This window comes from Zosterops lateralis, assembly GCF_965231275.1.
Source record: "Zosterops lateralis genome assembly, chromosome: Z".
In the NCBI taxonomy this organism is placed as follows: Eukaryota; Metazoa; Chordata; class Aves; order Passeriformes; family Zosteropidae; genus Zosterops; species Zosterops lateralis.
Window position 1 is genome coordinate 86000380 of NC_139800.1, and position 288358 is coordinate 86288737.

Below are 288358 nucleotides of genomic sequence, written 5' to 3' on the forward strand. Positions count from 1 at the left end.
CAGCCAGAGGCAGAATGGAAGTAACAGGCCATAATAGGCTATCTGGAATCCCAGGAAAGCAGCTTATTCTTCCTTTTAAAGCTCCACTATGAAATAAATCTGAGTGTTTCCTCAGAAGTAAATATCGTGGGTTACAGTAAAAGGTCTTGCTAGTGTGGCTGATGTTCGGAAGTCTGTAAAAGCTTGATGGTGCAGCCCACACCTGGCTTTCACTGCAATAAGTTATTTTTTGCAGATTTTTTTTCTCTGTTACATGAGATGTTTAGCCTATTAATCAATTTCCTGGCACATAAAATTGCATTTGGCTGGACAAGAGCAAGGAGCAGAGTGCTGTGAAAACTTCTCCAAAATTCCTTCTCTGTCTCAAACCACAGAGTTATGAAACTTTCTTCTGTGAGGGTTAAGAGCTATAAGGCCACATTAGTTTGTTTTCAATTGTTCTGGAGTCAGGATCCACTTCAAGCAGTTATCTCTGGGTAGTAGCACCATGTGGTAATTTCTCATGTGATATCTCTTTCCCTATCTTTTCTTATTATTATTCTAATTCTCTATTAAACTGATTCTGTTTGTGTTTTTATTTCAAATGGATGAAAATTTTAATTGCATTTGGCATGTGCAAAGCAGAACTGAATGTTTCTGATGGAGTTCTTTGCTACTGAATTTTCTAGGACCAAACCAACATATTTCTTGCTTTTAATCCTGACCTGTCTTCCTTTGGCAATTGCGATTTCCCTACCTCCTGTGAATAAAACTTGGGGAAAGGATTTGTGTGGCTCCCTGCAGCAGGAGTCATTGCACTCACAGCACTACAGGGGAAAAAGAGACACAACCCAAATCTCCCTTTTTCTATTTTAAATGCCTCTTGGCAGATTGTCTGATTTTCATTATCTTTATTCTTTTTTCGTCCTCCCTTCTTCCCCAGAAGATACCATTTGGGCCATTAGCAATCTCAGTGTTTTCTGTGCAGTTCTGCTAGATATTTTTGTCAGCCTCAAATCAAAACGGTGCCAGATGGAAGCCCCATGCTCTTCATAGATGATCACTTCCAGCATTCTTCTGTGAGGTTGTATAACATATGTCCACAAGAAATTGAAAATGCTCTTTCCTTGTAGGAAGTGTGCACACTCAAGGGCACCAAGAAGGTTAAGAAAATAACTGAGCCAGGACTGTTCTGTACTTTTAAAACAGAATTAATTTCTTAAAGGGAGGTTAGATTAACATTTAGATTGGTTGTTGATTTGTTGTGGATCATCTTATTGCTAAAAAACACATCTGGCAAAGTAGTCACAAAACCCATCAGCAAAGAGAAGTTCTATGTTAAAAAATATAATTTTTACTAATAGGCAGGTGCTATTTTTCTGTTTTGGGTGGGAGGTTGTTAGCTTTATTTTTTTCCCTCCAAATACACTTTGCATTGGTTTAGGGCTTTGATACCCACGGGGGCTGAGCACTGACCATGCTGTGCAGAAGAATTTCCATCCTTGGGGCAAAGTTTTGAATGAAGTCCCTGTGCCACTGCCATCACCAGCTGAGGTTCCCTGGTATTTGGGAATTTGGCTGCTCAGCTCTCCTGAAATGAGTAGGAACAAAGCCTGCCAAGCTCTGTGGTGGCTCTGGGGAGCTCTGCTGGGGCCAGCTGCCCCAGGAGGCTCTGTCCTTGCTGCCCTGCTCCCTGCCAGCCTCATCTCTGCCAGCCTGTCTCCTTTAATTTGCATCTACACTCGGGTCAGCTCTGCTATGGAAGTGCAGTCCCTTTGCATCTGTTTGTATGGGGTTTGTGCAAAGTGCTACATATGTTTGTGAGGGCTATAAAAAGACATTTAATATTTAAGCTATGGAAAGAAATTTGCAGGGGCTGCAGATAGCTGCACTAAACACTGCCAAAACCAGCCAAGCATCCCTCTTCTTTTAAAGTGATCATCTTACAAACCTGAGTAGATTAACTATGCTGTGATCATGCATGTACAGGAAGCATTTAGCTTATTGTGACATTTGGCAAAAGGATTCAGATCTTGCTCAAAACCAACATCTTTGTGTTAATATAAGTAAAACTGTTTCACTCTGCTTTTGGGGCAGGCAAGAACAGCACACAGCATCCATCACTGTGGGCTACCTGATGGGTGGCAGGTTGTTCAGGAGAGCTAATTAGGTTGCTTGCAAACATTCTGTGCAATTTTTCAGTCTGCTTTCCTAAGGAGAAATGTCTTGTTGTGAACCTGCTGTCCTTTGCTGTTGAACAATTTGGTGAAAACAGCAGAGGTTGCAAAATGTTGGCTGGCTCCAGGTGCCACAAACCCCAATCTGGGCAGAGAGCAGAGATTACCATGGATGAGGTGATGGTGGGAGCTCAGGGCATCCTGGGCAGCCAAGCACAGAGTTATCCCTCTGTCCTGGAGCACTGCTCTGTGGTGGTAGATGCTCCCCTGGGATGTGGGGAGAGGCAACACCAAACTCATGGATCAGAGAGGGACGTGAAGCTGAGGGGCTCTGGAGCTGGGCAATCCTCTGCCAGCACAGCTGTCCCTTTTCTTCCCAGGCACATCCCAGGGGTAGGACAGTGGATCCTCCCAGCAGCAGGAAGGGCAGGAGAAAGGAGAGCAGTGAGCTTTGCCCATTCTGATCCTCCTCTGCTTGTTGGCATCATCCTCATCCATTTTCAGACACAATGCATGCTGCCACCTGGGAAAGCATCAGCGTTTTTGGGAGGAAGGAAATGTTTGACTGGGATGGCTGTTTGGCACATGTAGTTTATTTGAACACTCCTGTACTTTCCTGGACTGCTTGCTGGGTCTTCAGCTGTCAAGTGCCAGGTCAGGTGTTTTGGGGCTGTCACATATCATGAGAAAGGAATTGCAGGACAACAACAACTAACTGACTTCTCACTGGATATTCTGAAACTTCTCTGAGAAGCTGGGACACTGGAGGGCCCTCTGTGGATTCTCTGAAGATTAGCTTATTACTTGACTGTTAAGTGTATTGTATATGCCAAGTAATTAATTTTTACAACAAACTTGTCTGTGATTTGGGCAAAGGAGCAATTAATTCTCTGGAAAGAGATCCATTATCATAATTGCTAATGGATCCAAAACTCCCTTAGACACAGACAGACAAAAAAACCCCTTTCATCTCTGTGATTAGGGTACGTGAATGTTGGGTCCAGCCTACATGGCAGGTAAAACCCCTAATCTAGTGCTAATTGTGGCTGCTGAGCTCAATCAGATCAGAGGGAGGAGAGAGAGCAGGCAGCTCCTTCCTCCTCTCCCCCGGCGAGCACAGGAGCACCCAACACCTTTCCCCCTCTCTGTGTGTGCTCTTCCCCTCGTGGGTATAACTGGGATTTTCCTGCTGGCAGCAGGACTCAGTGGGTGTAAAGCTATGAACATCTCAAACTAGAGAGACTTTCACACCCTCAGTGTTGAGCAGACCAAGGTGTCCTCTGCTGAGGGAGGAGCGTGGTGCCTGCCACAAACCCCTGCCAGTTTATGGAAAAAGTGAGTTTGTGTCTGCAGCCCAACAAAACAGGGCTGATCAATGGAAACACAGCCATGCATGTGACAGAGGAAGACCTTTACTCCTTTTTCTATTTGCTGCACAATTCTGCAATAAATCTCATATCTTCAGCTTGATTTGTGGTTGAAAGGACATTTGGGAACTTGCAGAATCGTAATTAGTATTTCACACAAGCCAACCCTCAAAGAGCAGCTAACAAGGAGCGCTCAGGGCTATGCAGCTGCCAAACTCTGTGTGTTTCCCCTGGGCCAAAGGACTGCTCCATGGGCAGGAGCCTTCCCAGGCTCAGACAGCATCCTTGGGGCCTGGATCTGCTGCCCAGCACACACCAGGCTGCATTTGCTGCTGGCTAATGTGCTACTGGTGGAAGGGAAGGGGTGAAGAGAACAGAGAAGGCTTTAATGAGAGTTGATCCACTGCTGTTTAATCTGTAGTGACAAAGGCATCGTTACTAGAACACAGGGAGGAGGCTGAGATGGGCCAGACCTTGGAACTGAATGCTAGTGACATCTGGGAACATAGACCATGCTCTTCTGACCTGTTCAGCATATCCTGAGCACCTGCATGGTCCTTCCAGAGAATTTTTTTGCTTTAGACATGATATTTTGTTAAAACTGAAAGGCTTTTATGGTTTAGACCCAGCATGGGTCCAGCCCTGTTTGTTGTAGTGATGCCTTAGGATTTTAGCTTTTGTATTTTCCAGATCCTATATTTCTTTAGTGTATAACTCTAAAGCTCCATAGCCATTTAGCTACTGTCTTCCCATTTTGTTCAGATGAAACCATTCCTCACACAAAATACCACTTTTACTCACTTACTCATGTGCCTCTGTGTTAAATTCAGATTTCTTGCTGGTGGGTGCTGGTCCAATGTCTTTGATGAACATCCTGAATTCCCAGTACAGCTGAAACAGTGAGTCTGGAGGGCAAATATTTCTTATAGAAAGAACCAGGTTTTCACTGTTTCTCAAAGCTACCCAGATAGTGCATGACATTTTTAAGCTCTGACTAAGTAAGGAAAGGGACAAACCTGAGACCGTTTACAGGGCACAGCCCTGGAGACAAGGGAGTAGGTGCTTCACTCATGGAAGAGAACACAACAGTACTTCATCACTGAAGGTGCTGAGGAAATGAATCACAAGTCATTAGTGAAGAGCTCTCAGTTCAGCCCTCCTTCAGGAAGAAGTAGCTCTTCTAGGTATTCATAATGGAAATTGTTCTTAGTACTTCACTGTCAGGAATAGCAGTTGAATTGTTTCCTGGGAGGCATTATCTTGCCACACTAGATGTCAGTAAATACAGGTGTAGCTAACTTTTTGCTCAAGGAAGGGAGTTTTCCATTGACTCAATTCCCTTTTTTCAAGTTATTGGCTGCCGCTGTTTCCCTTAACTGTCTTCTAATGAAAAAAATAAATAGGACACTATGTTTTACTGATAAACACAGTAAAAACATTCTTAAAAAGCTTCTTGTCAAATTCATTTAAATAGAGGGATGAAATCACTTGGATTGGTGATCCTGGTCCCTCTGCAGGCTTGGCAAGGCTGGATTGTTCCCAGGACAAAGCATCTGTCCCTGCACATTACTGGTGTTTTGGGCTTTCTGCTTTACAGGGACTGCTTTGGTTGGTGACGTGTGCACTGACCACACTGGTGTTCTAAGGTCAATAACCACAGAAATATTGGTCTGGAAGAGCCCATAAAGAAGTAGAGCTTTTGAAAAGAATTTGAAGATGTTTTAGATTCCTCAAGCTGCTGCTGGCAGGGCACTTCCTGGGACTGGTAATGAAATCAGTCCTTTTACAGCACTCTCCCAGTTTAATGCAGACAGTCTCATGGTGGCAGCTTTTAAAAGCTGTTTGTCTCATTAAAGTTCAGTTAACTCATATCTGAAATTAGAAACTTTTATGATTAATGATTTGTGGTAGTTTGATTTAAAGAAGATGCTTGCGAATCAGATCTGCTTTATTTCCCTAAATCACTTCTGAGAGCTGTATTAATACCTTAGTTATGACACAGCGACAGTGATGCTTGGTATTTCAAGAAAAATAATTGGTAGTGATGCAATTCGTGCCGACAAGAACTGTGTCTCAGGAGCAATTGAAAACTACATGGCTGTAAGAACAAAACATGAGGAGAATGATTTTTGGTGAATTTGCCAGCTTTAGCACAGAAATTCTCATTCATTCTAACGAAGATGTGCCAGGCTGAAAGGCTTAGGATGAAAACTACAAAAAATAGATGACATTCAACACAACTTGCTTTCTCTAACCTTTGTACATGCCCCTGAGCTGAGATGTAAATAATGTGAGTGCTAACCTTTTGTCACACACATGCTCACAACTGGGATTCTGAGTAAAAAATAGCAGTTCTGCAAACGACCCCTTCCAGAGGCACACAAGCCAGGATGACAGTGCTGGGGGTGTTATCTCTGAAAGGGCACTGAGGCTGCAGCTCCCTGTGTGCTCACAGGGTGGATGCTGCAGTATGGATGCAGGGTTCAGATTGGGGTTGGCATCTCTGCTCCTCCCCAGTTCAAGGAGAGCATGTAAGGGATTAATCCTGGGCTTTACAATATCTCACATCAGCTGAGAGTGCTGGGACTGGATCTGACAGTGGCCTGTGCTCTGTGGTTTTCAGCTTTTATTTCCAGTTTAATTCAAAGCCTTCATGATGTTCCTGGATGCTGTGGAGGTTTGGGGAGTGTGAGAGCAGTTTCACATTTGTAGTGTGAGTGCAGGATGGCTGTGGCTGCAGCCTGGGCCATGCCCCATGGCCAGCATGCTGCCCAAGGAGCTCTCCCAGCTCCCTCTGGAGGGCTGGGGTCCCACCTTGGGGCCCAAACCCCCAAATGCATTTGTTGGGCATGGTCATCACACAACCCTCAGAAGTAACCAGCCAAACCTTGTTTACCAAATGTATTTGCTTCTTGTGGGAGGCAGGGAGTCCTTAGTTAAAAATATAAAGGACAAAATCCTGTCAGAGCCTGGATCTCTAAGGTTTGTACTTTCCAAGATAAAAATGTTTGATTTGTTCCCTCTTGACTCCTTTTGTGTCTTCCCTCCTCCATAATGTATCTCCTTGTTTGTTGTGATTCCCTGCTTTGAAACTGCTCATGTCAGGCTACTCCTCTTTGTGTATTATAGTGGGATTTTTATGCAATACTTAATTCTGTTGTCTTTAAAATTTCAGACTTGGCCCATGCTTTCACAGTCCACATGTCTCTTCTCCATTTGAAAGGAATCCTACAAGCATTCTAAAGCAAGAAGTGTTTGTGAGTGACTCCACAAGTATAAATAGCTCTGGAGCAGAGCAGCACCTGCCATCTTTGATACGTCTCACACTTCCCACAAATCACTCGTGCACACAGGGCTTGATCACAGCTATTGTTTGTGCTAAGCTTCCTCCTACTCCTATAATCCTCCTATTTAAATGGATGGGATATTCTGAATACAGGAAAGAGTGTTGGGGACATAAATTGCAGCTGAGTATTTTGTGGACATGACATGGTGCATATGTGTGTGCTCTGCCAAGGCCAGAGGAATGGAAATGTTGACAAGCACAACACTTCAAATGGAAAGGATGTGGCTCTTCCAAAAGTGCCTTGTGTCAAACTGACTCTCACTGCTTCTTTTAAGGAGTTGGTGATGCTTTCCAAGTATAGGAGTTCTGGTCTTCTGTGAAAGCTGGATTGACAGGGTCTGTGGGGTTTGGTGACCTGGGGATGTTGGGCACTCGCCACACTCACCTCGGGTGGTGCCAGGCACACCAGTCTCCCTGTGTCCTGCTGCCCAGTGTGTCCTGCTGCCCAGCGTGTGCCTGTCCAAGGCATTGGTGGCACACCTGCCACCAACTCAGGTGCTCCCACATACAGTGCTGAAGGGCCAAGAGAGTCAGAGCTGTGTGTGCCTGGAGGACTGGAGAGGCCAAGCTGCTGCTTCAGGGTCTGCAGAGACTTGAGTTTAGTTGCCATGATATATTCAGGTTGCCTGGCATCTGGTTGACAGCCTCTTCCGAGGAGCATGGATTGGGTTGAAGACATTGCCTGAGCATAGCACGGCTTCTCCCTGGTTGTGTGATATAGGTTAGCACATCATCAGAGTGTAATGAACCACCTGTAAATGTATCAATCTCTGAGGGTCAAGCTCTTGTAGATCAGCTTAAAATAATTTCAGTGAGACTGCTCTTCAGAGGTGTTTTGTAAAGCAAATGGTTTAATAAAATAAAAGTAACAAAATAACAAATGATACAGAAAACAAAAGATAAGCTGTGCACAGAGAGAAAACCTCTGACATCCTGCTAGAAACACTCCAAAAACCTTCTACTTCCTATGCGTTCCTTCCTAAATACTGAATGTTTTAGGAGGGACAACGGGGCTTGCTGCCAATAGGGAGAGATACAGGATTTGAAGAACGGTGACAAGGTCCAATAGGTGCTTATGTCTTGGCCCTGAGAATTAGGAGCAAGAATTACATTACAATGAGAAAAACACAAAACTTTCTAGCTAAACTTCCAAAAATGTCTGAAGGTAAACTGAAACTCTTTCCCTATTTGAAAACACCTGCTGGGGGCGTGGGGTGCATTACCACAGTTGTATTTTCCTGCAGACAGAGCCAAGGCTGTTTTCATAATCTGCTGCCTGTAACTGCTGAAGGAAGGGACACATGGGGCTTATGCACCCTGGTTAATGTTCATTGTCTGCTGCACCCAGTGTGGCCCAATTTTCCCTCAAGCCTGAAATTGCACAGTACAAGGCTGCTTAGAGACACTTACACTGTGAGGCTTTCCTGGCCTTCCCGTGTTTAACCAGATCCCAAACCCCTCCTCTTTTGCTGGACAATATTCCAGCTGACCAAGGCTTCTCTCCCAGTCTCTCCCAGGCATTATGGAGGCCCTGGAGAGTCCCTGCAGCTGAAAATGTGCTCAGTCATTGGTGGTGCTGCTGCCAGGCCCAGGAGTGAGGAACCAGGCCAGGGGCAGGGCAGGAGGAGTGGCAGCTGGCAGGACAGTGACACGGGCACAATTTAAACCTGGCACAAGTGGCCACATGCCTGAGACATTCCTCAGGACGGCTGGGGGAGCTTGATGTTCATAAATGATTCTTCTGACTCCTGCTAATTTTAGCCTTGAAATGTTTACAAACAGAGCAGCATTCATCTCTGCTCCTGATCCAGCAGAATTTCAGCCCCATCCCTGCTGGCAGATTCCCTACAGGAAAAACAAAACGGGATACAAAACAGAGATAGCAAAGGGACCACTTAGATTAGAGGCACAGAGAGCCAGATCCTGGAGCTATAAATAATGTATCTGCAGCTACCATAGTGTTACCAGAAATTAAAAAGTATGTACACCTAGGGATAATTTTGGAGGAGAGAAATGGAGAACAGGGAGCCAAAGCTGAAAGTAGTTTTAGTGGTGCTTCAAGGTGGTGTCTGGTAATGTATCAGGAAAAGGCCAGTGAAGGATGGCATGACAAGGTGTCACCAATTTATAGTCTCCAGCACTGAGCTCAGATGCTGTTCTCCCTTTCACAAAATGTCAAGTGTTGGTGCACACAGGTTATTGCACAGAGCATCTCTGACCTGAGTGCACTGTTTGGCTACTGCTTTGAAATGAAGCAAGAGGAAAACATAAAAAAAGTTCAATTTTATCAACACAGTTCATATGGAGCTTTAGAAACATATTTTTAAACACACACAAACCTGTGTAAAATCCATTCCCTTTCTAAACTCTGACCTCCAAGTATAGCTCTTTGAAAAGGGTACATCTCCTGAAGTGTTTGTGGTTCTCTACAAGGGATGAGCAGACAGAATCCTCCTGGGCTGGCAAGGCAAGGACCTGCACTTGATTCTGGTCTAAAGGAGAAAGGCTGTAGCTGCAAGCTCTGCCTTGAACAAATCCAAATGCCCCAACTCACCTGAAGTCTGCTTTGTTAAAAAAAAATCATCCAGTCATGAGACACATGATTTCCAAAGCTAAAGCTCTGCTTTTCTCCAAGATCAGCCTAGCTGCTAGACCACTGCTACAGCCAGCCCTTTGTGCTGTGGGAATTTGGTGGATCAGGAGGATTCTTACAATTCTACAAAAACAAAAGGGAAAAGTATTTTTCATTTCTCTGCTCTTGCTCACACATGGCACTGTGCATGTCATTGAGATCAAAACGTGGTTGACATGTAAGAAATACCAGCTGCCATCTGATTAAGACATGTGAGAGGTTTATGAGGTAGCTGCAAGTTGAGCTCAGCTGGACATGGACGGGAAGTCTGGGGGACACATGACATGACCAGGGTTTCAGAGACCCCAGGAAACAGGAGGAATGGTGCAGAAGTGCTCAGTGTAATATAGGTGAGCTTCATCTTCTGATCTGGGGTGGGGGCTGAACCTAGATCATGTCTGAGGGAAGAAAATTTTTGGAAAAAATCCTATCAGCTGCTACTTAAAATTGCTGCAAGTTAAAAAGAATCGAGGCAATGGGTTGAACTGCACAGAGCTTTAAAGGAGAAGGCAATTCCATGGAGGAAAAGAACAAAAGTAGTAGAGGTAATAGGCTCATGTCAGAGGAAGCAGCTTATTTTTTGGCTGCACAATTCTAGTGCTGCTTGGTGTGAAAGAGCATGTTCAAATTAGCAGAATATATCTTGTCTTACATCCTGTAAGCTTCTTGAAACACTTAGAACTTTCTTTTAAAGTTAGTTTCTTGAACTAAACTAATATCTTTCTGTTTTTCCTTTAAGGAACCACTCTGAACTTTAAGCATAACTGATTTTTTTAGATCACTTTGAGTCCAGAAATAGCCTGAAAAGCTAACTATCACATTCCCCTCTCTGTCTCTCAGGCTCATAAAAATCAAACACTGATTAATTTTTACAACACTTAAGGAAAATGTCAGACATTATGACATTAATGAAAATGTTGTCCTATGCCACCATTGTGTATGCAAGCTTCCAATAATGTTAGAGCTCTGCTGGGCGAGCTTCCCTTCAAATACTTCAGTATGTCCATTTCCCTGTTGTTGTTCTATTACCTTTCTTAAATTCAAGTGTGACTTCAGGGAAGGCTCAGTCCTGAAATGCTCCTTGCAGTCCTTTGCCTGCCCATTACTGACGTGGCCAAAGGTTTCCGTGCCGGGCCTCCCTTTGCACTGGGACTTCAGGATGGTCTGAGTGTGCTTCTGAATCACAGGCTCAGGTTTGGTGTGATGGACATTCTGCTTGCCCAGCCTTTCAAATGCTGTTTTCTCTCAGCTCCACAGAGGCTGGAGCAGATCAGTCACCACTGCCAGTCTGCAGCTCAGTGCAGTCAAACATCAAAGCTCCTGCTTCAGCTCCACTTCAAAACCCTTTAAGTTTTAGGAGTTGGCCAATTGGAAGGAGGAGTTGTGAGGGGAAAGCTGTAAGCCCAGAACGAAGGGCTGTGTGAGGAAGGGCACTTTGCTCTTCCTTGCACAGTGAAAAGCAGTGAGTGACTGTGATTTGTGCTTCTTGTTACATTCATGAGGGGTGTACCTTCACCCTGAGACTGTCCTTTGGACAGCACAAGAACCACTCCCAGGCCTTTCATCTTTACACTGTTACAAACCTTTTACCAGCCTTGAAGAAGGTGCCCTGGGCAAAAATCTGTTTTGACATCAAGGCACCTGGGTTCAGTTTAGAACACCGAAAACTTCCTCCATTTTCTTTCACTCCACCTGTTAAAATTCTGTCTACAATTGTCTAACAAAAGCTATCAAGTTAAAGCTTTATTTCGGCTGGTTATGGTCCCCAGGGTCTCCCCTGGGAGAGACACAAATTACCTGTCACTTCTGCAAAGACCCAGCCCCATCTGCTTTGTGTGTGTGTGCATTTGTGCAAACACAGGCAGGGCAGGGCAGGGCAGGGCAGGGCAGGGCAGGGCGAGCTGAAGGGAAAGGGAAAGCTGCTCCTCTACTGCCCTGTCCTGAAGCACACCTGAAGCTTCTGTCACTGCTCCTCAGTGCCAGTGTGCTGGTGATAAATGGTTTTTGTACACCTAAAGGTTCTGAAGTCAGGGTGATGCCGCTGGTGTGAAGGAGAACTCTTAAACACTTGCAATTAATCAAATTTGTGAAGAGGGGCAACCTCAGAGGCAGGCTGGCAAACAGGCATCTATTAGTGGTCATCTGGGCAGGATTTTAAGACAGGAAGCTTCCTTAGTAGATTTTCAAGATTTAGTTTTTACTTCTCATTTGATTTGTAAGACATTGAATTAATTGTTTTGCCTGTGGCAGTAATTGGTGAGTGATCTTTCCCTGTCTTTATCCCAACCCTTTTGTTATATTTTCTGTCCTCTGTCCTGCTGAGGAGGGAGTGATGGAGCAGTAGGACCTAGCATCCAGCCACGTGTGATTATTATCCCTTCCCACTTGGATCTTCTAAGGGCGTCTCTGCTGATCAGACTGAATTACTTAGAGAAATTAAACTGCAATCTCTGTACCATCCATTAACTGGAACTCTACTTGCGTGTAACTTGGGTTTTGGCAATCAGAAGGAGGAAGATTGTGCATAGCAAGCTGTCTGCCCAAAAAAGATCTGTGTAGTGCTTAAGACTGCATAGGAATAGGAATGGTAAAAGTATTTTGGGGGCCAAATGAAACACCCATTAGAACAAGGATGCGCCTGCTTGAGGACAGGCTGTGCTTTGGCCCCATGTTTAGTATTTATCTCACCTGTAAATCCTCATGGGTTTTATTGTAACACACAACTGGTAGTTCAGAAATTTGCCCTGGCATTCCAACTGAAGCAGTGGTAGGCCAGGAAATAAGGAGAAGTGCAATGGATTTCTTTGTGCTGATTTTACAGACACAAGTGCAAAACGTGGCAACTAAACCAGACATGTGCCTTACTTATTTTATCAACATTGAATAAATACCTCTAGATGCCAGTATGAATATTGAAATATAAATTGAAATGAGGATTAAGTACTTGTATTAATGAGACTTTATCATGTCTGGAATCTTAAATGTAAGGCCTAATCCTGCTCTGCCTGAATGTAGGGAGAGTTTTACTTGAGATTTAACTGGGAACATACCAGGAGCCACCATGACAAAGCTTTAAAGGTACAATGTAAGATTCCTACTATATAGAAGAGTAGAATCTGGACCTTTTACAAATCCCTGCCTACAGGAAAGAGAAAATTTCAACTTGAGAATCAGCCAAAGAACCAAGGAAAAACTTTTGGGGTGTCTTCTGCTAATGGCCCATGAGTCACAGGTAACTCCCTCCAGGGGTTATCTCTGTTAATGGGCCATCAAGGACCCATTTCACACTTCTCATGCTATTGTGAGATGCTCTGCCCAGGGGGAGGAGCCAAGCATTCTCACCTGGATATAAGCTGGTATGTGGGACAGTGCAAGGGCACTTATCCACTGGATTCCCAGAGGACCAGAGCTACCAGACCTTTCTACAGGATCACTGCTTCAGGAAGAGCACCTCACCTGGACTGCTTCCACCATCCTGCTCAGGTTGTATTCTGACTCTGTCAGTGATCCTTTGTGTTATTGCATTTATTTTATTTTACTTTTACCTTTTTACTTTTCTTTTTATTAAATTATATCTCTGACTTGGAGCCTCTCATTCATTTTGCTTTTCAAACCACAACATTTTTTGGTGCCCAACGTGGGGCACGAGGCACTGAGAAAAGTCAGAACTACAATTTTGCATTTGAGAAGACACCTGTTTGCTATGATGCTCAACATGCTTACATGTGTCTTATACCTATCTCTCTATATCTTTCCACACATGGGGTACTATCTGCCGGTCTTAATGCTCCTGCGTAGACCAGGGTATGGTACTAAAATTGCCTTATTGGTCTATTATGTCCATTGCTTGATAAACTCCGAGGCAATGAACAGCATTCAGAATATATACTCAATTTTGGATTCGTGTCCTGGTCTAGGATGCTACATCTGGGGCCTCAACAATCTCACTCAGCCCCTGTGGGGAGGAGTAAAGAATGATTTTTTCCAGCTTTTTAGGCATCACACAGCAGTTTTTGAAAATATGGAGTACCCTCTGGATGCCAAGGGCAGTATTATGTTATTGTCAGTCCTGCTTTCTCTTCTCTGCACAGCCCTTTGTGTTTTCTGCACCATATTTAGGATCAAAACACTACCTGGTGTGATACAGCGTGTTCCTAAGGAAGAGGAAGATGGAAAGAGAAGCAAAGCAACATCATCAGCATCTACACAGACTGTCACAGAGGAAAAGGGAACCAAAGACAAGGCAACAGTGTCCTCATCTACACAGACCACCACAGAGGAGAAAGAAGCCAAAAGTGAGGCAACAGTGTCCACATCTACGCAGACTGTCACAGAGGAGAAAGGAACCAAAGGTGCCGTCAGCATCTCCACACAAACCGTCACTGAACTGGAACAACCTAAGCCAGTAGCAGTTGCCACCACTCAGAAAAAGAAGTCAAGGAGCAAATCAGTCTGCGTAGTGACTGACAAGGATGCAGCAGGACCTTCGCAGCCAGCAGAGGAGACAGAGATAGAGATTATTACTCGCTCTCTATCCCTGGGTGAGTTGCGTGACCTGCGAAGGGAATTCACCCGCCAGACCAACGAGTCCATCCTGACCTGGCTGCTCCGCATCTGGGACGCTGCAGCCAATGACACCATTCTGGATGGAACTGAGGCCAGGCAACTGGGATCGCTGTCCCGGGATGTGATCATTGACCAGGGGATTGGGAAAACCCAAGAACCTCTCAGCCTCTGGCAGCGACTGCTAACAAGTGTGAAAGACAGATACCTTTGTAAAGAAGACCTCCAAGTGCACCAAGGCAAATGGAGCACAATAGAACAAGGTATCCAATGCCTGAGGGAATTGGCTGTGCTGGAGATCATTTTTTCAGAAAATGAGAGATTTCCTAAAAACCCAGATGATGTCCAGTGCACATCACGGATGTGGCTGAGACTTGCACGGCTTGGACCAGAGATGCACTCACGTTACCTGGCAACACTGCAATGGAGGGAAGGTGAGGACAAGGTGGGTGTCTTGGTAATAAATTAAGAATTTACGAGGACACTGTCATCGCCCCAGTTCGTATCCATGTCTCGTCTGTGGAAATGAGACTGGCTGAGCAAGTCCGGAGCTTGATTGAAGAAGGCCATCAGAAATTAAAAGAACTTAAGGAAGAAATTTACCATATCTCACCAGAGCCGATGAGAGTCTCTGCCATTAGGAGCAGGCGTCCCCCAGCCAGGGAGAGAGGATACACACCACGAGGTAACCTCTGGTCTTTTCTTCGAGAGCATGGAGAAGACATGAAGAAGTGGGATGGAAAACCCACCTCCTCCTTAGCAGCCCGGGTACATGAACTGAAAAGAGGAACACCTACCACAAGAAGCCCATCTAGAATCAAGGTTGCCCCAGTCTCTCAGAACTCCAGACAGTACAGGAATGATGATATGACTGATCCTCTGGAAGGGACCTCAGAAACATACGTACAGGAGGAGAACAATGTATGTCATGACCAGGAATAGGGGTGCCCTGCCTCTAGCCGGGAAGAGGAAAGGGATAATCGGATCTACTGGACTGTGTGGATGGCCTGGCACATCTGACCCACAAAAATATACGGTGTTGGTTGACACTGGGGCCCAATGTACCATGATGCCATCAAGGTATGTAGGAACAGAATCCATCTCTATTTCTGGAGTGACAGGAGGGTCCCAGGAACTGACTGTATTAGAGGCTGAAGTGAGTTTAACTGGGAACGAGTGGCAAAAACACCCCATTGCAACTGGTCCAGAGGCCCCATGCATTCTCGGCATATCTCAGGAATGGATATTTCAAAGACCTGAAGGAATATCGCTGGGCTTTTGGGATAGCCACAGTTGAGAAAGAAAACATCAGACAGTTGAATACTTTGCCTGGTCTCTCAGATGACCCCTCTGCTGTGGGACTGCTGAGAGTCAAAGAACAACAGGTACCAACTGCCACAACAACAGTACACCGCCACCAATACCGCACTGACAGAGACTCTGTGATTCCCATACATGAGATGATTCGTAAACTGGAGAGCCAAGGGGTGGTCAGTAAGACTCATTCACCTTTCAACAGCCCAATATGGCCCGTGCGTAAGTCCAGTGGAGAATGGAGACTGACGGTGGATTACCGTGCTCTGAATGAAGTCACGCCACCACTGAGCGCTGCTGTGCCAGACATATTAGAGCTTCAATATGAGCTGGAGTCCAAGGCAGCAAAGTGGTATGCGACCACTGACATTGCCAATGCCTTCTTCTCCATCCCTTTGGCAGCACAGTGCAGGCCCCAGTTTGCTTTCACCTGGAGGGACGTGCAGTACACCTGGAACCGACTGCCCCAGGGGTGGAAACACAGCCCCACCATCTGCCATGGGCTGATCCAGGCTGCACCGGAGAAAGGTGAGGCTCCGGAACATTTGCAGTACATCGACGACATCATCGTATGGGGGAATGCCCCAGGGGAGGTCTTTGAGAAAGGAGAGAAGATTATCCAAATTCTGTTGAAAGCTGGTTTTGCCATTAAACGAAGTAAGGTTAAGGGACCGGCTCAAGAAATCCAGTTCCTAGGAGTCAAGTGGCAAGATGGACGTCGCCAAATCCCCACAGAGATAATAAACAAGATCACTGCCATGTCCCCACCTACCAACAAGAAGGAAACACAAGCTTTCCTAGGTGCCATAGGCTTCTGGAGGATGCACATTCCTGAGTATAGTCAGATTGTGAGCCCTCTCTATCTGGTTACCCACAAGAAGAACGATTTCCACTGGGGCCCTGAACAGCAACAAGCCTTTGTTCAGATCAAACAAGGTTTTCAAACCACAACATAGACAAACCATACAGCTACTGCACATTAAGCAGCAAGAGTTTTGCTGTATAAAAGCACTTACAGTTTACAGTTTCAGATTGTTAAGAGATACTTGATTTAGCCAAGCTTGTGCCAAGTCAGAACCTTCTGGGAGATGTTTCTGGGGGAATAAACACCCTCAGCAGAGGCCTGGCTCCGTGCAGCATGTCAGCTCTGCTGTGTCTGCTCCCAGAGAGACACCCTGAGCATTCAGAGAGCCCAAATATAATCTGCTGTGTCTCTGCTGCAAGAGCCTCGTGTTCCACTTCACACTCGAGCTTATGAGCCTTTGCTGTGCCTGGGGCAATTGCATTTGTCCCTCTGGGAAGGAGAGCTCAGAAACCATACAAGGGTACAGATGATGCTCCAACCATTTGTGCTGCCGGGCTTGTTGCCACTCACTTTCAATGACTCCATCAGAGTTTTGGGAGGCACACAAAAGGTGTGTATTTAGAACAATTTACTGACATTTGACTTTAAATCATGCCCCCCCCCCAACAAAGACTGTCTTGAATTTTAGCCCTCCCAAGGCACACAGGCGGACAGAGAATACCTAAATAGCATTCACACGGCCACATCAGATTTCTTTGTACTAAACTTCACTGAATCATCTTCCTCTGGGTACCTGATTTATCTGGAGGTACAGAAATTGCTGCACATTCAGAAACCCAAAGAAGGCTGTCAGTGAGAGGCACAGGATCCGTGTCAGGGCCATGTATAGGTAGGTTTCTGCCTGAGCCTGGCTGAGCTGTGCAGCTTGTGGTGTATCACTTCTGTCACTACAGCATCCGAGTGCTTCTCAGCTTCCAGGGTTGGAGCTGGAAAGCAACGAGGTGACAATTTTCCCTACTACAGCTGGGAAGAGATGTACCAAACACTGAGGCTCAGATTCACGTTTAAATATTTGTGAGTTAAAGAAATTCTGTTGTAAAGCCAGACCTGAAGTGATTTCCCTAAAATCCAGAGACGCTCACTTCAAAGCAAGGAACTGATGAGGGAATCTGAAGACATGTCAGCATCCTGACCACTGATATAATCTCCAGTAGGATACTCGAGCCATCAAGGCAGCTTTCAAATTAAAGACTGTGCAAACTGTACCTGGATTGCAATAAGCCTTCATGCAAATCCTCTTATATTTTGCATGTGCAACACGGTATTTTATTACTGTTTTAAGTGACACTTCTAAGCCCTGAAAAAAATTAGTAAGGGGAAAAACTAACTAATTTTAAAACAGCAGGGTAAGCTCCCTCTGCTCACCAGTTGGTACAATTCTTTCACAACCTGCTGAGCTGCTGCCTTCTTCCAGTGTAGTAAGTTTGAGTGTATTGAACAGGTCCCCTGGCAAAGATGAGAATGGGCTGAGGTAAGGCAGGGTCACTGTCGGCTCTAACACAGCATTTATCAGTGACATTTGGCGCTGGAAAGATCTCAAACCAGGCCAGGGTTACTGACTGACACTGCAAATGCCTTTGAAAATCCAGTCTAAGTTGTATTGGACAGCTGAAACCTCCTTGCTGGAGTTCATCAACTACTTCTGACAGTGATGGCTCAGCTGAACCAGAGAATCTCTCCCTCCCCATTACACTTCCAGCTCTCTGGATTCAGAGTTTTCTGTTTGGAGAGAAACAGCAAAAGAAAAGACCAGGTTTTTAACCCCCTGGAGAGTCTCTGACGTGTTAAAAAACACCTGAAGAGGTTCATATGAAATAGACTTACATGGAGAGCACTCTCCAACTCCACTATCAGAAGACTTACTGAATTCTAGAATAATTTTGATTGGGAAAGGCCTCTGAGATCATCAAATCTAACTGCTAACCAGCACTCCCATGTTCACCACTGAGCCATGTCCCTAAGTGCCACATCTCTGTGGTTTTAAATACCTCCAGCGATGGTGACTTCACCACTTTCCCAGCAACCCTTGTGTCTCTGCAAAGCAAAGATGACCCTACCAAGTCAGTCAAGAGCCATCCCGGCTCCGAATTCTTAGCTTAAACAGCCCTAATATCCCTAACTGCACTTGATCTCCAGTGTGCAGCGGGAATGAGACTTTCTTCCACGCCTGTTCCATCACCCACTTACTCAGAGGCTGTTCTTCCGGGAGCAGGGGCAAGAGCGGCGGCCGCAGAAAGCCGAGTTGTCCCCAGCTGTCCCGGGCTGCAGCAGGGGAGGGTGCCAGGCAGGAATTCGGCCCCACTAAAAATAGCGGCCCCGGGGCTGCTGCAGGGCCGGGGAGCCCCGGCGGGCAGCGGGGCACGGCGTGCGGGGCACTGCTCAGAGCACACTGCCTTCCCCGGGTGACGGCCCTGCCCTGCTCCCTCCTGGGCTTGGAGAAATCCCTCGTGTCTCCCGCCCCAAACAGGCCACTCCGGCCGCGGAGAGAGGGGGCAGGAGCAACCCGGCTGCCGCTCGAGGGGGTCCCCCAGGCACTGCACGGCTCGCTCTTCTCGGCGATTTATTTTGGGCGCTGCCGAGCGGGGCCAGGCTCCAAGGGGCTGCATCGGGTTTCTGCCTCCCTCCCCCGACGGCGGCCCCGGCAGATGAAGTTTTGCCCCGCCGAGGAGAACGGGGCCAGGGGGAGGAGGGAGGCGGGACACGCCGCTTTGTAGCACAGGTGATGGGCTCTGGCTGGTCTTGGGGGTCCCTTCCGAGGCGGCCGGAGCAGGAGGAGGGAGGGGGTGGGCGCCGTCCCACGCCCCGGGGCAACGCAGCAGGGATGGGCAGCAGCGGGCGTGGGCTCTGCGTGTTCCTTGCTGAGGGAACCCGATCCCCCCTTTGCCCTTCGTGCTCCCCATTAGCGGGAACCTGATCTCCCCTTTGCCCCCCGTGCCCCCGGCCGGCGCTCTGCGCTCCCGCGACAGCAGCAACAGGCTGCGGGGCTGGGACCGGGCGGCGCCGGGCCCCACGCCCAAAGCCGCCCCTGCGGTGCAGGCGTGGGAGCAGCTCCCCAAGCCGGGGGACAGTCCAGCTCCGGCCGGGGGGCAGCGTTCCGCGGCAGGCGAGCAGCGGGATGCGCGTTGCCCCCGCTGTGCCCCGTACCGTGTAATGAAGCCGCGGTGCGGGTGATGGGGAGGGGGATGCGTGAGGCCGTGGGGCTGGAGCTGCACCCTCCAGCCCTCCTCGCTGCCGCCAGCGTAAACCTGCCGCCTCTTCTGCAGTGACGGGGACTCGCGTCCTCCTCCTCCACCTCCTATCCGCGGCTGCAGCTCCGCTGCTACATCCCATTATTATTAGGGAAGGATGCGAAAAGAGAAAAACTCAAACCCAACACACCCAAGCAAACAACCCCTCCCAAGTCACGGTACCCCCCTCCCCCCGGTTGGTGGGACTTGCAGGACCAGCTGCGCTTCCCTGGCCCTGGGGAGGGGAGGCAGAGCTGGGGAGGCGGGGGAAGGAGGGGGCCGGGCAGACACGGGGAATATCGCTTTTGTCTCCGGCACGGCGAGCGGCGTAGGGGCTCGGTGCTGCGGCTGCCGGAGCCCCCCGCTCCCTGCTCCGCTCCCGCAGGCACCGCGGCGGCGCCGCCGGGCTCCGAGGCTCCGCGCCGAGGAGCGGGCAGCTCGCCGGCTGCTCATTTTCCCCCTTCTCCCCTTCTCGTCGTGTTATTTCTGCCTTTTCGGCGTAGAGGATCCCCCCACACGCACGGACGCTGACCCCCACCCGAGCTTTCTTTGGGTCCAGCCGGAATTCGCGACGCTCCCGGGGATTTTCCCACCCAAGCTGGGTTCTATGAGCGGGAAGGTGATCAAGCCCAAAGAAGAGAAAGATGCTTCCAAGGGTAAGGCAGGCGCAGCCGCCCCGATAACCGGCTCGTTCCCCGGCCCGACCGCAGGCAGCCCGACCTTACCGGGCCGGGAGGGGGACACGGCTCAGGGGCAGCCCCGGCCCCGGGGACCCCGGCTCGGGTGGGAGCGGCCCCCGCGGTGCCCGGCGTGCGGGGCGCTGCCCGGCACCCCGGCACGGCTGCGGGGGCCGCTCAATGCGGCACCGCCGGGATCGCTGCCGCCCCGTTCCCGCCGGGGAGGGGGCGGCTCCCGGCCGGGGTCGGGGGTGCTCGGCGCTGCGGCGGCCCCGGCTCCGGCCAGCGGGGCGGGGAGACAGCGTCATGGAGACGCGGGGCTGCGCACCCCCGAGGCTGGGTACAGGGGGCTTCTCCGGCCCGGTTCGCCCCGGGCCCCGCGGCACGGCCAGGGATGCGGCCGCCCCTGCTGGGGTCCCTGCCGGGGTGCAGGGGGTCCATGCCGGGGTCTGTACCGGGGTCCGTGCCAGGGTACAGGGGTCGTGGCCGGGCGCAGTGCTCGCCCGGGGTCGTACAGGTGGCGGTGTCCCCGTGCCCATCCCCGGGCGGTGCGCAGGGCTCGGTGTCCCTCGGGGCTCGGTGAACCTCGGGACGGTGACCCCCCCGGTGCTCCCTGCACACCCGAGGCTGGTCTCTGGTGCCTGGCTGGGGGCCCCGGGGTGGAGTGGTCTGCCGGGCCACCCCGGAGGACCAAAAACTACTCCTTATTTACTAGTTCTAGAAAACGGAGTGAGACACTAACCTGTCGTTTACTTTTTTAGCAGTCTGAGAGGCCGAATCAAAACAATTCAACCTTTCTATTCTTGATAAAAAGTTTTTTAGTTGAAAGTTTAGGTTTAACACTTTGGAGAGATTTTAATTTTCTTTTTTTTATGTGAGTTTTTTTTTCCCCAACTGTTTTTCCCGTTCCTACTATGTTCTGTCTTATGTCCAAAACCTTAGCGTTTCCATCACGTTTTTTTTTCTCAGCAACACAATCAACTTCATTACTCAGAGGCATTGCAAAACCTTTCTTTTTCCTAGATAAATATGCTTTGCCTTTACATTATATTCTTTGAAGTTTACTTAGTTTTGATTTTCTTTTATGGTGGCCTTATTCACTATATTGCGCTTTAAATAATTCATTAAGCAGTGCAGAACAAAAGATTCCCGCCTTTCTGAGGAATTATTTTGCATGATTTAAAACTGTGTTATAATTGTAAACAAAAAGAAATTGCGATACTTGAGCTATGCTTGCCTGAAAGCTTATTTTTAAAATCAAGCTTACATATTTCAATTACGATTGCAAGTTTTAATGATATACTTCATGTCTGAAATTGCCTCTGTGCAGGCTTTGGCACATTTCAGAGCAGTGGGGCTCTGAAAAAAAGGCATTTGTATCTCTGTTAATGAGTCAATGAGTGATGCCTTAGACGTGCGAGGCTGTGATGTCAGTGCTGACAGGGTACCAGAAGGTGAATATTCTGAGGCTCCCAGGAAAAGCAGTTGATGCTTATATTACTCTGCTTCCAGGAGACACTGCTACACTCCCTGAGCTCCTATAAAAACTTTCTCTGTTATCACCAAGTGAAGAGGCAGTTTTAGGTACAGCAGGAGGAGCCGGTACATGTGTGAGGTGGTTTGTGAGCCATGGTTAGCACCTGTGAAATGGCTTTTAGAAAGGCTCTGGGGATGCTGAGAAGGAGTTAATATTTGCTAGTTCACGTATAGGCTGCGTGGTGGTCTTTAGCCTCATGAGTTGTAGACAAAAATAGGAAATGTTTTTTCCTCTGAACCACCTGAATTCTCTTTTGGTGATTGCAAGTGTTAATATTCCTTAATGGGAATGTTTAATTTGGCTGAAGCCTTAGTAAATCGAGGCAGTGATGGGTGGTTTTTGTTTTTTTTTTTTTTTTTTTTTTTTTTTTTTTTTTTGGTGGGGTTTTGTTTTGTTTTGTTTTGTTTTGTTTTTAATACAATAATAGAGTAATTTGGCTGGAAAGGATGGGATACCATTTCCTGCATTTTTCTGCAGGTGTACTGTGGCCTTGGAGTCCTGAGAGAAAGCTCTGTGTTTTTGAGTTAGTTAAGCCCTCTTTCAAAGACCATAATCGTGTTTTATATTCGAGTAGTTTATTATGTGATAGTTCATGTACCCCCATTCTGTAAGGTAACGTGATGTAGTTTAAATATCTGCTGTAAATGCAGGTGTCCCAGGGTTATGTTTGCCTAATAAATGTGGAATGCTTCTCAGTGAGAGCAGCGTCAGCTTTTCTTACTTCTGAAGCTTTCCTAGGCATTGCAGGGCCATCCATGAGATGAGACTTTACTGTAGTTCTCTACAGAATTTGGGGAGGGCCATGTTCAAGTCAAATGTAGGAGCTGCACTGTGTAAGTTGTTGATAGACGTTTTCTTCATTTGGCTTTTGGGGTGGTTTCTTTTAGAAAAAACTGATTTGTACAGAACCTTGAATGGCCTTGGATTTTGGTGGGAATAGGCACAACTCAGAGCAAATACTTAACTGCCTTGTAGTGGTTGCAGTTAAATTGCCCTTTTGTATAAAGTCTGTGGTGGTGTCAGTGGAGTTCTGCAAGTGTTACGGAAGTATCAAAATTTATGTTTAATAATTTTTTCACTTCTTTCCTGAAGCCAAAGAGGAAAGTAACTGATTGCTTTAGGGTGTTTTGGTTCCACTTGTAAGTCCTGCCTAGAAAACCCAGTGATGACTGTGTTTGCTGAATACCTGGTTGCTTTTAAAAGTGGCTGTGAACATTTGAGAATTATCTATCCTAATCTTAAATAAAGCTCATGGATTAACAGAATGAAGTCAGGGATATGCACCTTTACTTGCTGCAAGATGCTGCATTAACTGTGAGTGTGCACCTATAAGATTATGGCGGATTATGGCATTGATTTCTGCTCCCCCCCCATTTTTTTCAGACTGTGTGAGAGTTGGGCCAGGTGCAGGGTGCTCTGAGCTGAGTATCTTCCCAGCTGTCCCCCAAAGGCAGATGGGCAGCGCTGCTGCTGCTCCAGTGTGGATGGAGGCTGTTTGGGGTAGCCAGCAGCTGGTTTGAGAGAGCAGCCTGTCTCCTCTCGGCTGGGTTTGTCATGGGGCAGGTGTCCGTGTCTCTCCTCATGGTGCCCTGTTTCCGAGGTGGGCAGGAATGTGAGGATTGAAGAAGAACAGCTTACCATTCCCCACTGGTGACTGGTGGATGGGAGCAGCTCTCCTTCATTCCCAGCGCAGAACTGTCAGTCACCGAGGTTGGGAGCAGCTCTGTTCTCAGGATGTGCCCTGGGTACATTCTCAGCACAGCAGAGCAGTTCCCACCAGGCAGGTTCTTGTCCTGCCATGGAGGTGTTGTGCAGAGAGCCTCGGGTGTGCCAGGGGCACTTCCCCCAAAAGTTTTTGCCTTGTACTTTGGGCACAGTACATCGAGTGTCTCCATCAGTCCTTGGGGCTGTACCAACATGACCCATTTCTAATTAAATATTTTTTATCTTTTATTTAGGGGGAGACTTGTGGAGCAGTAGGATAAGATTGGGCATTGAAAAGGGAGCTGAGATGTGCTGAAAGCTCTGTGCTTTGGACCTGGGCCTTAGAGAGCTGTCTGGTATTACAGCCAGGCTCTTTCCAGAGGCTGCTGTGCAATTTGTGTGGCTACTCAAGAGTTGGAGCAGAGAGTCTCAAACTAAATCTGAAGAATGGATTCACCTGTATTTTTTTTTTTTCTTTCTACTGAGGGAATTATGTACTATTAGCTTCTCCATCAAAGCAGATGCAGAAGAATCTTTTCCTGTCACCATACTGTCACCACAAGGGACTTGGATAGCTTTTGTTCAGAAGTCTGATAACCTCAGCCATAAGCAGTGAGAGAATGCAGACTGTATTTTCTTCTGCAGAAAGCTAAATAGGAGCATTTTTGAAGCTGAAAGCTTCTAATCTGTGAAGAGTGTATTGAAATAGTGACAGTAACAGTTAAGAATTTGGAAGTACAGGTACTATTCTAATTCAGTGACAGCAGAAAACAAAGCACTTAGAGAAATCACTTGGCAGGAAAAATAGAAGTCAGAATTTTGAGGTATCTATTACTGCTTTTCCTGGCTTTATGGGAATATAGTATAATGCAGCTTATGACTGAAAGGTCTGGAGAAAAGCTGACAAAAATAAAGAAGCTGATCTCAACAGTTATATTTCTATAGTACTGAATCATGAGAAAGTAACTTGCTTCAGGGACTTGAAGAGGAGCAGCATGTAAGCTGACCACGTCTTGGTCTGAGTCTACGGAATCAAAATTAGCAGCAAGTGCAGCCACGAGTGAGAAGGGGGAAGGGAGCATGGTGCTAACTGCCTCAAGTGCTGCTTGGCCAGCTCAGGTCACAGGCAGGGCATTTCTTTGTCTTTTTGTTAAAAATTTGGGTGCCAGTTCTTTTGCATTTCAGACCAAAAGCCCCACCAAAATTCAGCAGCAGCTGCAGTTTAGGGTATGAACTTGAGGATCTGTTCAGGCAGATGTTTGCAATCTTTTTGTGGTCAGTTGGTGCTATTGCCTTACACATTAGAATTTGTGTTTGTATTATAAACATTTAATGACACCAGTGAGTGAGTATTAAATACAATGGTTTTGTTTTGTTCACTTCACACTAGAAATCTCTGAGCCTCCTGTCTGAGATTGCAGATTTCACTTTGAATAGATGCCTGCATCGCCCACTGGAAAGTGACAGCCAAAATCTGGGCCATGACCCATCCCATCGTGGCTATTAATTCCGCAGGTCACAATAGATACTCAGTGCTTGGCTGTGGTCCTGATTCATTCAAAACTCCCATTGACAGCAGTGGGAGTTCTCTGTGTCTGCCTGTGGCATTGCCTCTGATTAGTAGGTGGTTGTTAATGTGCCCATGTTTGGAATATTTACAGTAACTACCTCCTGTTATGACTCATTATCTGGAACTGGCTTTGGTACCACAAACGACAGTAACTCTTTATAAAAGAAACATCCTTCCCTCCCAATCCCAAGACCCTCACATATGTTGATAAAACGTCAGCAACTAAGTGGAAGCAGTCTTGAGATCCAAATGCCAGCAGATTCCTGCTGATGTTCTTTAATGATTTTCAGTGTTGAGGAAATCCACAGCAAGGCAGGATTTTTGGGGACAAGGTCCACACTCTGGGGTTTGTTGCAGTGTTGGTTCTTGTGTGGCTGCTGTCCATGCCAAGAACTCGTGTTGTACAGAAGATAGTAAAAGTCATCTTTTTTTTTTTGCTTCTGGAGGAAAACAATGGTAGTTGCTTCTTGGCAGATGCTAAATCTCATCTTCAAAGGAAAAACTGCCAGGCAGATGAAGCCTGGAGGATGAGTAGCCCCACAGAGCATTGCAGGGCACTGCAAAGGGAGGAGCACCAGCAGATGCATAAGAATTTACATGGCTTAGGCTTCTGGCATCTTTGGTCTGTAGCCACCCACACTGCACTGGAGACTTGTCATTAATTGTATTTGTGCCATTTACTGAGATTTCCTGCAAGGCACTGGTCTTACCCTGTGCTTTGGGAATTGGATGCTACAGAGTAGCCTTGGGTCAATGAATGTTCGTTTTCTGTCTCTGTTCCTCGTTGTGTGTTAGTGCTGTAGTGTGTTGAAGAAGACACGGCTGCAGAGTTATATGACTCACTTCCTTAGGAGCCAAGACAGGGCAAGTCCAGTTCCTCAATCTCCTGCAAGCAGTGAATCCATGTTTTTATAAAAACCTCTGTAAATCTGGAGGTGTCCTGTGTACAAACAAAACATTTTTACTCTAAGAGGACAAGCTTCACATCCTAGACAACCTTTAGCTGAGCATTTTCAGATCAGGATTTTTTGTGTTGATGTATATTGGAGAGGAACTGCCCTCTTGGTGGCTGGATGCTCTCACAGATTCTGTGGTTTCAGATCTCCTCTGTGGGACAAGGTTTCTTAGCCACTCTTATCCCTCTTAGCTGAGCCTGGTTCTAGGACTTGTGTAGCCCAAACTGTTTTCTTTCCTCAACTCTGTCATTTGACCTAACAAAATTACCTGTTTTTCCAAAGTCAAGCTTACATGAAAACACGTGTTAAAAACCAAAATGAGACAAACCTATGTTATATGTGTTATTTACAATAATCTTTTAATTTTTCTGTGTGGTGTCTTGGGTAAAGGGTTTCCTTGAATTGGCTGGTCTGGTTTCATGCTTAGTATTTGTATTGTGTTGCTGAGTGAAATGAAGGGAAAAATAATTTGAATTGCACCCTCAGGCAGGTAACAATTCAGTTCTTTTCCTGAAGAGAGTGTAAAGTGAGACTGTTCTCCACTTAATTAGTTTTGTGAGAGTGATGTATAAAGCAAGGTCAGTGCTAAAGGAGGAAAGGGTTGGCATGGATTGAACACTGCTTACGTTGTTTGAATAACTGGAGCAACACTGTGAGGTGGGAGGGAGCAGAGGACAGAAATGAAGTGGGAAGAAGAGGTATTCCTGAAATAGCAATCAAATTGCCATTGATCTGGGCTGCATGACATGTACACAGGTCAAGATAGACTAAATCTGAACTAGTGGTGCTTTGTTACCTGTGATACTGGTTGTGCTTGTAGCTGAAATGAAGGCGTATTTATAGAGATCACTCTGTTCTGTGGCTCAGGGAATCTCTAAATGCTTTTCAAAAGCTGAGGCTTGACATAATTGATATAAGGCTCTCTTGGTTGCTTTAAGAATAAATTGTTTAACAAGTGCTTGATATCTTTGATACACATGTGCTTTTAGTTGCCGTCCAATTTAGGATGAATTTCTCCTGTGTTAGTGAGATCAGATTGGAGCTGGGCATCCTGTAATCCTCCTCTGACCTGAGTGTTCTGCAGGCATTTGCTTTGCGCGTCACTTTGTAAAGTTCAGCACAGGGGATGCAGCAGCAGTGCTGAAGTGCTCTGTGAGTTTCTGTGTCCCTGTTCCTGTGGGCTGTGGAAGCTGGGGCTGACATCCCAGAGGTGGGATTTCCCCAGCAGCAGTCCAGTACCCATCTGATCGCCTTCCGATCTTCTCCCTCCTCCAACCCCTGACAACGTACTGAGCTGTTTGCTGCCAAAAACAGCAAACAGGATTGGCGAGGCCCTTGTGGAACCTTCTGGAGTCTCCTGAGACATGCTGGAAGCCTCCTGGGGCAGCCCTATTGTCACCTCACAGAGGCCCCTGGGGATCAGCCCTGGGCAGTGACACACAGCTCAATGTGGTGACAGGGGGATAGTGAGGGCTGGTGGCTCAACCCCAGCCCCTGGTGGTGAAGGTGACAGGTGACTTCCCCTTCTCACTGGGCAGGAATTGGGCAGCTCCCTCTCTCTCCTGGCCTAGGTGACTGTTCTTAGGTGCCAGTGGCTTCTCCATGGCCTGCACAACAGAGGTGACAACCATCAACTCCGTGCTTCCAGCAGCTTCACTCAGGTTTTATACACTGTGTTTAATTGTAGGAGTTTAGGAGTTCTGAGCCACTTTTCCCCTGCCCCTGTAGCCTGTTTATTCAAATCCGGTGGTAACTAGCACTCATCTAATTGTTTTATTTTTCTGTTCATTTTTTGTGTGGAATCACAGAACATTCCTTTCTGGAGCTGCTCCTGCTGCTGAAACAGGATCTCCTGAGCACATCCCTCAGGACTGTGTCCAGACTGCTTTTGTGTACCTTCAGGAAAGGGGAACCAGTAATTTTCAGAGCTTTTCCTATTCCGTTGCAGGTGGCTTTTTGCTCAAATTTTAGAAATTTCTGGTTTTCATCAAATGAAATGGGAAAAATGCAGGGCATTTTTTTTTTCATAAAATGCAAAGATACAATAAAAAGAAAGTATGAAAGAACTAGAAAAGAAAGGCAGGAGAAAGGGGCAGGGGAGAGAGCCAGCAGGCGGAAGGAACAGTGCAGACTGAACTCCAGGTGATCCACAGCACAGCTCTGCTCACAGCTGTCCCAGCACACTCTCACCTGACCAGCAGACACACAAGGGAATAGAGATTTCTTCTGATTTTGTTCTTTTAGCCACCTTCCAGCAGTTACCAAGAAGCTGGTAGGTGCTTTTCTTTTCCCTTCTGTCCCCTAAGTAGCTCATTGGTAACTGGCCACAATTTTCAAGTAGCTGAGGCTGAATTTACTTTCAGACATTGCTGTCAAATTGCTTGCACAGAACATTTGTCCTTTGGATTTTACACCTGCTGTAGAGTTCTGTGCAGCTATCTTTCATGTTCAGTACACATGTGAAATTCTTACATTGCTCTTACATCTCAATTTGCCTAAGTTGTGCTACAGTACTGCCTGGAAAATGATAAATAGTTTCATTGTAATTATACACAATTATATACACAACCATATTATCCGAAGTGCTGTCACTTACGCTTTTTTCCTCCCAGTTCTGCAGGAGAATATGAAACTAGAATGGACCCAATTCTCACTGCAATCCATTGTCACTTCTTTTGGGGTGCAGAGTTGGAATACCTGATCCATGGAAGTCTTGCCTAGTAAAGTAAAGATTTGGAGGTATTTTTGAGAGTTGTAGTATTGGTGGGAATTACAGGGGTATGCATTTCCAAAAGTAATCTTGATTTGTAGTTGTTTGAGACCACCACAAAGTGCGGGTGCTCCTTCCTAGCCCAGGCTGCAGGTGTTGAAGTGTTATTTCTCCGGCTGTAAGGTGGAGAGGTTCTGCAGCCACACTGGTGTACAATCAGTGCAGGTTTGTCATGTGCTCTGCTCTACGTGTGCTTCTCATCTTGCATACCAGTGACTGAACATTCAGAGACTGCCAAAAATAGCTGGCTGCTTTCAAGTGATTGGGCAAGAAGAGCTGGAGTGACTTTCATCTGCTGTTCTGCTCTTCTCCCCGCTCTGCCCCATGTTTGCTTTCTGAGAAAAAGATATTGGGTTTTCATTTGTTTTGGTAGAACTCAATAAAAGGTGGTAAAAGTGAAGTAAGTCAGAAGAGATCAAATGGCAAGGCTCTTCTTGATCACCTGATGGGGAGGCTACAGCAGCAGAAAGTCAGAAGTCTGACTCCAGCTGGAAAAAGATTTCTGGGGTGAAGGGTGACCTGTTTCAGATCCACTCCAAGCTCAGGAAACCACCTGGCCAGGGAGGCTGATAAAGGAATGTCTGCTTTGGTGCTGGGCCTTGGTTGGTACCTGGCTGTCTTTCATACAGAGCTGTGTTACTTGGCTACTGGAGTGGCAGCACATTTGGTTTCTTTGGCTGGAAAAGGGGTTGGGGTGTTTGTTTTGGGATTCAGGTTGTTTGTTTTTGCTTTTTTTTTCCTTTTCAGATTATCTATGTAACTCCCAGTTTTCAAGTTCTGTTTGTATAATTGTGTCTTGGGAGGAATTTCTATCACATGATTTCTGTGTCGTTGGGAATTAGTGTAAATAACAGTCTTTTCATGAGGAGTATCCCTTTAGCAGGTGACAGAGAGGAATGAAGGCTTTATAGGTAGTGATCCAGTAACTCCTGTAGAAGAAGAGAACAGGATGGAAGACAAGAGAAAGATAAAAATGTACTTTTTCCTAGTAGTTCATTTAAGGAAAATAGATGCTCTTGTTTAGGGATGCTTAATTTAAGTGGCAGCAATTAATGAATGTAGAGGAGAAAAGAATTATGCAGAGCTGTGAAAGTTCTAGGTTCTTTTCATGGCAACTTTCAGGGTCTAAAAGTTTGAATTTGTTCCCCCACTGGGACATAAGCAAAATTTCTTTGAGGTTACTCAGGAAAAATAGTCACACTGGAGCTATTTTAAGGAAAAGGACTGTCAGGTTTTCCAGCCCTGTCCTTGTTCCACCCTTGGTCTGAAAAGGCCTCCTGTCAAAACTGAGATGTTTTCGCAAGACTTCTGAGTTTGATCAGAAAAATTAGTCAGGCACTTCTGAACAGTGTTAGGAAGAGATTTTGAACTACATAACAGCTGAAAAAAAGCAGCGTTTTGAGTCAATGGTGTGGAGGATGGCAGGAAGTTCAGTAGTGAGGTGGTGGGGCTGTGCCTTTTAATCTGAAGTGTCTGGTTTTTATTTCACTCCACATCTGATCATGAAAGATGAACTTTAAATTGCTTTGTGGCATGAATAAGAGGTGCCAGGCTGAGAATAGAAGGGGGAAGAAAGCGTGGTGTCGTGGCAGGAGAAAGCAAATTCTGTGACACTTTGAATGATGGAAAATTAGCTTTGTAAAGTACCTGGAGAGCACAAGGAAGCTAAAGAGTGTAATGGAAGAGGAGGTATTATGGGCATAACTCTTAGTAGTACCAGACTGCAGTGAAAGCACATAGGTTTGACAGCCTGAAATGGTGCAGAAAAGACTTGACAGTCTGTCCTGCAAGGTGCCAAACACCTCTACTTTCCATTTAGCCAAAACCTGTTAGCGCTCTGGTTTGGGCCCTGTCACTGAATGCTGGATATTCTTGTCATGCCATTTTCCCACTATCACAATTTCTTACATTAAATGTATTTCAGAAGGAGCCATTGAGTGTGCATGAGGAAGTCTGAGTGAGTGATGAAAGGCTTATAAAAGAAATGAAGAAAACAGCAGACTTTGGTTGCTGTGGTTCTGAGTGAGCTGTTTGTCAGGCAGTACCTCTGTCACTGAGAGGAGATAATGCATTGCTCCTCTCTCACAAAGCTGGGAAGATCATTGCTGTTAATTCATCCCTAATTCTTGCACTCAGTGTGAAACCCTGTTCTTATCTATGGCTTTTCTTGAAGTGCTTTTTCCTCCTCAGTCAGATCTCTAATTACTGTTCTTATTGCTGCTTTAAGAATTATAAACTGTCCCTATGTATGGGATGGGTTGGAATAACTACTGGTAAGAGACTTCGATAGTTCATTGGTGTTTATTTGGGTGGCACCTTATGAAGAGCAGAACCTGAGCCACTACTGTCCTGTCAGGTTAGACTGAAACACAGTTTGTGCTGCTCAGTATCAGCCTTGCTGGATCAAGTCCTCAGTGGAAGTCTGATAGGTTTTGCATTTCATAGCGCTGACCACTGTTGTGATGAATATTGTAAATATTTGCTCCTTTCTTGTCAGTTTTTTTTTTCTTTATAAAAAAGTGTGTGTGGGGAAGTTGTATTGAATCAGTGTTCTGTTCTAAGATAAGCCTGAAGATTGCTAGAATGAGCTGTAATTTTGAGGCTTGCTTCTGTAGTATGGGATTCGTGTGTGTACAAGGAATTGCCGCTGTAGTTCCAGCAAGCTTAATAGAGACTGAAGCATGTAGGAGAATCAGAATTGGTTCCTGAAATCTCATCTTGCAGCAGAAGAAAACCCTGTTGGTGAATAAAAGGGAGCAGAATCCTGTGTTTAGTTTGCATCCTCAAAGATGGCCTGGAAGATGCTGTGAACTGAAACACTGTGGTTTGAAGTTTTACCCTGTCCTATGCTGGATGTCCTTGAAGGCAGCTGCTGCCTCTCCAGTTCTGCTGTATTCTGGTTGTTTGTGCTTCAAAATTTGGCTTTGGGAATTACGCTGTATAATTCAACCTTCTTGCCTTCTCTTCATTTATCTGTTTCTTAGTTATGTTTTACCTTTATTCACAAGTAAAAGGATTATTGACTCAAAGATCTTGAAGGATTGTTAACACCTTGGTAAATATGAATAAAGAGTCTTTAAAAGGTGGTGCCATCAATTTTTGACCCAGTCAAAATACCAGCACAAAGCATGGAAATGTTAGTTTTATGTGCATTTTCTATTTGGTATTCAGATCTGCAGTGTGCTGTGTGATGTCTCAGTGTTTTACTTTGTAGAGAGAATGGCTGATGCTTTATAAATTCTAGCTAATGCTGCTGTGGTCAATGAAAGTTAATTGCCAGATAAACAAGTTCTTTCTGTGGAGCATGACTCTACTTGCAGGCTCAGTACCCTGGCTGCACTCATACAAACCAGCAGTGGGCTGGCTGATGATCAGCTGGACTAACACAGCCCTCAGAGCACCAGGCAGTTTGAAGCTTAAGATCATACTGTGGCAACAAACCAGAACTGCCTTTGTTTCAGAGCTTTTAAATCTGGCAGCAGCAGGGCAGGCTACTCTAGTGTGCCCAGCTTTATTTCCCAAGATGTATTCCTTGCTCACTGACTTGAGTAAATCAATTAAAACGTGTGTGTGTGTGTGTGTGTGTGTGTGTGTGTGTAACAAGGCTTTGATGTAAGGTAATTGATCAGGACGTGCAGACAAATGAGGGAGGTGTGGAACACATTTTAAAGTGGAAGACCAAAACATGATTAAGTTTCTTGTGATGTGGCGTGGTGGTAGCTAAATTCCCATCTTGTGTAGTAACAGGCTTTTCTCTGAGTGCTGCCACGTTAAACAGTCCTCTTTGCACATATCCAGGTTAATCTTTTTTCAGCTTGTCCTTTTGGAAACACGTCATGTCTTAATCCTTTTCACTTCACCTGGAAGGGAAGTTAAGGGTGGAAATTCTAAAATGCAAAGACCATAAGTTGCCCGCCTTTTTCAGAAGGCTAACATAGTTCACTAATGATTTCCTGCACCTTGGCTACCTCTGGAAACTGGTCCCTTTTCAGTTCCTCTGTGGGATGCTGTCCCTGCAAGTTGGGATGACAAACGTGTAAATCCTTTCTGTGCTCCTCTAAGTGCCTCATAAACCATAAGGACTGACTTTAGATCAGCCTGAAGCACTGTAGGGTGCAGCTAGAAGGGAGTGAGCACCTTGCCAGGCTTTCCTGCAGAGAAAAGGTCCTCCCTTACCCCAAAACGGGTGATAGGTGGGTGGCCCCGGCTCACACAGCATGTATGCTGCCCGAGCAATCTCATGTGCCTGAGGAGTGGCAGGAAAACCAGCCCCTGCCAGGCACCCAGCCTTCCAGTTCATCTCTTCATGGTATTTTTAGAGTTGTTATAGTTCCTTGCTCTTGTTTTTCCACCCCAGAAAAATGATACCTTGGATCAAGAAGCATGTGAACTATTGGAAATTGATGAGTTGTTTGTGATCCTGAATCCGCAGTGAGGGCAGGTATCGCTCACTGCAAGCTCTTCCCTTTCAGGCACAGAGGAAGACCTGATGAAAAGCAGTGTTGCTGAATCCTATTTTTAGCTTCTGTCCTATGGTGGTGTTTTTGTTGTTGTTGTTTGATCATTTGGGGTTTTTTTAGATTTGGAGTGCCTCTGTCAGGGATCATGGTCTGTCAAAACAGCTTTGTTGTGTGTTTATCCTGTTGGTGTTGCTCGGTGGCCCAGCCCTGACTTGGTGCCCCATGGCTGATGCACCCTGATATGCTGTTGGTGTGACTGGTACTCTGCTGTTGCAAGGTCCCTTGTAGGATCACCACGTTGCGTTGGGCACATTAATTTCTTGGTGTTGCTGTCTGTTGTACATGGCACACCTTCAGAGAGCTGTTTGCTCCTGTGCAGCCGTGTCCTGCCCCGGTACAGCACCTGACTACATTTATCCCGTGCTGCAAATTGCTGCAGCCACCCCACAGGGCACCGGCCACCACCCATGAGCTGTGGAGGGACATAGGACACTGTGTCAAGCCGCTCTCCCCACTCAGCACTCCCTAGGGCTGCTGGGGTGGCTTCACCTCTGCAGGCTGGCTTCACTTGCCTGCCCCTGCAGCAGCCCCTGTGCTTGTGTGGGACTTCACACAGCAGCTTCCCAGCTACCTACCATGCTGTCCTGTCCCAGGAATCCATCACTAACCACAGCACAGCCTTCTCCCTTTGCTGGTAACCATCATTACATGCTGGTGTTTCTTGAGCACCAGTCACCATCAATACCGGGGTATTTTGTAGGTTATTATATTCTCCCCTCCAGCCTCTTGCAAATACTGCTGCTGTCACTACACTCTGTTGTCCTGGATGAAGACAGCTGGGGTGATTCTCTAATGCAGAGGGCACACAGATACATCCTATGGTTTGGAGTACCAGTTACCAGTCCAGTGGGTTATTTCTATTGGGTTTGGTGTTGATAATCCCAGCCTTCCCTATCTGCTTTGGTCAGATGACAGGACCTGCTGTCCATGAAGCATCCATAGTGGTCTGCAAAGTGCTTTTGTCACCTGCTCATTGAAAGCATTTTTTTCTGGGTACGTTTGGTTTAAACTGCTTGGTAAAAATATTTTTTATTGACCATGTGTCTGTGGACCATTTTGGGGTGGTTTTTTTTTTTTTTGCTTCCCTTCAAGTTTTCCTCTGTGCTTCCTGGTTTTATTCTTGCTCTGGGCCAGGCTTGCTGTCAGATAGGTGTGGGAAGTTGATGCAAAGCCTGTGCTCATGGTGTGGACCAAGCTCTCATCTTTGCCTCTGTTATTATTAATGCCTTCTTTCATCTCCTTGAGTCCCTTCCCTTGTCACACTGACAGCTAAATTGGAAACCAACTGCGACTCTGCTCCAGTGACGTTTTGCCCAAGGTGCCAGCAATCGACTAAAACTGACTCAGATCATGATTTTAATTGGTTTGATTTTTGCCAGTGGCTTTAGAAAGAAAGCAAGCTATTTTAGTCCTTCTTCATCCTTGGTCAATTTTATTAATCTGTCTGTGGTTTTACAAACCTGAAAGACTTTGAGGAGAGGTGGATGTTGGGGAGCGCAGCTCACCCTGCAGTGCTGATGCACTCATGGTATTGGGTTTCTAGTGGGCACCAATATTGTGGTGTGGACATGAAGAAAGCTACCAGTTTGAGGGGACACGACACCTCCTAATTGCTGTAAGGATGTGTTTTTCATGTAAGAGTGGAGGCATTTGAATGCCAATCTTTCACTTTGGTTTCAGTTGTTCTAGCTGTGATATTCTTCTCCTTAGACTGCTGGCCCTCACTTTTAGAACCAAGGAAGGATTGCTTAGAGCCTGTAAGTGCAAAGATGAGTGATGAGTGATGTGTTTGTGCTGTTCCTGTGGGACAGGAGCAGTCAGTTTACCTTCATTTTGAATGCTTTGATTCTTTGGCAAACAGCAGAGGTGTTGAAATTACTCATTTGTGTGGACAGTGAACATGGGCACAGGTTTGGTGTCTGAAGGCATTTTCATGGGGGTGCCTCCAGGCACAGTGGTTAAAGAGCCTGCCCTCCTTCTGCACACACATCCCTGCACTGAGAGGACAGATAATCTGCTCTGAGGGCCCATGCAGCTTCCTTCAGCCTCTTACCACTCCCTGCCTCCCCAGCTGCAGTTCACTACTCTCTTGGCTGGGCTGAGGAAACAAATTATGGATAACTTGAATGCTGGTGAGATTTTTTTGAGTATCAAAACAACAACTACATCCTGAACAGAATATATGTAATTAAAAATATACAAGCAGCTTTTTCTTTCTGTTCATAGGCTCTTGTTGGGTGCAAACTTTCGCTCAGTGTGATTGATGGTTTGATGAACTGCCCCTTCAGTTTGAGGCTGGGTTTGTTTAACTATGGAGGTTTAAGCTCATATGAAATGTGATCAACAACAAAGTCAGTTCAGGCTCTGGTTAATTTGAAGTTTATATCCTTTCCATGAGACATATTTGTTCAATTACATTACCTGCTAGTTGTATTTCTGAGCAATTTCTTGCAGAGACCTATAACTGTGTTCTTGATATGAAAGCTGCATTATTCTCTTGAGGAGATAATCAGTTAGTGATGTACTGAGGTCAGCTCGTGCTGTCTGCTCTTTGCCTCTGTGGCAAAACCTGAATTTTAGTGGTAGAAGAGAACTTTTCTGTCTATTCTCTTGTTTATGATGGAGGTGTTTACTGGAAGACTTTTCCTTGCAAACAGATGACTTGGTTGTGATTATTTTTCACTACCCTAAGTTATTTTTAAAATGTAATTTATCATGATTTTTTTTTGTGCTCTTTAAAACCCACCAAACAGAAATAGCTATGGGCCATACAGTTCATTGTCAGAAGGCTCTTCTGAATCAGAAAACCATGTGTCTTGAAAATACATGACTTTGAAACACAAATACTGCTGACTAGTGCTGGACTTTGGAGATAGAAGTGGAGGAATTGGTGCTTTCCTGGCATGGGAAGAGAGTCTTCTCTCCCAGCCTCATCAGGAAAGGCAGCTTTTGGAGGGAGTACAAGTCCTTTCCAGAAGTGGTGCTGGGGCCAAAGAAGGCCCTTGATTTCTTTTAATATGAATGGGCTGAAATGGAAAATGGAAAGCTTTGACATGGCCAGTGGATTGGCATAAAATTCAGCCTTTAAATTGTGGTTTGGCGCCACAAAATGCTGATGGCACTGAGGCTCCTGGGGCATGGTAGGCAGAACCCACTCCTCCAATAAAAGTTTATTTCTTTTTCCTGCATCAAGATTTATAAATTTTCCCCTGCCACCCTCCAGGCAGCAGTGACCCAGTTTTAGGGTTCTAGGTTTTTACGGGAGATGGGGGTGAGGATAAAATTAGGGTATGAATGCGGTGTTCAGGGCCCTTCACAGATCCCTTGCTGTGGATCCTCTGTGGGTGTTGTGTGTGCTGGGTCACCCTCTTAATCACCAGGAGTTTGGGAACTGTCAAAAAAGGACATTGGGTGACAGTGGAGGGTTCTCTGTGGTCTGAGTTTGGTCCAGTTTGAGCTGGTCCTGCCATCCCTTACCTAAAGGTGGTGTGCCCAGTGTGTCTGGCTAGGAGCTCCAGCACTGGTCTGTGGTCCATCCTTGCTCCAGGTTCATGGGCTTCTTAAGGCAGAGGGGCGCGGGGAGGAGCTGGCTCAACAGGCAGTAGTGCACTGTGGTTATGGAGAGATTATTTATAATCCTGTCTCATCTGAAGTAATTAACTCACCCCACTCCCCCACTAAACTGTACATAGCCTATCAGAAATGACATTTTAGAGAATACTTATCCAAAGCCCAAAAGGTTGTGGCACACTGAATCCTCTGCCTGAGAAAGAAAAACAGGTATGTTATAGTGAAAACCATTTTGATTAGATTTATCTTTCAACCCGTTTATCTTTATAAAGGTGGACAGCTGGGTATTGTAGTTGACTGGCATCCTAAGTTCCCAGCTTCTAAATTGAAACCAAAATGTAATGCCTGTACTTCTGAAGGTTTCCGGGGTTTTATTACATGTTGTTTTTTTTTAAACTGGAGACACAGTGGTCAGAGTTTTCTGTACGTTGTTACATCCACATATTGAATGATCAAATAGCCTGTTTTGGTTTGGTGCAGAAGGGACTGTGGAGTGTGTTCCTGCACTTGCAGAGCCACTGGATGCTGAGAGTTGTCTTTAAAATGGTCAAGTCCTTTTTCAGTGTAAATCATGGACTGTGTGAAAGCTTTTCTTAATTGAATAGTATCTAGTTAATATTTAATATTTCAGGGTTTTCTTCTTTGCTTCTTGTGTACAGGCTCCATTGCAGTGCTTTCACACTGAAAGCAGATCCCCAAAATACGAGATTTTTCCAGGCTGTTTACTAAGTAAATTCTTCTCATTAATAATAAGGTCTGCACAACCTGGCACTTCTCATTTCAGTGGAAAAACTTTTCAATGACCAGATGCACCCTCAGATTGTCTCTATTCCTTTATGGAAGGAAATCTATGTTTAGCTGTTCATTTTTTGTTGTGCTTTTAGTAGCAGTATAGCTATTAAATAGGTACTGATACAACTTCTCCACAGATCAGGATTAGCTGAAAAATGTGTGGCTTGAGCACTGAGCAGGCAGGCAGCCTTGAAAGCAAAATGTCAGAGGAGAACTGTACATTAAATAGCTGACATTCAGATGGGCAGTACAGACTCAGGATTATACAGTTACTGCTCGTCATTGACTTTAGTTTTTGTCTTTGTCTCCTGAAGACCCTTCTAGGCATCTTTCAAAATAGCATCCCTCTGTCCCTGAATATGTTTAGAAAAGCTTAGCTGCTGAAGAATCCTAGCATGAAATCTTAGTGCTTTTCATTGAAGGGAAGAGATTAGTTCAGTATACCTTACAACGGCACTCATTTTCTTTTCCAGTACTCTTACATATTTGTTGTGTCCTTTTCTGGGAAACCCTTCTCCCTCTGAAGTTTCTACAATATTCTGGGTTTGTTTTGTCCTCAGGCCATTGTGATCTAGTCCATTTTACTTGTCCAAGTTTCCATTTTTCTGTTCACGGTGAAGAAGCTTGGGCTAAACCTGCAAGTCCTCAGTGGTGCTGTGGTGGAGTTGCTCTATAAATCCCTGCCTGTGGTTTATTTACCTGGTTGTGGAATGTTTCTTGTGTGTTTCTAGTGCTTTTGACTATTAGGTGGTTGCAAGCAAAGCAGAGGGGAAGGAGGGTGTCTGGAGCTGAACTAATCCTCAGCAAATGTCTGTGAGTTCTTAAATGTGGTAAGATGAAGAATTGAAGAAGACCAAGAATCTGGAGATACAAAAATTGTTGTCTTTGACAGGAGACCCCCGTAGGTGCACAGCTGTCACTTTCCTTTCCTTTTTGTTCTGACTATAAAATCAATATTTCTTTGGGTTTTGTTGCTGTGTACCATTGAATTTGGATTTTGAGGCATGATCATGCTGGGAAAGGCCTGCAGAGGGACAGGACCTGCCCAGACCAGGGGATGCTGAAGTGACCTGTGAACAAGGGAGAGGAAACATCTTCAGGGCACTCTAGGACACTCCTCATTTGTGACTCCATCTGTGCATGGGCTGGCACATCTGCATGGCAAACACAGCTCTGTGCAGTCACTGCCTCGGGGTCTGGGGCTTTGTCTGTCAGCTCACTGTTGTGCCCTGTGCTGAGCCCTTCCTCTGGCTGGAATATGGAATACACAGCCCTCATTTGAGGGGAGAGGAGCTGGCACTTCCCTGCAGCATTCTGCTGTCAGATGTGTGGTGCACTGCAGATGTACCCCTAAAGAGGCCAGGAAAACACAGTCACACAGGTGCTCTTCATCTGGCTGCAAGTACAGAGGTGCAGTTTAAAATTTCTACTCAAGCAAACACTCCTGCATCTAAAGACCAGGTTTTTCTGCAGTGCTTCACACCTTGCTGCTCCTCAAGGTCCCTATATGTCCAGATGCCACCTGAGCACGGCACAAGTGGGTTTCTTGCCCTGAGTAGTTTGTATTTTCCCTGCTCCTTCAAACATTTCAGAACATGCAGTAGAAGAGGCCTTGAGGAAGTAGCTCTTAAAGCTCTGGCCAGGCCCCTGGCACAGGAAGGGAGAGGGCAGGGATGCCTTGGGCAGGAGTGTCTCCAGCCATTCACTGCTTCAAGGTTCTGTGGCAGGTAATTTGAGGCTGGCTTTTCAGGCAGGCTGGGCATCAGCACCAGGTGGGTTTGCACACCCCAGCTGAGCCCTGGATGGCCAGGGATTTTCCTGGAATTTCCCAGGGATTTTCACAGCCTCTGCCTTTGGACCTCATACTGAGAGGCTGTGGTGGGTGAGAAACCACGGTGGTCAGGAGGCTGATCAAGTCAAGCCTCTTTCCCTGGAGTGATTAGAGAGCTTTGGCTCCTGGAGCTGCAGCACGGCTGGAAATGCCTGTACCCTTTGGTGTCTTTGTGCTTTGATCTGTTCTTTCCTTAGCTGACTCACTGTGGAGCCCTTTTCCTTGTGTACTGCCTCCCTTCTCCGAAGCTGCCAACCTTTCATCTCCCCCACTCCACACCCTTCTTTCCTCCACAGGTGCTAATGTCTAACCTGTATTTAGCCTGGAGTTACCTTTTGCTTTTGTCAGATATGGTGGAGGGATTATGTGCCAAATCTTTCCTAATAAAATAGCCAAAGAAATGACAGTTCTTTCTTTCTGTCCTCAAACCACCATGGCTATAACAGTGCTACACTGAGATGTGAATTTGTCTGACTGTGTGCAGAACAGGCCCATGAATGATGCAATTCGGTGTTTTTTACTTAATTTCTTACAATTATGCTGGTAAATTGGAACTTTTGAGAGAGCTTTTAGTTGTTATAGATATGCAGGTGCCTTGCTATTTGTCTGCAGTCCTGCATTATCACAATTCCAATTCATCAGCCTGTAATGTCTTCACGTTAATTACTCCTTTTGTGAGATGAGATTGGCAAATGAATCTTCATCAAGCAACTGATGAGTACAGTTCTGACTTTGTAATTTAAAACTAAGGTTAATAAGGCCAGGTCCTGGTAGGAATCAACTGGTGGTCTTTGTTGTAAAGGTAATGAGTCTGGCTTTCCAGTTTGCATGCCTCCATTTTCAGAGACTGGCTAAATTAGTAACCAGAAGCAGATGTGAAGTGTATTATCCACTCTGTAGATGTTAATTACATCTGTTTAGAATAAACAAATCTCACTTCTTTAGAAACCCAGGTGTGTGCCTTCTGAAGACATTGAGAGCTCATTCTTCTTGCAGGGATGGTGCTGAATAGTTACTAAATACGTGTTCCTAGTGTTTTGGAGCACCAGTCTTTGGGCTTTCATCAGACGAATTTTCTGTTCTCTGCTGTTCTCTTATCACTTGTGGTTCGCTTGAGCAGGCTTATTTGGCATCTGAGCCTTGTGTTAATCTGTGCACAGATGTGACTGTGGCCAAGGGCTGTGAGGCAAATGTCCAAGCCTAGGAAAACAGGACTCAGACAGACTCCTGTTCTGCTTTCCTTCACACAAGTATTAAAATGGTACCTCTTTCCCAGTGGATCCATTAAAATGCTAGTGATTTCTATTCCATAGTGCAGACAAGGTCCAGAGGAGATGTGGTCTGTGCAGGTCCCCTGCCTTCCATGGGGCAGGAGCCCTCAGGGTTTGCCTCCTCCTGTCCCATTCTGCCTGGATGTTGAGCTCACCCTGCACCCAGAGTGGGACATGGTTGCCTTTGTGAAAAAGGCAGTGTGTTTCTTGGTGGGGCTTGCATTTCATGTCTTGATTAAAAAAAAAAAAATGAAACAACCTCTTGTTTCTTATGCCCTGCTGATGGATGTTGAAGATCTCAAAGACAGTATGGAAATGATGCTCAGATGGGACTTCTTGACATCAGAGGGATTAAAAGATCAGCTAGAGCCATCTCTGTGTCTGAGCTGACTGTTGCTGACTGTTGTCTCCTGTATATGGCACTGACTTGTAAATCCTAGAATGGAACTACCTGTTACACTGTGATAGAATTTCTGCTAGGTTTTAGTGCAGCAAATCATATTTACTGTAATTTATTGCTTCCCAGTTAATGTAAATTATAGATACTCATTAACTTTGGAATAAATACTAAATTTTACTCTTGCAATTACAAGGCAGTATTAGGATATAATTTAAATCAGCTTGAATATAGAATGTTAAGAAAAATGAACAGGATTTTAAATGTTAATGACACATATTTAAATGGTAGCTCTTTACTATATAATAGTCTGTATGCCCTACATGTCTAGATTACATGTGAATGTTCTTTGTGCATTAAGTGTGAAGTAATCAGAGGTAAAAGATGCCTCGAAGATAATAAAATCTATTCCTTGTGTTAATGTATTCGTGTTCAAAAGCAGGTGAAGACTCTCAGAAACATTTGCCAGAGAGAACGTGATTTCCAAAGAGATGGAGCAGGGGGAAGAAAGGAAAACCAGTTGGGATGGTAGTGTCATAGCTAGTAACATAAAATCAAAACAAGGCTTATCAGAAAACTGACATTCTTACTTGTATAAAAATAGGAGGGTATTTGTAAAGCTTCTTTATGTGGACCTAGTGCTGTTCCTCAAGTTCCCTTGCTGCTGCTCCTCAGTCCAGCTGTTTGCTGGAGCTCCCACTTGGGTTTGAATGACTATGGGTTTGGGAATGGCTCCTTGGGGCAGTGTCCAAGTGACTTTTTTGTTCTTACATCATTATGTAAAAGTAATGCAAGTTCTGTACACAGACATCAGTTCTGCCTTGCACTGAGACCTGAGTAAGGGTAATCATTCAGATAGCTTTTGTATATGCCCATGGATTATTAGATTCTGGCTTAGCATAATTATGAAGCTTAGCAGGCAGTTCTGGAGCTGTTCTGACAAAGCTGCAGATAGAGGACTTTGAGATGAGGTGCTGGAACACATGCTTTGAAAAGAACAAACATTTTTGGTGAGGTCAGTACTTTGCTGGAAAGCGTTAAAGCACAGGATGCTGTGCATGCCTAACTTTGCAATGATAGAATGCTTGAAGCTGGTGATTACGACATCCAAAACTATTTCCAGGGAGTTGGCCACAATAAAAGAATGAGCAGGGACAAACCTGTTGGCAGATGTTCCTCAGTGGAAGTATTTGAGCAGTAGGTCTTGTTAGGAAGATGCTAGCTTTCACAGTTCTTGGTCCAAAACCCGGGAGTTTGTGCTTGGTGATGGATATCTGCAGTCATTTTCCAAGGTGCAGAAATATCCATGAAGTTAAATTATTTGGATTTATATAAACAATATGAAGTACAAGAGAAATGATGCAAATATATCTTAAGTTGAACTCTGCCTTTGTAGCTGAGATTGTCTCCCTTGTTAGCTTGCACTGCTGATCCAATTCACCATAGCAGCAATTCCTGGCAAATGCAAGGTGAAGTATAAGTCCTTAGGCTTTTAGTTTCATAGTTACAACAAATTATACTCAACTCCTACGTTTGTTGAAAATATGACATCTCAGTTTGGTTTCTTGGGGACAGTGCTGTGCATCATTACATGGTCTGTCAAATATTTTCATCTGTGTAAAGCGTGAACTGAGAAAAATCAGTGGACTTCAAAAACATTAACTTTCTCCAGTTTTATGGCAAGTGCTGTTCTGTAAAGGAAAAGGACCCAAACCAGCACCCTTAGTGAGACAAAGGGGTCACACCTCATCTCTTATGTTCAGAGAACTGGTCAGATGCTGATGCTCAAGTCAGAACCACATGTCCAGCCAGGCAGGCCAGAAACTGGGGAAAAGTGGGAAAATATTGTAAGCTAGAATGTGCACAGACATTCCAGATGCTGGTAAGGGGGAGATGTTGGGGGGAAAGGTGACCAGTCGAGAAAAATGCAGTCATCATTTCTCCTTATGCAAAGCAGCTTGTTTGTTAGCTGTGTTATTAAGCACTGTAAATCTAGATAAAGGCTTTAATTCCATCTAAATCCATTACAAAGCTTCTCTGCAGACTTTAATGAGACTAGAACTCCTTTCATCACTAGTTCAGAATTTCTTTTCTTGGAGCCACATGCATGTGAGGAGGGAATGGAGAATTAAAGGAGGGTGTGTTTTGAATTGGAAAGCAAATGCACAAACACTTGTGTGTAAGAGGGAGTAACAATCTCGTCTTTGCTACTGCAAAGGAATATTTATCCATTTGCTTTGCCTGTATCCCAGCTGAAAAAAGATCTGTATATGGCTGTTTCTTCAGGAGCTGGATATTGAATGCAGCTTTGTTCTGCTCCAGTGTGGCCATTCCTTTAGAAGGAGAGAACTGTTACCTGTGCTTCTTTCTCTCATTTATGAGCACTGGCACAGGTCATGGATGATGACTTATGAGTGTGGCTTTTTGTGCTAAAAGGAGTATATACAAGCCATTGTTTTGCTTTAAAAACCAGGCATCCAACTCTTCTGTATCTGGAGAGAGGCTGCATAAATCACATTTGATGGCATTGGGTCCACCTCCGTACTGATACAAACAGATATTTCAGACCTAGGAAGTATTTCTCAGCAGCAAAATATTTTCTTGTACACTGAACCCATCCTTCCCTTCCCTTTACCATGAAGTATATCTGCTGAAAACTGCTGCTGTGTGTATAATCAGCAAGTGACTGTGTCTGTTGAGGATCAGAACATTTTGCATCTTCTCTCTGTTCTAGCTATGGGTGCAGCCAGGTTGTCAGATACATGAAGAAATGAGCAGATTCCCAGTGTGTCTTCTATGCTTGGCACATAGGGGAGAAGATGTCTTTGGTGTCTGGAAGGAGTAAAAGGGATTATTAACTCCGGCTCTTGGTGGTGTTTTGTTCCCCTGGGCAGTGATGTGCTGTCTCTGCTGCCAGTGAGGGGCTCAGGCTGGAGCTGTGGCTCCCCAGGTGGGATTGGTGTGGCTGAGGTTCAGACCCCGGGCTGGGCATTCTGTCATCCACCAGAGCAGCCAGCCCTGCACAGTGGCTGCTCCTTCGCAGACCGTGAGCACTCCCTGCTCCAAATTGAGTTAAGGGCTGGACTTGAAAGGATTATATGTGCACAGAGCAAGGAGCAGCCCCATTAATTGACTGATTCACTTTGTTTAATTTTTGATTTAGTGAGAATGCCAAAGTGATGACTCAGTGAGCCATGCTAAGATGTAATCTGCAAGTATTGTATATATTATGAGTAGTCCCTTCTAATACAGTCCGATCTGAATATTAGATTTATTTCATAATTGATTTCCACTGCAGGAAGAGCTACTCATGTCCAAAGTAGTACAATTAAAAAGGAAAAAGAAGAGAGGAGAAAAAAAAAAAAGGCTTCTAGCTGTAGGCTGATGAGCTAAATGAGTGGTGTTATCTGCTCTTCAGAAGGGCTGCTGCAAGTATGGGACAAGTGCAGCTGAACCGATGTGGGAGAGGCTGTGCCTCAGTCAGAAGTGCTGGTTTGACTCAGGGAGCAGGAAACCCCTCTGTTAATTTACTGGATCAGTGCTGTCTCAAGGAGCATCTGGGGGACAGCAGTGTAGCTTTTGCACTTCAGAATAGTTTCCACCCCTTGTTAGACTTCCCAGATTTCAAGGAGATTTTTCATGTGTTTGGAATCTGCCATGAAGAGAATTTATATTAAAAAGAATAAGATAAAAATATATTAAAAAAACCCCAAACCCCAAAGCATCAAACATTTAATCCTCCGAACACCACCCCCACTCTCCCCCCCTTCCAACCCCCAAAAGATCAACCTGAAACGCTATACCTGAAGCATTTAAATGCAAGCAGCCAGATCTCTGAGTCTGTAGGCTTCATATAAGCCCTCTCAGGCACTACAAAACCTTCCATTCCTGCACAGGCTGAATAACACCTCCTGTGCATGTTGTCTTTCCTGCTCTGGCTTTCCTGGCTGAACCTGCAGTGCTGTTAAATTCAATGGGATTTGTGGTGCAAGGAGGGTGTGCTGGTGCTGTTAGAAGCAGGGTGTTTCCTGACATTTCCACAGCTGCAGTACTCAGACACAGTGTCAGGGGTACTTTTATTCCTATTTTCCCAGATCTGTGTGTGCACAGCTGGAGAGACGGTGCTGAGGAAAGTGCAGGATCTGCAGGTGATGGAGGGGCCAGGGCAGAGCAGAGCTGTGGGAGCAGCCTGGGCAGCAGCTGGGAGAGAGTGCAGGGAGGGTGTTCCTGCACCTCTGGAGACCGCAGGAGGGGTCCCTGCCCAGGGAAGGGGACAGTGTGTGCTGGGGTGCAGGCTGCTGTGCCTCACGGGCACCAGAGTGATTCATGGGCCAGCAGAAGCCCTGATCAGGTGCTTCCCATGCTAGGGGGCTGTGGGGGCTGTAAGGAAATCCATCAGTGGGACGCAGAAGTGATTCACAAAAATAAAGTTTTAGTGAATTGTGAATCAGTCTTTGAGGTGGATGAGAGTCAGACTGTAAGACAATTCTGGCAGTCCAGGCTCACATCCTCATGTTGGGAGTGGTAGAAGAGTCAGCCTTTAGAGCAGCACAAGTGGCCGCAGCACCATCTGCCTTGCTGAATGATGTTTAAAAAGCAGGAGGCCATGGGGTGATGGAGAAGGTCACTGGCCTGGCTGGCAGTGTTGTCTGAACAAGGTGCTGTTCCTCTGTGGTGTTTGGCACAAGAAACCTCGTCCTGAAAACCAAGCAAACAGTGGCAAGATCCTGACCACAGAGGTAATCCTTCTGCTTGAAACCAAAGTTTGGCAGTCTAGAACTTTCTTTATTTTCTGGTTTTTTGTGAGCAGGAGAAACTTAGGTAAAAATTACCATGAGTTTAGTGAAATTAATAACAGTATATAAGACAACAAACTAAAAAGATAGACTACTATTAGCAATAATAATGATGTACAGACACTTCTGCTTTTATTTCTTGATCATGACCTATGGCTTGTTTCTTTCTTCTATTATTACCTGCCATGTTTGAAAATGTCCTTTTCAGAATTTATTGCAGAACTTCTTTTATTTTAGTTCTGTTTTTCCCTAACATTGGAAAAATAGTCTTAAATACTCAATGAGAATATGTGCTTGCTGATAAAAGTGAATAAGAAATTGAAAAATGGTCACATATATTTTGATTCTCATTGTGTGCATTCAAAATTAGACTCAATTTCACAATATTCTGCAGTTTCAGAAGAAGTAATTGCTGTTAGTGCATGTTTTCAATGCAAGTCTCAATTGTTCTATATTTTTGCCAGCCTACTGCTATTAAAAAAATAATGAGAACATCTAATATTGGAGGCAAAAGTGGAGATGAAGGGTTATATTTTCTCCTGAGTATTTTTTTACATACTCAATGAGGTAATACAGAATACCTTTATTCTGGCGTTTTTTCTTTTCAGTATTATTTAGGAGATCTGCATATGTGTGTGTGATGTATATTATATGAAAACCATGATGAGAGGAGATCAGTGCTCTCTAGTCTCTGCCCAAGGCATCATTCACTGTGGTATCTGGGCATCTAACAAATCGATTTGCTTGCCATTCAGTCTATTGGACTTCTCTGTGCTACATCAAAACCCCCCTGAAGTTAATAGAGAGGCTCCGATTGATTTTGGCAGGGTTTTGATCCCATCCTGATTTAGTTTTTCTTTCTTGTTACTTACCCCCTTACTCTTTGGGATCCCTCACCCAAAAGGAATTGGAAAGCTTCATACACAGAGGGAAGGCAGCTGCATTTTGGGGTGTGCCTAAGCCAGCAGTGCTTGCATGGATCTTCAGCAAGGGAGGTCTGATGAGGAAGCGCTAAGGAAGCCCACAGAAGCTGAGATGGATTTACTTAATTTCTTCATTTTCTGTCTCTCCTAGCCTTGGATGACTGAGGCTGGTGAGAAGGCTTTTAAATTGGCGTTAGGGCTTTTGCTGATGCCAACAAAACTCTGTGGAGTGTGGTGGCAGGCAAACACCCTTAACAGCATTCAAACAGGAAAAGGTGTTTGGTTGAAGGATTTGTTTACAAACCTGCTAGTTCTGAAGCTGACAGACATATCCACCTGTTTTGGTTGCCCCTTGGTGTAGCTAGGGATTAGGAATTAGTCTTCTGTTGACTGGTGTAGGCTAAAACTTTGTTCGGTTGACAAAATATGGATCACTGGCTCAGTCTCTCAAATGGCTTAGATGATAATTGCTTTTAGTAGAAAGAGGAATCAGTATGTCACATTTTGTGAATTCTTTGGTTGCTTTGGGTTCTCAGGACTTCATTGTCTTTTTACCCTTAACAGAATCAATTGCCGTGGATGGTATCCACTGCCTCAGTAGCTTTTCAGGAGGTGTTTCTCTTTCTTTAAATGGCTTGGAAGTTTGAACTGTGTTTTCCACTGTGACAGAAATATAGGTACAATGACACCTTGCAGAAGATAGCAGTGATGCTACTTGGGGTTCAGACTGATGTCTCAGTTTGAAGGAGGGCAGTTAGAGGCCCCAGTTTAAATATTTATTTGTGACAGCTCACTGTGACTCTAGTGAAAATCAGTGGTGTTTGAGTAATAGCACCTCGTTATCTCTGTCCAAAACTAAAACAAGAGAGCCCAAAGACAGGATCAGTTCTGCGGCTCTTATGTGAAGCTATTAGAGTAGCTTTCATCTGAGGACGTAAGGGAAGCATTTGTTTAATTTGTTTATATGTTTATAAAATACAAGCAGGATAAAGACCAAGCAAGGGAACATACAAGTCCTGCTTCCATGTCACGTTTTCCTTTTGAGAAAGTATCTATGCCATGATGTTAGCCAGGATGCAGATGTGCTCACTGGAAACACTGAGGCAGTGAGAAGCCATTTTAACTTTGAATTAGGCTTAAAAAGCTTTATGAGATACAATAGGCACTGTACAGACATGTGAATTAATATTAAAGCAACCTATCCTGTTTTCTCAGCTTATTTTGGAAATGGAACGTGCTTAATAATGAATTGTCCAACTGCCCAGGCAAGCGGGTACACAGAACCAAAAGTATTTTATTTGTCTGTGGCTCTGAATTTTTAATGAAAACTCGACTCTGTCTCCTATGTGGAACATACTGCCTGAGGAGTTGCATTGGAATGATATTTTTCACTGAGTTTCATACTTCTGTGGAGGAGAATGCTATGAATACCTGATGATTAAGTCACTTTGTATCTTGCCATACAAGACTGTAAGAGTATAAATTATTCAAGTTTAGTGGGTGTTTAGACTTCTGCATCAGTTGTGCTCTGAATATAGAAACTGGGAGGCTTATTCAGCAAAGGAGCATATTTGAAACAACTGTTGCCAACTTGGAGAAATCTTGTTTTTAAAGAGAACGAGAGGGTGTGACTAGTAAAAAAAAAAAACAAAAACCTGAAGGAGCAAGTGATATTTAACAAAAGGTCTTTTCGTTGTGCAGCACTTCACTACCAGTGACAAAATCCTGGTGCTAATGTGGGATTTTGAGTTACCCTCTGAGATCTTCAAACATATTTTGGGGAAAAGTATGTATAGTTATAAACCAGATTCTGACACTTTTCCTTGATTTTGTCATTATTTTTATGTGCCAGGGACCTTCACTGGAGATTAACAGAGGCTGGTGGTGTAGGGAAGTCTAGTCTGGTGTTTGTGGAGAAGATGACACAAGGCCTTGTTTTCAAGTCAGCTCAGTACATGTTGGTTGAAGGTGGCATCCCTCTCCAATGTGCGTGCTTTTTTCCCTGCTCCCTTAGAAAATAATACCCAAATGCATGGGGTTTGATTCCTTCAGGAGTTACACTCAGATCATACTTTGATTAGAGAATTTTAAATGTATACTGAGGGTAGCTATTGTTCAGTGCAGAAAGCTGATTTGTCTCCCCTGGTACTTGAGGATTTCATTTTATTTGGTGCTTCAGTAGAAGGTTGCTGGATTGGGCTGTTTGTTGCAAGGCCTAGGTTTCACAGAAGGATATTAGTAGAAGTGTATTAAATGTTGCTGTTTGTTGCAAGGTTTGGGTTCCTGTGACATGAACAAACTTCTTCAGCTTCTGTGTATGAAATGGTTTGTGTTTTTAGGAGAATTTCTGGTGGAACAATGCCTTTCTTGTGCTTTTCTTTCTGAACTCCTCTCTCCTCTCTGTTTTAGTGCTACATTTCTATGCTGCTATTGAGTACATGAAGAAATTAAATGTCCATGGAGAGACTGATTTTTTTGTACCGTAGACTGGCTTCTTTTCTAAACTGGTCTCTATGGCCAAATGCCTGATCTGGCTTTTCGGTCATGCTAGTAAAGCTGTACAACTTGCCCATTAGATTCACATTTCCTTCTTTCAGACTTGTGTGGTTGGTTTTCCTGCAGTTAATCTGTTCTCCATGTGCTGCAGACGTGTGCTGTATATAGCCATGATAACACAGCAGTAAACAGATCCTGCATCTGATGGAAATTAATCCTTTTAATTTATCTGCCATTGCAGTCCATGTGTCTAAAAATAAAAAGGCCATACAATTTCAGTCACTTGTGCTGCTTTTGGCTCTGCCAGCAGTAACTATAGCTTTTCCTCCATGCATGCGGCCCTGTTGCCCTCCTTGTCATTTTCCAGCAAGCATCAGATTCCTAACATCTTGGGTTGTGGTATTGGTCTCTACAAGGGGAAATTCTTGTAAACTACCAGGGGGGCACATTTGTTGCCATTTCAGGGGTGATGTGATGCCTTCTTACTTTGGAAGTTTGTGGGTTTGATCCTTTCTTCAGATGCTGAGGGTTAAAGTTGTGTATGTGTACCTACTTATTATTTTGTAAATTCTATTCATGTATTTTATAAAGTACAGCTTTTAAGACATTAAAAGAAAGCTGACACACTGGTGACCAATATAAACAGTGACTCTTCAAGTAGTGGCTTGAATTGCCCCGTAATGAATAAATTGTTGTCTGAATAATTTTATCTGTGGGAAGAACTCAAGTCCGTTGTACAGAGCTGCATTCATGTTAGCTGAAAGATACCCCAGGGCAGACACAGGGTGGTCTTGGAGCAGAGCATCCCCACATGGGGTCTCTTGTGTGGCCCCTCAGAGTGCCCCAGAGTGTGTGGGGAGACTCTGGGATGCTGAGATGTGTGGCAGGAGGGACTCATGGTGCTGAGGGTTTGTAGCAGGTCTGGAGAGCCAGCTAAGCATCCCATTCCTTCTGGGCTCAGTCTGGAGCAGGAGCTGGTCTGTGCAGGGAGGGATGAGCAGCCTGACATTCAGCACCCTTTACCTCTGGACACCTACAAAGGGGTGAACTCGCCTGAATTTGTGTCTGCAGCCTCAGTGCCTGGGCAGGTATAACAGAATCTATCTAACCCCTCTGGATGTGCATTCCAGGACACATTTTCTGAAAATTTGGGACCTGCTTATTGATTGGTTTTGACTTACATGTCCTCTGGGTAAAGAATTTATCAGACAACTGCTCTCCTCAAGGGCCTGAGATCCCTTGCTAGCACACCAGTTCTCAAACTGCCTTTTACTGCTGAGAGATGAGTATTTTGGTGGAGTCATTTTCCATCAAGGCTTTTTTTGCTGCTCACTGCACAAGAGGGTTGTATCTTACTGATATTTTCCCCAATGAACATCTCAATGAGTAAAAGCATAATTTGGCAGACATCTGCCAGCTCACAGAAAGGATCTGTTTACAAGTAAAGAAAAGTTATTTGTTGACATGGTAATTTTGCAGTATAATATATACTGCAGCCTCAGAGAGCTGCAAGCTATCACATATTTAAAAGTTGAAAGGCAGAGAATGTATGGATTGCTGTGGGAAATGCACTTGAAATCAGTTATTTGACATTGAAAACTAAATTAAAATGTCTGGTTTTTACAGAGTCTGGAGACTGCAGTAAAGCAGCAGAAGAATCTCACAAAGAGAGATCTGGCTCTTCTCTCACCAGCTTTGGCTGGGAAAACAGGGAGAAGTGCTAGGAAAGCTTTTCCCTTAGTGGTTGTGGCTGGTGGTATTTAATGTGAAAATTACTTTTTCCTATCTTATTTGCCTCTTTTACTTTTCAAATACCTTTAAAATGGATGGATTTTCTTCTTTCCCTCCAGGCCTGCTGTGCAGCTCTGGTCCTGTGTGGAGGGACAGCGGTGTCTGTGTGGCTGTCCAGCACAGGCTGGGCTACATGAGTGTCACATCAATGTAACCCCGTGTTTAGAGGCTGTGTCACCTTATCATGCTGAGGTCTGTGGGGTGGCACAAGTCACCTGCTCTGTCCTGCTCTGTGTGAGGTTACAGTGAGATTTTGTCCTGAACTCATGTACTCATGGCAGGGAGCTTGCACAGGACACAAAATGCAAAAAGCTTTTCAAGGACAAAGAGTTTATCCACTGTAAAGCTATTTAGATCAATGGTGGCTGTTTTCTTCTTTAATTTCCTCTCTTCTAAGGCCTGGAGCTGGTGTTTGGCAAGTCACTGGAGCAGTCCAGCACAGTGCCAAGTATTCTTCCAGCCAGGGTTCATTGCTGACAAGATGACCTTTGTCAAGAGCCTGAAGAATGTGCTTCATAGATGAGTTAATAAAAAAGATCAGAATTCACTTCTATTCCAATTACAGTGTAGGTAATTTGGATGACACCATATCTGTAAACATATGGTAATTACAGAATGCTTGATCACAGATGGCTTAATTGAATTACCCAATAATAGAGACACACATCCTCTTCCCTCTTGTTTCAGAGCAGGCAAACATAGATGAAGAAATAGATTCAGAGAGATGCTATGAGTGATCCAATTAAAACTGATAATTTATTTGTAGGTCTTGATTAGGTGATGTGTAAAATTCTTTCAGATTCTGAGAAGATGTTTCTGGCTTGGCAGTAGGAACAGTTTGGTTTTGTAATGAAACTTCTCTCTCTTCTTTGTGGGCTTTTATTCGAAGATGAGATGAAAACTGATCAAATAATTGCATGCTTGATGAAAGTAGGTTTTATTTTTCCACTGAGAAAATAAACTGCTTGAGGGAAAAAGTGTACAGCATTTAAAGTTATTAATTTAATTGAATTTGCATGATGAATTCTTGTTCTGTGTATTGCTCATGACAAGATGTTTTCAAACGTTCAGTAAATAAAACTAAGTGAATTGGCTATTTTCAATAAGCTTTTGTGCTATAACTGAATCAGTCTCATTCTGGATGTCTGTATATATATTCTGTCAATATTACAATATTGACAAAATAAATAAATGTAGAATCATCCGTGACTTACAGGGACAAGGTACTCTGCAAACCTGAGATATTCTAGAATATGTGGTTTTATTGCAAGGGTCATGGGTAGAAAGGACCTTCCCTTCAGCCACCAGCCTTGGCTGAAGGGAAGTGCCAAAGAGAGAACGAGAGAGAGCAAGAGGGTATGGGCTAAGAAGAGGGGAGAGAGAGAGCAGAGGTAAGAGCAGGGAAAGGAGAGTGTTGTGGTTTGAAAGCAAAACGAGTGAAAGGCTCCAAGTCAGAGATATAATTTAATAAAAAGAAAGGTAAAAAGGTAAAAACAAAATAAAATAAATGCGATAACACAAAGAATCACGGACAAGGTCAGAATACAACCTGAGCAGGATGGTGAAAGCAGTCCAGGTGAGGTGCTCTTCCTGAAGCAGTGATCCTGTAGAAAGGTCTGGGAGCTCTGGTCCTCTGGGAATCCAGTGGGTAAGTGCTACCTGCACTGTCCCACATACTAGCTTATATCCAGGTGAGAATGCTTGGCTCCTCCTCCTGGGCAGAGCATCTCACAATAGGATGAGAAGTGTGAAGTGGGTCCTTGATGGCCCATTAACAGAGATAACCCCTGGAGGGAGTTACCTGTGACTCATGGACCATTAGCAGAAGACACCCCCAAAGGCGTTAATGGGCCATTAGCAGAAGACACTCCAAAGGCCATTAGCAGAAAAGGCAGGGGGCTTGGGAAAACACTAGCCCACCTGGTTTCAACAGTTCATGAAGATGGTGATAGAATAAATACTTTGTGTACATCCTACACTGCAACCCAGGACAGAGAGAAACAGAGCAGGGACCAGAGAGCAAGGTCCTGGTTACAATACGTTATATCTCCTTTTGTGATGAATATTCTAATTTACGGTGACCAACCAATACAAGACAAAAAATCCTATAGAATCTACATACAGCCTAAAAGAACTACTACATTACCATGTGTTATATTTTAACTCTAAAAACTACTCTTTAGAATTTTCTGTTTTGCTACATTGGCTTTTGGATCTCTTAGCCAGCAGAAAGATATTGTTCAATCAAAAGGGATTCTCCTTCAGCTGGCTAGGCTATTGCCTTTAGGTTATATAGTAACTAAGACTCATATCCTACAACTCAAAGTAAGCTTCCATTTCTATCTCGACTACAAGTTTCACATTTTCAGAATCTTTTGCCAAGCAATCATATTTATAAGGTTTCCCTGATTCATCTTTCCCAACAGATAAATATTTATTTATAAATAATAAATAAATATTATATATACAGGATTTTTTTCCTTCTCTAGTATTTGTTTATGGTGGAATTCTGCACATGCATTCCTGCAAATTATTTTAAAAGACAGGAAATGTAAAGACTAGAAAAGTCTTAAAATTTTTACATAGATGAATTACCTGCTTTGAATTACTTAGTTTTATGACTTTGGAAACATAATTCTTTTTTCAAAATTGTGGAATTGCTAAGCATACCAGCAAGAAAAGACAGCTGAGCATTTCTGTTAGAAGAAAGCTAAAATTACAATATTTCTACAAATTTGAAAGAAAATTCAAACCAATCTCAGACTCTGGTCTTACTCAATTTTTTTCTCAGATTTTGCTTTTCACAGTTACTCTGTGAAAACATAATGGATTTTAATAGTAATTAATTATTTGGAAATTAAGTAGTAGACTTGTAACTTCTGATGAGGGGGTATGTAAAGCAAGGCATGATTTATGCATCCAACAAGTTCTTTCAATTTTAGTTCTTCCATGCAGAACTAACTTTAGGAGAGATTAAATAGTTTGGAAGGAATAATAGGAAGTGAATATCATGATTTCAGCAGCTGCTTTTCCCTCCCTGCTCACATTGTTGATAGCACAGCATTTTGTGCTGCGTGTGTTGAACTGGAATATTTTCTCCTCCCATATCTTCCTCCTCCCCAGGTTTCACTCCTGTTCATGCTCAAATGCTGAAAGCATAGATTCTGTTGGAAGGTTTAATTTGAGTCTAATTTTTCCAAAAATAAACCCCTTAAGTCCACGTACAAGGAGCAGCCATGTCCTGGTAAAGTCAAGCAATTATTCACAGCAAGAGAAAGTTAATGTTACAAATATAATGGTCATGGTCTGTTTTAACCTCCCCTGTAACTCATTTATGGTGTAGTTCATGTAAAATATATCAATGTAGTTTATTAATAATCTAAGTATTAGAGCAGGATTAGGTGTGTTTTTAGGCACTACTCAGTCTTGAAAGAATTTTTCTTGAGCTTCTCTGAACAGAAATATGTACACAACTTTGAGTTTACTTGCTTGTAAATATGTCTTGTGATATACTCAGTAAATATGTTTCAAATACATAGAAATCCCCCCAAAAATGTGTAAAATACTCGTCTTCCCTCACAGAAATTCCAGGGCAGTGTGCCTGTGGGGATGGGGACCGAGCTGCTGGTTTTTGTGTGTAGAGCAGAGCCCAGTGAGTTAATGGCTCTTTCTGTGGCAGAGAGGATGCCTGTCAAGAGCTTTCCTGGTGAGTGGATTTGTGTCACAGAGGGGAAGGTCAGGAGGGAGCAGTGTCACCTGTGCCACCACAGTGAGCTTTGCTGCCCCGTGAGTGAGGCAGTGACTTCAGCCTGGGGCAAAACCAGCTCAGGGACACTTACAGAATTCAGTCTCTGACTCCCCCTTCTTGGTGTGCTTCGGATGCTCTCAAAGACAAAGCAATTTTTTGTGGTTTTACAATGTTAACCCTGCAAGAATAGCTGGACTGGAAGTATTGATCATCTGGCATTCTAGACTTTGTTTCCATAGAAGGAGATGAAAAAGGCCAGGAAGGTTCTGGTCCTGTGCTCATCCCTTGTCCTGGCACCCTTGGCATTCAGCATTTCCTCTCCTTCAGGCTTCCCCTGCACTGGCAGGAAAGCATCCCTGTGCTACCACAGTACATTTGGTTTTGCTCTGAAAAGTGTCTGAAAAAGATCTCTTTACAATCACACCTGTAAGACTTTGGCTGACCAGGACTCTGGGAGGTACTGAAGCCTGAGCTGATGTTTAAAAGTTGTATGATTGTAATTCAAATGTGCCTGTTTGGGGCTGCAGGCAGGCTGGCAGTGGGTAAGAGAGGGCAGATTTGGGCTCTTTCTCTCCATGGTGGGGATTCGGAACGGCTTTCCCTAGAGCCATTCTCTATAAACACCATTGAAAAGTGTTGACAATGCAGTCTCAAACTGTGTTAGCTCTGGAGTACATGCCCAAGTTAAGGGACTGCTGTGCATATCTGCAGGGCTGCTGTGGTGCTCTGGGCTGAAGAGTGCCACACCATCACTGTAAAAATGCCTTTGCCCCTTGTGACACCAAACCTTCCACAGTCTGTTACTGCAGGTACTTGGAAATTAAAAACTGGGGAAATTTGTTCTGTCAGCATACCCAAACTGTGTTTGAACCATCTTTTGATGAGTTTGAGTGTCTCATTTCAGGGAGATGTTCCGTTCAGACCCATGCCTGCCATGGAGCCTGACTTGCAAACTGGCAAGAATGAAGCTATTTTAATTCTTTCTCTGCTCTCAAAGCTCACAGCGCCTCTTTGCTTGGAATTGTTTTTCCACACTTTATTTCAGTCCTGAGAAGCCTGAAACAGATGATGTTGGCAAGGAGAATATTCTGCTCCATCAAGTATTATAACCTTATTTTGGTATCAACGAGTCATCTTGAGGAGGAGGCTAAAATTAATCCTAGCACTATTTCGTCCGACGTCTTCATCTGGAAACTCAAAGCCAATGCAAATTGCAGAGGGGAGGTCACATGGAGATATCAGATGATTACAAGCTGTTTCTCTTGGGTGCCTTCTCAGCTCTTCAGAATATATCAGGAAAGTGCATAATGATTCCAAACAAATCATGCTTCGCTCTGCACTTCAGAGGGGCTATAAAGCTTATGGTTTACTGACTTTAAAAAAAAACTAGGGAGTGAGGAAGTGTATCTTTATATGCAGCTGGCATAAATACAGTAGTGTAATTATGAAATCCACCATCTCTGCAGCAGATGATAACAGTGCTGGTACTTCTGATTCCTGTCGAGTGGGAGTAGGGGTTGATGTGTGAGCTACATGTGTTCGTGCTGCTCCAGCCAAGTGGGAGTTCACTGAGTGTTTCTTGAGCTGACCTACATGAAATGGTTTTTGTAGGTGTGTTTGTGCCAGACTAAAATTCAGAGGTTGGCCTTCAGGGGAAGAAATGCTGCGTGAGGAAGTGCCACATTTGGCAGACACCAGAGGAGATTCTGATATTTTTTCCACCTGGAAATGCAAACAAAACAGGCTGTAGCCAGAAGCTCAGGCTCAGGCATGCTTCAGGCTGTGTGTGCACTTGCACCAGGATCTCACAGCGTTCCTAAGCATCATCCCTGTGGACACCACTGTTCCCACAGTGCAGCAGTGTCCTTTCAAAGCAGGCTCTAAGCAGCTCAGGAGGACAGTGAGGGTGAGAGGGACAGCAGAGGGTTTGGTGAGGTAGGATCTGGCATTATTTCAGGGAAGTATTTAAACATATGTCCAGCTTGGCACGTGAGCAGCTCCTCTGAAGTCAGTTGGACTGTGCAGTTGCTTAAAATAACGTAAGAGGGCAGACTTCTTTCTTTCTTTTTTTCTTGTTTATTTTTATTACATGGAACTGCAACCTCTGGGGCTTGTGTGTGTATAATCAGGAGCAGAGCAGGCAGAAATACAGTTGTGGCACTCACACTACTTCAGAGTGATGTGAAGCTTTGCCTGCAGTCAGGAGCTGTTGCTGGCATTGCTCTGGCATTGCTTTCCTGGGGCACATTGTGCCACTAATGGCCAAAACAAATCTGGCAGCTCCTGGAGCTGGCTCTTCCCAGGGACTGATGGTGCAGGAGTTTGGAGAAGTTTGATGAGAAGGTGGCCATGAGCAGGAGCTGCAGGGTGTTGGGATGCGCTTTAGGCAGTGTGTGCAGCAGATCACAGTGGCTGAGAGTTCCCTGGGGAATTTCTGCTTTTCCCAGCACTCCAGCACTCAAAGTGGTCAACACCCAGCAGTAAACCTGACATGGTGATGTTCCCGAGGGATCTCTCTCTGAGGATTTTCTTACCCCCAGGGTTGCCAAGGAAGGCTGTGAACTGTTAAGTAGACAAGCTCAAGAGAAGCTGAACTTTCATGCCCTTGGAATGCTCAGTAATGCAGAAATGGGTGATCTTGAAAATCCTTTTTATACAGGAAAAAAAATGACATAATGCTGTATTAAGAAAAAACAAGTTGCCTAAACCCAGAAATTTTGGTAATAGTTTCTGGTCTCTCCAGTTCAATAGTGATGAGAATTACAAGATGGTAGGAGAAAGGGAATGAAAAAACAGAATTGGCGATGAACTATTGGGGGCTGTTAAGCTCTGGAGGCACTTCCAACAGTGTTTGTTGTCTGTGTGATGACAGAGTTACAAAAAGATGCGGCAGTGCTGTTCTGTTCTTGCACAGATTTGCTCATGGTTAATGACAGTGGAAAACGGTCTGAAGTAATGCAGCTGAGTGCAGAATGCTCAGCATGTCATTGTGGCAGAGGTGTTTTTAACAGTACTGACCAGGTAATGTTCCAGTTCCTGCCATTCAAACACCTGGCTAGAGACCAACCAGCCTCTCAAGTGTTAAATCCTCTCAAAGATCTCCCCAATAACTTTAAACTCAGAGTAGCAGTCCTGGCTGTGGTATCCAAGATTTCAGCTTTCTGAGTGAAGTGCAGAATGGTGCTGTTGTCTCCTTCGGCGAAAAATACTATTCTATCTAGGGAACTGAAGTACTTCGTAGAGGTTTTTTTAAGATTTGTTGGGGTTTTTTTGTTGTGGGTTTGTGGTTTTTCCTTCCTTTTAAATTAGAAAGCCACTGTGACTCAGATAAATATGTCACCTGGGTTGTTTAGTTTAGAAATGCACCTGTTTGCACCTGTTTCTCTTCATTTGAGATGAATGGGAGAGCTACAGTCTTGTCAAGTGTACTTTGAGGTAAAAATATATTTGAACTGCAACATGGAACAACATGGAAGTAGATTAGTAAAAATACTGAACAGAATTGGCATAATTACTCCAGAGATTTCAGAGCACACTGTCAAGGTGGTTATTTCATTGCTTCCTTATCTAAATAGGAATGCAATGCAAAATTGTGTTGTACTGATAGTTGTGGTAGGAACAGGATCTGAGACACCTCTACTGCTCATCTGATTCTTTTACAGCTCCAGGAAGCACTCAGGGGATGAACTGAAATCCTGGAGGAAACTCAATGCAGAATATTATTACTCTTAATGCATGTTGCAGCATCTAGGACAGGGCAGTGACAAAGGCATTGTTACTAAATTCTCGTGAAACTTGTAAAGACCACTGTGACCAGGGCTGTATTTGTCTGTAATCCAAAGGAAATGTTCAAATGTTCTGGTTAGGTGACGCTTCTAAGAGCTTTCTTTGATTTCTGTTTCTGGAACAATAGCATTTTCTGTTCTCAAAAATTTGCTGAAGAAATAAATCCATATTCCTTCTGAAGGAGGAGTTCAGTAACTAAGCACAGTTGAATGCTGCAGTACTGTAGTAGTGCAGTGCTAGGCATAAATCAGTTGTAGACTTGGTGGCTAAGTGGTGGCAGATATTATTTAGTGGGTCCTTTACTGTTTGTGGCTCTTCAGAACTGGGTTTGGTTGTGTTCTTTGCCTGTTTCATCTTTTGCACCACTTAATCTTCCAGAGAGGTTTTTCTGTCTGGGATGATTCCCTTTGACAGCAGTGTGCTCAGCAGTGGCATGTTTTTTTGGGTTTGTTTTTTTTGTTGGTTTTTTTTGTATAGGCTCAGGAAACAGAAGAGAAGAGGGAGGAGAGATGGGGATTTGAAATCTTCCATCTAAATTGAGCTATTGTGAATTTAGGATCTAGGGCAGAGTGTTAAAAAGAATTAATCATTAATAAACCAATCAAGAGTATTAAAAGACGAAATGGCTGAACCTTCCTGGCCTTTTTCATTTCCTTCTGTGGAAAAAAAGTCTAGAGTGCCAGATGATAAATAGCTCCAGTCCAGCTATTCTTGCAGGGTTAACATTGTAAAATCACAAATAGAGCATTTGCTTTTTGTGCTTTAACCAAATAAAAGCCTTTCCTTTTGTGCTTGGCATGTGCACGCAGAGGCAGCCTTGAATAAACATCTGCCTTCAGAGCAGCTGCTAGTTCCCGCTTCTGGCTTTCTCTTCTGCTGTGCATCCCAAGAAATTGATTAGTGAGCAAGTATCCTCAGAGCAGTTTCTGTCCCTGTGGTCAGGTACCTGCCCCTCCAGCACTGCTCAGGCAGAGTTAATCCTCTCCTTGTCCCTCTTGCAGCCTCTCTGCCTTATACCTTGTCCTCCATGCACAGCAGGCTGCTATAGGACACTGGCCCCTGCCCACCCCGCTGTGCCACCACCCAGACGGACTGCTCAGGCAGTGCTGGTTAGCCTGGGAAAGCAGGAGCTGTTGCTGGAAGGACAGAGCTGAGCTAAGGAGTAGGGCCTTGCAGGGGTGCTGAGCAGGATTTCTGCTATTGGATCCTGCTCTTAGCAGCAACTGGGATGCACAATAGTGCCAGCTCCCATATCATGAGTAAGTTGTGCCTTTAGGTGTGGAAATCAGAAAAGAGAAATCAAGTTGATTGTACTACTTTGATCTTGACATTAAATTAATTGAGGTTGAATTCATATAATGTTTCAGTGAAAATTCAAGGATTGAATGTGTTTATTTGAAATTTTTGCCTTTGATACTGTAAGTTTTAAATGCAATTCTTGCCAATGCATGAAGCTGCTGTAATGTGCCTAAATCTTCAGTCCGGTGAATTAACTGTTGCATTTTCTGCACTGAAATGGAGAGGAAGCTGCAGTTGAAAGGAGAAGTGGGTCCAGCACCTGAACTGAACGTAGAAAACATTTTAACCATGTGAAGTCTGTCATGGTAATCAGAGAATTTGGATTGACTTTGAGTTGCTCAGGCAGCTATAGAAATATTTCTATCTCTTTCCTCTTTGCTGTCTGAGCCCCTGGTGGGTGTTTTCCTCTCGCAGAGGGTGCAGGATTTTGGAGGCACGGAGGTGCACTGACCATGCTGCTGCAGGCAGCTCTGCCTTGGGCACTCACAGCAGCTCCTGCAGCTCACACGCTCCTGGCTGCACTCAGAGGCAACTGAAATTTTAAACCTGACAAACGTGAATTCTCTCTGGGTCATTCAGGCAAGACAAATGTGGGAAGCTCATGAATACCTATCTCAGAGCATCATTTGATTGAAAGAATAAATTTAAATTCATGCTGGTTTGCTTTGTACCCGACAAAGCTGTGGGGAGAAACAACATAGGTTGTAGCTGTCTTCCTCCTCTTCCTCCTCCTCCCAGCCCACGTGAGCTCCAGCAGAATTCTCAGATGGAGTCTGATGCATTTCCCCATCTCTGAGAGTCAGGGAAGACAAAATAGCTCTTTTCCTCCCTTACACCCTAGCAATTTTCCATCATTATCTACAAGAATGTGAATGCTGTTGCTTTCCACTGAGGAGCAGGACAATTCCACTGCTGTGATAACTCAGTGCCTCAGTGACAGTGGAAGCAGTTGGTGATTTAGGAATGGTTTGCATTTTGCCGTTTTGCTTTCTGTGTATCTTTGGATGGGTGTCAGCGCTGTGGTCCTTACAGAGGTTGGCTGGGTGCTGTGGAGAGCCCTGTCCTGAGCTCAGCTGATAGGGTCAGCAGGTCCCTGTGACCCTTGGTGTGTGCCACACGTCATGTGCCTTCCAGCAAAGGGCCCCTGTTTTCCTGTGCCACGGCTGGGAACACAGAGCTCTGCCTCGGCGTGGGGCAGACGTGGCTCCAAGGTGAGCCTGCACAGGTGAGCAGTTCTCTGGGTGAGCTGGCTCAAGTGGAGAAACAATCGGAAAAGGTGAAAAGGGCTCACTGAAGCACTCTGGTTTGCAGTGATGCATGTCAGAGTCAGCAGACCCTGGTGTTCTTCTCGAGTTCTGTGTTCTCATCAAGGGTGGGAAGTGTGGTTAAGTGCAAATAGGATTGAGCTTTTTTGGTAGGACTTGACCTTTTGCCCTCTGAGGATGCACATGTGAAATGGGAGATCTGGCAATGGGAGCAAGCGGACACTAACATGTGCTTCTGAATGATGCTCAGTATTCTTGTTGAAAGAAAGAAAGGCAGCAGATGCAAGCCTACAAGTTGAAATTGCATTTACTGTTATCTTACAAATGTGTGTTAATCTTTCTCTGTGCAGCATTTCACACATCCAAATGATAATCTGAGCACAAAGCTTTCATCATGATAATGATGACAATGCTGATGGCATCATATAGACGGAAAAATGAGCAATGGTGATATCAGAGACTCTGTTATAACATTACTTATTACTTGTAAGATTTACTTAAAATGTAGTGATCAAGTGTCAGTAACTGGTAATAGAATACATTCTTCAGATCTCAATGGTTTAGGTCATGAGGCCTCCTGGGGTGAGGAGGTGTTCTTTGTGCTTATGTGGGTGGATCATGTCTTTGATGCTGCTATATCTGGTGTGTAAAGAAAAGAAAAAAAATTTTGTTCTCATGTGTCCCAAAAGCGTGGAAGGCATTTCACAATGATGCTGTGGTGTAAACCAGAGACTGAAAAAAGATGCTGCACTCACAGTTGTGACTGCTACCAGGAAGCGTTACTGGGGATTTATGCAGTGTGTCTGGAAAACCATGAGCTGGAGAGCTTGAGAGAGGCTTCTCTGGGAAGAGTAGCTTCCTGTCAGTAATCTGGAGAGTTGTAGGCAGGTGCCACACAAGCAAACACTACTTCACTTACCTCTCTTGTGCTCAGAGAGCAGTTTTTGATGTGGGCTGCAGCATGGCCAGTGGAGCAGTGCCTGCTGAAGGTCCTCTCAGCACCCTTGGGGCTGTTGTGGCATGATTAATTTGGATTTCATTTAAGAGAGAGAGAGTAACAAGGGATTTGGAGGTCAATGGATCTGGTTCTGCAAGTTCTTCCCAGGAGATGGAACCAGGGTAAAACCAGCAGGAAGAATTGGGTACCGGGGGCAGCAGTGCGTGGCAGTGTGACTTTTCCAGCTTCTGCAAGCCATAGGAATTGTGGAGTATTTTCTCTGAGCCCCTCTCGAAAGGCTCACCCCTTTACTTCCAGATAGATTAGGGTTTTAGTTTGTGCTGCCCACACCCTCCCCAGCCTGAGCAGCACCAGGAGGATGAGCCTGTGCTCTGCCTGGCACCTTCCTCACACAGGGCAGGGTGGGGTCCAGGGGGACAGGGGGTGACTTTGTGGTGTCCCTGTGTGAAGAGGTACAAATGTGGCTTTTTGTGTGAGGCTGGGGAAAGCACAGCAGTTTGCAGGGGGTTAACAGGAGAGCACTGCGAGGAGAAAGGACAGCTGAGCCAAGGTGAGCTGAGGAGAGAGAGAGGTGAGCCTTGCCTTTTGGCTGGCTGATGCTGGAAATGTCCACAGAGATTACACTTGAATGGTTTTCCGGAGATTTGCTTTTGTTTTGTAAATAACCATTTTGAGGATAACTCAGCAAGCTCTGAGGAAATGAGCTCGAGCTCTAGGAGGTTTGTTCTCCTCTTTGGCTGGCAGAGCTGCCCATTCATGCCACACACAGGCACTGCTTTGTCACCTCAGTGCCCACACCTGGACACTGGGACCATGATACAGAGAAATGACACAGAAAATACCCCATTCCTCATGCCTAAACGAGACAAAGAGGATCTTTGTGTGCTGTGCCTGGCCAAAGATGGGTTCAAATTTAATTTTTTTCCTCCCTACTGCACTGGTGTTATTGTGGATGGAGCCTGGACTATGTAAGCTCTCAGCTGACAAAGGATTTGGCATCATGTGGGCAAGTGCCTTTTGTTCAAAGGATTGCAGTTTGCATACTCAACGAAAAGAATGTTCCTTTTATTTGGACAAGATCAGTGAAAACTTCCTAAATTGCCTTTTAAAAATCTTTCTTTAAAAGGAACTTGTCAAGCTACCAAGAGAAAAAAACATGCATGCAACAAAAATATAAAGAAGTAAAAAATAACTTCAAAGGCTGTATGTGAAAATTTCAGTGAGCCTCTTTTTCATTATTTATGTGACAAGAAGTGGGTTTGTTTGTTTGTTTGTTTTTGTTTTGTTTTGTTTTGTTTTGTTTTGTTTTCTTGTTCATCTTCCCTCTCTCCTCTCCACTGGATCTGTGAGGAAAAAAGATAAAAACTTGGTTCTGAAGAGTAGATTTTAAATTATGTTACTTTTTGAACTCTGCATAACAGATCACAAAATCAAACTAAGAAAATAACAAAATAGAGGAGGGGATCCCACCTCTTTTGGTTGGGAGATGGTTAGAATTTGCTGTCTCTCATAATATGTAAGAGAACATGAAAACATGTTCAAGACATTTCTGTATAAGAGTTTAAAATAGAATTGGGCACCAATCAGGTTTGTGAGGAACTGAGACAGGATTTTGGGTCCATCATTCAGGGGCCTTTTCCCTATAACTGCTCTGAGGGACTCAGTGATGCCTTTTTCAGACAGGTCTGCAGTACTGTTTCCCCTTCCTTGGGTTTGTGATGGTGCCAAGCCTTCCCTTCCCCCACAGGCAAGCTGAGGACACCACGATAAAAAGGATGAAATTCCTTTCAGTAGAAAACAAACGTTCTGAGATTATTTTAAAATTTATAATGTCTAATTTAGCTATTTTTATTTCAAAACAAACAAAACAACCAAATATCTCAAAAGTTCCGAAATGGAATTGTTTTGTTTCAGTACATGGATCAAACAGAAAAATTCTTACAAATCAGTTTGATATTAAATGTTTCCTATTGTGGCATATTTTTCTTTGCTGCAGTTCAGGAAATTAAGCCGTGCCCAGAGGAAGGCCTGAAGAGCTGTAAGGACAGTTTGCAATTTCTGTAATGCTCTGAAGCTGAGTAAATCTGTGTGGTTTGGGGACAGGAGAAGGTGTGTGCATTGGAATTGCTATGGCATGAACTTCTCCTTCAGTAATACACTGATGGCAGTAAGAAAGCAGTGTGACACAGTGGGAATTGTTTCAACCCCAAATGTCCTAGGCTTGCGGAACAATATTCCAGGGAATACTAGCTGGTAGTGATTTACTTAATTGCTTTCCCTGAACAGTAAAATCTGACGAAATTTTCATAGACAAAAAGTTAGATTTTTGTTTTCTTTCAGGAAGATAATGGTTATTCCTCAACCAGTCTTTTATTTGACAAGACTTGTGGATTCCAGTGTGTAGATACTTAAAATTTCTCCTTCATTTCTAGAAATTGTCTTCTGGCCATGCCTTCTGCTCTGATTCCTGAAGGACTTGTTACTTTTGAGTAACTGGCATGTCCTATAGCTTGGAGCAACCCCTAGAACAGGTGTAAAAGAAACATGTTTGTTTCCTTGTTCTGTTTGCATGAGGAGTAAGGAGCTTGAGGACTCTGAATTTTTGTTTAGCTCTCGCAGTGAAACACTTGAAGTTTCCTGCTGCCAGGCATGACTCTGTGTTTGCTACTAGGATGATCACTCACTACTGATCACACTGCTAAATGTTGTCTGGGCATTCACTGTTGTGTGTCTGACATGGACAGAGAGAATTGTCATCACATCTGGATTTATTTTTGTTTTTAAGACATTCTTTCAAATTCATTAACTATCCCTTCTTCTTCAGACTCTTGCATTTCTTGCATCTTCTTTTGTGGCTGAAAAATCACTTCTAACATTGAAGTGCAATGGAAGAAGTCGTTGGGCAGAGTGAGGATGGGAGGATGCTTGGAAATGCACTTGAGGAGTGCTCTGGTGTGTGAGTCACAGACCTGACTGCTGATGATGCAGACTGCTGGTAAGCAAAGCACCGTTTTTGGGTTGTAAACTACAGATGCTGTCAGTGGCTGAGTTGTCTATGTCTTAGTCAGGTGCACCAGCCTCTTCTCAAAATGGAAGATAAACTCTGAAGAGATGGATTAACATTCTCTTCTCCTTGTTTTGGTTCCAAAGGGTATCATTGCTCGTCGTGTCCTATTTTGCCAGGCATCAAATGGTTCAGAAGATGATTTTAATTCATTTCAGCTTTGCCACTGCACTTCTGACACTTCCTGAGTAATACAGTATGTGACAGGGCTTGACGTGAAACTTTATTCTATAAATATCCTCCCAGTTTTAGTAAAGGGGCAAACTCCACAGACAATTGCACTGAAAGTTCTTGCCTTGTCCCCTACCCTTCTGTCAACCCAACATCAAGCTGAACCATCATTGCTTTGCAATGTGGATTTCATGACAGCTTCAGGAGATGAAAATAAGTCACGAGGGGAACTTCACTTGGCACTGAGGGCTGTGTATTTCTTGTGCTTGTGCTGGGCTTGGCCAGCAGTGGAGAGGCAGCATGGCTTTGGTTTTCTCCCCACTGTGTTCTCTGCCTGGTCAGTCCCAGTTATTTCCTACTACCCTGTGTGCTCCCTGCAGACTGGTCCTGTTCCCTCCTGCATCTGCAGTGTGCTGTTCCTCCCTGCCCAGCATACCCACCTTCAGCTGCTGCCTCACCTTTGTGAAACCATTGCCTCTTTGTGTTATTTATTGCTTGTTTGCCAAGCAGCTGGAGTCATGCTGAACTGTGAATGATTCCTCCTTTCTTACAGTAGCAGTCTGCTGTGTGTCATGTCTTTGAGACAATTTCATGCTCTAGATCAAGGAATTTCTAATATTGTCTTTCTGTCTGGAATTTTACTGGGAAGAAATCTCAAATTCTCACGGATGGCATCTACCAAAACTACCCTTGCCTGGGGCATGGGCAAGTTGTGCATGAACAGTGGTGCTGCATGGGTCATGCTGGATATAAGCTCTGCTGGTCAGCTTTTCTTCTCTGCTGTGGTTTCCTCTAATGCATTGGGTGCTGGAACACTGCAGCCACCTGCATTTCCTGCAGACCCAGTGTGCAAAGGATGCTGTGTGGGATTGCAGCAGGCATTTGTATTGGTCAGCAACAAGTGCTGCACAACCTCAACCACATCATGCCGTGGGCAAAGGAGCCATTTGGAAAAATTCTGTATAAGGAATAACACATTATTTCTTTCCTCAGTCTGCTTAGTCCATGAAAAATCAATATAACTGATGATAGCCTTAAGTGTGAAAGAATCTGAACAGAAAGGAAAATACTTCCTTTAAACATAATAAAACAGAAACCCCTGAGGTTATTTAAAACAACCAGGCAGCTAAAAGGCAGAGAAAAGATGCAGAAAAATCCAGAGCACACAACTCTTCCCTGGTCTGCAGGACAATTGGTTTCACTTGCTCTTTATTTAATCTATTCTGAGGGAAATGAATGATTTTTTTTCTATTTGGTAGATTGTTCTGTGATCTTTTAGCCAACACGGGAGGGCGCAGAGTGCTGCTGAGGCATGGGGAGATTGGCTGATGGGCTCATGCAGGGGCTGGAGTCAGCTCTTGGGGCAGCTCTAGGCAAGGCTTCTACCCTGGTTTGGGGTGTCTAGAGGTCCCTGAAGTTATCTGAGTGATGAGGAATTGCTGTAGGGTAGGGGACACACAGAAGGACCAGGACTGTGCCTGTACCCTGCTGGAATGGTTCTTGCTTGTGAAGTCTGTCTCCCACAGAGCTCAGGAGCCCCAAGCCTTGCGGTTGCCTTCTTCCAGAAGCACAAAGTCAGGATGCTGTTCCTCCTGAGTGGAGCTTTGTCCCCGTGCCGTGGCTGCTCTGAAGCCATATGGAGGTGCCAGCATGCTGCTTGCTAAGCTGTGATGCCACAGTGGCACCACGGGCTGTCCCCTCTGCTGGCTGGCAGGAGTTTGCAGGTGGTGTAGCCCTGGTTTGTGCCTGACATGTTTTGGTTTCTGAAATTCCTTTCCCAGGGAATTTTCTGTAAACAAGAGACATGTTTTGGTAACGGGAAGAATGTTTACATATTTCCTCTAGGAGGGGCTTCTTTTGATGTCTCTCTGGTCTGACCAGTGTGATTGAAGAGGTTTGTCTTCTTGTCACCAATTGAATTGGATGGTGTAAAAGAGTATAAAAAGGGAAATGCTTCCCAAGAATAGAAGAGTCACTTTTCAGTCTTCTGAAATTGGAGCCTTTGCGTCGTTGCAGTGTACAATAGCAACAGGTGACACTGCAGGTGTGGGTGCTCACAGAGCCTGATGACACCACAGACTGTCCCCTGTGCCAGCTGTCTGTCCCTTGTGCAGGCTGTCAGGTTTTTTTGCAGGTGGCACTGCAGGTGTGGATGTTCACAGGGCCTGGTGACACCACAGGCTGTCCCCTGTGCAGGCTGGCAGGAGTTTGCTAGCAGGGGTTTGCACCCACCACTGCAGGTGTGGATGTTCACTTGCCACGGGCTAAACACTTGTGTCAGGCTGCTCCTGCCAGGGGACACCACAGCCCACGCTGCCCTCACATCTCTGGGCTTGGCACTTTGCTCTCTTTGGGAAGAGATGGCAGCCTGATAGTTTCTCTTAGAAGAAAACAGAAGTATTTTAATTACATTTAGTATTAGTCCTGCACAGACACAAATGCCAGCATGATTTATATAATTTAGTGGTATGTTCCTCGCTGCTGAATTATGTGTAATTGTGTAGACATGGTCACTCTAAATATTTTATGGGCTTGTGTAATGTAAGACAGAGTACAGCCTGTAGGGCCAGCAAGAAATCTTGCTGTATAATTTTAATTTAATTTTATTTCAGTAGTTTAGTAGTTCATTTTAGCTGGATTTGAACATCAGAATGAGCTGGTGGTTAGAGGGTAGCCTGCTGTAGTTCTGCTGTAGTTCTTGGATGGACAAGTCAGCTGGTTGAACAGTCAGCAGAGATGAGCTGTGCACATGTTGGGGTTGGCAGCTGATGAAGAATATCTAGCCTGTTTGCTGCTTCAGAAACAGTGTGTGGGAAAGGTTTGAGCTGGAGAGAAGCTTTGTGACAAGGTAGGGTTGTCTCCTGGAAAATGCAGATTCACTCAAAGGAGAAGTGTTTTAATGAAGCAGGAAGGGTTCCTTTGGCCACCAGTGTAATTTGCTGCTGTTTTACCTGCAGGCAGGATTTTGTTTCTGCAGCATCTTCCTCTGCTTCCTGTCCCTGGTTATGGGAAAATGAGTGGGGAGAAAGCTGCAGTTTTGCACTGGACACTGGATGCAGCTGGGCCTGGTGGGTGCTACTGTAGTTGGCAAAATGCTTAGTGTAAAAAGGGAGTAATTCTCCTCTGTGTGGTTGCCACTGTTTTAGATCGTCTCCTTGCAATCAGCAATTCTTCACTGGCCATGAGGCCTGGTTCAGTGAAGTGCTGAATACTGCTACAGTGCAAAATCCCTTAGGATGCTCAGCAGCTTTGCAGACTTTGATCTCTTACTGACACAATATATGACCCATAGCTCACCTGATCTTTGTAGTAATTTGCCTTGTGCAAAAAAAAATCTGCCATCTTTATCAAGAGAGAATATTTGTATTTATTTGTAGGATGGGTATTGTTGAAATCAGATGTCATCTTTGTCAGGTTTTCCCACTGATCATGTCATAGGTGGTTTGAATATGACTTAGTCCAGTGAGATATTTAATAACAGCCCATTGAAGTGCAGTGTCCACAACAGCTGCTCATTCTTTACTGATACAACACAAAATCTCTCACTAGCATACTTTTCATCTGGAACTGTCTGGCTGAGGATTTCTGATCTCTTCTGATTTTTATCTGCATAGAAATTTTTAGTTGCTCAGGTAGATTGCTGGAATTTGAAGTGTAAAGCACCATGTAAATAAAACAGTTGTCCACCCAAAGAGCCTCTGCAGGAACCGTGTAAATAGATTATAGTGAGGGTTTTTAGGAAGCTCAGCTGTATCTCAGCTTAAGCTCTATTTTTTCCTTTTTCATTTTTTTATCTCCTTCCTTTCAGGGCTGTGTGTAACATAGGAGCCTTTTGAGACTGATGCAGAACAAGACTGTGTCACCTTGTGTCTGCTCTGTTGACAAAAACGTTATTGTGGGTGACCACAATGGAACTGAACAGATCCAGGGCTTTGCATTTTGCTTTGACAAAGCAAGAGAAGATCAAACCCTCCATGCTTTCAAAGACTTTATAGTCTGATTGAGTTGAAAATTTTGTACTCACAGGTCTTTTGGTTATTTGTGAAGCGTTTTCTAGAAGGATAAAACTAATCATCATTTGATACAATTGCAACCCAATACTCATTGTTTTACTTGGAGTGAATGTCCAGATTTTGTTATCAGTTGCTTTGATATCTCTGAAATCCTCAAGACTGCCTCTGAAGAACTGAGGTGTAATAGCTCTGAGCTGTAATGAGAGGAAGGCAGGGCACAGGAGTGGAGAAACCAGCACAAGCTCGTGTAGGTGAGGTTCCTGCTCTGGCCATGCTGTTGGGCAGCCTCTGTGTCCCCAAAACCTTCAGCCCTAGTGCCCAGTGGAGAACATCCCTCTGGGGAGCTGGTTTTCTGTCCTCCTTCAGGAGATCCCTGCCCTGCTGGCAGCTCCTCTTGGAGACTGGGTCTCCATCCTGGCAGGGCAGGCTGCTCACCATTCCCAGTGCTTTGGGTTTCTGCCTGACTGCTAAGAGACATTTCGTGTCTTCAGCACAGCCTGACATGTTTCTCTCTGCCCTGCCTCTGCTCCTATCCCATCTCTGCACGCACTGTTAAATCATTTCACCTCTGCACCTTGCCCTGAGCCTGCTGTAAGGCTGCAGTGTTACTCAGCTGTTGGTGAGGCCATGTACAAATGGTTCAGAGGGGTTTCTCTTCCAGGAAATTCAATTTCCCTTCTCCTCACACAAGCTGCCAAAAGATCACAGCTGCTGGGAAGACTTAAAATCCAAAAAACCTTTTGATAAGTTACATGGGTGAAGCCCTTTGGGTTAGAGCCAAACAAATGGTGTGTTTTGGCTTATGGACTGTAGAGAAATATTGGAGACAAAGATGGCAGATAGGGGAGGTACATAAATACGAGAGTTTTATGGGCAGTTTTCCACTAAGGAACAGTAACTTAAAGACGTTATGAAGGGTTGAACAAAATATTTTGCGTAGCTAATTTCTTTATTTTGGGGCTGACCTTTAAACAAATCTAATAAACCTCAGTTTTGTTGTCATTTGAAATCAAAAGACAAAATATCAAATCCTAATTCTGAATGTCTTTTATTAATTTTAATTTGTATTTTTCCTTGAAAAGTTTGTCTGAAAAATATCACCTACTAGTTATGATGCCAGACAGCATATTTTATGAGACATTTGTGTTTTGACAAAGCAAACTCTGTCATACAATTTGGTTTCACATATTTTTATACCAACATTTAAATGTTGGGCTTGAACTGCTCAGCTATAAGAAAATACATTTATAATCTCCTTACAGTCATATATTCTTGCATGCTGAAAGAATTGGTTAGAGTAATTTCTAACTCTTCCAGATAATTTTAAATAATACATGGTTTAGAAGAAAAAAGGAATGGCAAACAGAAGCTCAGAAAGCAGCTTTTCATCTGATCATGTGAAAGGCAACTGCAGAGCTTCCAGCAAAGCTTGCCAGAGATTGAACGTTGCTGATGGAAGGATCCCACACTTGGATTTGAACCCGTTGGCCAAATGTGCTGTATAGGTGGCCAAAAAAATGAATTCTCCTTTTAGAGAAAACACCTGTCCCTGCTTTCTTGAGTCCTCTGCTGCTGATTCCTCTTGGCAGCAGAAAGGGATAGAACAGGTGTGCTCTATTTTATAAAGTACTTTTGTCACTGCAATAGTCTATTCTTACCTTCCAGATGTACCTCTTAAAATACTTTTTCTTAGTCTGTCCATGCAGGCTGTGCGTCCCACGTGACTTGTAGTGCTTTCCTCTTTGGACCCAGTTCTGGCTGAGGGCAGGGAGAGTTTTGGCTCAGTAATGACCAGAGCACTGGGTTTTGCTGGGAGCTGTGTGTGCTGTGGGTTAGGGGAGGCAGGAGCATTGTGGGGCTGTGTTCTTGCTGAGGTGATGTTGCTGTGTTTGATGTCCATCTTTGGGAAAGTGGGAAGCGTTTTTTAATGAAATGGTTGTTATACTGAAAGTACTGGTTGAGGTCTGGGCAAACAGCTTGGCTTCCAAGTGCTGGGTGCTGAAACCTCTCCTTTTTGAAACAGGATTTAGAAATTTGTGTGCATTCTTTTCTCTAGAGACTTCTCTGTGGGGAGTGAGTCCTTTGAACTGTGCTGTTTGTTTGTGACACAGTAAGTGCTGGCAAGTTTTGGGATTGTTTGATCTGAACTCTATTCATAACCACGTTTCAGGTAGAAATATTCATTGTTTCAGGAAAAAGCTATCAACAAGCTTGTTTTAATTCCTTTGTTTGAATAAATGTTTGTGACAATCACCTCACCTCCAAGATGCATAGAACACGCATATGAATGCAGCCAAAGCAAGTGAAATAATTTATTGGAGCAGATACTCTTAGGAAAACCAGTTGTCATATATTTGCGTGGGGGCAAGATATTTTTCATCTCGGAGGCTGGCCAAAGAAGTCAAGACTGCTGGAGCTGAGCAGGAAGGACACAGGGTGGAAGAATTTTCTTGCTTTGTTCTTTCTTTTCCAAGCTTCAAGTTAGGATCTTAAATTCCCTCCTTTGCATGTGTGTGCCAGGAGGAATATAATTACCCAAGGGATAAGAACATTGATTAATGCTGCCTAGGCTGTTGATAACACCTATTTTAAAACGTGAAACTTATTCAGTATGTACACTTCTGTGTTGTTATATTGGAACATATAGTCAAGAATTCAACATTTTCCTCATGACTCCTGGTGTGTTGAGCCATCACAAGAGCTCCTGTTTGCTCTTTATTATTCATTTATTTCATTACCTTATTTGAAATGACTTGGACGAAAGAGTATCAAAAGCCTTTAGCTTTTTGATTCCGTATGTTCTTTTCTCCCTCCCCCCCAAAAAATTTCTATTTACTAAGCAGCAAGCGTCCGCATAGTGCCAGAGCTGGGCTGGAAATAGAACAGTGACTTCACCAGCGAGTTTTATAATGGAAAAACTGCAGTTAGCATAGATTTTGCAATGCATGTAGAGCAGTGTGAACAGCTTTGCAATGACTGAAACTTCATAATTATATCAACATGAAGAATGAGCCAGTATTTAGATGGAGAGTCAGTTCATTGTTACTTTCTTCCTGGAAATCCCAGGACCATAAGAATTTAACAATCTGTGAATAAATAACTGCTAGTTAGCTCATCAGAGATGGTGTTCCAACTCTTACTGACTCTGAATTTGCTTAAAGCTCTTAGATTTAATAGGAAAACTGCAGTTGCAACTACATAATTGTCTGGATAACTATTACTGCTTGTAATAACATTACTCACAGTTTAATACTCATAGAGTATAGAGTATACTTGATTTTGGGGCAGGGCGGTAACATATAAAAGCACCCTCTTCAGTTAAATTCTAGGAGACAAAAAAATTTTAGAATGTTGGAGGGAGCTATTACATAAGGACAAATATTTACCTAATGTAATCAAACTCCTCTTTAAATCAGAACAATAGTGGGAGTGCAGTTACTATGGTTCTGTATAATTTTGTGCTATATTTGACAGAATTTGGCAGGACTAAAGCCACAGCTGATCATCTGATTTTGAAAAGGAAGAGAAGAATATGTTAGGTTTGCATTCCCAATCTGTCCTCAAGATGATGGCACATGCTCTCTTGCTAGCCCTGAGCAAGGGAACACAATCCCAATAACTATTTACCCAAATCACCTTGCAGCACTGCAGGGCTGTGATGGTGAGGGTGATTTTGGAAGATCCTGCCTTTGGATGCCTGCCTCCTGCTCTGGTTTCAGAGCCCCTCCTGCCTCAGCCTGTGTCCTAATGTCCCCACCCCTGGGGCCACCGGCCCAGCCATCCCTTCTGGAGGATGTCACTTTCTGCTCCGCCCCATCCTGCCCAGCCATGGAGTCCCACTGGGCTCCAGCCACCGAGGATCTCCCAAAGTGCTTCTGGAAGCTGAACAAAGCTGGTAGCTAAAACATTCTCTCAGTTATGCCCTGAAAATCCTGATTTTCTGACTCTCAGCTGGCACTGGGCAAAGTCCTGCTCCCCTGGACTTTTCAGTGGTGCAGGGTCATGTCAAGTGATGGACAGATGGAGACACTGAAATAAGGGTTAATTTGTTGGTGTGCTTTAATGGAAGTTTCTGTTAATTTTTTGAATTAATCTTTTGCAGTTGGGCTAAATGTGAGTTGTGCCTATTGTTTAGGGCTGTGAGCATGAGTGTGCAGTAATTGGTAGAAGATAATTAGCACAATGACAGTAAATCACGCAGCAGCTTGAGCCATCTCATTTGGCACAAAGTCTTTATGTGCTTCATGAGTAACCTTTCACAGACCATTTTGTGCTTCGGCACTGCAGAAAATAGAAGTGCAGGAGTGATAACAATGTCCTTCCCTGACAACACATGATACTCATTTCCCCATGTCTCTCACCTGTTTCTTTGTCACATCCTGTTTCCACTTGCACTGGAAAGGCACAGATGGGTTGCTGGCAGGCTGGGGAGTGCCAGGAGTGCTGGGATGGGCATTGCATGTGGAGTGGACATGGTTGTTTGTCCAGCTGATACCCCAATGGACTAAACACTGCAGCTGGAAGGAGGAAAAGGGTGTGGTGGAAGGAAGCATGGTGTAAGATGAAGTTGAGATTATGATCATTTTTCACATGTAGCATCAAATTCTGAAAATCTGGATCTTTCTACATTTTTATATTGAAAAAAGCATGCCAAATTTTCCTCTTTCGTAGAAAGATTGCATATTGTTATTGCAATGAACAAAAATGCCATTTTTGTTGCACTTGATGAAACCACAAAAGGTAAAGTCCCTTGTTCTTTAAAAGCAGTCATGGCTATAACTGATTTTTTTAAATGTAATTTTCAGTACTCAAGTTTTTTCTCTCATTTTATTGTAGGAGTATTTTACCTTCATTTTATCTGTATTGCAATTATAAGGAGAAGTAATGACATATTGAGGATGCAGCCAATATGAGAATTTATGCATTCAGACATCTAATATTTATTTGTCCCTAAGGAATTATGATGATCATTTTCAAGGAGCAGTGCTCCTTGTAGTTTACTGTGCTGAATGGGTTGGATAGAGGTAATCCCAGTCTTGCTGGTGCAGTTTGGCAGTTTTCCAGCTGAGTTGGGCCATAGAGGCATACTGTGGAGAAGCATAAAAATGCTGTATTTTGGGGTAGGCAGATCGTTTGTGTTGTTGCTTTCATTATTTGGAGTCTGTAGGATGCTTTCCTTTCTGGAAAAGACAACAGTCTGAAAATTCCTGGTGGCTCCAACTCTGCTGGATCCCGAGGCAGCACCTTGCAGCAGTGAGCTCTCCTGGCAGTGTGCTCTGTGGAGCTGTTGGCTCCTCAGTGTGGTGGTTCTGTGCTTCCATTTGGGAGCAGTTGTGTTTAGCTGGGTCTCTGGGTGCAGTGGGAATTACTGACTGCTTCTGGAGCACTTCAAGGACGTAAAATAACTGCTGGAGATGTTGATTTATCTGGCTCCTCAGAGGAGGAGCTGGCTCTGAACATCCTGAAGGCATGCTCTGGAGACTAGCACTTTGGATGGTGCTTTAGGGGGCTCTGGCCAGTCTTGGCCCTTGGTCTCTTCCCCTAGACAAGCTGTGCTTCCTCCAGAGCACTTGGACTCCCCTTCTGTGTCTGCTTTCTGCTTCCCCCACATCCAGCCAGCCCCCTGCCTGTGTTTTATGCTGTGAAGTTTTGCCTAGGGTGAAGTCTTACAAATGGTTGTAAATAGCATTGCCCCCTTCCATTAGCAGCAGAATGATTTGCTTGCTTGTCTGCTATTTAGGCTGGCTGAAACAAGCTGCTGGCATACAATTCCTTGTGCTGGTCCTTAAACCCTGTTAATAATGTGTTGTGTGAGGTGCCATCTGTCCATGCAGAGATACTCCTGTCTGCTGAGGAATAACTCAATGTCAGATGCTGGGGCAGGTTTGTGTGGGGATGTTACAGCAACCCCATTTGTGCCCTGTTTGAATCTGGGATGTGGGAGGAAAGGCTACATCTCATCACAACTCTTAGTCCAGAGGAGTTTTAGGAAAGTAAGTGGATTCTCAGTGTGTAACAAGTGAAATAGAGTGAACAGGCAGGGTTGGAAGAGAGTGAAATTCGCATCACTATCTAGAGCAATCTATGCTAGAAATAAGAGGAACACTTGTATCATCAGTTTGGGAAGGCTTTAATTCAGAACTGCAACGGATTCTTTTTTAGCTATTTTTAATGATGAAATTTACCTTTCTGAAGATACTCTAGAAGATCAAGTTTTAAGCAAGGCAGACCTCAGAGCCATGGGAAGGACATCAGGCCCATGAGCTGAATCTGCCTCACAGAGCACAAACCAGGAGGTTGTCAAGGTCATGCTTAGGAAAAAAGCATTTCCCGTATTCTGGTCCCACAAAAAAATCCCCATTGGTAGTAATTTGTTTGTATGCTTATGACCTCTGCTAAGCAAAAATTCAGTTTAAATTACTGGAATGGCTGGGTCTGGTTCAGCATTTGTAATTTTTCTTAAGATTTCAAGGTTTCTGAATGCTGTCCAAAACTCACACTTTGTAGGAACTCTTAAGTAACAAAACCCTGAGGCAGGATCTTGTTTGTAAACATAAACTTTACCCTGGACTCCCTCCAGGACTGTTCTCTGTGATCCTTCCTCTCTATGGAAAGCAGGCTTAAAAAGCAGCAGTGCTTTGATATGAATTCTTCTCAATTGAACTTTGGGAACCTGTCTGCTCAAGCTGCTAAAAGGAATCAGTGAAATAACTTCATTCAGCTTCCTAATGCCTTTCCCACTGATCGTTCCTAAATGCCAGCTTTTTCAGGAGCCTGTATTAGAGATTTTGGGTGAATTTCTCTTTAAAATAACATTTGTCTCCATATCGAGAAGATATTACTGGCCCAGGCGGAGAGAACCTCTTCCAAAAAATGGTACCTAAAATTATACAGTGAGATCCAACAAGAGACAAACTAAGCAAGCAGAAACATTTCATTTTATCTCTCCATAAAGAATCCATTGGGAGGTTTTTATTGAAGGCCATGTACAATAGTTTGTGCAGTAAGTGACAGAGAACACATCATTTTCCCTGGAAGGCAGGCAAATGGAATAGAAGTTCTATCTGTAAGGCTGGGGCAGCCTGGGTGGCTCATCAGGAGCCTGTATTAGAGATTTTGGGTGAATTTCTCTTTAAAGATAACATTTGTCTCCATGGTTATCAGCTGGATAACCATGTGGGAGACCCAGAGGCAGCTGCAGGACTGTCATCTCAGCTGCTGTCGCTGGTACTGGCCAGGGAGGTGTCTGCTGAAGGCCTTTCTGCATAGGCATCTGGTCCTTGCAGCCATTTAGTGCTGCCTATCTGTGCTCTCCATCCTCTTCCAGGGGAGAGCAGGAGTGGAGGAGTCACCTGGTTCTTGGGGAGGGCTTTACAACTCCTCATCCACCACCATTTTGGATCTCTCTTGGCCTGGCTTTTGGTCTGGGTTGTATTTTTACTAGCAGTATCTTTGAAGCATGTTCCTACCTTAAGACATGGCTGAAATTTGCAAAGAAACTTGAAGTAATAGAGGGATGGAAAGATGGACAGGGAAAGTGTCTAATCTCTTTTTCACAGGAAATGAGGTTAAAAAAGAAAGAGCTGATTCTTTTTCTGGGAGCTGTGTACTGTTCCTTGGACAGATGACTGCATTCTTGAATTAGTCAGGATAAATCCCCAGATAATATACAGGAAGAGCATTGAGTTGTGAAATGCAAAATTTTTCTGCAACAGGCCAATTAGTGTTTTGCTTCTGCATTATTTATAGAAGCTCAGTTGAACTTAATGGATAAATATTCTTTCTCTAGAGCCATGTTGTGTATGTACGTTACCTCTGTTGCATATTGTGAAGGTCAAATTTTAAATCTGTTCTTAAATGAGCACTGTGCTGCATATTCTCTGTTCTGCAGTCACATGTGTATACTCATTGTATCGACTTGTTTCTGTACCAGATCCATCGTTTGCCTCTCTGTGTATGAAATGATGTTTAATGAGTTTTATACCAATATCCTGCCTGCAGATAACTCGGTTTAAAAATAGACTGGCTCAGCTGTGTAAAGATGAGATACCTGAGGTCATCCGTATGGCACAGTTGGAATTGCTTTGAATGATGGGGCAGTGCCAGTGAACCCCAGCTATGAATCAGAGTGTACTCAGGGGGTTTTAATTAAGGAAGACAGATCAGTTTATTAACCTTGTCATGCTTGCCAGGTGCAGGTTTATGGGAGAGTTTCCCCCCTCTCAACACAAGAGATGTGTCTGTTTCAGAGCTCTGAGGAGCTCTTTGCTGTGTCCTGGTGTCTTCTGTACCCCAGCCCTGTACCCTGGTGGTATCTCAGCAGGCTTCAGGCATCTCACAAGGTTTTCATTCCCATGCTGCTTCCAGAACTGGATGGGACCACTTGCCTGAGGTCATCCCAAGGAGCCTGGTGGCACTTGGAGCTGGACTGTGGTTCTGAGTCACAGTCAGTGCCACTGCCATGTGGTGTGCCAAAGCTCATCTCTCCAGAGCTTCTGTCTGGCAGGGAGAGCAGGCGTCAGAATGGCTTGATGTATTTATTTCTGCTGCCTGTCTTTTCATTCCGTAGGACTCGTGTTTCTATGCTGATTCTTGAGTTGTTAATGAAGTTGAGAAGCAGTGAGTAATTAGGATGCAGGATGGGGATGATTACCGTCCTTCTTTAACAGAAGCTTGAGTGAAGATGTTACTTGAAGCTCATTTCCACAGTATTGTTACGCAAAACAATGGAAAGAGCCTGTCAACTTCTGATTTTGGGATGGGGAACAGTTGTTTTTAGTTTGTCTTCCAGCAGGATAAATCCAGTCCCAGATGTCTGGGTTAAAGTCTGACCTTTAATCCAAGACATGATCACAAAAGGCTTGGAATATAAAGATGTATTTTAAGAGTTTCCTTCCCTAGAAGCCTTTCTGTTGTTTTTTCTTTTTGTATTACAGATGCTCCTCTGTGAGGAAATCTTACAAACATGGCATCTGCTGCCAGTGATTTTGGAAACCGCTGCTTTTTGTCAGTGGCTTCTTTTTGCAAATTGCTCAAATTAATTTCTCTACAACTCTGAATATGTCTTTCAAGATGTTCGAGCTACTCCAGCTGAATGGCAGACTCTTGCTGTAAGCCTGATACACCTGAGGGTGCTGTCTGCTGTCTTCTGACCACTGGACAGGATGTTTAAGATATTTTTTCTCCAGAATCTCCGAAGTCAGCATCCACACTCTGGGGAGGAAGCAGAAAGCATGTGACTCTCACTGGATGGCAGGCTGACAGAGCAGACTTCATTTCACTGAAGTCTCGTCCAGACTCAGCATTGGTATTGGTTGGAGATAAGCACTGAGACTCTGATTTAAACCAAGATACTTGTTAGGCAGATCTGCTTTAATTTTAATGCAGATCCATTTATTTATGCTACTGTGAAAACTGTGGAAGAAGAAACTGGTCTTCAGAATTGTGTTAGGAAGGAATGAGACTCAGATTGCTGGGATGCTGTGTGTACATTTACCTTGTCCTTAGACTGTTCCTGAGTAACCACCGTAGACAATGTCAAGAGAGTAAATTGGGGGGTTGATGAGTTTCTCATTTAGGCTGTCAGTATGTTCTTATGTTAAATTTGCCTTTTGTTTGTGGTCACAGAATTTAATAGTAAGGAATTTGATAGGAATTTCTTTAACTTCTTGGAAACTTCCAACCTGGAATGAAATACTCCTTGCATTTGTGCTGTTGAGTTGGATATCCCCTGAGGGTAATACAGCATTAACACGCCGACGTGCCTGGCAAACCAAAGGAGGAGATTGGAACATAATCTAAATACATGTGTATTTGCTGTTGCAGCAGGTTTGTTTTTTTTTTAATAAATGCTTCTGGCCAGACGGCAATACTCTGTAGCAGGTTCTTGGCCCACCATGGAGTGTCTGTCTGCCTGCAGGGTCTCCTGGACTGGTGCCCAAAAAGCCCTGGAGCCATGGTACACTGAACAGCAGGAGCTGCACTGGAGACACAGGCAGGGCTCAAGAGCTGGGATAGACTGGGCAGATTTTTGTTCTCCTATATGCAGCCAGACAGTATGGGTTGCCCCAAAACAGAGAACTTGAAGCATCTGCTAGATGCAGTGCAGTAAGGTGGCAGGCAGAGCTGCTGTGCTATGCAGTGAGAGCAGTGGATGCTTGGGGAAGCTGCAGGTGTGTATTCCCTCCTGCATTTCACTTGCTTCATTTCTGTGTCATAACCAGGGGTTAGGTGAGGAATGACTGCGCATTTTGTTTTTAGGGCTGGCTTTTTGTGGAGCCAGGAGTGTGGTCCTTTCCCCAGCCCAGGGTCTGCTCTCTAGCTGAATGGGTCCAGCAGCATCTGCTGTGCTTGGGCAGGGAGTGGATACTGGAGAAGAGGCAAGTCCTGGACTGAGAGTTGTTTCAGAGCCATTTCCTCTCTTGCCCACATTTTCTCTCTCACTACTGCCCACAGACAGCAATGGTGGCATGTGGCTGTGGATCAGCTCCAGTGTGCTCTTGGCTGTGGTCCTGGCAGCCCATGGCTGGTAGGGCTCCTTGCAGCCTCCTGCTGAGTTCAGCTTGGCAAGAGCTTTCTGTGAAAGCAAACTTGGATTTTTTTTTTCACCTTCCTGGCTTATTGGAGGGCAGATTTGGAGCTGCCATGGGCTCTGAGTTCCATAGATACTCTGTTTCTTAGTACTCTCTGACTGATGTAACCCCCTTTCGGGAGATTTAATTTGAGACTGATATTTGTGAATTATATAATGATGCTGTAATGAGAGTTGAGGGCTCATGTGTTCTTTTGTAGCATCACAGCACCAGGATTTAATGCAATGGAGAGAGAACTTGGCACCTAGATTAAAAATAATTATACTTGCAAATTTCATTAACTCCTCGAGAAATGCTTTTGCCTGGAAGCTCAGCTCTCCTTTCTCCCACCACATTTGTGTCAAAGCCTCCCAGCTGAGCAGATTTGAGCCAGGTCAGGGTAGTATGAGGCGAGTTGAGATATTTTTTTTCCCCTCTAACTGTAGTGTGAACAATATATGAAAAACTTCTAAATCACCAACAGTCCTCTTAACTTTGTAGGTGATGCTGTGGTTTATTCTTTGTAATACTCTTGGTTTAAAATCAAACCAAACCAACACCCATACCTGGAAGTGAAATAATCTTTGTCTGAACTACTTTGGGGTCTCTTCAATGCCCTGGCACTCTGAGAGGACTGTGGTGCTCTGTGAAATACTTCCCAGCAGTATTTCAGCAGCCACTGCTGAAATAGTTTATAGGATGGCATTCCCAAAGCAGAGCAGTGGCCTTGGTTGGATTGCCAGGCATTAAATGCTGGCAGGCAGGGGCAGCCAGGTCCTTTGCCTGTGCTTCACTGGCTTTGTGACAAAATGAGGTATGTGGGTTTAGGTTTTCTCTTCAAAATCAGTTTCGGAAAGTAAAGTGTGTTAGACAAATGAAGGAAGGACTGGTAAATCAGAACTCTCGTGCTGATAATAGTGGGAAAGTAGAACTGAGCTGGGTTCCAGGAAATATCCTCACCCTTAAAACTGTTCTGAGAACCTTGGTTATACAACTGGGATTGTGTAATTGAATGAGAGGGAAGGGCTATTGCTGATCCCGTAAGTATAAATAGAAATAAATACTATCCTTAGGTTTATTATGAATATGAGCTTTTATTCTCTGGGAAATACTTTCCTCTGGGTTAGTTTGTGTTGCATTTGTTTTGGTTTGTTTGTTGTTTTTTTTTTTTAAATTAGGCTTTTGGAGGAGTTGTACAGTAGCCTTCACACAAAAGTCAGAATTCAATAATGAAATAATAACCCGGTTTCACAGGGAAGATAATTTTTTTTACCAACTATAGGATCCTGAAGATAAAGACATCTTGAAGTATAAGGAGCACCATGAAGACAAGCAAAGAAAGCCGTCCTGGGCAATTTTTATCTAGCATGTAACTGAAGAGATACAATTTAGATATCCTTGGCGTAATAAAGTAAACCCCAAAGCATCTCAAGATCATGTTATTATTGAGGAAGGAAAAGATGCAGGAGATAGTCCAAAGGCTAAATTCTGTTTTCCATTGACAGGAATAATTCTTACACTTTCTGAGAGAAGGGACCACACAAAGCAGACCAATACCTCCTATGTATAAAAGATTAAAAAAACCTTCCTGGGTGTATAATTTCTTTTTTTTTTTTAAAGCCCAAACCTTCAACCTACTCAACTGCCTTTGCTTTTGAGCTTGAAAAGGTGTTAAAACTACTATGGCAACACATAAACATAGTTCTCTTTCCTGAAGTAATTTTGGCCGCTTTAGGATAAAAAGGTTAAATGGGAGGTGATATTTGCCTTGTAACCCCCAGCCTTCTGGACCCAGCTCAGTCTACAGCAGAGGATGAGCTCAAGATATTTCCCTTAATTTATGGTAATTAAAGTCCTGGATGTCTTGTCATCTCTAGGTTCCATTTTCAGCTGATGCTTGTTCTGTGGTACTGCTCAAAGTCTGAGTCCTGCTCAGGAGGAGCAGGCTGTAAAAGAGCTCAGTTCTGTAACAACATGAATTTCACAGCTTTACGTGTAACATAGATTAACTTAAAATGGAGGGAATGGAGAACACCATTGGTACAGCTGATAGATCCTCAGATGCTTTACATTTTTAATATTTCAAATCCAAATATTTTGTGGCTTCTGGTGCTTTCCTCAAGTTCTCATTTTATGGTGAATGGGTACAATTATCTTCACTAAGTGCTTCATTCCCCATTGAAATGTAGCAATTTTCATCTTCATTCTCATTTATTAGTTCTTTCTCTCCTTCTACACCCAGAGTACATTGTTCCTGAGGTATTTTATTTGAAGCAGAGTGCAATTTAGATTCTGCTCGGTGAGATGAATTTCAAGAGAGACTGTCTATTAAAATTGTGGAAGAAATCCCCTGTAATGAGGTGTTAGAAACAGTATGTAGCAGAGATCTAGAACCAGATACCTGGCCTGGTAATGCAGCTAATTCTAGAGCTGAGGGAATGAAGAGATCACTGGCTCGTGTGCAGCATTTGCTGGAATATTTCAAGGATTATACTAAATCAACCTCCATTAGTAACCATACTGAGCAAAACCTGCATCCTAGATTGCTCTGCTGAAAGGATGTTTGCCTTGGGAATTGACTTGAAGCTGATTTGATGGCGAAGATCCATGCCATACTCTTGTCTCAGCTCCAGTTTTGGCTGCACTTCAGTAACAACAAGGGATTTTTTTTTTCTGGGAAGCAAATTTCCGCTTTGTACAATTGATATTGTATTTTATAATAGCTAATCTTTGTCTCTTTCATTTTTAAAAGAGTTTCCAAATGTTTTTCTGTGCTGATTTGATTTAATTTTTAACTTGGCATTAGAACTGTTAATAATGACAATTCTTTGTGGGATAATTTTAATTTTTAATATTGCAGTTACTTTTGACACGGAGACATGTAGCCAATTTCATCTTTCATCTATATATAGGCTCCTTTTGCAGGAGAAGATTCTCAGCAAATCCTAATTCTTCATTATCTTAGCAGAGTTAAAGGAAACAACACCTGTAAGGCTGTTTAATGTCAGAGCCCACATCACCTTTTCCTTATTTAGCAAGTGCTCTTGACTGTTCCCATGTTTGAGCCTCTAAGAGCTTGATGAAATCCAAGATCTGAGTCTGTTAGTTAGAGATCCACAGACCTCTGACAAAGCCAAAAAAAAGCCCCCAAACCAACCTACGATTCTCAGGGAAGTTTTGGGGAGAACATTTGCGAGGCTTCAGCATTTGGTCCCAGAGCATTTCTTTGCCATTTTTGACGTCTTTTGCTTTGGCCCTGCAGGTGACCAAGTTGTTTTATCACCAGGCCAGGTCTGGGGGCTCCTGACCCCTGAGCAGTGTGACAGGAGCAGGCAGGAAAGAAGGAGAGTGAAGGAAAGAAGTTCCTGCAGGCAGGGATTGCAGAGGCCAGAGGCCCTCCTCTGGGAGGGGAAGCACAGAGTTCTGTTTGTCTCTTCAGTGGGAATTGGGGTGCAGCAGTGACCCGAAGATCCCACACCCTGTGTGTGGCAGGGATTCATGTTCTCAGGAGAATTTACTCATTTTAGTAAATGGTCCTGAATTTCTTCAAATGCTGTCCAGACAGATCTGGCACTGTCCTGTATATGTGGCCAACACCGGTCCTGCCTGGTGTTTTATTTCATTGCCCATTTTTGTTCTCCATGAAACACAGAGAGTGATTTCTGCTGCTTCACCTTTCCAGGTTCCTTGTGAGCATGTTCTGCCAACACACCTCCTCTGAAGGAAATGTACAGGTTGAACTTCCTCCCAGTTTTGTGCAGAACCTCCTGCTCAGAGGTAGCAGTTCAGTGCTGATCTGCTCAAGTCTCCCTCTCCACCCTTCTGATGCTGTTTTACACCACAACGACACAAATTCTGAACTTCAGAAGGCTGAAAATGACTCCTTTATTTTTGGGATGTGTTTCTTTTTTTATATTATTTTACACAGACCAATTTGGTTGGTGAAACAAAGACAAACCACTTCAATCATGTTGGTCAGAGGAACATCAAGAAGAAGTCCCTCCTAGGAAAAGGAATGAAAACAAGATACAGTTTACAAAACCACTTACAGAAAATTCCCTGGGAAAGGAATTTCAGAAAAGCAAAACATCTCAGGCACAAAACCAGGGCTACACCCTTCCCCTTGCACACACACTTTGTGTCACAACTGTTGCTCTTGTAACACACCTTTCTCTGGCTCCTTGAGATGAAGCTTTCATTGTTTCTCTACTGTTTTTAAACAGTTGTGCATATTTGTGGTGGTTTTTGTGAATGATGTAAGTACCTGTCAGAGAAATCATTTTGCTGAGCAGCAATCTACCCACTCATCTCCAGTACACTGAGAGCAGGAACAAATCATCTTGCTTCTAAGGAGAAATTGGCAAAGTTTGGAAATGTGTCGGAGAAACATTGCAGTTGTGGCTGTACTTGCCACGCTGACAAGAAAATCGTGCTGCTCTCAGAAATACAGCTCAGCCTTGTGCTTGTAACAGTCGTGTTTACAACCTGCTTTAGCTTGAAGAATTTGGTGACTGTTTTTTGATGAGCAGCTGTTACAGCCACAGATTGGGGGTGATGTCACAGAGCAGTCTAAAGTGCCTCTTCCCAATCCAGTACCATCCCTACCATGAAACTGACATTAAACATTAATGTAGGTGCCTCACTGATGAGCAGAGAGAGATGTACCAGTGTATTATGTTTTAATTCCTGATTAAGACTTTAAGAGGATGCCTTGTTCTATTATCTATGCAAATTGGCAGCAATGATGGCAATAAATCAGAAGAGAAGGACTTAAAATAAACCACATCAATCGACTTGATGCACGATTGATTTCTCACGCTCATCAAATCCCTGGGTGCTTTGTGGTTTTTCTTAACTGTGACAGGATTATTTCCCTTGATCTATGGTTCTGAGTGGTCTGGATTTGTTTTTATTTTTTCTAAGATTGTGAGTGTGCTTGGTGAAGTTTGTAATTAGGAGGGGATATGCCGATCAAGGCAAATAGATGGGCCCATAGAGAATTAGTTTTTAGAAGGCAGTCAGGGGTTTGGTTTAGCTTTGTTGGCTTGTTGGTTTTTAGTTTTGTTTTGGTTTTGGTTTTTTTCTGAGGTGTTTGGTTTTGGTTTTTGCTGGTTTATTTTACTTCATTTTGTAGGAAGTGGTGTCACTTTTGAGGCATTCCCTGCAATATTCTGTCTTTTGTTACTTGTATCACTTGGGCTGGAGTAAAATAGGGATTATTAAAATTAAATTAATGTTGAAAATAGTGACATCAAAGTGATGTTCTATCTTAAGCTCTTGAGAAGAGAGACAACTGTTCTTCTAGAATGCATTTTTTTCTACTCTGAGATACTAAATAATTTTGTAGAATAACATGAAGTGTTTTGTAGTGACAGCAAAACTTGATATTCACTAATAACTTAATGACATTGAAAATAATATATTAAGTGTAGAGACAGATTTGTCTGCTATTAATATTACTGGGAGCAGAATTAGGTTCATAATTCATAATATGGATTGACATTGTCATAATATATAAATAATAAAAGAGCTGTTAATATATTTCAAGTGAGTGAATGCTGATAATACCCAGAGCTAACTCACCATGTCATTGCTGCTCATATTTTATCTTGAGAACAAACTTGCATGAGCTTTTGAGGCATCTGAGATCAATTTATCCTCACTGGCTCTGGCTGTTCTTTAATCCCAGCCAGCAAGTGAGCCTCACTCCCTGCCATGGGATGATGAAGAGAATTGGAGGGTGGAAGTGAGAAAAGCTTGGGGCTGAGATAAAGGCAACTCAATATGTAAAGCACAACCCATGTGTGCAAGCAAAGCAAAGCAAGGAAATAATTTTTAGCTGCCAGAGGCAGGCAGGTTCAATATCCCCAGGAGAGCAGGTCACAGCTCACGGTCACAAGGAGGCCACATGGTCTGAGATGTCACTGGGGGCCAGCTGTGCTGACTGTGTCCCCTCCCAGCCCCTGTGGGGTGAGGAGCAGAAAAGGCCTTGGCTCTGTGTGAGCTCTGCTCAGGGATAGTAAAAACACCCCTGAATTATCAACACTTTCCACACAAACCCAAAGCACGGCCCTGGACCAGCTGCCGTGGAGAAAATGAACTCTGTCCCAGCCAAGACCAGCACAGCTGTCAGTGTGTGAACTCAGCCCAGAGGAAATACAGGTTAGTGGGATTTTGGTTTTGCTTCCTGTGGTAGGAGAAGGCAGGGTAGCAGCAGCTGAGGGTCTGTGCTAGTGGCACGTTTCTGCTGGTGCGTGGTAAATCCATGTGAATGAGCCTTGCCCAGTGTTTCCAGAAACTGAGGGTTAGTCCCTGGTCTGTCCTGCCTTTGTTCCTGTTTGTCCTGAGTCCGTGAGAGCTCTGCAGAGTTCACCACCTGTGAGGCTGGGGAGAGGCTGGGTAATGTGCATCCATAGGAATTTTCACTGATGCCTTTACCCGAGGATTTGTCTGAATAATTTTCAGTCATGTGATGTCTCTGATCTTCTCATGTAATGAATTCCATTTTTGATCTACTGAAATTTTTCTCAGTTTCATGGAGTTCTCTGTAGGATTAAAGATAAGCTCATTGAGATAGGAGTTGGGATGTGAGAAGCTTGCTGTTCTGACTCCATTTGCACTCCAAAAACACTGACCGTGTGTTTTTGTGTTACACTTTTCCATCTTATCAAAGGCAAAGAAGGGGTTTGTTTTACTGGAGTGGTGAGAGAACCCAGTATGGGTGCAGTAAATAACTACCTGGTAAAGGGAGAAAAGAACAGTGGGATTGCAGTGGATGAGAGGAGGGAGAATGGAAGAAAGAGGAGTGGGACACCAAAGCAGCTGGTGAGATAACGTGAATATATGGAGCAGTTGATTTATCTCTGGAATATTAATGACGGATTGAGTTGCACCAATACATTATGGAACTTCCATGAGTGAGTGCTTTAGCTTTATAGTTTATTTCTTGTATTTGACAAGCAAGAAGAGGGTAGAAGTGTGCTCATGTGAGTGAGGCAAGGGACATGAAGGGAGAGAAAGAAAGAAATGAGGCAACTTGAAGAGTGTATGTGTAAAGAAACTGTTGGGGCTGTGTCAGACCACTGCAGCCAGCAATGATGGAGTGCTCTAATAGCTCTTCCAGTAACTAAAAGAAATCTCTCCTGGGAGCATTAAGAGTAATGTGAATCCTCTCACAGATGTGCTTTTTGTGCCCTGCTTGTGAAATCCTTACTCCAGAGCTGTCGCTGGTATGTCCAGCAGAACAGTTCATCCCAGACCACCTGGACACAAGCTCTGCTTCTGCTCAAGCCAAGTGAGCAGTGGTGAAAAGATAGCTTCAATCCTGAAGTGCTACTGAAATCAAGTTTCTTGTTGCCTTCAATGCAAGTAGGATTATGGCTTCAGTGCCACAGGCGTATGAGGTTAATAAAATACTCTTCTTTTGATGGTGCTTCCAGCCTGAGATGCCACATTGGGAGGAGCACGGGTTCCTTTTCAGCATCCATAGCAATTAAAATCCATAGCAATTAAAAATAATTCAAAGGAATGGAAGCTCAATTTGGTTCTTTAATTTCATTTAAATTGTTTCTTTAAAGTGATTTGTTGTGGTTTGAAAGCAAAATGAATGAGAGTCTTCAAGTCAGAGATATAATTTAATAAGAAGAAAGGTAAAAAGTTAAAAGTAAAATAAAATAAATGCAATAACACAAAGGATCACTGACAGAGTCAGAGTACAACCTGAGCAGGATGGTGGAAGCAGTCCAGGTGAGGTGCTCTTCCTGAAGCAGTGATCCTGTAGAAAGGTCTGGCAGCCCTGCTCCTCTGGGAATCCAGTGGATAAGTGCTACTTGTACTGTCCCAAATCCCAGCTTATATCCAGGTGAGAATGCTTGGCTCCTCCCCCTGGGCAGAGCATCTCACAATAGCATGAGAAGTGTGAAATGGGTCCTCGATGGCCCATTAACAGAGATAACCCCTGGAGGGAGTTACCTGTGACTCATGGGCCATTAGCAGAAGACATCTCAAAAGTCATTAGCAGAAGACACTCCAAAGGCCATTAGCAGAAGAGGCAGGGGGCTTGGGAAAACACTAGCCCACCTGGTTTCAACAGTTCATGAAGATGGTGATGGAATAAATACTTTGTGTACATCCTACACTGCAACCCAGGACATGATTTTAGTATTGAAAGTTATTGGACTGTAAAAGAGACCAACTGGTTTAGCTCACTTCTCGGAAGTAATTACACACCACATGCTGTGCTTTCATAAAACAGGATCTGTTCTCTGAGAGCAAGGTGGGAAACAACCAGGTACAATGGAAGTTTAATTGCTGAACATGCAGAAAGTCTGCAACGAACTTTTAAATTTTTACAATCAATTGACTGATGTAAATTAATGAAATCTTAATGAACAGCAATTTCGCAGATTAAGAGCGATTTTCATTTCTGTGCTCTTGGTGTGGGAATCAAGGGATGTGTGAGATTTTTTGTTTTGTTAAAGGCTAGAATATTTATTTTGGTAAACCAATGGAAACCTGCTTTAGACATAAGCCAACAGAAATGGGGTCATTTTGGTGAAGGAAGGCATTGGTTCATACATCCTGCTTACTTTACTTGCACGTTCTCAGTGCCACGAGGAGATCTTTTTCCTGTGCAGGTGTTAAGTTTGGGCCTTTCCACACACTCCAAGAGTATGGGAATACCATTGGCTGTAAGTTCAAGGAAAAATACCCTATTTTCCCAGCTGAATTTGAAAGGAAGCCTTAAAACCTTAACTAATTTCCATGGAAAACAGCTTTATGTTGGGGTAGAACTGAACCTGGGGGTTATATTTTGTTCCTGCTCTGCAGCATCATGAAATTCAAATGGAGGAAAGGCAACAGGGTTGCACTATTTAAAAACAGTGAGTCCATCTTTTGTGCAAAATAGAAAGATGTCACATTTTCACAGATGTTCCTCTGCAGGGTGACTCCTGAGTGTGCCTGTCCCCTGCCAGAGCAGCTGCTGGGGCAGGGACTCTCAGAGGTCACTGCAGTGACTGTGGGCTGCTGCATGTACTGCTGGCCTCCACTTCATTCCTTGTGCTTCACATACAGTAAAACCAACCTGGTGTCTTTGTCTTCCCAGAAATGCAACACAACTGTCAAAAACGGGCTTGTTCTCATGAGAACTTTCTTGCCAGTAATGAGAATTTTAGGAAGGGCTGTAAAGACAACAAGGAAACAGAAATGTGCCCAGTAAGCCGAATTCCTGGATCTTTTAATCTGCCATTTCACTGCTCTACCCTGTTATTGTCTGTTAATACTTTCTGTTTTGACTTTAAATGAAACTTTAGCATAGAGCTGAATACGTAATTGCATTTATTTTTTTGGCTCTGTGCTTGATCTAAAATAGCACATAAAAACAAAATAGATATGCTCTGAAATGAAAAGAAAATTTGTCAGCATGTCTCATTGACAAGAATATATGTTTTTAACTCAAACCAAAAATAATTAAAAAAAAACAACTTTGAAGCATCTTTATCTCCTTGAAACGAGTTAATTGCTAGAGAATCATGATTCATAAAGCAAGAACACATCTGGGATGTAGCACTGTTTCCCAGTGGTTCCTGGATGAGCTGGTGAACCTTGGATTGTGAATTTGAACTGATTTCCCTTTTCAGCCTGGAGGAATTTAAATGCCTTTCTCCTGCATCCCTGGAAAGTATCTATCTGCTGGGCACTGGAGTCAGTGTGAGTTCAGCTGATTACTCAAGGAAATAAAGCAGTGTCGGGAGAGAGGGAAAACTGCCCCTCAGGCTTTCTGCAGCTCTGGGAGCCCTGGCACCAGCCTGAGCAGGGAGGACTGGGAGTCAGAACCCAGGGCAGGTGAGTGTGAGTGAGTGTCCCAGGCAGGACAGGTACAGGTGACAGTGGGGCTTGTTGACAGCACTGCTCTCCTGTCAGCCTGGCTGAGCTCCTGTCTTTTACCACCTGGAGCCACTTGGCAGATTCTAACCAAATCCTAGCTTGCCCAAAGCAGGTTTCCAGGCAGGTGTTGTGGCACGCAGATGTTTTTCCCTGTCTTTTCTCCGTAATGGAGTGTGTTCTGCTGCTGGGAAGATGTCTTGCCCACCATATGAAGATCAATGCATCTCAGAGTTGTTTCAATTGACAAAATGTAGTAGGATCTCACCTGTGTTGGTTTCCCAGCTAACCTGAGCTGTACCTCCTTCTTACTTCCCCTCCTGCATCTCTAGGGGCTCTCACAGCTCTTCTGAGACAAGAGTGACAGTGGCAGTGGCAAGTTTGGAGGGAATCCCAGTAACAGGCATTGCACATGGGATTATTCTTTTAAATGCTGCCAGGCAGAGGCTATGAGCTGCCCTGGATCTTGATGGATGCCTCACTAGCAGTGCCACTAGCATTTGTTGGTATTAAATAATGTCCTTTTGCACTCTGGGCAGTTCCACAGAGCATTCTGTGGTCATATGGACTTGTAGGTTTAATACTGGCCCACTAACAGGGAGCTGTGTTACCCACTATGCTTTGGTTGGTGCATATATATGCAGTATGCAGATGTTCTCACAGAGCTGTAATGTCCAGGACACCCTAGCCTGGAGATGAAATAAACCATCAGCACAGGCTGTTTCAGAACACTCCTCAGAAGGTCTCACACAGAGCTGGAGCCTCAGGGCAGCTCCCACCCAGCTGGGTGGTTGAGGGTGCCCATTTCTGAGTCAAAGATGCCCATTTCTGTTTCCCCCCGTCAGAAGAATCACAGATTTTTTAATCTGTACATAGCACAATCAGGGTATTTTGTGTTTTGGGCACATCAGAGTTAATCCCAAGGAAAACCAGTGCTCACTGGGAAAAGTTTGGGTAGTTCACGTTGCCTAGGATTTAACAGAGTCAAGCTGAGGATGTTTTTATGTAAAAGTGGAAAAAGTTGTGAGCTGGAAGAGGAAACAGCATCTCAGGGTTTTTCAAGAATGTTCAGATGAAAATTCAGCCTGTTACAGACACTAGGGAAAAACCAAGCAAACAATGAACACTTTTTTATTTGTATCACTTTTTTCTGAGATATACTATTTTCTTTCCAGAGAGAAATGCCAGTATTTTAACTCTTATCTAGCATTTTCTATGTAGTTAGTAAATTCATTAATAAAGCCTAATTTATATACAGTGATAATAGCTTGCAGGCTTTCATTCTGTTTCATTCTCACTGAACGATAAAGCTGGATGGATTTTATGTTGCCTTAGCTAAAGTCTCTCTAACCAATATATCCTGCAAATCACCTGACTAATTTTATCTGGGAGTCGTTTGAGGAGGATAAACTCCAAAGCCTGTGCTTTGAGATGAACCATCCAGTGAGTAATAATTCAAACAATCAAACGGATTAGAGCTTTTCACATACTTTGCTGCTTGTTTGTTTGAAGTGCTACTTCCTGCTGCAGGTTTTTTCCAAACCTTGTTTTGTTCGTGCTTCTGAAGATCTGCCTGTGACATCATGACATCACTTGCTGGGGTTTGCTGTGTTTTTAGAATTTTTGTATTTTAAGTGCACAGGTCAGGGATGTGCCTCTCCCAGGCCCTGTGTGCTGGCAGAGCAGCAATGGGCAGGGATTTTGCTTTTTGGGACCCTGCAGCTTATGGAAAGATACCTCAGCATCCTCCAACCTTGCACGGATCCTGGCACTTTGTGGTTGGTTAGTGGCTGATACTGCCACTCTGTAGGCAAGTTAGGGATTGTCTTGTTGAGTCTGCCTGAGAGTGTTTGGTCCTGTTCTATTTCCTAAAGCACCTAGCAGGGCAGGGATTCATGTAACTCTTCCCTTGAGCTCTCTGGAGATACTCAGGAGCTGTGAAACTCCCTGCATTCCGTCAGGGCGATCACTTCTTAACAAACCTCTGAGCTACTTCTGCTTGAACAAAAAGTGGTGGCAACTGTGTGAAAATCAGCATAAGTGCTGATGCCCCTAAATTTCTCTTTGCTTTATATTGGCTGTGGGCTGAGGAGGCAGGAATTAATTCTGTGGCTGTTCTTTCATTATGTGTGACAAAGAACTCAATTTATTGTTAAGCTGGTGTGGGAATTTCCTGAGGTTAGGTGTAGGAAGTTGATAGTAAAGCAATCTTGTACAACTCAATCAGGAATTCATTCAGACTCAGAAGCTGTGATTTTGGTGTATGTTACTGCTTGGCAGAGGTGAGCTTTTGATTAAGGAAAATAGATCTTGAACCGTTCTGTGTTAGAAGGGAAGTGCACAGGAAGTTTCTTGTCTTTGTCAGCATTCAGTTGCTCACTGGATATTTGAAAACCCGTGAAGAAATGCTGCTATATTCAGTGTACAAATGGTGTGGGGCAGGAGCTGAACCTTCAGACTGGGTGAGAAGCCCTGCCCTGCACTGGGTCCTGAGCTGTACTTCACACCTGCAGGGGAAAGGTGTCCTCACCTCTGGGAATGGCTGGGAGACTCTTGCTGGGCTGGTGGTTATTGTGGACTGTTGGAATGAATCTTCAGCTCCCTGTGACCAGGGCCTGCCTTGGTGCGTGCCTTGGGGTGTATGCTAGAGAAGATGGAAGTAACAATCTAAATTAAATGTAAATGAGACAGAGATGAGTGTAACCTCTTTTGTATTTCAGGTCTGCTGAAACAAAACAACCCTGCAGGTTTTTGGTTTTTGGGGGTGTGTTTTTGTTTGTTTGTTGGTTAGGTTTGGTTTTTTTAAAAATATTTTTGTTTTTAATAGGGACAAAATTAAATTGTGTTTTTGTGGGACCTGAACTGAAATTTGGTTTTATACTTCTCAGACTGCTGATGGATGTAGAGATACTAGCTTTTCATTCCCAAGACAGAAAGGGACGTAGTTTTGACTGAAATAAAAGTTCCAAGAACTTAATGCAAACACCTGATCTTCTGTGTTAACTTTCAAATGGTGAGGTAGGAGGACAAGAGATTTTTCATAATTTTCTTCATGTTTGTCCTAAGCTTAGCTGAAGGTGGTTAAGGGTGCCTGGTGGAGCCCCCCTTGATAAGCACCAGAGTTGAGTGAGGGTTGCTGCCAGGAGTGGCTGAGGCTCTCCTGATTGTGAAACACAGAGCAAAGATGAGCTGAGACTTGACAGAACAGCAGAGGCAGTGCTAATTAGAGCTTGTTAGGCCATTCACGAGTGAAAACCTTTCCCCCTTGACTGGATATTTGAGATTCTGAGCCTGAGGATGCTCTTTTGGGAAGGTTGGGCCATCCTGCTTCCTGGGCATGGCAGTGGGGCAAGGACACTGGCAACCTGGCAGAGCTGGGGCTCTCGGCTGCAGTGGGATGTGACAAGTTGCAGGAGTTACACACAATTAGTTTAGGGGGAAAATCTATGATCTTCACAAAGATAATGTACTTAGCTGGTTAATGGGGGGCCTGCTGGTCTGCAGATGCCGAGTCATTTGCTAATTGCCTTGCTTGCATCATTGCATTAAATTTCCAGATCTGATCTCTAGTCCTCTGCTATGCCACAGAGTAAAGGGAAATCATGTGCTGCCTCCCGTTGCTGGCATGCAGTGACCTTTGGAACCCGAGCTCTGGCTGAGACATAGCCCTGGGAGCCCAGGAGAATCACATATCCTCCAGCTCTTGGGCCAGCCCAGCCTCCTGCCTTGGAGCAGCCCCCATGTGTCCACATGCACTGCAGAGAATCCAGGTCATGCCAGGCTGACCTTGGCTGGAAATGCATCTCATCCTCTCTGTATTGGCATCTTTAAAATGGGGAAGTTAAATTAGTGATGAAAGAGATTTTGGAGACCTGTGGGTGTGTTTGCAGTACAATGGACAGCGAAGCAAAAGCTGCAAAAAATTAAACATTCATATCCTTTGAAGTCAGGCTAGGGTACTGTGATTATGTTTTGATTCATGCCTGTTGGCAAGAATAAAGCAGGTTGCCAGTAAAGAAAGCCTTTCTTCAAATCTATTTATTACATCTAAAATATTCAGCCCACTGGTTGGTTGATGTATTGATGCTGGCTCCTGGTGCAGGATTAGCAGTGCCTGGGAGCTGCTGGGAGCCAAGGGGCTGCAGTGGGGCTGCTCTGTGCTCCTGGAGCACTGCACAGGGACAGGAGGCACAACAGTGGCACTGCAGCAGCCTCAGTTATCCTGGCATTCCCAGAAGTTACTCTGAGTAGATTTACTGGCAGAAACATACTTTTACAGTAGGATGAGCAGTATTTAATTTGCTTAAATTGGTTTGTTCCTTGTTTAAACTGGAGTTCCACACTTAATTGTTATACTTCCTAATGCAGTTTCCATTTTGAGCATTGCTGCCAGCATTACAAGCTTTTCATCCTTGAGAATTTTCTGGGAAAGCTTCCTCAAATTACACAGACCACTCTTCTGCAACATCTTTTGTTGTTTAGGACCCTTATTGACTTTTGTCCAATAACCTCTTCCTAGCAGAAGTTTATCTTTGTACCCCATAACTGAAGTCAGGGTGCACAGGCCAACACTTCCCTGTGCTCCAAAACCCCAGAAGAAGGTTTCTGTAGCCAGGTGGAGGCACCAGGGGAGCACACAGAGCTGCTGCCTTAGTTTGTGGCGAATAATTCTCCTGCTCAGGCTGCTTGTGTGGTGCTGAGCTGAGCATCCCTCCGGTGCACACACAGAACTTCCCTTCTCAGCTCTGCTCACGGGCTCTGTGTCTTCCGCAGAGATCTCAGTGTAAACATTCCCTACAAGAGTGCGTGGATGCAGGGACGTGACAACCGAGTGGTTAATTATAAATGAAAGAAAAACCCCTTTAAGCCATGCCAGTCCGTTCAAGTGATCCAGATTTGTCTGATAGCCTGTGTGATCATGCTTCAGTTAACTCTGTCAAAGTGCATTTTCTGTGATTTGCAGTCTCACAAATGTTCAACTCATGTTCATTGTTTTTGACACTGAGTTTTGTTGTAAACCTTTGAAATGGTCAAAAATGATAAGCTGAAAAACCTGAAAACTTATTTTCTTCAGTCTTTTTGCTAGATCTTTGAAATCTTGAGTATAGTATTGATGGAGATTTTCTTGGGAGTACGAAAAGGGTTTCCACAGGTCATCCAATCAGTGAATGACGTGTAATTGGAACAGGCAATGATATACTCTAATTAGATACTGGTGGTATAAAATTGTTTGAAAATCAACAGATGTGGAGGGAATGGGTGCTATTTTTAGACTAGGACTCTAGATGAGAGAAGAACATTCTAAACCAGATTTTGATTGATTTGTAGACCCATGGGAGGATCCATTTGTAGACCAGGGAGCATAGGACTGACTGCCTAGAGGCAGACCTGGTAGCAGGTGCCCATATACCTGCAGCTCTGAAGTGCAGCCAGAACATTTACAGGACTGAGAGGGTGCTGTGAGTGCAGGGCTGAATGAAACCTGCTGGGTTTTGCTTGCCTGAGACAATCCCAGGTATGCTCCTGATGCTGTTGTACACCACAACAACACAGACTTCGACCTCAGAAGGCTGAAAATGATTCCTTTATTTTTGGGATGTGTCTCCCTTTTATCCTTTTTTACACACACCAATTTGAGTGGTGACAAGAAGACAAACTTCTTCAATCACATTGGTCAGAGCAGAGGGACGTTAAGAAGAAGTCCCTTCTAGGAAAAGGAATGAATAACATAGGTAGAGTTTACAAAACATTTCTCCTGTTTATAGAATATTCCTCAGGGAAAAGAATTTCAGAAAACCAAAACATCTCAGGTGTGGAACCAGGGCTACATGCTCCCACAGCTGTTTGCAGACTGTGGTCTCTGGAGGTCTGGAGGTGACAGCAGAGGTGCTGTTGGTGCTCCAGCTCCAGAGATCACCCTGGCAGGGAACCTTTCCATGCCTGGGATTAACTCCAGAGGATGCTGCAGAGAATGTGACAGAGAAGAGAGCAGTGTGGAGGTTCCATACCAACGGCTGGGTGTTTCCGTTCTCTTTGCTTTATTTGGTTCTTTATGGTGTAATGATGGTGTATAATGCTGAGCCCTGGGTGTCTGTAGTGCAGTGTCCAGGGGTTCTGCCCATCTCTCTGAGGAGGGCAGAGCTCCTGGCCCCATGGCATCAAGCACAGCGTGGGACAGAGCTGGGCAGGAGCTGCTGCACCTCTGGTGCCCATGGCAGTGCAGGATCCAGCCTTTTTACCTGCTTCAGGTAGTTATTGCCTGCCAGGGGGGTTGCTGGGCTGATGTGAGCTGCAGCTGTGTGATCAGGTCTGCAAACCTTCCTCACCTTCAGTGGTTCTGGTGTAACTGGTGTTGGTCTTGATGTGTGCAAGCTTCCTCTCCAGGCAGAGATTTGTCACTATCACTGCCTTTAATAGCTTACTGGAAAAAATTGAACGATTAAATTTTTTTAATATATTCTAATTTGTTAATCTTTTATTATGCTGGAGCTAGAAATCTCTGAGGATATAATTGGGGAAAATAGTAATTGCAGGGCTTGCTCATGCTAGTATCTTCTTCCCATAGGTACGATATGTTATGGCAGGGTGTCTAAGACATTATTTTAATTGGTCTGATGCAGACCTTCTCAAGATGAATGATTTATCTTTATTTTATTACTTCATTTGTACTTCATTACTTCATTTGCTATCTGTTGTAAAAGAGGAGGCAAGGAGGCAAGTGTCTGTACGGAGGATGTAGGGGACCAGTGCCTTTTGTAAATCATCCATTTTTATGTCTGTGATCTGAGCTACGAAGGAAATTGCTGCTCAGCTTCTTCTGATGAAACAGAACATAGTGTGATAGAGAAGCAGGAAATTCCATACTGAAAATAATGGTGACAAAAGTTGTGCAACATCAGTGACTGTAGTTTATGAGAGGGTAGGAGAGAAAAAATAAAAATGGTACCTTGTTCCTCCTCTTTTCCACTTCATGTAAACTCATGGCCTAGGCAATAACAAATAATAAAAATAACAGTGAAGCATGAAATGTTGTACAACAGGCCATGTGTTTAGTTTTTTCCCTTTCTTTGTCTTGCTAAGAAGAGATTACAGGCAAAGCACTGCTTTTTCTTTCCAGTGTCACTAAAAGCATTTAAGATTCACTGGCCCTACTTTCTGCATATAGAGCTTGAACAATTTGTGAGAGCAGTTCCTAAGTAGAATGAGGATTTTATTATTGGGCAGAGAAGGTCTTTGAAAGCAGAGCAGAAGGCAGAACGTGCTGTGGATCTGCTCTCTGTGGTGTTTCTCTTCCTACTCTACCCAGATGTTGTGGTTTGAAAGCAAAATGAATGAGAGGCTCCAAGTCAGAGATATAATTTAATAAGAAGAAAGGTAAAAAGGTAAAATAAAATAAAATAAATGCAATAACACAAAGGATCACTGACAGAGTCAGAATACAACCTGAGCAGGATGGTGGAAGCAGTCCAGGTGAGGTGCTCTTCCTGAAGCAGTGATCCTGTAGAAAGGTCTGGGAGCTCTGGTCCTCTGGGAATCCAGGGGATAAGTGCTGCTTGTACTGTCCCAAATCCCAGCTTATATCCAGGTGAGAATGCTTGGCTCCTCCCCCTGGGCAGAGCATCTCACAATAGCATGAGAAGTGTGAAATGGGTCCTTGATGGCCCATTAACAGAGATAACCCCTAGAGGGAGTTACCTGTGACTCATGGGTCATTAGCAGAAGACACCCTAAAAGTCATTAGCAGAAAACACCCCAAAGGCGTTAATGGGCCATTAGCAGAAGAGGCAGGGGGCTTGGGAAAACACTAGCCCACCTGGTTTCAACAGTTCATGAAGATGGTGATAGAATAAATACTTTGTGTACATCCTACACTGCAACCCAGGACACCAGACCAGATTAGGCTGCCTCCTTTCTCCTGCCATTCAAAGTCGCATCTAGCACCCTCAAGGACTGCAGTTTTTCTCCTGTTAGGTGTATGGACTCTGAAAGCAACAATAATCAGTTGGACCCTGCTTTGCTTGGTGCCAGCAGTGCTGGTGATGTTCCAGTTGGGAAGGCTCTTGGACCAGCAGGGTCAGTCTTTCCTTCTGCTCTTTCTTCATTTTTTTTCCTGCTGTTCTTTTCTTCCTTTTGACAAAGCTGTAAAAATTCATAATGTTCTGATTCTCTTCAAGTTTGCTGTACAAGTTGAGTTTGCAAATTGAAACATGAATTCATTCCCTGCCATTCTTTGGTCCCATTTGTGTACAAGCATCTGCAGAAGTGCCATGACTTCCATTGCAGGAAGTTATTTTCTCTGAGTTCACAACTGTGTGCCAGCAGTGACTTTGTGTGCTGTTGTTCATCTCATTCACTGTGGTAGGACTGTGATCATTCCCTGGTGAGCCACAGACAGATCTTGGTTGTAGTAATACTTGGGATTTATTATATTTTATGTGGCAGACTACATCCAGAACAGACCCAGGGTAGTGGCTGAGGACTGGCAGAGAGGGTTCACCTATACACAGTGAAGAGGAGGAGGGAGAGGGTTCTTTTTGTATGATTCTGTGAACTGCCAAGCATTTTGGGGAGTTGAGAAGTGGCGTGATTTCAACTCAGACATCACAGGTGAAACCTCAGACAGAAGAGCTAAAATGAGACTTCACAGAAGGGAAGAAACCTTTGTTGATTAATGGAAAGGGATTAAATGATGTGTACAAAACTTAGGGCCTGATTCCTCCATCCAGAAGATGGGGAGGAGCAGCTTGTGCCCAGCTGTGGGAGATCAGGCTGCATAGACAGAACAGACATGGTTTGCACAGCCAATGCTCTGCTGGTTTTGCAGATTGGTGGTTGCTCCCCAGCTGTGGCTGCACATCTGTCCTTGACACTGGCTGTGCCTGGGCTCGTCTCAGTGAGATGTTCTCTGAAGCTTGCCTCTGAACATTTTGCCTGGCTCACCTGCCATGGGTCAGCCTTTGGAGCTGCTCCGCCCAAGAGCCCCCTCACCTTCTGGTGGTCCCTGTGATCTGTGCTTGGGCCTTTCTGCATGGGGTGCTGGCCACAGCTTCTGCCTGCTGCCAGCCCCTGTTTTCCTGTCTGGGAGGTGGCTTTGCAAGTCCCACACTCTGCTTGAAATCCCTGTGGAAATACAGGGGCTTTCCTGAGTGTCCCCCAGGGCCAGGTGAGGCAGGGCAGCTCCTGCTCTCAGGCACTGATGGAATCCTGTATGGGGTGAGATGTGTTAAACCCCACAAAGGTCTGTCACCTCTGAGGGGCCAGCCCTCGCAGAGAAAAGGCTTAATGATAGCAAGACAGCTTCTCTGGACATGCTTTGTAAAAAAAAAAAAAAAAAGGTTTAATAATGACAAAAACAATAAACATCACAGAACAAAGAAATGTAAGTTGAACACAGCGCAGAGAACACTATTACACTGGCTAAGGCAGTGCAAAAAAGGCAGTTGAGCTCCTTTTTGCAATCTTTTTTTTTTTTGTACTTGATGGTCCAGGTGAGCTATTTAGCACCTTGCCCAGGGAAATTGGCACCAGGCTTTGAGGTTCACTTCCAAAGCCCAATCAGTTCCCCTGTGCTGGCTCTGGGCCAATTACAATGAGAAGGTCATAGAAAATTCTAGTTTAACTTCCTTACGTGTTCCAAGGTAAACCAAATTTTTTTTTCCTTAAACAGATTCACCTGTTTGGGTGTGGGAGTACATTCCTACAAGGCATCTGGGATACTTTAGAGTTAGCCCCTCCTTGTCAAGGACGGTGACTCATAGGTACATGTCTGCAGTGATCCTTTAGCTTTGCCTGGTAGTGGTTATTTTGCCTGGGTTCTGTAGACTACATGACATTTCAGTGGCTCTTCAGGAACTTGAAATGGTGCATATTTTCCTAAAAATATGATCCTCTGATTCTTGCTGTTCTCATGGGAGCAGGATCATAGCAGCATTCCAGAAGCTCTCATTATATCTTTAGAGGCATTTTCTATCTCCTGCTCAAGTTGTAATTGTGCCATTTCTTTTTCCTGAGAGCACTTTTGGCACTGTTTGCTGAAGGTGAACTTGCAAATCAGTAATGTTTTGGAAAAAAATCTGCCATTTACTGTGTAGCAAATGCCTTGTTCAAAAGCATCTTCAGGCTTAACATGGGGATGACATTGCATGACTAAAGGCCTTAGCTAGCTGACCTTTAGCATCCCTCCAAAAATAGATCCCTTTCAATGCTGGCTGTCTTTCAGTGGCAGTTGGGGCTGTGCAACGGGTCTTCATTACCTCTGGCACTTTCTCAGTGAAGCATGTGCAAACTAGGCAGGTTTTCACTGTGTTCTGTGGCAATAACCTGCATTTCTCACTGCAAAGGCTTCTTTTACCTTGTACTTTTAAATGTCCTTAAATGAAAGAAGTGTTGAACACAAAGATCACTGTTTAAAGATTATTTAATGCCAGTTAAGCTAAGCTTGAACTTTGTGTTTTGGTTCAGCCTAATATTAATAAGAGCAATTCACAACTAATATTTTGCAACCATCAGTGCTTATGGACTGTTAACGACAGGATTGAGAGCCCTCAGGTTGGCATAGATTATTTAATTAACTGTCTGGAGTATGAGTTCACTTTGATGGAACTTTAAGTGGGGCTTCTTTCCTGTTATTTAAGTTTTACCTAATGATTCTTAATAAACGTGTGAGACTTGGGTTTGTATCTAATGATAAAATGTATCCTAATCTTTTTATGGCCATCTTTTGTGGGGGGAGAAAAAAAAAATCCCAAAAGAAGAGCAGGAGTGATACACTTGGAAAAGAAAAGCAACCTTCTGCTTTTAACTGTTTTGTAAACAGCATACCACCAATGATGAGAGACTTTGGGAGTGGGAGCTGTGATTGAGGTTTCAATATAAGTGAAAAAATCAGTCCAAACATTGTAATCCCTTTTAATTCTTAGTGAAAACAACATTCTCTTCTTCTGCCTTCCTCTTGTCAGATTTCAAGTCTGGAACAGCTTTAGGACTTTGGAGAGTTGGTCTAGATGATCTTTAAAGGTCCCTTCCAACCCAAACCACTCTGGTTTTAGGACTGTCCCGTATGTAATTTTTAACTTAATGCATATCCTATGATGCTTTCAGATATTGCAATAAATGCATTTGCATTAAAGATTTAGTGTAGGTTTTGACACTGTAGTTGCTGTGGCAGGCACATACCATATTTATACTTTGTATTATTCCAATTAATGCATGGAGTGTAAAAAAAAATTCTAGATAAGATAATAAAAAATCAAAACAAAAAATATTTTTAGGAAAACATACTTCAGTCTCACAGCAGGATTGTGTATGTTTATCAGTCTTCTTGGAGAATTTTGGAAAGTGCTGTTTGAGTGCAATTTAGAGTCCATGGCTGCTGTTCACATTCTGTCTCAGCAGCTGGAGTTACTGTAATTGCAATTTCCATATTGTGTCTATTCAGAATCAATTAATAGTGTTTTGTTTCTTAGAGGAATAGGAATAATTTTCTGCTTCCTAATGGTGCGTGGAGTGGGCAGATCTGGAAGGCTGTGTGTGTGAGGCCGAGCCATCCCCTGAGTTTTGGGGCAGGAGCTTTGTTGATTCCCAGGCTGAGTGCAGTGGAGCAGAGCTGGGCTGCTCAACTCCGCAGAGCCCTGCTGGGCTGGGGCAGCACAGCTGATCCCATCCCTGCTCTGCACACTGATAATTTGTGTGGTGATTATCTGTTTGGCAGTTCTGGTTTTTATCTCAACTCTGAGCCGTGTAGCTTCATTCATTATTTTATGTCTTACCATTGCACTGCTCTTCAGGCTGTGGTGAAAATTTTCTCTTCTCTTATGGGTCTGTCATTGCCATTTTGGTTTTCTGGGTTTTATTTGAACTGGGGAGATCCATGAAAGTCACTGGCAGTGCCATTTATATCCCCAATTCAGAAATGACAGTACAGGTACACCCTGTGCCTTCATCACAGCATAGGTCACAGAGGAGAATTTTGCCATTCTGTCTTTCACTCTTTAATTATGATAGCACCTATTTGTCCATTTTTTTTTACCCTTTGTTGCTGCATTTGGCCCAATTCAGTTGCTTTTTGTGCAGACTTATTGATTAGGTTTGGCTACTGCCTGCCTAACTGCAGGATCAGTCTAATTATAAGTAACAGAGCAAATTAATGAAAAAGTAATAATAACCCTTTTGCTAATGATCCTCTCCGATAATTTCTGTATTCTCTGTGTAGTGCATGGATTTCTGAGCAGGACACCCTGAAACACCCTTCCAGTAGGAGCAGTGCAATCAAAGTTTGTTCTTGAATGTGATATAGTGATGCATGAAAATGAGATAAAGAAAAAACAAGCAAAATCAAAGTGATAAATCACGGTGAAAAAGAGCTCCCAGTGGAAAACCTTGGAGTGTTAGGACAGAAAATCAACCCAATCTTCTAATATTTGTTTTCAAGTTACTCTTTCAGTCCCATTTTAGAAGTGTTTCAACTTTGCTATTGAAATATACTTCTGGAATATGGTTATTCTCTGTATAGTAGTAAATTCCTGTTAGGTCAGAAATAAGCTAAAACAGTTAAGGTGGAAGTATGTATCATAGCCAGGAGGTGACCTTCCTGAGTGACCAGCATCCAATGCCATCTGCTTTTTGTGATCTGCAAATCAGTGAGGCAAAGAAAGAAGCAGATGTCGCTAGAATGACCGTAAGAACAAATTCATGCAATTATGCCATGCTGTGTTCACATTTTGCTTCTTCCAGAATCAGGTCAGTTTTGCATGAAAGTTTTTATTTTGCCAAAACTTGTTGTGCATCTTCTAGCTGTTTTTTTATCATTATTATATTTTGGAAATACTGCTTTAGGACCTGAAACCAAATTAGACAGAGAGAAATGTTTATAAAGAACTTTTTTAGTTAGCCAGATGAAACTTTGCAGCACACTGGTTGGCCTGAGGTACTCTCCATTCAGAAGGCTTTTTGTTTTATAAGACTGGCTGATGGTTTGACATCTTTAAGGTAAACAGATGCCCATGCTGAAGTATTTCCCTCAAGCTGAAATGGAGCCAAGGGTTGCAGCACATAGCGAAGCAGTGCTTCTCCCTGCCAGGCGTCTCCTTTCCATCCCTCTGCCTCTGGGTGTTCAATTGCCATGAGCAGCAGCTCTGGAGTTTGTTATGTCCTCCAGGTAAGGGAGCAGGGAACAATCTGCCCTGCACAAAGCATTTGTGCTTGTTATCCCCTCAGCGTCCCCTCGTCCCACACAGGAGCTGCACTCAGCCTGGGGGAGTTAGCAGCTCCAGGCTGCTTGGCTTTTATGCTAGAGGTGCTTCAGGTTTATAATGAAAAACTGCTTGTTGGTTGACTTTTTCCCACTGTAAAGAGAGCAGTAAAAGAGAATTTCAAAACCTGTGTAAGCAGCAAGTAACTGTTACTGCCGTGTGTGTGTGCTTGTGCCTCAAAGCCAGGCTTTGTTAGGCAAGAAGTGGCGGAAGGATCCAGAAAGAGTTTTTCTGAAATACTGCTGATTTCCTTGGCTGATCTCAGTTTACTGATTCTTGTTTTGATGACTGAATTGGCTTGCTTCCATCCAATTCTCAAAATAGCCTCTACTCTTGCTAGAAGAGGTTTAATGAAAAGAAGTATTATATATCATTTGTTAGCTTGAGATGTGGATAGCTGCTGGCTGGTAAAAATGCTTTGTCAGGGGGGATATCACAGTGGAGCAGACTGGATCACCAAGAAAAGCCTGACCATGGCTAGTGGGGGGTGAGGAGGTTCCTGGTGTGCCCCAGGAGGAGGAGGAGGCTGCCCTGCCCAGCTTGCTTTGCCCAGGTGCTACTGGTGGCACTGAGGAGTGACCCTGGGAGTGACAGCACTCAGGATACGGAGCTGTCACCCTGTCACAGCCCTGGCAGTGAGCCATTTTCAGGATAGATATATTTGCCTACCTACCCTGCAGTAGAGTGTAATTGTTGGAAGGCAGAAGGATGTGAAAAGCGCAGAAGGACAGCTGAAATACCAATAAATCTTGATTACACCTTGCCCTTTTCTTCAGCAGAGGCTTATCACAGTTATTTTTTAAATAAGGTGTCAGTATACATAGATATTTAGGAATGTGTCTGGAATGGAAGAGGGTGGGAATTGTGAAGTACATCCTGACTTCATGCCTCTGAAACGCAAACGTGATATTGATCGTAGCCCCAGTGCAAATACTTCGTTACAAGTTTGTGTTTAGAAGGCTAGATAAAAAATAGATGTACTATATATGTGTGTGTGTGTGTATTTACAGGACTTAAAAATGTACTTTTAAAATGTGCAGTGTTAACACAGTGTTTGAATTGAGGACATAAAGTGCTTTGTTTTATTTTTTTCATCATAACATCTTTCATCATTATGCATTCCATAGATGATCAAAGCAGAGGAATGGATGCCATGGGTGGGTAATCCTGCATAATAATGCAAGATGTCACAGAAACAGAATATGGATAGACATGGCCAAGACAGTGTTTTCCACTGAACTGACACAGAGAATTTACAGAACATCTCAGGGTCACAGAGCCTTGCCAATACTGAGATACATGTCTGTGGATGAGAATGATGATCTATGAGGAGAGCAGATGGGTGAAGGAAACATCCTCCTGCAGAGCTGCCGGTGTTTTAACTTCAGAGCTTTTCTCCTGGCCTCTGATGAACAGCTTATAGCAAAAACATTCAGGCCTGCAGACAGAAAAGCTGAAGAACCAGAGACAACTTTTACTTTTTTTTTTTTCCCCTGTTCCTATTTAAAGGTTTTCCATAACTGAAAGCAAGGGTAACAACCCAGGTCAGACAAACTTAAATTAAACTACTCTTTGATTTTTCTGAAGAAATCTTTTCACGATGTCTCAGTGGCACAGGAGGTGGCCTTGAACTCTTCAGTGTTTGAACTGAGGCAAGGCAGGGAGAAGAGGAGGAGACATTTTAGATGGAAGGATTTTGCAGCATTTCAGGAGAGGCTTTTTTGAGAACATTTGTCATTGGTCTGCTCTGTGTGGGTGAGGGCTGGTGTGTTTGGCAGAGGGCAACAGGACCACCATGGCTCAGTGCAAGGGTGACATCTCCTAATGGCTCCCCTGAGCAGCCTGGCTCACATCAAGGCAGTGCCATGCTCAGACCCAGCCCTGAGTGCAGCACCTGCACTGATTTCTCCTCTGGCCTTGGTGGGGAGCAGCTATAACTCTGTACCTGCTTAGCAACAGGTCAGGGCTTTGGATATTGGTGGGATTAAAGAAGTACTGATTATTTCAGTTAACCTTTTGGTTAGATGCTATTTGAACACACCACGAAGCTGAGAAGTTTCTGGGAGCAGTGCAGGCAGTTCCTTGAGGCAGGTTTTTATGCTGAGGTGGGATGCAGGCAGGTGTGGTGTGCAGGAGCCTGGGGCATGAGTGACTGTGCCTGCAGCACCTGAGGAGCACCAGAGAGCTGTGCTGCCTCCAGCGGTTTGTCCCAAAACGTGGCACACCAGAGGCATCCTTTGCTCCAGCAGAGCACTCTGGGGATGTGTATGACCACAGGTGATGTTTTTGAATGCTTTATGAACATGTATCTGAGACTGCCAGCTTTCCTAATGTGGCACAAGCAGGGGCACAGGCATGTGCTTGTGGTGCAGGTGTGTCCCCTGCAGTGTCACCTCCAGCTTTGGCTCAGCTGGCCATGGCTGTGGGGTGAGGAGCAAAGGATGGAGAGCACACTTCTGCTGCTGATTCCTGCCAGGAGAGGAATATTCACACCCCTTGGCTGTGACTGCGAGGAAGCTGATGTTGTGGACTGTGTCTTGGTGTGTCTGGTGCATTTCCAGTACTGCTTTTATCACTGCATTTTGAAATTAGATGAAAGGAAAAAAATACTTGCGTGTTACAGCATACTGACATGAAAATATATCATCCCATGAACAGCCTAATTTCCTAAATTGATTTTTAAATTGTAAGACACAAGTGTTGTGTAGATCCCAGCAGGGCAGTTCGTGTTGGTGGTAGGGAACAGCAAGCCAAGCCCCAGCTGCAGACCTTGTGGAAAGTAAGTTTGCAAAGGATTCATGGAGGAATGAAAAGCTCTGCTGTGTTGGTTGAGGAAGAGGTAAAACCTGAATCCAGTGCTTGGAGAGCTTTAGTGGGAGAGGCTCCTCCAGCACTGCAAGCTGGTGGTGGAGCCTCCTGCGCTCCTGTGGGAGGCAACCATGACAAATATTTTCTCTCAGGAAAGTGGAAGTAATGACATATGTCATGTGTACTTGTACTTTTTGGTTGAGATGTGCATGACTGTAAAGAAACAGATGACTCCTTTAATTCTGATCATGGCATGTGGCTTTTCTGATTATGAGTCTATTATTCCTATACAGATTTTTTTTAAATAAATTCTTTCTGAAGAGGCGAAGGAAGTGAAATTGCTTTGCAACCCATTAAAAATTACCAGGAACAGTAATGATTGTTAGGAAAGCTGTGTCCAGTGAAGTACAAATATGTTGCCTAGAGCAGCCTGAAAAAAAACCCATGCCAACAAGCCACAAATAAAATGTAAATGCTAATTCCCAGGAGGATGTTTGTATCCTTGTGTTCACACAGGGAGCTGAGGCAGTTTTCCATCACACCCTGCTGAGTTTCCTCTCCATCTGCACAGGCTGAGCTCAGAAAGCAGCAGTGTGGGGTGCAACCCTGCACCCTGGAACTCCACCTGCTGCTGCCCACACGCTTGCAGGACACGAAGGCAGGAGAATTTGGCCTGGTTGACTTAAACACATTCACATTCCTTGGGCACTCCTGCTCCAGATTTTTACAGTTGCTGCCTGAATGCATCCTGAGCATTTATTTTTGTTAAAGCCGGGTGGACACGTGATTTGGATGGTAAGTTGGACAATGTTTGCTGTCCCATGGACCCAGCCAGCCCAGCAGTGATGGAATTGGGAGAAGGTGGAAGTCCATAGATGAAGGTAGGAGATGTGGTGCCTTTTCCTCTCCTCCTCCTGTGCCAGAGCAGAGTGACATGGCTGTTGTGACAGGCTTTTTGCTTTGTCCTCCCTGGAACTGTTTTCTTTTGGCTTGTACCCACAGGGCTCTGCCAGCATCTCTTCCTGACTACCAGTAATTTTCTTCTTTCCTTGCTAGCACCACTCCTTGCCCTGGGGTCCCCTCAGCCCTTTCTCTGCACCTCACAGTGGTGTGCTGGAGCATGAAGGTGCTACTGCTGTAAACCCTTCAGCACATCTATTGTTGTGAGATGGTAATTTGATGGAGATCATTAAAACCCTGATGATTACATGCCTTCATTTCACTTCTTAAACATGTAAATTGTTTTTTTCTTTTTCTTTTAGTGCTTCGCAGTTGAAGAGAAACCTAGAATCAAACAAAATGTGTTTCCTTCTGACCTAATGAATGTGACACTGTAACCAACCTCTCAGGAGTCTAATGGGACTCCATCCTGATGTGTGATTCAGCGCAGTGCTAATTCCTTCAGTCTCACTGAGGAGTGAGATTGGAGCTCATTCCCCAGATAGATGGGCAAGGCTACTGTGCTTTAAGTGCCTTTTGGACAAAATGAAGATGTATCCACTTCACAGTGACAATATTTAAATAGATCCTAGCTTTCAGTGTGCAGGCTTGGTGACCTTCTGGTGGATTTGAAGGCATGGTTGTGCTGCATGTGATCTGCTGGTGTTTTGAACACTCTGTTCCATTTTTCTAAGAGTCTCCTTCACTCTCAGGGATGACAACGTAGGTGGGGAAAATTTCTCCTGATGTCAGACATTGCATGTTTCACTGTATAGTAGTTTGGAGACTGGTTGGCTTGACTGTAACCTGTCTTTATAAAAATATCCTACCTGCTACCAGTTCTTTACTATGATGAATTTCAGCTTTGTACTTCATACTTATTATGCTGATTCTTTCTGAATGCTTGGGCAAGTGCTGATGGTATTGAAATGAGGAGTGTGAAAAATGAGAGAGGAAGGTGGGAAGAGGAGTTCCATTTAAGGGAACATCATCCACATTTGAGTTTTGAAGGGGGAGTTCCGTGTTCGATGGCATGGGGGAGAGAGAAGATACCTCCAGGGGGAGCTAAAATGCTTGAGAGCTGCTAGTGCAGGTTTATCCCTCTTCCTTGAAAACAAAACAGGACAGATATGAGGGAGAAAGAAGAGCAGTGATGGAAAACGCACATTCCGTCCATCAGGCTGACTCCTGAGTAGTGCTCCTGGAAAACCCAGGGCAGAGCAAACATCCGTCCCCTCAGAGTGTGGATAAATCTGTGCTTTGGGGTTCCTTGGACGCTCCTAGAGGTAACTCATTGATCAAATTCCAAGCCTGGAGCACTAAAATACCCCCAACTCTTATTCTGCTTGCTTGTTTCCAAATTTCTGGAGAGACTGGGTGAGTTTTTGTTTCACTGAAAGAAGGCTGAAGCTTAACTAAAATACTGTATAATTGTGTGTCTTCACTGTCCTTCTCTTGATTTATTCATTCCATGTTTTAATGACTAAAATCTCTCTGTATACAGAAGGAAAACAGGAAACATTAACAAACTTAAATTATGTGGATTTTCTTGGCAAGAGAATGTGGAAGGAAAATTAAACCAAGATGTGGTCACAATTCTAAATGACATAGACTGGAAAATCCTTAAAAATTAAAACTGGAATTTGGCAGTAATTCGGAGTGCCCTGGGTTTTTTTTTGGAAAAATCAAAATAAAATCTAACCACTTTGATAACAGAGCATTTCTTGGAGGGAAGGTGGATTTTGAGAAGAATACGGGCTGCATTGTTCCAGAGCCTGTGTCTGGTGCATGTCTACAACACTTGACAGTCCCCCAGACAGCACAGCTTAATTGTAAGGAGTCATTTTGAGAGTATTATGCTTGTGGAGCTTTGGGGCCTTGGCTCCCTCTGATTTGTCGGCTGAACTCAAGAGTAGAAAACTCTCAAAAAGGGCTGAGGATTTTTCTGGCTGAGAATTTTCCTGCTGTCACCGCTGCCTTGGTTCCTTCTGATGCTCCTCCAGAGACTCCAAATCTGTATGAAGCCTTGTCTGGAGTGTGGTGATGGTGAAGGGGATAAGAGCCACCCCAGAGCCCTGTGCAGGTTACTCAGTGGCCGGAAGTGTGTCAATTCTCTCTGGAACCCCACTGCAGCACTTTATTCCCATGTAATATAGTGGTTACTAAGGAATAGATTAAGTATTCACATTACAGTAGCAAAATAAGAAAGAGATATTAATTATTTAGCAGGTTTCTCAGGAGGCCTTTTAAAAAAGCATCAAGGAAGAACTTTAGAAGTGTTTCCAGAAAGAAAGTTACTGGATGAAATTCTCCTTACTTGTCTCTGAGTAGTCCCTTTGAAACTCAGTTCCTCTCTGTGAATACATGGAAGGATCTGTTTGGGGAGTGAGGGAAGGCAGAGATGATCCTGAGCTGGCCAGCCCACAAGGAGGACAGAGGATTTGTTGTCCCTTCCAGCTGCAGAGAGATTTTTAAATCAAATGAGAGACACCAAGGGTAGGAAAACTCTGGTTCTAGTCCCAGAATCTTCCAGGCATATACCAGGGGCTTCTCCCAGCTATGGTAGCTTGGCTGTATGAGATATAGTGGCTCGAAATAAAAATAAATGAATTAATAAATTCAGTTTAATAAACTTTTCCATCTGCTGTGAACTCAGAGGTGATTCAGAGGCAGGAGTGTCAGGAGGGCAGCAGCCTGCTGTGAGCCTGCAGTGCTGGCACTGCAGGCACCATTATTCAATGTCTTTGAAGAAGCAGGTTTTTGTTTAGGAAAAAGCAAACATGCAACAAAACAATGCAGAGATTGTTTTGTTGTTGTTGTTGTTGTTGTTGTTAGGCAGTTGATTTTACTGTGTAGCAGAGGGTCAAAAGTTTGCCTGTCTCCCCTTTATTAGAGGAGACACTCTTTCTTCAAGTGTGCTAAGTCCATAGGAGGTGCTTTGTGTTAAGCTACTTAATTCCTCTGCTGGAAGACTCAGAATTAGTCCCACCCAAGGATTTTGTGCTTCACCTCCAGCTACTGAAATGGGTTGATGCAGTTCAAGGACCAGGCTTAATTGTCCTGAGATTGATGACATTTACAGGTATACCTGCAAATGCCCCTGCTTAAAGGCTAAATGCTGCCTCAGTTGTCTTTGTACCTTCTTTTTAGTGTCCTTTTTTTTATAAGGCACTGAAAGATTTTTATTTTTTTTTCCCAAATGGGCATCAGCTCTCTGCAGCTGCTTTGTACACTGATGGCAGCCTGGGCTGCATACCAAGGTCGCAGGTTGGTTCTTATTATTTCAGTTATGGCACACTCACAATTTGTCCTTCTGTATTTCCTTTCCTGAATGGTAAACTGTCCTCTCCAACAGATACAGCAGGGAGTTTATCAGTTTTGTCTGTAAACTTGTGTCCTGCATGACTATCATCATGGTACTGTCTTTATTGAGGATTTTCCTTTCATCTTGTTAAATAATCCTTTTCTGGATGAAAAAAAAAGATACTCAAAATGTTATAATATTTTTGCATTTGAATGGATTTCAAAGCCTGAGCGAATCAAGGTTTTGCTATTTCCCTGAAGTTTTCCTGAGACAGAAGAGGCATTTGGCACAGCAGGTCATCTCTGATGCTGTCTGAAAACAAGGCTGCAGTTGCAGGGATATAGATGGTGGCTGCTCTAATGAGTGCAGGTTACTTCAAATTGCTTTAATGAGCCAGTGCAGTTGTGTTAGGCTTATTGAATATCTGAATTAATGGCTTGGAAGGAAGTTTGTTAGCCTGCTTTGCTAGAAACAGCCTGGCATATTCTACAATGACATGGAATAGCAGAATTGGAATTTTAATTTACCTCAGGCTGTGTGTGATCCTTTCTATTAATAAAACAACCACGTACCAGCAGACAGGTGTTAAAATAACAATCCCCTGGGGAGGGTACTGGCTCTGCACATTCACAGGTGGCCTTCCCCGTAAAAGTTTTAATTTTAATTGTGGTGGCAGTGAGCTGAGCCCCTGGGTGAACCCACCCTGCCCCTGGTCGTGTCACAGTCCTGTCCCTCCTCTGTGTGTCAGGAGCCTGCTCAGAGTCCTGCCAGGCTAGAGGAAAACAGCTGGGTTTGTGTTGTTGTGTTTTCCCTCCCTGTTCTGGAGGGAAACAGCTGGGTTTATGTTGCACACCTGGAAACAACCACAGCAGGAGCTTCAGTGCATCACTCTTAGTCTGGGCATGGGGCAGGGTTGGGACAGTCAGAGCTCTCTCAGTCTGTGAGAGGTCAAGTTCTGGTGAAGCTGGGAACAGAAACCTCCAGGGAAAGGCACAGGCAAAGGATGGGAATTGTTTCTTTAGGGAGGGCCAGAGAGGTGCTGCCTGTCTGCTCTGGACAAACAGGGTGAACTTGTTTTGTGAGTAGGATATGGGTTTGGATGTGCAGACTCACACAGAAGGATGTGTTGAAAGAATTTAAAAAATGGGAAGATAACTTTGCAAGACAGTCAAAGCTCAAAGACACAGGTAAAAATGGAGAAGACAAGACTGCATTTCTAGCAAATATACAAAGGAAGTAAACCTTGAAAGAAGACATATGAGCAAAGAGTTTACTAGTCAAAGGACAAGATGCAGGGGAAGACTGATGTGGCTAAGGAACCAAACCAACCAGCAATTTTATATGGGAAAATGAATCACGAAATTTTTGCAATTTAGGGTCAAATTAGCAAAGATTAATTTGTGTATATTAGAAAAATTACCTATCAGTTCTTGGCTATGATTGCTGTTATTGAATAGCTTTGGAAAGTACAACCACAAAGTCTGTAATCTTATATGTAAATCAATGTTTGCTAGACATGATATATTGACTGAAAATGACAGATTAAGAATCAAAATTTGGTTATTTGGAGCTTAGACTTTCCTGCAGAAAGGCATGGTTTAAACTGTAACTTTGAGCCTGCAGTTTTTAATGATCTTATGTAAAGAAATGCTATGGAAGCTGGAAAATCATATTCAGATTTCCATCTACTGACTTTCAGGGCATCACCGTTGATAAAGGGATTTATTGTTTGCTGAAATTACATCTGTGTGATCTCTTCCACTTCTCCTGGCAGAGAAGGAGAGAAGATGTGAGAAATTGGGCAGGTTTTGAAGCAGTTCATGTGAAGGTGACACAGCACCAAGAGCAAGGCACAGAGAGCTGGACAAGGCTGTGGCAGGGACTGAGGTTCACGGGCGCTTGCAGACACATCCACACACAGGCTTTAATTGAAGAATTCCTGTCTGTTTGGGTATAAATTTGAGTATAAATGTGGCACCTCAGGTGTGCTTAAGTGTTAGCAGATGTTCTCCCCCAGGACACCGTGTGAGGTTGTGGCTGCCTGTGAAAGAGTCCTTTGCAGGGTTAGAGGGAACAGTTGTTCATTGTGACATGAATTTCAGTAACAGCCTTCATATCTTGCCAGACTCTCACATCTGCCCTCACATGAGCTGTCCTGTGTGATAATAGGTAAGAGGGAGAGGAGGAGCAGAGTCCTGGACTGGCAGCAAGTTGCACACATTTTGGAAATCTTCCATGATTTGTGAGCATTTACATCAGTATCTGGCAAGAAAAATCTACTTGTGAGGAGGAATCTACTTTCAGAAAGATTCATTTGGTGATGTTCTGCGGCATCAAATGGCTCATCTCAAAAGAACAGTAGTACCTTGATCTAACACATTTTATCAGCATAATTTGATTTGTGACTGCAGAACATTTATCTACAAATTAAAAGCAGAACTTAAGTGAGTGTGGAGGGGGCAGGAGCTGTGGGTTTGTTCTGATCCAGGAGGCAGGGACACGTGTTATGGGGGCATTTCTTGGATCTGAGGGTTGAATCCATGGAAATGCCTCTCCAGACTCAGCCCCTTGCAGACCCTTCGTGTCCTGGCCCTGCTGCTTCTGCTGCCTGAGGACAAGGTGGCTGCAGCCAGCTGTGACATTAGCTGAAGGTGGGGCTGCTCCTGGTGCAGATCCAGAGGGGAAGGAGGATTGTCCAGCACAAACAGTTCCAGAGCAGCAAGTTGCTTCAGAGAAAGCAAGCTGGCAGCTTCACCACACGTTCTTGTGGCTGCCGTAATTAAAAAAATTCAAATTTATATTTTATTAATAATTATTGTTTTAATTACTATATAATTACTATATATAATATAACAGTATACATAATATAGATTATATATGTAAAATAATAATCATTATAATTGAATAATACATTGTTTAGTTTTAATATAATTTTAAACACATAATTAAACAGGACCTGTGGTGGCCTCAGCAGTGAAGCATCCCCTGTCCCCAGCACTGCAGGCTGGCTGCCTTCCACACCAGATGGGGCTGAACTCCTCAAGAAAAAACATCCGGAGGGGCCAGACACGATGCTCTCCGCTCTGACATCTTAAGCTTGTCATAGATACTGAGCCTGTTTCACCCAACGTGATTATCTCTCCCTCTGTCAAGGAGGCGGATGCCTCAGCTAGGAAATATCATCCCTAGCCTGTCAGCTGGATGCTATAAATGGCAATAGGTATTTAAAAGCCAAAAATTATATTTAGTTGCAGCTGTGGGGTGAGGAAGAGAAAAACAGAAGAAAAATAATAAATTAAGTCCGAACCCTTCAGAAATGGAACAAAGGAACAACAAAGCACTTAGGTTGGTCCTAATCATCTGCAAATGTTGATGCAGTCATTAAATGTAGACTGCATAGATAAAAGTTACTCTTCTGTTACTCCTTTTATCTCTACCTGAAGCGTTCACTTGCCAGTCAAACTTCTGTGTACAAGCCATAAATATTCAGCTTTTTCTGGAATAGTTTTTCCCCAGTATTTGCTTGTTTTCATCTAAGCTCTTCATATGCCAGAAGCAGTAACAATAAAATGCTGTGAGCTGGAGCTGTGCATTTAGGTGATTTAGCCTTGGATAGCCTGCAGAAGCCTTATCTGACCAGGTCTTAATAACTCTGTGATGAAGAGTGAGCCAAAAATAAAATTAAAATCTAGCTGGTTTAGGTATGGAAGAAATTTAAATGTGCTGGAGTCAGTGCTGGGAGCAGCTCTGGTGAGCTGTGCTGTGCCCTGTGGGACAGCCATGAGTGGCCAGCAGAGCTTGGTTCTGTGGCTCAGGGGCAATAGCTGTATGTGGTGCCCAGTCAGCAGCTCCAGTGCTCTGAGGCCGTTCAGGAGAAGCTGGGGAGACACTGGGGAGACATTTTCCAGGTGTTCTACTCACTGACCGCAGCCTTGGGCTGGCCACAACATGTGGTCTTGCCTAATCATTGTGGCCTGAGAGAAAAAGCATTCTTTGGAGTTTTTACTTCTCTAGAAATGGACAAAGTTGTTCTTGGGCAACTGCCACTCCCCGTTTTGTTGTTGGCTGAGTGTACTCATGGGAAATAAATGGGGAAAGTTGCCCCTGTGCAGTGCTGTAGGGATGTGGGCACACCAGTCTGCCTGCAGTGTGAGCCATCAGGGGCACAGCAAGGTGACAGAAATACTCAAAATGTTCCCTTGACTTTGTGCTGGAGCATCTGTGTTGGATCCCTGGGAGGCGGGAGGTTGTGCAGCCCTTTTGTGCTAGTCAGCTGGTCCTTTTGTTAGAGACAGGTCTCCTTGCACGAGGCTCTGAGATCAGATCAAAGTCCTGCTGCCTCTCCTGGCGCTGTGCAAGCCTAGCCAAAGCCTAGGATGGAGCAGGATTTTGTTTGTCGCCGGGTCTCACTGGGGTGGGATGGGGCAATTTGCAGCAGGAAATGAGCCGTGGGGTGTGTGTTACCTGTGGGCAGCGCAGTAACGCCTGTGCAAGGCACAGAGCAGAGCAGGGGGCACTTTGTGGCCTTTCCACAGGTCCATGGAAAGTTGCTTGTGAGTGCCTATGAAGAAATTCATGCAGCAGTTGACTCTGGAGTGTTTCACTGAAGACATGTGCTGTTATGCTGCCACAGGTTCACAAAAAAATATTTGTATATTTGGTTTTCTGCTTTCTCCTTCCCACCCCTATGATTGCCTGGCCTTCAGTGGAATTTGGTTGCTGTTCATTATTTCAGTTCCCTACTCAGAGACTTAATTTTTATTTATTCTAGTATTCTAATTTAGCATCGAAAAGAAAATAACATTTGACCAATAAGTATTAAAGGCAATAACTTTTTCAGACATGATTTATTAAAAAACTATGGACATTGATCTAATACCAATATCCAACTATGACGGACAAAGACTCTCTAACAGTTTAAAGTTAGAAAGTGTATGTTTATTACGACGCCGGGCAACGTGCGGGATAGCTCCCAGAAACACACGCGCAATTTACAGATCATCACAGGGTCTTTTTATCTACAGGAGTATTGAATACACAAACTACAAATGCATATTCATAGCTCTGATACCTCCCATTCCCCGCTTCGTATGGTAATTAACCCAAAAAGCCATCAAGCATGCGTAGTTTGTTCTTTGAAATGGGCCGGTGGTCTTTTTAATGGGGTGGGGTCCCAAAATGATGAAGTAAGATTGTCTTCCTCAGCTCTGACTTTTTAACCTTTAGTGTTTGTGACAGCTAAATCCTGTTTTTCCCAGGACTGTTTGATTTATGATTGTATTGTGTTCATAGGGCCTATTGATTATTCAGGATACAGAAGCCCTAGTTTGACAGTTCTCATGATTTATCAGTTCCTTATCAGTTCCTTCAGTCTGGCTTCTGTTAGCAAAAGGGAAGTCCTAGCTACATTATGTCAGCACTATCTATTTTGACTACAGTCTTCAATGCCTCAGACAACTAAGTCTTTGAAAGTTATTTTTTAAATTCAGTTTAATTTCATGAATGCACAGTTTCTATTACATGTAGGCCAACTGGATTGCAGCAGCTGTAAAAAAAAACCCAATGTATTTTAAGCCTTTAATGTGTTATTTATGAATGCATTATAGTTACAATAATTCACTTACAGGGCTGTTCTGACAACAGCACCTTATCTGAAAAATGGGAATTTTCAATATGAAAAAGTTAATTAAGAATAAGAGAATAGACTGAGAAGGTGTGGATGGACTGACAGCACCAACATAGTAACAGGCAGTCTTTGTATGGGTCTGAGCATCACAGAAAATGGAAAGCCTGATGGAGGCAGGAGAAGTCTTAACTGCTAGAGAAACTTAGAAATTAGTCTGGTGCCTGCAAATCTCATCTGTCTTAACAGAATTGTTGGAAAAACTACTTGGACTTTGCAGACCTGATTTGGAGAGAATTGCAGTGGTAAAATAAATCAGGATCTGTTACTGTGCAAAGACCAGTGGAGAACTTAATCCTGCATGGGACTTGCTGGGGAGAATCAAAATGCATTTGCCAGATGCAAGATAATGTCAAGTAAATATTTAAAGCTTTGATGGCACCACAGCCTGTTAGAGCACAGTGAAAGGCACTGAAAGGGAGTTAAATGCTTTCAATTCAGGCAGCTGGTTTCAGTGGGGAGAAGCAGTGCTGCTGACTTACGTTGGGATGCAGTGTTCACTTCACAAGTAACACCCAAGGGCGGGCAAACTCTGGTGGTGGTTGAGAAGTGGTGGAGACTATAAATAGTATATTTATATAGAGACTATAAATGAAGTATTTATAGTCTGATGGACTATAAATACTTCACCACCTATTCTCTGCTTCCAGCATCCATTCACTGTGGCTCTACACCTGTGGTGTTTTTGTGCTGTCACTTTTCTGCAGGGACTGTGTGGTGTGAAGGAGTTTTGGTCAGTGCTGGGTGCAGTTGCGTTGTCAGAATGTGGACAAGGTGTAGATGGTCACTGCTGAGTACACCTGGACTCTGCAGAGAGCCTGCTCACATTTTTGCCATCAAAATCTTCTGTGGAACTTTTACCTACTTCTCCTCTTGCTGTCTGATTGTTTCATTTGTTCTGGGTGTTCAGTGATGTACATAACATCACAGAGTGGTTTGGGTTGAAAGAAAACTTAAAGCTCACCTCGTCTAAGTCCTGCCATGGGCAGGGACAACTTCCACCAACCCAGGATACTCCCTGCCCTGCCCATCCTGGCCCTAGGCATTTCCAGAGATCCAGGGGCAGCCACAGCTTCTCCTGCAATGATGGAATTGTTAAGGTTGGAAAAGGTCTCCAAGATCATGGAGTCCGACCGGCTTTGGCCCATCACCATCTTGGTGGGTAGCCCAAATCACTGTATGTCATGCTCAGTTGCTTCCTGAATGCCTCCAAGGACAGTGAGACAGTGACTCCACCACCAACCTGGGCTGCCCCTTCCAATTCCTCACTACCCTTCCATGGAAGAAATTCTTACTGATGTCCAGGCTGGGGACAGCATGAGTTGTTCCTAGATCCCTGGCTAACCTGAGCTTTGGCCTCTTTCTGCCTAAAACTTCAGTGAAATTCCCATTATTTTCACTTCCTGGAGAATAACTAGATGAGATACAGTATGCACGCAACCTGTCAGCAGTGCAGTTTATGTTTTGTTCACCCACAGCTGTTTCAAGTGCCCTTCCAGGCTACTGCCCACTTTGTCTAGACATGATGTGAAGCTAAAGCTGTTAGTCAGAATCTATTAATATACGATATGCAAAGCATTCCTGGAGAGAAGCTTCAGCACTGAAATGTCAGATATGGCCAAGGGAAGCTCCCTTTTGTTGTCTTATCTGATGGGAGAGGAGAAGTTTTGCTGGGTGCGGGCAAGGTCTGAGCCCCAGCGACACGAGCAGCCTGACCCAGCAGGGCTGCAGAGCTGAGCCAAGCCCGTGTCAGCCCCTCAGCTGGGAAGCACAACAATTACAGCAATACCTCCAGTCAGAAAATCGACAGAACCATTTAATGTATGTGAGAGTGACAGTGAGTCATCTCTGATCATTGTGTTTAGCAGCCTGGAGATCCACAGGCAGTCAGGACAGCCTCCATCCCACATCTGCATGACAGCTCAGGACAAGGAGAGCAGCTCAAAGTCACTGCCTGCTGCCTACAGAGAGGGCTTCTCACAGGCTGATCGCAGAGCTCTGAGACAGGTAGGACCATTCTGGGCTGGGATGGCACACCTGGGATCTGCAGCTTTTCTTTTTCCCCTTCTCCGTAGTGTGGAGCCAAGCAGGTGCATGCAATAGGAAGCGCAGAAGTCTTTGTCAGTTCTGTATCTGCTGTGAAATTATTAGATGGAGGCAGACTAAAATGCTAATAAAATTTTGCAAAATACTCTCTGGAATTTCAGTTCAGGAACAGAGTACATAAGTAGAATGGAAATTACATATTTGTAAATTTAAAGGTATAGGAAAGGTGGGTTTGCTTGCAACCTGGAAGGACCTCATTCCCTAAATTAATTCTTTGAGAAGCTGTTAAAAATTCATTTCGAGTTTTCCTGTAGTCACTAAAGGTGCAAGTGGAGTTGTGGGGGCTAATATTAAAAGTAATGTGAGTGCTTATGTGGCGTCCAGGGCAAGGAACAATGAAAGGGCTCTGGGCACTGATGATTGAGAATGGTGCAAATGGTACTGAGAACAGTTTGTAAACTGGAGCTGTCCACAGCAGTGCAGGGCTCAAGAATGAGGGTTTACAGGCCCTGTGTACTCCAGAATTTGTTTTGACAGTTGTTTGGGCCAAATATTCAGCTGCTGCAAATGGATCCGTAACTTTTCTTGATACCTTTTTGTTTAACTGGAGCCGGTGTGAATCCACGTTTCAGATGTTTACAGCAGTAGCACTGTTCCCATGTTTAAAAGTTTTTCCATCAACTTTCAGATAATGTTTTAATTTCTTTGGAGGTATGTAAAGTCCCAGTAGGCATAAATTCAGTAATGACACAAAATAGAGGCTTGTCTCTAATATGGATGACTTCAAAGCAGTAAAAAGTGAGTATGGTATCCTGAGGCAGCTCCCCAGCTACAGTATGCATGCAATGTCCTTAGTTTGAACAGAGTAGCATTTTCTTGTACTAAGATAAAGGCCACTTACTGCCTCCTAAAAACCAGAAGCTAATTTATAGCTCAGTGTTGAAACAATGTCTTTTTTCTAAGACACACATTTGTCTTTGCTAACTTTGATAGACTGTTTTAAGCTAGAGGACTGCAGCATTCACTTCATGCACTGGAATGTGAAACGTGATGATTTCTTTCTTAGAGCTCTGTTGTGTTTGCTGCCTTGGGTTGTTTTTTATGTCATTTACGGTGCTGAACATCAATGCGAGCATATTATGCAATGGTAGTATAAAAATACACAAAGACAATAAGCTCCACTGTTATTTCTGCTCCAACAGAACTACCTTATTTGATCATTTTGCCTTTTGTTTTCTGGAGAAGTTAATTCCAAATAGTGTGTTGCATTTGGAGTGTTCGTTTAGTAGTATGAGCTCCTGGTGCAGAGCTCCAGGTGTCTCCCACAGCTGGCAGTGGATGGCAGCCATGTAGCTCAGAGGGTTGCAGCCACCCAGGCATGGAGATCACCATGCAGACACCTGAATTTGATGCCAAGTTCTGTGGAAATCTGTGCTGGTTTGTAAAAAATGTACATTTCATTTCTGTATTGTGACCCTGTCACATTGTCCTTCCCATTGGTCATGTCAGTCAGGAGTGACTGCCCAACACGCTGGCCCTGGCTGGGGCTAGAGCAGACCAGTGATCTGCTGGGTCAGAGTCATCCAGCTGAGTTATTTATGGTTTGACTTAGCACACTCTTGGGTTTTAACTCTTTTTGGCAGACACATACTACTAGACCTCTTGGGTCAGGCTGCAGAGTGCCAGCACTGTCGAGTTCAGGTGTGAGGACTGACATCTCCGTGCACACAGACATCACTGTCAGGTGCTCTGAGCTGCAGCTGTAGCAGCTCCCCTGGTCACCCTGGTGATCCTGAGCACCCTGGGCACCCTGGTCACTCTCTCTCCCTGGCTGGGCACCCCACAGTGACCTGAGCACAGTGGTGGGCAGAGGTGGCCACAGCAGTGAGGAGGCACAGGAGCTCCTGCCAGGCTCTGCAGACTGTAGGCCCAGCTCAGCACCCCTGGCAGGGCGCGTGGCTGCGGTTCTACAGAGCCCAGAAGGCCCTACTCACCTCTGCCCATGCACAGGGCAGGAGGGCTGCCAGGACATCCCCCACAGGATCCCCTTGGACAGAAGGGAGCTGGTGGACTCAGCTTGCTGAGGTGAGATTTGCACAGTTCCTGCTGCCAGCTGCTATCTGTTGAGGTACCTGGGCAGGGAACCCCTCCCTGCACCATGGTCAGCCGAGTTGCTGCATGTTGGCTGCTCACAGCCAGGGAACAAAACCCTGCCCTGCTGTGACTGCCCCTCTCACCTTGCCTGCACTGACCTAGCAGCTGGCTCAGGGAACTGAAAGCTACCCCTTGAAGTAAAATAGTGATATCATTTAAGGCCATACTGTGCAAACATTACTGTAATTCTGGTGCATTTAGGTTGCTAGTACAGCAGATATGCTGGGCAGGATGTGGGGCTACCATGGCAGCATACAAAAGGAACCTGTAGGGAAGCTGAGAAGGATCTCAGTATACAGAACATCTACTTGGACTCTACAAATGATCATTAAGGTGGACAGGAAAACAGGCAGTTCATCCGTCTTGTTGCTGATTAAATTGATGAACAGTGAAAAGCAAAACCATTCTCTGTACTTGCACTGTGTTGTAGCTACGCTGAGTAACAGTGAGAGCATAATTGCACATGGGTTTCTGCAATGTCTGAAAGGCTTTAGGTTAGTGTAGAGAGGGGGAAAACATTTTCAAGTACAGTTTCTAAAACTGTGTCAAGTGCAGACTTCTGAAGTGCAGTCCTTTTATTTCAGGAAAGGGGAATGGGGTGTTGTGGGTGTTGTTCCTCCACAGATGTCTGTTCAAGTGGATATAATAACACTGCATGGGCCAGATGGGGGGGGGGGAAGAGCTGGCTGATTGTCAGATTGTTGGAGGTGGATTATTCAGTTACAACGTTGGCAGCTGGGCTGGGGAAAGGTGCTCCAACAGTGGCTGCTGCAGTTGGTAACACACTAAACAGAAGTGACAGGGTACTAGAGGGTTCTGACTGTGAGAATGACTCCACTGAGCATACAGCTAAGTAGTAGTTTCCAAGGTGGTGTAACTTGCTGGGTAAATTTTTGGGGTGTGCATCAAGTGATTTGTGCAAAATTACCAGTGGTGGGAATTCAGCTTAACTAAAGCTTAATCTAAGAAAACAGTGTGAGCAAATATTGCAGCCTTTCATTTGACTGTTTTAAAATTGACTTGTGTTGTGTACACGTGTGTTTGTGTATAGGGACCCTATCTGCATTAGCCTAATCTTTAACCTGTCAAAAATACTTTCCAACCTTAAAATGAAGAGTGATGTTAATTCCAGGTTAAATGATATATTTTTTTTCCTGAAAAGACTTCTTTGCTGTTCAGCCCCTGTGTGCATAGCTCTTTTCCCCTTTGGGTGGGGTGCTGAAGCTGCTCCCCAGGGTTGTGAGAGCACTCTCTGCTCCTCTCCATGGCACACCCAGGATTTTGGCTTCTGCTGATGAGTTTTCTGTGCTTCACTTTGAAAATTTTCCTCTGAGGCCATTTTCTCTGAACAGCTCTTTTTGTAATGAGTTTGAATTTTAAAACACCCGATCTCTTGCATCTTTCCTTTTGTTAATCCTCAGTAAATGGGGCAAATAACTGGGAGGTGTCACCTGTCCTTTTGTGAATGGTGCTTCTATTCTTGTATGTTTCTTCCAAGAGAAATGCCCAGGAGCTGCAGCTTCCAGTGACAGTCTCTGAACAGACTTCCAGGCTGGTGTTCATCTCCTGCTCCCCAGAGGCATGGATCATCCTTCCAGGTTTCCAGGAGGGATGCAGTCTATTATTTGATGATTTTGTTCCTATTTTCAGGATACTTATCCTTGTTTTGCTCTTCCTAGAGGATCCTGATCTTTTTCAGTTCTTTCTTTGTGTTTTTGTTTTTGTTGTTGTTGTTTGTTTTTTTTTTTTTTTCTTTTTCTTCTCAACACTAGGGAAGTTTGTCTCTTTTTGTAGCCCAGCTGTTGACAATAATACTCCATAAATAGGAAGAAAATAGGCATTCCCACTTCTCTCTACTTCCCTTATAATTTGAAACTATTCTCCAAGCTCCAAATAGGGTTACCTTAATAATTTAATTCTCATTACAGTTATGATGTACAATTCTAGTATTTCATTAACAGCAAACTGTAGCTGTCCAAAGCTTTCAAAAACTGCAAGTTTCCCACTCATCCTGGACCTTTCTAGCAGGTCTCTTGGCACCTTCTCTTCTTGCCTGATTTTCACCACACTTGAAGGATATTCTCTTAAAAACATCGATATTCCTTGCTTTTTCTCCTAAACTTTGTCAATGAAGAATGCAAGTTCACTGTAGTGACACAAATTGTCACAATGATTTTTAAATTTACCGTGAGCTGGTCAGAGTGGGTTTTACAGTAGACAGGGGTGAGTGAGGATCGTATTTCCAGCTGGAGTTGTCCTCCATCTCCTCCTGTGTTTCGTGAAGCTCCTGTCCTGTGTTGGTGGAGCAGAAGGAGAAATGTCTGCTCCAGCTGCTGGTGTGGCAGCCACAGCTTGATCCCAGGAGCCAAATCCTTGGTGGCTGTGCAATTTGTTTGCTTTATCCTCTGCAGCTGGCCAAGCAGGTCCTACTGTCCAGTGTCCTCCCTTGAGCTAGGCAGTGTCCCCAGATCCACCCTGGTGTGCTCCCAGTGCTCCCTGGGCCTGTTGCTTCACTGTGCCTGAGCACCCTATGAATAACTGTCTTGTCTGCTGTGCTGCATGCACTAACCCACCTGTTTGGAGAGCAGCCAGCTTGCATTTTATTTTAGCAGATGGGAAAGGCAGGAAACCACTCGGAACAGGCAGAGAAGAAATACTCATTCATTCATTCATTTGTTCATTCAGTGACAAGCACAGCAAAGTGGTGAGCTGAGCTGCAGAGTTCAAATAAGAGTGGGCACATGTAGCCTGGCAAACTCACAGGTCCTGATGGCTGGGAAGAGAAAGATGCTGGGTCTGCACAATGGAGAACAAGTTGAGGCTGTTCCTTAGCCCCTGATGAGCAGGAGTGTGGATCTGCTGGTCACAACTCAGAGGCAGAGGCTGACAGTCCTACCTGCAAGCTGCAGTCCTCCCAAACCAGGCTCCCACAATCACAGGGTTGTTCAGAGAGGGAGAGACTCAGAGATCATCAAGCCCAACCATTTCCCCAGCACTGCCATGTTCCCACTAGAGTGTGTCCACAGGCCACATCTACACTTTACAGCTTTTAAATCCCTCCAGGGGCTGTGCTTCCCCGTATCACTGGGCAGCTGATGTCACTGCCCAGCAGCCCTGCTGTTGAAGCAGTGTTTCCTTATACCAAACCTCCACTGAAGCAGCATTCTGCTGGTGACACCAGGCTTGGGACAAGGTATTAATGTGCTGGCTCTTCCTGTTTCTTCCCTTATTATTCCCTGCAGCTGCAGGGTAGAGCAGGACACTCCTTATGCTCCTGATCCTTTAACCAAGGCACCAGAGTCTCCCTTGCTTGCCCTTGGACTTCTTGTTGCAGCTTCATTGCTGCCCACCTGCACAGTCAGTAAATCCTCAATAAATATCAGTCTGAGGCATTACAGGATAGGAAGGTTTCTCTCCACATCAGGAGCTCCAGCCAAAGCAGCTGATGTCCCTGAAAAGTGGGTCCAGTTTGCATCTTGGCCCTTCAGTTCTGTCCTTGCACGTGGGCATGGTGAGGTTGTGGTTCCAGCTGTGTCCCTGAATGGCCAGGGCATAGCTCATCCAGGGCTGACTACTGGCACAGGGGTGCCTGGAACAGCTGGGAGATAAGGCTCCCTGCAGAAATCCTGGTGCCATTTCCAGAGGGGAAAGAGGAGATGCATTCTTAGCAGCATTTGTCAACAAATTTTTGATGTTGTATGTCTTTGTCTTTATTTTCCACAAGGATCTAAATGCAGCCTTATCTGGGCTAGTCTTTTCAGAGGATAACAGCCTATTACTGCTAGCAGTTAATCCAATTACTCTTTTAGGTCAAGGGGAAGCATTCTGTGCTAATATTTTTGGAAGATCTAAAAACAGTTCCGTGTGTTGATCCAAAGAGAGCCTATTTCAGAATTTTTCAGCAGACTAAAAAGTTGAGGAATTTCTACATATGTTGGAGGAAACATGGTTGAAAGAGCTGTCAGCTTTTAATTCTGATTACAAGACAGTCACTCATTTAAAGTATAAAAGATATTTCACAGTGGAAAGTAGTTTCAAATCAGAAAATAAATCACTATCTAAAATCATCAGAGAAGTTCTTTGATGTGAGAATGAAGGTGGAGCTGTGCAAACCTTAAGAATTAATATGGCATGAAATATTTTGCCTAAAGTAGGTTTCATCCATATAATTTTGGCTCAGTTGGTTCCTGGCTCTCTAATAAGGATTCCATGGGGTATCTCAGCAGGCACTGTGCAGTAGTTGTGAGTTAAGCAGGGAGCAGCTGTGGCCTGGAGAGGAGCAGCCCAGATGTGTTGTGTGTGGGCTGCAGCAGCTCTCAGAGGAGTTTGTCCCGCTGCAGGTGCGGCACTGGAAGGACCATGGTCAGCCTGCTGCTCCACACAGGCTTGGCCAAGCCCTGAGATCAGGGCTGGGACACTCTGATGCTGTTGCACACCGCAATGACACAAAGACTCCAACTTCAGAAGGCTGAAAATTACTCCTTTATTTTTTGGAAGTGTCTCCCCTTTTATACTGTTCTACACTGACCAGTTTGATTGGTGACAAGAAGACAAACCTCTTCAATCACATTGATCAGACCAGAGGGACATCAAGAGGAAGTCCCTCCTAGGGAAAGAATGTAAACAATATGCCATTACAAAAACATGCCTCTTGTTTACAGAAAATTCCCTGGAAAAGGAATTTCAGAAACCAAAACATCTCAGGGGCATGAACCAGGGCTACAACACTCAACTCCTCCTGCAGGCTTTGCAAGGGGGGATTCCTGTTTGCTGCTCAAGGAGTGAGCCCCAGGCAGGTTTAGGAGTCATCAGGAATCTGTGGGGTGTGTGCTGCAGGCCTTGATCAGTTTGGGGCTTTTTCGGGTGAGGTTGGGGCTCCCATGGGTGCTGCAGGGTCACAGGCACACATGGGGTCTGTGTGGGATGGGGAACCCTGCAGGGCAGGGGAGATGTTGAGGTGAAGGTGCAGCTGCCTGTGAAGGTGTTTGTGACTCTCTGGCACAGCAGTCACAGCAGGGCTGGGACCTTGGCTTTACCACAAGATGCATTCCTTAGACATCAGTGGTGAATTTTTAATATTCCTGTGATATTTATGCCGTAAATAGGAGATTGCCCTCCTTTTCCCACCAGACACAGAAAAACACTCACAGGCCATATACTGCTGAATCCCTAAAGCCTCAAGTCCTAATAACTGACTGCAGTCTGATTGAGATCAGCAGCTTGAGAACTCATTAGTTCAAGGGGTTTGCTTCCCCGAGTGCCTGAGGTCTTGGAGACAGTTACTGCCCATCTCAAAATTATGTTCTATTAATGCATGCCATAAAACTGCCCTTTAATATCAGTTCAGAAATAAGCACAGGAAATAGTTGCCACAATGGAAATTTATAGAATTGGTTTGAGAACAAAAGAGCAGGCACTGCTTCCCTGTGAGAGTGAAGGAGTTGGGCTGTCCCTGGCAGCCTCTCTTTGTCACAGACCCCGTCCAGCAGCAGCTTCCAGATGTAATGAGAGTTCATTTTGAGCCTACTTTTAATTCTGGAAAATAATCTAAAGAAACTTGTGTCTTTCACAAGGTATTTTTGCTGCTTTGTTTCTTTCAGTTTGAAATAAGCTGGTGTGGTGCCTGGCTTTGGTGGTCTGTTGGAGAGGAAGGATGATGCATAATGAGGGACTCCAGAAATGGCTTTGTGTGAATAAAAATTAGAGAATTGGCTGCTTGTGCTTCCTGTAATATCTGTCTTCATTGTGAAAACTGCAAGTCAGAATCAACCAGACTTCAAAGTTAGGAGCACACAGCTGCAAGCTGAAAATAAGATTTCTGGGTGATGCAAAAGTGCCAGGGCTGTTTGGTAAGAATATTTAATCAAGATTTTGGCAAAGCTTAATAGTGAAATGGTTTGGATAGACTGTGTTGTCATTAAGAGGTTCTGAATGTTTCACAACCCCAGAATAGAATTTTTTTCAATTAGCTTGTAAGTATTGTTGCGCTCTGAGTTTATGATGTTGTGCAGGTGGCTAACAAAAAAATCACACCCTCAACCGGGAGAAATTAGGAGGAAAACAAAGCAGTGATGAAAAGAAGCAAAGAGAATTTTTACTGCATGTATACCTGGGAGATTTTCATCAGCTGTCTCAACTAGGAAAATGTTATTAGAGCAAAATACCCTACTTTCCTACCCTTCTCTGTCCTACAGGCAGTCACTTGAAGCAAGTTATTTTAGAGAGGGTTTTTTTTAGACTTGTTCTGTAAGGAACTGAAAGCAATTTGATAGCCTAATGTTTTACCCTAAAAGGAAAAAAAAAATTAAAAATCCTGCATATCTCTAAACAGCCCTTGGGACTGGGTAAACTCACTGGTGACCTTTATTTCCTTTGGGAAATAAAGGGTGAGGTGCAGGAGGCAGAGGATGAAGGAGGTGCTCAGTGAACATCACTGTTTTCTGTCCTGGAGGTGACAGTGACGAGGCATTGGCTGCTGCTCTCATTGCTCCATTGCTCCAAAAATCATACTGGGGGGATGTTGTTTTTTTTTTCTCCTCTGTGCAAAAGAGAAGGGATTTCTTTCACTTTGTGGGTGCAGGATTTAAGAGGTGCTTTGATGCTCTCTGTGCCTTGAAGACCTTGTGTGTAGAGACGTGACTTCAGTCCTTCCAAAATGCCAGCAAAACTAATTTACTGCGAGTGTAAGCGTCCCGGGGCTTGCAGCATGTAAAACTAACCACACTTTGAAAAGTTAGGGAACTGAGGAAAATGCATGTTTCAGGTAATGACCTGAAAAGTTCATTCAGGGAGTGAATGGATCCATGGAAGCATAATTTTTTTGTGTTAAATTGTGTCATACATACAAAAACAATAGTCCAACAGGAACAGGAGGATTTATTTTGCCTGGATTTTATTTACCCTATGGTTGTCACAGCCTGCCATTGAGCTGAAGCCTCTCCATGTAAAACTGGGGGGAAAGATATTTCCTTACAGCTTTATTAAACTCTGAATTACATCAAAGATTATTCAGTTGGAACCCGAGCCAAGGCCTATGGACAGGGTTGGTGTTATGGTTTCTGGCAATTCTGGATAGAACTGAAATGCAGTTGGACATAAAAGAAAGACACAAACCAGCAGACTGTTTTGTTGGTGTGTTTATATAAAGTAAACATGTTTGAATTTATCTTGAAAAACATCCTGATGCCGGCAGCCATCCGAGAGATCACTTTCCCTCAGTAAAGCTTACAGGAAGAAGAAATTTTTTTCCTACTGGCTTGTTGACAGCAAGTTTTTATTAATGTAATTATCATTATTTTATTTGAGCTAAAGAATGTGCTACAGGGTGATATTTAACAAGCTGAATGTTTTGATTAGGAAACATAATAGTTACTGCAGCTATTTTATATTACTGCTAAGCAAATTCCTTTTGTAGACACAGGTGCTGTGGGTTTGGTCTCTGTAAGTCTCCATCAAATTATGAGGTGAAAAAAAGAAGGATTCCTTTTTTTTAAGGCTATGTAGTATTACCACTTCTGTCTGACAATATGTACAAGTTCTTCAGCAGTATAATTCCTGACAAGTGTCCATTACATTTTTAGTCTTATCCCTGTTTTATTTGTGGGAAGATGACAATGTGGAGCACCAATGTGTTCTGCCCATGAGGATGAGTAATACATTAGGATGAAAGGGAAAAAAAGAGATTAGCTGCTGAAATACAAAGCAGAGACAGAGTGAATGTTGGAGGCTGGCAGGATGGTCCCACATGTACCTTCAGGAAGGTGCCAAGGAAATGGATGTTGGATTGTGCCTTTTTTTCTGACCCAGAGATTGGGCCTTTTAAAAACTTTTATTTCATTTTTAGTCTCATGTGAAAGGTGAGAGAATGCAGATGTTATAATTCGCACCATCACAATCAGAAGCCAAACTATTTCTTATTTACAATCCATTATAAGCATTTCTTGGCCTATCAGCTTTTGCCACACGATGCTGCTAATGCTTCTAAACCAATCATCTAAAATTACCCCTCGTGGGTCCTACTACAACACATCTTTCATACTTCTGTTTCTCCAAAATATCTAGTCTGTTTGCAAGGCCATCATTTGAAACTTGTTTCTAGTTCTATTTCTCTCTTAACAGCGTCTGTCCTATTCCATGGCCTTTCTAAGTCAGGAGTTCTAATTTCAAAATTTGCACACAGGTGCACAAGACTGTGTGAGCCTTTCGTCAGGCTTTGGGAATTCTCTACAAATTCATTTCCCACAAGTGCAGATGTGCCCCAATGCAGAATCCTGCTGAGCGCAGCGTCCCTGTGCTGGGCTGGGGCTGAGTGTCTGCCAGGCTCCTCTGGGTGCTGTGCTCCTGCTCTGAGCTGGTGGTCCTGCCCAGCTGAGCTGATGGAAGCTCTGCATATGGGCACTGCAATAGGGGTGTAAGCAGATCCCAGGCACTGCAGCAGAGTCTGCACTGGGGGAAGCAGCTGCAGGCAAACCGTGCCCTCTGCTGCACGTGGCACACTGTGTCCATTAAACACTGCTTTGCATTTCTGTTCATTCCCTAAAATTTACCATTTCTCTCCTACTCTGGTGTCACAGTAGGACACAAAAAAAAGATACTTGACTCCAGTCAGAAGGCAGTAGAAATCAGAAGGTTTATTTACAATTATTTCAGCCTTTTTATAACATGCTGTGCTAAAGACACGTTATTGGTCCATAGGAGTGACACCTGTCCCATTGGCTCAGTGACAGAAATAAAAAACAACACCTGTTGTTATGGGAGAGGAATATTGTTTACACAAGGTTATTTTGGGAAAAAGAATACTGTTGAAAAGTTTCCCTTGGGAAGAGCTCAGGCTCAGAAATTATGGGGTCCACACTCTGGTGTACATGTGATTCTTTCATAAGTGTGGGTTTTATCCCATTGGCAAAGATAGCAGATGCCTGGTGTTGTTTCTCCGTTTTCCAAAGTGCTTCTTCACAGTTGTTTGATAATGATCCTTTCATGGTCGTGCACTGATGACCTTCAGTCATCAGAGGTGGCTGCCACCAGGTTTTTAAAGCTTTTTGCATTACATTCCATGTAGTTGGAACTTGTCTGTGGGTGGTTCTCAGTGCCACACTGGAGGTCCTGCAGCTGTCATTTCAGTGGCTCCACAAGGGTGTTTGGCTGTCACCACAGCAGTGGAAGGGACACACAGGGCCAGGGGTATTCCTTGTTTTGTAATAAATTCTCAGCCTGACTTGAGGCCATTCATCATGGTGAAAAAAAGGTTTTAGCTGTTCCTCCAGAACACTGACAGCAGTTAAGTTATCCATGCATCAGTCCAGAATTAGGGCTGTGTTACTGCTGTGGTTCTTGGGCTTTGCTGCAGGTGTCAGGGCTGTGCTGCCCCTCAGAACCAGCACTCATTGTCACCTGCTGTCCTTCTGTGCTTCTGTGACTTCGGCGTGTTGGTCACTTACAAAAGGTGTGGGTCCTGTTGAAGTGTATTCACATTTAAATAAATCTGTGTGCAGGTAGTGATGGGGTGTGTCAGTGGTGGTGAAGGACTGGTTGTGTGTTTTGCACCTCAGATGGCAAAGGATGTCAGGATGCCTGACATAAAGATGTCAGGCAGCTGCTTGCCAAATACTTGACAAACGGGATCCATCTTTGCAGCTGGTTTGCAGATACTGCATGCTCTGAGCTTACATAAACCATTACATTTTTGAGGACTGACTCTTCAGGACCTGTTGGCCCTTGGCTTATCTTGGGTGTTGCCTCCTGGTAATGACTGCCAGCAGCTTCCCCTCGGTATTGGGGCACTCAGTGTGTTCCCTGGGCACATCCTGCCCTTCCTACAAGCCTGAGTAAAACTGGGATTGTTGAGGCTGGGATAGAATGGCAGCCCAGACCTCCTGCTCCATTGACCTGCTGCTCTGTTTTGAACCACTTGTGATTTTCTACTTGATCATCCATCCCTTCTACTGACACTTTATATAGATTATTAGTGTGGGTTACTGATGCTGGGTGTAGTCTAATGAACCAACAGCAGCCAAGGTGCAAAGTTTCTCTGGTGGATTAATGAGGTCTTGAGAGAAGGTGACTGCCCACTGTGAACAGAACAACTGCCAGGTTAAATTTACCCAGATAGAACTCCTGCCAAAGAAAAAAACCCAGTGCATGAGAACGCAATAGGAAAATATTTGTTTAAAGGGATCCATGCTTAAATCTAACAGGTTTTTAAGATGTCCATGTGTTGGCAGATATTTAGGAAGCAGTTAAATTGTTAGAATTAATGTTCAAGAGTTTGAGAACCAAATAAACTTACCTAGTGCACACCAGTTAGTGCATGCTTTAGACTATCCTGTCAGTAGTTACTTTTCTCATTATTGAAATTCTTGGAATTTTTTTTTTTTTTTTAATTTTAGGTTTTTAATTTTTGGTTTTATCAATCATATCAACAAACCCATCAACACAGGGTTGAGGAATGCAAGTTTGGTTTTGGGTATGGTTTTATACTTCTGTGTTATGCTATAAATAACAGTTGATGGTTAGAGGCTGTCTTGTGAAAAAGCAGCTAATTTTTGTTCATGTGAGATGATCTGTGCCTAAAGCTATGAGCTGAGGAATCTCACTATCTCTGTTATTAAGGCTGCATTTTTTTAGATAGTGGAAAAGTGTATTGATTTCTAAGATGATCAACTTTAAAAATTACTTGCTGTTTTACAAGGAAACCATCAGAAGGATTAATGTGCTTTTTCTTTGTACATCCACTCTTCTATCTGTTGAAAATGATGATGGAGTTCAATATCACTGAATTATCCTTCCTCTGGGGAATGGGGGGAAGTTCTACATCCTGACGAAGGCACATTCTCCGTGCTTTGGAGAGCAGATAGTGCGGCACTACCTGCCACTGTGGGGTGATTGCTCACTGCTGTCAGTGCAGACATCACCTGTGGCCCGGCCATAAAAGCACATTTGGTTTGCTTTCCTCCTAATCTGCATGCGGAATAGATAGGGGTGCTAGGGGAGAATAAAGCAAATATAGGAGGGAACTGTGTTGCTTTTCAGAGTGAAGTGTTATTCGACTGTTTATCAAAGCTGCATGAAATGGGATGAAGTCTTGAGCTTTATGAGAAGCATTGTTTATAGAAGTAAATGTTTTTTTACCCACCCTTCTATCACCGTGACTAAGATACATTGCACTTTAAAGTTTATTTTCCTTCCTATGAACCTTTCTTCCCCTCCTGTCTTTCCCCCTCCCTGACATTATGTAGTTGATTTGATTCTCGGGATTGCTTTCCTCAAGCTCTAACTTGAGTTCATTTTGTTATGTGGTGACCACAGTTATGGATGACGCTCCCCCTGGCACACAGGAGTACATTATGTTACGGCAAGATTCCATCCAATCTGCGGAATTAAAGAAAAAAGAGTCCCCTTTTCGTGCTAAGTGTCACGAAATCTTCTGCTGCCCACTGAAGCAAGTGCACCTCAAAGAGAACACAGAGCCGGAAGGTTTGTGGCACTATGGATCCATGTTCTGTTTGTTTTATTTCTTTCTCCGTGTATGTCCCCGGGTGTGCTGTGTGTCCCCAGCCTGTGTGGGTGCAGGTGATGCACTCATGTCCCTTTGCTTGCCTGTCAGTGCCTGGTGCTCCCACAGGACACTGTAACCTGAGCCACTCACAGGATCATTCTGGGAGAGAACTGACGCTGCTTTTTTTCTCCAATAAAGTTGGTTTGTTTCAGTTCTCATCATTACACACTGCCCTTTTTTTTGGCTGCCAAAAGCTGCTTGCTACTCAAACGGCATCAATTCCCAGCCAGTTCTTTGCAGTAACGTTTCTGAAGCTGCACTCTGCTCCAGGTCTGGCACTCAGACTCAGATTCGGCTTGTCCCCAGCACCTTGCACTCCATAAGGCTTCTGCATAGTGCTAGAGAATGCTCATGGCAGCTGTTCTTGGGTGAAGCAGGATGAACTTTGTATGTAATGCACGCGTGGTTGCATTTTGGGAAATGGAATGCATGCAGAGCAGAAAAAATACCTGAGTAGATTGTTTTCCTTTTCAGATAAAGCAAAGGTATGGTCTCTCCTCATGCTGTGTTTACTGATATGAAATTGCCAATGAGGTATATCTCGTTTGCTTAGTGTACATAAGATTAAGCTATTTGAAATTACATTTCTTAATACTTTCTCCTATTGTTCCTTATGTATTTTGCATTACTGCTTCATATTCCACATGGTAAGCCTTCTACTTTTTGCATAAGTTCCAGTATCTGCCAAGACAAATAATGCTGCTGCTGGTAGAAGTGTTTTAAGATTAAATATTCAGGGCTGGATTTTGCCACAATCGAGTCTGCAAGATTGGCAGAGCAAAGCAGGTTGGAGTTCTTATTACAAATCACTCGAATTATTCTCTCTGTAATGATGGGCATCCATTGCTGAGCTGTCACTATTAGCCCAAAATATTTCAGTCAATTGCTTTCTTCTGTTGCATACCCCAAATTTTGCATGAATGTTCTTTTACCACCTCTAGGAGATTTCTGTCTTTTAAAATAAAAGTATTTTATTGAAATAGCATTTATCATCTCACCAGAAATATTAACTCTGATGCACATTCTGGTTTAAGGCCTGGGGAGAGGTTTCTGGTTTCAGTGATGATATAACTGAATGTTAAAACTGAGGTTTGAAGAAAGTCCATTTGTCCTCTCAGTTCTGGGGCTGCCTTGATAGAAGTTGTGATTTCATGACTCAGTACACACGAAGGACGGATGAATCCTATAGCACTCCTCTGGCTTAGCAGACGTCATAGATTTCTTGTCATCTGTCAGGGTTTGTGTTGTTCCTGTGAAGGGTGAGACAATATAGATATTACTATTTTCTAAAAAAAAAAACCCTATTATTTCTACAAAAAAAGAGATGTTACTATTTTCCACAAATTTATTTTCTCCACTCCTGAGTGAATTTTAAGCCCAGAACTGTTCCTGTCAAGCTCCTCTAGGAAAGTGATGGCAGCTGAGCTTCTACAGGTGCTCAGCATGTGATATTTGGGGAGCAGGAAGATTCCACAGCCATGAGGCATGGTGGTCCCACACCTGGCATCCCTGACTGATGTGCTGTGTTTTGAATTCTCCACGTGCTCATATGAAACTCCAGCAGAAGTCTGTCATTACTTCAGTGGAACCTACACTGTGAACTGGATTCCTGCAGAAGACTGGCTCTTAGCTGGGCTGATCATTTCGGTGAATAAATGACCAGCTGACAGACACTCCAGTGGCCTGTCCAAGAGGAAAGGAAAGCAGAGCAATGCTGGGCTTTTCCTCTCTAGAGTCTCCGGGGGACGTGGCTGGGGAATTTGGGATCTCCTGGGAAAGGCTCACACAGTGCAGGCTCTGGGGAAAAGCCTGGGAAGCATCAGCATGGGCATGGGGCTGCCTGGAAGGCAAGACTTGCTGCTCTTAGGTTCTGAATAAATCTACAGTGTCTGTCTGCAGCAGCAGCTGTGTTACTCCTTCCTCCGTCACATATGGCACTGGTATTCATTTTCAGGGAAAATGTTTGGTTCTGAGAGGAAGGCTTGCCATCTTTTATTGCTGTGCACAAGGAGGAATGTCTCTTCCCCTGTTTGTCCCTCCTGCTTTCCTCCAGGAGTGTTGCACTCCTAGACAGGCACAAGAAGCCATGGCCACACTGGCTTGTCCTGCCACCACCTGAGTGAATGGTATTCAGAGGGGTGTCAGTTTTTATTGTTGTGTGATTTCTATGTAAGTTTCTCTGAAAGATACTGTCTCTAGCACAGAAGGGAGAATATCTGATTAGGAATGCTTTTAGCCTCTGTTGTAAATTGCCTGGGCTGAATTTATCTTGTTCTTCAGAATCTGTGAATTGCTTGGGAATGGTGTTAGACCCACTGAAAGACTGGTGTGTGTCATCCTCAGTGGTTTGTTGGCATAAAGCTTGAAAAATTTTGATTGTGAAGTGATCTGCACTGTGCTTTCCACGCAAACCCTGCCACAGTCCATTGAAGTTAATGGAGTGGCTGAAACAATTCCTAGCAGAAATCCCTTCCAGTGTGAGCCCAGCAGTTAACAGCACAGTAGTGCTGTTAGGATAAAGGAAAAAGAATGTTTAAACTTGTTACTGTGACATAAATTACACATTTTTGAAGGTACTGGGAAGTATGACAACTAGGAAGCTGTTAGCGAAGTTCTCCAAGTAAAATGTCATAATGGAAGTTCTGTGGAAAATTGCAGACTTGGAAGACCGTGCAGAGAGTAAAAAAATGCCCCTTTTTAATCTGCTGAATAATGGCATGGGAAGACAGAGTAAATGTTTCTAAGTTTGCAGTTCTTTTGTTCAGATGATGGATTTCCCTGGAGCTTTTAACCACTTTCATACAGGGGTAGTGCTTGGGGAATCTCATTTATCACTTCAGGATTTGGACTCCCTAGGCATGTAGGATGACACCAGATTTAAAAAAAAAAGATTTTCCAGACTTTTTGTGGAGGTGTTTGGGGAATGTTCTGCTATTTTCTGAGAGGCTTAAATAGCACATCACACTGGTGTCTGAGCCTGGTAGTCCATCCTTTCTCATATTTTGGGCCTATTTCTAAGAGCAAAAGAGGGAATGAGAAAATGAGATCCATGTTTCCTAATTAATCTGCCTTGGTTTCTTCTTTTCCCCACACCTTGCCTGCTTGCAGCACCATCTTTATTCACAACATGCACATGCCTCACATGCACCTCAGGAAAACAGGCCCAGGGCACTTCCTTTGGAATCAGCCTGGAGGACACAGAGAAGGTTCTTGGCCCAGTAAGTGGGCAGCGAGTGGTGGGAGCAGGAGGAAGGAGAAAACAGGAAATCCCAGCAATGAGAACTCCCCAGATGTGGGAATTCCCAGCTGAGCCCTGAGGGTGATGCCAGCCTGGGCTGAGCTCAGGTGGGGTGCTGCCCTCCCTGGTGCTCTGGGGACTGGTGAAAGCTGAACTGCTGTTTTGTTCTCCATCTTCTCAGCTTTGTTTTGTCAAAGTCATTCCACAGTTGACAATATCATGGGTCTCTCAAAGGCAGTAAAACAAGCAGAGCGGACACCCTTACCTGCATGCTGGTCCTGTGGGCATTGGGCATTATTTACAGTTGCATCCATGCAGCAGCAGAATACAGAGTGTTTTTGTAGCTTCCCTCAAGCCAGGAATACACTGCTAGCAGGAGAAGGGCCATCTGAAGTACATTTTGCAGCTATTTGTTCTCTTAAATAGTTTAAACATAAGCTGCTGCTGCTATCTCTATAAAACAAGGTTGCATAAAAAGGAGTCAGCTCCTGGAAACCGAATTTGAGTTGTATTATTATATCCAGGGAAGAGAATAAAATGAGAGAAATGTTTTTAAAAAACACTCATTGGTTAGTCACAGTCACACAGTCAAGAGTCTTGGACATGTGCCCATAGTTCTGTTTTTGTGTGGGTTTGTGTTTGTTTTTTTGTTTTTTTTTTTTTTTTTTTTTTTTTTGTTTTTTTTTTTTTTTTTTGTTTTGTTTTGTTTTGTTTTGTTTTGTGTTTTTTGTTTTGTTTTGTTTTGTTTTGGGTTTTGTTTTGTTTTGTTTCTTTTTTTTTTAATTTAGTCTCCCTCCAGGCTTACATAACACAGAAAAGCAGACAAGCATGGCAAAATACGTATTGGGGATGGGGAGAGGGAAATCTGGGATAGCAGCTGGTAATGAGGAAGAGCAGCTTTCCTCAACCAACGAGAAATCTGATTAGATGGAAAATGTTAAGGGTGCTAATGTGAAACAAGCAGCTTTTTGGTTGCTCTTGACAATGGCTTGCTCTCTTCATCCCTAGCAGTGGAGTGAGGGGCAGAGCCAGTCCTGGGGCTGAGGCAAAGCTAGGATGTTTCAGCACATTGTGTGGAGGCTGCCTCTTCCACCTGCTCTGTGTGCACTGGGACTTTTGTCACCAGCAGAAATGTGGAACCTGTACGTCGTGATACAGAATGTCCCTTTGGTGCTCCGAGCATTGTCATCACTGATAACACTGTTACTTGGCACTCTAATTATATCCTTTTCTTCTAGACTAAGTCAGTCCTATTAGCCCTGCATGATCCTTTAATTATGTTAATGCATGTGTATTTCTGCATTTTAGAGAAGAAGTGGAAACAAGAAGGGGGAGGAGAACTGTGTTGGAAATCAGAGAATTGTGAGAGGTTTTTAAACTTTACATATTGTTCAGAACTAAAAATGACTTTGTGTTCCAGTGAGGAATAATAAGGACAAGCCACATGGAGCAGCACAATGCCCAGGACAGTCAGAGCAGGTCCACGTGGCAGTGGGACATCCGTGGAGTCATAGCATCTGTGCTGTGGCTGCCTGAGCTCAGGTTGAGCCTGGCCCAGCTTCTGGGGAGGAGGCAGCCCCTGGTTCCTCTGCTCACTCACTTGATCCTACTGAAACCTCATCCAGGTGATGGCCCTGTGATACTGAACTAACCATATTTCTTAAGTGTTCTCCCTCATGTCTTCTCATTTCAGTGGAGTGGAAAGCAGAGACTTGGTGTCCTGGTTGCTCTTGCCATTTAACCCCTTCCTGCTGCAGCTGAGCTGTTTATGGAGCTCTGTCGTGGAGCTGTTCACCCCAGAGAAGGCAGGCAGTCTGCTGTTGGCTGATGCTGGGCCTTGGAGTCCTCTTTGCCTTCCTCACTGCCCTCTCCCTCAGCAAAGCCTTCCTTTTGATTCTCTTTTTCCCAGCACCTCTCAGGCCCTCCTGTGGGGAATGTGGAGCTTTCACCTCGCCTTGTTCCCAGGTTCTGGCACTGGCAAAAAGCAGCTGAGCAATGCCTAAGTCTTCTCCAGTACCAAATGAAAGTAAACACTTAAATCCTGCCTGTCTGGGTCCACATGGAGTTGCTGCAGCTGTGAGCCCATATCTGCAGTGAAGGATGATCTGAAGGGAGGTACAGAGACCAAAAGGCTGAAGCTGCCAACAGTAGAATGGCTTTTTCCCCCCAAAGAGAAACTGTCTTTGACTTGAGTGATTAGCTGATAACCTCCTGTTTCAGGGGGCTGGGAGGCAGTGGTGACACTGCACTCCTGCTTCAGAAGCTCAGTACACCCAGCAGAACAGTCTTGGACGTGGCTGAGCCCTCCTACCCTGATCCTCCAAAGCCTTTAAGCACGAGATTACCTTTAAACACGAGTGCTCCCAGCAGAGTCGCAGGGGTTGGAAGCTGTTTAATGAGCTTACCTTAACACAGGCTGGGCCTGGCTTGGGTTCAGGCTCAGATAGTGCAAATCCAGAGTAATTCCACCAAAATCCAAGATATACTCAATATTTACTTGTCTGCAAATGAGATCAGAACCCCCTCATATGGTTTAGCTTCTTTCCTTATTCCTTCAGCAATTGATGTGATCCTTACTGCCACAATAATTCATGGTTGAACATGTAAGGCACCTTAGGAATCCTGAGCAGCAGGGAAATTTAATGTTTCCCATTATAAAGAGGGAAGAGAAGGATAATCATCATCATCATCATCATCATCTTCACTTGGACATCTCATCAGTATGAGTAGCAGTAACACTGCCTACTGAGTCATCTAAGCATTAAGTACTTCATTGTCTTTGGAAGGGTCTAGGGAGATCCTTCTCACTGTCTGCACACAGCATCTCAGTCCAAGAAACAGCATGCAGACCTTGGTCTGTTTGTCAGACTCAGGTCTAGGAATAGTGTGGCTGGAGGAAATGAAGATAAAATGTCAATAGTAAAGCTAGCTAATAATTAAGTGGTTTATTGAACTGGGTTTTCCTGGTGGTAAAATCCAAATGTGCAGCTGTAAATGTGAGTAGTGCAATTGTTAGCCAAATCTGTCCTCTGTAGCATCAGAGAAGTCTGAGTAAGTAGTGGCATTATGAGCAGTTGTAGAACTTCTATTTCAAGAAAATGATTTTTAATTCTCAAACTGGACCTGGCCTTAGCCCTGAACAGGTCATCACAACCCAAAAAGAAATGCTCTCTCTTATCTTACCTTTTGAAAGAAATCTTTTTGTGTGCCCTTTGAAAGAAATCTTTTATCTGTGCCTTTTGCTATTTTGTTCTAATCTCAAAGTAAATATTCACTGTGGAGACAGTATCTGGCACTTAGCATAGCTGAAGTAGGACATTTAGACCAAATGAGTCACCCTGATATTCTTTTCTCATCTCATCTTTAAAGGACTGTGAGATCTTCAAAGAGTGTTCCTTGTATGGGGAAAGGCCTTTGTCTTGCTCCTTTTCCATCCCATGACTCTCCTGAGAAAGCATCAGACTTCGTTCTTCAATCTGTCCCCATTTTAAATAAGGAGATGTAGTTCTTTATTAATAATGAAGGTTCTTCTTTGTACCTTACTCAGCTACACAGCCCACCATAATTATTGCACAGACCTTTCTTTATCAGTGCTAATTTCTGCAATGTTCAAACACAGAGTGTCTTTCGGTTGGGATCATGACAAATCTTCCATGATGTTCTAGGTTAGGGCAAGCCTGTAAACAAGGACGAGTTAAACTTCCCAGCTGCCACTGTTGTTCCCTTGCCCAAGGTAGTCAGGTACAGGAGGACCAAGGCAAGGACATGCTGTATTGTGGAGCAGCAGAGACCCCCTGTGCCACAGCTGTATGCTGGAATTGCTCACCTCAGGGGTCATTAGCTCAGACAGGTATCGTCCATGGTTTCCAGTTCCAGGCTTAGCTCAGCCCACATCTAATTCAGGGGTTTCTGCTCTTCATCCCATCAGCAGTCTTGGCCTTCAGCAGCTGCTGCCTCTGAGGGCACAAAAATAAACAGCAAAGTTCACCAGAGTCCACCAGGCTCTTCCTGTCCTGGATTATCCTGGAAGAGAAGCTCAGTCTAACATGGGGCTCAATCTGCTCTCCCTGAGCTCTCTCAAGGTTTTCCCTCACTCTCCTTGCTTGCATTGTGCTCTGTCAGGGCTGGCGATGCTTTCTGAACAAAGCTGAAGAATTTTCACAACAGTGCATTTTTCTTCAGGTCTGTGGTGAGCACACTGTGCAGTAATGTGCATTACTGTTACTGACTGCATAAGCAGTTAACTTTGTGTGGTAGTACATTTGTCTCTGCTTCTTGTTCTCTTTCAAAAGTTCTGACCTGAAAGCTAAAGAAACTGAAGAAGCTTTACCCAGACCTCAGTCAGCACCAAGATTGCAAAAGGCCAGAATTTTCATGGAACACTTATATAAAGTTATTGAATGCTTTTTCAGTAGTATCTGAGTGTTTAGGGAAAAGTCATCGCTCAGATTGTTTCCTATTCAGGTTTTTTGCCCACTGGTATCTATCTACAGAATTTTCCTGCAACTTCTTTGATCTTGCTTATATGCTTAAAAAGCTCCAGCTTTTGTAGGACAGTGCAAAATATTTGCATGTCTTCTTTCTATGCAGCCCTTGTCCTCCAGGACAGAAAGATGTAATGCCAAACAGTCATGCTCAGGAAGGACTAACAGATGTTTGCTAGGTATTGTTCCTGGTGTTTGAGTCTTTCTTCAGTGTATTTGAAAACAGACTGATCTTTTTTCTCTGAAAGACAGATTACAAAGATGTAAGCCCTAGAGATTACAAGGCGCATAAGCCTGCAGAGGTTCTGAACTGCAGAGACTACCCAGCACACAACTGTACTTCCTCTTCAATGACAGAGTGTTGAACTCATAAAAAGAAAACAAGGAAACAAGGAGAAATCCTTTCCAAGCATCTTGGATATTCCTGATCTGAAGCTGTCTGCCACATTTTTCAAGTATCCTAATTCCTTCATGTTGATTTAGGAAGGAAAAACTTAAGAATGTACACAACTTACTGTACTAGAAGTCTTTCGTTACCAGCTGTCTTTCACGGTTGACATTTCCATATGACACAACAGTCCCTTCTGGAAAGGTTATTGGTGCAGCTCTCTTGGTTCTCACTGTTCTACTCTATCTGGTCAAATTCAGCTCTCACAACAGAATAAGAACCTGTGACCATTCTTCAAGTCTCTGCCAGCATCAAGTCAGATTTTAGTTTGTTTTGTGTGGCCTGTAGCATAGAGAGGTCAGAACACCAGTGCAAAGTGGTGACTCAGGATAATCTTGCATGAATATCTGAGCATCCTGATTGCTCTGAGTCCCACACAGAAGATAAAGGAAGTGGCCCAAGATGGCTTTGCCTTAATTGCTCTCATGGAAGTTTGGGTTTCTTAACAAATGTTTTCCAGATCACAGCTAAATCTTTCTCCTCATCCTTGGTTTTTCTTCTTGTTACAATGCCCTTGTTTCAGGTTTTTGTGCTTGGCTCTTGTGGAAGGGTTGCACTTCATTCCTCAGCTGTGTTCCTCACAACCTTTCTGAGAAGCTTGGAGGCTCAGCTGTGCCTGGAGCCTTCCCTAGTTAAAGGATGAAACAGAGGTTTCTGCAGAGTGAGAAGTTGTCTGTACCCACAGGAGCAGGACTTAACCCATACAGCAGCCTGAACTTCACCATCCATGGAGGATGGGTCACTATCACTAAACTTCCCAGGCCATACAGGGCTCCAGTGCCACCACTGTGGGCTGGTGGCCTCAGGAAGAAGGGTGTTTGCCCTGCTGTCCTTACCTGTCCTCATGGGCATCACTGTTTTGGGCTTTCCCAACTTCCCTTCAATGCTGGAGGGACAGGAGGGGCTGCAGGAGAGGAGCCATGGGAGCCTCTGCAGGACAGGGATCTGAGCCTGCAGTGCACCTGGTGCTGCCTTCTCCACCTTTTGAAAAGGACTTCAACAACATAAACCACCTTTGTGGGGACTTCAGTCTGTTCTCTAAATGTGCGTTTCCTCTGAACAGTCCCAGGATTTTTCATTTCTGCAACAGGTGACATCAAATTAACACTTAATTGCAGGAGTTGGTAAAAACACAGAATTTCAATTGTGCACCTTTGCTTAATTGGTGCCTGCCCCTGTTTCTCTTCCTCTGCAGCTCCAGCTTGGTAGAGTCAGTAATTAAAGACCAGATTTTTCTTTCTAGTTGCTCTTATCTCTGGTAAGTATAATAATTTTCTCATTTCAGACAAGCAGCAGAACTGACGTCAAATATTGCAAGTGTTTTTCAGGTGATGTTAGTAGAAAATGTTTAAGCTTCACATAAGATCTTCCCTTCTAATGGTGAGCTGTCAGCATTAATCCAGTGCAGTTCATAGGCCTGGCCTTTTTATGATAAATTTAGATTAAATATACTGTAAAACTGGTAGTAAGCAAAAATTTGAATGGGACTTGAGCTGCCAAATGCAAGTAAGTGGTTTCTTTAATCACTTGGATATTAAATTAGATAAATGTAAAAATAGTGAGGAATTTTGCTAGTCTCTGTACTAATAACAGAGGAGCCTGGTCAGGAAATTACTATTTTAACTGAAAAGAGCTTAATGTAGTGCATTTCATGATATGTGCAGTGAAATATACAGTCAGTGTAATACAGTATGATCATCAGGAGGGAAGATGACTTGAATAGAGTGACAAAAAATGACAGGACAATGCATATGAAGAGCACCCAGGAGGAGAGGGCAGTCTGTGGACTCTAAAGCCTGATGGTACTGAGAAGGAGAGGTTCAGGTGGGAGAAGGTGAGTCTGGTGATGGGGAGGAAAGTCTGCAAGGAGACTGGTGGAGAAGGTGGTGGTGTGGACAGGTGAGCACCTGCTTTTGGATGAACTTGTTGGCTGCAGGTGGGATCCAAAACTGAAGTAGAGAGATCCTGAGCTCCAGTGGTTAGAAGGACACTGGGTTAGACAGGAGCTGGAAGCCTGGATGGACACCTCACAGTGGGAGAAATTACCTGAGAGGACACGAGATCTCCAGAGAAAAACAGGCAAGTTGCTGAGCTGAACTTTGATTAACATCCCCTTTTTATTATGCCAGCACTGCCAGAGGAATGTGGTGCGTTCTCTGTGAGGGGTTCTGCCTCACCCTGTAAGGATCAGAGCTCCGGAGCTGAGCACCCAGCTGCTTACAAAGCACAGAGCTGCCTCTCTAAGCCCACATTCACAGCTCTGGACATACCATTACATGCATGATGTCGTTTAATGCTCTACACAGTGCATTCTAGTCACACAACTGGATTTTTCATATCCTTATGTATTTTTAATGAAGTACATCGACATCTGTAGAATGCTGCCAATTGATGTCTGATCAGGTGTATTTATGGAAGATTCTTTAATTTGCACATGCAAATGAAAGCATGAGTGTAATGTTCATCCAGGAGACTGAGAAAAATCACAGGGCAGCACTATGACAATTTGTTATTGATGTAATGTCTCCTGTGGCAGAATTTGTACTATCTCAACAGATTTCAGAAGGTGCCTTTTAAAAACTAATATCTCAAAAGAACATAATAAAAAACCCAAACCCAACACTCCTGCCAGGTTTTTTAGTGGTGTGGTTTGGAGGTGTTTTTTTTTTTTGGTTTTTGGTTGTTTTTTTTGTGGTTTTTTTTTTTTTTTTTTTTTTTTTTTTTCAGTAGTTTCACTGCCAACTTTTAAAGTCAGCTTGTTTCCAGCAGGATGAGGTTGGGGTGGACACTTGCCGACATTTTTCTTTGTAAGTCCTTGGCCAGACTTTTATTTATTGGAATCCACTCCTCCTGAATGTGGGCACTGAGAGGTTTTGGGCTGCAGGACAGTTTGCCCTCTGAGTTCTGTGATACATCCTCAGAGATTTCATCACATCCCTCTGAAAGGCACCAGTAACTTCAGCTAGTGGTGCAGAGCAGTTCTATCTTTATCTCTCCTCTCCTACAGGAGCTGTTTCTTATTCAGGTGCCAAGCTCTGGACCTTCATTCCCTGTGTTATTTCTAGCAATCTCTGTAACCTCTGCTTTACCAGTGCTTCTCTCTCCCTCTGGGTTGATGTCTGAGCTCAGGCTCTTGTTGTCCTAAAGTCCACTTCTGTTCAGCTCTGGAGAAAACATTCTGGCTGGGAGGCAGAGGCAGCAAGGGAGAGGAAAGCCCAGTAAAACACTGTCACCTTTCCAGTCTCCTGGAGCTGATGAACACTTACTTTTGAGACCACAAATCCTTGGATTTTTTTTTTTAATAATCTATAAATCAAGGTTTATAAGGAAAACCATGCAAACCTAACTCACACATCAGGTATGCCAAGAGACTTGTAGGGCTGCAGGTTCATTAGCAAGGAAACTTGTTAAAAGATGAAGTTGTACTTTGATTTAGGATAACTCCAGGGAAGGATCAAAACAGATCACTTCTTGCAGTTGATTTGCGGAACAAATTCACAAATAGTTTTGGGCTTATTTATGGTCTTGGAAAATCTAGTGGCAACAGTGTTAAAAATCTGAGAGAGTGGAGATCTGATTTCTCTGTTTTGTAATAACAAGACTTGTTATTTTTTGTATGCTGTGTCTTGCTCACGTTGGCATTGCCCCATTTGAAGTGAAGGACTTCATCTGTGCGATTTTTTAAAAGGTATTTATTATGTTAATAGTGAATGCAGAATTTTACTCTTTTCATTGTCCTCAACCCAAACATGTATCTTTCTTTGGGCTAAAAATTATTTCTCCTGGAGAGAAATTCAGTTTCTCTTAAAAAAGATCTTCCAGAGGAAGAGCAAAATCACAAAAACCAGTAAAATCCCTTTCTTTCACTGGTACCAATCACATCCCGGGTGAAAGTAGAGGATGGCCATATTTTGTGTTTCTCTGTGTGTATCCAATCAGGAAGTTCAAGTTTTATGGCATATAAACAGATTCAGGGAAGGATATTGTCTGAAGTCTCTTCTGATCACACCTGCAGAGCGTTCACTCTGCTTGACAGAGAAAAAGGCACCAATGAGAAACAGTACAAACTATAAGCAGAGAAATAGCTAGGACATTAAAGTGTGTATTAAAATTCAAAAGCCAGTGGAATTCCTGTGGTTTTGAGTCATCTTATTTCTTCTGTGTTGCTGACTTTGTGGGCTGGAAGTTGGAAGATTAATGAACCTAAAGAAACAGTAGAAAACATCATCCCCACAGCCAAAGAAGCTTGTGATTGCTGATCTCCCTGGCATAGTTTAAGTCTTTAAAAGATTTGCAGTTTATTGAGTAGATGAGCTGCCCTGTAGCACTGATAGCTGTTGTCCCAGGACAGGGTATTTTCACTTAAGGATGTTGTTTTCTCAAGGAATACATGAGTTCTTACTTCTGTTAGGTCATTCATACATTTTGATGGTTAGAAGGAGCCTTGCTGTGACCTTAAGTTATTCTTTAAGAATGTTGCATCCCCTTTTAGTTCCCTCAGCACAAAGGACAAATAAAAGGTATGTTGGAGTTTTGTGCTTTCTTAACAATAACAAAAATAGGAAATGGCTTGAGACAGTCTTGAAATATTTCCTGCAGCCCCACACTATAATTAAGTCTATTAGTGTGAAATAATGGGAAAGCTTGGAGTATGTTCTCTCTCTAGTGAACAAAGGGAAATATTAATGCAGAGACCAGGTTAGATGCTCTGCACAGTATATCAAATTGTTCTTCATGGCAAAATGGCTAGATTAGGACAATTAATGCAGAGGTCTTGTGACTAAGTGTGAAGAGAGCTGAGTACTGTCAGCTTGGTAGGAAGTGCTGTAAGTTCATGTCTCTTGTTAAGCAGTGGGACGCAGGAATTCCACAAGGAGAAAAGCTCTTTCTCTGCATGAAGTGTGTGAGCACTGAGCAGCATTCTGTGCAGGCAGGAGAGCAGTGGTGCAGGCAGCGTGGAGCTAATGCCACCCAGAAGGCACAGGGGTGAGTTTCCTGCATGGATTTCAAGCCTGAGGGGATGAAGTTTTTCTCAATTGCAAGTGTGTTGTTGACTGGGGGCAGAAGTGACATTAAATCATCTGAACAGTGAAGGCCACAGCATCTCCAGCAGGCTGTGGTGTGGGCTCAGCCTTGTTTGACTCATGGAATAGTTGAGTTGGAAAGGACCCACATTGAGCCCAGCTCCCTGCCCTGCCACACTGTCAGAGTACTGTCCAAAGGCTGAAGAGATCTGTGTCTCAAGCCAAATACATCTCTTTGAAAGTCAGTTCATCTTCAAGAGGCTCTGTGTGCCTGGTGGTCTGCTTTCCTCTCGAAAGACGAAATTTCTCTGAAAAAATGGCTGATGCAGTCATCTTCACTTACGTTTCAATTTCCTTTGTCTTATCCACAGTTTAACTGGATTTTCTAGGCAGAGTAGGTTTTGGTATTTTTAAACAAAAGCATATTTTCCTTAAAGTGCACATAGAATAGTGAGGTGTGTTAATGGGATATTGATTAGTGTGGAGTTTTGTAGAAAGGAAGTTCCTTACCCATGTTTGCTGTAGCTGCAGAACATCTGTCCAAGGCCAGAGTGTGCACCAGCTTTGTGTGGGAAAGAGGGGAACAAGAGCAGGAATATCTCTGACATCTCCACCCACAGGGAAGGAGTGCAGCCCTTGGAGAGCCCCCCTGAGTTCTAGAGTGGTTTGAACTTCACTCCAAAAAGCATTTGAGACTCAGCAGAGAGCTATTTCCAATTAATTAATGAGTCTAAATTCAGAAAGTTGTTGTCAGTGGGTTTCAGACCCATTTATTTGTCTACAGAGTTCTGCTGGCAGAGGTGATGCACTGGGAAATGTGGGCTGTCAGTGAGAGCCCTCCCATGCTGACCTGCCCTTCAGTGCAGGCTGAAGTGCTTTTGATAACTAAGACACAATAAACCAAGGCTGTTCTGTTCTAGAACAAAGCCATTTTGTAAATTAAATTTCAAGTATGTGTCTTTTTTTATTTCTCCCCTTCTCCATTTTACAAGTTGATAAATACAGTGGAGGGTGTGGCAATCAAGAATGTAAAAACTAATCCTCTGAGAATGTTCCTCTAAGTTCTGCAGTCAGAGAGTAGAAGTACCATCAGGCTTTCCTCTAATGTCTCCTCAAACTTGGCTCTTGTCTGACCTATAACCTGAGAATTCTCTTCTCTCCAAGGTCACAACTGTGCTCTCTGTGATTATGGACCACAAAGCAGTAAGGAAATTGGCTTGTTAATCCGTTTAAAAAAGCAGTAGGAAATTGTTTTATCAGGTCTCCTAAAACAGCTGCATTTGCTGTGATTGATCTGATCATGTAATATATTGATCACGGAGAACCTTTAGCTATAAGGAAATTATACAAGTTAGATAAATGGACATTAAGTCTGTTGAATTTATGTTTCAAATGGCTGATTACAGAGAGGGATTTCAAAAAGGAAAAGAAAAATATGGAAACATTCAGGTTTGGCTGGCAGGAGAAATATTACTTGAACTGCTTTAGATTATTCAGATTGTGATGCAATGGCTTTTTGTCACAAAAGTCTTGATTAATAGTATGGAAAAGTAGGTTTTAGTTTTACAAATGGTACTGAATTGAGAGTCAAGCAGATAATGAGAAACAATTTAATCTGATACATGATGGGGATTAATTTGGAGTACCTGGGTTGTAATAGGTCAGCAGGGCTCAATGCAGATAAATGGAAGATAATAAGCTTACGAGTAAAAAACTCCATAGTAAATGAATGCTCAGATGCTGCAGGAGGCTGAGTCAGGGGAAAAAAACCGAGGAGTTACTGGAGAAAAATTTGGCCTATTCAGCAGGAAAGGCAAGGAAGGGAAATGGGTTGTTGAGCTGCTGCTGAAGGGGGAGAGCAGAGGCTCATTCTGTGTTTACCTGTGGCAGAAGGAAACAGCACAGCTCTCAGGCTTATCCCCTGTGTGGAATCAGTAAAAGGTTCTGGAGAGGTGAGCTCAGGTGGCAGAGCCTGCTCCGTGGCTGAGATCAGGAAAGAGTACGTGCTCCTAGTTAAAGCTGGATATATTCTGAGCTAGACATGAAGCAAAGGGCTGGTGGTGTTTGTTTCTGCTATAATTGGATTATAGCAATATCTGTTCATGGGATAGTGTTGTCTCATGTAATAAAAGCTGTTTCATTCCCACCCCAAAATACAATAATGTCAGTAGATGATCACAGATGTTACTTCTCTGTCAAGTGATAAACTCACATGAGGGTCAGTTAAAATATGATTTTCTGTCTGTTCTCAGGCTCTGGTGGAAGATCAACAGCTCTTGTTGCAGTGTCAGAAAGAGATTTCCAAGCTGAGAGTGCCCTTGGCCCAGTGATGATCCTCTGCATTTTCCTGCCCACAGTATATACCCACCAAAATCTGGGTTATGTTCTGAAATCCTACAGGTGTTCTAAAGATGTGCAACTTACCTTTTAGAACTAAACATTCAAGGTAGAAGAGGAACAGCATACTAACATCGAGGGATGCTCCAGCATTCCAGTGTAGCAATTTAATTAAAAAGACAAATAATTATAAAATGAGCAGTAATTAAAAATCAATATAGTTCAGCAACTGTTCTTCTCCCTGCTGTTAGCATATGTCTTTTTGTGGTCATACTCTATAGAACAGTACTCTGCTATGTCTGAAGAATGGAAGCTGATTTAACTGCACAGCTGGGGTGCTATGGCCTGTCTCTGTGGGAGCAGTGTGGGCTGGTGGCCAAGGTCAGGCAGGGACAGCTGTGTCACCACACAGGGAGGGTGGCCTTGTGCCCCATTGCTCCTTGCTGGGTGTGCCCCTGAGGTGCTGAACCCGGGGCTGGAGCTGTTCCTGCTCTGAGCCCTCGGGCTGCCAGGACCTTTGCTGCCAGAGTGGCTGTCTGTGGCCCGTGGCAGCATAGGTGTGAGGCACAGGTGTGCGGGGCAGGGGAAGGCAGTGGAGCTGAGCTGCCCCTGCAGCCTGGCTGGCTTTGGAGCTCTCAGGCTGGGCACAGCACCCCCACTGCTCCCTGTGGCTCTCAAAAGCATACATCACTTTGGATACATGAGTGCCCAAGCAGGTTTGCTTACACCCTCTTTTTCTGCTAATTATATTTTTATGGCTTCAGAAATCAAAAGCAAACTTTAGTTTATAAAGCCTTGTGCATGTCTGAAGGGAGTCCCAACATGAAAGCTTTCTCCATGTGTAAGTGCCTTGGGAATCTGGGCGGTGTAGGAGCCCTGCTGCTGCACAAGGGCACTTTTCAATTATACATGTCTTCATAATGATCTTCTAAATCAGAGTAACCCAGAACATGGTCCTATAATTAATAAACCTTGAACTGCCTTTTTGCCTCTTGAACCTACACCTGTGAAGGCATTTTGATGGAAGACTTTGATTTGTTCTGTTAAGACCCTTTACTGCAACTGAGGAATCCTGCAGGGACAAGAAGAGGTGTGAGGAGCCCGTGGGCTGGGTGTTGTGAGTGGGTTTGGGATGTATGAAGGTTCTGGCTTCTTTGTTTTCTTGCCAAGGTCAGAATTAATAATAGGCAGAAAACGTAGATTTTGAGTTCGGACTTGGATGTTTATTGTGTCTTATCTATTTACAGACTCATGAACCCTGAGCTCTTAACTAGCAAGTTAGAGAAATGAAGTAAAATGCAGAGCTTCTATCTCTTTCCAAGGTTATTTAAGGGTTAATTACCCAATAAGGAGGTGACAACTATATTATTTGTATTTCTGACCCAATAATGACCACCCAAGGCCTGCAATGCAGACCTTTTTCACCCAATTACAGAAAACCACCCAAACCCATGAATAAGAAGGAAGTAGAAGGACTCAGACAAGGCTTAAAATCCATCCTGACTCACATGCATTATTATATACTAAAATCCCAAAATCCAAGTTTCCAGAATTACAACAGGGATGAGGTGGGGAGGCTCAGGGGCACCCGTTCCCTGCCATGCCCAGGATCCAGAGCTGCCCAGGGCCTATAGATCTGTCCTGTGCTGCCCATGGTGCCAGGGAATGTCCCTGCCAGGGAATGTTCCTGCCCTGTGGCAGCCGTCTGTGACCTCACTGATCTCTGCTGCTCCAGCAGGGCCCACAAGGGCTCAACCTCCCCACAGAGGTGCTGGGCTGGGGGCCCTTAACAAGATCCAGCACTAATTAATAAATTAATTAATGTTAGCACCTGGCACAGGAGGGCAGTGAGCCAGGCAGGGATGGACTCCTGCTGATGGGGCAGAGCCCTGGGCACTCTGACTGCCACGGTCCAGGATGGCCACTGAGGGACCACCACTGCCCACTGACTGTCGCTGTCCGGTGGCCCTGCTGTGTCCCCTGCCCTGCCAACGTGCTGCCCTGGCTGCAGGCTGTTCCCTGAGCCTGCCTAAGCAGCATTCCCTGCCATCAACTCTGCCCTGGCCCTGCAGCACGAAACATGGAGTCATTCTCTAATGCTGTGTTATGCAGAGTCAGGAAAATTGTTATTACCCAAGACAATTTTATATAAATTACAAATTTCTTTTACAGTTATCATTTTAAATTAGGACAAAATGCTCTGTGATTCTTGAGTTGATCTGAGGCTTCAGCCAAAGAAACAGAAATGTCTGCAGGGAGGAGGGAGCTGGTTTGAGTCTGTTCAGTGCTTTGAGCCTTCATGCAACTCTGTGGGATGTCCAAGAGATATAAGTGAAAACAGATTTTTCCAAAGCACAGGTAGACTTCTCCAGTGTCTGATGTGGCCAGGGGAGGAAGGAGAGTTAAAAGAGACTTGTCAAGGGTGGCTTTCAGGATCTGCTGTGGTGGAGTCTTGGTGCTGTTGTTGCTCTGACTCAGCAGGCGTGGGACAGTTCCACTCACACAGCTCCAGTTCAGATTCCCTGTTGTGGAGCATCCATCTCCCTGCTCTTCTTGGAGCCTGCCTGCCCTCAGGCCCATGAAAAAGCTTCAAATCAACCCTCACCTTTTTTCACTGATTAGCTTTTGTAAACGAATTTGTTTTAAAATTAGTACAATCAAAAAGAGAGTTTAAATAGCAGAATATTTACCTAAAGCCTCCTTCAACAGATTTGAACTGTTTTTCATTTGAAAATGAACTGTTATCTTTTCAGTTATACTTACAGAATGCAGATTTAAATTGCAAAAAGGACATTAAAATAGCTTGCTCAATTTAAAACAGACTGAGTCAACTGACAAAGCAGAAAATAACACAAACTAGAGATGCATTTGTGTGCTATATCATGGTCATGATTCTGTTTTCTAAACCAGAAACAGCTCAGTAATATATGTTGTTTCCAAACAAACATACGTTTTATTAAAATAAATTAAAATAGAGAAAAATACAGCAATGTGGGGTGGGAAGGAAAACAATTATTCAGGAAGATTAGGCTTGCTATACAACAGAAGTTTTTGGCATGACCTGCTGTGAATTTGTGTTTCTAAAGATTTTATCTGCAGATTTTACATCTGGCCTCAGTCCTTTTGTATGCAGAATCATGAGCTTTAGGTGACAAAGATACAGCACAGGAGAAAAGTTGTCCAAGTGTTGTAGATAGATACTTGCTTGAAAGCCATTCTGGAGATCCACTAGTGTGACCTTGGAGATGCAAGATAACAACAGCAGCAGAATGGGAAGAATTGGGGATTTGCTACATGCTTGGTCTAAGAGCCAAAGCATTTGTGTTTTGAATGAACCTGCTTGGGTGCAGTGGGTGACTGCAGCAGTAGGTGAGAGCCCTCATGGCAGCAGCAGCTGTAAGTGAAGGCACAGCACATCCTGGTGTGTCTGGGGCTGTGCAGGTTCCTCTCCAGGAGCCAGGCTGTGTCTGCATTCCTGGTGAGCCTTTGCTACTGGCTGCTGCAGCCAGAGCTGCTCCAGAGTCACCTTGCCTGTGGTAGCACCACTGAAGGCTTTCCTCTGCAGGCTGATCTCCATATGTTCTGGGCAGACAGGATGCTAATCACTGTAATGTGTTCATTCCTTACATCTGCATTTTACTATACACGATACACCTGTGAGTTCTGCGTGCCCAGAGATCCCCCTCTGGCTAATCTGTCAGCTTCCCTTGACAGCTGTTAAACAAGTATTTATCAACATGACTCAAAGGTACCTTTCTGGCACTTTTAATATGTAGAATTTTCAATAAGGAATCTCTCTAGCTACTTGCTGATGCAGACCGTGGAGCAAAGTCAAGCCAGATGTCCTTAGGAGGGGTTTGATTCAGCAGGTCTTGAAAGAGCAGAGTACATTTTAGGAGTACATTCTAAAATGATTCATATTTTGGGGCCCGTGATTCTTTCTGCAGTAGTGGCTGCTGACTTGGCTCTGGGGATGAAGAGGGGTTAATCTTGGGTGCTGCCTCAGTTAATGCCATTGAGCTCCTAGTCCTGACAAATGAATGGGTCTGAGATTAAAAATGGTGATGCAGTTGTTAATTCACTTCCTCTCAGACTCCGACTCTAACATTATATTTTAAGACTCTTCTTTCTGAGGCTAGGCGTTGGTTTTTCAAACTTTTAAGCAAAGTTCATTTTTTTTCTGTAAACACACAGTTAAATATAGTGAATTTGAACTGGGTCTTCTAGAAACTGCAGTTCACATGGGGATAGCTGGAGATATACTTGGGCTTCTGCTATCTGTGTCTCCATGGAAGTGCTAGTGATCAAAATATATAGTTGTAGATTAATTGCAGCTAGCTTTTGGCAGGGATTCACATTCAGATGTTTTAGTATTTAAACCACTCTCATAGTATCAGATAGAATTGGCAGAGAAAAGAAGAGGAGGCATCTACTGAAAAATGCACGTATTTTTCTTTTTAGTATTTAGGGTAAGTGGGGTTCCATACTATAGTATTTCCTTTATTTGGTGTTAATTATTGATAGAAACAAACCATGCAGAAAATTCCCTGATACCTTTTAGGTGTTACACCTGTTGTCCCATGTGGGTAGAAAAAGGTTGTGCCTGAAAATTAAAGTCCTGATTGTTCTGGATATGGTTATGGTATTGAGGTGCTGGGGGCAGTGCAGGGCAAAGCTAAGGGAAGAGCTCAGGCCAGTTGTGCTGTTCAGTGTTTGAAATAAGGAATAAATCTGGACTTTTGTTGTTAGCAGCCAGGCAAATGCAGGTGGAGCGCTTTAGGTAATAATCAAGTTCTTATACATCTCTAAACTGTTTGTTTTGCTGAATTAACCCATCCTAGGTTTGTAGACAGACATCTACTTTGCTCATTGGTGTTAAACCTGTGACCTGTGGTAAGTGCTCTGAGAAGTCTGCCTTATAATACAGTATTAAGAAAAGCTGAACCAAGAGAATAATACTAAATATGCCTCATATATTCTTGCATAAATGCTACTGAAGCAGGGGAAATTTTAAGTAAAAGGATGGCATCCAATTTATTTAAATTCAAAGGAAACAGAATTAATTCACTGCATTGTGCCTTATTTTCTAGGAACCTTAGCTCTATCAGCTAATGCAAACTTGTTACTCTGCCATGACTGGTTTGTAAGCTCAGCTCTGAGTTTTTCACTTGACTGTCATGGGCATTGTGATGGAGATGAAGTTATTTTGGCTATAAACCTCCCTCTGTTATGTCAAAGGCTGTTACTTTGGGCAGTTTCAGACTTGCAGATGCAAACCATGGCAGGCTTCGGACCTTTCCCCTGCAGTTCCCTTGTAGTAGGAGTCTTGTTGGCTGAACAGCAAAGCATCATTTGGTTTTCTTATGAAGATACATGACAAGGCTGCCAATTCAATTCAGTGCTTGGGGTTAGTGAAAATAAAACAGTACTAAGCAGAATATCCTATACAATGTTCAGTGTGTGCTGCCTGGTAAATTCTGACAAGACTTGGAGAGCAGGAAATCTGGAATACATGTACCAGGAGTTTGAAAACCATTGGGAAGTGATTGCTTTGAAATGTGATTGCTGAGATGTGTCTGTGTGTTCTGAATAGGAGAACACTGAGGCAGAGTGGCACAGTGTGAGGCACCAGGGCATCAGTGTGGGGTATCAGGACAGGCAGTGTGCTGTGGGGCCACAGCAGACTCTGTGCTGCCCCAGGCAGCAGCTATTCTATAAATCAGCCTCTAAAACAATGGAAGGGGGGAACAGAACATGTTTTTGAAAATAGGAACTTGCTATGGGACCCCAAAAATCAAGGATTGCTGTTGATCATGGACCTGGCAAGTACACACACTTTTTTTCCCCATGCCTTAGAATCTGCAGGAAAATTCTCCCACCTGTGGCTCCCCTTCTCACATTGTGCCAAGGGATGGGCATTTCTGCTAGGGGCAGAGGGGGAGCTGCATCTGTCTCTCCTCCTTTGGTTGCTTAGCAGCTGAGCTGTGCCTGTGCTCGGAGCCAGAGCTCCGTTTGTCATCCTGATAAATCTGATTTGTAACACTACTGAGAAGGACCTGACAGACTGGCTGAGGGACAGATCTGGAGACATAGGGTAGCACAAAAAATTTAATTCTGACTGATTGGATGTCACAATGCAAAGGAAGCGTGTTCTCACATGGAGTAGTAATTGCAGCTGTGTTACCCATTCCTTTGGATATTTTTGCATTCTCCCTATTGATTAAAAAGGTGTTGCTGTAGTGGCTGGAACACAAGTTTTCTCAGTGTCTCTTTCATGTTTTATTGATTTTTCCTGCTCAATAAGAATAGTGACCTTCCTTATTTCTGAAAGGGGCAGTTGTTTGTAGCCTGCACACCCTACCAGTAGCTTTTGTAGCAACAACAGAAGTAAGACACGAATTTCCATTTCAAGTGGGTTTTCCCTGAGTCCTTGTGGAAGTGACAGAGTGCTCATTCTGGGCCATTGTGTTTTCAGGCCTTTCTTCAACCAAAGATGCCTGACAGTCAGTTCTGCCTCAGCCCCTCACTTACTGTGCACATGTTAATGGTAATAAAACTCGTCATTTGTTTTATTGTGTCATCTCTGGGGATCTTGATAGAAGGCTTGATGAAAATGAAACATTTAATGATTTCTTCCTGATTTTGGTCGAACATTAATTTGAGAAGAAATCTTGTAAATTGAAACCTTCCATTCCAATTTACCCACTGAACACCATTTCCAGCTGCTTAAAAAAATAAATATAAAAATAAAAATCAGCTTTTACAAAGAGCCAAATTTCACCCCTCCAAAAAAATTAGCGGTTAATTCAATTTGCCAAAAGAAATAAAAAGCGGGTTATTTTGCATTAAATTCTTTTGTCTGTCCATGTTTTGAAATGTCTACCTTTCACAGCTGAGAAAGCCACTCACCTGTGGCAGTGCCTGCCATACACAGGACAAGTCACCTCCAGCCTTGTCCATTCAAAAGAAAAATTAATATTCAGCCAGCAGACAGAGACTGTTACCAGTGTGATATGTGTGGCCCCAGAGATGAGCCAGAGGAGAGAACTGCTTCATCGTCTGCAGTATCATCTGCTCATTTCACTCAGCAAGTGGTGACATGGAAGGGAAGGAGAGGAAGTTTTACAAAATAAATACTGGTTCGGCTGTCACCAGCTTCTAGGCATCAAGCTAAAAGGAGGCATTTGTTTGCAAACTGCACATTGCGGCTTGGAAGGGATTAAATTATCCTCTTCATCATCAAATACTTCAATATTTGTAATATGGTAACATCTAGGAGCCACAGTCAGGTCCACAAAGTGAATTTGCAAAGGGATGGAGGCAGACATCCTGCTCTGAGCAGATAATTAGCATTCAAGTGACGAATTATTGTTTCTGCCATCAATAACCTGATTTAAATTGTGAATGGAAACACAAATAACAAGAGACAAAGCCCTGGATCATTCTGCACTGCTCTGCCTTTGCCTGCTGGATTCTTACAATTAATGAATTCTGCTGGAGGAAATGCATATCTACGTTCAGCTGAAGGGGGAAGGATTTTGTAGTTTTGCTGAGTTTTCTTGTCTCTTGCCTCTTTACAGTGTCTTTGGAGCACCCAGAGTGCAGAGGTGTGATGGGTCACTTCATAAAACATGGACAGACAAAATAATTTAATGCAAAAAAATCCACTTTTTTTCCCCCCTTCTTCTTCTTTTGGCAAATTGAATCATCTGCTAATTTAATTTTGTGTGAAATTTGGCTCTTCGTAAAGGTTGATTTTTATTTACTTTTCCTTGAGCAGCTGGAAATGGTGTTCAGTGGGTAAATTGGAATGGAAGGTTTCAATTTACAAGATTTCTTCTCAAATTAACATTTGACCAAAATCAAGAAGAAGTCATTAAATGTTTCATTTTAATCTAGCCTTCTATCTAGATCCCCAGAGATGACACAATAAAACAAATGAGCATGTGTAAAAGCCTTTGTGGTGGTCCTCTCTCGTGGCTGTGCAGAAGGAGCTGCAAGCTGCTGGGTGCAGGGAAGGGCAGCAGTGCAATAGGAAAGCACATCCTGCAGTCAGGAGATGTTTCTGCCCTCCAGGACTCTGGGGTGTCACTGCTGGCTCTGCCCCTTGGACACAGGGCTCACTGTCCTTCCCTCCATGCAGAACCTGCTCTCACTGGCAGGGGATGTCCCTGCAAATCAGTCTGAAAACTTGGATTTCATTGAGGTACCTGAAGTTTTCATGAGGAAAAGGATCTCTGCTTAGGCTTGGTGGTTCTGGTGCAGTGAGGCCCCTGGTACTGTGTCCCATCACCAACAGCCCCAGGGGAGGTCACACATCCCACCTGGGGTGTTCAGGTGTGTCCTTTCACCTGCACATCCCTCATGTCTCTTGGCATCTAAATTCTTTTGGTCACATATAAAAACTGTAGAAGATCTGCTGGGATAAATAATTGCTTTAGGCAATGGCTACTAATCGTTACGGTCATCTGTCCTGTTTTGCCAAGTTTGTTTAAAAGAAAAAAAAACCACATTAAATGTCAAACATTCCACAGATAAAGGCTTGTCAGCTGTAGAGCAAAGCAGAAATCTGTTCCCTTGTCACAGTGCACTGGCTCCAATGTTTGTGTCCTACAGTGGAGCTGCAAAATTGCTGATGACTAAAGACTGAGTCTTTTAATTGCATTTGGCTATTTAAGCATTACAGATCTTACAGGCCTCACTGAATTCTCTGGGTGTTTTTCTCATTTTATCTAGTATAATTAACAGTAGTACTGTAAGACATTAATCTCAGTCTTGCTTTTTGAAAAATTGATGCTGGTGTCATTTAGGTGTTTCGTCTAGTGGTTAGTCAGTGGCTTGCAGAGTAATAATCCCTGTGGGAAGATTCTGTTTATCACATGTTTCCTGTAGGTTTAATTGCAGCCAGGGATGAAAACAAACACTGTGTGCCTCATGGATTGATTGGAAGAACATAGCAAAACATGGAGTGGAGCAAAAGAAATGCTGTTGTTTTAGCCTGTTTCTCAAATTAAATTTGATTGCTGCAGCATGGTTGTTAAAGTTTCGTCTCTGCAGGTGGCACAGGTAGGAGAACAGGTTTTGGAGCAGCACTGGCACATTGATCATCCTGATACAGAGTTGGGAGTCCCCCCAGCTGCTGGGGGCTGCAGAGGGGTCCTGTGTGGCTGGGTGTCCCTGTCCCCAGGGTTGTCCCTGTCCCCATGGCTGTCCCTGTCCCTGGGGGTTGCAGTTCACACAGCCTCCTCTGGCCACCATGGACAATCCAGAGTGAGCCCAGCTCTTCTCCTCTATCCCAGGAGATTTTTTTCCTCTGTCAAGTTAAACAAAGCCTGGTCCTCCTGTAGGCCCAGCCTGCTGCTAAAAAATTGGTAATAAGTATTTTCTTGGCATTCATTTATTAGAAGACTTAAGATTGACGTAACAAGAGCTAAATAGTAATCTGCCTTTCACCTTTATTTTCATCAGTTCTCTGGCTTAAAGTTGAAAAGAGTTGGGAAAACATGTCAGCACTGTGTGCTGAGTCAAATATATATAGGAAAGTGATTGATGCAAAAGCATAAGGAGCTGCAGAATAAGTAGTTTAGAAATCCAGTGGACATCTGTGCTGGTACTTAACATACCATCAATAGTCAGTTAACATTTACCCCACTCACTTCTTGCTTCCAGGTACAGAGAAATCTTAAAATGTCACCTGAATGAGCACCTTTCCTCTAATAACTGACAATGAGATAAATCCTCTTGTTATTAACTATTGCAGCTGACAGCAGAGTAACAGGCCCACTGAAGTTACGAGCTGCTGACAAAAGTCACTCCTTGGTTGGAGCTGCTCTCAGTCTACACTGCCCAGGTGCACCCCAGGCTCTGTGCTGAGCAGGGTGACCTGGCTCAAGCCATGATGCACAGACTGGATTGCCCCCTGTCCCCTCCCTGTCCCCTTCCTATCCCTGCTGCTGTGGCACTGAGGCACAGGGTATCACTGGAGTTACCTGCCTCTGACTACTGGGTGCCTGTGTGCGTCAGTCCTGCCACAGTTCCCAAAAACCAGAGTGGCTGGCTCCTGGCTTCTGCCCATGTCTGGTGCAATTCTCCAAGCCCATCAATATAAAAGCTATCTGCTTTAAAGGCTGATAAATCCTTCTGGATCTCCAAGGTCACTGAACCTGAGTGTCTATGTGAATCTTCTTTCAAATGCTGCTGGGCTGCTGAGGGCAGGAGTGCTGATGCCTGACAGGAGGAAAGAAACCACATTTTTGTGCTGCTATGTGCTGTGGGTTCACTGCAGAGCAGGAAATAGGTCCTTGGGATTTTTTCTTGCTCCTTTTTCTGATGCTGCTGACTGAATCTTGGAATGCTGTTCACTAAAGCCATGCTTCCAACTTTTCTCCTTGACTCTTCAAGAGAATTAAACCGGAGTAGGACTCCCTCTAATGCTGAGATGTAGAGTTAGAGCTCTCACCACTATAATTGAGAACCTAGTTAAACAGGTCCTTAAAGAAATTTTTAATTAAATTACCTTTTTTTTTTTTTTTTTCCAAGTGCTTCTGTGCACAGGAAGTGCAGGTGGGAGTGTTTAATGATACAGAGTCAGATTTGGAGTTTATGAGTTGGGAGCCAAAGGAACAGCACAGAAGATTCCACTGAGTACAGAAACTGTGGTGGATGCATAAAAAAAAAAAAAAAAAAAAAAAAAAAAAAAAAAAAAAAAAGGGATTGTTGGACAGACCTTTCTCTCTGATCTCCTCCAGGATGTGCTTGTTCTGTGGATGGAGAACAGGTGGCTGTTTCTGGGACCAGCAACCACAGATGTTTTATGAGCTTAAGATTTTTCCAGCAGAACTACCTGGCCTGTTTCCCTTAATACCAGTTTATACCTAGGCCAGACTGGAAGAGGCAAATCTATTTCTTGGAAAATTGGGATGTTCTAAAATTTGGTCTTATTCAGATGTGGAGCAATAATGCAAGACTACACACTTTTTCAAGGGAATGAATCCTAAATCTGGTCACCTGGAGTCTGATGGGCTGAAGATGAGGTTCAGGTGCTCAAAAGACTTCTAAAAAAGATAGGAAACAGTGAAGAAAATTGATGCACTTGCTGATAATAGGGCGACATTGATAATTATTTCAAGTTTCTCTGCCTAGGATTATTATATTTACAGATTAGCAGAGTCCCTGAAAGCCCTCAACTTATTCACCTGCATTTTTCCTTTTACTGCCTGGAGAGCTGCAAAAACACCATAATGCTAAAAGAGACAGAAATTATTCAGGTTAGCAACTCTGTGGGTTTTGTGAACTTACTTTTTCTTTGGCTAAAGAATAAGTCCAAATGAAGTTATTGAGGAATTTCCTGATTTCAAAGGAATACACAGTTGGAATAGCTGGAAAACAGCAGTGGTGATTTTGCAGACATTCCACTGTGATTTCGGTGGTACAGGTGTGTCAGTGGAAAAAAAAAAATGGAATAGCCTCCTCTAGTGGCAAATGCTGTATTGAGATTTTTCTGAGTGCTCGAATCGTGGGAGGGTTTTACCTAATGAGGAAAGTAGGGCAAAATAATACCTGGAAAATAAGTGATATCAGTTCCTTTGTCTGCAAGAGGTTTATGGTTCTACTTCTGGTGAACATATTAAGCATCTCCTGCTAACAGACATTTTCCTGTGTGCTCAGTGCCCCATGAGCAGCATGAACCAGGATGTGACCACAGTGCTGGGATGGTGCATTTAATGGTGAGGATGAAGGCCTTATGGATGGTACTGGCACATAAGACTCCATTTACTCTGTTCATGATCCTCACTGACACTTCTCCAGTCATGCTTCCTGCAGCTTCTTGTCAGTGGAATGGAACTGTGGGACAAAAATACTCCCATTTTGTGCTGAGATGAAACTTCTTCAAGTCATTGACACCTGTGGCTGGTGGTGAGTCTGGATAGTGGGGCAAGGATGAAATACAATTCATTTATACTGCTGCAAATACAGTTCCAGTTCTGGATCTGCACATCAGGAACTCCCAGGCATAAATGTGGTCTGAATACACCTGCAGAGTGCTTTTACTTTTGCTATACAGGGAATTTGAGGCTGACTTTCCGAATAGTGCAGGGTCTTCTTCATCAAAGATTTGGACAAGTCTGCTCTTCCTTTTCTGTCCAGGGCTTAGGTGAAATTTTCAATAGTTTACTTTCATGTGTTATCAGAGGGAAATAAAATAACAATGATTCACGGTGTTATAAAGTATCAGGAGAAATTAAGAATAAAATCTGAAGGATTTAACCTAATCCCAAATTTATGTCAAATTAAATTACTTTCAACCCATTACTTTCCTTTGGTAAATAGAGAAATCATTATTTTATTAGACCTCATTTATTTAATTATCATAAATGAAATTACTTTTAGGAGCAGTGATGTGTGCATTGATTTTGGCTGTGGATGTCTGCAGAGTGCTGTGAGCAGAGCTTTGGAAAGCTGTGTTTGCACAGAATGTCTGCACGTGGCTGGGTGGGGGACAGGTGACACCTGACGCAGGTACTGCCATCCCAAACCATTCCTGCTGCCTTGTCAGACCAGGGTTTGGGGTAGCCCAGGGTCTCTGGGCTGTGCTCAGGTGGGAGGTTGCCCTGCCAGGCTCTGGACTGGGCTGCTGGAGCCTACTCCCAGGATGGACCAGGCTCTGCTGCTCCCTGAGGTCTGCCCAATGTTTCCTTGCAGTTCTCTCAATGGGATTTTCAGTGGGGTTTTTTCAAATGTGCTTTCAGGAGCTCAGTAAATGTGTGCCAGGGAAATGTAATGAGTTTTATGTTCCCCATTCTCTTAAGTGTTTTTGCAAATCCCATCACAAACATATGCACAGCATCCAGCTCTTCTCCATCAACAGGCAGGCTTGGAAAGGGGTAGTCTTATTGTGGTCTGTCATGGGAAATAGGGAAAGTGTTCTTCTGTCTTTAAGGGTTGATCTGCAGCACCTGCTGTATCACACACAGGTAGGGGAATGAGTTCCTTTCATGAGGGCCTGGCTGGGGCAGTTGCTGTGGTTCCTTTTCCATCTTTTGTGAGTAAATGAAAGCTGTGTTTGAGTAGGAGTTTGCCAGTGTGACTGAAATTTGCTTTCCAGGTGTCAGAAGGATGTCATCCCCCAGGGCTTGTGGCAGCGCACAGGTGACTGCTCTGGGGTTTTTCCAGTGTTTGCTCTGTGTCCATCAGCATTGCCTACGTTGTGCCTGTGCTGTTCCTTGGGCTGTGGGAAAGGCCAAGCCAGGAGAGGGGCTTTACCCTGAGCTGCTGCACAGTTGTTCTGCCAGGAGCCTCTGCCAGTGCTAGTGCTGCCCTGATATGGCACAGCTGTGGGACTGCTGTAGATCTGCCCCATTCCCCCATACATTGAAGGTGGAAGTGGTTTAGGGAGCCTGTCCCAGGGTGTTTCCCTAGGGGTCTTTCCAGAGCATTGTGTCTGCTCCTGGCAGTGCTGCTGCTGGCTCAGGGCAGCCTGGACACCCTGCACAGCCCTTCCTGGGGCACAGAGCAGGGAATGTAGAGTTTCCCACTCACAGCTGCCAAGTGACATCATGCATGCAGCAGCTGAGCCCACCAGTGTCACCCGGTCCCTGTGCACAGCCAGGGCTGCTGATTTGTCACCATCAGGTCGGATGTCACATACACACATGTGAACAGAATAACAATGGCATCTCTCCTTTATTATCCTCCAGATTATATATTCTTAACAAAGCGTGATCTGAAGTCATTGACTACATCACAACAGCTTGTTGCGTTCATTGGTGCAAAGCAATTACCATCAGTATATTTGGCAAAAGTTTTGCAAAAAGTTAATAAGGCACGTATCCACATTTACTTATGCATATAATCTAACTACAAAAATCCTTCACATATTTTTTTAAATCAGTTTCCATGCTGACAGCCTTCTCTTTTTCCTTGCTATGGATACACTCAGAAATCATCCACTGTTGTTTCTTCTACTAACTCAGTTTTATTTGCAGGCCAGCTGTTGAGCTCCTTCATACTGATTTTCGAATGAGGAAATAGGAGTTACTTCTGGTTATACTTGGTTTTGCAGCTTTGCTAAAATGTTCTGAATAGAATATAAAATAAACATCCTGTTCCAACTAGAGTATAATAGCTTGGACTGATTCTGTCTTTTCTGCTTTATTTTTCTGGCATAACAGCAGGGCATTTCCAGCTATTTGCACGCAGTTATCAAAGCATCTCTTTTGCTTTTCTGTTTTGAATCCTGTTTCTGCCTGCAAAGCCTGATTTTGAATCTGAGTTTATCTTGGGCTCAGGAGATTTTCATAAGTGTTATAAACTGTTGGGACAGTTTCTGACATTTGGGAGTTTGCAGTTGTTCAGTTGCATAGGCAAAAAAATCAGAATTCAAGGTTCTCCCTTCCTGTAAAAGCTTTGGTCCAGTTGCAGAACACTTTTCAAGCATGAACCGCACAGATGCTTGCTGTTTCTGCAGCCTGACAGCAGCACTGAATTCCAGGTGCCTGTTGGAATATCCATGAATGCTGCTCTCTGCCAGCCTGGATTGTTCCACCAGGTGGCAGAGGAAGCCAAAGAACAAAATTGCTGCCCTGGCTTCACTCAGCTTCCCTTCAGAAAGTGGAAACTGAAACATTCCCTGCATCAGAATATTAAATAGTTTCACTCATTAATGAGTTTCTTCCTGATTTTATATTCCATGACAGGGTCGTGCAGTTGGGTCAGAAAGAGAAGGAAAAATGTATTTTCCTGTTCAAATCTATGATGTTTTCACTAATCTCAAACACAAAATTATAAAATTGGATTAATTGCCTCACTTTTCTTGGGGCTAAGATTCATACTTCTGAATCACTTTATGACAATATAATGATGATTCACACAGCAGTAGTCTGCAGGGCAGCCCCAGAACCCCAGAGAGGTTGTGTCTGTGCAGTTCAGAGCTCTCTGATCTCCTTATTCCTTCTCCTACAAGGAGGCAGAAGCCTTTTTATCTGTGTGTCCTGGCAAGTTCCTGCTGCAGCTGCTGTTCAGTGTTGCAGAGAGGCTGTTGAGACAGCAGTGCTGGGCTTGCTCAGCCACAAGTTTGAGATTTTTGGTCATAAAGCAGCAGCAGAAGGGGGGCCTGAGCAATTGGCCTCTTCCTGCCAGACGAGCTCGTTGAGGGTTTTGTTGTTGGATTCCGTGGAGTAAGGTCAAGGCTTATTGTTTGTTTCTGAACAGTATGTATTCAAAAGCACAAAGCAGGATTCTATGAAATAGGACTGCCTGTGCTAGCTTCTCTGGCAGTGCTTGGCCCTTGTTTCAGCTTGCAAAACAGTCAGAGTTTCTCTTTTGTGGAGAACACGCAGAGGATGGAGCACTGTCCTGATGTGTGACTGGGCTCTCTGGGAGGAGAGTGCTTGATGATGTTTGGTTGCACTGTTCCCGAAACAGCCAGCAAGGCCACGTGGGGCCATAAATCCCACTGGGATCTGCCAGATTATTTGTTCTGTCACGTAATACCATGGGTAAATTGATCAATTTTTGCCTTAAAGGGATGCTTTTGGAGGGCAAATTTCAGCTTTTCTCTCTAGACGGTTAGAAACATAAATGCTCTTTCCAAACCATCTTCTCCCCTTCCTCCTAGCTGTCCACTCACTCCCACATTGGTTTTGACTGGGGCTCCATCATGTGTAATGGTCACTTGGGAAGACAAACACCACAAATATCCACCCTTTCCTTCTTCTTCCCCCAGCTTTGGACACTGCCCCTGAGGCTGGAGGAGCTGGAGCATCCCTTGGGTCACTTGGGGACCAGCTGTGCTGACTGTGTCCCCTCCCAGCCCCTGAGGGGTGAGGAGCAGAAAAGGCCTTGGCTCTGTGTGAGCTCTGCTCAGGGATAGGAAAAACACCCCTGAAGTATCAACTCTTTCCCCACAAACCCAAAGCACGGCCCTGGGCCAGCTGCCGTGGAGAAAATTAACTCTGTCCCAGCCAAGGCCAGCACAGCTCATCCTCAGCAGTTTTTATATTGTGACAGTTTCTGGGGGGCAGTTTATAGCAAACAGCAGGTTGATTTTTATTGATACATTGGAGAAGAATAAAAAAATTACTGGTTTTATTGCAAATTCCACTTGTAGCCCTTCTGCTACACTCCACAGTTGTTTCTTTAAGCTGGTGCCCCCTGAGGCAGCTGATGCTGCAGCAGAGGTGGGGTGGGAGCTGGCCAAAGGCAGGATCTCAGAGGAGATGAGTTTCTTCATTTCAGGTGGCTCCAGCTGAGGGACATAATGGACACAAAGGGATCAGAACAAACCAGACATCAGACAGGAGCTGCATTTTCCTCTCATTGATGAAAACAACAAACCAAGTTATTATGCAGGGAGAACTAGATGGTGATAAAGGATACAACTCCAATTATATTGTAAACCTTCAGAATAATTCTGAACTGCTTAAACCATTTTTGGGGTAGGCTGAAGAGAATGGAATAGTGACATTTTAATAAGATCCATGTCTCTTTTAGGAAGTTATTATTAAGGTCATGTAGACTTTGGGAATCTACTGTTGCCAGCAGAAGAACTACATTTACACGGGATTAACCTTGTTTATAATTGCATGTGTTGGCGATTGCCACTTTGGGCTTTTGACTGCCTGTCAGTAGTTGACACGGGTGACAGAAAACCTATTGACTCAAGGTCAGTCCTGAAATCAAAAGAACTCAGCAGGCCATTAGAAATGGACTTGTCTGCATTCCTCCATGTGGCTTTTTGACTTCTTTTAGTGAAAACTGTGCCACTTCCATATGGAGAGATTTCAAAATCAGCTTCATTTTTTTGCAGGTTTCTTTGTGTGGTACCGTTCATTTCTGGCAACAATAATTAAGGATGTTTTTAATTGCACAGTGTAATTGGATATCAGGATTATTCACAGCTTGATTATGAGCAGTCATGGCATAAGAAACAGGGAATATTCTAAAATGGTGCAGTTCACAGCATGGTCTGTTTCCGCACACTTCATATTGTGAATTCCAAATATATAAGCAGTTGTGTGTGTTAGTAAACACTAAAATACGGGGTTTGGAAAATTGTTTATTAGTAGTAAATTGATGAGTTTCACCTTCCAGGCCTAGGTCCAGCACAGCATTAATGCTAAGACAAGTTAAAATGCTTGGGAGGCTTTGGAGGCTGCCAGATCCCATTTTAATACCCAAGGGCCAGTGTCTGGAAGTGGTTTGCTTGTTGGTGACCTGAAGAGTCTGAGCCTTATCAAATCTCACACTGGCAGTGATGGTGTTGAAGGAATTCAGGAGCTGCTGCTGCTCAGAGGAAGTGGGATGCTGTGCCCTGTTATACAGGGAGGGTGTGTGCTCTTGGTGGGTGACGACAGAATAAACCACAGGACAAACCAAGCTCAGGCTCACATCACCTGCAGACGTGTCTGAAGAGAATGCTGGCCCTGGAGAGGGTCAAAACCTCTCAGAGCCTTTGCAAATAGCTCCTCTCCACTACCTGGAATTTCATGGTTTCACAGTGAACAAATCACTCTTGGAAACAATATTTGACTTTGAATTCTGACTCTGCTTCTAAAGTGCCTAAATCTCACTATTTACATAATGTGTGAGCATGGGCTTAACTTACTGTACTGAGGAAAGATGGATTAAAGGTCTCAGTCTAGATCAGCAAGTGAAAATTTAAATCCAGCCCTTGATTAACGCCACTGAAGTATACCTGTAGCCACATTTTGGAGCACACTATTTGCAGTATTGTACATCTTTAAAAGCAAATCTCAGTGTTTCCTCACTTGTCAAAATTGCACTGGGAATTGTGGGTTTGGTTGACCTCAACTAGCATATCTGCCATATTTTTCACTGTATCCCTATGATAAACTCTCCTGAAAGGCAGTGACAAAGCTTAACAATTTCAAGAGGTAATTATTTTAGAATTGTTAGAAAATTTAATTCTTGCAAGTGTTTTTATACTTGTAACGTGTGTGGAACATCAATAATTCAGCTTATTTAAAGCAGAAAGAAATTATGGTACATATTCAGCCTCATGAATGTTGTTGAGCTATTCTTATTGCAAATTGCATTACAGAACGGACATCAAATAAACCAAGCACCAGGCTCATATGGCTGGCGTGATGCATTGCAGGATCCTGTTACAGCCTCTCTTTGTAATTCTAGGAGGCAGAAAACAAAATCTGACACTGAAAAATAATAAGTTTGAGTAAATCATGTAGGAGAAACGTACATTTATGTCCAAGAAATGGTGAGATGTTGCCAGAACAATGCAGCTACATTATGAATCTTTAATGATTCTGAAAGTCATAATGGTCTGTCACTAATGCCCATTAATGATCTCTCTATACCACGAGTATGGGCTTGATGTTTCTGGCCAGTACCTTAGAGAATACTTTAAATGTGCCTTAAACTTTGTCTGATCTGCTCCCTGTGTGTCTGCTCCAAATGTAGACTGCAACTGCCTGGGCAGGAGCAGCTTGTAAGGCAGCATGGCTTTGGGGATAAGAAAGTCTTATTCAGGTAAGATGTATTTAAGCAATTTTTTTTTACAAGAAAAAATGAGAAGGTATTTCCTAGCAACTAATCCTCTGTAGAGGTTATAAACTGTATAAAGAAAACAGAGGTTAATACTTCTTTAATACTACAAGTGTGGTTGTTCTTTTACTTCATGAATTTTCTTTGGTAACTCTAGGGCATTTAGGAAGGAAAAGGTAGGTGTTACTGTTCATTCCTACTGATTGGGGCTGTAAATAGACAGAGTATGCTACTGAACTGGTAAGTTTGTCCTGATTGAAAATGTGTTTCACGTGTCAAACAGGTTGATTTTATGGCGTTTTAAACATTTGTGTCCTGTGTTTTGTTAATTTTGTACCCAAGCTTTTGTCAGGTATAAGGATTGCTTTAGAGAAAAAGCAAACAATTCCATTTCTTTTCTAATTGCCTTTCATCAGAGTATTGTGTTTAACCTTAACTGAAGACAATCTTGTCATGGCATTAATAATGTAAAAGCATTTTCAATACAAAACCATCTTAATTTCTCTATTCTTTTGTCCATGTTTCAGCTGAAGGCTTACAGTGGTGTAGTTTAGTTTTCTTCAATAATGAGAAAGTTGTTCTTTGCACCAAGTACGTGAAATGATCAGATTACTGTAAGAACCAACACCCTGCAGGTAGAAGAGAAGAGCAAATCCAGGGACTTTTGGAAAAAAACCCCAATATCAGACAATAATGTGATAGGCAGCGTGTACAGAGCATTCAGCATTAACCAGGAGCCTTAGATATTAGCCGGGCTATGTGTCATTCCATATTAGATATAACAACCTTAATAATCAACTCTTATGACATTGGCATCCATTTCTCTTTTTCTCTTTAAAATTAATAGAGTAAATCTGAGTACAGTAAAATGTGCAGTGCCAAGTGTGCACTCTGCGATGCTTTTGGCTTTTACCAAATATGATCACTACAAATATTAGGCATATTAACTGCTAAATGCCTGCTGTGCTGCGTAAGTAAGTTTTGTAGCTGGTGGGGGTAAACTTGAAGTGGGTCTGAAGCAGTTGGGAGTTGGTGCTGTGGGTTTGGTTTTGGGGTGTCTGTTGAATGGCCTCAACGTGCTGCTGGTACGGACTGTGCTGTGGGGCTGAGTGACCATGTGTGGGGCTTTGACCGTGTGTAGGGCTGTGACCGTGCTGTGGGGCTGTGACTGGTATAGGATTGTGACCTTGCTATGGGGATGTGACCGTGGTGTGGAGGGCCGGGTGTTGCTCCCGAGCTGGGAGCTGCTCGGGGCCTCAGCGGGCGGGATGCGGGATGGAGAATGCAGAGTGCCTGATGCGGGATGTGGGATCCGGGCCGGTGACGGAACGGCCGCCCCGGCCGGGCAGCACCGCGGACAGCGCCGGGTTCCGGCCAGCGGAGCTGTTCAGGAAGGGTCTGGGCGCAGCCCCGTGCCCGGTGCCCGGGGATGCCGTGGCTGGCAGGCAGTGGCAGCTGGGCCTCGCAGCCCGTGCCGTGATCCTGGACCCCGCAGCTGCAGGAAGCTCCAGGCCCCGATATCCAAACCTGGCCAGGGCAGCTCCAGCGGCTCTCCTGGCCCTTCCCTTCCCTTCCCTTCCCTTCCCTTCCCTTCCCTTCCCTTCCCTTCCCTTCCCTTCCCTTCCCTTCCCTTCCCTTCCCTTCCCTTCCCTTCCCTTCCCTTCCCTTCCCTTCCCTTCCCTTCCCTTCCCTTCCCTTCCCTTCCCTTCCCTTCCCTTCCCTTCCCTTCCCTTCCCTTCCCTTCCCTTCCCTTCCCTTCCCTTCCCTTCCCTTCCCTTCCCTTCCCTTCCCTTCCCTTCCCTTCCCTTCCCTTCCCTTCCCTTCCCTTCCCTTCCCTTCCCTTCCCTTCCCTTCCCTGCCCTGCCCTGCCCTGCCCTGCCCTGCCCTGCCCTGCCCTGCCCTGCCCTGCCCTGCCCTGCCCTGCCCTGCCCTGCCCTGCCCTGCCCTGCCCTGCCCTGCCCTGCCCTGCCCTGCCCTGCCCTGCCCTGCCCTGCCCTGCCCTGCCCTGCCCTGCCCTGCCCTGCCCTGCCCTGCCCTGCCCTGCCCTGCCCTGCCCAACAGACCCCGAACTGCCCGAGACAGCAGAAACCTTGCTGGGGCACTTACCTGGACTGACTGCAGGTGTCCCTCTTGTTTCTCCTTTTCATCATTTTATTTGTATCCAGTACTTTCACTGCTGGAAGTCTGCTCCTTTTGTTTGGTTTGTAACTCTTACATATTCGTGGTTTACTGCACACTTCCTGCACAGGAAACTCTGCATTTTGCTGAAAGCTTCCTGAAAAGACCATACATAAGAAAATTTTAAGTAAGCTAAAATTTATGGCAGTAATGGTTTAAAAATATAGTCACTGAATAAGATGTTTTATATATTGCAGAGCTGGGGAAAAAAAAACAAAGGACAGAGGGACGTGAAAATTTCTTCCATCATTAACAGCTCCCCCTTTGATTCCCTGGTGCTTGTGCATCTCGGCCTTTTTGTAACATTTTGGGTTTGCTCACATTTATGAGTCAGGAAGAAAAAAGGCAGAAAAAAGCACCTGTATTTATGTCTCTCTGCATATATGCCAGAATAACTTCTTACTATTCAGCAGCCCTATTTCTGTCCCTGACAATCTAAGTCTGCTCCTTGCCCCTTCCCAGCAAAAGCTCCCAAGCTTTGGAATGTTGTGTTGTAGATAAAGCTAAACTAAGTTTATTTGTTTGTAAACAAGGTTAAGTTGACCTCAGCTGAAGGATAAGGACATGGAGATACTGGTGGGTTTTGTGGCTACTTCTCCTCAAAAGCATGTTATAGTTTTTTAATGAGAAAGGGAAGGAAGATCTGGTAGGAAGAGGAGAAAAAGAGAGTGATAAAGAAGGGGCTGGGAGCTGAAGGGAGAGGACAGAAATCCTGATTTACCATCACACGTGTAACAGTGTGTCTGTCTGCTGTGAACTCAGTTCAGCACGATTTAGCTCTGTGACTGGGGTGTTGCAAAGGCCATACATATGGACTGGGAATTTGATTAAAACCATGGTATGATATCTTTTTGTCTACTTGCGCAGCTCAATCTACTCCTGTTGTGGTGGGTTAGGTAGAAATGTGCCACGGGTGAGACACTTATCCAGTCTGTACAAGCAGATGGGGCCCTGCTGTAGTTCAGCTGGACCTAAGCAAGCAGTAACAGTGCTGAGCTTGAGCAGTTTCATATCTCTCTGATTTCTGAGCAGTGTTTCTCTGCGTAGCAACAGAACCCTTTTGAGCTTTCTGATGAGGTCTGAGTCCCCAGAAATGTTCCCAGCCGCTAATGTGAATATTGGGAGCAGCAGCAGATGTTCTGCCATTAGCTTCCTTCTCTGAATTGACTTCTCTGAATTTCTTCTAATTTGCTTATGTGAAATTTACATACACATTTTTTTCTAGTCTCCACTCCTATTTAAATCCCACAGAGCAGATGCTGGCTTGTGGTTCATGTTCCAGTTTGCTGGCCAGCGTTTTTCATGGTGTTGCTTGCGAAAACAGTGCACCTGAGCTGTGGCAATGAATTATCTTCTGTTTACTGGCAATGCACTGTACTTTTCAATTCAAAATCCCTGTGTGATTTCTAGATGCCACCTTTGTTCTGCTCTTGCCAGCAGCAGCTCCTGTCATGAGGCTAATTTCTGCAAGGCCAGTTGGGTATGGGAAGTGTAACTGAGCCACTGCCTGGGCTGGATTTATGTTCCTGTGTGTGAGTGAGCACTGCCAGAAGCAAGACCCTGAGCTGTGCTGACCTTCATTAAGGGATTGCTTAATTTTGCTGGTGGTGAATATTACTTATCGTAACAATGCATGAGGTACAGTCTCAATCACTCTGCAACAAGTTCAGAAAGCAGAGGTAATGTTTTCCTTCATATAGCTGGGGAAGGAATGAATTGCCATCTGGAGTTGCCTCTCTCTCTTTTCTGAGTATTCAGCCCAGATACTTGGTCAAATGAGCTTAGATAAACGTGCCTTTTATGTCACTTCAGTAAGATATGTCTTGTTACACCTCTCTTCATACTATGATTATTACATGGTGAACTGAGAAGCTCAAGCTCATGACTCTTTTCCTAATCCTCAAGGATATACCTTCTTCTGCTTGGAGAGACTGAGACCAGTGTTTTGTTTGGGTAAACTGGTTCCATGCCAGTGAGTGAGCAGGCTCCCCTTCCACATTTCCAAAAGCATCATTGACTGGTGCAAGGTCTGACTCCAGTTCCTGCAGAGCTCTGCTTCCATCCAAGACAGAACACTTCTTCCTCAGAGGCCCTTTCATTTGCGAGCAGCTCTCCTCACCTTCTCATTGGTCTATGTGGATGTGGTGCCGTGATCTTGGCATGCAGGCAGAAGTCACTGAAAACCAGAGCCAGGCTCTTCTGACCCCAGTCCGAGTAATTTGCTTTCATCATTAGGAACCTGCTGAGTCTTACATCATTAACACAGCAGTGGGAATTGCCAGGCTTGGCATCCATCAGGGTCACAATGGGCAGGGCTCTGTGGTGGTGTGAAAGCAAACAGCAGGGCAAAAGCTTGTTCTGAGCAAAGCAGGGAGCATGACTATAAGAAGCTGGTGAAATGCTTGGATGCAGGTGGAAGAAGAACTCCCAGAGGCTCCAACTCACTGGAGACCCACTGAGTCTGTTTTTATCAAGCTGGTGACAGAGGATGAACCATCAGATCTATGAAAAGGTGGGAAAAGATCTTATCTGAGTAATGTGACCATTTCCAGGCAACTTGCCTTGGCTCTGTGAAGGACTATTGACAGTGTTTTGTCATGTGTAAAGTGGCCTTATGTTAAGTTTGACAGTGGCACACAGCCCACACTTGTGGTGTGTCCCATGCTGAGATGTAAATATCTCAGGGACGATAAGCTGTCATTTACACTGATGTTTCCAAGAGCCATCATGCTGAGAGGTCAGTGAGCAGATCCTTCTGTGCGTACTGATGTGGGAGTGTTGCTGGCTCTGTGGTGGGAAGAGAAGTCACTTGGTCACTGATCCAGTTCCTGGCTCATCTCAGGCCCCCCCCAGATGCAGGAATAACACATTCCCATTTTGGGAGCCCACAGAGCTGTGGGAGCCTATCTCTGGTGTTTGTTCTGTGACCTTTCCCAGCTGATTGGCACTGATCTTTTATGCACCAGATAGACAAGCTTTTGTGGTTGACATTTTGGGATGACTGAATATGAATTAGCCTTGGTGAAAATATTTCTATTTTTCTGTCTTCAAACAATGCCCTCCTTTTCCAAAAATGGCTGCACTACCAGGTCAGATCAAACCTAGTTTTTACCAATACAGGGCTGTAGAGGAATTGGAATTCACAGCTGGGAAAAGGTAGAACTGGGCCTTCTCTCATTAGTATTTTCTGTGAGAACCTGAAAGAAAACTTTCAGGTATTCTTTATATGAGGTGTCATGGCCATCCTGAGAATTTAGCAGGTCATGTAAGTCATGAAGCAGAGACCCAAATTCTTGTCAGTCAGAAGACCTTGCCCTGGCAAACTTGTGTAGGTATGAGAAGAGAATGGGCATAGACTATGAGAACCTTTTGTGATGTTATCAGGTACACAATTATTTTTTTAAGTATCTCATCATTCCTGGTGAGGTGTCTCATGGGTTGCAGTCAGGGGTGTGTTTTTGTGCTTAGCTGGGTGGGGGCCAGATTGGGCACATCCAGTCCCATGCACCACTGTTCTACTGGGTTCTGGTGTTGGGTTTGTGATTCTGTACCCTGAGGAGATAAAAACCAATCACCTCATCCTTTGAGGAAGAAGTGAGCTTTTAGATGAAGTGGGTCTAGATCCCATGTCTACATTGGTGTCACAGGAATCTCTTTCAATTTTTTTTTCCTGTTTCTGAGCAAGGCTGCCCAGTGGACATCTGCAAAAAACCATAGCACAGACACACACAGAGAAACATCCACATCACACTTTACAAGTGCCCTTATGCTCTCAGATAAAAATACTTCTGTTTGCAACTTCTTATTGTAGCCGTTCTTTACTAATAATTATCAGGTAGCCCAGTTGGTCAGTTACTAAAATACCCTCAAATTTGAGCTCTTGGGCTGGAGCTGCTTGGACGCTCAGCTTCCACTAACACCTTTTTTCATCTTGCCCTGCAGTAAAGCCCAGGCTGACTGTTTTTTGACCCCTGTGTGGGTAAAACCCAAGCTCTAGGGGTGGTGAGGGGCCAGCAAAGCTGCTCATCCCTGAGCAGAGAGCAGTCTGCTGTGCTGCAGGCTGTGTCCAGCCTGGAGCTGGCTGCAGAGGAAAGGCTGAGTCATTTCCATGGGATATATTTCACAGAGGAGTTAAGTGATGCAGGACTCAGCTCATAGCAGCTCTGCTTCCTAGTGAATAGTAATTCTGTTTACTTAGAAGAGCAAAAAACCACTGGGGGCCTCAGTGCTGCTGTGTCATCCCTGACTGGAGAAAGTCTTGTTTATCTCCTCCTGAAAAGAGAGAGATGAGAGATGATATTATGGTGATGCTTTTCAGAAAACAATGCTCTGCTTTTGGAGAGTGTAGGCAGTGGACATTGTCCATAGGTTTGATGTTTGAAGCTTTTTTTCTCCAGTTTTTCTGTAACAGCCAGAACAAAAGAGCCTCAGGAGGGACTCCTGACACCCAATGCCAGACTTTTTTTTTTTTTTTTTTGTCACACCAAAGCAGCTTCAAGCTTGTAACTGTAGAGGAGTGGGTTAGAGTTTAGGATGGACTGAGTGAGGCTTGGAGCTGACTTGAGTTTTTTTTCTTCTGGTCTGATTTTGATGCAGCATTTGTTTTGCCCAAACAGTATTAGTTTATATAGGGCAAGCTATAAATCTTTTACTACTTTTTATATAGGGGAACAGGAAATAATTGAGGATGCTGTTCAGTCTGAGGATGGGATATTTTGACCCAAGATGCTGGAAGTCAGCGCCTACTTTATGGCAGCATGTGATGAGAATTCCTGATGCTTCACAGGGCACAGAGGAGCATGTGTCCCCTACAAGGTCACACCTTGGGCTGTGGTCAGTGAGGAGTGCAGGGGAAGGAATTCCTCTGCTCAGGGCTGTCCTGGGCGACGGACAAGCTGCACCATGAAGTCTGTCTGTCCTTCCCTGGAAGTCAGCTCTGCAGCTGGCATGGTATTTTTTTACCTGGTCTCAATTTTTGTTTTGCTCAGCATGAGATAGAACCTACTGTAAATCTTCTGTGCTTGGGATAGATTCAAACCCAGACCAAACAGCACAGATGATGCAGAGAGGATGAACAGAAAAGCAGAACTTTGGCACTTTCCTCCATTTCATTGAAAGAGCCAGACCTGTTTGCAGTTTGGGCCAGTGATAGGGGTTTGATGCATTTCTGTGCAGGAGCCAGGGCAAGGACTGCCTGTTTGGTGCTGGCTGAAAACCAACCCTGCCCCAGCCCAGAAGGTACTGCTGGCTTGGGTACCAAATCAGGCTTTGCTTCTGCCCAGTGCAGGCAACTTCTGGAGGGTCAAGCAATTTTAGTGATCAGAATCATGGAAATTATCATCAGCAAACACTCAACAGATGACTGAGAGGAAAAACTATGAATCAGAAGTGTGGGAGATCTTTGTCTGCTTCAAAACAGTGGAATTGCTTCTGGTCAAATTGCAGCTCCAGGGAGATCATGGCACTGTCTCTGACAGAACTGGCCAAGTCTGTCCTGTGCTGATTTCTCTGTGATTGAGATGGCACTGGCAATTACTCCTTGGCTTTCAATGTGCCCCACTTCAATAATCATAAACAAAGGAAGAGAATGTGTATTCAAGGAATGTTTGGTTGTCTTCTATATTCAGAAAGTCACTTGGAATGTAATTTTATTTATTTTACCTTTTTAGTGTGGTGGGGAATGAACAGTTCTTGCTTTTCAAAGAAAATAAAGCTGTTCTTGAGATTTTTATTTCTGTAACACTAAAGTAGTCCAAAGGCTGGTCCTGTACCAAAGACATTTTCCCAGCAAGATCTACATTTTCATATGCCATTTATAGTAAATGAAGACATGTTTGTAGGAGTACCAATAGATGAAGAAGTTGCTCATGCAAAAAAAACCTGGAGGACTGTTTTTTGAAACTTAAATCTGATTATGCATATATGCTATTTTTGTTCCTCTCTTTAGTTATCTGTCAAGGAACATTTGTGCAAATGAATTTTCATTATGGATTTTAAGCATGCAGGCTGGAATGCTGGCAGAAAGATATCCCAAATACTGCTTTTATATACAGCTTTTCCCCGGGGTTTTCAAGGTTAGCTGAATTCTGAGTTCTGGTTAGTCTCTGTGAAAATGCAATGTCTTGTGACCTTGTAGGACAGATCACAATGAGGCAGCTTCACTTTGATCTGAAGATCAAACACTGCTTTCCAAATTTGGAATATTTATAGAGTAATGTGTGAGTCTTGGGGAAAAAACCAAGTCTTACTCATGATTGTATTGGAACCGGAAAGATGGCGAAATTCATAGTATGTTACCGGTGAGTTGAGTAGGATGAGTTATTGCTAATAATATCCAACTGGCTTTGTTGGATTTCACATGTTGTATGTGGACTGGCAGACGAGGATAGTGGTGGAACTTGTGAATTGCAGCTATTTTTACCCCTACTGTTGAACTTCAACAAGAAATTAGGAGTATTTGTTTAATATGTCTGTGTGCATGGGGTGCCTCACAAACAAACGTGGGGGGGGGGAGGCGGTGTACACAGGGCAGCCCGGGGTGGCCCTGGGGCTGCGAGGGACATGCTGTCCCTGCCGTCATTGACAGCCTGCACAGGGCGCTGCTGGCACTGTGGCCTGGCCACTGCACAGGGTTCAGTGGGGCAGGGAGATCTGGGGCTGCTGTGAGCTGTTCCTAGCCCAGGGAAGGGCTGTAGTGTTGGCAGAGGTACAGCAAACCTCTTTCGGGCTGAGCTGGGGGCAGCACGGCTTCTGCTGCGCCAGGGATTGTCCCAGTGTGTGACCCCCGGCAGGAAGGACAGCACCTGGTTTTGCTGGGGGTACGTGGAGGAGAAGAGAAAGGGACAGATGCCGTCAGAAGTCTGGCCGAGGCTGAAGCACGTCGGGAGCCCGGTGCTGTCACACCAGCCCGCCCGTCGCTGGTGTCCCTTAGCCCCAGGAGACCCCCCCGGGAAGCACGGGGCACAGCTGCCAGCCCCGGGGACAGGAGCCTGTTGCCATCGCAGCCCCACCGGGCTCAGCTCGGCAAGGAACCAGCTCTCGGGGGCATCCCACCCAGCCTCAGTGCCTGCCTGTGAATACCCTCTGCCTCGGGATGAATTCTCTCCGTAACTGTTCGCCTCCGAGGCTGCAGATATGTCCTTTATTTCCAGCCCGAACTGGTTTTGATTGGGTCTCCAGCTGTTGAAAGCATGCCAAAGAGCAGGGATGGGTTGCTGAGGGATCTCCAGGCCCTCCTGTGTCCCGGGCAGGGCAGTGTGCAGGGGTCGGTGCCCGCCGCAGCGCGGTGCCCGGCCCTGCTGCCTCGGGACCACCGCGGCCGGAGCGAATAAACGCACCGGGAGAGAGCCTGGCCCCTGGGCACACACGGGGACAGAGGGACAGAACATGGCAACGATAAGGAAATTGCTCCTTCTGAGGATTTCCTCGTCCGCTACAAAACTGGAGCTGAGAGCGGGCGGTGAAAAGGAACGGCAAGAGATGCAAAAAGCCCCCCAAAAATCCGTGAGGCAGAGAGGGGTGACGTCCTGTAAGGATGAGGGGAAGGCAAGGGAGAGCTGTGGCTGGAGCTGCCTGCCCGCTCCGATCGCCGGCGCTGCTGCCAGCCAGGTGTGCTGGCTCCGGTGCCGGCGGGGCTGTTTGCTCACCGCAGTCACGTCTGTTTGGGTGTCTGCGCCTCCCGAGGGGCGGCTCCGAGCGGCGCAGGTACCCCTGCCCTGGGTACTCCCGACCCTGGTACCCCCACCCCTGGTACCTCCCACCCCTGGGCATCCTCTCCCCCGGTATCCCCCTCCCGTGGTACCCCCACCCCTAGGCATCCCCCACCCCTTGGCATCCTCTCCCGTGATATCTCCACCCCTGGGCACCCCCCACCCCTGGTACCCACGCCGTGGTACCCTTGGTATCCCTGGTCATCCTCTCCCGTGGCACTCCGCCGTGGTATCCCCGCTCCTGGTACCCCGCTCCCGTGGCACCCCTGCCCCGAGCTCCCTCCCCGCCGTGGCAGCTCCGCAGCACCAGGCAGGGCTCTCCGCTCGCCGCCGCGCCGGGAGAGGAGCGGAAGGAGGAGGAGGAGGCACGGGCGGAGGAGGAGGAGGGAGGTGGTGATAAGGGGTTTGCTGCGTCGCCTCATTTCTGTACCCAGCGCACGGTTCGTGGGGAGTGCACGGTGCCTGCATCGCTGCCGGAGGGATCCTGCCGCCTCTGCTGCTGCTGCTGCTGCTGCTGTTGCTGCTGCAGTCCAGCTCGGGAGCGCGGGTTGTTTATCGTCTGGAAGTGCTGCGGTGCTGGAGCCGAAGGTGCCGTGCAGGCGAGGGAGGCTGTGCTCACCTGTCAACAGCACAGGGGAACAGCTTCCCGAGGCAGCCAGGGGCTGGGCATCCGCACTCCGCCCGGTGCCTCCACCACCAACTGCTTCGGGTCCCTTCTTAAGCAAGGAGAGGAAAAAGGATCCAGAAAACCCCTGCAACTGGACAGCCCCTGCTGGAGTCTAACAGGTGTTTGCTGGGATTTGAATGGGGAGGGGACGGGTGGGAAGAGAAGTTAACTGCAGAGATCGGGGCTTGGAGAGATGCGATGATCCTGCACCAAGTGGATGTGCCATGTCTGCACGCACATAGTGCATCTGGAGGAGCCTGGAGGGATGTCTTGCAAGTGATCTGCGTGATCTCCGTAGAAACGCCCGCCACTGCCTGCAAACTTTCCCCTGCTAGAAGTTGGGAGGAATAAAGGAGCACCAGAAAGTCGAAGGGGGAAGATCTCAGAGGACCAAATCTTGAGCTAAACTGTTGGGTGCTGAGCCAGGGCTGTGGTGCCCATCCCACCGTGTGCCCTGGGCTGCTGCGCCCAGCGGCCAAGGGTGGTGTTGGGCAGGCTGCCTGGCGGTGTCCCCAAGGGGCAGTGTCCCCAGCCTTGGGGACGGGCCGAGCAGCATGCTGGCCACCGCTGGCCAGCGGCCCCTAAGCACCTGACCCGCCCCAGCAGCCGGGGCGGTGGCGGCCATGGCCGCGGCCATCGCCAGCTCCCTGATCCGCCAGAAGAGACAAGCCAGGGAGCGGGAGAAGTCCAATGCCTGTAAGTGTGTCAACAGCCCCAGCAAGAGCAAGGGCAGCTGCGACAAGAACAAGTTGAATGTGTTTTCCAGGGTCAAACTCTTTGGCTCCAAGAAAAGGCGAAGAAGGCGACCAGGTTGGCAAGGGTTCTGTCTTTGGGGGCTTGGTTTGTTGGGTGCCGTGGAAGCTGTGATGTGTGTCTGGTGTGGGGACAGGGGAAATGGGAGCTGAGGGCTCGTACAATGGACGTGCAGGTATTGCCCGCTCTGGCTTGTATGCCTGGCTGACCCAGGTACCCCATGCCAGTCCTTTCCCCTGTCATGTCCATCTGGTTTAATTGGGTAGCTCACACTGCTGTCTGTGCACCTGCACACCTGGGTGCACCCACTCTGTCCCTCTGTTACACACATGCAAACACACGGGTGTATTTGAGGGGGAGATGCTAGTGGGGAAGTTCCCATACACGCATCTCTCACAGTTGTATATTGAATAATTTTGGGTCTGGATATGTGGTTTTGGTGTCCTGCTTCACAGAATGCCCTTGCCATGGTTTATCTCTGATTGCAGATGAGGCTTTGTGCTTTTGCTGGCACCTTCCAGAGCTGTGCTTCAGCACCCTGTGCCTTTCTAGGAATGCCATACCTGCAGCTGCCCTGTGGACATGAGGTTCTCTGGGTCACAGGTGCAAAAGATCAGGCACAAAGACTGGGTCTCTGGTCTGAGAGGATTGTTTTGTGTGTGGGAGGAGCAAAACCCTCTGGCAGTGTTGCCGTGGCTTTGCTGTGCTGGAGCATTGATGCTTTTGCCACTCCACCTGTCTGCCTTGATTGCAGTTCACCAGCAGCTTTGGGGTGAATTATGGCTAAAGACCCAAAGTGAGGGTTGGAATAATTTCTCGTCAGAAACGTTGGTAGATAAGAGTTGTGTATCCAGCAGGACTCTTTTCAAAGTTGCTAATAAGATCTAATATGCAAACTTATGCAAACTGTTGTAAGCTCTTGCCTTTAGCCCCTGCTAAAATGAAGTGCAGTAGCAGAGCTCCCCAATGCTTTTGGTTACGAACACAAGGAGTCTTACTCAGACACAGAGTGCTGGAAATGACACACCACATCTTCACAGCGTGTTTGTCTCTGAAGAAACTGAGATGTTGTGGAGTGAGCTGCAGAGGTGCATGAGCTCCTGACAAACCGCACTGTGGGAAATGACTACAATGCAGATGTCATTGGGATTCAGTGGACGTAGACCTTCTTTGCAATTACTCATGATGCTTTAGCCAGATATCTTAAATGGCACACTTGACAGCGTATCCTGCTGTTGTATAGACTTCTTGGTCTGGAATGATATGAAACCATGTGAGATACCTCGCTTTCTAGCTGTGAATCTGAGGATGGTTATGGAAAAAAGAGATCAATCCAAACTATGTGTTGTTTTGATTTTTCTTCTTCTAGCTGATGAGGTAATTACCTCAGCCCTTATGGTGATATTTATTTTGCAGTTCCACCCATTGCTAGATTTCAGGGTTTCCCTCTCCATTTTCCATATGTTCATTGAATAGTTTATCTCTTTGGTTGCTCTGTACTCTTTGGAGCAGCAAGGAATGGGGGTTTGTTTATTAGGGCTGCAGCAGTTCCCATGCTAAACGTTTGCTGCTATGTATTTAGGCTCTCAACTGTCACTGTGGCTCTTTTTAATGCTATTGTAATAGTCTTCTTTTTCCTCTATATCTAAGAACTCACACCTTTTTAAAAGACAGAATGTACTACTTGCCAGCTTGTTTTTAATCCTAAATGAGGTAGGGCTGGGCTCCTGAGGCTGAGCAGTGCTACTGGAATCTGTATTCACTGGAAGCAGATTTTACTGTGCTACTCACGTTGTAATTGAAAGTGGCACTTAATCATTTTGGCAATTGATTTCATAGATATAAATTTAATCTCAGCCTAAATGAAAAGTGTTGCAAAGCCGGTAGCCCTGCTTTTGTTTAGGGTCTTTTTCTTACCTCAGCCTTGAGAAGAAACCTGAAGATTTGTTTCTCTCGTCCTGCTCGCTCAGAACAGCACATCAGGATTTCCCACTTTAATCTCACTGTTGTTTCTTTGCAGAGCCTCAGCTTAAAGGTATAGTAACAAAGCTCTACAGCAGGCAAGGATACCACTTGCAGTTGCAAGCAGATGGAACAATTGATGGAACAAAAGAGGAAGACAGTAGTTATAGTAAGTGACACGAGACTAAATGGTGTGTTTGTGGGTTGTGGTGTCTTGTCCCTCCCATGCAGGTGCCCTCAGAGCTGCTGTCCTGGCATGGTTGGGTCAGTGGCAGCAGCACCAATGCCGTATTGGCAGCACACAAGTCCCTCAGACTTATTGGGTCTAAGAGAAATACTGATAAAAATCACTTACAGAAATAATCAACTAGAGGAGGTAATGATGACACATGTGACAAACAAAGCAAATGTTATCTCCATGGTAATCCAGAGAAGTTCATTGCTGTCCTTTGGATTTTATTGAATTTTTTTCAGCAGGGAAAATTTGCTCGCCTACTCAGAGCCTGAAATAGAATAACGTTATCTCCACTCTCACACAGGGGCTCATTCAGGCCGCACTGTGGTATTTCACAAACTGGGAGTTCAGCAGCATTTTAAACTTCATATTTCCCTATTATAATTATTATTTGTTTCCTCCTCTAAATTGTACCATCGCCTTTCAAACAGCTTTCCCTCAGGTTTTCTGTGAAAAGCTCTGGGCATTTTTACTTGTTGTTTTTGATTGGGGTTTTTTTTACAACTTTGAGGATTAATATGAAACAGGAAAAGATGACTAGAACATTGATTTGGTGTGTGAAAGACACTTAAGGGTCTCACACAGCTGGGCAAAATATTTCAAGTCTGGTAAAAGAAGGAAATGTAGGAAAAAACGCCCTGCAGAAGGTGCATGAAGATGCAAGTGGCCAAGCCAAGACTGGCAGACCTCAGAAGAATGTTTATGTTCATAAATCCAGCTGTGGCCTGCTGCCTCTTACTGGACAGCTTTATTTCTCTGTCAGCTCATACTGCATGAGGACCATGGCAAAGATCATCTCTCCCTTAGGCATTGCTTAGCTATCCATTAGGATGGATATCCTTATCCTTATGTCCTTATTTGAAACAATGCAAATGTAATAGGGAGAGAGTAGGATGCAAATTGCTTTGGATTATTTTTGCTGACACCAGGTGATCACAGTAGCAAGCAATTTATTTTGCCGTAGCTTCTTTGCCACCCCTTTTGTCACATCTGTCCACACGAGGGTCATCCCCTAGAAGTGAGGTAACCCCTTCATCCTGCTGTCCCTCTGGGGACTTGCAGGGATGCTCTCTGTGCCTCTGCTGTGGGTCCTGTCAGCAGTCACAGTTGGGGACAGGTCACTCACTGTTCCAGGAGCCACTGGACTTGCTGCTGCACAGGGACGGGGGCAGGAACAGCTGCTGCTGAGAAGGACAGTCCCATTTTTGGTGCAGTGCTAGTGCCCCTGTCCCTAGAGGCAGCAGCTGGGACAGGGTGTGTGGCTGTGCTGGCACAGGGCACCACTCCAACAGCTGGCCCCTCTGCACTTTGCAGGGCCAGCACATTCCCCCACAGCCCTTCCCAAGCTCCAGCAGTCTGCCACAGCCTCTGCCCACCCCACTGAAGTGTGAACCAGCTTCTGAGTGTGCCTCAGAACAGAGCCTGGACCTGTCTGGCAGGGAGCTGTGTCCCAGTGCTGGGAGCAGCAGCCGGGCACCCACAGCTCAGGTGCCAGCAAAGCACAGCCAGGAATGCCTCCCTGCAGCCACCTCAGTGGCTTGTGCCACCTCTGTCCCTGCTGTCCCCTCTCAGTGGCATCTCTGTCCCTGCTGTCCCATCCCAGTGGCCTGTGGCAGCTGTCTAAGCTGTCCCATGTGGGTGGCAGCTGTGTCCCTGCTGTCCCCTCTCCTCAGCTGTTGCTGACAGGTTTGCAGCACTGTTCACAGTGCAGCCCATACTCAGACCCTCATGCTGAAAATACCCCAACACCTGCCCTGCTGGTAAATGTACCATGAAGAAATCACCTTCCAAAAGAGACCTACAGGTTCTGCCTGGATGCTGAGCTTTAAATCATCCTCTGCAGCCTACACAGAGATCAGGTGGTGCTTTTTGGGGCTGAACTGCAAAGGACTCCCAATGTCCAAGGGAATATTTTCTCCCTGAATAAACTCCAGCATTTGATAGAATGAATGAAAAATCCATTTCCCTTACTGAAAATCTGAGTTTCTTTTGCCAAAAACTCCACAGAACTAGAGAATTTTGCTTGGGTGAAGAGAAAGTAATGGGTGTTGATTTTTGGAGGCAAGCATGAGGAAGGCCTGTGTCTGTGTGTCTGTGTGTCTGTGTGTACACTCCTTGCTACCAAAAGGAAAGAAAACCACGGATTTTACAATGCCCTGTGTTTTTTTGTTAGTTCTGGATATTTCCACCTTTTCTGCTATGCTTGACCATTGTAGGAAGTGCAGTGCTCAAAGGTGCCCAACCTCAGGGCATTCGCTGTGCTCTTGGCAGCCCCAAACACAGAATTTAGGATCTATGTTAAATGTAATTTAGGATCTATGTCAAGCTGTAATTTTTTTTTACTAAGGTATGACCACTTCGGGGTTTTCAGGCTGCAGATGGAATTTATAATGGATCATAATTCTTGGCCGTAATTTTGAAAATAATAAAAATATTTCAAATTCATAATTTGGTTTTAAATTGACTTGACAGTGACCATAAATATCAGACTTCAGCCTGAAGCAGACCAGAGTTTTTCAGCCAAGTAATAAATCACTGGAAATGAGAAGTAGTTTGGCATCACTTTATCCTATCTCTGCATTTCTACTACAGAGTGAAGGGAGATGCTTTGGGTTATGATAATTTTCTTAACTCCCCTTTATTTTTAATCCTATATATTGAACACAGAGTACTGTATTCAATTCATTATCTCTTGTGTTCAGTTTTAACATATCCATGAATCCAAGCTATGGCAGAGCTTTGCTTTTCTGCCTTTTCTTTTTTTCTTTTTTTTTTTCCTTTCTTTATATTTGCCACTTCAAACCGGAATCTTCATTTTTTTGAAGAGTTGTTTCTGTGCTTATAAACACTGCCACTATTAGCCTGTGTACAAGCAGAAATGCAAGCAGAACATTCAAAGCAGCTCAGTTTTGAAAGCACAGATTCAGGGGTTGATGTAAAGAATATGCTGCCATTTCATTTCATTTTGAAGTTATTTAAATCTGTTTTTTCAAAGCCATTCTCCTCTAAAAAAGAGGAAAGAATTAAATTCCAGTGAATTATAAGTGGAAACATTTTGAGATGCTAGTGATGGTTTTCAACTTCTCTGAATTTCATTTTCTTCTTCTTGGTCAAAATGTTTACTGAATTTGAAAAAAAAAAGTTTTGTCTTGAAAATTCTTTTCTTTGTTTGCTTCTGAATTCCATTTTTTGCACTTAGTAGTAAAAGAAAACCACTCTAACAAAGCCCAAATTGTGTTCAATTGCACTCGGCAGAGCCTGGGTTCTGCTCAGAGGCATGTGAGTTCTTTTAGCTGTCAGCAATTCCCCATTTTCAGAACGAGGGAAATGTACTGATACCCTCAGATAATTTCTCAGCTGTTGGTGGAAATTGCTTTAAAGGGACATGATGGTAGAAGTATTGCTCTGTAGCACCCACAGAAATTAATATATGCATGAATAGACATTTTTTATTAGGTTCTGGTAATTCTAGTTTAATTTTCTATCCAGTCTGCATACTCTAAAGGATTAATTTTGCTCTTCATCTCCTTTTTCTCCTAGCTTTGTTTAACCTCATACCTGTGGGTTTACGAGTGGTGGCGATTCAGGGGGTTCAAACAAAATTATATCTGGCAATGAACAGTGAAGGATACCTATACACATCAGTAAGTAAACATTTTTGATTCTGTTCTCAGTGGAATTGTGGTAAATTAATAACTTACTGTTGCAAGAGATCTGCTAATAACCTCTAAATGTAAGGTTTGACAGCAGAGTCAGTGTGGTGGTGATAGTCTGATTGTATTTGTTAATCTTTTCCATCAGGATCGCATAGAGATGCATGGAATCGAACTGTGGTGCCTTTGAATAACCCCAAAGTGTGAAATATAAAAAAAACCTGCAACCAAAACCCCACACAGAAAGGATCACATCCCTTGGTCACTGTGCACTGGCTGGGCTGGTCAGAGTGGGGAACTGAGGGGAGGGGACAGCTCTGTGTGTCACACATGCCTGAGCATGGATTGTGTCTTTCTATAGAATCTGTATTGCTGTAAGTAAAGGGAATTAGAGTAAGTAGGGATTTTTTTCTTTGTTTGTCCAGGATTTTCAAATAGAAATTTTATGGCTTCCAGTAGGTGAGTGAGTAAAGAACAGCTTTATTAGTAGTTCTGATGAAGAATGTCAGTTAATAATTTTCAGTGACGTTTCTCACAAGACCAGACAGGTTTTTTTATTAAAAAAGAAAGATTTATTTATTTTTTTAAGTAGACCATTTTTCAATTAAAAAACTTCTAGCTGAACTATGTCCAGGAGTTTTAATTATACAGTTTTAATAGATTTTTCCCAGGGAGGAAAATAGAGGAAAATGTATTCTATTATCTACTACAAATTATTCTCTTCTATAAGTGATTCCCTTAATCCTGAGAAAAAATTAAGCAAACTTATTCAAATCTCTCATTTATTTTGCAATCCTGGCAGCTGGGAGCAGGGGCAGCTTTGCATATTTTTTCCTCCTATATCTGCCAGAGCAGGACCAGATCAGTCCTGGCAGTGCTGCAGGACAGGAATATTCCAGAGAGCTCTGGGTTTGTGCTTTCAGTGCACAGGTGCTGCAGAAATCACCTCAGCCTGTGCCAGGGAAGTGGGCAGGGGATTTATCAGTTGCTGCTGGTCCTGACCCCACAGGCACCACTGAGATGATGGAGTGTCACTTCCAGCAGCCCTTGCTGGGAGGGGAAGGGGAAGAATGTGACCCTGATTTAGATTAAGTGCAGCTTTTAGCTTGATGGGCATCTGTGCATCTTAGGCAGAGCTCTGAGATTCAGTTTGGTTGTAATTTTTATTCTTTGCATTGATTAAGGGACATTCTTCATATGGTTATGTTCCCATGAATGGTGTCTTCCTTCAATCCTTTGATATCTTTGAATTCCATTGATTATGTCATTGCAAAATTAACTGGTGACATCTCTCTGTTTCCCCTCCCTAGGAATAGTGGTCATTTTTGTTTCTTTATTAGACAACTATATTTTTCTACATTTGTTTTTTAATCTTCTTAAACTTGATGGGCTTCGCAAGGCCTTAGACTTCTTATCCCCAAATTCATACTCTTTAAATACTCTTCACCAAGGCAGGTGTCCAGTTAATTTTGATCTACTCTTCTGAGGGAAATAGTCACCCAAGTTCTCAATAATTTTGCATTTATCCTCTGCTGCCTTCTGGTTTGGTTGTTTAGTTCTTTGCAATAATCACAAGAAGCTCTTCAGAGTGAAAAACCAGCTCTTGTTCCTATCAGTGAGCCCAGGGAATGGACAAGAGCTGGTGAGGAGCATCTGCCCTGCTTCAGGCTGCCAGAAATCCAGTTCCAGCACTATTTTTCAAGTGTTCCTAGCATTTCTTTTACTGATAATAGTCCTTCCAGCAAGGGATGCAGTCTGACAGTCTGATGCATGGGAAATGAACTCTATATTTTGGGCTGTATTCTTGGTTGATATAAATGAGTCCCAGGAGAGCTCAGCTGATTTATACCAGCTGAACCTGTTCAAGGAAAGCCACCAGGGAGTCTGAGGAACAGATCAGCTCAAATAAGTGACATCTACACATCCTGAGGGTTTCAAAGCCCCTGCAGGGATGTGTTCCTGAATGGGATTTGTCAGGAGCAGACAGATGGCAACATGGGATTGATCAAGTGCAAAAGCCCCATAAAACACTGTCAAGTTCCTGAAGCAAGAGAACAGGGGAAATAGAAAGGCACTTGAATTGTAGATAACTGTAGCAGATAGTTGCACCATTGCCAGAGAGAAATTACATTAGTATTGGTGATACAGTTCAGTAAGGGGAAAGATTGTTGTGGTCTCTATCACCATCACTTGAGTTTGGTTCCGGTGTGGTTCTTGTGTCTGTGCAGAGGGGGACCCAGGTATGTGCCCTCAGAGGCAGACTGCAGTGTGGTTTGCCTCAGCCCAGTGAGTGTAGCTGAGAATGAGGCGAATTTTCTCCACGGGGGGGATCAGTGATGTGTCATAAATCTGCAGAGAACAGATATCCATAGTTGGCTACCAGAGTTTATAGATACTTTGTGGCATCTGTCAGTTAGAGTAGAGGTAAGATCCCTAATGTAATGATAAAAGCTCCTTGGGGACAAGGCAGCAATTCAGCTAAGCAAAAGAAAGATAAACCGTTAAACCAAATATGCAATTGTCTACATGTGTTACAGGAGCACATCAAAGTCCTGCCTGCAGGGAGGGGAAGCAACCATCTCACATCTCCATATCACAGAACTGCCCAGCTGAAATGGTTCCTTTCCTGCAGCCAGTCCTCCCAAAGCCCATGGGTGTTGTGTGACTGCTCCTGCCAAACTGAACCCACCCTCAAAATTTCATTTGGAGGGGCCTTGTCAGCAGCTGATTGAAGGCACAGCTCCTGGTGCCTGAGCATCCTTTCCCAGTGAAGGCACACGGTTTGATTCATCCTCTCACACCAGCATCATGCTGCTGCAAGATGACTTAAACGGTGTTATGGCCCTGCTGTCTTACGTAACCACATCATTAATCACTTTGTGTTTAGGGTGGCTTTTATTTCATCTTATTTTTCTTTCTATGAATGACCACATCTTTCACATGGCTGCCATATATGCCACACTGGAGTTTCTCAGGTCTCATATCCTATGAACTCTCTGTGTTGTTTGGTTGTCTTGAGCACGAGTGAAAGCTGTTTTAAGGGCCTGTTTTTCAGACACGCGGTTCTGGAGCTGTTGCTTTCTCACTGAGGTGGTGGTGATGTGGCAGAGGAGGCTCTCAGCGATTCAGAGCAGCTGAGGGAAGTTCCTTCAGGGGAAGGCAGGTGGAGGTGAAGGGAATTGGCTGTTCTGCATAGGCTGAAACAACCCAAAATACCAAGTTTAGAAAACAGCCTGTCAACCTCCAGCCATGCATTTTCTGTGAACCATCCTGTTAGAGTTTTTCAAATCATGTAATTACTGTCAATGAAATGCATATTTTTCCTGTAGAACATTTCGTCAGAAGCAGTATAATTAAATACGTGCTGCTCATTGCATAGTTGCAGCCAGTCTCAGGAGCACTGCAGCTCAGCTTGGAAAGAGGGTTCATTTCCCATCTTGTCTTGCTGTGTGTTTCACCACAGTGTCTCATTTCCCACTGTCATGGGCAGTTCCTCACAGCTTCTCCTAGGCTGGAGGGAGCCCAAACCTAAGAGAGCTCCTTTGGCCTGGCCACATGTGACAGGGTCAGGTCTGTCCATCCCTCATACAGCCCTCCAGCTTATCTGTAGGCAGTTCAGGGCACTCAGCCTTCTGTGGGATGCCTGTAATGAAAAGGTGTTTATGCTGGCTTTGTTCACTACTCTGGGATGTCCAGTATTTTTTGTTTAATACTGCAGCTGTATGTGGCTACATTTTGCCGTTTCTTATCTGATGTCACTTGGTGCAGTTAGCAGGGGTTTAAGGAGCCCTTTGGTATAAAACCCTGTGCAGAGCTGTACGTATAACTTACCCTAAGAGGGCACTCAGCTAACATTGTCCTCCTTATGTAAAATAAACTATCATAGCTAAGGTTGGTACATGCACTGAAAGTAAATATTGTGTGAAACATGCACATTGATGATAGCCAAGAGAACTGAAATGTGATTAAATTCTCAGAGTGATTCAAAAATTGGTTTTGGTGAGTTGGAGAGAAGAGAAATTTGTGCATATTTTAATACTGAGCAGTGCAGTGGAGACTTGCTGTAGCTAATGGGAATGGCTGGGGCATTTATAATGAATTACTGGCAAAGAGCATTTTTCCACCTCGGGGAAGTAGCACAAACCAAGAGACAGGGAAAATAATCAAAAGCTTCATCTGGTTAAATTTGCACATCAGTATAAATCATTTCTTACCACAAATGCAGACTACACCTTTATATAGTTGTTTCTTTCCAGTGCCAGTGTCTGAGGTACAGATCCATGATTTTCTCTCCATCCCAGCCCCTTGACCTGGTGTTCAGCATGCTCAGCTCAGAGGATGCTCTGTCCCTCCCATGACCTGCTGTGTGCTGCCAGCCCTGCCTGCAGCTCCTGCCCCACAGCCAGGGGAGCAGGCCAGGTATGGGGTGAGCAGGGGCAGGACCCTGCCCTGAGGAGGTTCCCAGGCTCTGCAGGACCTGGGAAAGATGAACTGAGGAGTGTTTGCTGGCCCTTCCAGCCATGGGCACTGCTGGAGGTGACACCTGCAGCTGCACATTTGTGCTCAGTGCTACAGCAGTCCTGCAGCAGGGAGCTGGGTGCTGCTGCTGCTGCATGGCACAAGGGAAGGCTGCAGGGTCTCAGTGGAGCCTCACAGGCTGCTGATAGCCCTGCCCTGTCTCAGCCTCCAAGCAGGGTGTGTGAATGGCAGGTTTTGGGGTCACCTGTGAGCTGAACTGTCTGGCAGTGCAGCTGCAGAGCTGCTGCTCACAGATGTGTCCCCCAGCTGCTGCAGGGACATGCAGCCTTTGGCCAGGCTCCCTGTGCCTGCCCAGCCTTGCTCTGTGCTGTGGGACAGTCCTGGGGACATGGTTCCCTGCAGTAGGAGGAGAGAGAGCTGTGCTGCTGGGAATGATGTGGGGCTGCTGTGTGGTGGGGATGAGGGATGGTGCTGTCCCTTCAGGTACTTCTCTCTTGTGGGAGCAGGGAGAGCCCAGATTTCTGGGGACAGACTGCCTGTCTCCAGCAGGGAAGTGCAGATAGCATAATCCTCCTATGGGAGAATTATTAGGAGATTCAGCAAGCTGAAGGTCATGAAACTATTATTGCTGCTTTTCTTTACAAGTCATCCTCCAGGCACCTGAAATCCCCAGAGGTGCTGCTGTGCCTCCATGCCTCACTGCAGGTGCTGAGAGCTGAGGATCTCATCACCTCCTCAGCTGAGGCTGCCCAAGAGAGGTCAGGCATGGCAGAGGGATGCTCCAGGCCTGTCCTCTGCTCTGCTCTGCTCTGATCCTGGCAGATCTGCACACCTGGGCTGTGCTTTGGCAACAGAGCTGCTGCTAAAAATCGACAGTGAAGCTGCTGTTTGTGCAAGAGGAGTTCAAATGTCTTGTGAGATAAATCATATACATGCAAAGTAGATGAGAGACTAAAAGTGCATCCTCTTCCTTTGCTGGTGATTTGCTAATCAATGCCAAAGTCCTTGGGTAAAAAAGCAGAAAGTTTTTATAAACTTAGACTTCAGATACTGCTCAGAGCAGAAGTTAGGGACTCAGCAAGCTCAGAAATGTGGCTGAAATGGCAATGTAGCTCTTAACACCAGTCTTTCAGTCCATTGCACTGATCACTGAGGTCACACTGACATAAAACTGCCACGATGACAAAAAAGAAGCCTTGGCAGAATTTGGAGTTGGGCTCAAGTCTGAGAGCTTCACACCTTGGATCACACTGATCACTTTGAGCAAGGAGTTTTGGCTCTGGACCAGCAAACAAGGAATAATGAATTCCAGGGCTTCCAGGCTACTCACAGCTCCTCACTGTCACATTGCAAAACATGTTTGGAAAGCAGAGCAGTGAACAGATAAGGGCTGGAACTGCAGAGTGCGAGGAGAGCATTGCCAGGTCCTGGATCCACTGGATTGGTGTGCTCAGATCACCTTGCTGGGATTCAGCAGAGCCAAGGAGAAGTGTGCTGCTTTTCTCTCCTAAATGTGATGTAGGTGCTCCACCTTGGGATAGCAGCATAGGTATCTGTGGGATGTGGAGGTCCATGCACACCAGGCATGTGTGCCTGCTTCTTGTAGAGCTGGGCTCAGTTCACTGGGAAAATAGGCATGCTAGTATTTATGGGGATTTCTGAGGTGTTGATTATTTTCCCTGATACATGTCTTCAAGTTCAGAAGTAAGATCACATTCCAAACTGACTCTGTCTAAAATGTGATTTAATTAAAAGAAAATACCATTATGAAACTGTGGCTTTTTCTTGCACCTGCCTTTCCTTCTAAAAAGCTGTTTGTCTGCTCTGGGAAGCCCAGAAGGGCTTCCCCTACCTCTGGTACTGCAGGTTGAGCTAATGAGCAGCTCCTGTCACAGTGACTCAGCACAGCCCGTGCCTCGAGGTGCTGACACGTGGCTCAGTCTGTCTGAGGTGAACATTCACCCAGGGTGCTGGAGCAGCCACGGACAGGCTCCCAGGGCTCCCCAAACAACAGGAGTGGGCTGGCACTGAGAAACTAAATCAGAAGTAGAGCAGGAGCTAACCCAGGGTGAAATGCAGGGACTCACCAGGTTTATTAACTTCACAGAAAACATTTTCCATGCAGCTCACTGTTCAGCTGGGAGCCCACTGCCATGGGAGCCCGAGGATCCCATCACTGGTGGGGTTAAATCCTTGAAAGGAAAATGCTACAAAGTACAATGGTGTTACGTTTGGCTTAGAAGTGCCTGGAAATTCCCATCAGCAGAGGCCAGGGCAGTGTGGATAGGAAGGTAAGATCTCCTTTTTGCTGTACTCTCCCATGGCCACCTACAGTTAGCCAGGAGGGGGTGAAAGATGTGCACTGCTCAGTGCTGCTCCTGCATCCTGCTGATGGTTTGTTTGTGGGTTACTTTTCAGGAGACTGCTGCTGCTCTGATGAGAAATCTCCCACAGTGTTAAACCTGGTTCCAGATTGATGGGAAAAAGTGGAGAGGGTGTGGAGCAGGGGTGAGAATGGCTGCAGGAAATGCTGAGTGAGGAGGTGCAAGTGTTCCTCTGCTCTGAGTGCCTGTGCCGCAGGACAGCTCACAGCTCTGGCTCTTGCAGCAGTGTCAGGGCAAACAGAATTCAGCATTTCTTGTGCTAAAAGTAAGTAAAGGGCAGCCCAGTTCCCCAGAACTGCTGTCCATCAGTCCAGGCTGTCACCATCAATTGATCTGCCACGTGGGGATATTGGGAGCAGATTTATTCATTAAACATTTCTTTGTGTCTTTTTATCTTCTTGTAGACCTGCAGTTACAGCATGCTAAAAGGAGCTGAATTCACTTCTGTTCTACTTGGCAGCCTCCAGAGAAATGTTTACTGCTCCTGGCCGTTTACATCCTTGCTGGCCTACTAAAAGCACCTTCTCCTTGCAGAACTTTTACTGCAAGGGATGAGGTGCAAAACCTGAGAATCCAACCTGGCTATAAAAGTTCAGATTGTCAGCCAAAAGGCTTCTTTTGAAAAAACTACAGAGAAATACCTATGGGGAGTCAGTGAGGGAGAAAAAGGACCCAAGAATTGGACCCAAGAATCAGAGTTTGATGATTGCTTTTGAGAACTGAAGCACAACTGAAGGAGGTTTCCAAAGGAAACCCTGTTACTTCAGTCCCAGTCTGAATGCCATCCTCTTGGCAGGACTCCTGTGTGCTGGAACCACAGCCCCCTGTATGAATCCTAGGAAACAGGAGAAACCTGTGTGGCACAGAAGCTACTCAGGGACAAAGGAATTGGAAAAATAGTCATATTTCCATTATGCCCTTGAAGCCTTGGCTTCAGAAACTAACTTTTCCATCAGGTAATTCTTGGAGTTAGACCTGCTGAGTTCCTGGATGGAAAATATAAAAACGGTCTGAGAAAGGAAGAAGTCTGTTGAATAAAAATTGTATCAGGAAACTTGCATTTCCATACTGAACTGCTTTCATTAGGCAATCTAGGATTAACAAAGGAATCCAAAATTTTGAATTGATTAGGGGGGGTTCTTTGGATATAATGCCTATATAATAGCTTTTACCAGTGAATGGGATGGTCTAAATAATTGAACTGATAAGGCCTTTCATATTTTAAATTTTGCAGATGCTACAGGTGCCATCACATTGGTTTTCGTTTTTGTTATTCTACCCAAACAGCTCTGAATATTGAGCAGTACAGTTCTTCTAAAATGGAATCCACTGGGGAGCTAAGCAAAACAGGCATGATAATTGGTGAAGTGCAGTTCTGTTTATTTAAAGCCTCAGGAGGTATGTAAAAACCAGCTCGTTTCAGAATCACAGCACAAGACACTGTCTGCTTTATCAAGCAAATCTCCCCCTTTCCTTTACTCCTTACTTTGAATGCACAGAAATAAAGGATCAATTTAGACCCTCCATCCTCATCCCCCAGTGCATTTTCAGATGATCAAAACTCCTATTATGAGATAGCAGTGTTCCTCTTGAACCCAGCTATTAGTGGGACGTTGCATTTGAGCTGACTGTGAGTGGGCAACCCTCAAAAGATTTGTGAGCACGTTTCCTCAAATGACAGCTCCAGAATTGTATGTTGTAACAAAATGGGTTTAGGGAACTGCAGAGAGTGGGCTGCTCCTCACCCTGCAGTACTTGTGTCCTCCAGCTAAACTGGAAGACAGTATTTTTAAAATTAGGATATCTGGTACATGAATGTGAAGCCAGTGGAGCTGGTACATTAATTAGAAGCCAAGTTTCATAAATATGAAGGTTTCAGCTCAGGTTTCAGGCAAAAGTTCACATCAATTCCCATTCTGTTCTCGTTATTTCACACCAGTGTGCTCAGAGCTAGCAGAGCATCTGCTGCCAGCTGAGCCATATTGACACTGACAGAAGGCACAGTAAGCTCAGAGTAAATAAGTGGATGATCTGAAACAGAAAAAAAAAAAAAAAACAAAAACGTAAGAAATTCTAATAAGTGAAATAGACACGGTTTGAAGTGCAGATTTGTTCCCTTCACCTGATAAACTAAGAGTTTAATGGGCTTGCTATTGCAAATCCTCTCTCATGTAAGTAATTCTTACTCAAGCAGTTTCTCTGACTGCCAGCCAGAGGGAGAATTAATTTATCTGAGTAAAATTTTCAGGGTCTGGACAAGACAGCTATTGATTTACAATATGAGATTTTTGTGTCATTAAAAAATGAACAGAACATTTGGGAGGCCTGTGAAGCTCAATGTCTAAAAAAGTGCCTGCCTGCCTGCCTGCCTGCCTGCCTGCCTGCCTGCCTGCCTGCCTGCCTGCCTGCCTGGAGCCAGGCTCCAAGGCCTAGAGCAGCCGTGAGGAGCAGGGAGAGCACAGAGCCCTGGCTGCTCTGAGGGCCTCCTTGGGGATTTGTGTCATGGGCAAGCCCTGAGCCCTTGGGTTGGAGCCTTCTCTGGCTGAATGCCCCAGGCAGGAGCTGCACTGGTGCTTTCCTATGGAACAGCTCAGCAAGTACAGAGCCAGGTGTTGTTCTGTTCACAAATAATCCCTCTCTTCAAAGGCCTTGTACTGTTGGGCAGTGACTTTTAGGAGCTGCAGTTTTTTGGTCCCCTCTGTGAGAATCCCTGGTCCTGCAGGCAGGGATGGTGTCTGTGCCACCAGCCATGGAGCTGCAGCCAGCACCACTTACTCACCCGCTGCTGAAAATCCTGACTTTAATTTATGCTTCAGCTGCCTCTGTATGAAACAAAGATTTGATGTGTGTTCTAGACAGACTTGGAGCTTGCACCACGGGCAGCAGAGTTCAGCACAGACTTCCTTGGGCTTTTTCTTGGGGAAATCATTGCAGCTGTGGTAGGAAAGACCTGGAAGGGCTTTATGCAAATTGCTGATTTCTACTGCATTAGTTAATTGTTTTCCTGATTTGCCTTTCTAATCTGTGAGATGCTAGGAAGCACCTCTGCTCTCTAAGTGATGCACTGACAGTTTATATTTCCTTTAATTATGCTTGTAGGAGCAATACCAGAAGGGCAAGCATTTATTATAAATAACCTGTAGCTCTTACAATTAAACAAAATCTTTTCTTCACATTTATGTCCAGCAGCCGTGGCAGGGAGGGAACATTCCTCACCCATGAGCCGTGGCTATTGTATTCATGATTTCTCTTCCTGAACAGACTGATTGGAAGCAGAGAAAGGCCCTGTTTGTGCACAGCTCTATCACCAAGTCCTCCAGGGCTGTCTTTAGGGGCCTTACAGTGATGATGAGCCCCTGAAGATCTGAAATTTCCAGCTGAGAGGGAGGCAGTCCTGATCTGCAAGTGGCTTGGGAATATCTGTACTAAGGAAATCAAGCTCCTTTTGTGCTGTTAGGGGAGAAGATGGGTACAGTCATCCTGGCTTGGCTGTGAATCATCTGAAGTTTCATTTGCTACCCAAAGCAAACCCTTTGCACTTGTAGCCCTTCCTTTTATTATCACAGCACTGACAGTAAAAGAAGACAAGTTTTTTTCCCCTCTCATTTAATACCAGGCTTTCTGTTGTTGGATTGTTTTGTTTCCCTCTGGCTCTGTCTGTCTTCTAAGCACCAGTTACTTCTCTTTTAAATAATTTGAGATAATGTGGGTAATTGTGATAGTTATGGCCTTTCCTTTTTGATATAGCAATTATTTCATCTGTAGGGTTTTTACTGAGTCAAGCAAAGTTGGTAAAATTAAGTAGTCATTAGGCTGATGCTTTTGGAGCCGTTTGCTACTGTGAGGCCAAATCCAAACATCTCTACTCTGACTCAAAACAAATGTTGGGTAACCTAGGATGGGAAATTCCCTGTGTCCTGCACATGCTCAGGTCCCATCCCTGTGGTACCTGCAGCAGGGTCACACACGTTATGAAGTTAAGAGTTTGATCCTGACTGATGTTTTGGGATCTTTGACTCTCTGGTAGAGAGTATGATGGAGTTTTGCAGGTCCTGCAGTTCTTTAACCAAAATCTGAGCATTTTTTAAGTAAAACCCACTGTCAAAATCGTAGTTTCCAGATAAAAGCTGAGGGTGTCTCTTAAAGACATATTCCCCCTTCAGCCCTTCATGCTTCACCTCTGCCCCAGTGCTGTTTTCCAGCTGGATCTGAGCCCAGGAGTGTCCCAGCAGCTTAGTAAGCCTCGGCCATCTCCGAGCATCATGACAATGTGCTGGTGCTGTCTGACACTTGGGCAGTCCTGGGGACATCAGCAAAGTCAGTGAGCTGGTGAGCAGGTTTCCCCCTGGGCAGGTGAGGTGTCCAGGCCACCAGCAAGCAGCAGAAATACAGACTGAGGGTGCCCAAGGGGCAGAATTCAGGTTTCCCATTAGATGGGGTGAGTTTTCATTCTTCCTGGCTGTGGCAAGCTCAGTAAGGAATGTATTTGTTGAAGAGCAGCAGTGCATATTCCCAGAATTCCTGCACTGTGAAAGGCTGGAGCAGACAGTGTCCCACAGCCCTGTGTGTCCCTGTCCCTGCTCTCACGGCTCCCAGTGAGGCACGACTCAGTCCCTGGGGAGCACAGCTGTCCCAGCTGGCACTGGCAGCTCTCTGGATGCCTATCCCAGCTCGGGCAGAGCCCTGGCAGCCTCCTCAGCTGGAACACCTCAGGATCCTCACTCCTGCCCTGAGGTGCCCTGTAAGCTCATGCTCTTCTGGGATGGGCATTGATTCTCCACACTGCTTTTATCTGGGTGAGAGACTAAAGAAATCCACCTGCTGTCCATTGCTGTCATTGACCAGTCACCAACAAAACGTGTCTGTCTGCTGGCCGTGCCTCTCCCTGAGATGGTAAAAGACAATCTCATTTCAGGTAGGACAGGGTTTATTAACAGAAATCATTATTGATGAAAAAGAAAAGATAAGTTGAGAAGGAATTCTGACCTGCATAGCCTTATCTTTAAGTCTCTTTTTTCCTTGATATTTTCTGCTCCAAGAGTAAAAACTTTAATATAAGCCCTACATTTTTGCATGCATGCATATTCAGAGTTGTAAATGAAAGGAGGTTGACGGTTTTGCATTTAGTAACTTCACACCCACATACCTTTTTTCTTTCTGATGGTGACACTTCAGCCTTTGAAACAGCTCCCAGGAGCAATCCTGGGGTGCAGGCAAGTGAGATCTAAGGAGGGAACCTGCACCTGCTACTGTTTGCACATGGCACCTGGAAGGGCTTTGAAGAAGGGCCCTTTCTTAAAGGAGTAGCTCAGAAATTGTTTCTCATTAGCTCAGGAGGAAGCCTGAAGCCAGTTTAAAGAAGAGACTAAGTATCAAATTGTCCAAGGTCTTGTGAAGCCTGAGGAGAGCAGGTGAAGTCCCCTTGTGACAGTAAAGGTGAGCTGGGCTCTGCTGCTGCCCACAGGGCAGGACACTGGCCTGGCTGCAGAGGGACTGCAGGGGAGTTCAGCTTACAGAGGCTCATCTTGGCCTGTGCCGGGTATTTTCCATGGACACGAGGAGCATTTTGGATGCGCTCTGCCCTGGGTCAACAGTGGGGTGTCGCTAGAGGACACGAAAGAACCACACTCACCCGTCAAGTGGAGAAGTGAGGAGAGAAAGAGAAAGTTTATTATGATTTGGGGTTTAAATAGGGTTTGGAATTTGTTCAGGGATTGGGGGACTAGAGTAACACCTCTCTGACCCCAGTGGTCAACTTAGAAGTCCATCAATTTGTCCTTTCCCCTGGAAAGGAATGCATGTTTACAAAATATCAGTCTTTGTTTTTGTTACAAGAGTGAGAAATCTCCAGGAGAAATCTGAAACCATCAGAAGGCTGAAAAATCGAGGCAACAGTGGGTGACCTTTGGTTCACCCAGACCCTTCTCTGGCAGAGTCCTCCCCTTGCAGGGGGGCAGAGGGAGCTCCTGACCCCATATAGGCTGCCTGCTTTGCGAGGGTGGCCCCAGAGACTGCGCCTGAGGTTGTTCCCTGGCTTCCCTGGCTCCCTCACTGCTTCCATTTCATAAACACCTTGTTATCCCTTACTGCAACTGACTTCTCGATTCCTTTCTTCTTGTCACTTCCCCTCTTTTAACTCCACTCCTCTCAATATTTTATTTATAATATTTCTCCTTTTCCTCCCCATTTAGAATTTATTACATCCCTCTCTTTGCCAGCAGAAGGGACAGATTTATTTCCATCAACCCCTCCCTCCTGTCCCCAGCACCCCTGCAAGCCTGATTCCAAGCCTGCTGAAGCCAATGGCAAGTGTGTGGCTATAAAAGTAACAAATTCAACATTTTGGAACAAAAGGAGTGGGTTTAAAACGTGTTTCTTCTCCCACTGGCTTCAGAGGACATCCTGGCTTGGAAGGGCTTTTCTTGTCCAAACACTCTGCTCAAAATACGCATTTGTTATAAAACCAGCAATTTTCAATTTGAAGTGGGGGTGGTGGGTATACATATTCAACAAAACTCATGTACATTTTGGTTAATTTAAAATTTCCATAAGTCTGTGTAATGTAATTAGGCTGATGCTAAGTGATCCTTAGCTGTTCACAGGAGAGCACATTGGTACATGAATACTGTAATAAGTTAGCCAAGACTCCGTTTTCTTCATGCAGGAGACGCCAATTCTTTATTCACGTCACTTATTTTATGCAGTTTTCACAGACCTCGTGTGCAACACCTATTGTCGGGTAGTTTTCCTACGGGGCTGTTGAACAGCCCGCGCACAGACCGTGAAGGAGCGGAGCTTTCAGCTCTGGGGAGGGGCTGTGCTGCACGAAATGCGGCCCGGTTCCTGCCCTCCAGAGAGCTCCCGCGTTCCGTGTGGAGCTGCGAACCGACCCGGGCTCGGGGGTTTCTGGAGGATAAAACTTACACGCGCGGAGCTGCCGCGGCCACCGCCCGACACCGGGGCCACCGCGGCTTCCCGCGGAGCGGGAGCCGGCCACGCCGCATTGCCGCGCGGGGACACTGTGTCCCGCCGGAACCCTTTTCCAGAGGCGCACGCACACAGATGTCGCCTCCTGGCTTTTGTGCGGCCGCGTCTTCACACGGCTTAGGCTGAAAGCATTTGCAAAGTGGCTATAACACTTTTTAATAGTCTTTTCAACATGAAAAAAAGGAATTAAAAGGTATCTTTTCCATCTTCTGTGGGTAGAGGGAACAGAAACAGACCTGCAGACACAGGAGATAGTCACCGAGAGGTCTCTGGAGCCCGCGAGGAGGCGGTTGCCGCACCAGCTGCCGTCCCTTCAGCAGATTGTCATATTTTTTTAACGAATTTCTAATAAAATACCATGTAGGTAACGACTAGCAACCATATCTTCCCCTATGGCCGCTGCCCACAAAAACTGCCCCCACTCGTCCCACCTTTCCATAGAAGAGGCATTTTGTACATCTACTCTCACATGGGTTTCTACGCCGTAGCAATAAGTTCGCAATTTCCTTTTATCCCATTTGCGCAATATAAGTGCCCGCACATGCATTACTGCTTTTTCGCCAGCTGAAATTCGCAATCTAAGATTTCCCGTATTTTACCCCTTTTTAAACTACCCCGCGGCCTGTGTGCGGGTTTTCGCGGCTGTCACGCTCCGCGGCGGGGATCTTCCACAGCGGATTTTCCACGGCTTTTGCGCCGCTGTCTCTCGCACGATTCTCCATCGCGTCTCCGCGGCTCGCTGCGTCGTATTTACACGTCGTATTATTTCCTTGTATTTGCAGGGTTCTCCATTCCGTGCCCCGCATCTCCTCGGACTCAGTCTATTTCCCGGCTCTCGGCCGTGCTCTCACACGGTTCGGGATCGTGTCTCCCACAGCTTCGAGTCTGACCGTACATTCCACATTTTTTGAGACTGCTGTTTCCCCAGGTCTCAGTGGCCGTAATGCATTTTTCGGTCCGTGCTCACCCTCCAGGCGATGCCTTCCCGGGAGCTCCGTTTTCTTCTGTATTTGTTTCTCTGTTTGTTTTTCTGGTTTTTTTTCTCCGTTTGTTTCTGTCCCCGTGCGCTCCCGCTCGGGTCCCGCTCCGCCGCCCGGTTCTTGTCTTCGTGTATTTTGTTCCATTCCGTGGCTGTTTGTAGGCGGACCTTTTCCCTGCTTTGTGTATTCGCCGCTTGAATTTCCTTTCGCTGCGGGCTGTTCGTTCCCGACTTTGGGTATTCCGTCTCTCGGGTCCTCTCTCGGCTTGGCTCGAGTCATCAGATATTGGTGTAAGTTAGCTGAGACTCTGTTTTCTTCATGCGGGAAAAGCCAATTCTTTATTCACATCACTTATTTTATGCAGTTTTCACAGACCTCGTGTGCAAAACCTATTGGCTGGTAGGTTTTCTTACTATTTCATTTTTTGGTCAGAAGGTGATTTGTGTGTACCTGCTAAAATTCAGATTCACGTTTTTCCTTTATGGGTTCTCATGAAACAGATCTTACTGTTTATACACATGCACTTATTTTTCAACCCCGGAATAGATTGTTGTGTTAATGAACCTTTCATACCAAGATTGTTTTCACATGGGAACCTCCAAATTGCTTAACTACACTTAGAAGAGATGACAGGCCAGCTATTTATTTAATAGAGCAGGCCTGATTTTATGAGGCCTTTCTTTTAGAATTCTTCTACCTGTCGCAACACATGAGCTCTGTTTAAATTAGCAGCTGAGTGTGTTTGCCTCTGGGAAATAACAGTCCCAGATAGAAGGATCTGTTTGAATTGCCTTTGCAAAGCCTTTGGATGAACTGCTTAGGAATGTGACCATCTCTCCTGAAAAGGAGCTATACCGTTTAAGCACTGTCATTTTTATTGGAAAGCCAGTTTGTTAAAAAGTTTGTGAAAGTGAGCAGAAAGTGTGCTGCTTGCTAGCAAGGGTGCACAAGGTCTGAGAACCTGACTGGGGCTGGGACACTTTTAGCTTTTGTTGTTCTCTTCAAGGGGCCAAAGAAAGGAGTCATGGGAAAATCCACTGATAAAAATAAGGCTGGAAACCAAGCAGAGAACTATTAAAGGGGAAAGTCACAGAGAGAAAATGAATTAATAAAGAACAGAAATAGGGAGAGAAAGCAAGCACAATAATATAAAATATGGTACAGCAAGTATATTAAGATCAGACAGCTGTCCATCACATCTGAGTGGATTATTCTTAACTAAGTTCATATGGGCAAAGTATTAATTTTTTTTTTCATGTGGAAAATTACTTGGAAAGAGGAGTGTTGGGAAAGAATTAATTAATGGTGAGGAAGGTATCCGTGCTGGAGGTTGAACCCCCTGACACACAGAGTTGTGCATGGGTGTGCAGACATTATTAATGAGAATTCAGTTGGACTGAATTTTGTGTCTCTTTTCTTCATAATCCTAAAATATGCAATCATTTCCCTCAGAGGAAATAAATTCTTCCAAAACTGTACATTTTCTCCCTGTGCATATGTGTATCTTTTTCCTTCTAGTGTGGCATATAGTTTTGCACAGGAAATTTTAAATTTTAAACCATGTTTGGTTGCTGTGTCAGCAAGACCATTGCATAGTTTTCTGCCACCAAAAAAAAAAAAAACCCTCAAAAAAACATCTTGCAAATCCTTTATCTGACTTTCCAGTAATGAATTCGTTACTGCAGATGAGTTGTCTATTTTGAGTGAGCGCTCTCTTTTCCTACAAAACACCCATGGGACTCAAGTTTAGTGGCAGAATTGCTGAAAAGAGACATTTGCAGAATTCTTTTGACCCCTCAGTGGGGTCCTCTGCTGTCTCTGGGAGCTGCAGAGGTTTTCAGATGGTTTTCATTATAGTTCAGCCCACTTGATTTCTTTTTCCTACTAAGCTTAACAAAGATGTTCCCTAAAGTTTCTAACTTCACCTCAGCTGTAGAAGTAACAGCAGATATTTTGGGGGTGTTTTTTTGGGAAATGGACACCTTTCAGATTTGTTTCAGCTTGAAGATGATTTGAAGGTACATGTTAAAATTGTCCTGAATTTTTTTGACACCAAGAAAAAAAGCATCAGCATGAGTGAAAAATATTTGAGATTGTCAAGTGGTGTGAAATACAGAGTAGAGGGTTAGCACAGAGGCTGTTTCCTCCAGCCTAAATTAAGTACTCAGTCAAACTTTCCCTGCGAACTGAGTCACACTTGATGGAAATGACCCATTTATGACAGTTTTACCAAGGGCTAGCTATCTCATGACAGCTGAGAATTTGGGGTTTTGTGGTGATTTTTGTTTCAATATTTGCAGCTTGTGATAAAAAAGTTTTAAAGCCTTAAGGAAAGTTCCTCTTACTTTGTATCTGTTGGGAAGGAGCAGCCACAGAGCCAGGTCAGCCTGTGATGCCCCAGAGTGCCCAAGATCATCTTCTCCCTGGCTAAAGCTGGCAGTGGGGGCAGGCTCTGTGTCTCAGCCTGGGTCCCGGGCTCTGCAGACTCTGATCTGAGTGAGGGGAGAGGGGATGGAAGGAGGCAAACCTGGATGAGCCCCAGGGTGTGTGTGGGAGCAGTGGAAGCCCCAGGCTGTATGTACCCAGTGTGTCAGAGCCACTCTGTGCTGCATCACTGGCACAGCACAGCCAGCCCCTCTGCAGGTCTGTGCTGCTGCCAGCCTGGATGACCTCTCTCTGCTCCTTGGCATGGCCACAGAAATGATGTTTCAGCAACCTGTAGAATTTCTGGTATTTTCAGAGCCCAGAGTGCTCCTGTTCGAATTTGGTCTGACCTATTGAGCTGTACAAGTCTAGCCCTAACAGCAGGGATGACAGATGCTAGACTCAATGTAAAGTTTTAAGTGCATTTTGTTCAGATTGTTTTTATGAGACTTTAAAATAGTTTCCATCTCTGGACCAGAATTACTTTTCTGTATCAGCAGATAAGTTTACCTGAAACTGCTTTTTCTTCCCAGAGCTGATTTTCCAAGTCATCGTTGCTCAGGATGTGAGTTGTCCAAACTCTGTCCTTATCTCCCTTTCAGGAAATGGTGTGGAGCCTGCAGCATCTTATCAGAGACTCGATTTTGTGAAGACAGCAGTTGCTTTAGTACCTTCTCAGAATTGGGGTCCAAGTACTGGGGTTAAGTGAAAACATTGCATTAGCATTTCTCAGCGGGATGGGAGTGCTCAGAGATGCTCAGCTTTCATTGCATTCCTACATTCCTGCTCGGGGCACAGGTTTGGGATTGGCACTAGTGGATGTTACCACCCTTTAGCCCAGCTAAAGATGGTAGTAATTCATTAAGGCTGATTTGCTTGTTCAAATGAGGCAACTTTTTTTCCTCTGTGAATTTCGTCTGACTTGTTTCTTGCAGTTTGAGTTCTGCTGTTTGTTTTCAGCCTGTTTGCTACATAGGAACCATCACTGGAGCTACATTCCCATTCCCACTCAAACCTTTACCTGAGCTTTATGTTTCTCCCGTCCACTACCAAGAAAGAGCAAAATGCATTTCTCTTGCAGGGAAGATTATGAGGAAGTTGTTGAACCAGAACAAGCAGCATCATCATGGCCTGGTGGTTCCTGGCACGTTCACTCAGGTTTATTTGAGGTTTCACCTGCCATGACAACTGATCTTTACTCTCGTTGCTTCCTGCCTGTGCAGTGCAGCTGAAAGTAGCCTTACCTGTCAGATTACCCCTTTTTCTGACCTAGTGACCAGGCTCTTGAGAGGTGTTTTAAAGACTTTTATTTCATTTTCAGTTTCATAAGAAGGGTGAGACAATACAAATATTACAATTCACACACCATCACAATCAGAAGCCAAACCATTTCCTAATTACAATACATTATAAGTGTTTCCTGGCCTATCAGCTTTTGCCACACAATGCTGTTAATGCCTTAAACCCAATCATCTAAAATTAACCCCTTGTGGATCTTACTACATCTTTCATAGTTCCATTTCTCCAAAATATCTAGTCTATTTGCAAGAGCATCATTTGAAACTTGTTTCTAGTTCCATTTCTTTCTCAACAATGTCTGTCCTATCCCATGGCATTTCTAAGGCAGCATATTTTATCTCAGAGTGTGCATACAGATGGACAAGACTGTGTGAGCCTTCTGTCAGGCTTTGGGAATTCTCTACAAATCCATTTCCCACATTACCCACATTTTCAAGTGGAAGAGTGAAATGCAGCTGGAGGAAGGTCTTTATATGATGACCAGACAATCTGGGGGTGATCAGGGCTGCCCACCAAGTGCTTCCATTGGTGTCAGAGCAAGGGTGCAGTGAGCAGGGTCTATGAAGGTTTTGCTGTAGAAAGAAGGAGAATTTTGTTTGTTCCAGCTGCAGCCTGCAAGCCAGGTAATTTTTCGCCCTGGTTAGGATGACCCTCCTGGCAGGCAGATATTTTGAAGTCTGTGTCATGGGCATGTTGCTGTCTGGCTCACGGGGAGCATGGGAAGCAGCATGTGGAGTGAGGGCCAACTTCCCTCCCTTTTGCACAGTTTCACAGGAAGGATATTACAGTGCTGCTGGGTGATTCATTGTGCTTGTTCTCAGAAAGCCACCTGGATGGTAACACTTCTCCTCCAGCCTCATCTGAGCACACAATAATTTACTGTCAGTCTGTGGTACATCTGCACTTGGAGCTCTCAGACCTTTGAATATTGATAGCACCCAGTGTAATAAATGATCAGTTAATGTGAGGCCAGAACAAAATCAGCTTTCCAAATCTCTGTTCTGACCAGATCATCTTAGCCCTAAGTACCCAGGGAATGCATTAGGCACTGAACGTGGTGCAGCCTTGTCTGGGGTTGGGAAGTCTGGATGCTCTGCATGGGGAAGGTGGCTGAGGGGAGGGATCAGCCCTGTTCTGCAGCCTGGGGTGGGATGCTCAGGAGAGAAAAGGCCATGGGAATGCTGCAGGTGGTGACTGGATAGGGCACAGTGAGGCATCCTGAGGGGGTTGGGTCTCCTCATTTTCTGTTTTAGCCAAGCAGCCTTGGAAACTGTGTGGTCCACTTGGCACTAAGTTGTGACTGTGGAGATGGCCATAAGACTCAGAGTGACCTCTCTGAAGGCTTTGAGTAACTTCACCTTGTTATCTAAAAGTCTCTTGTACTTTTTCTTTGTAGCCTCCCACAGGCAGCTCCACACAGCTCTGGCTCTTTCTCTCCTCGTCTCTCCCTTCTGCAGTTCACACTCCTTCTTGTCCCCAGTGCAGTCACCTCACCCTGTGTATCCTCTGTGTGACAATTTGACCCTGTCTGTCCCTGGCACTCCCTCCTGTCCCTCTCTCCTCCCAGCAGGGCCAGCAGACTCCACCTGACTCTGTACCAGCTCACTCACTCACTATCACACCCACAGCTGGGAGGGCAGGGCTGTTCCCACTCCTGGAGAATTAACACAGCTGCAATAGATGAGGGGTAAGGTTGTCTTCAGCACCATCTCTGTCTCCCCACACTAAGTAATTTTTTATTAAAAACCACATATGCTTATCGAGCATTTCCTTTTCTGTCTCACTGCTTTTGAACATGTTGTCGTGGTTACAGTAACCAGTCATGCACTTTTCTGAGCCATTAACTGGTGAAAGCATTTTCTTTTTACATCAAGAAGTGATAAGGGCTAAGTTACGACCTCCTTGAAAGTGCTTTCCTGTGAGGAAGCTTCTCTTGTGTATCAGACAATGCCTGTGCTCTTTGAGATCAGTCTCTTCAGAAGTAACTCTGGGAATCTGTCCTTGTGTACCCTGATGATAGCCAGAAGTGGCTGCAGGTCTGTGCATTGAGCCTCTGGACACATCTTGAACCTTCTGGGTGGGACCAGGAGAAGGCATGGCCAGGGCAGTGCTCATGGGAGCCTGCTGTGTGGGTTAAAATTCTGCTTTTTCTTGCCAAGATTAATTTTTTCAAGGAAAAGGTTGATAAAGCCCTAGAGAGCTTCCTTACAATGGGGCTACAATAGTTACTGCAAATCTCCCAGTTGACTATAAAAAAACTGTTCTGCTCTTAATTGGGAAATGTGCTCCAAGTGTATAAGGGGCAACATTTCAAACTTGTTGGGATATAAAAGGCATCAGGAGAAATCATTAAATGAAACAGGTGTTTTCCATCTGACAGTCAGTCCAAGGATGGTGGTCATTCCTTGAATGGAAGTTAAGGAAGCACTGAGCAGTGCTTTCCTCTGCTCCTGGCTTTGCTCACAGCCTCCCCCAGTGTAGGGCATCCTGTGCCCGAGGTCACTGGGGCTGTCTGCATGTGGCAGTGCCCCAGCCCAGAGCCTGCTCACAGCAGCACTCCCACACTGTGTCAGAAGGCTCTGCTCCCCTAGGACAGTCCTTCTGACTTGCAGTGATGTTCTCCCCACAAAGTCCATGCAGTGCTTGGGTAGCTGGTGTTGTCCTCAGTGCAAGAGGCCAGAGTTGCCTGCTGCAGAGAGAGGAAACCTCTTCCTTTCCTCACCCTGCTGCTGTGGTGGGGAGGCTGGGAGCAGAGCTGGGCTCATCCCACACCACTTCAGGGCGTGCAGAGCTCAGGACAAAGGCAGGAGCAGCATGGGGAGCAGCCCCCATGTGGGAGCTGGCTGACAGGAGGGGCCAGGATTTTGGGTGGAGAGGGTCACTACAACCACTCCTGGCAGTTTTGGGTCTGAAGATGAGTCAGGCTGAGGGACATGGGGACTCATCAGGTTCTCCTCAGGTGCAATTGCTTGTTAAGTCAAAAAGCAGTGAAATAAAAAGGGAATTTTTGGGCAGATTTTGTACTGTGTGTAGGACAAGAGATTTGGGCAAGTTCTGTGTCCCCAGATGTGGGTGTCAAGACAGCCATGACACCCAGAGTGCTTTAATAAAAACTTCAGAAGGCAAAAAAGCAGATGGAATCAAGAAGTATTACAGCTCAGTGTTAGCCAGAAGGAACAGCTGAGACTAATCAGCTTTCATTTAAAAGTATAGCATTCCCACTAAGCTCTATTACTGCTGGCTTTATATTCTTATTCCTATTAATCACTGCTATTATGAATCTGAATGGATGACAGCTCTAAGAAGATCTTTGGGGAATCAGGATCAGGCAGGCTCTGGATGAGGTGCTGTATTAAGACATCTGCAAAACAGGGCTGTTCACATCCATAAAGATAAACAAAGACTTCACAAAAATAGGTTTCAGGAGAGAACACCAGGAGTTGGATGGATGTATCCAGAAGAAAAGCTAGAAGTTCTGATTTCTAAAATTCCTGAGAAAAGACTATGAAAATAATATTATTATGGCTAAACCCCCCTCCCATTTCAAAATGGCAGTTTCAGTCTTTTGTTGTATAATAGCCTAAATGTAGCATTTTAAGAGTATCAGGAGGTGATTTCTAATATTTTGTGTGGTGAAAAAATACAGGGTTTTGGTGTTTTACATACTGATTTCAAATAAGAACAGGTTTTGTAGTCCTGGTGTTTCCCATGGCACTAAATTTGTTTTTACTGGCTGTAGTGATATCTTAACCTGATGCAGAAAGAGGTGAATGAGTTTTGGGGAGAAGCTGGGCTCCAGAGAAGCCTATGGAGGACAGGCAGGGCTCAGGACAGGCAGGTCCAGCCCTGTGCTGGGTAAGTGCAGAACTTGGGAAAGGCTGGGCAGAGCTTCTGTACTGTGTATAGGACAAGAGATTTGAGCAAGTTCTGTGTCCCTAGATGTTGTTGTCAAGACAGCCATGACACCCAGAGTGCATCATTAAAACTTCAGAAGGCTTTAAGTGTCAGTACCTTGTTATCTAAAAGTCTCTTGTACCTTTTCTCTGTAGCCTCCCACAGGCAGCTCTACACAGCTCTGGCTCTTTCTCTCCTTCTCTCTCCCTTCTGCCGTTCCAGATCCTTCCTATCTCTGGCATAGCCACCTCACCCTGTCTGTCCCTGTTCCCAGTCTTGGATAATGAACACAGCTGTAATAGATCAGGAGCAAGATTGTCTTCAGCACCATCTCCATCTGTGTCCCCACACTCAGATATGTATTTGGTAGTGTTTCAATAACCATCCCTGGTCAGCCCTGCTAAGTGGATTTTTAGGAAATAATAACACTGGGCTTTTGTCCACAGCAAGCTCCAGAGATAAGGATGCGTCATTACATAACATTCATATGATGGGGAGATGATAATGTGCTCTAAAAAGGCAGTTCATGAGCTGGTGGCCACTGGAGGCCTTTATGAAAAGATTGCGAAGATACTGGAACAAGACATTGTCCTGCACACCAGAGGACTTCACATTATAAATTTAATTAAGATAATCTGTCTTATTTAAAAAGGAATTTGTGGTTGTCGAGACAGCCACGACACTCAGCGTGCTTCAATAAAAACTTCAGAAGGCTTCAAGCATCAGCCCCTTGTTGTCTGAAAGTCTCTTGTACCTTTCCTACGTAGCCTCCCACAGGCAGCTCCACACAGCTCTGGCTCTTTCTCTCTACGTCTCTCCCTTCTGCAGTTCACACTCCTTCTTGTCCCCAGTGCAGTCACCTCACCCTGTATATCCCCTGTGTGACAATTTGACCCTGTCTGTCCCTGGCACTCCCTCTTGCCCCTCCCTCCTCCCAGCAGGACCAGCAGACTCCACCTGACTCTGTACCAGCTCACTCACTCACTATCACACCCACAGCTGGGAGGGCAGGGCTGTTCCCACTCCTGGAGAATTAACACAGCTGCAATAGATTGAGGACAAGATTGCCTTGAGCATCACCTCTGTCTGTCTTTCCACAATCTGTCTCCCCATAGGAATTGATTAAATTTCTGAGATAGACAGGAATATGTATTTTGTGCAGTTGCTGCATTGATCCCCTGCTCAGCCCATTAGTGGTGACAGTGAGGAGTAGGAACTTCTGCAGGCTGTACAGAAAGTTGTACTGGGTGTTTCACTTTCAGAGCCCATGGAAAGATCTTTCCATGGGAGGAAATGCCAAAAAATTCAGAGAGGATCTTTTTTTTTTTTTTTTTTTTTTGAGCAGTCGTATTCCCTTCAAAAGGACATTCTTCAAATCCATTGTAAATTCTTGCTTTTGGTCAGCAGTCATAGAATATTTCTAGCTTTCCCTGGTCTTACTCAGATCTGGAGCAGAGAAATACTTAACTGAGTTTGTAGGGAAATTTGTGAAACTGATCACTGGGAAATATGTAAAAAAACAAGATAGACCTCATCTCTTCTAGGAAGAAGCCAGTTAACAGTAAAAGAAATCAAACCAGAAGTAAAGGTTCTTAAGTTTTGAAAGAGGAGACCTTAAAAGAGCAGTGTCTTTTGTCCCCAATCTTTCCTATGCTGAAGAAGAGATGAAAAAGAAGGTTTTTCTTTTATTTTCCAAATATAGTAATACAATACAAATAGGTCATGCCTCTTAATGTGAAAGAGGCCATGGTTTCAAAAAATCAGTGCTTCTAATTTGTGTATTTCTTGTGGGTTTTATCACTCAACACCCACGTTACCTAATTATATACACCTCAAATCAAAACTGAAGAATAGCTTGCTTATTAAAATCTGTCACTGCTGTTAGAAAACATGTCACTGCCACACATTTTGTTTCTGGCTTGCCTTGTCAGCAGCTCTGCCACCTCAGCACTGTGGTTGCCCCTTTTCCCAGGTCTGTCCTGTGGGTGCGGATGGGGAGAGCAACCCTGGCTGGATCCCCCTGCAGAGCATCCAGCAGAACTGAACAGGGAATGGCACTGGGATCCACATCACTGCCATTCTCTGATCTGCTTTCTTTGCAGCCATTTAATTACCTCTTAGCTCACTTCTCACAGGCCTTTTTTTTTTTTTTTTTTTTTTCTTTTTCCCTGCTGCTGTCTTTCATCTTTTCCCCTTGTTCTTATGCATTCTCTTTCATACTTGTCATGGAGGAATATTGGGATGGAAAACTTTTATCTCCTCCAATATTGCATTTTGCTTCACGACGTTATTGCTGTGTCTGCAGCAACCTAATTTCCTCCTCCCCTGTACATACCTTTATTGCTGAGTTATTACCCAGGTAAATTTTCTCTCTTGTCCCTCTGCTGTTTGACACAAGGTGATTAGTCTAATAACGGATTATTTTTCAGAAGCTCTCTAGAAAGGCTGATGGACAAAGTGTCTCCCACATGTAGTGCAATGTGGCTTTATTATAACTGCGTTTCATTCCTTGGCCCTTGTGCTGAACCATGGATACAATTCCTCAGGCTGAGATATACTGGCAAGAGGAAGAAATAGCAACAAAGAAGCAAAGAGGCTATTCCGAAAAGCTGAGCAAATACAGACAAAAAATGCTAATATTCACTTGATTTAAAAAATGAATTAGCTTTAGCTGGATTTTTATCCCCTTTGCATTTATTTTCCAGAACTCTGCATCCCATCAGATTATACTAGTGTAAGTCTTCTCGGAAAGCTCATTTTTAGTTAGTATACTGAATTGTTTGACCCCAAGGGATCAGTTCCTTGTAATTACACAAATAAAGTACTTGACTTACTTGTATCTACACACTGTAACTGGGACAGTGAGCAGCTGCCGATGCACATTAGCCATATTTTACTGGGATAGTGATTACAGCAGCTCCTCCTTCTCATTTCCCTTCCAACACATCAGGAACACATTTTGTCAAGGGATGGAGACGCTTTCTAGTGCAGAGTGCCTAACTGATTTTTAAAACCATGGTAGCACCTTGCTGCTGGTGCAGCCCAGTTCCCTTTTGATGCCATCCAGGCTGGTGCCAGCAGTTTGCCATTGCCAAAAGCTCAGTTCATGCAGCCAGCACCAGGGTGAAAAAAGCTTTATCAGGTAAAAATACCCTGAAGGTTTCACTACCCTCTTGGCCTCTGCAGTGGGGCAGTGCAGGTAGAGGCCCCAAGGTGTCATAGAGGAACCTCTCCCTTCAGAAAACAGTAACAGAGCAGTAACAGAACAGTAACAAAGCTGCAGAAGAGTCAGTGTGAAGATGCCACAGAATCATCACACAATCACAGGATGGCCTTATGTGGAGGGGTCCTCATAGATCATCTTGTTCCAGCCCCTCCCAGGCAGGGATACCTTCCACCAGGCCAGGCTGCTCCAAACCCTGTCCAGCCTGGCCTTGAGCACTTCCAGGAATGGGGTGTGCCCTGCTGTCCTTGGTGGGTACTCAGAAGTCATAAGGCAGTGCTGCTGCTCCAGGTGGAGCCTGTGGTAAACAGGAACAAACTGTGAGTGTAAATATAGCAGCAATCTCCTCCTCTTTGCTGGGACGAGTGCTGCCCTTCTGCAGGCAGGACCTTGGCCCTCAGCAGCTGTCCCTGAGCCTTTTAACTCTGGGAAAAGCAGGTATGACCATGTCCTTCTGTCCTTCTGTTCCAATGGAGACTCCTCTGCTAGTCCGAGCTAAATCCTGCTGCATCTTCTGAGGGTGAAAACTTGTACAGAAAAAGACAAAATACAGGTTTAGCAATGTAGCAGCAGGTAAGAGGAGTACAAGTAGTGGGGCTATTTCAGGGAATATTACTGGTTTAAAAGCCAATAAATCAAGAGCCTCAAAACTCCTCTTGCCCTCAATGTGCAGGAGAGCTTGGTGAAGTCAGCAGAGACAGAAAAAGTCTATACTAAGAACAGTAGTAGAGCAGGTCTGGGGTTTTAATCCATGCTGGGCAATAAATTCCTCATTAGCCTTGGGCAAAACATGTAAGAAGTGGGTTTTCATTTCCTTCTTTGTAAAAGTGTTCATGTGGGAATAACATCTTAGCACTGGGAGGTGCTGCTGGCAGACAAGTTCTGTTTCTGAGACCAAGGAGCAAACACAAGTGTCGTGATGAACCAGGAAAACATGTTCCTGAAGCACTGCAGCACTGCCAAGAGCTCACTCCCAGTGCTGAAGGTGCTGCTGAATCTGAAATGCACTTCAGCCCCAAGGATTTACTTTTTAAATACAGTTCTGAACATTGCATCATTGCTGCCTGTCTCTGCCCTGTCTCTCCCCCTGATTTCCTGCTGCCTGATGAATATTTTTCATCTTTATAATATTTTTTTTTTGATCTGGAATTCTTAAGGGCAAGTAGATCCTTCTTGCATGCCTGGGATATGCCCAGCATACCCAGAAAACTAAAGTAAATGAACAACAACAATATTGCAAAGGTCTCTGACAATGAAAGGCTGATTTATTTATGTGCTAGAAGGTAGCCCAATATTGGAGTAAGACGTACAAAGGGATAATAAAACAAACTTAATTTAAATACTTTTTAAAATAGCAGTGACAATGGAAATTGGGAGCTTTAAGGGGTTTGAACCTGTTTTGCTTTGCGTCTCTCTCTTTGCCTGTAAGAGCAGGTTATTAGTAAATCACTGATCCATATGCATATTTTAGAGGTATCATATTAAAACCCCAGTGATTAACTAGTCTATACACCATTCACTTCTTAGGTTAGAAGATTTTTTTAAACATAAATCACATTAATTATTTAGAAATATATAAATCATTTTCCTGTCTGCAGAAGTAATTCAACCCATTGCATTCTTGCATCACAGAATGCAAGGAGCAGAAAAGGTGAGTCTTTTAAAAGATTATTTTTTTCTATGTACACTTCAATATGTAAATGTGATTACAGTTAGATATTATTTAGTAGTCCTCATTCTCACAATGGAGTGCAAACATTCATTACCTCTAATAGGTGTAATCACTGTTGTCTGACAAAGTAGGAGATTGCACATGGTAGTTGGCTCATTTCAGTGTGTTCAGCTTCCTAGATTGTCCCCTGAGCACTGAGTCTGTCCTTGGCCACTCTGGCAAGTGCCAGGCTTGAATTTGGCAGCTGCAGTGTCCTGACCCCAAAGGGTGCTGGCTGATTTGAAAGGTCAGACCAGGTGCTGTCCACAGCAGAGGATCACATCTCAACCGTCACTTGGCACAGCTGTTTTGTCTTCTTATAATAATGATCAGGTTTCAGTGGCAACAGTGAACTCTGGTTTGTTTGCTTTGGTTTGTTTGAGACAGTTGTGTGAAAAACCTGCAGCGGCCCAGGGAGCAACACCTATTAATGATGTAGCTGCACTTCCCATTACCAGACACTGTTTTAATTTACTCTGTACTTTGTCCAAATATAAGATTTTAAATATATCAGTTTTCTTCTCCAGGCTGAAGTTTGTGGGAGAGTTCCAGCTCTTTTCACTGCTATTATTTCCAATAATTAGAAAACACTTTATTTTGTCCATTAGGTCAGAGATGTGGTATGGGACTTCCTTAAGTCTCCGTAGTATCTGAGACAAGAAATTTTCATTTGCTCTGAGTTCAGTGTGTACTTTTGCCCTTGCTGTGGGGGAAAATAAAGTAGAGTTTGACTTTGGCATGAACTTCTGTAAATCTCTCTTAGCAAATATCCAATAAAAACATATTAGGATTTGGCAGATAAGTTTTTCCTCAGATGAGTTTGCTTTGAGCAACAGAGCTAGGCCAGAATTTTTTTTTTTCCCTGGGACACTTGGGGAAAAAGACAAGAGAATGGCAGCAGTGAGGCAGGAGGCAGAAGTCAGAGCAACAGTGGGGAGTGGAAGCAGAAGGTGGAGAGAGGCTAGTGGGGCAGAACAGTTTCACCTCACAAGTGTGCTTCTCCCTTCCCATGCCAGCTTTTTTCACCTGAAATTAGGTTTTTTTTGGTTTGGAAAGCAGCTGACCTAATATATTTTTTCTGCTTTCTATTACTTTGCACAGATGAGAAGCAGCATCCCAGGTTGCAGAGTGCTGCCCTGACTGCAAACACAGCAGCAGAGGGGTTCCTCCACAGTGCCCAGCCAGGTTTTTGTGTATCACCCATGCTGCTGATTCCAGCCTGGAATTCTTTCTGCTGCTGATGCCTTGGCAGAGAAATGCCAGATTCCTGACAGGAATCTTCCTGTGTCCCCCGTGTCTCCTGTTGCAGTCCAGTGCTGCAGGAGCCCTGCTGTAAGGGAGGGTGGCCCCGACCTTGACAATCATGTGCTTTACCTCTGTTCCCACTGTGAATATTTTGGTTGTCTAGTTAAGCTCTCAGAGGATGCAAATTTGTCAGTGGCAGCTGTAGGAGCTTGATGATGGAAGAACAAAGTAGGGAATTTATAATGTGCATATAATTGTAAAGAGAAGGATTTTTTTAGTGTGGGAGATCAGCGGCAGTGCAGAGTAATAATCATCTTAAAGGGTGACTCTGTAGAATTAGTTGTTATTTTGTTTGAGTCCTTTGAAATGGTTTCCCTACTATATAATTATCTTAAATTTTAAGTGCTTCCTGCAGTAATAATGTGTGCATTTTTGCATTCTTATGTAAATGCTTTAGCGGTTTCCAGTGTCAAATTGGAAATGGCATTCAAAAACAGGTAATGGTTTTGCAAAATCTAGGGGAAGAAATTAATCTTTTTCTTCCTCATCATTTTCCAGTTTGAATTCTGGGCTTTCCTGGCTGTGTTTGCAGCTCTGACAGCAGCTGCTTTTCAATAACAAATATCCAGTAGTGGGAGACACTGAAGTGAAGAGCTGAATCTCCCCAGCTGGAGCTTAAAAAGACAAGAGACCAGCAGACAATCTGTTACAACCTGCAGAAAGAAAGTAATTATTTTGTAGACCCAATTAATCCTAGGCAAAGCCACCTAGGACTAATTCTAAAAGCATTGCAGTGTAATGAAAGTGCAAGAATCCCTGCTAAGATGATAATTTTACGTGGTGTTGGTGTGAACATGAGCAGCTGGTCCCTCTGGGCACCCGTGGCTATGACAAAGACTGGGGCAGGGACCAGTGAAATGAGAGATCAGCCAGTAGGGGAATGGAAAGATGATCACCTTTTCTCATGGACAGGCTCACCTTTGTACTTTTAACTGCAGGCTGCTTTTGCTCAGCCCACACCTGGCTGGCTGCAGACAGCTGTGACTTGGAAATAGAGAGGTCAGAGGCAGAACTGATCCAAGGCACTCTAGATATCTCAAGAAAAATTACAACAGTAGTTTTCAAACTAAACCTGTGAGCTGGCTTTCATATTCTTCCTTGTAATACAGTACACAGCATCTGTTGATATTGTGCCAGTTCTTCAACTGTGCTTAAAACTTTCTGAGGCAGAGATGCAAGGTGTGGTTCTAAAATCAAAGTGCTCACATCATTCACCTTTTTGTATGATTCAGGGACAAAGATTTCACTCAAACCCTCTTAAGTCCTTTCAGGAAGCTTCCTGTCTGTTCAGCACATAACACTGTCAGAGAAATGGAGATGGGAATGGGAATGGTTCTTTGACTCAAATCCTCAGGAAGCCTGCGAGACTTGCTGGTGCAGAAGTCTAAGTCAGGTAGTCGTCATACCTATGTCTGAATGTAGTGTTTTTCTAGTTTTTTCACTGTGAGAGAACTCAGAACAGCTCTCCTGATGAAATGTTATAATACAGAGATCTGTAGTGTTTGATTCATGGAGCAAGTGTCCCACAGCATTCCCAGAAATCTGCAATTGCAGTCCAGGCTATCTTAGGTTAGGGTTTTAAATTGCACATCTGAAAGACATTTGGGTGTCTTCCAAGCTTAAATTAGGTTTGCAAGTGTTTTACTAGGGACCTGTTTCTCCTCTGCTGCTTAGACAACTGCAACATGGTGTCTCCCAAAAGTCTGGCTCCAGAGTAATCTTTTACACAGCCCAGGGACAGCAGGGAGTCATAAACCAGCCAAGTGACAGACCTGTGCAAAGTCCATATCACTGTGGGAGAAAGAAACCAGAGCTTTGTGAGAGCTTATCTGTGTGCTCGGGTTGTGTCCTGGAAGGACAGGGCTATTTCTTGGCCTCATTGGCTCGTTGGAGGCCTGTTAAAGAGGACATACAAGTGCTGGAAAACTTCCCCAAAATGTAAAATGCTTGCAAGACATTTGTATGTATGTCATTTACAGAAAGAAATTTAGCCTGTTCTCTGCATGTGTCCCTGTGTAGGTGGGGTCTTCACCTGCTGAAACAAATGTGTTCTACCAGTCAGCATCAGATCTCAAGTAAGGGCCACTCTTACATCTCATCTCCCCTGTATAATCTTTTATTATCTTGTTATTAAAGTTTTTGCCATCTGAAATCAGATCTCACATTTAGCCTACCATCTCTAATACAAACATCCCTCTGAGACCCTCTTAGCAGCATACGGTCAATAGCATCATTGGGGAGCTGTGAGGGTGGAGAAATTCCAAAGAGCATCACTGCTCTGTATCAAGAAGCAGGGTTTGGCTGCCAGTAATGCCCTGGCACTGTCAACCTACTGAGGTTGGAAAAACATCTATCCATGGCATGCATGATTAAACAGATTTCAGTAAATCAAGCTCATTTGGAAAGGTCTCATTATCATTTGTTCATACAGAGGTGCTGGTTTGGTCAGGATGGAGCTAAGCAGTTCCTTGAACCTGTGACATTCACATTATTATTGTTATTGCTATTAATATTAATATGCTCAGTTTTTATATTTACACTTTGTAGTAAGCAAGTGAGCTGAATTAATAGTGACAAATATCAAATATCCTGGGTTTCTGAAAGCAAAATGTCTGTGTGTCTTTGCAGGCCACCTGAACATTAGAAGCTAACCAAAATGCAGTAAAGGCATGGGTGATACTTGCCTTGGTTAAAATATGTTTCAGATCAGGTTCTGAAGGAGTCACTGCTTTTGTTGAGTGTAATGTTCTGCTTAAGTTTCCCAACACTGACATTACCCATATTAACAATTACGCAATGTAATGCTTCAGAATAAAAGCCTAATAGGCCTGTTAGTTTGGTATTATTTTTTAGTATATAATCCCAGTCCAAAAACTCGGCTGCACTTACTACTTTGCAAAGCTTTCCAGGGGATTCCCAAAATACATTTGGCAGTGTTGCTGTAGAGGAGGCTGCTCTGAGGCAGCAGTTCCAGCACAGGCATAGCTGTGTTGGGAGAGCACAGAGACTGGGGCACTGCTGGGGCTCAGGACTGAGGGATGGGCTGAGCCAGAGCCCCAGAAATGTGCATCCATATGAACACAACCAAATGTCAGGGCTGTCTTTTCCTGTGGCACAGACTCTCAGCTGACAGCCAAGCAGGAACCTGTTCGATGTAGTGTGGCATTATTCCTTCTCCTGCAGCTTCTGCTGTCATTTATCTTCCACTTTCAGCCTCTCACAGTCACTGAACAATTTCTGGTGTGCAGAAAAAGAGCTCGTTCAGCAGCATCTGAGCTCTTCCTCCAGTGCAGACCCCATCTTTCTTCTTCAGTGTCAGCAAAGTGGCTGCTGGAGCTTTTGGGGAGGTCCAGGCTGAGCAGAGGCTGTGCCTGGGAAAGCTGCTGCCCAGCTGTGGGTAGGAGAGCTCTGCCTCCTCGAGTTTCCATCAGGAACACAGGATGGCAGCTCGGCAGGGCAGGAAGGAACAAGGGGATCACTTTCACATCCATTTACCTACCTGCATTGTACAGACAGGCATTGAGGCAGGCTGCAGGTTAGCACAGAGACAGCATTCCCTGCTGCCACTGCTCCCATAGGAGGCATGTAGAGCTCTATCCCCACTTGTTCTGACTCCTGTTCATTCAGCTGCTCTTCCTCAGAAGAGAAAAAGCTTTGTGTGCTTTCTTCATTTTCCAAAGAATTTAGGAGCATCCACTGCAAAAGGGGTCATGTCCCTGCTTGTAATTGAACAGACAGATTTAGAGCTTGCTGCAGACACTGATTAGATTATTGTTTCCCAGCCCTTCAAGATAAAATGTGCATGAATTCATGGGTGTCAGTCCAAAGAAGATCTGTTCCATCCCCATTGCCCAGGGCTGCTGCTCTGTGTCCAGGATCAAGCAGTAAATCCCATTCTCCTCTCCCCAGCCCTGCTGCTCCTTCTGGGCCTGTGTGGGGAGCTCCCCATGTTGGGGAGGCTGGGCCAACTGTGTGTTGGTTAGCTCCTAATGTTCGGGTGGCCTGCAAAGACACACAGACATCTTGCTTTCAGAAACCCAGGATATTTGATATTTGTCACTATTAATTCAGCTCACTTGCTTACTACAAAGTGTAAATATAAAAATATTATATGAGCTTAATAAATAATAATAATATAATAAATTAATAAATTAATAAAATATGAGAATAATAATAATAATGTCACAGGTGCCACGGTTTGTTTGGTGATGCAGTGCCCAGCACTGCTTCCCATCCGCTGCAGAGCCAAAGGAGAAGCTGCAGTGCCACTCTCGGAACACAAACCACGAGCAAATCCTGACAACAGGGCAGCTGGGATGAAGGGCTGTCTGTGACTGAGAGCAGGAGGTGATCCCCACACTTGAAAGGGATTTTTTTTTTCAAAAAAGCACACTTAAATGACACACTTAAGTTGAGGACATTCTGTTCATCTGCTGTGTTGGAGAGATTTGATTTCTAGCCATTATAATTCACATCAATACTAGGATTTAATGTCAGTTCTAACTGCTGGAAATCTCATTGCAGTCTCTGGCAGGTTATCTGTGTAATAATGGATTTGTTATAAAATAGGTTGCTTAGCATCTTTGGAGCTTTCTGCTCTAGGTCTGGGCAAGAAACCTGTTCAGACTGCTTTTTGCATCTTTCTCCCTTTAGTATTTAAGCTTGGGTACACTGACTAATCAGAGGGCCAGAAATACCATAAAATTGGACTACATTTATCAGAGACACAACTTGAAAGATAGGGAACTTTTCTACAAATGCACAATGGTGAGGTTGAGCAACAAAGTCTGTTTTACTTTGTCATAAGAGAAATGACTGAAAATACCTTACATCTGTTATGCAACTCAATGGTGCAGCCTATTCCTAAATGTTGTGTGTCAGTTCTGGAAGCAATAGAGGAAAAAAAAAGAAAGAATTCAGTGAAGGGTAATGAAATTATTAAAGGCACTGAGGAACTTTCATATGAGAAGAGATTTTAAAAGATTAGGCCTGCTTAGTTAAGACAGATGAATAAGCAGAGGCACGATGGAGAGATGTGGAGTAATGAATGGCACAGAAGAGGCACACTGAGTACTTGTATGTGCTGTTTTCCAAAATTAAAAGCTGAGAGAAGAAAGATGGGAAAAAAAACAAAAACAACAAAACAAAACAAAACAAAACAAAACAAAACACAAAAAACAAAAAACAAAACAAAACAAAAAAAAACAAAAACAAAACAAAAAAAAAAAAAACACGACACATTTTAGAGATGTCTTCTGCAGTGCTGCATTCACCTGTGGAAGCCACTGTGGCAGGGACAGAGATAATGATCTTAGGAGAATTATGAAAAGGATTGGCTGCTCTGGGGAAAACTGAGCCTATTGAGAGGGAGTTCTCTGGTAGTTTTCAATGAGAGCACGATTCAGCAGCTGGCACAGTCCCAGGCTGCTGGAATGCTCCTCCAGGTCCAGTGGGCTGGAGTGTTTGTACACAGATACCTGCACACAGAGGGACCTGCTGCAGCTGCCTCTGCTGCTTCAGGTGGCCTGAGTTCTCCTCCAGGCCAAGGCAGAGATTTCTCCTAAAGCTGCAGAAATTAAAAGAGGGCAGGTGGAAGCATTGGACTGTATTAAAATAAAAATTGACCATTCATGTAATGGCAGAGGTTTCCCTCTACAATGATTCCAGCATCATCAGAGGTGAACATGATGCAGAAGAGAAAAATTCGGGGTAAAGTGGATCTTGTGTCCTTCTTCTTCATACCAAGTAAATTGTATGTCAAAACTTGATGGGATGGTTTAGGACAGGCACCTGTGTTTGACATCTCCGAGGTGGACTCCTGGGCATCTTGCAGAAGTTTTAAGCCCCATTACAGGTTTTTTCCAGCAGGAATAATTTCCTCTGTGGTAATCAGAAGAGTACCTTCTTTCTGTGTGTATCACGCCTTAGTACTCTTGCCCCACTTAAAGAATGCTTTGGTTTATCAACACAGTTGTAAAAGTGAAGCATCACCAAAAGACAGGGGAACAATAACACCATTATGCATAGCTCCTGTCTCAATTAAATCCCAGCATTGTTTACAGTCACTTAGCCGTTTCCCTTGGGCCACCAGGCAGCACATCCTGATGAGCAGAGCACGCTGTGGTGACACACCCAGCTTTAAATAGTTGGTTATTTGATGGGCCTAAATGCCACTTAAAAACCTGGGCAGAGATGACTTAGAGACATATGCACAACTGAGTCACCGATAAGGTTGGAAAAAGGGTAATGAACAAAACTCACACCTCTGAATCTCTGTATTTGTAATTAATATGTTTTCTACTTCAGTTCACTGTGGGCATTTTTCCCTGAATTTGTGCATTTGATTTGCTGTGCAAAGGAATGATTTCCAGGGAATCATTATGGACTCTTTTCAGTGCTTTTCTCATGGATTCACAGAACACCTGGTGTCACCCTGAAATCTTTCTCTGGAGATACTGGTTATCCAGCTGCTTCCTTGGGCTCCCACAGAAGCTTTGCACTGAATAATTTTACACACCACTGACCATTTGTGTTTCATTAGATAAACTCCTATTTATTGCACTAGCAATAAGGAAAATCCATTCTGTGGAGTTCTTTGTGATCACCCTCCAGAAAACTTGGCCTTCCTATCATTCCTGTCATTGAGTTGTTTTCCTGAATAAATTTAGTCTCTTCTCTATATAATTTTTGATCTAGTTTTCTTCCTTTTATGGTTGTATGGCCAGTACACGTACCTTGAAGTGACCTCCAGGGGAATGACACTGTTCATCAGCTGGTGTTTTTCTGGCAGCAGGTAGTTCAGCCTCACAGACTCTGCTGAGGGCTGAGGTCTACCTGCAAAGTCTGTGAAAACTCACCTGGAAGGGGCTTGGCCAGAGGGATGCTCCTTCCTGAGCTGGTGCAGCACCTGTCCTCAAAAGCCCCCACAACATTCTGGATCAGATGTCTTTGCTGTGAATGACAGTGTTGTGTACAGTCACAATTTCATGGTCAAACAGCCCCTGTACATACAGCTGCTCCCACTGACATCACCAGCATTCCTCAAAAGAAGTAAACTCCAGCAAAATGGACAGTATTGTGGGATTGGAACCTGACTGTGAAAATGTGCTGTATCTGATACAAAATGCATTGCTTTAAGGTAATTGCCATTTTCCATTGCTGCAGCAAATGGCTTTTGGTGGCTCAGGAAATCCAGGCTTCTTCAGACTTCTTACACTGGTGATAGAAAAACTGTTATTCCTGATAACATTAAAGTTGAAGTATTCCCATCCTGTGCTGTTGGTACCACTGCACATTACAGGGTGATGGTCCAGAGGATACACGCTGGAACTTCACATGCCAAGCTGGAGAAAATCAATCTCTGTTAATAAAAAAAGGCAGGCTCACTGGTGCAGAAAATCACTACTCTGGAGCCTTAACGAGGCTCCTTCAAAAATTCATGATTATAAAATGGAATCCTGGGCTACATTATAGTTCTGAAAGAAATTGGGATATGGACGGAAAAAAATCCAATTTTCATTAAGTGGAGAAAATAAAGGATAAATCCCATACGCAGACATAGTCATTGATCACAAGGAATATAAATACATGCTCAATATATAAGAACATTTTCCAAGTTTCCCAAGTACACAATACTTTTCTTGAATACTTTTCAAAGTTGATTTCTTCTTTTCTTGCTGTTTACTCATGCCTCTAGCACTAAGTCCATCTGAACAAAATCTGTGATCGTTCTAATAAACTGCTGTAGGGAAGCTGCCGGATGTTCAACCCACGGTGAGAGAAACATTAAACAAACCCAGTCTTGACCTCATGACTTGGAGAATTTGGTGATGTCCCTTTCTGATGGTATCCACAATGCAAATTCAGACTCATTTAAATGGCAGAGAGCAAATATCTTCCTCTTTCTGAGCACTGTGCATCAGCCATCCCAACAAGAGGCTCCTGTGACACCAAACACCTTCCTTCCACACAGCCTTCCCCTTTTCTGTCCATGGGGAGGCTGAATTCCTGCACCAGAGTCATCTGGAGCACACAATAATTAACATGCAGTTCTGCAGTGTAGGTGGGTGTGATGGCAGATAATTTGGAGGGGTTTTGGCACCAAATCTGTCTTATGCACAAATAGAGCAGGAAGAATTCCAGATTGGCTTTTATGATATTTTAGCTTTCATGCTTGGCATTCTGTAATGCAGCCTGAATTATTTTAGATATAATCTAAAATTCTGACTGTATTTCCAGTCAGCTGTCTGGAAATACAGCTACTCTAAGTGTATGCCACAAGGCCTTCTTACCATATTATCGTACACCAAATTACTCTTTTTAAATTATTTTTCACATATTCAATGCAGATTTGTTCATGAAGGAATCTTTCAGTAGTTCAGCTGATCAGCTTAAAACCAAGCAGCAGGCCCTGACAGTTCATCTTCCTGCTTACTTAAGTGTGGCTGAGTCACGGCTACAGTGAATCCAGCACTGTCTTTTCACTTTGATTCATTCATTCATTCATTCATTCATTCATTCATTCGTTCATTCAGTGTTAAGGGTCGATGTGTGAGGGGCTTGATTGCTTCCAGTTTGTTAGGTGCCATCATTAGGTGCCATCACCAATGACTTTGGAGATAAGCAGAGGTGGAAATACTGTCTCAGAGAAATAATTACTTTAATCTGTTCTGTGTAATAATGTATCCATAGCACTGGATTTCCAGAATTCATTTCCATTGTTAACATTGCAAGGATGGTCTAAAAGGACAGCTGAGAGACGGGAAAAAACTGGCCTTAGAATTCAACACTTGTATTTATAAATTTTCCACAGGATTGACTATGTGAGCTGGAAAACATTGGTGTTAATTGGGGTACTCAGCCCTCTCCTGACTTTAGCATGCTCTTCCTCGGTTTATTAATAAAGAATTTGCCAGCAGAGATAACATAATGGCCAGTTTGCAGTTGCTGCTCTGCACTGTATCCTGAATTGATGTGCTCGTGGAAGTCCTGTCCGTATTCAGCTGGGCTGGCATGTGGACTTGCCAAGCTCAGAAAAATCCATTTTAATTGGAATGCCCTGTCCTGCCATTCCTCACTCGGAGCTTCCCTCTGCAGTGCTCCTCCCCAGCTCTTTTTGCTCCGAGCAGGAAGGACACACGTTGAGTTAACTGAAGGCACGGTAAGGGTGGGGACAAACTCCTCCCTGCTTGGTATTCAGGAGCAGGCAGAGCCCTTCAGCCTCTGCAGGAGCTCAGTGGGAGTTATTTGGCCTTCCCACCTTGCCGAAGCTGCAGCTGCAGCCTGGGAACTGGCAGGTGCCAGCCAGCAGAAAGGGGTACGAATCTCTGCCAGCCCAGGGAATGAGGTGCTCTGCTTTATTGCCCCAAAATCTGGGAGGGAATTTGTCTATTTGTCTTGATAACTGAGCCTGTTACAGAGAGGTGTCTTCGTTTCTGTTTGTTGAAAGGATGCAGCCCCTGTGGCTGCTGCAGGGTCCTGGGCTGCTCCAGGAGGGATTTCCCTGGGATGTTCTGGGGTGTCTGGCAGGCTGGGCTGCACCCACAGGGCACCATCAGGCTGGGCATGGGCTCAGCTGCAAACTCACAGGAGCACAGCACTTCCATGAGAGCCAAGGGAAAACCAGGAGTGAGGGAGGGGTTCAGTGTCCTTCCTTCTGTCCCCTCATTGTTTCTGTCCCTCTGTGTCAGGGACTCTGGCCTGCTGCTCACTCTGAGGTTAACTTGCTTCTTGAGAGCTCCAGGGTAAATGTTCTGGTTCTGTTTGCAGTCTGACCCTCTGCTGCTGTGTACAGGCAGGCCTTTTGTACCCAAAACAGTTCCAAATTACTGTACATAAACCATAATCTGCCAGTGGGAGCACTGTAGTTTTCCATTTTGCTGCTAATTGGATGATAGTCTTGCAATAGTCTTTGTTACCATGGCTGGTGCTGGGCAGGGAACAGTGAGGGAAGGCTTTTATGCAGAAATCTTACAAAAATGCAGTGACTATCCCCATTTGACAGCAATTGAAACCAATTGTCAATTAACTAAATAACAACCAATTAGCTTAAAGAAAAAAAAAAAAAAAAGAAAATTGCTTGCTTCACATTCTTTGTTGAAGCAAATGCCAGTCAGAGAATGGGAGCCTTTTTCTTTCTTTATAAAGACAAAATGGCAAAAGATGTGCAGAAAATGCAGAGTGGTGGATTTATTTTTTTTTTTTTTCTTAATGCCATCCTTTTCTCACATGAGAATATTTTAGAAACTAGATAAGAATACCTTAAGCTCCTGTGATATTTTAAAATCAAAATTACAATCATTATACAAGCTCAAATTTTCCTCCTTTCTTTCATGCCTCTGTAGGGTACTGTAAGCACAAGGGCAGCACCCCTGCAGCTGGCTGCCTTCACAAGGGAAGGCCAGCAAACATCTGGCTGCTCTGTGGTGCAGTGACAGGCACAATTGAGATTTTAGCATCTGCATCACCAGACCAAACTCTTTTATGTTTTATGGGCTTTTAGCGTCCATAGGTGAGATGTTGTCAGAACTTGCAAAGTTCAAAGCCCAAGGGAGCCAGGGCCATGGGAATCAGCTGAATGGTGCTGTCAGGACTGGTGTTTTTGCTGTGAGATCCCTCTCTGAGCTATTCTCCATGGTCTGAATCTGGTTTTCCATCTGGGCAATGGTGCAGTGATTCTGGTTCAGGCAGGGCACTGTGAGGGGAGGGCAGCACACCGCAGGTAGCAGAAGAAGGCTCTTGGCTGGTTTGCTGCTCTTTATCTGCACTGACAGCCCGGTACCAGCTCAGTATCAAAAGTCGCAGTGCAATCCTACAGGGTGCCCAAGGCTGCATGCCCCAGGCTCCTGGAGCAGAGGTGATGTCTGCAGAAGGTCCCTGACAGCTGGGCTCTCATGAGTGATACACCAGGCACAGGAGAAGCAGAGATAACAACACACAGGCAGCTGATACCAGCTAACTGAATATTGCTGGGTTAGTGAGACACAACCATTTCCTCACGGCATTTTGGCTCTGGACTCGCCCTGCACTTGTCTCATACACAGTTGAGGCCAGGAAGTAATGCAGAAAGCATTCCTGCCTGCAGGGCTGACCACAGCTGGTCCCAGGGGGCGACACAGCTGTATGTCTGCCTGACAGCCATTAGCTGCACCAATCAATAAACCTTCACTTGGACTTTTTACTCGTTGTTCAAAAAGATCTTATTACATTCTACTTAGAGCTGCACACAGCATCATTTCACAGGTTTCAAAATCATGTTAGTCTTTTGTTAATACTTTTAGGACCCATGTTTCATAATTGGATAGTTGAGGATGAGAGGTACTACTTTTAACCATTCAGAATGTAATGGATATTGGATACTTTTTCATTAACGGATGTGAGATTTGGCCCTGCATGTATTGATCTATTGCTTTCTTACAGGAACATTTTACACCTGAATGCAAGTTCAAAGAATCAGTATTTGAAAACTACTATGTGACATATTCCTCAATGATCTACAGACAGCAACAGTCTGGACGGGGTTGGTATTTGGGTCTTAACAAAGAAGGAGAAATAATGAAAGGAAACCATGTGAAGAAAAATAAACCTGCAGCACACTTTCTTCCAAAACCCTTAAAAGGTAATTGCTTGGGTTTGCTCCATCTATCTGAACTGAGACTGTGTTGTGCTTAATTCCTGTGCATATATATTTGCCATGTCGAGTGCTTATGTAATAGGAGTGTAATGCTATGTAACGTGGTGTTTGTCTCAGCAGAGTTCACACAGGTTAAATCACAACTGCTGACAGTGCTACTTCTCTGTTAACAAGGAAAAGCCGATTTTTGTCAGCTTAGGTCTGTCCTGCAAGGCTGTGCAGTGGGTAGGTGGCTGGTTTAACTGAGAGAGGGAGGAGTGGTTTTCCCCTTCTGTAAAATGTCAGTCCACTGAAAAGGATCTCAGAGGTTCTCTGGTATTGTTTGAAAGGGAAGGGGTCTCCTTGCCCTGGTGTTTGAGCCTCTCCATCCATTACACATTTCTGGCTGAACAATGCCAGTGTGTCCTAGCTGGGCTTTGCTGCAGCCCCAGCAGCTCCAGCCCGTGCTGATGTTGTGCTCTCTCTTGCCTTGCAGTTGCCATGTACAAAGAGCCTTCCCTCCACGATCTCACAGAGTTCTCCAGGTCTGGAAGTGGGACCCCAACAAAGAGCAGAAGCGTTTCAGGAGTGCTAAATGGGGGTAAATCCATGAGCCAGAATGAGTCAACGTAGCCAGGTCCAGGCCAGCCAAGGGCTCTCTAAACAGAATCTTACCTCTGGATGCAGTTGAATTCTTACTCGCAGTCTTTCATCCAAACCTTCAATTGCCCAGGACAAGCCACCGAACTTGCATAGGTCACCTGTTTATTAGCCATTAGATCTCCTGGTTGTCAGAGGATAAACTCCAGGCATGTAGAATGTGCTTGTGCATATCACAAGGCAGTTGGATAGCAGCAAACACAACTGTGGGGAAATCTCCAAGAAGAAATGTCCAGCTCTTTCTCTCACTTTTTCTTTCTCTCTTTCTCTCTCTCTCTCCTATGCTTTGTGGAAAATGAAACAAAAACATTTCACAGCATTCACTGCTGATAAGAATTTGCTTTCCAACTCAGAAAAAGACCACTTTTGCTCTTCAAAGGAAATTTTAATGCTTGTATGTTTTATAGGGGCAAACAAAAAAAAAAAAAAAGTAAACTCTATTGTTTCCTTGGCTTACCGTTTTATATCTAAGGCTTGATAAAAAATGTATCCTTTAATTTGGAATAGCGCGACTTTTTGATTTCTGAACTCCAATGGGTCTTTAAAGCTTTGTCTTTAAAAAAATAATTCAAAATTCAGGGTTGGAACTGAGAGTTGGTGTCTCAGGCTCAAACAAACAGTGTTCTTGTGGTTTTAAACACAGTGAAATATAAATTTTTATAGATTTGTAGTTTCTGGTAAAGTTCTTGTGCTACCCCAGTCTGTAGAAACTGAGTTGTTTTGTTATCCCAAGTGGAAGTTAACAGAAAGGGATAAAATTATCCTCCAGTGTAGATTTCTCTTAATTCCATTTTGTGTGTCATGTTAAACTATCATTGTGGCTTCTTTTCTAAAGACAGAAACTGTGGAATTAAGGTGACTTAATTTTTTTATAAGAAACGTCTTATTTGTAAAAGTCCTTTCACTGTAACGGGCACGTGAATATTGTGTAGGAGGAAGCGTTAGGACAGGTTACCCCTAAACAACATATACTTATACATGCTATTGGAAACAATTGTTTATAAAATGTAGTTAGGTTTCCATTTAGGTCATCATGTCTGTTGCATGGGAGAAAGTTGGAATATTGGCATAGAGTTGCATGATGTGTAAGATTTTGTGCATTAATCATTGTTGGATTCTGTGCTCCAAAACTGAATTAGCTCTGTACAGGCAGCTTTCTGCCTGGTACAAAAAAAGTTGTTTATTATTTGTTGTATACACAATCATGCACTGAATAAACTATTTATATTAAGATGTACTTTTTAAAAAAGCTTGTTTGATTATATGCTGTACATCCATGGTTAATTTGAAGGAAAAAGGGTTGGCAATTAAATTACAAAGTTACAAAAGATACTGTAATTAATGTTCAGAATCTTTTCTGTGTGACAGTCATCCCCTGTAAGGTCATACATACAGAAATTCAAACGTTCTTTGCTTTTGGGGACTGGCAGAGCTGGTCCTGCATGCCCAGCTGAGATACTCAAACACAGCCTTTCTCTGGTGTGAACAGGCCTTGGGAGTGAGGCAGGGCAGGGCAGTGCAGTGCTGGGCAGAGCTGTGCTGTGCTGTTGGCTCCTGAGCTGCATCTCTGTGCCCTGAGCACAGGCTCCAGGAGCTCTGGCAGCTCCAGCCCTGCTGAGCACCTGGGAGATTTGCTGGGCATCCCTGCAGGTGCATTTAGCAGCCAGCTTCATCTGGCCCCCAGGAAAAATGCTCCCATAGCTTTGCTCCAGAGGGAAAACCTCCCTCTCTTCTGCCTTTCCTCTCTGGAAACATCCAGGAAAACGTTTCTCTTCTACAGCATCCAGGCAGCTTTGGCAGGTGAGCTTCACTCATCAAGGGTGTTCCAAGAAGTCCTGGCAGGGACAAGTTTTCATCATGGGTGGCTGAAGAACCACTTCTGGAAGACAATAATGGAAATAGAAGCAAAAATCTACCCCTAAATGTTAGGCTGAAATCAAAACGAGATATTCTGTTGTCTGTGTTGCTCCCACTTGACTGAGCTGGAATTAAACCAGCTTGAAGCTCATGGCCAAGAGAAGAGGGAAGGAGATTGTTTCAGATCAGACCTCCAGATTTGTTTTTTTCATGGGAAATAGTAAATGAAGAGTTCTGGCCTGCTCTTAGGGCCCAGGCTTCCCCAGCTTCCCCTATCCATAGGGTGAAGAGAGCACATCCAGTGCTGCAAACATCCTTAAAAAAATGAAGATGTAGTCATGATTGCTCCAAAGGTTTTGATAACTCAGTGGGTCTGCATCATCTCTTCCCTTCAACTAAATGTGGGATGTCCTTGGGGAACATATTTTTTAACCCTCCCATCCCCAAACATCAAACTCACTCAGGTCCAAAAAAGGAGTCTGAGTGCCTTAGGAACATAAAACCTGATTTTAAAATAGGCATATTTGTAGCAAAGCTAGTTCAGTGCTGAGTGTTTGCTACCCTAGAGATAACTGGAGCTCTACTGCTTTGCTTTCTGGCTCCAGCATTCCTGTTATTCTCCATCCCCAGTACCTCCAACCCTGGAGCTCATCTGCAGCAGAAGGGAAATTCTTGTCTCACAAATCCTCTTCTGAGCTCTGTAGTCTGACCCTTCTTTTGTGTTGATGTTGGTGTCAGTTGTGAGCATTTGCTGCCAGATCTCTGGTTCCAAAGCTTTCTGATATATCAAGCTAACAAAGGCTACTCTTGGATGAAGATTAGAAGAGAGATGTGGTGATAGATGAGCCAGAAACAAATGTTTCTGACAATTACATTAAATTTCTGGCAAACCTGGTCCAACAATATTTTTTCCTTCAGATTACAGAGGACTGAAAGTGTAATAATCCTGATAGAGTGCTGATAGTAGACAAAAGGTTATGTACTCTATGAGCAAAATGAGGGATTATATCCAGGGTTTTACATGTAGTCTCTGGGGTCGTAATTGGGATTTAATGAGGAAAGTTAGATTTAAATGTGACTTTACAGACAGTGAGTGAAGGTAATACTCTGTCTCAAAGTTAAGACAAGAGTGTGGCTTCATCAGAGGACCAGAGAGAGGAATCAGACTCCAGAATATTTATTTCAGCACCCATAAATTAGAAAGTTACGCAGATTTTCTCCTGGATAATACCTTCCTTTAAGAACCTGCTAGATGTCAGGAAAATGTCTAACTGGATACTTCTCTATCTAAACTTAGAGGTACTACCATTGTTAATCTGGTGAAGCTGCTCTGCTCTGCCACAGTGCAGTGCAGAGTGCAGGAAGATGCACTCCTGCAGTGAGGAAAAGCCCAGGGGATCCGAGCCCCGAGTTCCTGTGGGCCACTGACCACCTGCAGGATGGGGTCTGTGCCCCTCCTGGCTCTGCCAGGGGCTGGGGATGCCTTTCACCTGCCCATCCTCCTGTGCTTGTCTCTCCAGCAGTGCTGCCCACAGGCCTGGGGCTGCTCAGGAGGTGCCACCCCCTCCCAGTAGCTTCTGGCACACCTGGGCTTCACCTGGCAGGGCCCCCAGGAAATAGTCCCGAGGCTGGCAGGGGCACAGCTCTCACCAGGCACAAGTGCTGCCTGTTGTGATCACCTGGCAGAGCTGCTCTCAAAGGGGTGCTTGCAGGGGCTCAGACACTGCTTGGCCTGGTGTGAGGGTGAGCAAGAGCAGGAAGAGCTCTTCTCTGCATCACAGAGATGTTTTCTCGTTTCCTCGTTTGTGTGGTTTCCCTCATGCTACCTCACAGCATGGTTGTCTCTCCAGAGCCTCTGGCTCGGACTGTTCATTGCTGGCACGATGGAAGGCAATTCCCTGTCTGGGGAATCACCCCCAGGGCAGCCCAGGAAGAGCAGCGCCCCTCCTGCTGTCCCCAGCACCTTTCCCGTGGGTTGCAGGGCTGTGACAAGCTCAGGGATGCTGTGGCACCCAGGCTGTCCCCAGGTGAGCCCCAGAGTGCAGCCAGGCCTGGCAGAGCTCTGCTGTGTCTTGAGTATCTCTGTGGAGAGCAGGGCCAGCTCCAGGGCTTTACAGCTCTCCCAGACATTTACTTGACCAGGACACTTTTGCAGGACAGAATCTGTACATAACAACCTCCTGTCTTCTAATAAATAATTCTCTCTTAAACTCGCTCCTGTTTTGGCTCTGGTTTTTTATCACTGCAGATGTTATAAGGGCTCTCTGCTCCAGCAGCATGCCACACCATGGCTTAGCTTTCCCTGGGACAGAGACCCAAAGTTGTCCATTCTTCCCTTCCTTCCCCATCTTCTTGAGTGGTCACCCCAAGACCAATAAAGAAGGGTGTTTCAGTTTTCTGTAACCTCAATGTGGTGGATGAAGGAACACAAAGTGTGTGATGCATTTTACCAGCTCAGAGAATGGCTGCTCTAAATGCTGGAGCTCAGCTTCCTCCTTGGTGTAAGACCAGGACAAAAACCACCATGGTTTTGTCTGACTTTGGCTATGCAAAAATTACATATAAGTACAGTGGAAAGCCTATTTAAAATAAATTCATTTTTAGCGGAAAGCCCTGTCATGCAATGTATCCTGAGTAACTCCAGCTTTGGCCTTTTTTTCAGCAATTTTTTGGGATGTCCTTGACAATAAGAAAAATTCCAATTCACAGAGTAAGTTTTTAAGACACTCTCTCCTCTGGCATGAGTGAGCAGAGCTATGAGACCCTGGTTTGTGCTTTTGAGCAGCAGGTTCTGAAATAAGCTGAGTTTGCTGTTGTACAATGGTTTTATTTCTGACCAGCTCCAGCAGCAGATCTCACCCTGCTTTGAGGACATACCACATCAGTTTGGGGGCACACAGTCACCTTCTGCAGCTCCTCTCAAGGGGAGGTTTAAATATTAAAGGAAGACCCAAATTTGAAACACATCTTACATTAATCAGAGAAACTGATGTAATAAATTATTCTATCTCATCAGGAATTAGAAGACAACTTACAAGGTTCCCTTCAAAGATCATTATTAATGATTTGAAATTTAAGAGTCTTAAATGCCACCTATGGAAAATTACTTTCAAGCACTCATAGGCCTAATTTTTTTCCCCAGATACCTTTGGTATGTCTCACCTAAATTCAGCAGCTGGAGGGGCAGGATGAATGCTCTCATGTCCCAGGGGTTTCTCAGCACTGCATGTTGTCATACTCCTTTTCTGAGCTTGTCTCCTGGCAGAGGACAGGGTCACAGGTCCCCACGCGAGCATGGCCATCACACCTGTGTTTAAAGCAATGAAGAAAAAGTCTCATTTTCCTGATGTTGAAAAGGACAAGGCCAGTGGAGGGAAGCCAAAGAGAAGCTGGAGCCCAGGGACTGGGGAGTAGGGCACATTCTGCATGGGATCAGCAGCAGCAGCAATTCCTCTCAGTGAGTCCATCAGGACTGAGCTGCCCTGAGCAGGACAAGACAGCAAAGGAGGCACGGGTCAGATCCTGTGCTGAACTGCCTCAGCCTCAGAATACACCACAGACCCTGCTGGGTCTGCAGTTCCTCCTGGTTTGAAGAGCCTTTATCTACACCAACATTTCACTCTGCTGCTGACATTAGCTCATGCATGAGTATGTAACAATATTTATCTAGGAAATATTTTTAGATAACAGAATCAACTGGTTCAAAACTTAATTAATCATATTTTCTTCCCAAATGGTTTCCTTCAAGTGGTACTTGAAATAGTTTTACTTTCCCCCATTGTCTCTCTAATATACTGATGAACTCTTCCTTCTGAGTTTCTCCTTGTTTTAATTGTCTGCTCATCCAACCATCCCTTCTGATAATTAAGCAAGTTAATAATATAGAATGATCTTTAAAAATTAAACTTCTTTTCTTGTTAAACAAAAGCAGAACTTTCATTGTTGCTTAAAGGTGTGGGGTGTTTTGGTGTTTTTTTTACTTTCTTAATTTAAAAGAACAATTACTGCATTCGGAAGAAGTGGCTACCCACCTGCCACAGAGTTGGTGAAATTATTTTACATTAACCACGAAGGTTTTGCGTTAGATAACAAAATGAGATTTTTCTAGGGAGTTTCAATCAGCAGATCCCATGATCACATAACTGGGGCAGACTGAGCAGAGCAGAATGAAGGGATTCATGAAGCAGTCAGGATTGTGGGTGCTGCTCTTGCCAGCTCGTGTACTCTTCTGCTTGGATGATCCCTGCAGCTCAGCCTGTGACAAACCTCACCTCCTTGGAGCTGCTGTGGCCTTTTCTGCAGAACCTATCAGAGTTCCAGGAGCACCAGGGAGGCAGTGGCCTGACAGCCCTGCAAAGTCAGCACCTCCCCAGACTGTCCCACTGGACACCACTTGCTGAGGCTCCTTCTTCCTGCTCAGTGTCCCCCTCTGCAGAACACAGACTGCACCTGCCCAGGTACACACCTGACTCCAGGTGAGCTGTGCTGCTCACCCAGTGCACCACACACACCCTTTGAGGGGTTGCTGAGCCAGCTCCAGAGCAGCAGCATTTTCAGCAAAGGCAGAATTCTCCCATCAGACAGACAGCAGCCCACTCAGGTTTTAAATCCTGCTTGGGAGGAAAATGTGTTAAACACAATGAAATCTATTAAATACACACACAGACACACACAAATGTGCATAAAAGATGTAGACACACATAAATACATGTATAGATTATGGATATATAGTTGGAGCTATAGCCAGCAGTTCCTGTTTGCCATATTAGAGGTCTCTGGCAAACAGCCTGAACTGCTGAGAGTGGGGCCAGCAGCAGCCAGCTCAGGGAACACCTCGTGCAGTGAGGCAGCCTTAGAGCACTAAGCAATCCCCCTTGCCAAGGCTAAAAACTGGCAGATGCTGAGGAGATGAAAACCCTGCCAGTCTTGTTCGTGTGAGTACTTCCAAGTGCCAAGCCCTTCCCTGGGAGCAGGAGGGAACAGCCCAGGTGGAGCAGACCTCCTCAGCAATGGCATCAAAGAGCAAACCAGACTCCATCCCTTGGCCTCCACAGGAGAGAGATGAGGCAGCTACTAAAACTCCACTAGAAACTGCACAAAGATCTCAAGTCTTTGAAGGAATTTCTGCCATGAAAATGCAGAAAAAGCTGATAAAGATTACAGAGCTGGATGGAGCTTGCCAGGCAAAATGAGACAGGAGGTGAGAAAAAAATTCATCACCAGAAGGGTTAAAGGAAATTAAAAGTATATGTGCAAGAAAGTGCTGGGAAGAGAGAATAGGCCTGGGAATAACCACTGCCATTAAGGATGACTCAAAAGTGGTGAAAAACTTACTGAAAGTTGGGCTGCCTACAGAACCAGGCATTTGCCTTGATCCCAGAAGCCTTCATGAAATGCCAGTAAAAATTCCAGGCACCAGGTTCTGAACCTGATCTCTGCTCTGACTACCCAGCTCCCTGCTCTCCTGCAAAACAGATTTGAGAGCAGAAATCACTGTAGTCACAGAAAGGTCATTCATTTGGAATGAGCCCACCAAGCCTGAGCATGTTGCATCCTGGAATACACAAGTGAGTGGCTGGGCAGCAGTGGATTTCACTGCTTTTAGTTATTGCCTAAACTTTGAGCTACACCCATGTAATTTCTGTATGTCCAGAAGGAAACCATGTTGTTGTACTGGGAATTTGTGATGGGATGGTTTGTGTTGGTTCACATCAGCAGTAAGAGTGCTCTGCCAAACACCTCCTCTATGCCCAGGAGGGCCCTGGGCTGTGAATTTCTCAGCAGAATCAACCAGAAGTTTTGTAGCAAACATGTTCTCCTGTCTCATCAGTTCTCCTAGAACAAAAACCTCCTAATCCAAACAAGCTCCAGTATTATCTGCCCCTTTTAAAAAATTAAGGCTATTATAAAATAAAGTGATGTGTGCCTAAAAGTGCATGAAAAAGAGAGAGCATGGGTAAAAAAGGAAAGGCAAACAATTTTAAGCATGAAAGACAATTGCACATGAATTACTTTCAAAGCCCTTGTTTCTTTTAAAAATCCAATCTGAAGCCCCATGTGGAACACTGGAGCTGCAGATTGCAGGGAGACATCTGGACAACATGGCCCTTGCTGCACTGCACATGTGGGAGGCAATGAGGAAGATAAACAAGTAAAACTCTCTTTTGAAAACCTGATGAAGAGATAAATTAATTAGATCAAATAGTTGTAGAATAGGCATTTTCTTCTTGCTATATAATAATGCATCAGGGGTGAGTGGGATGGGGAGGCAGCTCAGCTTGGGAGCCTCAGGGCTGGGCAGTGGATCTGATGGGCACAGCCTGCTCTGGCTCATCTGCCTCAACAAGGGATTCACTGGGCTCAGCATCCCTGGAATTAGACCTTGCTCTGGTCAGAGAAATGCAGTGCAGTAAAACACCACATTATTCTGTTCCCAGCTCTCTCACTGATGTCAGGAAATGGCCCAGCCCTGGGAGGAAAATGTGCTGCTCTTCACCTGTGTTAACACACCAGGCCTTGGGGGTAACCTTTGTTGTTCTTTGTGTGTGATCATCACCAGCAGACAAAGAGGGTGGGAGTGTGAAATTACCTGCAAGAACCTAGCCCTGGCCTCATCTGAGCAGGACCCTGATGTGTTCTGATGAAGGTGCTGTCAAACCACTCAGGGAGTGCTGTTTGGAAGGGACCATGATATTTAAACCCTGTGACCTTTTACAGAGTGTAAGATCTGGCTTAAAGGGCGGCCTTCCTCAAATAAATTACTCTGAAACCTCTTAGGTCAGATTTTTTTAAAAAACATCCATAATGGAAAGACATCCTGTTATTTTACTATGAGAAGATTAATAATTCATATCTTGCAATTGATTTGCAAGCTGCATTTATTTATGATGTGTTTGTACAGCACGATGCACACCCTTATCTATTATCCAGACCTCAATGAGTTACTTAGTGCAAATAAATCAGTGCAATTTATCGATTAAATTATACAAATACTCTTGGAATTTGGCAAGTGAGAGTTTCTAAAGCCATTCTCAGGTCTCTCATTTATGGGCTAGGAGCTGGCAAATTATAGTCTAAAGCAGGCCAAGGAGGCTGGTGAGCTCAGCCTGGTTCTGCAGCTGTGCTCCTGTGGCTGCTGTGCTCTCCTGCCCAAAGCAGCCCTGACTGTGCTTCTGGTGCTGCTTCAGCCCAGGTGAGAGGAGAATTCCTGCTCTTTGTAACAGGCTGCGCAATTTTCCTACAAGCACCTGAAAGGAGATCTCTTCTCCCAGGTAACAAGGAACAAGACAAGAGGAAACGGCCTCAAGCTGCACCAGGAGAGGTTTAGATTGGATTTTAGGAAAGCTTTCTTCATGGAAAGGGTTGTCATGCACTGGAAGAGGATGCTCAGGGAAATGGTGAAATCACCATGCCTGGAAGTGTTCCTAAACCCCACAGATTGGGATGTGGCATTTGGAGACAGGATTTACTGGTGAACACAGGGGTGCCAGCTCAAGGTTGGACTTGATCTTGGAGGTCTTTTCCAGCCTGAGTGACTCTGTGGTGGTGTAATTTATGCACAGTGTGCTAGACTCCCCCAGTGCTGGATGACATGGCAGGCTGAAACCTGAGCTCTGCCTGAACAGTCAGAGAGCAAACAGATAGCCACGCATAGAGTCCCCACAAAGTCACCTCACTGCCTTCCTTCAGCTCCTGGCTTTAAAATTCCCCTTGTGAGCCTGACCAAGACATTGCATTTATGCTGCCACCTTGCCCCTGGATCCCTGGAGTGTCCAAGGCCAGGCTGGGCAGGGCTGGGAGCACCCTGAGACAGTAGGAGCTGCCCCTGCTCAGGGCAGGATCTGGAGGATCTTCAAAGCTCCTTCTAAGCCAGACCATTCTCAGATTCTGTGATTTCCTACACTTCCAGCTACTGTTTGTGGTCTCATGCCCTGGAAATGCTCTGGGCCTCCTGTGTGTCCAGGGAGCTGCTGCCCACTGCAGCCCTGCCCTGACAGTGCCTGTGGCCTCTCTAAACAAATCCCTTGTGCACAGGGATTGTCAGCTCTTCAGCATCTGAAGTTCAACATCCCAAATTACTGACATTCTTGACTGAATATTTCTGTGCCTCTCCTCCTTATCTATAAAGTGATAATCTTTCTCCCCTGCCTTACTGAGCTTCAGAGAGACAAATTAATTAATAGTTTGCATGCAGAATAAACAAACATGACCAGAATAATGAGTGTCACAGAAAAAAATAAAACAAAAACCAAGTGTAAAAAGTTTTTCATCTTCAGAGCGAGGATGAGCAGGATACAGTAAACAAGGGCTGGGGTCACAGGCTGAAGGACATACAGAAAACAGATTTTTGAATTGCTGCAACTGATCTGCATGAGGCAGGCTGCTCCAACACAGAGACAGGGTTCCCATGGGAAAAATAGCATTTGATCATATAATGAGCCATCCCTGGAAGCCCAGGAATGGTGCTGCATTTCAGGACAAGAATTTCCACACTCCTGGCATGCTTGGTTTGGAGTTTGAACACTGTCACATAAACTTGCCTTTTAGCTTATATAATTTACTAGAAATTTAATAAAGTTTATGAACTTTGTCTGTATTGTTACAGTTGTGTGGAGAGCCAGGTCCTTTGAAAGAACATTTGTTAAATGTGCAGTCCTGACAAATGCAAAACAAAGATCTTACATAATTCACTGCATCTGGCAAAGATAAAATTTTACATGTCATAACAACATGTATCAAAAGAATTATGTAAAACTCACCCATAATTTAAAATGTCACTGGAATGACTCTGTAATTAGGGCAAGGTCTTTACAAGGCTCCTCATGGAAGTTGAAACCCCTGTGCCAGGGTCTCAGCTGAGTGCACACAGTGAAAAGGAGGTGTGAGGATTGTTCCTGCTCTGTGGTGGCACTGGTCACTCCTGTGGCCTGGGCGCAGCTCAGTGTTCAGCAGCTGGACACAGCTCCACCCTGCAGGAAGCTCCTCCTGGTTGTGCCTGAGGACTGTGGCTTCTTTGGTGGGCAGGGGCTTGGCAAGTCTGGGCTTTGTGCACTCAAACTGCAGCTCAAAATGAGCTTTGGTGCCAGGAGTTCACAGGAACATCAGAGCCCTCAGCCTGTCCTATGCCAGGCCACTATGATGGGTCATCCTGTCCCAGGGACAGACCTCATGCTACAAACACTGCTGGGACCTGGAAATGTCTTATCCTTCATCAGCCTGAGTGTTCAGCTGAGTTCTGCAGGAACTGAAGAGAAAAAATGAGAAGTGGATGGCAGGGAACAACTTTGCGGCATCTCACATCAAAGGGAGGAGAGATAAGAGTTATTATTTAGACTTGTCAAGTCTCCACTGTTCTCAAAGGGAGACAGCAGGCATGACCTACTTGCAGAATTAAGAATTCACCAGGAACTGGGGTTTAGGATTCAGGAGACAGTCCACCCTCCAAATCCAAACTTCTGTTGTGAAAACCCAGCACTGGCTTGGACTAGGCTGGAAATGCCTCTGCAGACAAATAATGTCCTCCTGCTCTGACTCTGGCATGTCTCTGGTGGTTGTTGGTGTGTTGCAGGTGATGTTGAGCTGCAGCAAAGGCTCTTGCAAGGCTGGGCTCTGGCCCCAGAGCAGAGCTCATACAAGGCTGGCTGCAGCTGATGAACCTTCTCAGGACAAAGCACAGCGAGTGCAGAGCTTGGGCACTGCTGTGGGGTGGGCAGAGGATGAAGTGCTCAGCCTACAGCCCTGTTCTCTCCTCCTGGGAGGACTCACAGGAACGGCTCTCTCTGGGCTGGAGAACAAAGCAGGCAGCGACGCTGGCAGCATCACACCCCGAGGGATTCCTGCAGAAACGCGAGACTGGAGGAGGGGACTGGAACAAAAGGGTCGTGTTCCACTGCAGAGAGGCACTGGGATTAACCATGGCGCCTGGAGAGATGCCTGGAGAGAGAAAATATTGCCCTGGGGATGCTGAGGGAGTGGCATTTCAGGCACTAAAAAATGGTTTTGGAAAGATTTCTCAGGTGTAGTGTGTGAGGGAGGGAGGAAAGAATGTTTAACTGATCCATGTGGTGAAACATTTGGATTCAGATAACTAAAGAGAGACCAAGTTTGGAGGTTTATCCGAATCAGAATTTGTTTGTTTCAGCTGCTAGGTTAACAGCCTGGAGAAGTGTGTGGTACCCCAGTGCTGGGAAGGAAAATGGGGGAGAAGGTGCTGAGGTTGTGTTTGGAAAACTGGAAGTGTCCAGCTGGTAGTGTCTGTCTCAGACCTCAGCACCTGGAACATCAGGGCTCTGCTCTTAATGCAGCTGTTGGAAACATCTGTGCATCACAGGCTGCCCACAAACCTGAGCAGGGAAAATTTCCAATAGTGCTCAGTTTCCCAAAGCTTGCCAAGATCAGGAGCCAAAGCAGCCTAATGGCACTCTGCTAAGCTTGATTTCTGGCTGCTGCAATCCTGCTGTGCTCGCTGCTCTCCTGTAGGCTCATCACATCTCCTGGATCCCCCTCCCCAAAACTGTGGCACTGGATAAAAAGAAAGCATGAAAACCACTGAAGTCACTGCTAAAATTATGGTTCTCCAAACACAGAGGCAAAAAACGGAACAAAACTGTATTAAATGCATTAAAATACATAAGGATATCCTAATTTTCTTATTTTTAAACTTCTGACCTTTTAGTGTATTTGTCTGACCTCATGGTTTGGGATTTATAAGTTTAGGTATCTTAGTGCCTGGATTTGTGCTAACAGAACAGTACATTTGGCCATGGAAAAACATCCTCTAAGTACAGGCACCATGGACAGGGAAACAAAAAATGAACATATGCCCCTTACAGGTTTCAGAGCTCACACTGAACTCCCCTCCAAAAGATGCAAGCGGGGATGAGGGAGCAGGGTAAGAGGACCCATTAGTCGCTGTGAATATTTATGGACAAGCAGGAAGTTAGCGAGGCCGATTGAAACCGAAGGGGGTTTTCCCCGTCAGGCTCAGCACCCTGCAGCTTGGGGACGCCCTGTGGATTCTCCCAGCCCGCTCCTGGCAGCACTACCCCTCCTTCCCGGCACTGAAAGCCTGTCCCGCTCCTTTCCCGACCTCCGGAGGGCCCTCAGGGCGTGCTGTCCCCAGCCGTGTCCCCGGGGCTTGGGGACAGGCTCCGGAGGAGTCCGGGCTGTGCCTGGAGCCGGATCCGCGTCTCCTTTTCCCGGAGCTATGCTGCAGGAGCGCCGCGATGGTTTCCCCAGCAACGCCGGCCGGAGGAGGAGGAGGAGAAAACACCTTGGGAACCGCTTCTTCCCTGAAAATATATTCTCACCTCTGCTCCTCGGCAGTCTGAGTGCAAACCTGCAGACACACACAGTCCTGCCCCAGAGAAGAAAGGTTTGGGCTGGTATCTGTTCCTCGCTTTGCTTCAGTTTTGAAGATGAAATGAAAAGCAGGAGTTGGTGTGATAAAAACTGAGCGGTCTGAGACCTTCACACATGCGTTTTTTAAGCAGGGAGAGTGAGAGATATTGCAATCATTTTTAAATCAAAGGGTTGCTATTAGCAATCCCTTATAAACACAAAGGTTAATTTAACTACAGGTCCTGGCTCTGGGCTGCAGCAGAGCAGTGAATTACACAAAAGCCAACAAGGAGAATCACCAGTTATCCAGTGCATTTTGTATTTGGGGAACATCCCTCTGTAGCCTCAGGGGCCTCAGGACCTATCCCTGTCTGAGCAGAAGGTTTGAAAACGCTGGTGGAGCTCGCCTTGTTTTCCTCCTTCTGTTCTTCCCTTCTGCCCCTGGAGAAAACTCGCATCTGAAGCTGTTTTCCGTCTGCATTAGAACGGACATGCCTCGGTTATCCTCGCTGCAGCTAAAAATAGCGCGGGAGAATCTGCCTAAGATCAGAGCGATCCCGTTCCCAGGCTCCGGTTCCATATTCCTTCCATCCCCGGCACCTCCCGGGGACGCTCCCGGCCCCGCCCGGGCTTCGGGAACCGGAGGGATGGAAAGGAGCTGGGCCGGGGCCGGGGCCGGGGAGAACTGGGGTTTGTTCCTCTGTGCTCGGCAGGGCTGCTCCCCTCACTGCGGGCTCCAGCAGCCCTGGGATGTTGGAACCCTGGAAAATGAGTATTTGGGGCTTTCTGTGCTGACAGGCACTGACCCGATACAGGTTAACACCTGGCCAGAGTCTTATAAACCATATGTAAATGTATCAATCTCTGAGGGTCCAGCCTTTGCAGACTAGCTTAAAATAATCTTAGCAAGACTGCTCTTCAGAGGTGTTTTGTAAAGTAAAAGGTTTAATAGGGAAAAATAACAAAATAAGAAATGTTACAGAAAACAAAAGATAAGCCACGTGCAGGTGTCCGAGAAACCTCTGACACCCTGCTAGAAACACTCCAAAAAGCCCTTTACTTTCTTTGGGAGCCTTCCTAAATACTTAATGTTTTAGGAGGGACAACCTGGCCTGCTGCCAATGAGATTAACAACAGGCTTTGAGTTACATTCTCAGAGCTCAATCTATGCTCCTGTGCTGTCACTGAGCCAATTACAATGAGAAAAACACGGAACTTTCTAATTAAACTGCTTAAAATGTCTAAAGGTAAACTGAAACTCTTTCTCTGTTTGGAAACACCTGCTGGGGGTGTGGGGTGCATCACTACACTGATCCTCAAGCAAGCACCAAGACCTGAGGCCATGGAAAAGGCTTCCAAAATTGAGTGACTCTGGGATTGTGGGTGTGGAGTTTGAATAGAAGTGTGTGATATCACAGGGTGCAAAACTTAAAGAGTTTAGAATATAGTAATATATATATAAAGCAAGATGGAGGATTTAGGGTGTAGGATGAGTCCTTCTTTTTCATCTTCCTCTTCAGGGGTCTTGTTGGTGTTTCGTAATTGGGTGAAAAAATCCGCATTGCGGCCACACGTGGTTGGTTATTGGGTTAAAGATATAAATAATATAGGTGTCATCTCGTTATTGGATAATTTGTGCTTAAAAGACCTTGGAAAGAGTTAGAGTTTTCTACCTTGTTAGCTGGAACTCACAGCTTGTGAGACTGTACTATAGATAATTAACAAACATCTGAGTCCAAACATGAAAACTGAGTCTCTTGAGGATTTAGTCCCAGCTCTAACAGAAGAAAAGAAGATAAAAAACCCCACACTGGGCAAGGCAGAACTGGAATGCAAGGAGCAGAAAACCAGGCACAGCCTCAACACCCAGAGCAGCCTGACACCCCAAAACGTGCCAGAGGAGCCAAGATCAGTGTGGCATGGAGTCAGAAATGGGGCTGAGCCCTCCTGCCTCCCTGCCCTGAGACCCTCCCTGCTGCAGGAGGAGGTGCAGAGCCTGCCTGGAAACCTCACCCTGCAGGCTTCCCCATAAGCAACAGACTTACAGTATTATGCATTTAGGATAGCTAAACTTGTGCTTTTTAATGCAAATGTCAGGATGATTTGGGAATTTACACAATAGAACCTGATACAGGGATATGCCCCAAGAATATTCCTGCTTTTTCTTTCTTTTACATAAAAATATTTATTATTAATAAGGTTCTGCAGAAGAGAAGAATTAATTGCAGGAAGATGAAGTAAAACAGCTGCCTTTCCTTCTCACATTAAAAAGTAAAGGCATCATTTTTAGCCAGTTCCATGACTCCTGAACACTCAGGGGCTGCACTACCTGAAGGTCTGGTCTGTAACTCCCACAGAGTGAATTTCAGGGCTTTCATCCATGCAGGGCTCCTTCTCCAGAGGACAGCACAGGAGGCTTCCTGTAGCTGTGACTCAGGGCAGGTGGAAGTGTCACCATTGCCCTCCTGCTGCTCTGGGCTGGCAGCTGTGGCAGCATCCCTGTCCCCTAGCAGCATTTCCAGTCACAACCTTCAACAGCTGGATTCCAGGCAGCTGGGCTGGACACATTAAGTACAGACAGACAATCTTTGTCATTAATGACTTACATGGGTCTCTATTGATTTCTGACTGTCAAATACAATTATTGGGATAGTTCATCATAAGGCTGAAATAAGAACTACCTCAGATTTTCTAGTTTTGCCAACAACATAAAATATAGAATAACCTAAAGTGGGAGAGACCCACAAAGATCATTGAGTGCAATGCCTTTCAGCTGGGCAAAATATTCAGTGAACTGTTTGCTTATCAAATATAAGTGCCTCTCCACCCGTGTGGGTTTCTTTTTTTTTTTTTTTTTTTTTTTTTTGTTTGTTTGTTTGTTTGTTTTTTGGTTTTTGTTTTGGTTTGGTTTGGTTTGGTTTGGTTTTTTTTCCCTGTGATTTACATCCTGAAATTCCACTATCCGTAAATATAAGAAGTCACTTCCCAGTTCACATTAAAATAGTGCAGTCAAGAACTATCAGTACAGATCCTCCAGACACTGACCATGGTGTTTGCTGAGCCCAACAAGCTCCATGTGGTTCTCCAGCCTGCAGCTCCTTGTCTGGGCAGCCTCACCCACCAAGGAGCTCAAGGCAGAACTTCTCAGACACATCCCCTGATCCCTAGGACTCTCTCATATCCCCATCCACATGTTCTCCCCTGCCTGATGTCCCCAGGAAATGCATTTTATTGGCACAGTTTCAAGGTTTCCCCTTCATAAGGAGTGGAAAGACAAATATTCCTGAGTGGTTTTACAGTATTCCCTCAAATGACTGCAGATCACTGCTCCAAACACACCCTCAGAAAGCCCGGTATCTATAAAATATAAATTTATGCATCAAAAAACCCACCACCATCCCAGTTCTCATTTTTTTCCAGACATTGGAAGGGCAGAATGATTTGTGGAGAAAGCTGCTGTTCACTGGAGGAATATTGCAGTGTGGTGGCAGGAGCAGTGCTCTGCTCAGCAGCCCCTGCAGCACTGCCAGGGACATCAACCTACAAATTATTTACATGCCAGACCCTCATCACATGGAAAGAGGTGACAGCACAGAGCAGGACACAGCCCTGAGCTGCTGACTGCCAATGCCAGCCCGTCTCTGGGGAAAGCAAAGCTGCACCCACAGGGAAGGATCTGGGGGCAGTGAGTGCACAAAGCATGAAAACACTGCACACAGTCACTGACCTGCTTGATGAGAGCCTGGGGAGAGCAGGAGAGGGATAGAGGGACAGAGGAACAGAGGGACATCCTGTGCCCAAAGGTCATGCTGTGCACTGCTGGCCACAGGTGAGGCAGGCTCTGAGCCCACCCAGCTCTCCTGGCCCCAAACTCACTCTCACATTGTCTTTAATAGCTTCACATATTTCTATGCAGATTTATCACCTACCTGTTTGGGATATCTGAGAGATCACACTGAGGAAAACCCTGTAAGTAAATGTTTCCTTCTATATAATTTTCATGGCAATGAGGCAGACAGTCCAACTAATTAAATGAAAATGTGGGGTTTATTTTTAGGCAGCCTAAGCTGGTATTGGTCTGCAATTAGAACATCAGTGAAGAACTGTGGGAAGGGCTGGTGACTGAGTCACTGCTGAAAAGGGATGAAGAAAGTTTAGAGGTTTGGTTTTTTTCCCCTGCTGATCCTTCTCTATTAGCACTGCAAATGCCACACACTTTCATAGCTTCGGCAGTGAGATTTTGCCTTGTCCCACAGCAGACCTTAGGTGCACTGGTTGCAAACTGCATTTCAATTGCAAAGAGTGTGTGCAAACAAACTGTAATTGAGAATGTCAGAGAGTCCCAGCTGGTTTAAAAAAAAAACATCACCTGACTGGAAGCTCAGCACATCCCTCCCCTGCCACAAAAGCTGGCAGTGTGGCACAGGGCCCTGCACAACCTGCAATCACAAGGTCAGTTGTTGGAGAAGATGAGAATTTACCAGGAAAGTCTTACAGATATGAATGCTTACCAGAAGGTTCATTAGAAATGAAAGCAAGTTTTGATATAGAAGAATGAAAAATGTTTAAGTTAGGGATTGCTGAGTTAGCTGTTACCGAACAAAGGTTGAGTCGGAAGAAAACTTTCATGGTTGAGAGCAAAGGATAAGTTGTCTACAAACAAAAACATGCTTTTGCCAATTAAAGAGAAAAACCTAGGCAAACAAAAACATGTTTTTACCAAGTAGAAAAAAGATCTAAGAATTTTCCACTGCAAGAAAACAGAAAAAAAACTTTCAGCTTAAAATGTAACATATTAACTCGATGTGATTGGATAGTACTAACCATAATATGGCAATAATAGTAGTTGTGATAAGCTGTAGGTAAATGTAAAGGTGTTGTGTATGATGCTGATTGAGTTTTATGTATGAAGATACTCAGCAAAGAAAACGATATAATGCATTGTAACCAGAGCTAAAGTGACTTCAGGCAGCTTTAGGTGGGGCTCTGTCACCCACGACTGCTGTAATATTTGTGATACAATAAACAGCATTTTGAAGAGCTGCTGTTGTCCCAACATCCTTCATTGATGCAGTTAGGCACATGCCAGGAGCCCTCAGGCTCTCCCCCAGGTGTGGGGGGCACAGGAGGGATGCTCTGCCTGGCTGCTGCAGAGGGATTTGTGCCTGCTCTTGCAGAGGGCGTTATTCCACATTCAGGTGATTTGTGACTTCTCCCGACATAGAAAGGGGTGGGGAGGGAGGCACAGGAAGTTTTCCCTGCAGAGGAAATGTGAGCCAGCCAATGGAGAGGCCTTCCAGAACTGCCCTGGGAACTCTACACTGCCATACAAGGGAGTGGAAAAATGGTCTGTTTTGTTGTTCCAATACTCCTGCTTATTGTTAAAATTCATTATGTGGCGTTCCATAAATCAGATGCTAAAGATTTTGGGGAAATCAATGCTAATAAGAACTAAACTATATGAACATTCAACTGGAACAAAGAGGTATTTTTGCCTTTCATTAAGTCATTACCAACTCCCCTGCAGTATCAAATATTTGTCTTTTAAATTGTTCATGAGCAGTAGTGTGCCTTGAAATGCATGGACAAAAAATGTTGTTCTCTCAACAAAGGAAAAACAACTCATAATCCACCTTTGTGACTGCACTTTTGTTTGGTTTGGTATTTTTGTACATAATCAGAAAGGATTGTTCCTTTGCTAAATTGTGCCTGGGACAGAGCAGCAAACAAAGCAGGGAATAAATACAGCCTTGGGATTTAGGATTAGTCAAGAGAAAAGCCCCTTGATGAGTGTCCCCTTGAGAGTTTTCAATCAAAGGCATCTAAACCATTCCTGAATCACCTAATATGCATTAAAATAAATAAATAAATAAATAAATAAATAAATAAATAAATAACCCCACCAAGACAAAATAAAAGCTGAAGAAAACCAAACTTTGCAGCCTGATGCTGGCAGCTCCAATGGAGTTGTCCCTGTGTGACCCTTGGCTGCTGGAGACAAACCACTGAATGCCACCCACAGAGCAGGGACAGGGATGAGTTCCTGCCCATGCTGCTGCTTCAGGACCAAAGGGTTTCAGCTTTGTTCTGCCAGCACTTTGCCTTCTCTGGCTTTCAGGAATGAACATATCAATAAATAAAGGAATCAGGACTCAGCCCCAGCAGTACTCTGTGGGGCCAGAGAGAAGCTTTGGGCTGGCACAATTTTCAAACCAAGGCTGGGCTGCCCTTCCTGTGCCCTGCATGAACCACTGAATTATGGACTGTCAGCAGAGGGATTTCCCACAATTCAGACCTGTGGGAAACACTAAAAGCAAAAAGGATTTTTAGGAGCTGAAAAAGCAGGCCTCAAACAGAAAAAGCTGAAAACTCAGAATATGCTGCAACTGAAAAGTTTGAAACTAAAAAAGATACAGTAGTATAGCAAACAAAGACATGGAAAACAAAAGCTGAGTTTCTAGGTTTGTCTCGAATAAATATTAACACTGCAGAAAATAAATGCCTGACAAGATAGCAGAAGGTCTTAAGCTTAATAAGGGTATTGTGTATTATTAATGGAAAAATATACAAACGAACATTGTTCAAAGCAGGTGCACGTGTGCTATAATGGATTAGTTAGAACAACTGTCTGTAAGGTTTATCAATATGTTATTGGCCGAAAAAGTTTTAAGATGTTTTGTAAGGAGGAAATCTGGGGCTGCTGTGAGCAGCTGCCATCCTTTAGCTGTGCAAAACCCCATCATGAGACTGATGCTTCATTAAAGATTGAAAGGAGTTACCCCAGCAGCCTGTCCTGTTCCTGCCTGCGCTGACACAGACTTGTCAGAAACACAGAGGAAAAACTGCCCCATCCTGCACTCTTAGAGCAGCTCCCTTCAGTATTGAATGAAGATGAGCCAGGCACACCATTTTCTCCAAACATCCTACAAAGGCCAGAGCTCCAGTGCCACTGCCTTTCCAGAGGGAGCAGGCACACCCAGAACCCCAGGGGATGCTGCAGCCCTGCTGGAGCCCTGCCAGGGCACTGCAACACTCAATCCACCCTGGGCCACCTGCAGCAGCCAGGTCCTGCACATCCTTGTGCCACCACCTGGAATGTGAGAGGGAAACTGCTCATGGAGAACTGAGACCTGCTGCAAAGTCTCACACCAGAGCTCTGTGGGAGCCAGGGGCTCTGCAGGCAGCCTCTTCTCCCAGCTGGAAATGTCACCTGTGCATGGTGGAAGGAGCTGCCTGTGGGCCTGAGAGATTTTAGCCTGCTAGCAGCTGCTAACTTTTTCCCAAGGAAAAATTTCTCAAGAAAGCTTTTTCTCAAAACAACCTTGGCTAACAACTCTCCTTTCTCAAAACAATCTTTTTCCAGGTGGTGTGTAGGAACATCTGTGGACAGCAGGGAGAAGGAACTCTGCAGACTTGAGATATTCTAGAAACACATGGTTTTATTGCAAGGGTTGTGGGTAAAAAGGGCCTGCTTTCAGCCACCAGCCTTGGCTGAAGGGTTGCCCCAAAGAGAGACGGAGAGGGAAAGACAGGATATGAGGTAAGGGACATAGCAGGGGTAAGAGAGCTAAGGGAGCTAAGAGAGCTAAGGCAGGTATGAGGGCAGGGGTCAGAGTGGTAAGAGAGACAGGACCTTATTACAATACATTATATCTCTTTTTGTGTTGAATATTCTAATTTACAGTGACTAACCAGTGCAAGATACAAAACCTACAAACTTTGTATGCAGCCTATGAGAACTACTATATTACCATATCATCCTATATGCTAAACTCTAAAGACTACTTTTCTTATCTACTTTTTTCCTGATGCCTTGGCAGAGTGGAGAGGGGCTACATTCTTGGGTTCTTTTGTTGTCTGTTCTTCAACCTGACTCCAGCTAATCACCGTCTTCCTGTTTGCCATGCCTACATCACAAAGCTGGCCTTCATTTCTGTTTCACTCACAGGTTTTACATCTCCAGTATTTCTTACCAGGTAATCATATCTGCAAGCCCTTCCCTTCCCTTCCCTTCCCATCTTTCCCAACAGGGGCGTTTTGCTGTTTCTCTAGTTAACCAAGGAGATTAGAGAGGTGTCGTTCCTATTCACCAACTGTGTAAAGTCTGTATTGGAACCCTTATAAAAAGTAGCAAGAATTAGACAATAAAGAGTCTTCTTTTTCTATACTTTTGCCCTTCCGAATTATTTTGAGTCTTTTGTGTCGTACAGCGACACTGCCAAGGGCTGTGTGCAGAGACAGTCCAGCAGGGAACCTCTGGAAGGGTCTGGGGTATTTCCCAGTTGGTTCTGGCCCCTATGCAAGCAGCACAGGAAGAGGGGATTCTATTGGGGTTCCCCAAACCTCTGAGGGTCCAGCCCTTGGCAGAGAAGTTGCTAAAATCAATTAGTAAGACGGCATGATCAAGTCTGTCTTGAAAAATCAAAAAGGTTTTAATAAGGAGAGAAAATAATACAAAAACAAAAGTAAAGCCAAACACAGTATATAGACAGGTCCCATACCTGCTACAACACCCCGAAAATGCCTGAAGCACCTTTATCTTTCTCTTTTCTCCTTAACCACTGAGGATGGTTCTAGTGGCAACCTGCCAAAAGAAGGAGGTTCAGGCTTTGATGAACAGTCACAAGGTCCAACAGGTGCTTCTCTTTTGGCATTGAGCCAATCACTGTCAGAACACTGTGGAAAGTTCTAGGTAAACTTCTATGAAAAACAGAATTCACTTTCCTGGTAGATTTTAAGAAATAGGTTTAATAATAAAAAAAAATACAATTAGGAAACAGATTAAGCATAAGCAGTACAGCTGGCCGGTGACTTGACATTCAGCCAAGTCCACACCCTGATATTTCAGAGACATTCTTTAAATACCTTTTCTATTGTATCAATCTCTTGAATATTCATATTTTTCCATAAACTAGTTTCCATATTCCAGGAACTGTTTAGCATGGTCCCTCCTTGGGTCTGCCTTTTTAGAGCATGCATGTTTTTTTGGCTGTGTGTTCATTATCACCTCCAGCTTGGGCCGTGATCCATACTTTCTCCAGATGGTAGATGCTGATATTGGTATACCAATAGCAGGGTCTTCTTTACATGTTCAGTGGATGTTATCCCAGCCAAAAAGACAATTTAAGCAACTACTATATCAACTACTACTACTGTGCCTAATTTTCTTTATTAATAGCAGAAATAAAAACTAATATTCTTACCACAATGTTATTCATCATATAGCACACATCTTGTGAAAAGCCAACTTTATAATATACACTTATAAAACTTCTTCAAATGTCTAGAGGTAAACTGAAGCCCCTTTCCTAACACAGGAACACTGGCTGGGGGTGTGGAGTGTGTGCCAACAGGGACTGGCTGCTGTCACCTCTGCTCTTAGTCCCCTCTGCTGGGTCCTGCTGCTCCCGCTGCCCTCCTCACAAACACAGGGATGGGACAGGGCCCACTGCAAAATCCCTGGGCTCTAGCAACCCCTCCAGGGCTTTGGAGCAGCATTTTAATGAGTTCTGGTTCTTTACAGCCTTTAAAGTGCAGCACAAATGGAACTGCGGCTGCTGGAATGCATTTCCACACCCAATCAGGTGTTTCTATTTAAGGAAAAAGGTTTTGGTTTACCTTTAAACATATAAGGAAGCCAAATCAGAAAGTTCTGTGCTCTTTCCATCAGTACTGGCCTCGTGCCAGCATGGGAGCACCTACTGGGCCTTGGAAATGTCTCTCAACATCTGTGGCTGCTTCTATTGGCAACACACCAATCCCTCCTAAATCATTAATTATTTATAGGGATGCACAAGAGAGCTCAGGTGCTTTTTGGGGTGTTGTAGCAAGGTGTGAAAAACATGGATCACTTTTGTTAAAATTTTAAAACTTTGATAATAAAAAATAAGACAATAAGAGACATATAGAGCAAAGGGTTACAGATGTCTGGGTACCTGGCATTCCACACCAAGGCACACAGCCAACAAAGGATTTTTCTTTTTATAACAAAGTTGTCAGGGCTTCTCTGGCACCTGTGCTTGGCTCTTCCTTTTGTTTCTGTATTGTTTGTTATTTTGTCTTTATTAAACCTTTTGCTTTACAAGACACATCTGAAGATCCATGTCACAAAATTATTTTAAGCCATTTATTTCTCTGGGAGGGCTGGCCCCTCAGAGGTGACAGACCTTTGTGGGGTGTTATAAATACATATTACAAAGTTGGCTTTTCGCAAATACTGAAATGAATGCTACATATATAATGTGGGAACTTGTTTTTTTTCTCTATATAGTTTCTTTTTAACAGGGTTTAAAATAGTGATGTGATGAATATGTATATTTTGGGGTTGTAACATAGTGTTAAAAGACTGTTTTTGTAACATCTAAACCAGCCAAGCCAGAAGGTACAGGGGATCCTCCTGCATTCCTGAATTAATTCCTGATGAAGATAGTGCTGGACCAAAGTACAGGAAGGATTTTATTGATCTCCTGGTATCAGAAGAATGGGACATAGGACAACCAAAAGGCATCAACAAGGACTTTATCTACAAGGAGTAATAAAATGTTAATTTGGTGTGATGGGGACAAGATGGTGGGAACCAAAACCAAGAGAACATCTGAACTCAAAGGGATGCTTGAATAATGCATTAGGGTTTATTGAATATGTAACATAGAAACAAGGAGTAAGGTGTGCTCTCTGGCTGAATGCCAGGCACTCCAGCTGAGAACTTTTGCTTTATTTCTGTCTCTTAATTGTCTTTTTTAAAAAATATTTTTATTATTTTATATATTTTGATATATATATTTTTATAAAAAACATATATTCATATTTTTAATTATTTTTATTTTAAAATTATTATTTTATAAAATTTTCTAAGAAAGTGAACCTCATTTTTCACAGGGTTTATCATATCTGATCCCAGCTGAAATTCCATCAGCACACAGCCCCCGTCCTTGCTCTGGGCCCCCCCAAGGCAAGCCCACCTTGCTCACACCCGCAGAGCAGAGCAGCAGCCCCCAGCAGGGCTGCCTGCTGTCAGTGCTGCCAGACACCAAGAGGATAAACACCACATGGAGCAGTTCTGTGGGGAAACTGCAGAGCCAAATCATCAGCATTACCTCCATGTAATTGTGATTCCTGAATGTGCTGATCTCCAGTTTAAAAATAAACCTCAGGATCAAAATAGAATTTGGCAACAAGTTTTAGCCAAAAAATGGTATTTTTAAATGAGGAGGGAAAAAAAAGCTGTGAAAACTTTGTTTTCCTTTGCTAAGAAAAGAACTCAAATGACAGGGGATGTGGCTTGAACAGCAGTGGGCTGCAGAGCACAGTGAGCAGCACATTAACACTCCAGGGATGGTGCTGTGCCTGCAGAGAGAGGACACTGCTGCCATTGTTTTCCAGGATGAATTTTAATCAAACGAAGTGGGTGAAAAGACCCCCACTGACACCAAAAGTTGGTTGCTTCATCCTAAGAGCAGTCAGACCTCCATTATGGACACCAATATGTCTATAAAAATAATTTTTTAAAAAGATACAAAACAATACATGCTGTTTTAATACAGAAAAAGTCTTGATTAGCTCTCAACACAGAGAGTTACAGCTGCACTGTTCAACCAATACATGTCCTGAAATGCTGCAGTGATGGTACTCCCAGTCCTCTGTTCTCAACACCTACACAAAATATTGCAGTTATAATGAGCCGTGGAAAAAATTGTGATGTCAAAAAAAATCCATGTCCTCTCCCTTAGGAATGCAGTTCATGGTTAGAAGAAGTTATGCTTACAAAGTTGATCAAATAAGTGAACACATATTGGATTTATTTTTTTTTTAAGTTTCCAGTCAGCGATTTCTTTACAAGAAACTACTTAATCATTTTACTATTCACACATCTGCTAAATTGGAGATGTAGTACAAACAGAAATCACTTTGCTGTAGTCCAGTGTTCCTTGGTTTTAACGAGTTTCTGGAGGAATGCGGATGGATTTTGCTGCCAGTCACAGTTCAGCCCAGCTCTGCAGTGGAAACATCGGACTGAAGCCCTGGGCTGTCCCTGCTGTCACTTGCTCTGTGGAACAGGAACACTCACGAAAGGGATAGACACGGAAGAAAACCCAGCGCTGAGAACCACACTGACTTTTTCAGCTGAGTTAAAGTTTTGGTTTGAATAGACAGGTATCTGCTAAGGAAGATCGAAGTATTTTTTTGGAATATAAGCTCTTTTTTTCCTTTTTTTTTTTCAAATTATAAATTCGCAATTAAAAGGCTGTCAGGAAAAGATTTTGGGCATAAGTAAAGCAGTTTTTTACTAGGGAAATACAAATATTGTAGTACAAAAGAATAAGCAAACAAACAAACAAGGAATTTCAGAAAAAAACCCCAAACCCTTGACAGAGTCAGAAATACAACTTGACACCCTGTTAGTCAGGGCGTTGGAAACAGTCTAAAGTCAGCTCTCTTAGAATGGCAGATGTGGTCCTGTTGGAAGCAGAGATGATGATTTTGTGGAGCCAGGGGTCTTGAAGTGGGTCTGGTCTTTCATTGGGAGTCTCGTGGGAACACTGGAGTGCCTGGTGACACTTGTGGTTCTTTTTTATTTCAGTAGAAATGGTTTGCCTTCTGCTCTCTGGTAGAGCATCTCACAATAGGATGATGAAATGTGTCATGCCATTGGTGAGCCTTAATGGTGCATTAGCAGAAGATATTTCCATGGGGGTAGCTGAGCGGAGATAAGACACAATACTCCATCCAGTTTTTAACAGCTGGCTTGTTATCAGGGAAGGCAGTTACCTCTTCTCTTTTGGAGTTACAACAGATAAGATAAAACCTCCTCAACTGAGCTTTTGGCCATCTCTTTGGTTTTGGTCAAGTACTCTTTAAGTATCTAACACTTAGTTTCCTTGGTAACTTATGGGGAAAAAAATCTTTAAAGTACAAAAGGAGCAAACCTAACCCCCAGCAGTTAACTGGAGACTTTTATATTTGGGAACAGGAACATGCAGGAATGTGCTCTGCTGAGGATAAAATGAATCAATGTGCTCTCTTGGACTAGAATGAAAGCCAAAAATAGAGACCCTTTTCAACCCATATTGTTCTTTGATCCTACGAAATTAAAGAATTAAATTGTAAGTAACTAAAGTTTAGGGAGAAGAAGACCCACTGGACTGCAAATTTTTAGGACAAAATACCCAGCTCTGAGCAGACAAAATCTGGTGCACAGACAGTGGGTGGTTGCCCCAGTAACGCTACACCATGACATCTTTCACGGGCACAATAGCAGTGACCCTCTCGGTGAAAAATAAAATGTCTCAGAACTATTTTGAGGACCTTGAAAAGCTGCAGGGAAGATTTCTCCTTTTCCATTAGAAAGCCAAGATGCAGCAGCAAAAGCCCTGCAGCAGTGGCTCGTCCATGGCTGAGGGCATGTGACAGGCAGGGCTGGGAGAGACACTGGCAGCCTCAGAACATCACAACGGGGTCTCTTCATGTCCTCACACTTTAATGCTTTCTTTATTATCAGCTGAACAGCTGACAAGCCTTAAAAAAGGATCCAGAGCAGCTAAGTATGGGACATGATCAGTCTTATCAGTGTAACTCCTCTTGAACAAGAACCCATCCTTGTGAGGATGAGTTGCATAGACAATCTCAAAATCTAATCAAGAGACATAAATTTGCTTAATCAGTGGTGAATTGTCAATCAAAAATCAGGGTTCCCCACAGTCAGTGACATTCTCGTCATAACCACACTTTATTGGAGACTTTTTACTTCCCTCTCTTAAAAGCTCATACTTAAACACAAGCTTATCTTTAAAATATGGGAAGAGAAATCAACAAGATGCAGTAAATATGAGAGAATTGCAGGCTTCCATTTCTCATCTCTGACAAGAAATAGAAGACTAAAGATAAAACTAACAGATTAATTTCCCAAGCTCAATAGTCTTTAGATAATTATATCTAATAGAGAGGGTTATCCACAGATTTTTGTGCAACATCAATAAACCGGAAAGTCATTAGCGAGAAGAGACTTGAGATAATCAGCCAGAAGCCTTTAGCTGGATTTTAAAACTTCAGAGGAGAAAGCATGTTAATTTTTTTGAACCTCTAGATGAACTTTACAGTCCTCTCCTCTCAGTGAAAGCCCCAAAATGAAGGCAGAAAAAAACTCATGTGAACTTCAGAGTGAAGAGATGCTGAATTCCTTCTGAAATGGCCAAACCCAGAGGTGCCTGGTGCTGGGACAGGCACAAGCCCCTGTGGTGCTCCCCCTGCAGAACATGGGCTGGCTGGGCTGCTCCACCCTGGGCACTGCAGCTCCAGGGAAGTGCTGGGGGAGCCTCAGGCAGGAGCATCTCTAGGGCAGGGATGCTCTGAGCAGCCACAGGGCTCAGGAGAGAGAAAACAAAGAGCATTTCAGGTGATGGTGCTGCCTCCAGACCTGAGACCAATCCCTGCCCAACGATCTCCTGTTCCAGCCAAAGAAGGACACAGCTCTGCCCCATGTGTGAGAGTTAACATCCCTGAGTGTTGTGTTTTATCTTTTTTTTTGTCGGGATTAAATGCTCAAGACAGCATTTCTTGTTCAGACTCAGATGTTTATTACTTCTTATCTATGTTACAGTCTCACAAGCCATGAGTTCTACAGCACTTCTAGCTAACAAACTAAAAATGGAGCCCTATCTCTCTCCCTACAAGGCCTTTTAAGGACAAACTGTCCAATTAAGAGATGACACCTAAATTATTTTTACTTTTAACCCAATAACCAACCACTCATGGCCCACAATGTGGATTTTTCTATCCAGTTACAATACACACCCAGACCATAAAGAGGAAGGTGAAAAAGAAGAACTCAGCCTCTGCCCTAAATCTTCCATCTTGCTTTATATATATATTACTATATTCTAAGCCCTTAAACTCTAAGTTTTGCATCCTGTGCTATCACACACTTCTATTCAAACTCCACACCCACAATCCCAGTGCTGTCACTCAATTTTGGGAGCCTTTTCCATGGCCTCAAGTCCAATGCAGTGTTTGCTTGGGGTCAGTGCCTGTCAGCACAGAAAGTCTGAAATTCTCAGTGCTCAGGGTCCTAATACCTGAGTGCAGTGTTTGGCACCTCAGCCAAGGCCTGAACTCTGCCCCTTCTCCAGAGGAGCCCTGCCAGGGTGGGTGGAAAGCACATCTGTGGTGGGGGACAGTGACACCAGCACAGCCCAGCCTCACAAAACACCCTGTAGTGTTACCCCTGCCTTTAGAGGGGCAACACGTTGTGACGTGGGAGCGGACCTTCACAGAGGACAGCAGGCAGCAGCTTGGTGAAACATGGAAAGCTCTTTATTATCTGACTCCAATAGGCTTATATACATTTTGTACAGAGGGCCAAGATTGGCCCAAAGAGGTTACAACCTCCTGACTCCATTGGTCAATATGACCATCAGTCAAGTTCTCTTTCAGAGAACAAGAATGCAAAACATACAGATAAATTCTAAGAATATAATATTGTTTGCATGAAGCAGCGTGAGAAGCTGCTGCAAAGACTCAAACACTTGAAGGCAAGAAATTCAGGGACGACATCTCACCCTTTTTACCTTAAAAAAAAGAAAAAAGGAAAAAAGAAAATGAACTACAGTTCAATTTCTGTTCCCATGGGAGGACCAGTGGTTCCTCCTCTGTTGACCTTCATTCGGTCACGGTTTCTTGCTTTTCACATTGCAGGGTTAGTGAAATTCTGTGGGACCTGTAAGGTGCCCCCATGGCATGCAAAGCCTTTGCCAATTGAATTTGCGGGTTTTCACCCTGCATTCCCTGTTTTTATTTTTGAAGAACCAGGCCTCTGTGGCCCAATGCAGGTTCTTCAGCAAATGGAACAAACAACATTGCTGACTCCCTTTAAATTGAACAACCCAACTGTGTGCCATGTCGATCACAGAAATTAAATCCGTGACTAAATGAAAAAGTTTCTGGGAAAACTGTGGAAATGCCATGACAGCAGCCTCAGTACAACCAAATGGGCTGCCCATCCTCAGGGGCTTCCAAAATTTTTGCCCTCAAAATCATCCTTCCAAGCAACACTGGCCTACCTCACCCTCCCAAATTATCTGTAAAGACAGTGGGCCCTTGCACTAAATTTCTGAATATCTTTGGGCCGCAAAAAGGAAATCCAAAGGATTCTTGCCACTCACAACAGCTCGTGGCTCCAGAGCATTTGGCAGAAAAACACTGCTTGCAAAGCTCCAATCAAATTCCTCCCATAATACTGAGAGTATGAATTTTACAAAAATCTGCACCCATCAAATTCGCAAGCATTGTTGTCTGCATTATCAATCGAGCAATGAGCTCATACAAAAATGATTGATTGCCATTTTTGTGGCTGAAATCGAGCAATAATTAGCTCAAACAAAAAAAAAAAATTTTTCATTGTTTTTTCAAACAATATTTTTGCCGCCTTGTGGCAGATGGGGCAAAAGTGACCCATTCCAGAACGTACAAGGAATTGGACATTCATCAGCCAGTGATACCTGCAGAATACAAATGAATCACAGAAAACAATCATTCAGATTCATTATTGAGGATTGGCTTTTTGGAGGTGTTATAAAAAACCTCCAGTCCCCAGAGTTCTGTTTTGATGCAGAACACAGGAACATCCCAGGACTGGTTGAAATTTCCAGATGATCCTGGTCCCACAGCTTCCAAACCAAGTCACGAAGGGCGATGAATGGATCTTGAAAGACAGTCCATTCCAGCTGCCAAACAGCAAAGGAAAAAATCGCAATGTCTGTTCCAAATTGTTCCAGGACAGTCTCTGATCAGAGCAACAGTCCAGTGAAATCCAGGCAGCTCAGTACTTCAGAGCAACTGCCTTCTCACCACCGACTCTTTGTCCTGTGAACAGAAAACTCAAACACAAATTAAACAATTTTGGTCCCTTCAGGGACACTAACAGGGAGAGGTGGGTATGGGACTGAACTTTCCCATCAAACCTCCATCGGCTGTGGGGACTGGGAAGACTCTTCTGTCCGAGCACGCTTCCTCTTTGCACCCCACCGCCCTTTTGACAGAGGCTGGCCTTTCACATGGCTTGCCTTGCAAACATCTGCCATGTGATTTGGCCGTCCACACCTCCCACAAAGAAACAAGGGAGTGATTCCTCTTTTTTGCACTCTCTTTCTTTGTTTCTTGCTGGCCTTAGCATTAGTTGAGGCATCATCCACCTCTGATTCCTGTCCTGTGTGCTTCACAGGGACAGGGGTGAGAGCTTTTCTCACTGCACCCACAGAGCTGGGGGATCCATCCCTGCCCTGCAGGGGGCGCCATGCTGACCCACGGCAGCCCACAGCATCAGCCTCGGCTGGGACATGATCCGAGTCTGAGGGAGATCCGGGACCTCGGGACCCCTTGCAGCAGGGGAAGAGCCGCTTGTGATTGCGCTGTCCCTTTAAAATTGACAGATCAGCCGCAGCTGCCTCCGCCGCGCTGCTCCTGCTCGGCGCGAGGGGTGATCGCAGCGCTGCAGGAGGCATGTCCCGCTTGCCAAGCGCTGCCCCTAGAGGCGCGGGGGGAGTGCCCCGATCGGCATGGGGAGGAGCGGGGGGGCTAGGAGGGTGTCCCAGCCCTTCATTCCCAAGCGGAGCCGCGGCTGTGGCTCCTGCGCTGCCCGGCTGCACCACGTGGCACGGGGCTGGCCCACCCTTTCTCACGGGCGGGACTGGCCCCTGCGGGGGGGTTTCTTCTCGCTCCAGGGCCGTGCAGGGTGGCCCTGGGCTGGCCCCTTCACTCCTTGGGGCCGCCCCCCCCCCGCGGGGGCTGGGCAGGCTGCATTGCCCGCTCTGGGCCGGCCCCATTGCTTCTCAGGGCCGCTCCGCCGCTGATGGGCTGGGCAGGCCCCCACCCCCGCTCTGGCGGGGCACTTGGCCTGTCGCCAAACTGCACGGAACTGTGTGTGCCGTGCAAGTCCCCACCGTGGGGGCTCACGGCTGCCCTGCCCGGCGCCCCGGGACAGCGCGATCCCGCGCCGCCCTGCCGCACGGAACATTCCACCGACGCCCCACAGTGCGGACAGTCCACGAAAAACACCCCGCCTCCCAATCCAAGAGCGCTCCCAGCGCTTCCAAGGCCAGGAAAGCACGGGGGGGGAGGGAAGTGGGGGAGGTGATTTTTCACCTCTGCCGCCATTTGTTCGGCACAGGACTGGGGGGCGCTGATCTCTCCGGTCCCGAGGGGCTTTCACAAGCCCCGAGGTTTTCCACACTCCAGCGCCGATACGGCGTGGGTGGGAAAGAGATCTGCTCTGGAGAAGACCCCATGCCCGCCTCAGTTGGTGCACTGAGTGCAGGCAGGCTTCCCACCATGCTGCTACCTTTCCGAGGAAGGGGGGTCGGCTGTCCCGCCCGTCTCCAAGGGGCAGGAACAGGAGGAATGACTCCATCGTCTTCCCTTGCACTCAGCCCGATGGGGCTGGAGCTGTCCTCAGAGCTGGAAGGCTGCAATTTAGGCAGCACTTTCTCCAGCCTGCTCCAGGTGGCTATGAGTTCCAAAAGCTTCACACTGCGATCTGCAAAGAAAACCTGGAGCAGATAGTCGCCCAAAGACTTCCACTCTGGTGTAGAAAAAACTTCTTCAAGGCTGCAAAAAAACCCATGAGTTCTAGCATAATAGAACAATTTCTGGAGAGCATCTCCAGGAAAGGAGACTTCTTCTCTCCGCAGGACCTCAAGGCAAAGGTCCACCATGAGGGTTTCCTCATCTGAGGAGGGTTTAGAGATCATTATCTCTTACCACGATACCTCAGGCAGAGCAGCTCAGTCTCTCACTGGGCAGACAGGTCCACCGACGTGCAGTCTCTCACACAGTCGTAGGTCACTGGTGTGACCTGTTCTCCCACGTCAGGAGTCCGTTCAGACACGGACAGTGTCCAGATGTGCCGTTCAGACACAAAGGGTCAGCAGATGTGACCCAGCTGCAGTCCAGACACGGAGGGGTCACCACTGCGACTCAGCTGCAGTCCAGACACGGAGGGGTCACCACTTGCGACAGGGGACCCTCTTCCCACACGTTCGGGGTCACCAGATGCGACAGGGGACACTCTTCTCACACGTGCGGGGTCACCACTTGTTACCCCAGCCTTTAGAGGGGCAACACGTTGTGACGTGGGAGTGGAGCCTCACAGAGGACAGCAGGCAGCAGCTTGGTGAAACATGGAAAGCTCTTTATTATCTGACTCCAATAGGCTTATATACATTTTGTACAGAGGGCCAAGATTGGCCCAAAGAGGTTACAACCTCCTGACTCCATTGGTCAATATGACCATCAGTCAAGTTCTCTCTCAGAGAACAAGAATGCAAAACATACAGATAAATTCTAAGAATATAATATTGTTTACATGAAGCAGCGTGAGAAGCTGCTGCAAAGACTCAAATACTTGAAGGCAAGAAATTCAGGGATGACACTGCAGGAGATGAGGGAGAGCCCTGACAAACCTCATTAGTTCCAGTCACTTGGTCCAGTGTGCCTGAAGAATAGTATTTGGTTAACAAGGAACACCAGATTGGTCAGCTGCTGTCCATTGAGGAGGGAAATGCAAAATTTACTGCTGCTTAAGTCACCTTTTATTAAGGACCTCAGTTAGCTGATTTGTGAGAACAATTACAGTACAACTGCTGAAATCAATAAGCACATTTCAGAGCAGACAGATAGACTGTATTTTCTTGCCCAGCTTCCATTTACAGAGGCCAAATGAGGCTAGCACTGGAAAATTTTATAAACCGTCAAAGCTCCATAGTTAGAATCCAGTTAGAAGCTAAAATTCCTCCCTTAATTCAGCCTCTTGCCTTGGCAGGGCAAGAGTGGTATGTTTCTTAGCATCTCATAAAGGGCTACCATTGAATGAAGTGGGTTAAGAGATTCTGATTAAACCCATTCATCTCAGATGAGATGGAACGGAATCAAAATCAAACCCTGGGAACAACACAGTTGTGGAAGGTAATGCATATCAGGCAAAAATTAGGATCCTTACACAGCAGCCTGAAAAGTCTAAAGTCATAGCTGGCAAGTGCCCACTTCTGTAAGGTTTAACTCATTACAGCAAGGAGAAGAAAAGCAAGGAAACCATAAGCAAACTGAACAAGACCTCAAGACCTTCCTCATCATCCTCAAACCATGAGGAATACACCCTAAGTCAGGAATTAATCTCAAGTTTTTCATGAGTGCCATTTTTTCTCTTGTAATGAGAAGTCCGGGGACTTCTTTTGGCTGACTATGGCTGAGCTATGTCTCAACAATTTGCATTTGCAGGGCTAGAGTGGAGGAAGCAGCAGCTGCTGCAGTGGGGGAAGATGTGCACAGCTTGAGTTATACTTCTGAAGCTGACCATCCACAATGAGCAATGTTAATGCAGTATTTGGACAGTCCAGCAGGGAGTGGGTCCTCACTGCTCAGTCCCTCTGTGAATGTAGGATCTATACAGGTTATCAGCGTGGCTTCCCCTGACTCCCTTTAATCCCCTATGTACATGTGAAGTAATATACTTGTAAATAGAATTCCTTATGTGTTCTATAACAATTCTAGACAGCCATTTGGGGTGGGGACACTTGCAGTGGCAGCTCTGAAGTCACTGCAACACTCCTGGAGGTTGAGCCTTTTGCAGTCCAAGTGTGGTGTTGTAGATGGCACTTTGCCTGGAACAGCTGCCTTGGCTTCTGCATCAAGAAATGCTGAAGGTGGGACAGGAGTAGGCTTTCATTGCATACAGATCATTCCCAGCTATAAATGCTTGCTGGATGGAGGGAGACTGACTCAACCGATGTTGATCAATCAGGCTCGATTTTATTTGTTTTCTCGCTTACATTTATATTTTAAATAATTAGTTCATACATACTGCAAAAGCCAAGCTCCTGATTGGTAGTGACTACACAATAGTTTACTTCATGTTATATCGGCATATTGCAACAGTTGTATCGCCTTGTAGCATTTAGTTCCTCTTTTCTCATGATCTCAGTTTCTCTCCCTCATCCTCATGCTGGCCTTGTCCTAGCTTCTAGTTACAATATTAGTCTGAGAGCTATTGTGTCCCTTATCCTCTTCCCATTTCTCAGCTATCCTCTCCACAATTCCCCCTTTTTCTTTAATGGTTGCAAGCACTTGGGACTGACAACGAAAAAAGCAAGCAAACTCCAATCTCACGCATAGAATGACAATTAAAATCATAAGCAAAAATTATAGCTTTTTTTTTCAAAAGCTGAGTTAGCCATGGTGTTAGACTAAAAGTTTATAGCGGCTCTGTTCTGAAGGACTGCGTGTCTTAGGCTGTTTACATTTTGAGTGAGTGCTGATATGACCTCTGTAGTAACATTTACCTGCTTTATAGCCCAACATGCAAGTTTATTAAGTGACACCAATGCATGAGCTGTGCCAACTCCAGGGGCTATAGATGCAAAAATAACCACGCCCCCAGAACAGCACTTTTGTTGGTTTTAGCCAAATGCCTGTTTTAGGATCTTTGTATTTTACCCATACATCGGTTTGATGTTCCTTATTAGGGCCCTTAGCATGCCTCACGGCTGCTGGCTCCTTTAAATCTCCAAACACACACAAATGATTTATTACAAATAACACAGTGGTCAATTTCTGCTGTAAATCTGTCACTGTCTCTTGTTTCTTTAAATATGCTTTAAGCATTCCATGTGTGTGCTCTACCACAGCCAACCCACTGGGTGAGTGAGGAATGCCTGTTTTATGTTCCACCCCACAAGTTTGCAGGAAGGTTGTGACACGAGAGTTAGTATATGAAGGGCCGTTATCAGTTTTTATTGTCTTCGGCACTCCCATGACTGCAAAGCAGGCAGTAAGATGTCGCAGTACATGACTGGCCCGTTCTCCTGCCTGAGCTGTAGCCCATACATACTTGCTATATGTGTCCACTGTAACATGCACATATTTTAGTCTACCAAATGATGGAATATGAGTAAGATCCATTTGCCATATGTCATTTGGTCCCTGTCCCCGGGGGTTGACTCTCACTCCTATACCGACCCCTCCATTGTGGTGACTGCAAATAGGACAAGCTCTTACTATATCAGTAGCCTCTGTTGAGGTTATCTTAAATGCTCGCATCAACCCTTTGGCATTCTGATGAAATATAGCGTGTGACTCCCTAGCTTGGTTCTAGGGGGGCAGGGGTGGTGTTCCTGCTACTGCAACCAGCTTAGCAGCTCTATCATTTCCTTCGCCTAACCCAATGTCCCACTTATGACTGCGAATGTGAATAACTGCATAAGGGTGTGTTCTTGTTTGAATTGCCAACCTTAATTGAATGAGAAGGTTCCCTAGTCTCTTGTTATCTATTTGTCTTATTTCTGAACCTTCAATTCTCTGCACTATCCTAGCAACATATAACGAATCTGTAACAATGTTCACCAGTTCTGACAAATTTGTCATGACCTATACAACAGCTGACAATTCCAAAGTTTGTAAAGAATTTTCCTCTTTAGCAGGCACTATTACTTCTTGCCACTCATTTCTCTGCTGCCATGTAATAGTAGCTTTTTGTGACCTTTTCCCAGCATCTGTAAAAACTGTGATTGCTTCTGGGATGGGCTGTTCACTCCGCAGAGGTTTGCTCAGCCACTGTTGTTCTCCCACCCATTGCAAGGGTGGGGGCCACTTTACCGTTATCACAACTGTGGCCCCTCCTCCCAGCAGAGCAAGGCCCACCTCCTCATGATTTTCAATGTACCACTGCAGTATATCTCGAGCTATTGGCAACAGAATAGTGCCTGGTTCATTCTCCGTAATCTGTCGTGCACGCTGTCTACCTTTATGGATAAGAACTGCCAACATTTCTGGTTTTTGAAAAACAGTTTTACATTGTCGTAGGGGTAGCTGTAACCATTCTAATACCCGAATGTCTTTCTCCTCTCCCCTATTCTCCCCCTTTTTCTTTAATTGCTGAACAAGGGCTCCAAGAAGATGGTGTTTCCCGAGCCATATAGCCAAATCAATAGGCAGGAGAGGGTCACAGCGAGAAGTACTGCCTTGATGAATGATTTCAGCAAACCAAGAGCAATATTCCCGTCGTGCTGTTGTCTCATTTTGCCAATGAGAAATGTAACTTTTCCACACTTCCCTCGCACATTCTTGTTTTCCAATTAAACAAGTGCGAAATGGATTGGAAGGCATGGCAGGTGATAAACACAAACTATCCTGACCAGATTGATTAACCCAAGTGACCCACATGTTTTGCCTTTTGTCTATTTTTGGTAGCTCTGTGAGCCCAGCGGCGACAACACATATCCCAATCAGCAGGATCCACCTGATGCATATGAGGTATTCCCACCCCATATTTGCAGGTTGTCTGCAATATGCGAGTAGCCTTTTGTGCCAACAGGCGACACACCTCTTTTTCTATTAAAAATACCAATTCCAGCCTATCTCTTTGACTTAAATTTTGAACAAGGTTTACTGCTTCTGGCACAGTACTGCACCCTGTATAATTTTTTATGGCTGTCTGCCAATTATAACAATGCCAATAAAAGGAGCAGCGTGGGCACCATGGCTGTGCAAGCTGCTGTTGAAAGACCCACCATTGTCTGCAACAAGCCCCACAATATATTTTTACCCAAGCACCACAGTTAGGCTTGTCGCAGTGCAGACAGTTAGAACTCTTAATTAATCGTAGTCGGGTGCTTTGTAGTTTATGCAACAATGTTAGTACATCAGTTTTATTTTCTACTATTAGAGGATTAGGCCACTGGCTGGAGCCGAGCTATCACAGGTTGAAGGATTAAGAGCAGGCGATGCCGCTCTCGTTCTGCTGGACTGCTGGGTGCTGTCATTCCCTGCTGGCATCCAGCGGCTGGTAATCCACACAGGACCTGTGGGTGTAAGCACACTTTAGCAGGTCCAGTGTTAAGAATGCTGATCCTCCTGTAGAGCCAAAACCATAGTATTCTCTTTGTGTTTCCGAGCGATGTTCCGGAGCCAAGGTCGAAAATGGTAACAATTGAACTATCTGGGCGCCAGCTGGAATAAGCACCTGAGGATACAGTGTCTGTGCTAAAATACAAATCTCGTCTGTAAAATCAGCATCAATAAATCTCACAGTAATGTCTAATCCTTTTTAAAAAGTAGAAGATTGTCCCAAAAGTAAAGCAGGAACCAACTGTCCCTGATAGGTTACTGGTCCCTTTACTCCAGTGGAAATTGGCACAGGGCGATTGTCCTTAATAGATATGTCTACTGTGGCTGCTAAGTCTAGGCCGAGACTTCCGGAGGTGGCGGGGTGCAGGTCGCTGGCTGCTGTACAGCTGCTATTTGTGTCCCGGCGTGGCGGCTGGATGGCGCGCTGGTTTTGCCGTTTCCCGATTTCCTCCACAACAGTAGCATCTTTCTCGGTCTTCTCCGCCTCGCTTCAGCTGACTTGCTGTAACAGCAGCTTGGAGTGGAGCAAGAGCAGCAAAAACTTGAGCCTGACTACTCTCTGTTTCTGAAGTGTTTCAATTAGGCCTTTAATAGCCTCAACAATAAATGCCTGAGGCCCAGAGGGTACAGATGCTGCTTTCTCTAGAGCCTCTTCTACAGACCAATTAGCTCCCAAGGTGTTAACTAGGTTTTTTGTAGCCTGGTTAACATTTTGGAGTATACACTGTTTTAACATAGCTCCTTGCATATAGAGTGGCACTCTAGCTTTTTCTATTCCCTCTACTAGTTGATCTACAAATTTGCCTAATGGTTTTTCTCTACCTTGTTTTATTCTCATATATATAGGGGTTCCATGTGGATCTTTTACCTTATCCATAGCAGCTCTAGCGAGCTTCAGGACCTCTCAACATTTTTCCGGTCCTAACAGAGCCTGTGCCTCTGTCCTTATTCAATTGCCTATTCCCGGCAATTCATCTAAGGTAACCCTATGTAGAGGATCCCCAGGTTGTCTCTGCGTGGCAACTGACTCCTGCGCTAGGGCTTGCCAGTGAGCTTGAAATAACAAAAGTTGGTGGGGTGTAAACACAAGCTTAGAAATACCCCGACAATCTGCTGGCAACAGCAAATATGTACCCCAGATATAATCCAGCATTTGCCAAGCAGGCTCACTGTTTACTCTATATTGGTTAACAGTGGAGCGCAATTGGGAAAGTAATTTCCCATCAAGGGAATCAACTGGGCAGTGACACCTCCTCCCGGTGCAGGATTATTTATTACCGGGCATGCCATCGAGCTCCCTGCTTCTATCATCTGTGCATTCCTTCGTTCTACTCCTTCTTTAGCTAGTGCACTCCATGCCTCCCTCCGATTCTTGGCCACTACCTCTGTTAAATCTGATTCAACTTTCGGAATAGTTTCATCGCTCTCCCCAGTCCATGGTAACGGACATGAATCTGTCAGCTGACCCGCAGTGACTGGAGGCATTGGGGGAGCCGATGGTACAGAGTCTGCAGCCACCGTGTCCCCTCTGGTGGCACCCATTTGCTCTGGAGGCAGATGTACTGTTGTACATCCAGGAGGCAAGGGAAAGTCTGACTCTGATGAATATGTCAGATTTATTCCCTGGGCTACTACTGCCTGCTGAGCTGCTCGTTTTACTACGTGGCGTTGCAGCAGAGCATTATGTACTGCTCGCCACTGTTTTCCTAACTTTTTAGCTGTTTTATCATCATCTAAACTTTCCTCCCATATTTTATCCCCAAATTTTCGCCATTCAGAAAGCTTATGTACTGTATGGGGGTTTATAAAGCACCCTTTAGCATACCCATATGCTAGCAAGCCTGGCAACTCCTTTTTAATATCTATACGCTGGACTTGCCATTTTTCTAGCATACAGGCAAATAAATTATATGCTGCTTGCCTCTCCATATTAGTCAGCGCTGTGCAGCTCCCAGAGGTCTTTGGCAGCACGTATCAGCCGGCCCCACCGATGTGAGCACCGGAAGCATAATTGCTTCTTTCGCCGTTTCTCTGCCAGCCTCACCGATGTGAGCACTGGAGCGCGGAAGATCTTCTTTTGCCGTCCCTCTGCTTGCAGGACCTGAACTCCTACTCCTCCAACCGTGGTGCTGTATCACGTTTCGGGGTCACCATTTGCTGGATGGAGGGAGACTGACTCAACCGATGTTGATCAATCAGGCTCGATTTTATTTGTTTTCTCGCTTACATTTATATTTTAAATAATTAGTTCATACATACTGCAAAAGCCAAGCTCCTGATTGGTAGTGACTACACAATAGTTTACTTCATGTTATATCGGCATATTGCAACAGTTGTATCGCCTTGTAGCATTTAGTTCCTCTTTTCTCATGATCTCAGTTTCTCTCCCTCATCCTCATGCTGGCCTTGTCCTAGCTTCTAGTCACAATATTAGTCTGAGAGCTATTGTGTCCCTTATCCTCTTCCCATTTCTCAGCTATCCTCTCCACAAATGCTCACCAGCGACAAGATGAATTTGTGAATGAAATTACATTTCTGTATCCAGGGCTGTATTTCTAGGAAACTACCACTTAGCCTGGGGTGTGTGCAGGCAGGCAGGAACTTCTGGGCAAACCCCTCCCTGCAGTTTTGCTAATCCATGGCACCCTCCCTGGGCTGCATTCCAGAGCAGACTGACATGACCTGGGCTGTAAAGAGTGACTGAAACTGCACCTGAGGAACCTGAGGTGGTGTTCTGGGCTGGAAATGACACAGCAGGAAAAAAACCCTGGGCACAGTCTCTAAATAATGGATGGTTAAAAGCCAGCAGTGCCATTTGAACACATCAAGTACAGTCACCTCATCATCCGTGCATGCCCTGGATGCAGAGCCCTGCAGCCCTGCAGCTCTACAGCCCCCACTGCCAGGCTCTGGCTGCTGTTTGCTGAGCCTGCAGCAGGGTGTGGGTGCAGGGTGCACCCTGATCATCACCCCCTGTGCCAGATCCAGGGCTCCCTGCTCACAGAACACATCAGTTTTGGGAGGCCTTCTGGGTCACCCTCAGGGTCTGCAGGACCAGGGCAGCCCTCCTGCCCACCTCCCTGCTCAGAAATGTCATAACCCAGGCACAGTTTGCTGATGCCAAACAAACCAGAATCACACTGGGCAGCAGGTCCTTCTCACAGGGTGACTCCTGCTCACATCCTCTGCCTGCCTCAGCAGGACAAGTCAGGCATGGATTAGATCCAGCCTAACTGTTAAAGGGAAGTGAATAATTCACCTGCTCAGCTCTGCCCTGCCGAGCAAAGCCTGGATCTGCCTTCATGCAAGACAACCTCTGCAAGCTGACCCAAGGCATTTATGTAAAAGAGCCATAAATAAATGAAGATTTTCTCAATTTTTTTTTTCAAAGGGCGGGGGGGGGTGGGGGGGTGGGGGGAATTCACAAAGCACTGATCTGCTGTGGTGATTAAATCCAGAAAACTATGAGGTCAATTGACTCTGCAAACTCAGGAGTTTATGAGCCAGTCAGTGCAGTGGAACAGGGACAGCTGCAAAACAATTTCTGTTTGAATTGCACTGCCGAACCTGACACCATGACTGTAGCTCTGCACAGAGAGAGCAGTTACACACCATGGAGTGATCAGCTTTAATCTCTAGGTTAAACCAGTCAAACTAACGGTTTTCCAAGCCTGAACTGGAAAAAAATGCTAGTTTCTTAATACATGCCAACAGAAGGATGAATAAAGAAGGCATTTCAATCATTACACAGACACATCCATTTCTTCATACTCAGACAGGACTCCACTAGTTTTGTTCTAGACCTAATTAGATTTTAAATGAGATTCCAGCACCTCTAATAGCTTATTCTGATTGTTCTTTTTATATCATGCAGGCACTGAATATTCATTGTGTTCATATGATTAAGTACCAAATCAATAGATATGACTAGTGGACCTGTTAGAATTCATGCTTTGCTTTATAAATAAAAAGAAAGAAGTCCTATCTGATGCAGAATTCTTTGAAAAGTGTCTGTGACTGACATGTCTGGTGATCACAAAGAAAAGGGGAGGGGAATGAGTAATTTAATGAAACTGCTGAATTTAGGATTAAAGTAACCAAAAGGGACTGTAACAATATGGGATGACTTTCCAAGGCTTTATAATGGATAAAGAACAGAGTGACTTGAAACAAATGGAAAGGGTCACTGCTCCTAAAGCATCAAATTCTGGGATCTGTGCCCTGGCCATGGGTCCCTGGGTAGCAGGAAGGGAAGGGCATGGCTGATAGGGCCCCAGGTCAGCTGTGCTTATGGAAAACAAGTCACCAGAAAAAAAAAAGTGGTTTTCCCACTGCAAATCACACTAAGGCAAAGAAAAACTCACTGTGTCCTCCCAGGGACAAGAAGAAAGAACCGGCAAGAAGAAAGAAAGTAAACCTTTGGTGACATTTCTATTCAAAGAATATAAATACCTATTTCTATCTCTCTTTGCACTGCTGAGAGATGTTTTGCATTGCTGTCTCTCACCAGCAGACCCTTCCCAGAAGAAGCACCAGCCCAGTGAGCCAGTGCCACTCACTGCTCCTTGCCTGGCCTGCAGGTCCCCACCACTGGCACTGCTACCTTTTGCTACTCCTGTCCTTAGAGGGGCAACACGTTGCAACATGGATGCGGACCCTCACAGAGGACAGCAGGCAGTAGCAGGGTCAAACATGGAAGGCTCTTTATTATTTGCCTCTAATTTTACTCATATACATTTTGTACAGAGGGCCGAGATTGGCCCAAGGAGGTTACAACCTCCTGACTCTATTGGTCACTACGACCATCAGTTAAATTCTCCTCTCAGAGAACAACTATGCAAAACATACGGATAAGTTCTAAGAATATAATATTGTTTACATGAAGTAGCGTGAGAAAGCTGCTGCAAAGGTTCAAACACTTGAAAGTAAGAAAGTCAGGGGCGACAACCTTTGGCCATCACCAAAATCCCAGACCAAAAACAGGGCACAGACATGACAAAAAACACTTCTAACCTCATACTGGGATGAAACAACTTCCTGAAGCCACTGCTGATGTGTGAACATCACCCACAAAGGAGCAGCAGCTTCTCAGCATGTTGATTTTACTGCCAGAGACATTGTTCCCAGCTTCAGTAACCTGAAAGGCAGAAATCCCAACCACACCAAATGGTTTGGACACGAAAGAAAGCTCACAGGGTACCAGCTGAGGAGGCAGAGGCCACATCTGTGCAGGGGGAACAGGGCACCAGCCAGCACAGGCAGCACAAAGCTAGGTACCACAGTGGCACCAGAGTGCTCCTGCTGGCACTGAAAAACTCCTCCTCTCCTTCCCCCACAGCCCACGGGGGACCTGCAGCTCCTGTGGGGTTCTCAGCCTCGCCTGCACCGAACAAGGGGATCCTCTGTGGTCAGGAGACACTGCTGCAGCTAACCAGGCTGTCTTGCGGCAGAGTTAATTAGCTAGGGTTCAGCACTGCTGGGTTGTTGCCTCCAGCTTCCAACCCAGTAATCTGAATCTGAAAGTGCACACTTTAGATGTGCACTTGCAGCTCAGGACCCAAATGTCAATAACAACAATTAACTGGAATTTCTGCTGCTGCTCTCAGTGAGGTGGTGTCAGCTGAGGGACCAACACCAGCAGATTTCCTGCTGACCCTGGGGAAGGCACCTGGGGCAGGAAGGGAGGACAAGGGTTATGTCCACAATGAAGCAGACAGGATGTAGTTTCCCTGGATTGCTTTTCAATACACATTTTTCCTGGTCCCCAGACCATGGCTACAACTTCTGTCATCTCTATTCCCACCATGGCTTCAGCACCGTGAGACCCTAATTTTTCCACCTATTTGGGATCGCAGATTTCACCTGACAGTTTTTCCCACTTGTTTTACTAAAATTATGTAAATTTTATTTTTAAAACATTTGGAAGCTTTGGCTTCTACTGGGAGTAGACAAAAATGTTCATCTCTTTTGTTACCGTGGAACTGAAAGCATCCTCCAAGATTTGTGAGAAGGAAATTGTCTCAGATTTGCACAATGCCCTGCAGAAGCTGGACCTGATCTACAAATCAGATCATTACAGCATGACTCATCACACAGGAATAAATGCAGTTTAGGATGGCTTGATTGCAAAAATCAAATTAACATAAGCACTCTGGGTTTTTATTGAATGCCAAAGGACATTCCAGCATCAAGGGAAACAGGGAATCTTATCAGACACACACTTTAAATCACCTGCAAAAAGTTAACCAAAATCTTACTGCAAACCTATGAAGACGATTTATGCAGCCTAAAATGAGGTAGGTACCCCAGACGAAAGGTTCTGGAATATTTTTCATTACTGCAACAATGATTACCATGAGGGCGATATAAGTGCTGTGAGTCAAAACTCCCCAGAGGCCCCTGTGTCTGCACTGCCTGACACACAGAGCTGTGGGGAGAGAGTTCTCAGGCTCCCCAGCCTCCCTGCAGTGTGAGTACAGGAATGTGCTGGTTGGATCAGGAATGCCCCTGATTCCAGGCATTTCTCCTGCTCTGAGGTGGAGGACCCTGGCTGAGCACACTGAGAGCCACTGGACACCACAGTGAGCCAGCCCTGCCCTGTCGATCCGGGATTTCATGTGCAGAATTAATCAGCTTGCTTTAAAACCACGAACAGAACTTAAAAGCCAGCTACCAGTGAGTCATCCCTACCTATGGTGGAGCTTACTAACTGAGCTTGGGTGGCTGCCTGCCTTACCAAAAACCACCAGAGCATCTATAGGTGCTACAGGACTCTCCCTCAAGCCCCGGGGCCAGCCCTCCTGGCTGCATCTCTTCATGCCATGAAGGGAGCTGTGTGTGCAGGGATTGCAGCTGCACCTTCCCCTGCAGCTCATGAACTCATAGATTTATGAGCCCCAGATGCACAAAACTGACCTAGCACTGGTTCATTTCTTCTCTTTCCACAGCCCTAAAGAACCACTGTGGAACTAATAAGATGGGAGGGAAAGGGGGATTTCTCCACGAAGAGAAAAGAACTGAAATCAGGTTCTTTTGGGTAACTGAAGCAGGGATAAACATCTGAAACACAAAAATCACAGGTTTTCTGGGGGGAATCGAGACCTTTTCCAAAGGGCAGAACCAGAACAGCCAAAAAAATCCCACAGCCAGCCCTGCAGGATCTGAAACACCCCATTAAAGCAAGGATTCCCAAATATACTTTCCTCCCACACTGTGCTCCCAGCAGCAGCAGCAGCCTCACACGTGCCACAGATGACAAGGTGTCTGCAGCAGCCTCCCCAGATCCCTGCCACCACAGACAGCCTTCACTCGGACAGAAATATCAGCAATGTCACTGACAGCAGCACCCAGACATGTGCTGCTCACCCAGCACACCAGGACTCAGTTTTTCCCAGGACACAGGAGGATGAGGGGGAAACGTGCACCTCTGTAATGCCTTGTGGCCTTCATTGCTCTCTACAGAGAGTGTGTATCTCTGTAATGACAGGGGAATAACAGATGTAATAACCCCTCACTCCAGCTGCTAAATTCCAGAGCACTGACCTGTGACATTACTGCTCTCTGCAAGATCTGCAGGGAATGTCCTTGTCCTGCAGAAAGCCCAGGGCATCAGTCTGGCTCCTGCCCCAAGCCCTGTCTAACAGGCCTGCAAGTTTCTGTTCTCTCCCAGAATGTTTCATTTGATCATTCCATGGTTCCTGTGTGGATTTTCCCAGCACATGCAGCCATGCTGTCTCCTCTGGCAGCCCCATGCCATCCCTGGACTGCTGCTCAGATGCACTGCCTCTGTGGAGGGGCAGGGGAGGGGAGGGGAGGGGAGGTGAGGTGAGGGGAGGGGAGGGGAGGATAGAGGAGAGAGGAGAGAGGAGAGAGGAGAGAGGAGAGAGGAGAGGGGCCAAATCCCACAGCGCCCACTCAGACCTGCCTTGCAGCTCTCATCCTCCATTTGCACACCCTGAACACTGCAGGATTCCTGCAAGATGTTCTGCCCAGCCAATTAGTGCCAAATGTGGGGCCTGCTCTGGTCTGCATGTTCCCTCCCATATAATAGAAAAGCTCTGCTGTTATGGATGAACCTGACACTCCAGGCTGGATAGTAATTACATACAAAATCCTGTTGCAACTCCCACTGATCCCTCTATTTCTGGAAAATGCTTAGCCTTATTGCTTAATTCCCTGTCTTCCTGACAACTTAGAGTGTGAAATTATAACTACAAAAGGTACTTTTACCCAGAGACCTATGCTGTGCCTCACTTTAGATGGCAAAAACCAGTGCAATTCCATTTTCTCCTCAATTTGTATCAGTGGAAAATCTGGCCTATTAATATTATGTTAAATTATGCTTTCATCAGCTATTAACTTTCATGCCACAGTCAAGTTCCTCCTGCTGTTAAACACTTTGGAGATGCTGATACAGCTGGGATCCTGTGAGTCACCTCTTCTGCAAAGAATGAAAATTGGAAATCAGCTGGGGGAAGAACATGTAAGGAGAGAGTGAGGGGAGCATAAGGACAGGGGGAGAGGTGACAGCTCTGTTGGGACAAAATACCAAACAAAAAAGAACATTGCACTGCCCACTACCCTAAGAAGAGTAACGCAAGAGAGACTGAGGTGGGATTAGATACTGTTCATCTTTCTTCTGACTTCAGTTAAATTCAGCATGGTCTGATTATCACTTTAAGCAACAAAACTACTAAACACTTTGAACCTCGGGGCAATAGGAGCATCTTACACACTTGCACCTTTGTGGGTGAAAAAATTTCCTTTTAAGTGTCTCAGGGTTTTCTAATTACACCTCCTGAACCTGCCACTTGAACGTATAGGGAAATTATCACCTTAAGGCAGGAGTTTGTATTTGCAGAAAAGGCTGAATTTGTTTCCAGCCACTCTGATATTTGCCAGGGTAAAGTTTAATGACAGGCCTTGCACAAGGAACACCTTCCCACCTTTTGCGTGTGCTGATTATAAATGGGATGTCTCAAGAGGTGTTTCCCTCTGTTGTTTAATTTCAGACTATCCTTCTGAAAAGCTGCCTCATGTTCCCAGCTCTGCTGCTGATGGCAGCTCCTCACCCACCCATGGTGCAGCTTTGGTCCCCTGTCCACATCCAGGGTTTCCCAGACCCAGTCCAGGCTGGAGCTGCTGTGGGCAGTGCTGGTCTGGAATTACAGAGGTGTAGTTTCCACTGGTGGTGCCTGTCCATCTCCTCCCAGCAGGAAGCACAGGCCAAACCCAGTGAGCAGGGACTGTAGGACAAGCAAGGAATCCCTGCCAGCATCCCCCTACAGCCTAAGAGCTGCTGGAGCTGTGTGCAGGTGCTGCTGGAGCTGTCACCCCTGTCCCAGCAGCAGCCAGGACCCAAGGGTGTTGGAGTCCAGCACACAGGGAAAACACCTCAAATTGCCCTGGGGGGTCTGAGGCCCTTGCTGGGACCCCAGGAAAACATTGCCTTTGACCTTAGTCCATGGAAAAACTGCCAACACTTATGGATGAAATGAGAACAACAAAAATTTAAATTACATAGTAGTTTAGCTTGTCACAGGGTGAAAATTTGTAGTTTTGGCTGTAGTAATGCAATCTCTATGCCTTTAGCAGGTGCTTCCTTATAGGGAAAGGGTCTCACTTTACCTTCTGACATGTTAAGAAGTTAGGTGGAAAGTTCTGTGGATTTCTCCTTGCAATTGGCTCTGAGAGGTATAAAAGAGAGAGAACAGAGGAACTCCACTCTTTTCGCTTTCACTTCTCGCGTTGAGAGGTGTGGTAGCAGCAAGGAGTTTGTCTCTGTGCTGTGCTCAGCTTTGTTGTTTTGTTTTTGTATTATTTTCCATCTTTATTAAGACCATCTTTATTTTTCAAGGCACCCATGATCAGCCTCTCGCTCATTTTTATAGCCACGTCTCTGCAGGCGGGACCTCAGGTGTGTGGGTAAAACCCATATTTGGGGTTTTGGAATGGAAGTAGGGAGGAGCAAGATTGAGAATTTTGGGCAGTGTCCTAACTTCTCCTTCGACTCCATCTTCTGCTGCGACGGTGGCACAAAGACACTGGTAGAATGCAGGTGATGTAGAAAATTGCGTGTCTAGAATTGGTAGTGATTATTGGTACAAAACTGTAAATATAGTACGTTTTAAGAGTTAATTGTATTAGAAACCTTTAAGGGACCTTGGACACCAGGTCTCATGCTCGTGGCAGCGGTGTTTTCAGTATGCTAAGCCTGGTGTTAGGCGGCAAACAGACTTTGAGATAAGAAAATTTAATAAAAACCTTTTAAGACTGAGCTGCAAGTTCTGCTCATCTTTTAAACCCTGGCACAGGGCTTTGAAGGGAAAAAAAACAAACAAACAAACAAAACAACTCTAATTGGGGAGATCTTGGACTCGAAATACAAAACGAGGGCACCTTTCTGCCCAGAGCAGGGTGCAGCAGCCAGCCCCAGCCTCACCTGCAGCCAGGTGAGTGCAGCACCAGGGCTCAGCAGAGCTGCTCAGGCTCCCCTGAGGGCCAAGGGGGTGGAGGTGTGGGCTGAATGGCCCCCCCAGAATTGCTGATTTATTCCTGCAGAGTACCAAGGACACTAGATTTTAACTAAAGCTAGACAAGATGAATCCCAGCCTAATTTCCCAATGCACCCCTGCTGGAGCAAAGCAACTTTTGAACTCGGGTGAATTCTTGACCTGCATGTGAGTGTGAAGAGTGCAGTGGCAGAAAGCACACTGAAGAGAGTGACAGCTCCTAAATGGTTGCTTTATCCTCTCTGACCTTTCCTTCCTGGAAATCTTCTTTTGGAGCTGCAGAACAGCCTTGCTTGCTGCTGAGCCATGCCCAGAAATAGGGCATTTATCTCTGCAGGGCTGCTCTCACCTTCTAGAGGTGACCTGTGGGGCCAGCACGGCCCCTCCCTTTCAGCAGGCCAGTTTTCTTATCAAAGCAATGCTTTGCCCTAAGAAGTCCTGGGAATTTCATTTCAATTTGGTTTAGATATTGTGCTTTCTCCTTTTTGGCTGCAAAAGGTTTGATGGAGGGGTTGTGATGGTCCCTCTTCCACAGACCTGTGTTGTAGAGGAAAAATAAATAAGCCCTATCTACACAAAGATGCTCCTCCTCTTGTGGGTTTCAGCAGGCAGGGGAGGACACAGGGAGGGCACAGGGTGGGCACAGGGCTGTGGGTGGCAGCTGCTCCCTCCATATCAGAATCCTGAAGACTGAAAATTTCAGGCTTTCTGAGCTGAGGGGCGCTGACCCTCAGTCAGGCACCGCATTTGACTTGAGGCCGTGGAACAGGCTCCCAAAATTGTGTGATAAACAGGGGTTGTGGGTGTGTAGTTGGAGTGGTGTTGTGTGATCTCACAGGGTGAAAACTTGGGTTTCGGGTTTTGGTATATAGTGATGTGTGTGAGCCAAGATGGAGGATTCAGGGTGTTGTCTGAGTTCTTCTTCACTTTCTCCTTCCTTCTTCACAGATTTGGGTGGTTTTCTCTAATTGGGTGAAGCATGCATTTCAAACATCAAATTGTCACTATTGGGACAGAAGCATAAATAATATAGGTGTCACTTTGGCATTGGGTAATTATCTCTTAAATAGCCTTGGTAAAAGTTAGAAGCCCACCATTTTGCCTTGTTTCTCTAGCTAGCAAGTTGGAGCTCACACTGTAAATACCGTAAGTAGATAAGAGATATAAACAACCCAGACTGAACTCGACTCATGTCTTTCCTGTGTCTCTCATCCTGATCTCAGCTGTGATAAAGAAGGCAGAACTGTTACACCTGCATCCACTTTGGGTTCCACATTTCCAGTCCTGCTCTTGGGCTAAATCCACACGTTTCCTTTGCTTCCCTGCATGAAGGGAGATAAGAGATTGCTTCTCTCCCTTTCCTTATCTCCTGAGTGCCCTCCTAAGGGTGCCCTCTCTGCTGGGCACTCTCTGAGTCTCAGCTGGGCTGGGCAGGGCAGGGGCAGAGGTGTCTGCAGGGCAGAGGGGCTGGATGCTCCCTTTCCACTCAACTCCTGCCCACACTTCTCCCAGTTATCAAAAATAGTTTGTTGGGCTTTTGTTCACTCTCAGTGGTTACCACTAAGTCCCACAAATAAAGCACTTGGACCATTTGGTGAATTTGTATCTGGGGTTGCAAATTAAGTCCCTGTTCTGTTGCTGTAGGACACAAAAGAAAGATGAAAGATTCAAAATATTTCAGAAGGCAAAGAGCATAGAAAAAAGGCTTTATTGTCTAATTCTTACTGCCTTTTATAAGGTGTTCCCATACAGACTTGACACGGTTGGTGAATAGGAATGACACTTCTCTAATGCCTTTCATTAAACTACAAAAACAGAAAACACCAGCTGGAGAAAGATTGTCTTGAGAAGCTTTCCTGAGAAATTTTTCCTTGGGAAAAAGTTAGCAGCTGCTAGCAGGCTAAAATCTCTTAGATCCAGAAATATCAGGCTCACGCTGTTCTGTGAGCCACACTTCACTACACGAGTATCCACACAGTAACTGTGCTGTGAGAATGCTTTCCTCTGACATGTCAAATTTATTTATTTATTTATTTATTGGTAGAAATCAAAACAAACCACCTTGAAGTGGAAATATTATTGTTCCTTTTAGATTTTACTTTGATGAAGCCTACAATACTGTTCCTGTTAACCATCAGTTTAAACCTTAATTAAATGGTGCTGCCACACAAAAATCAATCACATCATCCTCTATAATACAAGGTTCTGTAATTGTTCCAAAAAAAATAAATACTAAGCTTTAAAAATTATGTCTCCTCCATCACCAGGATTTGTTGTGGTTGTAAATTATTTTTAATTTTATTTGAGGAAGCACAAGTTTTAATGACTCTTCATGTGTTTGTAATAAAATTAATTTGTGATGCAAAGAGATCTGCAAATATTAATTGTTTTTTCCTTGATGAGGGAATGATTTCAAATTATTATTTCTTTTAAGTCTTAGCAGAGGTGATACTCCACAACTGGACCAGTTCCTTCAGCTTTGCCCAAATGTCTGCATTTTTCATCCCATCCAGTGGCTAATAGAGAAAGAGCCTGGAAGTTTGTATCCAAAGGGAAAATTACTGTTTCTAGTCCTCCTACTTCACCTGCTTAAGCAGCTTCCTCCCACAAGGAGTCAGATATTTAGGGACTCCCCAGCAGAGGTGCACAGGGAACTTAAAATAGGCTCCAAATCTCTGTGGCTGGAAGTAATTTGATTCTCAGCCTCTTCTTCAGAAACTGCAGCATGGAAATTTGAAGGAGACATTAAAGACAGGGCTTATTGATTTAACTGGTTTTCACACCGGGTTTTATCTGCTTTTCTAAAAGTACCCCCAGGCAGAAAGGTTATTCCTTTATTCCATGGTAGAAGAAACAACATATCATTACCCTTCCTTTAATTTGTTTCCTGGAAATAATTATGCCTGTGAGTCACCACCTGTGAGCTTAATATAATCACACAATTTACCAAATGGCCTCTTCCAAACAAAACTCAACTTTGTGCAACAACAAATCTGAAATATATTCTTGTGTCTATAAAAAAGCCCCCAATTTTCTGAAGCAAAGCTAAAGTTATCTCTATTTAGCCTCCTCCTCTTCCAGGATTCTCATTTGAGGCTAACTTAAGAATTTTGAGTCAAACTTTGCTCTCACATACACCCACATAGAAACACTCCAGCAAGTCACAGTCATGAGCTGTTTGTCTGGACAAAGCAACAGGGTTCAGGGAGAGGAAAATGAGATTAATTCTTGTTTTTGTGGACACTGCTGTGCCACTGCTGTGGACACTATGTGTAAGCTTGCCCTGGGGTGCCCTGGGGAAGCAGGGAAGGAAAAAAGCACCTGAGAACAGAAATATCCCAACCCAGAGTCCTGTTGGACAATCCCTTCCTGACAAGCACCCAAACCCAAGGGTTTCTTTTGCTAAACAGAAGCAATTCCGTGGCATTCCCCTGAAGGATGCCAAGATAAACCATGAAATGCTTCTACCAAGAACACAGCTGCAGGGAAACATCCCTAACAGCTGGATCTGTGCTGCTTCCGCAGCAAAGAACTAATAAAATGAAGAGAGCTCTCCCTCTCAGCTGCACTGGGGCTGCTGTCTGCAGACCAGAAATCTCACAGCAGCAGCAGAAGGGAGTGAAGCACAGCCACATCTCCAGTTCCAGTGATGCCTTAAGCTTTAGCTTTCATATTTGCAGATTTTGTGCTGCCTAGGGATGTAGTTCTGAGCTTCACATTCAGTGTCACTCAGCTCTGCACAGGGAGACAAAACAAATCCTTTTCCTGTTGCACACCAAGGACAATTTTCAGGCCCAAAAACACAAACAAGGGTGGCTGAAGGGAGCAAAAGAAGGATGGGACCTCACAACTTGGAGCTGGAATTGGACAATTAAATCCCAATATGCAAATGGACCAAAACTTATAAAAATATGAGACCTCGTGACTGGTCACCCATTTTGTGACCATTCTTTGTCCACCCTGGGTGCAGCCTTGGCCAGGCTCTTGTCCTGCTCAAGGTGGATCCTGGAGGCCTTTCAATAAATACCTACTTTACTCTCTAGCTCTGTCCAGCCTCTGTTTCAGGTCAGCCTTCCAGGCATCACCATCACCCTTCAAAATTCCTCTCCACATGCACAGGAAGCTGTGATAGTTTTGGCTTCTTTTTTCACTGCTAAGGTTAGGATGAATAATACATGGGAAATGTAGATGTTGGTTTGGACTTGGATGTTCATTTTATTTTATCCATTTACAGACTCACAAGTTGTGAGCTCTTTACTAGTAAGCTAGAAAAATGAGGGAAAATGGAGTGCTTCTAACTCTTTTTAAGGCTATTTAACAATAACTACTTAAAAACAGGGTGACATGTATATCTTGACTTACATGTATTAATATATACTAAAACCTCAAAACCTAAGTTTCTAGAATTTTAACATCTCCCCCTCTTGTTTGAATTACTTGTCTTTGTGTATTGGCACTCTCTAGAGTGGCAGGGAAAAGTATTCTTATCAAAGATTGATTTCTCCTTGTATAGTTAAATTTGCTATGAAAAAAACACGTTTACAGAATTAGAGATGTTCAATTCTTCAGGTTTAAAAGAAGCAATTCCTCCCTTCAGGAAGAATCACCAGCAAGTGACTGCCTCCAAGCCAGACTGGCAACAATGGTCAGGCAGAGGAGACTGTCCCACCCCTGAGTGAACTCTCTAGGATCCTACAAAATTGATTTCTCTGATCCTACAGAACTGCTCCTGTCCCAGTGGCAGGATGGGTTTAGCCCTGCAAGTCCTTTGCCTTCTGCTGGTCTGTCTGAGGTGGTGCAGAGATACCCTGGGCAGACCAAAAATGAGCTTTTGCCACATTAAGCTGTATATTAAGGTGGAAGTTTCCACCCAGCATGGCAACGTGCATGCTAAATTTCCCACACCAAAAAGTAGCTGTTTGATGAAAACTGGAACTGCTGACAACAGTGACAATATAAAGCCATCTTAGTCACTGAAATTACACAGTGGCAGGCTCAGATTCCCACTCTGAGCAAATCAACAGGGATGACTTGGAGCATACAATGAAAGCAACACTTTGCTTCTTGAAATACATTAGTTTTCTTCCTGAGATCAATTCAGTATCCAGAACGTGTGCCAGTGTTACAGGCAAAGTCCAGCTTATCACAACAAAGTGGTAGCCTGCTAACCCAGAATAATACTGTAACCCTACTTTAAAGTACTTGTCTAAATGTAGCAGCTAAAGTTCAGCCTTCAGAAAATGCCATTTTTTCTCACTACAATGCCCTGGAATCACAGAGTTGACTTCAGCCTTTATTGATACTCCAATCCCATGCAGACCAGCCTGCTGGAGCTGGTCTGGCACAAATTCTGGAGTGTGGTGCCTGAGCCAGGCGAGGGGAAAACTCCCACTCCCCCAGGAGCTGCCCTGGCAGCCTCAGCTCTCCTGCCTGCAGTACTGATCTCTCAACCTTCATGGTAAACAGAATGTGATACAAATAAAAGAAAAACATATTGGTGTTTACAGGAAACTCTCTCCTCATGGCTTTGCTAAAACGTTCAAATTTGAGGTACGCTTTTAGGTCTAGGAAAAGCAGGGGGAAAAAAGAATGTGTTTATCATCATCTTTCATTAACTAACCACCAGCCTCCAAAACAGAACATTCAGTAGGTGACAGAGCCCTGGCACAGGCTGGGCTGGTTGCTGTAGCCTGTGGGACAGTCCCGGTTGTGCCAGCCCTGGCTGTGCCCCTGGAGCCCCAAATTGGCTCCTGTCCCTGCCCTGCCACACTCGGCTGTCACTGTCTAGCCGGGCACCTCCGTGTCCCCATCCGGGATCACATTCCACATTTTAGGGATGCTTTTGGCTGCAATAGCAACAACTGAAGCTGTGTTCAGGGGCAGCTCTTTGGGAATCCTCGGGAAGCCGCAGAGGAGCCTCCCCTCGGGGATGATGTGCTGGTGGTTATCTCATTGCCTTGGCAACTGCTGCCCTGTCCCCGTGGGAATTGCCTTATGCCGGGTCCGGGAGCCTCCCTTCCTCACTCCAGCAACCTCCACAGCCTCGCTGGAAAATCCTGGGTTGGATCCCTCAGTTCTGCAAAACTCTCACTGACAGCCCCAACAGAGCATCAAAAATGTTTGGGGCATTCCTGCTCCAGCTGAAACACCTGGGACAATCCTCTTCCACCTGAAACATCTGCTGCCTCCAGGATGCCTGTCCTGGCAGCAGGCTCAGAGCAAACCAAAGGAAATGGCATTTGGAAGAGGCTGCAATCAATCCTGGAGCTTTTTGATACAGGACATTCTAATAGCTAACCACACAAACAAGCTCACGGAGAGCTTAGGTAGAATCATAGAGTGCCTCTCCACTGCACCACCACCTGCTGATCTAAGAGCAAAGCCACCCTAGGAACACTTGAGCCAAAAGAGCTGGAAAGAAGGAAAGGGGAAGGGGAAAACGAAGAAAGAGAAAATGTAAATTTATAGACAAATTAATTCTTCTAATCTTTTAAAGATATTCAGGTAGTGACTTGGAATTGCCTTTGTAATTTTTTTTTTGTACACTGGCCCAGGACAGACATTTGAACACACAGTTTAGTTGTAATGAGCATTTGTGTGAAGATACTAAAGAAAAAAATTTCATTATTGTGAAACTGCTTCCATTCTGACACAGAGAAAGCTTTTCTAAGGCTTACCTCATAGAAAATTTAAGATTTATCAGCTGGGTTTGATGCAGTATTTTCCATTCTCATTATACACTGCAATCGTGTGCAGATGCAAGTCTAGCTGTGGCAAACACTACTCAGACAAACACTAAAAAGGAAAATTTTCTAATAATTTTCATACAGATTTCTAGAAAGTAGGAAGCAACAGGGACACTGATGGAGAGGGTGAGATCAGCAGGGGAAGCGTGGCTGGTCTCCAGGAAAGCATGCCAGTGTGTCTGTCTGTCACAGTCCACACTGCATGTGCAAACAAAAAAGGCTGCTGCCATTGAAGGGTTAAAAATCAGCGGGGCTGGCTGAAAATGAAAACAATAACTCTCTCAAGTAACAACTACCAATTGGGATATTTCATATCCTTCCTCCACCTTTTAAAATAAATAAGGCAGATAAGGGAGGCTGCCCTGCTGTCAGAGCTCCAGGAAGCAGGGGCAGGCAGGAGAGGGTGCAGATCCATCTGTATTACATTATCTCACCAGCAGGAGTGGAAGCCACGACAGAACATTTCCATTAATCTTCTCTGCCACTGCCCCCAGCCATTCCAAACCACACCGGGACAAGATGAATCCGTGGACCAGAGGGGAGAGGAGGGGCCAGGCCCCACCCCACAGCCAGGAGGGAGGAAAGGGAAGGAGACTGAACTCCCACCCCAGGCTCTCCCAAAGGTTTTTCTGTGAGTGAGGGAGAGGAGCTGATGAGAAAAGCCTGCTGGGCCAAGAGTCAGCCTGGGGTTGGGCTGCTCTTGGTGTGCAAGCACAGCATCTGCACCTTGCTGATTTACCTGGGGAGCACTGGGAATCTGACCACGACCATGGGGACATCCCCATGTCCACATCAGACTTTGTTTTACACACATGCTGAAGTCTAGATGCTGTCTGTAGTGGATGCATCCCCCACACCCCCAGCAGGTGTTTCCAAATAGGGAAAGAGTTTCAGTTTACCTTCAGACATTTTAGGAAGTTTACCTAGATTTTTCCATACCCTGCTGGCAGTGATTGGCTCAGGGCTGAGAGAGAAGCATCTATAGGATCTTGTCACCCTTCTTCAAACCCTGTATCTGTCTCTATTGGCTGCAAGCCAGTTTGTCCCTCCTAAAACGTTCAGTATTTAGGAAGGGGCCCAAAGAAAGCAAAAGGCTTTTTGGAGTGTTTCTAGCAGGGTGTCAGAGGTTTCTCAGACACCTGTACGTGGCTTATCTTTTGTTTTCTGTTACATTTGTTACCTTGTTACTTTTATTAAACCGTTTGCTTTACAAAACACCTCTGAAGAGAGATCTGGCTAATTAATCTTAGGCACTTCTCTGTAAAGGCTGGACCCTCAGAGATTGACACATTAGCATTTGGTTTCTAAGACTCTGGCCACGTGCTAACCTGCATCAGCTGTCAGCATCCCTGCAGCTGGTGGGAGGAGAGGGTGGGCTGGGTTATGTCAGCAGTGCAGCATTTGGCCTCTCAGCCACAACACCACACCCGAGTGGGCCATGAACCTGTGAATGCGTTAGCCCTGAGCACCACAAGCTGCCCCAATTAAAAATAAATCAATCTGTACACACAGCCCCCGAAAACGAATTAACTTTGACTCCTGGGCTGCATCCTGGCTAAACCTGATGCATTTTCATGTACTCAGCTTTCAACACACAGCCTGCCTCTTTGTCTGCAGCTGCCACAGTGTGAACTGCCCTGCGTTTGTGCCTCAAGCCTTGCTTTTATCTATGTGCCCTTGGCATTAGCACAGACACATAGGAAAGGTAACTGTATTTGAGCTTTTTCCAACCAGAAAATTCCTAGCTGTCCTAATCTGGGGCTGTGGGTAGTCAGCAGGAGGGGGTAGGAACAACAACAACACAACAACAACAACAACAACAACGCCCAAACAACCCAGCGCCAGAGGCCAGAGTACTACCCCATAAAACAACTCCTATGTGATGCTTTCAGTTCAAATTCAGTCAGACATTAATACTTGTCTTTACTTCTCTAGAGAAAACAAACATGCTGAGACTCATTGTATAATACAAATTTGGAGGTTTGTTCATCAATCTGGGTGTCCTGGGTTGCAGTGAAGGATGTACACAAAGTATTTATTCTATCACCATCTTCATGAACTGTTGAAACCAGGTGGGCTAGTGTTTTCCCAAGCCCCTGCCTCTTCTGCTAATGGCCTTTGGGGTATCTTCTGCTAATGACCTTTGGGGTGGCTTCTGCTAATGACCTTTGGGGTGGCTTCTGCTAATGGCCCATTAACGCCTGGCCCATGAGTCACAGGTAACTCCCTCCAGGGGTTATCTCTGTTTAATGGGCCATCAAGGACCCACTTCACACTTCTCATGCTATTGTGAGATGCTCTGCCCAGGGGGAGGAGCCAAGCATTCTCACCTGGATATAAGCTGGTATGTGGGACAGTGCAGGAGCACTCATCCACTGGATTCCCAGAGGAGCAGGGCTACCAGACCTTTCTACAGGATCACTGCTTCAGGAAGAGCACCTCACCTGGACTGCTTCCACCATCCTGCTCAGGTTGTACTCTGACTCTGTCAGTGATCCTTTGTGTTATTGCATTTATTTTATTTTGCTTTTACCTTTTTACCTTTCTTCTTATTAAATTATATCTCTGATTTGGAGCCTCTCATTCATTTTGCTTTCAAACCACAACACTGGGTTAGACTTATAATGGGCCAAAAAAAAGGCACAAGTACTGAGCTCTAAATCTTTAACTCCAGTAACTGTCAGGCCCAAGTGGCAAATGCACCAAGAAGTCACCTGGCACAGAGACACCCACACTGTCCTGTGCAGGCACTCTTTGAAGAAAATCAGAGGAGTCAGAAACAAGCACAAAATGAAAGTAGGTTCCAACACCTGGCATCATTTCACATCCCTCACACATGCAGCCTCAGAGCATTACAAGCTGGGTCTCTTTCCAGAATTCCTGTCATGTCCTCACTGCTGGAAAACTGAGCAATATTTCATAAGCCACTTATTCAGTTAATGTCCTCCTTTTTTCATGGAAAAGTTCTAGAAGGGAAGTCTCAGCATCCCCCAACACCTACACAACCCCTGGCCTTCCCTCTCCCTGCCTGCCCCTCCAACCAGTCCACAGGCAGTTCTTGCCCCATCTTGACTATGAGGAACATTGTGGAGACACCCCAAAATCAGCCAGGCACCAGTACTGAGTACCAGCTGGTCACAGCTGGGCCATGTAGGATCTCAGCACATTCTTTTCCACATGAACACAATGAAGACATAAATTCATAGCTGCTGGTTACAGCTTTTATTTTTCCTTTTATCACTAAAAATACATTTTTTACCATAGACATGAAATCCAGACACAAACTAGAATGAAGGCAAAAAGTCCCAAGACTACGGCTTTCCTCACTCCCTTGAAAGTAATGCAAAAGCACCAGTGGTTTAAGTTTTCCATATCATTCCACTGGCACTATTAGCCAAGGTTTTAATGCTTCCCATTAATGAAAAACATCAAACAGCTTGTATGGAAATTGTACTCTATGAGCTACAAAATTAAGTTAAATCCAAATAACACTCTAACAAACAACTTGAAAAATCATGTTCATTCTTGTCACTGGAATAATTACTGCACCAACCAATGTGAAACTCCTTCCTCTCAGTAACCATGGAAATATTTAAAGGTTGCCAAAGCCCTGCAATTATGGATTTCCCAACAGTTCCTTTGTGATGTGGGAACTCAGTGTATCACAAATGGAAATTCAGGGCTTCCTGCCACAGTGTGAAAATGGACTTCAATTATCACAACAGAAAGTGATAGCTGGTCAAAAGACAGAAGCCAAAATTACTCAAAATCAATATAAGAGTGCCACCAGCTTGTAGGATGTGTATTATCTGCCTTGTTAGAATCACACAGAGCCACACACTGTATCTATTAAGGGTTGAGAAACCAGGCAATCCGATTTTTTGTGAGTGCAAAGCTATCATGGTTATGAATATGGATGAGGCTGTCGGCAATGAGGCCTCTGGGCAGCCCATCAAACCTGCTGCAGCAAATTCAGTGCAAGAGACTCCACCAAAATCCCTTTGGCCCCTTCCCAGGCGTGGGAACTGCTCATCTGGGCGAGCAGAGCACAGGAGAAGGGCTCTGTGAATGGGAACAAGGGGAATGGGATGAGGCTGGGGCTGTGGAAAGCAGGTCCAGGTGACAAGAGGAGACAGCTGTGACCAGGACAGGCCTCCCCTGTTCCTGGATGCCCTGGACTCCCCAGTCCTGTACAGGGGAGCACAGCCCATCCCAGTCTTTCCTCCTCATTTTTCCTCTGTCTCTCTCTGGTGCTCTCCTTCCTCCTCTTTGTCATAGATTGTCTCCAAGGATCTCCTGCCACATTAACCTCTCTCACCTCCTTCTCTCCCCCATGGTCCCTAGTGCCAGCACAGCCCCACATTATCTGGGCCCTGAAAGTGTCACTCTCTCCTTTAGATTCAGTCATTTCATCCCCACATGATTTCCTGCCACCAACAAGCCAGGAAAAAGTCACACAGGATTGTATTATTCCATCTAGCAAGAACCTCCAGAGGAAAACCCTGCCTTCCCTTTCAAGCTGCTTCCCTTCCCCAGCACAGAGTTCAGCCTCACAAAGGGAATCCTCCCCTCCCCTCTGCTGCCCAAGCAGACTCTGTAAATTCCTGCAAGGAGACAATTAAAACAGGACTAACCCAGCAGCCTGACAGAGAGGGTGCTGAAGAAGGCTGCTGTCATAAGAGGAGCAGCCCAGCCTCCCCCAGTGCTGCACATAGGAGAGGAACTCCCCATCACCTCAGCTCTCCCTGACCTGACTCCAAACCCTCTGTGGGGCACACATGATTTCTCAGCATTAAAATCTCCATCAGACTCAGCAGTTGGCTTTAGAAAGCAATGCCAATCTATGTATTATTTATCTTTGACACTTCAGATCGCTGGAGTTAAAAGCACTTCCCTCAATTTCCTTGTGCTCATATCATTATCCTTGGATCATTTTGAGTCTAATGGACTCTGCATGTGCCAAGTGAAAAAAAATCTCAAGCATGCTTGATATAAAAGTTGCCTCTCTGTCTTTATAGGAAACCATGGTTCCACAAATCTTTGAAGTGCTGGACTTCCTACATCTAGGAATATTTCTGGAGGCAATATTGCTGCATGTCAGTAAACACATACAAGCAGCATTGATCCTTGAGCTGAGAGCCCAATCTTTTCTCAGCTTCCCTCCCCACAAAAAGCTCCTCAAACGTAAGTGTTGAGCTACACAACAAAGGGAAAGAACACAGCTCCCACAGAGGCATCTCTCCCCCTTCATGTACAGCTTCCAGTGCCTGAACCTTGCTTCCGACAGGTGTAAACCAGACTTGAGTCTGCACCGCCCCTGCAGGGCCAGAGCACTTTGGTCACTGTTTTGGCCTTTTTTCCCCATCTCAGAACTACTGTTAGTGCACCACAGGTTGACACTGGAAAGCATGTACCAAACCCTTCCTCTCCAAGAAGCTAATTCACTGTCTGGCTGATGTTTTTCTAGAACTACAGAGGTCTACAATAAAGTCACTCTTGAAGGAATCTGCTTCTGAAATTACCTTGCTGGTCTTTTTACTTTCTGTTGAGTCATTCAGGAGACCACTTTGGCCAATATCCAGATTCTACCCATATAGAAAAGCACCACAAAGCTCAGCAGTTCCCATTTGTTTCTCTGGGTCACTGGGTATAGAGACATGAGACAAAGAAGGGTGAGCTGCTCAACAGCTCTTTCTTCCTGCCCCAGAATGTCCCTGACTTCACAATGAGGCTTGTCTTGGGGACAGACCTCTCCATGATAAGGGAGCCATGTGATTTGATCTGGCAGCACAATTCCTCAAAGCTTCCTAAGGGCTAGAATTATTCCAGAAGCTGAGTTCCTTTCAAATACACCCGGAAACCCTCAAATACGGACCACCAGAGTTTGGAAACTTCATGTATGCTGACTTACTTCACCTACTGTCTGGTCAAATCTCTCTGGGCACCAACAGACTGATAAGATGCTTGCTAGCAGTGTTAGTGCATAAACTGTCTTGGAAACATGGAAATCCTAAGTTTCCTGCAGAAATGAGATGGTCTCTGTGCAGTGTCCTGCACTGAGAGCTCAGCCCTGGTGCCTGCCTGCAGGTCTCACACAGTTATTTGTGTTCATACTCCAGGCAATGAAGAGACTTTCGTGGTTGACAGGAAATAGTGATTAGAGAGCTGAAAACATCAGGGCTTATGAATGTGCAATTAAACCTTTATTGAATTTGAGATTATTTTTCAGCAGCAAATCTCACAGGTCTTTCATTCAATGTGCTGATTACAGGTGACTCACCTTTCCAGACAAATCAGGGTTTAATCAAATTATGACAGCCTAAAGCAACAGCATTGCTGAGCTGAAAATATGGAGGAAGCTGTAAGGGGCAGACCTAATCTAGCATCTCCCATAACACACACCTGACTTTACAGTGAGCTGCCCCAGCCACTCTCACAGGGTTATGGCCCTAAACTTGGATTAACTTAGAAATAACACAAATATGGCAAGTATTCCAACAGAATAAATAAATAAATATATAAACTGAAGATCATGTCAATACCACACTAATGTCTGTCTCAAAGCTTCCCTTACACAAACAGAGGAAAAGGGGCTTTGATGGTTTAAGAACGAGCACCTACTGCACTGACATCAAAATGCACATTGACTAAGGTGGGTAAAGACACCCTGAGCATGGATAATTACATAAACCAACACATCACAATGTGAATATGAATTAATTCTCACACTGGATTGATATTTATGCCTTCAAGAGTACAGATATTTTTGTGTAAGTACACCAATGCTTCCCTTTGTTTCAGCAGGGCAGCTCGCAGGATTTATATTAAGCCTGTTGTGAGTGTTTGCTGGCTTTAGTCACACTGAGTATGATTTTACTGCTGAGATACCCTCAAAAGGCTCATGAATCCAGCAGCCCCTGGACTCCAGTGCTGCTGTATCTATCACCAGCCCTGCATGACATTCAGTAATTACAGGCTGCTGTCAGAAGGTGACATCCTCACAAGGAGTGCTGAGTTCTTGAACATCAGTGTGCCAACCAGATAAAAACAGAGCTCCTCTTAACAGAGAGATTAACTGGGAGAAAGCAGGCCAGACCCTGCTCTCGTTTACCCCTCCTGGACAGGCTGTGGGGGTTTGGCTGCCAGGATCATTTGGCAGGCTGCAGCCTCTGGCAGCACAGGCTCCTGCTCAGCTCCTGTGAGCAGAATTCAAAGGCAGGAGCTGAGCTGCAGGGACTGTGCCCACCAGCTGCTGCTCCACCGGTGCAGCTCTGCAGATGGGTTACTCTGGGTCCTCATTTATACACATTTACACACATTTCTAAGTCAGATTTCCAATTCTGATTGGCTAAAAGTACTCCTCTCCCACCAAAATCACACAGTACAACTCAGAATGGTGATTTTTCTTCTTAGTAAAAGAGGGAAATAGTTTTCCATGTTGTATACAAGAGCAAGAAAGGGGATTTTCCTCAAAAGCATTGAAGAGAATAAGCCTGATAAAACTGAATCTAGAAGTAAACAAGTAAGTGAAGTCTTAGAAACCAGTTCCCTGAAGACAAGGTAACAGGACTGCATAAAACTCATTCAAAGTGAATCAAAAATTGAAATAACATATTTCATTTAGTCTTGTACAGGAACAGAGCCAAGTTTCACCAACTGCTGTGCCAGTAAGTTCTTTGAGAGGGTAGGCTGCTTACCGAAAATTCTTATTTTTCCCCTTCTCTGTTATCGACGGGGATTCCAGGATTTAGGGGACAACTGCAGAAGTGCAGATCTAGAAAGAACAGCTGTAATTTTGCTCTGACATCCCAGGCAGCCCTAGTGGTTGAAGGGTGGTTGAGTCTTGTAGAATGCCACCCTTGCAGCCATACACTGGGACAGAGGAGCTCAGCTTTAGAAGGTCAGATGAAAGGAAGGAAACAGCAGTGGAAACAACTTCAAGGGATTTTACTGCTCCACAAACAAGTCAGGAAAACACACAACAGGCTCTCTGCATCATCCTGAGTCCAGTAAGATAAGGGCAGCTTTCTCCACGGGACTGACCCCATTGAACCCAGCACAGCAAGACAAGGAGCAGTCATTAACTAGCAAGGGGGTGATGAGGAAACAGAGAGAAATGAGGAGAGAACAGGAGATCCCTTTTCCCCAGGTAACACCAGGCTGAAACTGCATGCAGAGCTCAGCCAGCTATCCTCAATCCTTCAGGCAGCAATCCACCTCACCTGTAAGTGAGGCTGCTCCTGCTGGGGCTGGATGTCAGCACAGGCAGTATTCCCCCAGCCTGTCCCACCTGTACATCCCTCAGGCACCTGGGTCCAGGTTTCCAGCCAGTTGCTAATGCTGGGGAAGGGAAGGTCTCCCTGCAACAACTGCCCTGGTTGTTTGTAAAAAGCAAAACAGTCATCAAAGCAACATAAGGGAGATTTCGAGACACTTGAAACAAAAAAGGAGCTGCAGATAAAGAGAAGGGTTTGTCTTTTCAGTTACCCTCAGCACTAGAACACTGAGGAATCACTAAAAGAGGTCAAAACCATTCGTTTGGGGTCAGTCAGCTGTATGGAATTAAAAGGAAGGAGAGCTATTGGGGCCAGCACAAAGGACTCACATCCTGTCTGCCAGGGCTGCTCTCTGCCAGCACCTCCTGGAAGGGCACAAGACTTCTGCAGACCCCCTCCTCATCTTCTCCCACCAGATGATTAAAAAAAACCTGTCACTTATCCTTGCTCACATCAGGAGTGACTCTCCAGCTGGCCAGAGGGCAGGACACCACCAGGGACAGGAGAGTTTGTCCTGGTGTCTGCACTGCAGAGAATTTGGGGAATGCACATCTCACTCAAAGCTAATTTAGCTACCTGCCACTGGGAATTTAGGCCACTTGTTGAGAAAATTTTACCTCTTGAAGTATTTGCTAGCCTGGTTAGTGTCAGAGCTGGTGTGGAGTCCACACAAGCTGCAGTGAGAGCATCCCACATTCACAGCCTCTGGGGGAGCATTTCACCCCACCCCTAAAGACAATATTGTCCAGCACCTACAGCTCAGTGCTAGGCCCCAGGCACAGTTTGAAACACAGCTGATTTCTGTGCTTGGTTTGGTGAGGCAGGCTTTCATACAGAGCCTTGGTCTGTGACTATGCACCACCGTGAGCTCTGCTTCTATTTATACCATTATTTTATAGTGGCAAGACAACAAGAAGATGAAGTGATAAAAATAAGTCTAATCAGGACATACACAACAAGGATTGGGGCTTGTATGGGAGACAAGATGGGAGCTCTGTTGTTCTCAGTTTTACACAAAGTTTTACTTCATGTAAATCAGGCATTAGACAACTCAAAGCAGAGCCTGAGAATTTATGAACTTAATCTCTTTCTATTCAGTACTTATTAGTCAGATCTGTAAATTGGTGGTGATATTTATACTCTTATTTTATGATGTGTAAATCCATTTCTTTGCCTAAAATAACATTTGAATCTTTTTGTGTTTTACAATGATCAATAAAGTTGTTGGGTTTGGGTTTACTGGCTGTTTTATATGCCTGTAGGAATATACAATTTAAAGACCAAGCTGTAAAGTAATTTATAAAAAAAGCCCTCCTAGCATGTAAGGTAATTGGAAAGCAATATTCTCCTCACTAGTAAATAATTTTACAAAAGGAACCCATATTTCTGTAAACAAACATCTTTCTCATTAGCTTCACATCAACCTATACTGAAATATACATCAGAGGAGTCTGTAAAAGCAGCCACAGAGGAAAAGCAAGAGCAGAGTTTAAAAACAAAGCCTTCAAAAATCGTTATGCTCTTCAAGTCCAAGCAGTAAATAGGACAGGAGAATGACAAGAGAATTGGCAACAGAATCTCATTACTTAAATATATATATTTTTTTATTTTTTTTATTTTTTTTTTTAACATAAAACTTCTGTTTGGCCAACTGTCCACAAGTGGTTTGCAGGGAAAAGAGACAGACATGAAATTCTGACACACTGTGAAATCACATCCCTGAAAAATGCAATCAGAAGTCCCAAACCAACTGTCAGCCAGCAAACGAGGCCAGCAGACATGGCTGGGGGATCACAGAGCAGCTCTGCCTCCAAAAGTTTTCTTTTCTGCTTCTTAAGAGCAAAGGATGAATCTGGCTTCTAAAAGAGCACAGGATCAATACCAAAGAGAACATAATTAGAAGATACTTAAAAAAAAAAAAAAAAAAAAACACCACCAAGAAGTGTACTTAGGAACAGAGGAACAGAGAACAAGCTGTCCTTGCTGAGCAGCCTCTCGTT

At 44.6% G+C, this 288358-nt stretch overlaps 1 protein-coding gene across 5 annotated transcripts; it reads left to right on the forward strand.

Annotated features, from left to right (window-relative positions):
* Window positions 1-9773: 9773 nt before the first annotated feature.
* Window positions 9774-224174, forward strand: LOC310922378 (fibroblast growth factor 13; the record flags this gene model as incomplete). Of its 5 annotated transcripts, none has more annotated exons than XM_083882889.1 (6): window positions 9774-9851; window positions 131323-131490; window positions 178953-179063; window positions 182670-182773; window positions 222887-223085; window positions 223576-224174. In XM_083882889.1, 5 exons carry the CDS (start codon window positions 131325-131327, stop codon window positions 223710-223712), a joined length of 717 nt encoding a protein of 238 aa, XP_083739015.1. In that variant the 3' UTR covers window positions 223713-224174. The 5 variants fall into 5 exon arrangements, with proteins under 5 accessions (XP_083739015.1, XP_083739013.1, XP_083739016.1 ...); XM_083882887.1 differs by lacking the exon at window positions 9774-9851 and adding an exon at window positions 20036-20126; XM_083882890.1 differs by lacking the exons at window positions 9774-9851; window positions 131323-131490 and adding an exon at window positions 20078-20126.
* Between the last annotated feature and the right edge of the window lie 64184 nt (window positions 224175-288358).